The sequence below is a fragment of the Tenrec ecaudatus genome, chromosome 6 (genome assembly GCF_050624435.1).
Source record: "Tenrec ecaudatus isolate mTenEca1 chromosome 6, mTenEca1.hap1, whole genome shotgun sequence".
Classification (NCBI taxonomy): domain Eukaryota; kingdom Metazoa; phylum Chordata; class Mammalia; order Afrosoricida; family Tenrecidae; genus Tenrec; species Tenrec ecaudatus.
Window position 1 is genome coordinate 159,392,174 of NC_134535.1, and position 288,358 is coordinate 159,680,531.

The window sequence follows — 288,358 nt, forward strand, 5'->3', positions numbered from 1 at the left end:
TGCTGCCTGCTTAGACTCTGCAGAGAAAAGAAACCAGGCAGCAGGCATGCTTTTGTGCCTGGCTTCTTTTACTCAGTACGATGTTGGTGAGGTTTGTGCATCCCGTGGCATGCAGCAATGCCATGCGCTAAGTTCCACCGCTCTCTCGTGTTCTGTGAACTCAGATGCCACTGTTCAGTCATCTATTGCACAGGTGTTGGGCTATGCAGTTAGGTCTAGTTTGGGGTGCTGAGTGCTCACAGGCCGTGGTACCTGTTTTCAGTGCACACGTGTGCTTCCGAGTGGAATTTAAGGATCACAGGGAATGCCTAGGCCCAGCTTCAGGAGAGACGACCAAGCAAGTTCCCCCATGGCACTAATTTTCATGAGAAGTCCAGATTCTCCACATGTTCCCCCCCTCGTGTGCACAATGAATCCATTATGCCGAGGGCATTGCAAAGGGGATCGTGGCATTTTTTGAATTTTTCTTCCCGAGTAAAGAAAAAAGGGAAGAATTTAACGTTAGCACCATGGAAGAACTATCAAAACGAAAGCGTACAGGAAAAATAATATTTGTTCCGCAAAAAGTAAGTAAATGCCGGGAGGCTTGGGGAAACCAAGGGAAGGATCTATGCTTTAAGATTTTAACAATGTATAAATTATCAAGGGCTCATGAGGGAGGGGGGAGCGGGGAGGGAGGGGAAAAAAAAGGAACTGATGCAAAGGGCTTAAGTGGAGAGCAAACGCTTTGAGAGTGATTGGGGCAGGGATTGTGCGGATGTGCTTTATACAATTGATGTATGTATGTGTATGGATTGTGATAAGAGTTGTATGAGCCCCTAAAAATGTTTTTTTTTAAAAGAAAACAAAAGCAAGATACAAAAAAAAAAAAGATTTTAATTTGGTTTACTGTTTGGTTTCTTAGGCTTGGGTTCCTAATCTGCCAGGAGGGAACGTGGGAGTTTGGGTCACAAAGGTGGAGTAGCTAGACTGCGCTGTGCCTTGCTGGGTTTTACCCAGAAATCTTTCCATGCTCTTAAGTTGTTAAAGGCTTTTAAGTTCCCTGGATAGGTCAGGTCACATGACGTCAAGGTTCTCAGTGAACAGCTTATTTGTCTTTTGCTCAGAGAGAAACTTTCTTAGGATGATTAAAAGTTAATCCACATTCCTGCTGCCGCCCCACGCTTACGCAACACCCAGATGTACTGCCTGAACCTGGCAGGGCAGCATCCGTTCCCGACTCGTACCCAAAGCAGCGTCCTCTAAACAAACCAACGGAACAAAACTCAGTTGGCCCTAAAGTTCCCATCCAACTAGTGAGAAGGGTCTTTGGTGGTTTTCTTTCCACGGCGAAGTTGAAATGATTTAACATGAGTTGCATTTGAAGAGGGGGGTATATCTATCTATCTATCTATCTATCTATCTATCTATCTATCTATCTATCTATCTATATTCACACACACATATATATACATATACACACATACACACACACATATATATATGTTATATATGTGTTAGTCTGCAGTGTTGTAAGGGCAGATGCAAATCGGCATTATCATTGTTTCTTCGAGGTACTTTCGGGGAACGGGAAGTAATTTGGGTCCTTCGGTTAACAACAAAGTAGCTAGGTGTCTTTTAAGTGATCAGAGCCATCAGCAGCTGCCTAAAACTCAAATGCGAAATGTCCTGTAAATGAAACACCAAGTCAGGTCAAGGCCAAGTCAACTGGTAAGCGGGTGAGATCGGAAACCGTGAGCAGCCAATTGTATGTATTCTGTTGAGAAATGTCAGCGTCCGTCTAAGGGCAAGTGGCCTCGGGTATGAAAACTAGAGTAAGACATCGGATAGTTGCAGCTCTCTTCATATTTTAAGATTGCGAGTGGTTTAAAACTTCCTTTTTCATGCACTTTCTATTTTTAAAATGTCCTATGATAAGTGTTTCTCACTTTAGAACCAGGCAAACCAGCAAAAGTTATTTTTAAAATAAAATGCTTTCAAATAAATAAAAGAATGCAAGGAAGTATACCAAAATGTAAACTGTGGGTAATTTTGTTTCTCTTTTTTATTTTTCTCTAATTTCTAATAGTGTGTGTATATTTGCATTCATGTAAATGTACACCTTACATTTTTAAAAAAATGATCATTGAAAATCCACATGCCGATTATAATTTCTATTCTGACGCTCTAGCCTGGGTGACCATCTCTGGATCTTGATCCTGGCTGCACTATTTGCTTGCTTCTGTGACTGGCATGAGTCATATATCCTCTGTGGGCCCCAATGTCCTCACTGCAATATGTGAATGACACCCATCTAAGAAGATCATCAGGACAGCTGGGATCACATAGATATGTAATACTTACTATGGTATGTCATGCTTTATAGGTAATGCTTTATAGAGTAGGTATTTATTTGAAGTACATCATTCTTTACTCAAGAGATTCTAAATCTAGGGCCTCACTCTTATTGTTTTATGATCTTGCCTAATGGCAGACAGGAAATTTTTAAAAAGGAATAAGAAGCAGAGGAAAGAAAGTATCTCACTGGATCTGCTCAAATGCATATGAGCCAATTCAAATGTAAATGAAATAATCAGTCTCAAAAATGGTGGTTTGGCAACCAAAATAAACATTTGGTAGGTAAGTCCTTGAGTTGGGTGTAAAATGTGATTATGAAACAGAACACACTTAACTGACCCCAAAACCAGCCCCGAAATTCAGCTTAACTTAACCCCACTAAACCACTAGTCACTAAGAAATTCCTTGTGTTTTTCTTACATACTTTAAAGCGAGTGGTTGAAGGTATGGTGTGGTCAAAAAAATTGTACCCAAGTAAGAAAGTAATAATTGTCACTGTTTTCCCTGGCCTCGCTCATGTGTGACTTTTTTGAGGCATTTGAATAATTCTCAAACCAGTAAATATGACATGAGCAATGAGCACCTCCACAGGAAAACGATAGGACATTCCCCGCACTAACAGAGTTTTCTGTTAATTAGCATGTATTCTCAAAATTACCTAGCTGGAAGGAATCTGATAATGCATGAAATCCAGACCAATATATTTTCTTATAAAGAATTCCTCTCCCTCACCCCACACTGTGTGTGTGTGTGTTTAGGGCACACTAAAGCTGCACATAGGATGTGGGATTGCACCGAAAAGTGTGGATTAAAGAACAAAGGTATGGTGAGGGATACTTACATTTTCATAAAAGGAAATGAATTTAATCTGAGAAATGTGGCTTTCTAAATAAAAGTTCTGATTCCAGGACGATTGTAGCAACTTGCAATACCCCAATGTATAAATATGGTAGAGAGATCAGCTTGCTTCCTTTCTCCTGGAGTCACAGGTCCAGTCTCAGATTTATGCATCCTTTGGGCCTTAAGGGATCATGTTGAGGCCCTTTCAGATGTTGCTAGTGCTTTTCTCTTTTGGGAGAAAATCATTCAAAAGTACTCTTGCTGGAGGTACTGTCTGGTCAATATCCTTTCTGTCTCAGACAAAATTTCAGTTCCATTTAAAACAGTCATCATTGTACTTTAATCCCTACGAACTCTCTAAATATTCGGAAGCAGTTTTTCATGAAGAGAAAAGCGTCGGCTATCTGTTTTGGTAAAGATCTCAGCCAAGAAAAGTTGCTCCCATCTAAAACGCATGTGGTCAACAGAGGTTGGAATCCACTTGACCTAAACGAAGGTTTTTTTTTTGTTTTGAATGTACCTGTGAACCCCTGAAAATACAATACCTTTCGCTTTTATCCTGGCTCTACCCCCGAGATCTTAGAAACACAGTGAGAAGCTGTTATTTTGAAACTAGTATCCATGTTAGAAACAAGGAAAATGTAAGGTCACACTATCGGATTCACAGACTCGTGTGCCAAGTGGAATCTCTTTATTAGCAGCAAATACTTACTGTGGTTGGACAACTTCTTCCACCTTTTTCCTTCCTCAGAGCAGAGAAACGCTTTCATGCTCAATTTCATTCTTTGAGAATATTCTGTTACTTGATGCTCAGGAAAAACAGGGATTACAGTACTCTAATTCTGCATCACTAGGGAATAAATTCTGTTCGATTCTGTACAGTTGATCATTTACAAAGTGGTCATCTATGTGCGAGTAAACCCCTTTGCTAGCCAAATACATTCTGCATCAGGACATCCACAAACATACAAAATGGTTTTACTATTTTAAAGGTCTTATTGCTGTGTAGATCATGATAAAAATCAGGGCGAGGCATCGGGAGGAACGTCCAGCCCTGGCCCGCCGCTCCTGTGCTCGCTGAGCTGGACTAGGTGTGAGTTTACCCTCTTTGATGCTGAATCTTCTCACATGTAAAATGGAGTGAGTGCCTATTACGCATCTCAAAAGATTTATTGTAATAATCCAGTGGAATAACAACATAAAAGCAGTACCATGCCTGACTTAGCAAAGCCAAACAGACCCAGTGTCATGGAGTGGATTCCAACTTAAAGGGACCTTATAGGAGAGTGCAGAATTGCCCTTATAGGTTTCAGAGGCTGGAAACCTATACAAGAGGAGACATCCTATCTTTCTCCCACGAGCAGCAGTGGGTTTCAATGGTCAACTTTTCTATTGACAGCCTCGCTCTTAAGAGAAGAAATAAGACCTACCTCTAACATTTGGTCTAAGCTTTTTAAATTACCACGTATAACAAATATGTCAAATAAGATCATTTTTTTAAAAGATCATATTATGAGCATTCACAACTTGTTTTTTTTACCTCAATGTAGGGTTTGCATTCACCTTTCACCATTTCCCCTCCCTCTTCGGAAGAATTACCATTTGTCTTATTATTAACAGCAAGCAAGGTCCTCCTACTGTACACGTGTAGAGCTGGGTTTTGTTCGCAGCATAGAACTCTTCTCTGATGATAATGTTCAATTTCTAACTACTCTGTTTCCCACTTGAAATAAAAGCAAGTGGGAAGTGAGAAAAAAAACAAACTATCTCTCCCTTTCTCTTGTCCAAGTTGTGAGTTTAAAATTCCAGGACTTTTTCTTGTTATAGTTGGTGGTACCTCTTCTTGACCCACACAACTCCTAGGATACTTTTGACATGTCCTGAACAGATTTACTCTGGACTTCATTTCTTGGGTTAGGGTTGGTCAGGGTCCTCAGATTCCATGTTGATCTTTTTTCTGAAAATTCACTCTCAAAGCCATCTAGAACACAGGAACAGCTGGGCACCCAGTTCTCCAGACAGTTCAAAGTGATTTTCTCTGAGTGGTGACTTCTGCAGAACAGAAATGTCCTTGATAAAGAACACTGCACTCCACCCGTCCATGATGGCCAAGGTCTGTTTCTCAGGGAGCAAGCACCCTCCAGCAATTGTAGATGCAGTTCTCATTTCTAGCCTAAATCCTTCACAAAAGGTCCATCTCACAGAAAGAGGCGACACGTGGTCTCTTGAGAGATGAAGCACAATTGCCAGTAAGGTCCCCTCTCAAACCAACATGTCTTGAGCTTCCCTTTCCATACCCGTGCCAAGGAAGGTGGTGGAGACAGCTCCAGGGCCAACGTTCTTGGAAGTCACTCATTCCTTAGTTCCTAGGCGAGGCCACAGGGTCCTAGACAGAAACAGAGCAATGACTTCATCCCAGCTGGTAGGAAAAGCAGCAGCTTCCCCATCATCTGGATGCAGCACTATTTCAGGGACCTCGACCACAGAAAATAAAGGAAGAAAAGAAGTACACAGAGTCCGTGCAGGGTGTGTTCAATGTGACCCGTGGAACCTCACCACCCACGGGTAGTCCCCTCCAGGAAATGCCATTTCGTCTTCCAGGAAACTAAGGTGTGGGGAACTTCTGAGCAGCGGTGTTTCTAACACACTGTCTCATCTGCAGCAAAATCCCTTGCAGCCGGAGGAAAGAGAAAGTTGGCCATTGAGCTGGCCACACAAGATGCCATTGGAGTTGGTTTCCACTGAGAGTGACCCCGTGTTTAACAGAGCCAAATACATTCCGGTCCCACACCAGCCTTGGTGTCGTTGAGTCCCTTGGTGCAGCCACTGTCAATGCATCTCATTGAGGGCCTTCCTCTTTTTGGGGGGGAGGGAGCTGCCTCTCCCCTACTTACCAAGCATATTGTTCTTTCTAAGGTGATGACATCTCCCAGGTGATGGCATGAGACAAAGTCTGGCCATTAAGTCTTTCAAGAAACATTCTGGCTACACAGATTTGCTCATTCACGTGACAGTCCATACCAAAAATAAATTCACTGCCATCCGTTAATACCAACTCCCAGCAACCCTATAGAGCAGAGTATTATTGCCCCTGTACGTTTCTGAGACTGTAACTCTTTACAGACGTCTGAAGCCCCATCTTTCTCCCGCAGAGCCGCTGATGGTTTCAAACTGCCAGCAGGTAACTCTAGGCCACCATGACAGTCGAGACTATATGTAATATGCTTCACCAACATCACAATTGGAAGGCATCCACTCGCGTCATTCTTTCTTGCATGTCCAATTTTCACATGCATATGAGATGAGAAACATAACATTGTTTGGGTCAGGTGCACATTAGTCTTTAAAGAAACATCTTTGCCTTTTAACACTTTAAAGAGCTCCTTCGCAGCATATTTACCCAAAGCAGTATGACATTAGAATTCGTGACTGTGGCTCCCATGAGCATCGATTGTGGATCCAAGCAAGATGAAATTCTTGACAACCTCAACATTCTCACCACTTATCATGATAAAATGTCTACTTGTCCTGCTATAAGGACTTGGGTTTTCTTCACATTGAGCTGTAATCACTGCTGCAGGTGGCAGCCTTTGGCCTTCATCAGCAAGTGCTTCAAGTCCTCCTCACTTTCGGCAAGCCAGGTTGTATCATTTGCCTATCACAGGTTGTCCAGGAGTCTGATGTGGCAGTTTTCTTGATGTAGCCCAGTATCTTAGCTTATTCATTCAACATACCGGGCTCAACATATGTGTGGTGAGAGGACACAATGATGGTGTACACCCCTTCCTGATTTCAAGCCACACCGTGTCCCCGTTTTCTGTGTGAGGACCGACTCTTGGTCTGTGTGCAGGTTCTACATGAGCACAATTAGGTGCTTTAGAATCCCCATTCTTTGCAATAAAACACATAATTTGTTATAACCCACACAGTCAAAGGCCTTTGCATTTTTGATGAAAAATCGGTAGTAAATGCCTTTCTGCTAGTATCTGCTTCCAGCCAAGATCCATCTGATACTCCTCTTTCTCGTCCTCTTCTGAATTAAACTTGAATTGAATTTCTAGCAGTTTCCTATCAACACACTGCTGCAATCACTTTGATTGGTCTTCAGTGTGTGATTATTAATGATATGGTGCCATAATTTCTGAATTTTGCTGGATCACCTCTCTTTGGAATGGACACAGATGGAGCTCTTGCTGGCAGATGGCCAAGGCAGTAAGGTCAAATGAACTCGGACTAGAAATAAACTAACCTACATGTCCCAAGAACACATTTGGATGTAGATGCTTTTGTTTCTTTTAGAGAATAGTTTAAAACTCCAAAATGCATTCTTTTCTTACATAAAATGGAAACTTTAAAAAAAAAGATTCAGGCTTCAAATTAACGCATTTCTAAATTAAGGGCTCCATCCAACCCAAATGAATTCCTGACCATCTAGTCATTTCTGACACGTGGCAATCCTTTGGGACAAAGTAGAACTGCCCCTGTGGGTTACTGAGACTATAAACTTTTGCAGGAGTAGAAAGCCTCATTTTTCCTCACATGGAGCAGGTGGTGGTTTTGAACTGTTGACCTTTCAGTTAGCAGCCCTACATGCAAACCCATGGTGTGACCAAGGATCCTTTGTTGGACTATATAGGAGTATAGAATAGTAACGCTGCATGGGTCTTCAGAACCCAATTGTGCAGAAGAAGAAAAATGAGGGGGCGGGAGAAGGGCGGTGGGGCGGAGGCGCTGTAGAGGGAGATTAAAAGCATGGTTCTAAGAATGGAGGTATTGTCCAACAGGGCTTGAGAGGATCACCTCCGAAGCCAGGCTAAATCCTGGTTCGGGTCCTTACTAATTGTAGCATCTCCGACATGTTATTTCATCTTTGTAAACATCATTATTCTCATCTGTAAAATAGAGATGAGAATAATATTTGCCTATAGAATGAGGATGAAATGAACTAGTGCATCAGAAATCCCACCACCGTGTCCGGTACATATGTACTTGATATAGCTACTCCTCCCCATCGTCATCACCATCATGGCTCACAACACCGACAGTGTTTTGTGTTAGGCATTGGGCTGCTAACAGCAAGGCCAGCGGTTCAAAACCAGGCATCTCTGTGGGAGAAAGAGGAAGGTTTTTTTTTTCCTGTAAAGATTTACAGTCTTGAAAATTCATAATGTGTCGAGACACTATGAATTGGAATTGACTTGATGGCAGTGGGTGTTTTATTAATATTGTTGATAAAATGAAAAGGAATCCTTTGGGCCTTTATAAATACAGTATTCAATGAAAATGTAAGGTAAGGAAGAGTGGACACGGCCAGTCAGTGAGTTTGCCATCTCTTCTCAGAGCCAACAATGCCTTTTACAGAGGGTTGGAGACAGGGCCAGAAAGAAAGCTCTTTCAACCAGGGAGGTTTCTCTTTTGCAGTCTGTAGAGAGAAGCTAGGCTACACAGTGAGGATGACTGTTCCAACCTTGCTGCTCTATCCCTGTCCTAGCCGCCTTTTCCAGCAAACACATAATGAGCAACTCTGAGGAGCCAGGCTCTGACACGGAGACCTGAGGTCCGGGCATGTCCTGCTTACCTTCCCAGCTCCAAGCTAGACTCTTCCACAAGGTGGCAGTCTCTAGAGTGTTTGAGCTTAGACTTGAACTAAAGGGTCAGTTCAAGAATATGGTTAGGCATTAGGAAATGTTGGTGGAAGGGTGGGGATACATTTTGTCCTCAGGCTTCCAAATTAAAGAATCAGTGAGAATCATTTGCCAAAAGATTCCACATGGTTTCATTTAAAAAAAAATAAATTCTGACTTGTATAAAACTGAAAAAAAAAAAGAAAGAAAAGAAAGATGTGTGTTTGCTTTGCTGAGTTCATAAAGATTAAGGGTAAGAGAGTCCACAATCCCTCCGCAGATCTGCCACAAGGTTAAAACACAAATATAGCAGCCACCAAACTCCTGTGGGGCTTCCTGTCCCTCACCCACTAACTCCAAGTGTGGGACTAGCTCTGTTTTAAGGTTCTTGTCAGCTCTGATATTCTACAATTTTATGATCTGTGAATTCAAGGTTTGGCCCCTTTATACCTTATTAGACTCAAAAACAAAACAAAAAAAGATTGGTTTTTATTCCCCAGACTAATCTGGTCTTAATATATTATTAGAACAAACGGCTTAGTCAAGTACATTTTAATCACTTAGTGACATAATTGAAAGGAAACATCTCTGTAATATTAATCATAACCAGACGTATCATCTTCTAACCTGAATAAAATATTGATTTTACAGAGTATCAGGAAAACCACTCCATTAAGATCCCCATTCTCATCATTAGTGCTTCCAACAGGGCATAATAGTCCATCTGAAAATGACAAACGCGCTGCAGTGACAAGACATGGAAAGCGTCCGGGGCTATCAATCTAAAGCAGCTCTACTTGGGAAACGACACACGGGACAACATCGAAAACACAAATATCAACATCACAAACTGGGAAACAACTGAGAAGCGATCACCCAACTTCAAAGGGGAAAAGACTCACAGGTCCTCTCAACTGTACAAACAGAGCATGCTCTTCCTGCCGAATGACCTTAGTCCTTTTGTCACAACGGACACGTCCAGTGTTTTCTGTTTCTTAGTCAAAAGAAAGCTTGTGTTCTCTAGCCTCCTGTTTCTTACGCTCAGAATATTGCTGATGCAAGCGTACCACTTCCCAGTCCTGCTGTTCCGCACGCCATCCTCACACCAGAAAGCAGGGCGTCATGGCATCTTGGTTACGCACAAAGTCACCAGTTCGAAACCACCAGGTGTTGGAGGCCTTCTGCTCCCATTCAGACAGACAGCATGGAAAACCCACAGGGCCAGTTCTACCCTGTCCTAGAGGGCCGCTTGGCGTCCCAGTTAACTCCCTAGAGTTGATGGCTCCCGTCGTCCCGCCCTCGATGCCCCTGTACCCTCAAGCACCCTGGCCCAATTCCCTGGGGCAGGTGGAGAGGGCCCAGCGAGGAAGAACCAGGGCTTTCCAACGTGATGGGCGGAGGGGAGTGGACCGCGGGTGGCAATAGGAAGAGCAGCAGCGAGTCGGCGCTGAGCGCGCAGGTTTGTGGGTGCGAGTTCCGGGGAGCGGCGCCCCGGGCCCCCCGAGGGTCGGGAGCGCAGAGCAGCGCGCGGCGCGTGCGCTCCCGCCGCGCCCCCGCCCCTCGCTCCTCGCCCGTGGCCGCCGCGCGGGGCGCACCCACTGGGCGAGCTCGGGCTCCCGCTCCGGCTCCGGCTCGGCTCGGCCGGCGCAGCGCCAGTCCGGGCGCCCCGCGGGGAGCAGCACCGCCGCCGCGCTCGGACCCTGCGGACAGGACGCGCCGCTGTCCGGCCGCCCCCGACCAGGTAGGTGTCCCCGGAGCCCGGAGGCGTTCCTCCCCGGGGTGCTCCAGCCGCCGCTCGCTCGGGACCCCGGCCGCTCGGGCCGAGGCTGGGGGCCCCGCCGGCGCCGGGCGGAGGGGAAGCCCGGTGCCTCTTGGAGAGATGCTCCAGGGCCAGGGCTGAAGCTGCGGGAAGCGGGAGTCAGAACGAAATTGAAAAACGCTCAAAAAAGGACAACTTTTTTTTTTTTTTTTTGGTAAATGCCATCCCCCTCTACCCCAGCCCCCCCCCCCCTACCTTTGTTTTCTTCTTCCGCGCTGGGCGCACAGGATGCTAACAGCCGCCTGGTGCGCGGCCGCTGGGTGGGGCGGGGGGGGGGAGGGAGAGTTACCTCCTCTCTTGCCTCTCGTTTTATTGTATTTTAACTTTCACCTGAAGTAATGGGAGGCAGGTGGGAAGCAGCAACATTGCATACCGAGAGATGCGTTGTGGAGACAGTGACCTGTCCACAGGTGTGTGTATGTGTGTTCAGGGTGGGGGGTGGGGGACAACCTGTTTGCTAGGGCTCCCCATTAGCATCACCTTGGCTGCCAATTCTCAGCACCCCAGGTTACTTTGGATGGGCTTGTGGCCAGGTGGTGCAGGTCTTTGGGAGATTTAAAAACCAAACCGAAACCAAGCCAGAAGATCTGTAAGCTTGGGTGAGATTGCATTGCAACCGCTCGGGCCAAATGTGAACCAAATCGAGTCCAATGTATTTTTATTTCTTTACATTGTTCCGAGCCACAGATCTTATTGGGGGGCGAGCTGTACCTCCTAATACCTTGGGTTGCTGATGGAGGCAGTGCGCCCCCCCCTCAACCGCCAGGTCCCCCCAAGAAAAGGCCCACGTGTTGGTCCAACAGGGAGATTCTGGTTATTTTTGCAAAGAGAGTCCCACAGAGCCTCCTTGTCCCTGGACTGTCCTGCAGCCATGCCAGTCCAAAGTCGTGCTAATAAAAGATTACTCAGTCATGGCACAAGCTGCCCAGGGAGGGAGGGGGGTGGTGACAGGGAGAGAAGGAGGACGCTCTGCAGACTCTATCAGTGGTGATAATCACCCATCCGGGCAGCAACCAAATCCTTCCATTTCCCGGAGCCGTTTAGACCAAACCTGTGCAATTGTATTTGTTCACTTTTTAGTGTGTGTGTGTGTGTGTGTGCGCGCGCGCGCGCGCATGCGCGCGCGCACGCCCCAGGCAGCTTGTACATTCCTGGGTTTTGCCTTGTGTTTTGGCAAAGAGAATAAAAATTTATAAATTATCAAGGGAAAAGTGGGGGGGTAGGGAAACGGGGCGGGAGGGGAAAATGAGCTGATACCAAGGGCTCAAGTAGAAAGCAGGTGTTTTGAGAATAATGATGGCAACATATGTACACATATGCTTGACACAATGGATGGATGTATGGATTGTGATAAGAGTTGTATGAGCCCCTAATAAAATGATTTTTAACAAGTTGAAAATGCTGGGTTTGAGGGCGGGGAGGAGCCTGATAGCACAGCGGGCTGAGTTTTGGGGCACTCGCTGAAAGGCCAGCCTGTGGAACCCACCCACTGCTCAGGAGGAGAAAGATGAGGCAGGTGCTGCTGGAAAGATCTGCAGCCTCAACAATCTACCTAACAGCCACCCTTCGCCCCAGAGGGTTGTTAAGAGACAGTGTAAGAGTGGAAGGCAGCGGGTTTGGGCATTGGTTTTGGGGGGAGCAGAGGCAAGAAGTGTGGAAGATCCTTGAATTGGTGCCTTTCCCCTGCATTGTTCTCCAGAACTCATGGGCCTAACCCCACCGATGGACCAGCTCCCCACCAGCTTCATCTTTTCCTAACTCACCATGGGTAGCTCTTGCCAAGTGGCAAACTTACTGCGGATACTCGGTCTCTTTCCTAAACGCTGTGTCACTGGGAAAGAGTGGGATAGTTAACTAATAAGCACAGCTGCCAGCACCCCCCAGCTATCAGAGCCATTGTCTGATGCAGGTGTCTGCCACAAAATGCTCTGGTTTATTCCCTCTGCTGATCCGGCATATATTTAAAGACACAGTATAGGAACCTTCTAAAGCCTCCACCACCTCAGCTGTGAAACTCCTCTGAGAGAGTAATTAAGTCTAAATGAAGATTAGTGTGTGTGTGTTGTTTTGGAAGCCTGTTGTTTTTTTATTTCTCTCTCTCTCTCCTCTCTCTCTCTCTCTCTCTCTCTCTCTCTCTCTCTCTCTCTCTCTCTCTCTCTCTCTCTCTCTCTCTCTCTCTCTCTCTCTCTCTCTCTCATCACCATCCCTTGTTACTCCCGTGATTGTCTGCTACACTTTACCACTGTTAAGTTTCCAGGCAGTAGTGCCCTTGTTACGATCCATTTGGCCCACCCACTTCCTCCACAGGCGTGTGCTACCTTCACTCAGGAAAGCAAGGAACGCTGAGACTCACTCGTAAGCGTCTGCATGTGTTCTCTTACCTGCTCCACCTCCCTGCCTTACAAACGTCCCTAGTAAAGGGGGGGGGGGGGTTATACACATGGGACTTCGTGGGCACCTCACTTCTCTTTCAGTTTAGTCAGAGATGTTAGATCCTTCACACTCCAGACCTTCTTAAAAGCTCAAAGCCCCTCCCCCCTTTAAAATCATTTTATTGAGGGCTCCACCAGCTCTTATCACAATCTGTACAACTGTACTTATGCCCATTGTGTCAAGCACGTTTGTACATATGTTGCCATCATCATTTTCAAAACATTGTCTTTCTACTTGAGCCCTTGGTATCAGCTCATTTTCCCCTCCCTCCTGAACCCTTGATAAATTATAAATTATTGTTACTTTTTCATGTGTTACACTGACCAGTCTTCCTTCACCCACTTTTCTGTCTTCTGCCCTCCTGGGAGGGGGTTATATGTAGATCATTGTGATCAGTTCCCCCAAAGGCCCCTTTCTACACTAACATCCTACCTATTTTTCTTATTTACGGCCTGCATTTGAAGGAATAGCCTGTTTGTCTTTGGTCATTTCCCTGAAGGTGACCCTCTGTAGTCTATCTCTTCCATGGAAAAGATCAAGTTCTGCTGTAGAATAATTTCGATGTTTTATCTAAAATTCCCTGTGGCCTGTAACCAGGATCTTCTTTTGAGAATGTGGCACCATGGTGCCAGTCTGTCACTGATTGAGGGGTAAGCCTCTACAGATAAATCTTGTTACAATACTTAATTTCAGAGCCTTCGTCCTCAAAATAGGCAGTAGAATTAGTGCTTCCTGTTTTTCATGCTCCTTGTGCATTAGAAATACTGGTTGTGCTATGTGCACCTCAAAAATAGTCTTGATGTCATCATCCAAAGGGAAAATTTGTCAATAGGCATATGTTTGAGTTTATATTATTGCCTTTATATAGAAAGTTCAATGTTTTGTCTCCTTTCTTTGAATAAATCCCCCAAATCCCTTAAAGTATCATATTGTTGCTTGATGAAAATTCCCAGAGAACACAGACCTATCGTGGGATTCCATCTCTGCATAATACTTTGCCCAAGATTGAATCTGGAATGAAAAGCAAGGAAATTGGTTTTATGGTGGTATACATACTGTTAATCGAAAGTATTCTGTTTCGATTATTTTAAAATTTCAAGTGTCTCATTTTTAAACAGCTGTGGGTCTACGTCTCACTAGTCAGGTACTGGTAAGGTAGGAATTATGACTGAACGACTCAAGCAAAAACGTGGTATGGAGTAACCAACGGAAATTAAAAGTGTTCCTTTGCAGTAACGAAAGCTGCTGTCATAATTTTAACACGTTGGACATTTATACATGCTTAAATTCAGGTGTCACTGTCAACTAAGCATGCTCTGGAGTAGGACTGAAAATCCAAGTTTTCATAAAGTATGAATGTACCCTGAGCCCAGAACCTTGGAGTTCTGCTGGGGCAGAATCAGCAGTTCTTTAAAACCAAACTTGCCAGCACATCCTTCTGCAGGTTGCTGTAGTTTGAAGTTAACTTTCAAATGAAGGAAATGACAATGATGCTTATGATAATAACCACAGCCAACTCAAGCAACACTGCGTGGTCTTACACATCATTATCATTTAGAACTTACGCAGATATGCAGGCTCCAGGGTAGCAGCCACATTTTGTGCCCCGCAACTAACCTAAGAATGGTCTTGGGTACGCCACGCCTGAATTTAAAGACCAGCTCCATCAACAGATTGGACACAATACTAATGACTGAAGACCAGAGGAGTTATGGGATGACATCATACAGACGAAAGCAAACGAGGTCTTTGAAAAGACAACACATAAAGAAAAGATCAAAATGAATCAAGAGATTCCAAAACTAGCTCCTCAACATAGAGCAGCTATGGTGAATAGAAGAAATAAGTAAGTGTTAAAGAGCAGAACAGAAGATTTCAATAGGCTTCTCTAGAAGACAAAGTAAAGTATTATGAGATGTGTACAGCCTTGGGTGAGAAAATCTGAAGGGAAGAACCCAGTTAATGAAAGAAAATATTCAGTCCTCTAGGTGTAATATTGAAGGATTCTATGCGCAAAATATCGACTGATCCCCAAGAGATCAAAATAAGAGGGGAGGAATACACAATCCCCGGACCAATAAGAACTAGTTGAAGTTCAACCATTTCAAGAGGGAGCATCTAAGACCAAATTGATAAGATGGAAGGAAGAAGCCCAAACAGTACTGGAGACATTAGCGAAGTAACAGCACTTCAAGAATTGGCAAAATACCGTTTGGGGTTTCCAACAAACTGATGCAATGCTGGAAGCCAAAATCCTTGGAAGACAACCACCTGGAGGAAGTCTAGATTTGTGTCCATTCCAAAGAAAAGCAAGTCAGCAGAAAACAGAAATTATCGAACACTATCATTCAAATCACGCACAAGTTCAATTTTACGAAGATAGTTGAAAACACTTGCAACACCCCATCCTCAGGAAACTGCTGGAAATTCACGCCAGAGTCAGAAGAGGATGTGGGATGATGTCCTTGTGGATGCCAGACGGATCATGGCTGAAAGTGGAGAGTTCCAGACAGATGTTTACCTAGGTGCTCTTGAGTATACAATGGCATTTGCTGTGTGGATCATGACAACTTATGGGTAACAGTTCAAATAACAGAACTTCTAAAATACTCTATTGTGCTCATGTGGAACCTGTATATGGACCAGAGGCGGTCATTTGAACAGAATGAGATACTGCATGGGGCAACACCAGGAAAGGTGTGTGCTAGGGGGGCAGCCTTTCACCATACTCACTCAGTCTACATAGCAAACAAAAATCCGGGGAAGCTGGACTATATGAAGCAGAAGGTGACATCAGAATGAGAGGCAGACTCATCAGTAATGGATTACACCTCAACTAAAGAAAACAGAATTCTCGAAACCACACGAGGAAGCAGCATCACAATAAATGGAGAAAGGATTGACGTATCAAAGATATCATTGTACCAGGATTCGCACGCAACAGCATGGAAGCAGCTGTTATGAATCCATGTGTGGACTGCATTATGGGTGGTTGCTATAAAGGGCCTCTTTCAAGGGTTAACGAGAAAATAATACGTCATGTTGAAGACAGGCACACCTGACCCAAGCTTTGGTATTTTCACTTAGCTCCTGTGCTTGGGAAAGCTGGACAATTGGGTAAGAGAGACCAAAGACTTGAAACCTTTGAATTATGGGGTTGATGAAGAGCAGAAGCCATGGAGGTACCATGGATTGATCACCCATTGGGATGCTAACCAAGAGATCAGCAATTCCAGCCCACCAACCACTCCATGGGAGAAAGAATGACAGCCTCAGAAACCCACAGGGACATTTCCACTCTGTCTCACGGGGCCACTGTGAGTCAGAATCAACAAGCTAGAACAAACAAATCTGTCTTGAGAGACGTAGAGTCAGGTTATTGCTTAAAAGAGGATGGCAAGAATTTGTCTTTTATGCTTTGGACATATTATCTGAAGGGATGAGTCCCTGGCGAAGGATGCCGTGCCTGGTAAAGTCGAGGGCAGCGAAACAAGAAGAGCCCTGTCAGGGAGACGGATAGACACAGGCTATGTCTAACAATGGGCTGAAACATGACAAAGATCGTGAGGCTGGGCAGGGCCAGGCAGTGGTTTGTTATGTTTCTAAATGGGGTCACTGTCAGTCGGAATCAACTCAAGAGCACTTAACAATGAACCCGAGGTTGGTCCTCCGAACCCACCCAGTGGCACCGCAGAAGAAAAGTCTGGCGATCCTACATCAAGGTTACAGTCAGGAAAACGATATGCAGGTCTTTTGTCTATAACACACGTGCTCTGTAACATGTCTCTGTCACTCGTGTGCCGTGCGTTAGAAGCCACTGGACGATGATGAGTTTTATCTTCCTGTGTTGGTGCCAGAAGTTACACTCCAAATTTAATGTATTCACTTGGCCCACATTTTGTTATGCCACTGCAGTGGTGCGTCTAAGTGGGTGCCAGGGCGGTGGGGAGCGGGGCGGGGGAAGGGGGGAGGAACACAGACCACACAAGGTGACATTGTCAGAGGGAGTGACATCACAATGACTGTCAATAAAACTTTGATGTGGTGTTTCTGCAGAAATGTATCGAATAAAAAAAAACCCTGTGGTCATAACAACAAAACTAGGTTTTGCAAGCCCAGCATGCATGTGTCAATCTACTTGTAAGGCCACACCCCCACGCTAATTGACTTAGCGGATTTTCTAACATGCTCAGGGCAGCGTTGTCATCATATCTAAGTACAGGTGGTTCCATCAGCATGCCCTACGAGCACTGGCTGTTGCTTTTGTGGCTTGCCAGATGCTTTTATAGTCACCGATTCTGCCATATTTTGTGGCATTTGGGCTACAACCTTGTGGACCGATCTCATTTCCCTTTTTGAGAAGGAAGCACTAAGTAAAGGAACATGAGGGAAAAAATGCAAACAGCTACAGCTTGATTACTAATAACATTACGGCTGGTAAGACTGCAACTCAATGAAGGGAGACTGTACAAAACTATTTTGTCGTTTCTTGTTCATATAGTCTAAGCAATTTCACAGTTGGGCGATGTCCAGCTGAGCTTATCACATATTATTCTATGAACAAGATGAACGATAAGCATTGCTAAGGATCATGGATGGTTTGCTACAGGAGTATATTCCCTGGAGGTGAGCCCTGGGAATAGAGCCTGGAGTTTCCACTAGATGACCCACGCTGAGTGAAGCCCACTGCTACAGGACAGAGTAAAACAGGTCCATGGGGCTTGTTGGGCTGTAACCTTTAAGGAAGCAACCCCCTGGCCATTTTTCCTGTGGTGCTTCTGCTGGGCTTGAACCATGGACCCTTTGCTTAGCAGCTAGTCGCCTAACTACTGCTCAGCATTAAAGTTTCATGTAATCTTCAGAAAGCCTTTGTGAAATACTGTTCATGAGAGTCTGCATTATACAGAAGGGGAAACTGAAACTCATGGAGATGAAATCACTTGCCCAGGTCTTACCGATCCTAAGTTGTAGGTTCAGGACTCCATCCAGATCTGCCTGACCACCAAGCACTGACAACTGACCACAGGACTGGATTGTCTACCAACTAACTTTTTACTAAATCACCAGATTCCTAAATCAGGAGGCTAGTGGACTGAAGCTAGTCTTGTATTCATAGTTTTTCCTTACCTCACTTGGTGATTGTGTATCCGTTTCCATGACAATATTTGGAAGAAAGATAACTGAAGCACTTCCTGAAAGGCCTAGGGGATTGTGCAGTTACCACTACTACATGAAGGACTTTGTGATTTAGAAATCAATGGTTGTGGAGAGTAAAACAAATAAAGCGTTAGCATTAACAGTCCAGCTGGGCAGACCACCACTCCTATTAGGTTGGCATGCGCTGGTGGCTTGGGTGTTGCTGTGATGCTGGAAGTTATGCTAACAGTATTCCAAATACTAGCAGTCACCCAAAGTGGACAGGTTCTAGTGGACTTTCTTTCAGACTAAGCAAGATATGAAAGGTCTTGGTATTATACTTCTTAAAAAGCAAAACAAAAAACCAAAAAAAACATAGAAACCCAAGATAGCGAAATCCTTAGGAGTAGCCGGAGAGCATTTTCTGACATAGTACCAGAAGATGAGGCCCTCGGACTGGAAAGCATTCAAAATACGACTGAAGAAGAGCTGCCTCCTCAACGTAGTATTGACTTAATGACGTCGATGGAGGAATGCTTTGGGAACCTTCATTTGCTGGTGTATAATGGCTGAAAATGATAAGAAAGAACTGCAAACCACTTCATAATTCAAATGTCCAATGTGCAAAGTATGACCGTAGGAAAATTAGTTGTCAAAAACCGAATGGGACACAGAGAGAGCATTGTCCTAAGCAGTGTGTTTGTTAGGGGCTATTGAGTCGGTTTTGACTCAGTAGCACTCCTGTGCTCAAAGAATGTAACACTGCCTGCCCCTGTGCTTCTTCAGTCTATGTGCTGAGCAATGACAGAAGAAGCTGGACTGGATGAAGAAGAAGGGGGTATCGGGGTTGAAGGGAGAGGCCCTTTAACAAACTTGCGATTCGCAGATGACCAACCTTGCTCGCTAACAGCAAAGAGGACTTGGAGAACAATATTGTCTCTGTTTATCAAGATGCTACTTATGGGTCCAGGAGTGAACATTTTTGTTTTCTTTATATTGACTTGTCATTTATACTGCAAGCTGCAGCCTTTGATGTTCATCAGGATATGAAATCCGAGGTCTAGGGTATGAATTCCAGCTCCTTGTGAAAACTTTGCCTCTGAGTAGCATCTTCCTTTTTGAAGAAGAAAGGGCCTGCCCAATCGGTCACCATGACTTTGGAGAGGCACGGACCTGCCAGAACAGTGGAATTGGCCCCAATGAGGTACTGTTGGGTGGATGACATGTGCTGGCCTGCTCTGGCCACACTGGCTCCCTGTAACCCCCAGCATCTGCCTATCCTGTGAAAGTTTAAGGAAATCACTGTGAATCACAATGATTCTGTGCCTTTCACTCTGATCTGCCACTTACCAACTTCGTAACATCGACATGTTAAACTGACCGAGCCTTAATTAAAAATCAAGGCCAGTTGCCTTCCTAACAGATCTATGGGACAAATTGCTTCTCTACAGGGTTTGTAGGCTCTCAATATTTACAGAACTGACTGTCACATTCTTACCTTTAAGAGGAGCTGCAGAGTTCACACCACACACTTTTTAAATGGCTGCTGAGGGCTTAACCACTGTGCCACCAGGGCTCCTGAAGCCTCCGTTGCCTATCTGTGAAACCAGGATGGAGATGCTCACCTCGTAAGGTGATGCGGAGCACAACATGGGGATGCATGAGAACCGAGGGATGCATGTAGCACCGGCATGTACACAGTGATAGGAATGTTCCCTTTATTTGTTTATTTTAAATCTTTTCATTGGGGGCTCGTACCACTCTTACCACAACCCATCCATCCATCCATCCATCCATCCATCCATTGTGTCAAGCACATTTGTAGTCTTGTTGCCATCATCATTCTCAAAACATTTTCTTTCTACTTGAGCCCTTGGTATCACCTCCTTACAAAACCTTGATTCTTTATAAATTATTACTGTTTTTTCATGTCTTACATGGACCGATGTCTCCCTTCCCCCACTTTTCTGTTGTCCGTTCCCCAGGGAGGGAGTTATATGTAGATCATTGTGATCGGTTCCCTGTTTCTCCCCCCCACCTTCCCCTTACCCTCCTGGGATCACTACTCTCATTATTGGTCCTGAGGGGTTTATCTGTCCTGGATTCCCTGTGTTTCCAGCTCTGATCTGTACCAGTGTATATTCTCTGGTCTAGCTGGATTGGGGTCATTATAGTGGGTGGGGAGGAAGCATTAAAGAACCAGAGGAAAGTTGTATGTTTCATTGTTGCTACACTGCACCCTGACTGGCTCGTCTTCTTCCTGCGACCCTTCTGTAAGGGGATGTCAAGTTGCCTTCAGATGGACTTTGGATCTCCACTCTGCACTACCCCTCATTCACAATAATATGATTTTATACTCTTTGATGCCTAATACCTGAACCCATCAACACTGCATGATCACACAGGCTGGTGTGCTTCTTCCATGTGGGCTTTGTTGCCTCTCAGCTAGATGGCCACTTGTTTATTTTGAGCGTTCACTTTAGAGGACACTCCCTCCCTTGTTCCTCTTTCCACGTTCAACCACCCCCTGGTGTCTTTGACTTCTAGGAGCCAGGTTCTTTATGTTCCTCAGGGGCATTTTGCCTTTCAACACAAACAGACGTATGGACCTGCTGGGCATTTGATATTGTTGGGATTCCGTGTTTCAAGCTCTAGATGGGAAAGGATTCGCTGTTGTTGTTGCGTGCTGCTGTTTCCCTGACATTGGCCTTCTGATCTGTCTATATTGCAATGTGAAAGCTTTGGAATGTCCTGCATGACCTGCTACACAACCTTGTGGTTGCCCCAGGGCTAACATGCTCCTCTCTCGCCAGCATCTCTCCGGGTTTTGCGCTATTGTTCCTTCGCCGTCCCAGGGTTCCATAATCGTGAAGGAAAGGTCATCCTGAGCAAAGTTGTTCATAACAAGGGCTCTGGAGGCGGACAGACCTGGGTTCAAATACTGCTGTTCTCCTCAGTAACTCGGGAAATCTACTGAACGTCACTGGGCTTTCGTTTCCATTCCTGTGAAACAGGCCTCATACATTACCCATCGAACCGAGGTTAGGATTCGGCAAACTGTTCTCTGCAAAGCGCAGTGCCTGCCTCTGTGGTGACAGCTGCTCTTAGTTGCCATCAGCTTCCTTCTAACTCCTGGCAGGCCTGAGTAGTCTTGACCTCTGCAGGGTTTGTGGAATCATGTACTTCTATGGTCTCTCCCCAGGTGGCTTTGACCAACAGCCTTCTGACTAGGACTCTAGTCTCTGACCATTCGCCCCCCCCCCCCAGGATCCTTCTCATCCCTGCCCTGACAACTACTCACTGTCATGGAGTTAGTTCGTACACAGAGCGACCTTATGGGACAGACTAGACTCGCCCCTGTGAGTTTGCAAAACGGTTCATCTTCACCGGAGCAGAAAGACTCGTCTTTCTCCTGCGGGGCCCGTAGGGGGGGGTTGAAATGCTGACCTTGTGGTTAGCGGCCCAACGTGTAACCCATGATGACACCAGGAGGGATCTTCAGTAACGAGAGGAAGGAGTGATGGGTGGTCTGTTTCCATCGGGATTACAGCCCGACCCTGCAAGACAGTCTACTCCGCTAGCAGGTCACTGTAAGTGAGTCAGAATTGGCAGCGTGGCAACGGATTTAGCTGCTCGTTCTCTGAAGGCTTGGCTTCCTCGGACTGCATTATACCCTTCAGGTACCCTAACTGGGCCTTGTAAAATGAGAGCAGAGCAAACTGCAGAGAGACATGGAGACGGGCAACAACAGGCAGCAGAAGACAGGGAAGGGGGTGGGGGCAACCAGCCTTAGCCACCCATGGCTGCCCCGGCCCCTGTCTCACATGAGGTTACGCCACCTCAAAGGCTCCATCCCAGACCATTTTGATGATACTGGGTTGCTTTTGCTTTTTTAAAGTTTGTTATTGGAAATAACTGTTCTTGATCAAGGGTTCGTGGTGACACGGTAGTGAAAGCACTTAGCTGCTAATTACCAGGTTGGTGACTGAAACCCCCCTCAGTCCCCAGGAGAAACTGTGTCAGTTTACCCCCCTCGTCCACCCCAGACAGATGACCATTATGGAAACCCCAGGAGGGTAATTCTACTCTGCCTTACAGTGCCACTGTACATTGGCATTGACGTTTAGTGTTTTTGTTTTGTTGCGGTCTCTTGGTGTTTACTTTGACCACATGACAGCCAGCCTCTTGCTCAGGGCTTTGCAAACTGTAAGAGGCAGCTCATTAAGGGGTTGTGAACTTAATTTATTGGTTGTGGCAAGTATGTTATTAAAAAATTGAAATGGAGTAGAACAGGCAATTTCTGCATCGACAGCAGTGGTAATTATTTCATGAATTGATGAAGTTGTGTGTGATGTGGTTGGGGACATAATGCATTTGCTTTCTGACTTAAAAGTTTGAAAGCCACAGATGTGTGGCTTTAGTTAGCACTGCCATTCCTTATAAGTCGCAGAATCGCTTAAGCCGAGGGATGGAAGGAAAGTGACATTTGTTGGCCAGGCTCTGTGCCAAGTGTCATGTATGTGTGGATTCATTCACCCCAGGGAGACAGAGGAGATGTTTCACTCCCGGTGAGTTGTAGTTTGGGAAACCCACAACCTCAGTTCTGCCCTGTGCCTTAGGGTCGCCATGAGTCTGAATCAGCTCAGTGGAGAGGGTTTGGTTGGATGCCCATAGGTGGTTTGCTTGTGGGTGGATTGCTTGCGTTTTCAAGATGAAACCCTGGGATTCAAAATGGTCACGAAATTTGATCCAGAGTCACACAACAAATTAGTAGCATAGAACGATGCTCTTGGCCCCTAATTTAATATTATTTTATGCCTCCATGTATTATTGAGATATAGTCGATTTATACGGCGCTTTTAGCCATAATTCCTTATGTGATGGATTATAATTCTGTACTCTATGCCCATGGCTGCAATCCTATTTGAAAGGAGTTCTCTGCTATGGTAACGGACTAGATAACGGTGGGGTTAAATCTTGATCTTAGAGCGTGTGAACCAAGCCAGACTGTTTCCTTGGGAGTGTTGTCTGCTGAGAGACAAAAACTGTACTACCACCAAAGCCATTCTTCTGGGTATAAGAGCCATCTCAGAAGCACAGAGAGAAATCCCAGGACCTCTGGAAGTAGAGAATGTGTGAGATCTCTGCTCTGTCTGAAGCGGTCGGGGTAGAGACCAGAGGCACCAGAGGCTGAGACCAGAGGCCTCTCCTGCCCTCAGCATCCCCTCACCCCTGCAGGTTGCCTGGCTTCCTGCTTCTTGGAGAACATGGGAGTGTTCAAGATGAGATCTGCCCTGACTGCAGGCTCACAAGCCTACAAAACACAGGTCTTTATCTCGATCCACCTGTTCATCCTTTACTAAATGGTTCTCCACCTTCCTAATGCCGCCACCCTTTAATATAGTTTCTCACATGGCGGTGACCCCCCATCCATAAAATTATTTCCATTGCTACTTCATCACTGTCATTTTGCTACTGTTATAAATCAGGCGACCCCTGTGAAAGGGTCGTTCGACCCCCAAAGGGGTCGGGACACACAGGTTGAGAACCGCTGCCTTACTTCTTTTCACAAAGCGGCTTGTCTATAAGTGCCCTGAAATCCCCAATGCCTTGACCGTGTTCCCATCTCCCTGCTGTAGTTTCCCACACTTCCCATCGCTGGTCCCACTCTCTGGTTAAACATGCCCAATTCCCCGCCTTCTTTAGGAAAAAAAGAGACTGTCTTCCTGTGCCTTCCTTCACCCACTGCCACTGTCTCTCCTCTTCAAAACCAAGTCCCCAAGTCTCCCCTCCCCTTGCTGCTTCCATGTCCTCAATCCACAAGCACACGCACAGGCATCCAGCTTTGGCCCTCCCCTCCTCACAAGCTGGCCTGTGCCCTTGCATCTTGGTAAATTCTCACCCCAGTGTACTTGACTTCCTGTATGGCCGCAGTCCATACTCCTGAGCCCTCTTGGCATCCTTGGAGCATTATCCTCTGAGTCTCAAGCTCTCTGCCAAGTCCCATAGTCCCTCTTCCTTCTCTGGACCCTCCTTTAAGGCATCTTTTGCAAGCTCTTCCTCTCCTTCCTGTTCTTGTAAAGGGTGATGTCTCTCGTGTTCTTACACTGTGGCCCACCTAATCCTTCATTGCTTCACTGACCCTTGCCGACCAAGTTCTGTCTCCTGAATATTTCTTTATCCCTCCACCCTCCCGCACCACCACTGCCTGTGTACCACGTCATTTTTAGATTACTGGCCTTACCTCCTAACTCATCTCTACTGCTCTGGATTGGTCCCCAGTTTGCTGATTGGTCTCGCCTAGGTTCCCAAATTTATTTGGCCTGAAACCCCCTTTTCAGGAAAAAAATGACTCAGTACCCCCCGACACTTAAAAAAACTTTTAATGATACCAAGTATAGATGCATTGACATGGTGGCATGGCACCCTTCTGCTGTAAGTTTTCCAAAAGCTGTCCAGTGTTTTTCTTTTTTTTTAATTAACAAATCTTTTTTATTGGGGCTCATACAATCCATACATACATCAATAGAGCAAAGCACCCTTATACATTCGTTGCACTCGTCATTCTCAAAATTCACCTTCCACTTGGGTTCCTGGAATCAGCTCGGTGAGCTTAAAACTAGTTTCTCATTCCTCTCCTCTAATTCCTCCCCTCCCCACCTCCCCTCGTCCTATCATTTGGTTTTCTGTAACTAGTTCTTAAATCGCACGTGAAGTAATTTAGCGAAGGATTTAGCGGAGCCTGTGCAGCCAGTAGATGTTAGCTGCTGGGTCAGTTAGAGTATATTACCGTTACTTGTTGAGTTAGGCTGGTTGACTAGAGAAACAAATCCAGAGATGCTTATATGTGTGTAAGAGAGAGCTTTATATCCAAAAGTAATTGTGTATTTAAAAAAATCCCGGCCCAATCCAGAAAAAGTCCCTAAATTCAATATTAGCCCCATATGTCTGATACTAGTCCATAAATTCTTCTACAGACTCATGCAGCACTTGCATTGTGTCAAAAGCAGGAAGATCACAGGCCAGTGCGTGACAAGTCTCATGGAAGCATCTCAGGACTGCCATGGGTCTCGATGTGGTTCCTCTAGCTCCAGGGCTCTGGCTCCATCAGCATTGCTTCATGCGGCTTGTCACCAGAATGACAAGCAGAGAGAGGGTGCGTTCTGCCTCCAGGGAAGAAAACAGGAGTTCCCAGAATCCTCAGGAGAAGGCCACGCCCACACAGAGGCCTTATTGGCTATGACCTGATTGACAGACTAGACTTCACCCCTTCACTCAAGTTGGCAGGAGATTGTGTAACTACCACATTTGTTAACTTGTAGACGTCCCAACAGATTTTACACTTCAGGAGGGCAGAATCCGTAGTCTCTCTTATTCTTTGCTGAATTCCCAGCATGTGTCTGGAGTGTAGCAGATGCCCAATAAGTATGACTGCCATAATTCAAGGAGCCATAGACTTTAAAACCTGCAATGCCCAAGGGGCTGTGTGCTAAGTATGGTACAAAAGAATCCTAATGTAGTGACTTAAATGTCTGCACAAGTAGAATCGTTCTCACTTTGGGAATTTTTGCTTTGGAATCTCTGGAATTATTTAGTTAAGCTCTGCCACAGAAGCAGAGCTTAAGCTTGTGGGAAACCATGAAAATATACTTTCTGCATTGGGTGGACTCCATCTCCCCGACTTTATGGTGTGATATTCTTTACCTCGGTCATTCCTACTAAGGAGGTCTGATGGCACTGTGCATTAGGTACTAGACTGACAAACGCAAGGTCTGCAGTTCAAACCCACAAGCTACTCCAGGGGAGAAAGGTGAGGCTAACTGCTCCTGTCTCAGAAACCCTGTAGAATGTTACTGTGAGTTTGAATCGACTTGATGACAGTGGGTCAGGGTCATCCCCACCAGGAGCCTTAGTGGTGCAGTGGTTTACTCATTGAGCTGCTTCACTCCGTGTTGAGAGTTCAAGCCCACAAGCTGATCCTCAGGAGAAAGATGCAGCTGTCTGCTCCCATTAAGATTTGTAATATCCAAATGTGCTTGACACAATGGATTTATGGATTTATAAGAGCTGTAAGAGCCCCCAACAACATGATTTTTAAAAATCATACAATGTTTCTATTAATGGGAAAAAAAGATTTGTAGTATGGGAACGCCAAGGAGCAACTCGGGAACCCTGTAGGGTCACTGTGAGTTAGAATCAGTTCAGTATCAATCATTTGGGGTCACCCTCGGAGCCTCCTTTCACTTTATTGGATTATAATAATAAGAGTACAAACATGATAAAGCTAGAGGAACGACCGTGCAATTTATAAAAAAATGAAAAAAGTTTATAATTAAAAATATTTTCATTAAATGATATAAATCTGAAAGACTTTTAAGAACTAAATCACAATTATTTTTAAATTTATTAAAGAAGTTAAGATTATGAGAGATAAAGTAAAACAATTTAAAATTTAGTAGATGTGAAATATAAAGTAAAATATTTTAAATTTGCAATGATAAAATAAGCATTAGTATGAGTTTCTATTAGCAAGTACCACGTGATTGCACAATCCTTCTTAATATGATTGAACGACTGAGCTGTATGATGTGTTAATTACAGCTCAAAAAAACTAATTTAATACAATTTTAAAGGAAAAAGGCAAGACAATGTTAAAATAAAATGGCTCAGTCTCCAGGATCCCAGGCTACTGGCCATCAGTCATTCCTCTGTGGGTGCTGGGGGAGCTGAGAGCATGTGGAGGAGCACCTGGCCTGTCCCCAAAGCTCAGGCAGAGCCATCCACTCAAACCCTTTTCATTCAATTGCAAGTAGTGTTAACCTCGAAAATGAACATGTAATACCATAACAAGAACAATGAAAAACACCCGCCCCCTTTTGTCGTATTGGTAAGACTGAACATCATAACCTAGTTTTCTCAAAATCCTGATTCCCACACATGAACAACTTGATTTCTCCAGGGGGCTGTTTGTTTCTGGAAGGCAAGATAACCATGAATAATTGCCAGGTGGATTCTTCTTTCCTTTAAGAATGAGGGGCCTTTACTTCTTCTGCATGGTGTTCAAGAGAATAAAAAAAATAGCAGGTGTCTATTTGGAACCCATATATTTTGGGATATATATTAAATATATTAACACTAGCCATAAATCAACTCTTGGCTGGGAAGACCTGGAATCCCCCTACTACCTTGCATACAGCTGCGCCATGGCTGCTGTTGATCCTGACTCACAGCCATCACGTAGAACACAGTCGAACTGCCCCCTAGGGTTTTACAGGCTAAACTTTTGACTGGTGCAGCCTTGTCTCCTACAGAGGAGAGGGGCTGGTTTCAAACCACCCACCTTTCAGTTTGCAGTCAAGCACTTCCCTACCATGCCTCGAGGGCTCCTTGAGTGACCCAGTTTCAGATGAAGTCTTTTAATGTGGACGTGCATAATTCAGTGCGAAATGACTTGCATAATCCCAAACTCTGAAGCAGGGGCTTTTTCAGGAGTTGCCTAAGGCACCGCCCTGGGCCTTTAAACTTCCTTCCGCCATTAAAATAAGAAGACGCCTGTACGGCTTTGCTGCTTGCCCAGTCCCTGGACACTGAGATTTGTTACTCTTTAGAGTACACTTGAGATGGGTGTTGAAAGTGCTTTAGGGAATTAAATCACCTGACTCAGTAGGAAGAGGTTTTTTGCGCAAATTAAAGTTAAACAAATGTAACCTAATAGAAAAGACAAATTGTTGATGGTGCTCAGTGGAAATTAACACAACGTTTTGGAAAAATAAGTGAATGAAGTCAAACTCTCCTATTAGTAACTTCCCATGGGTGGAACTGGTGGGGGGCTGGTGTCAATTTGAATTTTCGGCTTTCTATAGCTGTCAAAGTGGAAGAGCAAAACCTTGTCTCTTTAGAGCGCAGACTAAAAAGATTTAGAAAAGAGAGAATCGATGTTTATTCAGATGTGTAAAATTACTTCCCCCCCTCCAGAAGAGCAGTCTAAATATTTAAAAACAGCACCCAGAAGGAGATCAAGCTATTTATGTGAGACGTCTCAAGACAGTCTGCAGGACAGCAGAGGAAGACTAACTATGACGAATCGTGAAACATCCTTCAGGGTCAGGGAAGTAAAACACACATTTATTTGGTGTTCGTCTCAACACATCTTAAGCCGCACAGCCCATTTCCTTCGTCTTTTGCATGATCATTTCCTCCGAGAATTCCATTTTCTAAGAACCTGTTTTAAAGCTCTGGCCAGTTACGTGTGAAACAGGCTGGGCATGGGAATTGGTAATAAGCAATTATGGACAAAGTACAACCTGACATAGATGGACAGGATGTTCTTGCCCTGAAACCGTCCAGGTTGTAGTTTATTATTTATTTGAGACATGTCAATGGTCATCAGAGGAGTAGTGTGGTGGATATTGATCGTGTGACAGCAATCACACAGATCCCTGGATCTGTGCCTTAGAACATGCAGCTGGAACCAGCCCCGCCCTTTTAGCTGGTGATTCGGAATCCAAGCCGGTCCTGTACTCCCTCTGCTGTCGCCAGGTGGGGTCTTTCAAGTGGTTCGAGTCAGACCTGAGCCAGCTTTGCTCACATGTGTGCTGTCTTAGTGGCTATGGCTGGACATTTGGGGACTCCCCACCCACGCCCTCCCCCTGTGAGCCTCTTAGGGTGGGCACTAGATCCTAGGAGCCAGTGTGGCAACCATACAGAGGCACAGGCTCAGAATATCTCTTGGGGCCCCAACCAGGGCTCTGACCCTGGTCTGCCACGTGCTGTCTGTTGATCAAAAGCAGTCATAGACCACTGAAAGTGGAAAGGAAGCAGGGGCCGGGGCTGGGGGGACGGCGAGTAGGGGGCATAGCAGCGGGGTCTTGGAGCTGAGCCCACTGGATAGGAGAGGCTGTTATTGTCCGCCTTGCAAATACCACCTGGCACACACATCTAGGCTGCTGGTGTGATACTGTTTTATAAAGACGAGCTCATTGGTGTTCTGAGATTGAACCTAATGGGCTCCCTTTCAGAGGGAGCCAGCCTCCAGCAACCAAAAGGTCGGTAGGCACACTTGTATGGCAATAATATATGAAGAGTATAGTAAAGTCATAGGAGATAGCAAAGATAGGAGAAAGAATAAAATAAAGGAGTCAGACACATTTTATGGTAGCATGCTCACCTCAGCTCCTCTTGATGGACCATGTGGAACTGGGACAAGAGTGAGCACCTTTACTATCTTGGGACATTTATAGACAGGCTTAAGACATGCATACTCAGTAGTTACATGTGTCACAAGGTGGGTGGTATCCACATTAAGGTCCCTGAGCTCACAGGTGAGGAACGCTAAGACTTGCACTAGGGAAAGGCATGAGGGGGTGTTGGTGACATGCCAGGAAGAGATAGCAAAAGGATGTCTGCTTCTGCAGGGAGAGAAAATCAACCAGGTGCTCACTTTAAGGTAGCAGAGCTGTTAGGAGAGAAACTGTGGAAACGATATTTAAAGCAGGATCATGTACTTGAACTTTACCTCTAACTTACCCAAGTGGAGGCTTTCCTACTGTGTAAAACTCGCTTTCCAGGTTCCTCTGTTATAAGTTAGGGGATATTGTCCTGGTCGCATGTCCCTCTGTGTTAGTTTCCACACTCCCTGTTCGCATCTGCTCTCCGCTCTTGAAGCCACTTTAAATCTCCTCGGAGCACCACCAAAACCAGAGCCAAGGCAACGAAACCCAATTGGTGGCAAACCCTGTCCTGTGCTGCAGAGTGTGGCTGTGGACACCAGGCCTTTCTTACGAGGTGCTTCTAGACAGGCTCTGATACTGCCAGCCTTTCTGTTAGCAGAGGAGTACTTAACTCCTCGTGCCAACCTATGCCTGGCATGCAAGGCCCTTCAGGGTCATTTCCCTGCCCACCTTCCAAGGCTCACACCCCACTTGAGGACCAAGGCCCCGCGTCCTTCAAATGGCTCTCGAATCACCACAGTACCACGTGGGGTAACATACTTGGAATGTACTTTCTCTGCCCAGCCCTCACTGTGCTTGCCCCTCCCGTATCGCTTCCTCTGTGAAGACTCCCCCAGGCTGAGCTACATTCCTCCCCTGAGCACACGGATATCTAAAACCCCAAACCAACCAAGCCCAGGGCCACCAAGTCCATTCTGACTCATACGTGACCTCTAGGACAGAGCAGAGCTGCTTCTCGGTTTTCTAAGACTGCGTGTTTTTATGGGAACAGACAGTGTATCATCTTCTCCTGCAGCGTGTCCGGTAGGTTTGAATCACCAGCCCAGTGCTTAACCCATGTGCCACCAGGGCCCCCTGCAGATATCTTAGCTGCACTCCCTCCCCGCTACACTGCGGGCCCCTTGAGGGCTGGATCTATTTCTAACATCTCTGTAAAGTCTCGCCCTTGTCTTTGGCAGAGCCCCACCCAGAAACAAGTGCTCGGTAAATGTGCAGCGAATGGCAAGTTAGCATAGGAAAATGGCAGAGCACTGGGTCGCCTGGGGAAAAGAAACCCCAAACAGGAAGGAAGGTGGGTGTGGTGAGGAGACTCAGCAGAGGTGGGGGGAAGCAACGTGACACACGATTCCCAGTGGTGGGTTGAAAACTCTGAATGCGGAGAATCGGAAAACCAAACTCCAAACTCGGTGCCACCAAGGCAGTGCTGACTCATAGGCACCTCCTGTGGGTTTCCAGGACTGTACCTGTTTACAGGAGGAGAAAGCCCAATATTTCACCTGAGGAGCTGCTGGTGGTTTTAAACTGCCGACTGTGCCGATCACAGCCCACCACCTAACCACGGCACCACTAGGAGAATCAGATAGCATTACAGACAACAAAGCCAGAAAACAAGTGTGGAAAGTAAAACTGGAGATGGCACTGGAGAGGGCAAGGCATGTGTCCTCATGCTTAAGAAAGAACAGTAAGCAAGACATGAAGGCGTCTAGGCAAAATGGAGACCCCAAACCCACCTGTAAGATAACGGGACAGTCCCTCACAGATGGGCGTCATGGAAGGGATGAGCTGACCAAGGTGTGGTACAGCACTGATGAAACACCTAACTATCCTCTAGTTCTTTACTGTTTGCTCCCTTTGTTGTTATGGTCTTAGTTTTACCTCATTAATCTTGTGAGACCTGTGTATGTTCATTTGTATAATTAAGGTCATTCGACGCATGACATCCAAGATAGATAGACCCTTCAGAAATAGTAATGGCGGTAACGATTCCCTGAGGATACAGAGAGGGAGGGGTCGGAACTTATAGCAATGGTGACTACATAACCCACTCCAGGGGAAAGAATAACAGATTGGTCAGTGAATGGATACATGGAGTGGTATAAGATCTGCCCATAATATAGTGTAATATAATATTATATACTACAATAACAAGTGGTCCTGGAGGGGAGGCTGAGGGCGAGAACTGATATCAAAGAGTTCAAGAAGAAAGAATGATGGTGGCGGCAATTGTACAATTATGCTTGATCTAATTGAACTATGGATTGTTATAATATTTGTAAGTGCTCCCAATAAAATGATTTTTTTTAAAAAAACCTGCTAGAAGTGATTACAGCATCCAGATACACCTGGGAGCAGTGAACCACCTTTGGACAGCCCCAGCCCTGCATCAAAAGACAACAGAGCTTTAGGTCACTGGGAACATTGTGTTGTCTTCCACAAGTGAGTGCTTTCCTGGGGAAGAGGACACAGTATGCCTCCTGGAGAGAAGATGTTGTTCCCATTCCTGAGAAGAGCTATTCCTGAACCCAAGTGGTTGCTCATTTCACCCAATGGAGTCTCTCTGCTCCTGAACCTAAATGGCTGAATACAATGAAAGTGAAACTGATGGCATGTCCTTGATGCTGGTTGGCAAGGTCGAAGGAAGAAGGTGTTACCAGTGAGCAGCATTGTGGCAGCCCAGAATCAATCGGGGGTCAGCCACTGTGAAAGGACCCGCAGCCTTCTTTTGAGGAGATCATTTCTATGGGAAGCCATCATTGGGATACCCTATTTTTGCACGAAGTATTGGAAGGAAAAACAAACGAGTGTTCTTATGATTGTACGGAGTGTATCAGCAGGCTGTTGAGTTGCTTCAGGTCGATCCTGACTCATAGATACCTTATGGAAACCGCATGAGACTTTCTGCAGTTTTCCCCTGCTCAGGGTGAAGTGGTCAGAGGGAGAGAAGATGGCCACAATGGTTTGGTCGGCATTCTAGCTCTGGCTGGGGGCGTCTAAGGGTCCACTGACGTGCTTAGAGGCACCCACAGGCAACGCTGAGTCTGGTTTCCCCTTTCTTGCCCTTCAACCTGCACCTCCTTCTCTGTCTCCCTCCTGCCTGACTTTCCTCCTTACCAGTAAATCCTGACTCTTGATTTGTTGCTCTGTGTCTTCCTTTCTTACCAGCTCTCTTTCAAACTTTCAAGATAGGAAATGGGACATGTGGTTTGATTATCCGTGGGAAAGTGGGGTGTATTTTAACCTGAGAATCCTCTGCATCCTTCTGGGTCTTTCTTCATCACAGATCTCAGACTTTCTTTACGCTGCCCTTGAACTTTCTTTTAGCGTCGTTATTTTTCTCTTGCTGCTTCTTTCATGTCTTTCATGCTACATTTCATAACACGCTGAGCAGATGAAAAATAGTACATCCTATCCTGCGTGCTCCAACACGTAATTAAATATCTCTCTGCTGACTGCTGGGACGTGTCAAAAGCTTTGGAGAAGAAAGTTTGTTTAATTAAAATTAGGAGGTCTGCACCCAGCTTAACACTTTGCCAATGACTTTGAATTTCGGACTTCAACTTCATGCAGTTATTCTTAGAACACAAAAAGAGAAAAATGATATGTTCTGTTATAACCATGAGATGGGAATTTGCTTTTCAGAAAGCCCACTGCCACTAACGTCACCTCTGACTCACGGTGACCCCCTGTGTCAGAATACACCTGTGCCCTGGAGGATTGTCAATGGCCTGTTTTGGAAGGAGATCCTGCAGCCTTTGTCCTGCGGTGCCTCTGGATTCAAACCTTCAAGCTTTTAGTGAACAGCTGGAAACATTGACCGTCTGCAGCACTCAAGGACTCAAGTGCTTTCTCCATCCACATAGTCTCCAATCTATCAATAGCTAAAAAAAAAATTCCCATGACAATTCTTTCAGCTAGTATTTATTAATTATTACTATTTGACAACTTCCTGAAGCCCCAGAGTGCAAAAAGATCAAAATGATGTCCTTATTCCAGAAAACATTTCCTTGGGTTAATAGCTTCGAAAGGCTCATTTGGGAAATCTCCGTAAACCTGCCTCTTATTGTTCTTGGTTGGTTTCCAAGGTGGGCCGGGGGCGCGGTGTGTGTGTGTGTTTGTGTGTGTGTGTGTGTGTGTGTGTGTGTGAGAGAGAGAGAGAGAGAGAGAGAGAGAGAGAGAGAGAGAGAGAAAGAGAGAGAGAAACACTGGGCTCTCTTCCTGTTTGAGCAAATAGACACTTTTCAGAAGTTGGGTAATTCATGGAATATAAATATTAGCCTGGACACTGAACAAATAGAAAAAAAATTATGACAACCACAGGGGTACACAACACTCTGGAAACACTGTCCCAGGGGCAGGAACAAAGTAGCCACGTTTAGGGGAAGGCAGTTATACCTTGCCATTCTGTCCCTGATGGGGTCCCTCGTGTGTAGCCCCGCCCCCCAGGACTCTTGAAGGACTGATGGGTTGAGTCACGGAGGAAGGGCGAAGCTGTGGAAACCAGGAAGAATTTGAAGGATCCTTCCTTCCTTCCTTCCTTCCTTCCTTCCTTCCTTCCTTCCTTCCTTCTTTCTTTCTTTCTTTCTTTCTTTCTTTCTTTCTACCTTCCAGCAAACAAACATTCCTGCCCTTGGTGAGCAGATGCCCACCTGGTGGAAAAACACCCTTTCCATTCCACTGCCTGGAGATTCCACTCTCCTTTAATCTCGTGCCAGAAATGCTGCCAATGGGAAGACCCTTTCCTTTAAGAAAATGCCCCTGAACGGTACAAATGGTTACCATGCTTGGCTGCAAACCCAAAAGGTTGGAGATTCTAATCCACCCAGATGTGCCTCAGAGGAAAAGGCTGGGATCCACATCTTTAAGAATTCACCAAGAACCCTATGGAGCTTAGTTTGGATCTAACACACACGGGATTGCCACACTTTGGAGTTGGCATGGCAGCAGCTGGCTGTGGGGCATTCCGCTGAAGAAATCCCCATCCCCTAACAATGCAAATACTTCTGAGCATTCTTCCACATGGGGAGTGGCTTAATTTGTCACTAAGAGAAAAGGAGAATTTTTACGGAGAAGAGAAAGCCTGGGGTCTATTCAGGCGATCAATATTGACTGAAGGTTAAGGTGTACCTAGTATGACAGGCATTGTTCTGAGTATTGGAAAGATGGGGAGAGAAAGGGATTCGGTCCTTGCCTCCCGAGGGAGGAGAAAACTAATAAATAAGTAAAGAGAGCATACGATCATTTTAGATCATGCTAAGAGCTGTGGAGAAAAAAATGAAGACCGCAAAAGCCTAAAGAAACAAATGAAATTTCTGCTACCTGCTCAGAGGCAAGTTAATGTTTTTCTCTCTCTTTTGGAAAGCGATGGAGGGAAAATACATCTGTTTTGCCCTCATTGCCACAAAACACGGTTCAAAGGAAAGTAGGGTGAAGACAGGTTATCGGGTGATGTGGGTGAAAGGCAAGGGCAGGGTCTGTTCTTCTGAGGACTCCAGGGGCACGGCGTCCTTGCCGCCCCCTCTCCTCCATGAGGTCTGGGGCACGGCTCCTTCTTTACCACCCTATCCCTTGGTGAGCGGTACTAGAATGCTGGCGGTTTCTTGCAAGAGATTCAAGTTGGCTTCCAGGCCAATCCCCGGATGCAAAGCCATGGTCTGTGGGTCCGGGACACTTCATAGGAGCTTCCAAACAGAGATGGTCTAGCAAGAAATGTCTGGCCATCTCCTTCTCCAAAACTTCAAGTGAAGATCCTGTGGGTCGCCTTTCATGCCACTTGGGGTGCAGCTGGCACCATGCTTCGACCTCACACTTGAGTGGTCAGCAAGTGTGCGGTGCTTAGTGCCTAGGTATAAAGAATCTGGCATTTATCCAACTTATAATGAGGATCGAGGCAGAGCTTATAAATTCTCAGCTTTGTATTGCGAGTGGTGACATCTCAGCGGGTGGGTGAAGGAGGGCCAGGGCCCAGGAACCACCTTCCTCCTTCCTACGTACACAGCCCAGGCGGAAGGACTTTCACTTCCTTGTCTCCTTGGAACTTCCACGTAGGGCGCGGCTGACGGAGTGCTCTGCCCTGAGTGTGATGATGCGCTGATATTCCCCAAAGGTTTCACTGAAAACGAATTGTTGTTCGCTGCCACTGCGTCTGTTGTTGACTCATGGCAACGCCATGTGACAGAGTAGGTCTGGCCTATAGGGCCAAGTGCTCTGTGGGAGAAAGCTGTGACATTCAGCTTCTGTAGACTGTACAGCCTTGGAAGCACCATGGGGCAGTTGTACTCGGTCCTACAGGGTCTCTGTGAATTAGAGTAGACTTGATGGTGATGGCTGATCTTTACTGGGATTCGCCATTGGGTGGGTTTGAACCACCGACCCTTTGGTTTAGCGGTCAGGTGCTAACTGGGGCTCCTTTAAAAAAAATTGCCACTGAGTTGACTTTGACTCCTAGTGACCCCGTGGCTGGTTGAGCTGGGAAAGACTAGCCCTGGTGACTTTCTAAGAAGAGGCTCTCATTGATCCTTTTTGTACATCTGAAGGATAAAAACTCTCTCTTAGAGTTTCCCCTAATAGATCTTAATAACAGCCAACAAAAGAGTAAGAAATGGAACTCTAGCACTTAGGAATAGTTCGTCTATCCAGGGACTTCACTTTGAAGGCAGGGTAATGGGGGCTCCGAGAAGTCAAGCAGAATATGTCAAGCCACACAGCTTGTGGGTGACCCCCTCTTTGCTCCTAGCTTAATGGCGCCCTGGTGGTGTTGTGGTCACGCATCCATCGGGCTGCGATCTGCATGGTTGGCAGTTTGAACCCCCCAGCGGCTGCTTGGGAAAAAGCCTGGACTTCCTACTCCCACGAACAGTTTTAGTCTAGGAAACCCACAGGGGGTGCTATGATTCATTATTGACTCCATGGCAGTGAGGGGGGAGAGGGATCAGCCATTAACTCTGGCTCTAAAACACCCTTCATACATATGAGTGGTCTACTGTGTCATGGTCAGAACTTAAACTTCAACCTAAAACTCTTATTTCTCCCCCTGCTTCCGAAGGACCATCTCCTCACAAATAAAGTCCACTGCTTCCACAAGCAGTGATTTCCCTAAAAGCATTGGGTTCCCCCAAACACTCTGGAGCCAGACACCACGTTACCACTCAGAAACAATTTCCTAAACCTTCACATTATGCCCAAGGTGCTCGCTTGCTGGACCACCAGCTTCGGCTCTTGACTTCTTGTCTGTCGGCTTCATTTTCTGGTTTATTTTATCTCAGTCATCTTTGTTTCAGTTGAGCTAACAGGGTGACTTTGCAGGTTAATTTGGTTGTGGGTTTCTGCATATATCTCCTCCCTGTGTTTAGTGTAAGTGTCTTTTTTTTTAAATTAGCCCTACAAGTCTGTTTTCATCTCTATAGTTGTGTAAGGGAAGATTTGTTTTGTTGAAGGGTCTTCTAAACAAATCCCAGCCTACTTAAGAGGATGCATTTCATAAAACCAAACCATTTGATTTCTTGAAAGTGCCTTGTTTAACTTAGATCTTTAGCCACAACTGAATTCCTTTAAAGTTTTGAAGTTAGCCCACAATGGACAGACAGATCATGAGCCTGACTGCTTACTTTAGGTCGGAAGAAACTGTTGAGTTTTGTTTGTCTTTCTGCTTTGACGTCTTTGCTTTTAAAGAATGAGACTTCAAGAAGGACAATTCATATAGGTAAGGCCGAGGAGGAATAGGTACCTTATAATGCCAAGGGGAGATGTACTAGTTGGAATTATTACAGTAAGACAGAGAAAAGATCCAGCTTAGGATGGAAGAGACATGATTCACGACAAATGAAAGAATCAGGTAAAAATCCACAGTCCTTGTTGGGTAGTTGGATGTAAGGGATGAAGACAAAGGAAGACTTCTAGGCCATTGTAGTATTGGAAGCTTAGAAGATCGAGTGCATTGGTAATTCTGTTGGTCATGACAGGAGATAAAGATGGGGACAGGAGCATGGAGGACAATGAAAAATGTGTGCTTGGTTCACTTGCCTTTGTGGGGGGTGCTGTAAAACACCACTTGGGGCACTCCAGTTGCTGGGATTCATGACCGCCGAGTCAAATCCAATTCCTGGTAACCTTGTGGACAACAGAAAGACCTTGCCCCGTCTGTCACCATCCATCTTTAGGATGACTGGTCTGTTGGGTTCACTATTGAGGCTTCTATGCCAATCCACCTCATGGCTCACCCTGCACCTTGCCACTGAGGTGACCTTTACTAGCGACCAGTCTTTCCTGATGACGTGCCCAAGCAAAGTCACTCAATATATGGCACTGAAGAAGGGTGTCCGTAGATTTTGTTGTTGTGGTTTAATGTATACTTTACAAAGATTTCACTAAGTAGAGGATCGTTGGAGCCTTCGCAGTGTATGAGACCGGCCAGAAAGTTGGGTAGAAAAGAAGGTAGTGAGGTCAAAACCTAAATATATTTCTTAATATTTAAATGTACAGAAAACCTGAAAGCCAGAATAGACTGCAGAGGGACCTAAAAGATGGAAGGGCAGCAGGACAGAAGAAGGGTAGTGAGAGCATCCCATAATAATAGAAAGGAAGACCAGGAATAAGCCAATGAGCTGGAACCCAGGAAGTCATGGGTGAACGTTCCAGCAGGGTCAGCAGAGTCGTGGGTAGGGCGGTGGGTGGGGAAGCAAATGGAAAGGGAAGAAGGGGAGGTGGTTCCGGAAGCTTGTTGGGGAAGAGAAGGAAGTAGAGCCATGTCTATAGAAGAAAAACAGCGTCAGAAGTTGTTAGCTGATGGAGACGGTGGGTGTGTTTGTAAATGGGAGTGGGAAAGGGGTGAAATCACAAGAATGACAGGGAGTAAAGGGAGAGAATGGTTCTGGGGATGTGAGTAGGATCGGATCATAGAAATGGGCTCTCTCCTCAAAATAGACCAGCTCATCTGCCAAGGGTGGAGAAGTCAGAGGCATGATTTTAGAGACTGATGAACACATTTGGAATGGGTCACTTAGGAAAGGGGAAAAGGAGCCGGCCAGACTCCGGATAGGGCAAGATATGACAAAATAACAATGTATAAATTACCAAGGGCACATGAGGGAGGGGGTAGCGGGGAGGGAGGGAAAAAAAAAAGAGGACCTGATGCAAAGGGCTTAAGTGGAGAGCAAATGCTTTGAGAATGATTGGGGCGGGGAATGTATGGATGTGCTTTATACAATTGATGTATGTATATGCATGGATTGTGATAAGAGTTGTATGAGCCCCTAATAAAACGTTTTTAAAAATGTAAGATTGTTGGCAAGTTTAGTAATTAATTAAAGGCTTATGCTATTTTATAGTCATGCTTTTATAATTATTTTGTTATTGTGATTTTAAGGCATGATTCCTAAAATTATTTTTTAAAAGGAGCAATGAGAAAGAAGTAATTTTTAATTAATGTTTTATAGGTAGAAGAAAGAGACCATTCTTTTTTTTATGTTTTAAAGCATTTTATTGGGGGCTTGTACAACTCATCACAATCCATACATAAATCCATTGTGTCAAGCACATTGGTACATTTGTTGCCATTATCATTCTCAAAACATTTTCTTTCTACTTGAGCCCTTGGTATCAGCTCCTCATGTTCCCCTCCCTCCCATGTCCCACCTTCACAAATCCTTGATAATTTATAAATTATTATTATTTTGTCATGTCTTACACTGTTCCACGCCTCCTCTCACCCACTTTTCTGATGTTCATCACCCTGGGAAGGGGTTATATGTAGATCATTGTGATCAGTTCCCCCTTTCTACCCTACCGTCCCCTTCCCCTCCTGATATCTCTACTCACATTATTGGTCTGAGGTGTTTATCTGTCCTGGATTCCCTGTGTTTCCAGCTCTGATCTGTATTAGTGTACATCCTTTGGTCTTGCTGGATTTGTAAGGTAGAATTGGGATCATGATAGTGGCGGGGAAGAAGCATTAAAGAACTAGAGGAAAGTTTTTTGTTTTTATGCTGTACTTGTGTGCATTGATGCTGTCTGAAATAGAAGTTCCTAAACATAGATTGTCTATTCATCATTTTAGAATGATGAGAGTTTGCCACAGAGATATGCAAACAAATAGCCGGTCTGCTTAACATCAGTTATAGGTGACAGGGACAGATCCTTCCTTCACAGGATGAGATTCAAATAAGCGATTTTTTTTATGTTAGGCTCATGTATGTCAAATGGAAATCATGTGTAAATACTTTCCCAGGGAAAGTAAATTCTAATAAATGGCTAATTGGAAGTATTGTCTGATATGGCCGGTCATCCTCTAAACACAACCTCCATTTCCATTCTCTGCGATCAGCCCCATCAAGAGTTGCCCAGATTTCTGCAGTGAGAATGAAGGAGATGTACCTCTCCCTATAGCACTAGCTAGTGGGGATGCAGGTAGTCATTGCCTTCTAAGGTTAGGACTTAGAGCGGCAGACAGAAAGATGGTTAATCACAGCATTCACCTGGCCACTGAAGCCAGCCACCTGTGTTAGTCTGAGTACTTTAGGGAAACAAATCCACAGAAACTCATGTATAAGAGAGAGTTTTATATAAAGGGTAAGTGCGTATCAAGAAAACATCCCAACCCAGTGCTGCCCAAGCCCACAAGTCCAACATTCACCCATATGTCTGACACTGATCCACAAAGTCCTCCTCCATCTCACAAAACACACACTATGACGCCGACTGCAGGAGGAAAGCTGAATCAGTGAGCATGTAAGCATCTCAGCGCTGGCAGAAGTCTCCACACAGCTCCTCTAGCAGCCAGGGCTGCCTTGGGGCAGGTCCATGTGGCGTCTCCTCGGGGATGTCTTGCAGGAAGTGAGCCTTTCCAGCTGAAGCGGGGAACTGGCTAAGGCAGCTGCACCCTGGTCCGACCATCACAAAGCAACTAGAAAGGCGACCTGGTCTGACCTGCACCCTGGTCCGACCTGAGAACTAGAAAGGCAAGGCTCTGGCCTTCAATTAACCCCTAATGTGTTTATTGGCCAGATTGGCAAAATAAACTAACTCATCACCTCTCTCTAAGCATTGCTGAGCCAGTCTATTAAAAAGGGGAAATCTTTAAAATATATCTTCCTTCTCCAGCTTTATCCTTCCTTAAAAATTTCAACTGCCCTTCAATTCCTTGCTTCAAGGCCTGTTTCTTGCCTGCTGCTACAGCTATGGAGTTCTCTTCAGCAACCCTGCACCAGCCGGTCCTTGTTGCACTGTGTATATGTGCCCTGTGTCCTGAGGAGAGAGGATACTTGAAGAGAGTGCATTCTAATTCACAAACTCTAGAAATGTCACCATTTACAAATGAGGAAGTGAGTAACTTGCTAAAGGTCACACAGTTGAATAAAGAGGACCAAGAGTTGCACTGAGCTTTAAAAAGGATTCAGAGAGAGATGGAGAGCTCATGAGGCTGATAGCTGAATGGCTGGTGGTTCAAACCCCTCCAGCAGCTCTTTGGGAGCAAGACTCAGTGGTCTGCTTCACTTAACTTATTTATAACGGAAAAATCCATTAGCCATAGAATCCTAGTTTTTCTGAACTCTTTGATCATCCCAACTAGAATATAGGCCCCTTGGAAGGCAGGGACCATAGTAATGTATTGTTGCTTAATCATATCTGTTACAGAGTTTTTCATATACTTGCCACTCAGTAAGTCTGGTGGGTGAATGGGTAAGAGGGGGATGGATGGATGGATGGATGGATGGATGGATGGATGGATAGATCAACATGAGTTTTCAGGTATAGCTGAGCTGAATGTCTCCTCAGAACAGCATAGCTCTTGCTTCCCCATGCTTTACTTACATTCCTTCCACCAACCCTCTGATTGCCTCTCCTCAGCAGGCTCATTCTGCTTTATCTCGAGAGGTTCTTCAACCCAAGCTTTGATGTGGCATTCTGTACTTTCTGACCCCACTCCAGCTGCTACCCTGTTCTCAATTCCCTTTTTGTTTTTCAATAAGCTAACTATTAATAAAGAGAAACACAGCAGATAGCAAAGATAATAAGTATCAGGCCAGTACCACACTGTAATGATGCCTGGCATTTGGTGTCAGACCTATCTCAGCTCAAATTCCACTTACTTCACTTAGACCTGTGACCCCTTGCCAAATTTACCTTAACCTGGATAAGCCTCGGTGATCTCTATTGTCAAATGGGATTCTAATAAGATTATGAAAAATCACACAGTACCCAGCACAGGCTTTGTCTCATGGTAGGGACTAAGCCCACTTCCCCCGCTTCCATTTCTCAACTATAAATTTCATAGAGACCAGCAGGAAGACGTATGCCTTTCTCAGTCTGTATTTCAGCGTGCCATATGTCATAAATGTTCACTACTCATTTATTCCATTTAATTGAATTGAGTCTCCATCTTTCCGTCAATGAGGCGCCAATCCCAGAGTCCTGTTACTATGAAAGCGATCATCTGCGTCACGTTTCCCCACTATCGCGTCCCCTACAAATCACTAACTTCATAATTTCAGACCTCTGCCACTCAGCGAAACAAGGCTTGATGGGATACATGCGGGGATGGGTCCCTAACCGTCACGATCAGAGAGAAAGTTGAACAGTTACCTGATAAATTCAGCTCCTGAGGGCAGGCTGAACAAATCAAGTTCAATTTTCACTTCTCATGATTTGTTGTGGCCCTCTGGCCTACGTCTATGAGAGTTAATCACTGTAAACATAATTATAGTGTCTCTCCTTGCTGTTAATAATGTATTCTGTGGTCATTTTGTTATGAGACTGGGCTATTTGGTATTCAAATTGACCGTGTGCCCAGGGCTTCAAAGAGGCAATAGAGGAAGAAGAACCTTGAGGTGCTGATGTTGATTTTGAGGGAAACCCAGAACCATGGATATAGCAAAGTCAACACTGTGTTTAGATGGTTGAGATAATGTAACTCAGTGGTTCTCAACCTTCCTAATGCCACGACCCCTTAATACAGTTCCTCATGTCATGGTGACCCCCAACCATAAAATTATTTTCATTGCTACTTCATCACTATCATTTTGCTACTGTTCTGAATCAGGAGACTCCTGTGAAGGGGTCTTTGACTACCCCCAGAGGGTCGCGACCCACATGTTGAGAACCGCTGATTTAACTTCTTTCAGATTGATAGTCCCCACTGTTGAAGTTTCTGTGATAAAATGTACTTCACATTCTGTTAGAACCTTCAAAAGACATCGTTTTCCCCAAACATCTCTCGAGTTTCTCAAATGTTGGTAAATGTAATACATGAGATGTTTGCCTTGAGAATTTATTTTTCTTTAATAGAAATCGATGACCCTGTTCCCAAATCATTGTAGCAGTATTTTCAGGGGAATAAAATCAAGGGGATTTTTTTGTGTGTTTTTTAAGACAATATATGTTATGAGCCCAGTGAATTTCCAAAAATCTACCCCATCAAGTCTATTCCTCCTCAAGGACCCAATGTAGGGAGCCTATAAGTTTTAAGGCTGTCAATCTTTACAGGAGCAGACGATCTCATGTCTCGCCCATGGGGCAGCTGATGGGCTTAAACCAACAGTCTCATGCTTCTGTCAGTTCAACCCTTGCCCATCTGTGCTATCTGGATTCTGTGACAAGCTTGGGAGTCCTATGGTCATAAGGTGGTTCATGACTAGGCATTGCCATGAGTCAGGAGCCACCTCATTAGCTGCTAACTTTTATTAAGTGAACCTTTCCTGTCTATACCGAGAAAATGGCAAGTTTCATGTGTTTGCTCAGCAATAGGTAGAAAGTAACACTGAGTCCACTTATTTATTGTCTCTTAAAATAAGGTGTTCTCATAAAAATTACGCGAGTGACATGTTTACAAGGTGCATAAAGCAATAGAGCTTTCTCAGTTTGCTGAAAATACACCTGAAAGCTGAATGGAGAGTGTGGGAGACCACGGAAGGATTGATACATTTGAATTACAGTGTTGGTGACAACTATCGAAAGGACTATGGACTGCCAGGAGAACAAACAACTCTGACTTGGAGGCAGTACAGCCAGAATGCTCCTTATGAGCAAGAATGGTGAGACTCATCTTACATACTTCGGCCTGTTAGGAGGGGCCAGACTATAGAGGAAGGATGTCATGCTTAGTAGAGGAGAGGGTCATCCTAACCGAGCAAGACCCCGTGGAATGGACTGACAACAGTGGCTGCAGCAGTGGGCTTGGACCATATCAGTTGTGAGTATGACACCGACCCGGCCCGGTCAGGGTTTTATTCTGGTGTGCATAGGATGGAAATGAGGGGTGGTGGATATCTCCTAGTAACAAATGTTTCTTCTTCAAAGAGCCGGCTCCTGAATGTTCTAGAAGCACGCACTCCCTATCACCAGGAAGCCAACCTCCAGATGGACAGGGAAACAAAAGAATGCTTTGCTTATGCTTTATCAAACCACGCTAACTCTCCAAATACTGCCATCAAGTCGATTCCAACTCATAGCGACCCCGGAGGACAGAGTAGAACTGCCCCTTGTGGGTTTCTGTTAACTCTTTACGGGTGTAGAAAGCCTCGTCTTTCTCCTGCAGAGCAGCTGGTGCTTTCAAACTACTCACCTTGTGGTCAATAGCCTTACCAGTAACCCACTGCACCAGGGTTCCTACAATAACCTGTAGATTTTATAGAGTTGGGATTCTGTGCGCAAACAGAGATGAGAGACAGAAGCATCCTAGTATACAGACAGATGAAGCCTCCTTGCCCTAACTCCCATCCCCTGCCCTCATGGTCTTGTAGAGCCTTCCTCAGAGGAGACTGGTGGTGGTCCAATGCTTAAGCACTCAGCAGCTAGTTTGAAAGGTTGGCCACGAGGCCCCACTAGCAGCTCCAGGGGAGCAAAGGCCTGGAGATTTGCTCATGTAATGATTTCCACCTTGGACGCCCTCTGGGGCAGTTCGACTCTGCCACCCAGGGTGGCTGTTAGTCGGACGACAGGAGAGGACCACGTGGCTCTGTAATTTGTCAGCAGTTGCTTTGGAGACAAAGAAAAAACAGCTGTGCTAAATGGCCTGGGTCACAGGACGGAGAAGGTCTTGAGATCAGTCTTGCACCGAAGAAGACAGAAAGGACCACGGCTCTGATGTTCTTGCTGGCTTTCCTTCCACCCTCCCCCACCCCCACCATCAAAACCATTCAGAGATCGCCTCATGCAGCTGAGACACATGCGAAGAAACGGAGCATGAATTCATGAAATTGCTGGATTACGGAACTGTCAGGTTTTTATTGGATGAATTGCCAAGTACGTCAAAATAAATTCAGAGGTGCCCTGGTGGCACAAAGGTTAAAGTGCTCGCCTACTAGCCGACAGGTCAATGGTTTGAGCCCACCAGCTGCTCCAACGATGTGAAGAGGGGGCAGTGTGCTTCTGTAGAGATGGAAACCCAATGGGGCAGTTCTACTCTGCCTTCTGAGGTTGCTGTAAGTTGCCTCAGCAGCCGTGGGTTTGGTTCCGTTTGGGAAAGCAATTTGAAGGAGGGGGCCGGTGGAGCCGACCAGCTGCTCTGCAGGATAAAGGTGCTACCATCTGCTCCTGTAATGTTGACAGCCTGGGGCACCTTTGGGGGGCGATGCTGCTTTGTCCTGTGGGGGGCCTGTGAGTTGGAACGGACTCCGTGACAATGGGTTTAATTTAAGATTAAAATTAAATAACTCAGCTAAAGTGTCTGTGCAGTACACCTACTTTAGAAAGCAGAAACTAGAAAAGTGATGTAGTACAAAGGACCTCACATGCTGAATCCTTAGCTCTTGACTTTGGAGCCATTCGTCCTTGCGTAAGAGGTTGAACCGCAGCACCCACTTCCTTCATCTGCCAAATGGGGATAGCAATTTGTGCCCTGAAGAGCTTCTGTGGGCATTTTTTAAGGGATGGGTTTAACGAATCTAACGTGCCGTAGGTGCTCGCTAAGTAGGAGCTGCTAACGTTTCTGACATACACAGTCCTGCGAACATCTTCCGTTTGCACCCTGGATCCCTCAGAGCCTTAACAAAACCTTTGCCACAATGTGTTGTCCACAGGTACATTTCTGTGCAGTCACTTTCTGGTGAAATTTTTAATACACCTATCAACTGAGTCAGGGATGAGAGGCGGACTGAATCATGGAGGTTTCAGATGGTTATTGTCGTAAGAGAAATACTGGAACCTCTTTTACTTACCTGAGGAGAGAATGCCAATCGACTGTGGAAACCATATCACTCTCTTAACAATATAGGGCAATGACTTCGCTCCTCCCTATGATCGGCGCCCACTGTTATTTCCAGTCCTGGCAACGGCCTGTACAGGGCAGAAGGAAAGCCTGGCCATGGGCATGGTCACCAGGAGTCCCGATGTGACAGGACTCGCCAAGTACTCAGCTACAAAATCATAAGTTGGTAGTTCCATTCCACCCAGGGGAGAGATGCAAAACAGAGAGGCCCAGTGAGCTACTTGTAAAAGAGCTCAGCCGTTGACAACCCAAGGATGACGGTTCGGCAGTGACACACATGGGGCCCACCCAACAGCCACGGGTCGTATCATCTCAAAGAGGAAAGGTGAATTTTAAGAGTTTGACCCCTTCCCCCAAAAAGGATAATAATGGACAGAATATGACCAACTCCCATCTTTCTCCCATTTGGCCTTACCATGGCTGTTCATTCCATCACCAAGGACTCAAATCTATTTTGTGTACTTCTTCCTCTTGAGACAACTCCATAGGGCCTATAGTGGCCCGGGCAGGGATCTGACGATGAGCAGTTTGTCTCTTTGATCACTGCCGACAGTGTGTGGCTCTTTTTCCAGTCCCCGGTGTGCCTTGGCTTTTCTTGTGGGACCACAAAACAGTGGTCTGCTTCTCTCGAACAGATTAGGGTGCCGGAGAGCTGCTAACTTGCAGGTGACATCTGAACTCACATCCTGAGAAGGAACTGGGGACATGCCGTCGTGACAGACACATTTCTCAGTTTCTTTTCTCTTTCGCCTTCTTCTCTGCTCTCATTGGAGATGGAAAACAACCAGGTCAAGTTCAGGAGTTGCCAGGAAGCATGCCCTGTGCTGGCTGGGTGGTTTGTTCTCAGATGCCTGGGCTCCACCTGTGTGACTTTTTCTTCTTTTTTTTTTAAAAGTAAACCCAGCAGGATGTGTGCTCACCAATGACTGAGCTCCGGGAGATACCGGAACTGCTGGGTTAACTAATAGAACTTCAAAGCCAGCAGCTGCAGAAGGAACAGCAATCAGGCCACGGACAGGGCTGAGCTCACTCCCCCGGGGAGGCCAGGCACTGATGGATCTGCTACATGAGCACAGATTCTGTTCACACCCTGCACAAAGGACTCAATGTAGGACAGCTTGACAGTAGGGTTTCCTTCAGGGTTTGGGCCCTTCTGTACCCAAGCAGAAAAAGAAGCCATTTCATTTGAGTTTACAGAACCAATGACAAGAGTGTGACCTTGGCTTTGTGATACTTGGGGCCATAGGCATTAAATGTTTCCTCAGCCTAACCATGGGACTTTTTAAGGAAGGATGATGCCCTACCACCTGTTGCCATCAGGTGTGTTCCAGCTCATGGCAACCCCTGCAGGTTAGAGAAAACCAGTCTCCCTGGGGGCTGCAAGAGGGTCATCCTCTGGACGTAGATCGCCAGGCCTTTCTGCCAAGGAACCTCGGGGTGGACCTAAACCTTTTGGTTACCAAACCAGCGTGTAGACAGCTCCCATTGCTTCCATTCTTTTTAGATAAGGAATCTGAAACCCAAAGCTGGCATGTGCCATCCTTGAAGTCAGCCTGTAGCTGTCTTCTGACTTCCTGTGTGTGTCCCGTGGGCTCCAGTCAGTCCAACGTGGCAGAATATGTGGCTAGGGGCAACCAACAACTCAGCCTCTGGAGAAGGGGCAGTTCTGTGGTCTTAGAGCGAGAACTGTTCATTGGAAAGGCACGCGTGCTATGGGACAGACGATGCAGCCTGCCTACGCAGGCTCTTGTTGTGTTCTTGTTTCACTGACCCTCGTAAAATAGGGCGAGTCTTTCGAGGATGAAATGTGGTCTCCCAGCAGCCCCTGCCTGCAGTCCATTCGCAGTGGATGTGTACTGTATGAATGTTGTGACCGAATAGCTCGTTGGTGTTATTCGCAGAACGCTAGAGTACCTATCGAAGGTGGCACAGTTCTGCGTGTCGAGGCATCAGCTTGAGCACAGTGTACAGCACAGCTAGCAAGCCCGAGACGTCGCAGCACGCTGTCACTCATCGGAGTTAAGCAACCTGAAGGTGCGATGCACTACTCCTCTACTCTCTAGGCAAAGCAACAGAAGCTAACAGAGGTTCGGTGATTTCCCTCCAAATTTACCCAGTGCTTCGTCTAACGCTCTACTGGCCTTTGCCCAAGAACTGCCCACAGAACCTTGGTTGGTCCTCACAGATCAGGTTCCTGTCTCTGACCGAAAATTAAGAAAAGAGTTGGGGTTGGGGGGCAGAAAGGTGTCATTGTATTCCTAGACATTAAGCTCCATAATATCACCCAGAAATTATGTGACATTCTTGTCTTAGAAGGAGAAACTGTTCATTATGGACCCTATTTTCATGAACTCACAGAGAACTCAGTTACTATTCAAAGTGTAGGAAATCATCACTTGAAATTTGAATGTGAATGCATTTTGGAGAAAAGGGTCCAGAACACATATCTTTCATCTGGAGAAGAGAAGCCTTGGGGGTGCCTGTATATATGCCATTCATAGAAGAGTGTAATTGAAAAGAAAATGCTAACTAGCAATTTTCTAATTGCCACTGAAAATAGAGAAACGTTTCTAATAGGATAATTTTTATGTAGTTATTTTTTAAGTTAAAAGTACTAATCAGTACAAATCAGCACAAATTTCTAACAACTGTGCCGTACCTACCTAATGTCTGTTTTTGTAGACTTAATAGACTAGTTAAAGAATATTTTTATTTCGGGAAGGTTTTCAACACTGTCTCCTAACACTCTGTGGAAAAACTGAAAAATAATTGAGCTAGTCAATGCCAGTGTGTTTAGTTTTCGTTTTGAGTACACACACACACACACACACAATTAAAAAAAACCCTCACTGCCACCGTGTCCATTCTGATTCGTAGTGACCCTATGGGACAGAATAGGGAAGACAGGGCTGTAGAGCAATCAAGTTGAAAGGATTCAAGAATTTTTAGTTGACTATGGTTTCCATCTAAGACTACAGTAAAATACAGCTTCTGCAAAAGCGAATTCATTCCTAGCTTGTATTGATAGACCATCCGTAGATCTCAGAACTTTGTTCATGAGACAATATCTGGACAACGGTAACTATTCTGGGCAGACTTGGAGAGTATGTGAACAAACTTCGTTTCTTACTTACTGGGCACCCAGCAGCAACAACCAAAATGCAAACTAGGGAGTCCTCAGGTGATACTTTGAATTATTAAAAGGAATTGAAAACATGTCCTTTATAAGATCACTTGAAAATAATTGTCACAAGTGAATATCCTAGAATCTGAAGGAGGAGATCTAACCCCATATCTGGACTTTCCACGGAGTCCACAATCTGGTGGCAAGAGAACTGATCTGTAAGACCCTTATCAGCGCAGTGACATGAGCCTGACATCATGACTAAGAGTTGCCATTGTTTCAGGCTTCGCTGACCTTCATGAAGGGAGGAGCCAGTGGGGAGGAGTCTTGATTTTCAAGAGTCATTCTTTCCCAGTGCCCTTCAAGAACCTGCTGTGAATGTTGAAATCCAGATTCCGGTTCAATATTTCCCAGTGGTTCATCTTTAGCCCCTAGACTGCACCCAAGGACAAATAGGGCCGGTGGCCAGGTGGGCTGAATGCTAGGCTGCTAACTAACCACCATGCTTGGTGCTTTGAACCCACCGGCTGCTCTGTGGGAGCTAGATATGACGGTTTGCTTCCATAAAGATTATTGCCTTGGAAACGATGGGGCAGTTCTGACCTTTCTTATAAGGGCATCACGAGTGAGAATCCACTTAACAGGGTCTGAAAACAAAATCGCTCTCAGTACTGTTAGATAAATGAAAATTCATCTCACACAAGCAGAATTGTCAAGAAAATGACCAAGCAGATACATAGAAAGTAGTCTGAGGAAGAAGAGAGACTATCCATACTTTAGGTAATAACTAACTTGTGGAATTATGAAACATTGTTTAGCAATTCAAATAATAATAATAAACACCACGCTAAACATGATTCAAAATGTTTTTAATATAGTAACGTATCTCATGTATGCAATACATGTGGATTTTTTAAAAACAAACACTTAAACTATAGATAAAGGCATTGTATTGTTACTAGTATTTGGGCACTAGTTGTTATTTTCATTTACAAATGGTTTTGTTAGGATTGTGGCAGTGGGGGATATATCTATCTTGAGTTGACCTTGACTCATAGATACCCCCATTCATAAGGGTTGAGGTTTCAGGTCAGTCCATTATAGATTTTCATTGAATAATAATTCAGTCATTCTTCCTAGTCAGTCTTAGTCCAGAAGCTCCGCTGAAACCTGTCCAGTATAATAGAAGCACACAAGCCTTCGCTGACAGATGTGGCAGCTGTAAAGGGGGTGCAAATCTAACTTGGGTCTCAAACCCAAGTCTACCGCAAGCAAGGCAAGAATTCTCCCACCGCACCACCACCCCCAACCCCAATTAAACTGTAATGATTTCCTTAGACATTTTTTATTTTATATGTTTTGAAGGAGTTATTTCTTTACTTCCTTAGATACAGTGTTTGTAAAATCAATATTGTACTCCGGCATATTTTTAAAATATGGAACGAAAGCATCTGGTGAGGTTGCTCCTAAAATGCTTTTTTCACACTCAAAATCCCAGCTCTTCTCAACTCAGAGTCTTGGGTGTCTACTGTTTTTTGGTTTGGGGTGTTTTTTTTTTCTCCCTATGTGGTTTTCTGTGCCTTCAAGGGCACTGAGATTGTTACAAGCACCTATACCTTGTGAAGCTCTATTATTATGGCGTCTCATTGTGGTAGGCTCCATCCTGATTTTGAGATGTTAAGATGAAAAACCACCTCCATAGCAAAATAGGTTAAATATACAACGTACTTCCAAGCATGATTTTTCCACCCTTGTCTTTAACCACGCTGGGGTTGTGGTGGTTACGTGTGCAACTGCTAATTGAAAAGTCAGGGCTTTGAAACCCACCAGCCACTTGGTGGAGGAGCCCTAGGGGTAGAGTGGTTCTATAATGGGCTATGATTCTCAAGGTCAGCACTTCGAAACCACCAGCACTTCCGTGGGAGAAAGATGGGTATTTCTTGTTCCATAAAGAGTTACAGTCTCAGAAACTCCCTGGAAAGTTCTACCCTGTCCTGTAGGGTCAGTATGAGTCGGAATGAACTCAATGGCAGCGGGTTTAGTTTTATTGTTTTTCGTTGAGATCTACAATGGCTTTTGTCATGTTGGACCTCTAAATGTGGAGGCTGTGGTGTGTACAAGAAGCTAGCAGAACCTTTTGTGAGGATATGAACTTTAAAACCTAATACCTAGAAGCTTTCCCACTGCTCTTGATGAGGAGGTTCAAAGACAAATAAGACATACTACCAGACTTCAAAGCTCATATAAAAAAGGAGGAATGAGATGTAATGAATCTTAAGAAATACACCAACATAAGAAAAATTTCAAAAAACAAAGGATGTATTTACAACAAAAACAAAAAAGAGGAAAGTAGTTGATGAGGTATAGGGCCACAATTCACGGGACAGCCCAGTTAATGGACTTAATAATGCATTTTATTCTGCAGTGTTGCTTCTTCGTTCACTGTGAACTCTCCCAGGTCTTAAAAACATGCAAGTGGCCATTGAAGGGACATTTGGTCTTTATTTGCAACAGAAAAAGAGAGTCGGGAATGGAAGAGAAAAATGTAATGTGCCTCCATAAATAATCGCCTACTCTACCATGACACCAGAACTAGATGGTGCCCAGGTACCATTATTGAAAATGTTAATCCCAGATTCTGTAGGAAAATCGTGATCGAAAAGGAGAAAATAGAGAGTAGAATTGTAAATTATCAAACATTCTCTCTGGAGCCATGGAGGGTGGATGAACCCTGGAAACTATCGCCCTGAGATAATCTTCAAACCTTGAACCAAAAATATCCCTAGGAGTCTTTAAGACCAAATAATTATGGTAGCAGTTGTTTTTAGGGCCATTGAGTTGGTTCTAATGTCTAAGGATTCTCTGTTCAAGTCTGCACTATCCTCACGAGCCTTGATATTTTGAGCGCATTGTTGCAGCCACTGTGTCAGTCCATCCCCTGGAGATTCTTTCTCTTTTTCACTGACCCTCTGCTGTGCCAAGCATGATGCTCTTTGCCAAGGATCGGTCTCTCCTGATCATATTTCCAAAGTACATGAGAAAAAAGTCTCGCCATCCTTCCATCTAAGCAGGATTCTGGGTATACGTCTTTTTTTTTTAATCATTTTATTGGGAGCTCATACAAGTCTTATCACAATCCATACATACATCCATTGTGTACAGCACATTTGTACATTCATTGCCTTCATCATTCTCAAAACATTTGCTCTCCACTTAAGCCCCTGGCATCAGCTCCTCATTTTCCCCTCCCTGCCCACTCCCCCTTCCTTCATGAACCCTTGATTGTTTATAAATTATTATTTTATCACATCTTGCCCTGTCCGATGTCTCCCTTGACCCACTTTTCTGTTGTCTGTCCCCCAGGGAAGAGGTTTATGTAGATCCCTGTAATGGGTTACCTCTTTCTCCTCTACCCTCCCTTCACCCTCCCAGTATCACCACTCTCACCACTGATCCTGAAGGGATCATCAGTCCTGGATTCCCTGTGTTTTCAGTTCCTATCTGTACAGGTGTACATCCTCAGGGCAAGCCGGATTTATAAGGTAGAATTGGGATCATGATAGTGGTAGGGAGGAAGCATTTAAGAACTAGAGGAAAGTTGTATGTTTCGTCATTGCTGCACTGCACCCTGACTGACTCGTCTCCTCCCCATGACCCTTCTGTAAGGGGATGTCCAGTTACCTAAAGATGGACTTTGGGTCCCCACTCCGTACTCCCCCTCATTCACAATGATATGATTTTTTGTTCTTTGATGTCTGATCACTGATCACTCATCATCGAAGAGGCTGGTGTGCTTCTTCCTTGTGGACTGTGTTACTTCTCAGCTATATGACCACTTGTTTACCTTCAAGTCTTTAAGACCTTAGATGCTATATCTTTTGATAGCCAGGCTCCATCAGCTTTCTTCACCAAATTTGCTTATGCACCTGCTTTGTCTTCAGCAATGGTGTCAGGAAGGTGAGCATCATGGAATGCCAGTTTACTAGAACAAAGTGTTCTTGCATTGAGGGAGTACTTGAGTAGAGGCCCAATGTCCATCTGCTACCTTAATACTAAACCTATAAATACTATAAATATATACACGCAGATCTATTTCCCCATCCTCATATAAAAATATATTTGCATATGTACATGCCTTTATTTAGACCTCTATAAATGCCCTTTGCCTCCTAGCTCTTTCCTCTATTTCCTTTTACTTTCCTCTTGTCCCACTATCATGCTCAGCCTTCACTTGGGTTTCAGTAATTCCTCTCGGTTACATTGCCCTTGATCACGCCCTACCAGCCTCCTGAGTGTACTTCTTACAAGATAAATATTTTTGTTCTTCTGGTAGTCCATGATCCTTTTAATTATCTTCACCCATATCCTAATTCAGATGGACGCATTGTCCTGCATCCTTCCCTATGTATTGTCATGCACTTAAGGTCATTTGGTCTGGGGCCAAATCAAAAAGCTCATTGTCATCAAGTCAGCTACGACTGCTATGTTTTGAATGATCACCACTGTACATGCCTACAATGGCATAAACAAAGGGAAGGGTGCCATTCTTACTCCCCAGAGATAGGGCTCCGTTGGCTGGGACCTCTGCTAAGAGTTGTGTGCTGGTCTCGAGTGGGACAAGTTGAAGTTAACACATAAGGCTTTTAAATAAAGCAGTTCTGAGTTCATTTACCCATGACAGTACAGTGTTCTTGAGTATTCGTGTTTGATCAAAAATGTGCTGTCGTGTGGCTACGCATTCATGCCAGGCATTAAAATGTGTTGTTCTGAGGTGTGGTTGTGTGAGTTCTTACTCTTAGCGACCCTATCTATGTACAAGAGAATGAAACACGGCCCAGTGCTGCCCTGTGTTCACAACTGTTGTTATCTTTGAGCCCATTGTCGCAGTCTCTGTGTTAGTCCATCTTGTGAGGTTCTTCCACCACTTTGCCGAGCATGATGTCCTTCTCCAGGGATTGGTCCCTAATATATGTCCAAAGAACCTGAGACTGAGGCTCGTCATCCTTGCCTCAGTGGTATGTGCGCTGTACTTCTTCCAAGACAGATCTGTTTTTCCTTCTGGCAGTCCAAGTAGTCGGTGACAACACCATACCTCAAATATGTTGATTCTTCCTCGGTCTTCAATATTCTTTGCCAAGACCATAGTTAACATGCATCTCTTCCTCCCCATTGTTCTTTATTCAGTGCCAGCGTTCACATGCCTAGGTGGTAGATAATGTTGTGGCTTGGGTGAGACGTACCTTAGTTCTCCAAGTAACCTCCCTGCTTCTCAGCACTTTAACAAGGTCTTGTGCCGCCGTTTTACCCAATGCGATGCATGATTTGATCTCTCGACTGCTGATTCCATGAACAGTGATTGTGGATCCAAGAAAGATAAAATGCTTGACAATGCCGAGCTTTTCTCCATTTATCATTGGGCTGCTAACAGCAAGGTAGAGGGCTCAAACCCGCCATCCTCTTCTCAGGAGGACGATGAAGCTGTTTGCTCCTATAAGGATTTGCAGTTTCAAATGCCCTATGTAGGGTCCCCTACTAGTATCCAGCCCGCTTGGTTTCCTTGATGTGATCACTTTTATTCACTAGCTGTTCTGACAGAGTCGTGGCTGTGGTTTTAAGGAGCCGTGGTGGTGCAGTAGTTAAAGCATCCAACCGCTAACCAAAGGCCATGGCTCCATCTCACCACCCCTCCTTGGGAGAAAGACGTGGCAGTCTGATGCCACAAAGATGACTTTTTAAAAAAGCAACTCACTGCCATCCAGTCGATTCTAACAGACAGAGTCGAACTGCCCTTGAGGGTTTATAAGACTGTATATTGTTACATAAGTAGACAGCCGCATCTGCCTCCCACCAAGCCGCTGGTGGTTTCTAACCCACAACCTGACAGCTAGCAGTCGTGTGCACAGCCCACTAAGGGTTGCTATGAGTGCGCATTAACTTGATGGTGATGCGTTTGGTTTCGTTTTTGTTGGGATTTTCTCTCTGTAAATGACCCCTTCTGTCACCGAGCCTCCTTGGGCTAAATTGCAGCAATACAAATATTGCCCAAACTAAGGGAGAAAACGAGACCCTTTAAATTTCACTTGTTGCAAAGGAAAAGAATTCTCCATCTTTTCCCGTTGAGGAGAGTATATTGCACTTCTACTGCTCTGTGGGTTGTTTGTTTTTCCTGATATTTTCCCCATCAGCTTCCGGGATTCCCCATCAGCCCTTCCTCTCGTTGTGACTGTGTCTAGTGGGTTTGTGTTGTAGTCAGTGAATCAGCCTAGGTGAGTCGGTGCCCAGGCAGTCTTGGCTCAGAACTTCCTGGTGTGTGTGACCTAAAGTACACTGCTGTGTCATCATAGTTGATCGGTACCTATAGTTTCCTGCTACGGGCAAAGATGAGCACAAGTAAGGTGTAAGCCTTGGGCGCTCCCAAGTTTTTACAGATTTGAAGTACAGATGATTGAGTGGAGATACCGAGCCGTCCATCAAAGTGAGTGTAAGCCCGAGATGACTATGTAGAGGAGAAGTGGTATGTGAGGGATGGGATGGGGGTTCATGGGAGCTCGGTGGCAGAGCACAGAGCAGGCTACTTCGACTCTCTTCCTACCACTTTGGATACAAGCCAATGGAGCCAGTACAGTCCATGATGAAAGGCACCAGAGTAGTCGTACCCTGTACACTTGTGTATAAGCCAAGTTTTTCTGCACATTTTATTTTTTTCCCCTTATTTATTTATTTTTTTAATTTTAACAATTTATTAGGGGCTCATACAATTCTTATCACAGTTCATACATATACATACATCAATTGTATAAAGCACATCTGTACTGTCTTTGCCCTAATCATTTTTTTCTCCTCTTTTCTTTTTTTACATTTTATTAGGGACTCATACAACTCTTATCACCATCCATACATATACATACATCAATTGTATAAAGCACATCCATACATTCCCTGCCCCAATCATTCTCAAGGCATTTGCTCTCCACTTAAGCCCCTTGCATCGGTTCCTCTTTTTTTTTTCCCCTCCCTCCCCTTTCCCCCCTCCCTCATGTGCCCTTGGTAATTTATACCTCGTTATTTTGTCATATTTTGCCCTATCCGGAGTCTCCCTTCCCCCCTTCTCTGCTGTCCCTCTCCCAGGGAAGAGGTCACATGTGGATCCTTGTAATCAGTTCCCCCTTTCCAACCCACTCACCCTCCACTCTCCCAGCATCGTCCCTCACACCCTTGGTCCTGAAGGTATCATCCACCCTGGATTCCCTGTACCTCCAGCCCTCATATGTACCAGTGTACAGCCTCTGTCCTATCCAGGCCTGCAAGGTAGAATTCGGATCATGGTAGTTGGGGGGAGGAAGCATCCAGGATCTGGGGGAAAGCTGTGTTCTTCCTCGATACTACCTCGCACCCTAATTAACCCATCTCCTCTCCTAAACGCACATTTTAAATGCAGTTTTTGTGGTAAAATTAGGTGCCTTGGCTGATATTCAGGTCGGCTTACACTCGAGTATATGCGGTAAGCATAAGAATGACGAACATCAGTTCTGTTTTGCACCACCTCCTATCTATTTACCCATTTCATCCTCCTAGCCATTTGAGATGCTTAGTAGCAGTAGTGGTAGTGCCATTTTCCAAATGAGCACACAAGGCCCCGAGAGGTTCTGTCACTCCAGCAGTTCGACTGGTCATAACATCGGTCCTCTGCCTGGAATAAGGGTTGGGATGTTTCCTTGGCTTTGGATTCCTCCAGAACCACCTTCATTTTATTGGGTTCATCGTATACCCATGTGGTCCAAGAGTTAGGCACCTGGAAGCTAACTGAAAGTTGGCCTCTGGACCCATCCAGCAGTTGATCCGTTCCCATGCAGATTCTGCCCTAGCAACCCCTTAGCACCATTCTGTTTTGTCACATGGAGCTGCCATGAGTTGAAATTGACTCATTGGCATCGAACAGCAAAAAGAACAACATCCTCTTGCAGCTAAAAGAAATGTGTGAAGATTACGAAATTCTGTACGTCACTTTGGGGCATTCATTCCAGGGGTAGACACGCTTTGAGTACCTGGTGTGTGTTACAGGGCCTGGCCCTGTAGCCACATCGATGATTCTGCCTTGGTCCTTGTTCTCAAGCGTCTCCACTGCTGGGGAGAGAGACAATAAATAACTCTGATGGAGGCTGAGATGGTAGAGATGGCAGTGAGCACCTGCACTCGGTCTCCATCTCAGTCCCTCACAGCTGACGTCAGGAGCCTGGCTGTGGTCGGGGAGAGTATTCCTTCAAGCTCACACTGTGAGGCTCCTGTGAGATCATGGCAGTGGGGACCAGAGAAACGTGGGTGCGTTGAGTCATACCCCTTCTGCTGAGTATTTGTGGTATCTCAAGGGTTAAGTGGGAGAAACCAGGGGTGGTCCCCTACTGTCCATTGCTGCTGTTAGATGCTGCCCAGTGTATTTCCGACACAGAGTGACCCCACGGTGGCCCCCCCAGGCTACTCTCATCTTCACAGAAGCAGATCGCTAAGTCTTTTCTCCTTCAGAGCACTTGGGTGGATTTGAACAGCCAACCTTTGAGTGAGCAGCCAAGCACTTAACTATTGTGCCACCTGAGAGAGAGGGAGACTACTGTGACCTCCAGATTTTGGGGGTGAGAGCTAGAGAAAAGGCAGAGAGGGGTGGGGAGAGGGATACCCCAGAATTTCCTCCATCAGATTTCAGAAGTGCAGAGGCAAGGCGAATGAATACAGTGGGCACTCTCTGACAGTGTACCCTGGGAGTCACAGCTTGCAGAGGGCCCAATAAATCCCACCGATATGTATCGGGGGTCGGGTGATGAAGAAAAGATTTGAAGAGGAAGCAGAGGCTGATGGGCAGGAACTTGGACCATGAAGAAGTGGGCTGAGTAGGGAGGGGAGGAGGGCATTCCAGAGAGGAAGTAGTGTTTGCTATTAGATGGATAGAGCGATGAAATGGTCATCATTGTGCATAGTTCCAAGAAGGATCTTTTAGGCTACGGGATGGAGATTTGGCTGGGAGTAAGAAGTCTCCAAGCTTATAGATGGAGAAACAGGGTAAGCTGCTGCAGTGGGGCCAAGGATGACAGTGTAGGGCTGATAAAAGCCATCGTGAAGGAGAAGGAAGTGGGGGAGAGGGGAAGGGTCAAGTCCAAGTAGATGAGCGCTTCAGTACTAGGCAAATAGAAGGATAGATTTGAAAGGGGAGACAGCAGGTTCTGTTCGGGGCCGATCCATGGAGGGTGCGTTGGAAAAGCCCAAGAGAAAGTGGAATGCGTGAGTCAGGGCTTGGGCGAGAGGCCTGAAGCACGTGGTCCCCGCCCGGTCAGAACAGCCCGGTCAGTGAGTCTTCTTAAACTCACCCTGGGCTCTGTAAAGCACGTGGTCACTGTGACAAAAGGAAAGATGAAGCTGCGGAGGACAGAGTCACAGCTTAGCCCCGCTGCCTGCTATGCCAGCTCTGGTTGTTTAACCAGTGAGGGGTTCTCCTGTCACCCTGACCAGCAGGATGGAGCTCAAACTTCTACACTGATGCCATCGTTGTGAGTAAAAAGCTTGTCCTGAACGTCATTGGAGACCTACTGGTCATTCTCTCTCTCTCTCTCTCCCTCTCGTGTGTGTGTGTGTGTATGTGTATGTGTGTACAGTATAGCATGTGTATGTCTGTATGTGTACAGTATAGCAGGTGTGTGTCCGTGTACAGTATAGTATGTGTGTGGGGAGGTGTGTCTCATAATGATCGGGACATGTCTGTTTCCAACTGCATTGTATAATCGTTTTGATGCTTTCCTTGCCAGCCCTAGCGAAGACCATTCCAAAAGCACTGGCTAATTTCACGTCTTAAATATCTAATTCCTTTCATCGTGGGAGAAGGGTGAGGCGCTCTACTCCTGTGGAGTCACAGTCTCAGAAACCCACAGGGGCGGTTCTGCCCTGTCCTGTCAGTCACTGTGAGCTGGAATTGACTCGATGCCAGTGGGGATCCTTTTTAATATCATGGAAATAAAGAGCTGGATGTTCATTGATCCTTGAAGAAAAACATGATCAGTTTATCATGTTATTTTCCCCTCACCTGTCTTTCCTTAAATGCAAATTTCCAAGAGTTCCAATGCCATAGAGTTAAAGCTGGAAATTTTGTATTCTTGCTTCCTTTCTTTCCGTGTGTGTGTGTGTGTGTGTGTGTGTGTGTGTGTGTGTGTGTGTAAGACTCTGGCATCTCCCTTTAGTACACAGAGGCTACTTCTTTCTGATCACATTAGTATCTTAATACTTTCATTTAATGTATATGAATTTCTGTGTTTCAAATATATATTCTTTGCCTTTTATCCTTAAAGCCTTGAAATGCCAGTATAATATACTTAATCATTTACTTTATTTATAGTTATTAATTATTCATATAGTAAGTTTGACTTTTACTCTTGATGGGCAATTCCATGAATTTGATCAGAATCTCGTTTTGCGTAACCAGCACCACAGTTAGACTAGAAGACAATGCCATCTCCCATAGACTCCCTCATATTGTGCCTCTTCTCAGCCCTTCCTTCCCCACCAGCCCCCGAGCCACAGATTTATTCTCCCTCCTACAGTTTTGGTCTTTCCCAGAATGCCTTGCAAGTGGAATTACATAGTAACCCAGCTTACCCAAGAATGAACATTTCCCCCACACAACTTGCTACAGCTGTGGTTTCTAAAGTTTGAATCGCTTATATCTCTGCCATGTGTTTATTTGGGTCATAGATTGTATTCTTCCTACAAATTTGTGTGCTCATATTATGTAACGATAGCATTGACTCACTGTCTGTTGCAGTGGCTGCAGATATTTTCCCCAGTAGGTCTTCACCTTTCGCATTTGGTAATTTGCTTTGCAAAGAGTGATGTCACTTGATCTCACAGTATTGTCGTGCTCCAGTGATCCAGTCTTACACAATCATTCTAAGTACACATCTTACTTATAGACAGGCTTACACGCCAAAGACCTTGTTGTTATGCAAAATCAGTGTTGTCTGAGGAGGAGGGAGGAGACTTGGTGGCCCCAGCATCCAGATGCTCAGAACTGCTGTGCCCCTGACACCCCTTATGCTCTGGACCGCCAGGTCCTGCCATCCAGAGTGGCGCTCAAGTTGGCCTGGGTTAGAGGCATTGGCATCGTGTGTGTGTGTGTGTGTGTGTGTGTGTGTGTGTGTGTGTGTAGGGGGCGGTTCATCTATGGGGCCAAGAGTCATGCCTGTGTTCCCTCAACTATCCTATCTGCTGCCTCAGCTTCCTGATATCACCCCAAAATTCAGGGAGGGCCCCGCAGAAACCAGCAACACACTGCTGGCTTAGAGGGCTTAGAACCCAAGGTCGAGAACCTGAAGATGGGACCTCAGAGGAGAAGCAGCCAGACAGCTTCTGCTACAGCCCCCCACCCTTCCTGCTGCCAGCCTCTGGCCCTCCAGGGCATTACTATAGAGGGAAACAGCAGCAGGGGCTTCCCCAGGTCTTACTGGGGTCCCTCTGGCCACTCAAGAGCTGCTTGTAGAGTCCCCCCACCTAACACCCCCCCCAGCACCAAATTTGCCTCCGTTGCTCTTGCTCAGCTAGAGCTGCAAGAGTGACTAGCAGTGGGGATGGGTCAGGCAAGAGGTCCTCTGGACAGCTGGTCAGCCTTGAGCCTGACAGCCAGGAGCAGCTCAGTGGGCAGGGAGCTGGGCAGAAACCTAGACCCGTGCTCAAAATAGTCGACTTTTTTCACTATTGCCACAAATGCGCCAGGTGTACTGTCATAGAAACTCTGGTAACCTTAGAAGTTTCTCTCAGGACAGGGTCTCCCAGGGCCTTGTGGCGGCCTGGTTAGGAGCCCAGCCTGGAAGTCACAGAGGGTCTGTCGCTAAAGGACCGAGAGGTTGTAATGCATACTGCCTGCACCAGGGACGCTCAGCACTTACACCAAATTTGAATATTTACCTGCACTTCTACTAAGGAAATATGTTTACAAATAAAAAGTCCATCCGCATTAAATACTCCCACCATTGAGCATAGTGCCCGGGGGCTATTCCTGGTGAGTGAAGACATTTAAACTTACCCAGAAGAGCTGTTGACTCCAGAGGATGGGAAGGAGCTGGTGATGTTCTTCAGGGAGAACTCTCAGCTGGTAGCCCGGCTTCTGCCCGAGAATTCCAAGTTCACTTCGGGAGGTGAAAACCAATCCCAGTTGCCTTTGACTCAACTCTGACTCGTGGAAACCCCGTGTAGGTCACTGTACCGCTGTGCTTTCTGGAGATTTCAAAGGCCGATTTCACAGACGGCCGCAAGCCTTTCTTCCTAGTGTCTGTGGGTGAACTTGGACGGCCAATGGTTCCATGAGTAGCTGAAGGCCTTCGCCTTGCATGCCACACAGAGAATGACGAAACGCAAACAAGAAAACACAAAGCCTAACCCCCTGCCTTAATGGATTACAACTCCTGGAAACCTTCTAGAAGAGAGGGACTTGCTCCCAAGGGATTCCAAGACGGCACCTCTTTATGGGAACACCCAGCCTCATCTTTCTCCCCCGAGTGGCTGGTGGGTCTGAACCTCCAACCTTGTTAGCAAGCCACTGAGCCACCTGGGTGAAAAGGCTCCCGGAGGACAAATCTGGAAGTGGCCTAGCTGCCGATTCAACAGTGTGACAGATATGAAATGTGTTTCAAGATTAAGAACGCCCAAAGAATTGTGATGTGGACCTCATCATCTCCCTTAGTTCAGCCTTCCAAACTGTGTGGGCAATTAGGTAATTTTCAATAGCCATGAAATCAACCACACCTGTCAAGAGCCCCTTAGTTGTCTCTCTGGGCGATTGGTGCTGGACCAGTGGCAGTGTCTTGTTCTGTTGGTTGTACACTATGAGTCAGAAACATAGTTTCCAAAAAAGATCCAGAGCGAGCTTGCCTTCCTTCCAGGCAGCTGGAGATGTCTCAAGGCTTTGCTGGACTAGGTAGACTCAAGATCTCTAGATAGGGGCTTCTGTTACTCCGAATGGGAATTCCTGGGTGGTACGAGTGAAAGAAAGGTTTTTGTTTCGAGACTGCCCAGAAGTGCCATGAAAGAAAGGCCTGGCGGTCCACTTCTGTAAGATCGGAGGCTTGAAATCACTGTAGAGCACGGTTCTACTGTGCACACGTACGGCTGCGTGAAGCCAACTGGCTTGGGTTCTGTGACTTACTACTTTTTTTCCATTAACACAGCGGTGGAAAGGGCAGCTAAGGATTTGCTCTTGTTGAGTTTGGTTTACTTAAGGACATTGGGGAAAACACGTGAAGAAGAAAGAGGAAGAAAGGGAGTAACTTTTTCGCTGGCCGTCAGATAGCAGTCGCAGAATAGGTGGGGGCTTCGCAGAAATGTGGGTAATAAAGAAAAGGTGCTTCGTTAGGGCAAGTGACGGCAGCCAACAAAGGTCAGGAGAGACCGATGAAGAACCAGACCAAATCCGTTGCCATCTAGTAAATTCTGACTCATGGTGGGTGGCCCACCCCCATATGTTTCTAGGGAGGGCTTTCCACAGCTGTAATCTTGTGGAACTGTCTCGCCAGGCCTTTAGTCAAAGGACACTCTGGTAGGACTTGAACTATCAGCCTTCTGGTTAGCAGCTGAGTTGCTTCATCATTTGTGCCAGTTGGGAACTCCTGGAAGTTTAGCCAACACAAATCATTTTCACCCTGATTTCTTGCGAAACAAAATCATTACTTGGCCTTTGTGAATTACTCGGTCTAGCCTGAACTGGTAAGCACTATTTTACAATTGACTGTTGAGTTAGAGTTTTTTAAGCAGTTCCTAATGTTCAAAGACGTGTGTTCTTTATCAATCCCTGTGAAGACAGCAGACCTTTTGGAAAAGATCTAAAGTAAAGAAGGATCAGCTGCTAAGTGCCCAGAGCCAGCTGCGTTGCACACATAAATAGACGCTGCAAGAATGTTGTGGTGTCATATTTAACTGGTGTGACCAAAATAGGCTGGCGCTTCCTAAACGCATTTTCTCGTTACTTTGTGTTGTTTCTTGAGCACCTACTTGAGCCAGAGAAGAAATAAAAATATATGTTGGGGAAAACGCGCCTCATTCTGCAACTCTGAAGCATAACTCCAATAGAGAAAAGCAAAATTAACTCTTTCGGGCGTCCTCACTAATGAACTTGAACGCAGACCTCCAGAAAGCCTCTTTCTTCAGCAAGAAAGTCTGTGGTTTGGGGTAAGTCCAACCATATGCTTTGAAGAAGGGGAAGTAAAAGCATTTGTTGAGATAGATAATTGAACCATTTGAAGCCCTGGCTGTTGTCGATAAAGCACTGGTTATATGTGGAGAGGGCAGTAAAAATAACCCGTCCTACCCTCCCCCACCAACCCAAACAGCATTTGTCTGGTCTTGTTTTGCAGGGAGCAGCCATGTCACCGTTTCTTCGAATTGGTTTGTCCAACTTCGACTGTGGCTCCTGCCAGCCCTGTCAGGGCGAACCCGTTAACCCTTACTGTGCCGTGCTAGTCAAAGAATATGTTGAATCAGGTAAGCGTGCCTGGATATTCAAGGTGGGGGAGGAATTAGTCCCGAGGAGCTAGGAAGCCAGGGCAGCCATGACTTCCCAGGATCCCCAAGGCCTTCTGGTTCAACTTCATTTTATTGCTAAAGTAAGCTGATGGTCAGGTACTTCTAGGACAGTGGTTCTCAACCTTCCTTGTGCCGTGACCCTTTAATACAGCACCTCATGTTGTGGTGACCCCCAGCCATAAAATTGTTTTCGTGGCTACTTCATCACTGTAAATGTGCTACTGTTATGAAACATCATGTAAATACCTGATACGCAAGATGTATTTTCATTGGTTCAAATTGAACATAATTAAAGTGTAGTGATTAATCGCACAAACAATATGTAATTATATATTGTGAAATATTTATTTCTAATTACAGATCAATGACATTTTGTCTTATAGCATGGGTAACAGTCTGCACACCTGGTACTCGTCTGTGGGCATATCTGCAAGTGGGAAATATGAGTTTTTCCTAAGACCATGGGAAATATGAGTTTTTCGATGGTCTTAGACGACCCCTGTGAAAGGGTTGTTTCCAAAGAGTCATTACCCACCGCTGCTCAGAGGCATATTGATTTAGTGGTAGTCTCTGAAGCAGAACCTGGTCTCCTGCCTCATGACTCACCAGTCATAGTCTCTTTCCGTGTGCTGTTTGTTCCACAGCAACTCAGGAAGAAAGTTTGACTGGGCAAATTATGTGAAAATGAAAAGGGGGTGACAATCTATGAATAAACTAAAGTAGAACACGAGACCTATATCGTAAAGGCTGATTACCTGAAATGAGTACAGGTCAGTTAAGGCTGAAGAACCTTAGGATCCATTCAGAAGATGGCTTGCTGCTTCTCCAAGTTTAAGTAAGTGGGATCGAGTCCTGCAACCTGCCACGAGAAAATACGTTTCAGAAAACGAACTGCTACGTGTACTACTGGGACCCTGGAGGACTGGAGGAATGGTCATATTTGAAATTTAGATATGTAAGGCAGTACATGTTGAGGGAGGAAAATATGATAGCCCTCCAAGATTCCCTGTGTGGGTTTCGAAAGCAAAATGATCCTCTGATGTCAGAAAGCTCTCCACGATCATCCAGACTGGCTTCCATGATCTGTGATCCAGCACCCTGCATTTTAAGATTCAGACCGGCTTTCCGAAGAAACAGAAGAATGTTGAGATCCCAAGATTTTCCCCACTCCATTACCTTTCCCTGTTAATTTCGCTACATACATTTGCTACTGTAGCAGTTTTCCCCATGCCCACCCCCAAAAATAGACGGAGGGGTTTCCAAAATATGTGGACTTTTCATTATCTTTCAATTCCATTTTCTTCCAACTTTTGGAAGTCCCTTTCCTGTTCCACCCTTAGCCATGTCATGTAGCGCATTCAAGTTCACCTAACAGTCAAAGATTCAACTTATCCAACTCCTGTATGAACCCCAAAACATTGAACTGTTCAACTGCTAGATCGCTCGAGGGAGAAATACTTAGGACCTTGGCTTCTCATGAGAAAGAATTCACTCTGAAGCCTGTATTGTGATCCAAGTGAGCTTTGTAAAGCATAGGAGAAGTTTCTCAGGACACTTCACACCACACGGGGAACGGAGACCAGAGGAGATCGCTGCACAACCTGCTGAGAAGCAGCTTGAGGGGTTGGGGAGGGGGGGGCAGGGAGGACAAGGGGGGCTTCTGATCCTGACTTTTCAGGCCCTCAGCTGGGAGGCATGGCCGATGATACTGGCTGCCCCCATTGGCTGAATCAAATTCACCTGGCCTAAATAGGGCCAATCCAGGTGTACCGCCCACCTCAGTATACCACCCCTTCCTGGCCAGGAGCTCAAATTTCTGCTCATGCCCCGTGGGCACCCTGATCCTGGCTCTAACTACCTGACACAATCACCTCCGCTTATAGAGTTCAGCTGGATTATATGAAGAAGAACAGAGCCTCGGGATTGGAGGAAGGCTTGTTACACAACCTGGCTTGCTGACAATTGGGAAGATTGGAAAGGCTGGCTGGGAGGGTCAAGGATTTCACTCTTCCGTTTGGATTACAACTCAATGTAAAGAAGACCAGAATGCTCACAATTAGACCAATAGGTCACATTATGATTAACGGAGAAAAGAGAGACCCTGTCGAGGATTTTGTCATGCTTGGATCCACGGTCAAAGTTCATGGAAGCAGCAGTCAGGAGACCAAATGACGCATTGCACTGGGTAGATAGATCTGCTGCCCCAACCCTCTTTAACGTGCTGAAAAACAAGGATTCTGCTTTGAAGACTAAGGTACGCCTGCTGCAAGCCATGGTATTTCCAGTTGGCTCATCTGCATGCAAAAGGTAGACACTGAATAAGGGAGCCCGAAGAACCATTGCATTTGAATTATGGTGTTGACAAGGTGTGTGTGTGTGTGTGTGTGTGTGTCTGTCTCAAACTCAAAGTCACTGCCGTTGAGTTGATTCTGACACATAGCCACCCTTTACGAAAGTAGAAAGCAGATGGATCCCACAATTGCTTTTGACATTCCTTCCAATTTCACCTAGACCCCCCATCTGCGGTTTTCGTGACTGTAACCTTTGAGAAGCATCTCACCGGGCCTTTCTCCCAAGGTACCTCTGGGTAGATTTGATCCTCCAATCTTTTGGTTAGCAACCAAATGCTTGAGCATGGGGTGACCCAGAGACTCCTGTTACATCATGCAGCCCTGAAAAGGACTCTCTCTAGACACCATAGCACACTCAAGTGATGGTTGGTTCCATTTTGAGGACTTCAGGCTAAACCTTTCCAGGACAGAATTTCTGGGGTTCAGAATCTGACTAGGTTTACTTTTCTTCCCTTTCAAAGGCTTTTTGCTCCTTAGATGAGGCCACCTTTTCCCACATGCGGAGTGCATCCACGCTGTGGAGACTGAATGGCCTTGATTTCCCTTCCACCCAGGTTTCTCTGCTGTTTGGTCAGCACGGAGAATGCCACTTGCTCCCTGTCTAAAACCTTCCAAATGTCACAGAAATCTTTGAAGTGTAAAATGTCTGGGTTTTTCAAAGCGGCTTTGACTTAATGGGCCTCCTGGATCCAGTCCCTTTATAACCGCAAGTCTGGCTGACATTTGCCTCCCAAGAACCTTTTTTCTTCTTTCTCCCCCCCCCATCCCCCTCGTGTTTGAACTTGGTCTAATCAGTCCTGTGGATCAGGAGGCCTCTCAGAAAAGAAGAAACTTTGTTTTGTTTCCAAAAGGTGAGCCTGTGACCAGCCTGAGAGGTTGGGAGATTTCTTTGTTGGGTTTTGTTCTGAAAAGAAATCACTCTAAACATTAGGACGCAAGGATTGCTTCCTTAGAATGTAACCACCCATCAGTTTGGGGAGGGTGAGATTCTGTTTCTCCGTAGTGAGTCTACAGAAGGGACAAACAGGACTGTATCTGTGAACCTTTGAAAATAACTTCAGACTTGCTGTAGATAGGAACCTGGTCTTCTTAGGCAGTTAGAACGCTATTCGATGAAAAGGATTAAAAAATCCCAGGACGTGGGGAATGAAAAGAGTTAAAAAATTTTCCAGGAGGTGGCATTTGTGATTGGAAGAATTGTGAGGACAGGCTGCCAGTCTGAGGAATAAGTAATGTCAAGATGTCATTATTTTAGGTCATTTTTCCTTCAGTGAGGAGATACTATTAATAGTTTATCAATTGTTAAGGTAATTTTGCCATCGATTTTCAAAAAGTCCAATCTATCATCAATTAAACAAACAAACCAAAAACAACCCATAAAAGCCTTTCTTGGATGGAGACAGTGGACAGTAAAAAGTGAGAATAAAAATAATTTCTAAATTATCAAGGGTTCACAAGGGCGGGGAGGGGAAGGGGGGAAGGGAAAAGGGAGCTAATACCAAGGATCTTAAGGAGAAAGAAAATGTTTGATGCATGGATGTTTACAAGAGCTGTAAGAGCCCCCAATAAAGTGATTTATTAATTTAAAAAATCTTTCCTATTCTACCCTAACAACATGGAATATCTCAAATGGACCGTGCTCACTTTTGCAGCTAGACGAGGAAATAATTGCTCATTACATTATAAAGGTTTCCATGCTCTTTAGGGGATATCTGTCAAATAGAAAGTTTGACTTTTTTCTTGTTAAGGACTGTTGGCAAGCCTTGGTTTCGCCACTCCGGCTGTTGGCAAGCCTTGGTTTCGCCACTCCGCATCGGCTTGTTAACTGCAAAGTCAGCGGCTAGAAGCCACCAACGAGACTTTCTACTCCCATGAAGAGTTAGTCTTGGAAACCCCCAAGGGAAGCTCTATTCTGCCTTTGGGATGGCTGTGAGTCAGGGTTGATTGGATGGCTGTGAGTCAGGGTTGATTGAATGGCTGTGAGTCAGAGTTGATTGGATGGCTGTGAGTGTTCGATTTGAACCTTTCATAGGGACACACAGTAGGTTTGAACTGATTACATCAAAAGCCAGTGAAGCTAACTGGCCATACGATCAACCCTTCTTAGACTGACAAAGGAGGACCTCAAGGCGTGACAGCTTCAGGCATGTCAAGCATGGGATGGATGTTACCATGTCCTTCTAAATGGGTCACACTCAGTCCCAGATTTCTGTTTATTTGGCCTGGGCGTTAACACTCCAAGGGAAGCAACTGGCCCCTGAAATAGGGAAAGACTATTGGCTGTTGAAATCAGATTCAAGATTTTGGGTGCTAGAGTTTCCCAGCCAACTGTGTTAAAAGTTGCTCAAGTCTCTTAAATCTAGAGCAGTGGTTCTCAACCTTCCCAATGCCGTGACCCTTTAATGCCCTTCTTCATGTTGTGGTGACCCCTAAGCATAAAATTATTTTCGTTGCTGCTTCATGAACTGTAACTTTGCTACTGTGATGAATCGGAAGGCCCCTGTGAAAGGGTCCTTCGACCCACCCCCCAAAGGGGTCCCGACCCACAGATTGAGAACCACTGATCTAATCTAGAGGCTAGCTAGATTCTAGACTGTGGAATTTTCCCATTATGTCTTATATTCTCACTGGTGGTTGTATGTGTTCATTTGATCTTCCCAACAGGATTATCTATCCTACCAAGCAGAGGGAATGGGCGTCACTATTGAGTTGAGTTGGCTTGTTTCCCAACGCTGGCTAAATAAAGGAGTAATGAGAAATGTCTTTCTGTTCATAGAGAACGGGCAGATGTATGTTCAGAAGAAACCAACCATGTACCCACCCTGGGACAGCACTTTTGATGCCCATATCAACAAGGGGAGAGTAATGCAAATCATCGTGAAGGGCAAAAACATGGACCTAATATCGGAAACTACCATAGAGCTCTATTCCCTGGCCGAGAGATGCAGGAAGAACAATGGGAAGACAGAAATATGGGTAACTATCTGAGCTTTTTGTAAAGTATATGTAGCATTCGGTGATTAGCACATCCAGTGTGTTTGCCAAAGACTCCTTCAAGAGTTCAATGTCATCCTAAAGGTGAGATTGCATTGGTGTTGAGTAAACCCTCTCTTCCACTTAGTGGTGATTTACTAATGGCAAAAATTTCTCAGAGATGTATTGACATATTAAATCTCTTCCATTCCTATATTTGCAGCAAGAAGGTCTCTTAGGCTCTGATACTGTTATTGATTTATAAGCGTTAAAATTGGGTTGGAAAATATCACAACTTTCCCCTTACCTGAGACCCTAACTACTATCTTTCTTATCAGGAGGTCAGACTGTGAAACAGAGCACAGACCTATTTAATCTTTGGTCTTCTCCTTCCAAAGGAGCACAGGTGACTGCTAACTGCAAGGCCAGCAGTTCAACTCCACCTAGGGTTCCATGGGAGAGAGACGAGGCTTTCTGCTGCCGTAAACATGCACAGCCTTGGAACTCACAAAGAAGCAGTTCTACTCTGTGCTGTGGGGTCACTAAGACTAGGAATTGCTTCAATGGCAGTGGATTTGGTTTGCGTCTTCGCTTTCCATACTTTGTCCGCTCCTGTAAGCTGTTTATTTTTCTCAGCCTTCAGGTGTCTACTTAGCGCACTTTGTTCATGAAGTTCTTCATGCACAATGCTTCCTAGCACACCAATATTTTTTATTATCGCTGTTTTGATAGTAAATGTTTAGACAGGTTGAAGGTAAAAGCAAACGAAGATCAAAACTGCCAATGAAAATTCTTAGAGCATAAGAGAAAATATGCCGATAAAAAATAAAAAAATAAAAAAATATTGTATTTGATCTGAGACACAGAAAATAACTTTCCAAAGTTCGATGTCACTTCTGCAAAAGCGGAATATTTTAACAGCGTTCATCTTTACACTGCTTGCCTTGGTTAGAGGTTCGCCTTTCAGCGCTTCCCTTCCGGTCCCTCCGATTGTTAAGCCATCCACCCGGAGATTTTCGAGTCCCGAGTTTTGCAATGAGAAGTATGTGAGCCTAAAAATTAGGTTTTTGTGTATGTTTGGGGGGCGGTGCTACTTTTAAAGAGAAGTAGACAAACTTTAGTTTGTATCACAAAAACAATCCTTCAAAGTAAGCAGATAGCAAGGTGGCAGGAGAACCTGTTTGGAGACGTGTTTTGGGTGACCTGGCGCAGAATTATCTACTCACCACTTCTCTGCTGCTCAATTTGAAGAAGCGCTCAGGGAGACCAAACTCCTAGGGAGGGGGGGATGAGCGATGGGGGGGGTGTGGCTTAGCTGAGATTAAAAAGCCTGATCATATCGCAGGTGACTCACAGAACCCATGCCGATGAGTGTATGTGGACTCAGTGCCCCTAGAAGGATCCCATCTGACAGAGCAGAGCGGCTCCGGGAGGTTAAGTTTTCCACGTCACCGCTGTCTCTGACGTCACCGCTGTCTCTGACGTCACCGCTGTCTCTGACGTCACCGCTGTCTGACGGAACAGCTGCGGGCTGCGTTTGAACCATTGCACCATCAGGGCTCCTGCAAATTAACATAAGGCTCAAGAATTCACACATAAAAGAGCTAGTGGGCGGGCCAAGGTTCTAACTGGGGAGGGGAGCAGGGGAGCCTTTACCTTGAGAACAAGGAAGAAGGGAGAAACGAGAGAGAAAATGGCTTCCCGGTCATCTCCATTCTTTATTTTCTACTCTCTGCCCAACTTTAAAATAGAAAAAAAGAGTTAACGGATCTCTGAATTTTAAAAAGCATGCTATCCATTGTTTCTCAAGTAATAAAAGAAACCTAGCTTTTTAAAAAACTTCATGGATACACACATTTCTGTTTACATCTTTTAGAGGTGCATTTGATGTTTTTGGCCTAGACTTTCTCTGATTTTACGCTTATTAGACTTTTCGCTTTCTTTGTATTCTAGGATTGTTTAGGCAAAAACACAAGGTGGAACTCAGAGCCTCATTTGGTCAATTAGCATTCTTTGGATGTTTTTCAAATCTATTTTTTTTTCAGTTCTTTCATAGTTTAGTTTCATTTTATAGGGCTGAAGGGTTAATGGTCTTGGATGAATTTGAGGGTAAGTCAAATAGTGTTGCTACTAGCATTCCAATTCATACATGCACAGGTTTGGTCGAAGCAAAACATGTTTAAGCATGTCTCTGGTCAGTGGGTGACTGCAGACAAATTCTCTCAGTGAACACCTGTCTCAGTCTTGGTGTAGGATGCCGTCAAAACAGGTTTAACCAAAACTTCAGAGGGCATCTGGTGGGTCAGTTCAATTCAAGACAGAAAGATCAGTTCAGAAGGTTTTGGCAACGCTTATCTGAGACTCCAAAGGGAGTGATCGTGATAGGCTTTCTGGAAGGAAACAGGACCTAGTAACAAGAAGTTTTAGGAAAATTGAAGACTGCACTGGTGAGAAAACAGTCAGAGAAGTCGTGACAATTCAAGGGACGTCCTTATGGGAAATTCGTTGGGAAATCTTACCCTATCCTCCTTTAGCATTGCTCTTGCCTCTTCCACCCCATCTTTTTGTTCCCCAAACTGAAAGAACATTAAAAATGAATATGCTTTGAGTCCCTTGAGGATGCGATATAAGTCAAAGAGCACAGAATTCCCCAGGGGAAAGTTAAAGAGCTGGAAACACTGACTTTAGAAGCATACAGACCTAGATGGAGGATGTGCCAAGAAACAGAAGCCTCAAATTTTAATAAATAAAGTTTCTGTGATTGTGTAGCAATATTTTGGACTCGCCCTAATATATCCCCTTGCAGCTATTGGAATTTGCTCTCTAAAAGTTGATTTCTCCTTTCAAAATGAAATTCTCTTAAAGAGGCCGTTCGCCTCTGTAGGCATCTTTGTGTTTAGAAATGTCATGTTGAGGCTTTGCCAATGTCATACCTGTTTGTATGGGTCTATCCTATTAACGCACCTGAATGTATGTTATTCTAGGGATTAAGCCCTGGGCATAGTGATCAATATGGACCTTCCATTCCTCCTCTTCTTCCCTATTGGCTTCAACATATGAATGATACAGTTTTATGGGTTAGTAAGTTAGTGAGAATGCTCAGGTTGTCTCACATTTGCCCTTTTTTCTTTGTTTTACATAACATTATATCCTGCATGTCCCTTAAAATGTTGCTTTATTTTTGGCCCCTTTTAACTAATTATGCTGAGAGAGATTTTTGCGTGCTCCCCAGGTCATTCTAAATGAAGTTTGCCTCATTATATTACACAGCACTTCCTCAATGACTCCGTCCCTCCTTGTGAAAGAAAACAGCTACTTCTATTTAATCCAAGGATTAACCTGGATAAGCATGCCAAGTGGAAGTAAGGAGACTTCTGTATAGGCGCTCTCAGAACAGGATTTATCTCTCCATCCAAAAGTGAGCTAATCCCAGTGTCTGATTGCTTTATTATGATTAAGGTCTAGGCCTGCCCTACCCCAACTCTTCAGAGAAGTAGCCAAACAGAGCAAGACAGCCCAATCAAATTGTTTCAAGGTTTTGTTTTGTTTTTTGTTTTTCTTCTCTATGTGAACGTTATGATCTTTAAGAAAAATTAATACATGGATGAGATGTTTCAAGTAGAAAAATCTTCAAGGTGGCCGCACTCTGGCTGATGACAATGAGGCCGAATGAACAGAAAGGAAGCTGGGATGGCATTCTGCTTTGAGCGTCTCCACCCAACACCCAGGCAGCTTGCTGGCATGTCATTAAACTCACTCCTTTCCCATCCTGATTGATGTTTCTCTCCTTCTCTCAACCAGTTAGAACTGAAACCTCAAGGCCGAATGCTAATGAACGCAAGATACTTTCTGGAGATGAGTGGCAAGTGATATTTCTTCTTCCTCTTTGGGGGTGAGGAGGGCACCTCCCTTCTTGTTGTGTGCGATATCGTAGGAGAGAAGTATTTTTTAAAAATGGAACCACAAGGAATTGTCGTAAAAACTACCTGTGGTGCCCAAGGCGTGAATGGAAAAGACACGGGGCTAGATATAAAGCACATGTAACATTTTTTTTAATTGCATGAATCCATGTGCCCCGTGCTTTGATGGTTTGCCTTCATTGGGGGTTGGGAACCCGGTGTAGCATTATGTGTAGCTCTGTTTGCACTGTAGATGGATGCCTTGTGTAACAACCAATTCTCAGACTATCAGTCGATGACAAAATGCCTTTTTTAATGATAAGTGGTTTTCATAAAAGGAGTGGCAAACTGGCCGATGCAGAAGTTGTTGGGAGGTGCTGTTCGGTTGGTTTCCACTCAGAGTGACCCTGTGGACAACAGAAGGACACACTGCCCGGCCCGCACCATCCTCGTAGACATCACTGTCTGAGCCCATTGCTGTGCAGCCACTGTGTCAGTACATCTCATTGACGCTAGTACATCTCATTGACGCTAATACATCTCATTGACGCTAGTCACCTAGAATCCTTTTAGGAACAAGGAAGGATATGGGGGGGGGGGGGTGAGAAAAAATAGCATCGCTAAGGAGTTTTGGTTCCCTATCACAGAAGTTAAAATTACCAGCAAACTGCGCCCAGTGCCTATAATAATTTGTCAGTTCCTTATGTTTCTTGGGTTAGGAAAAATATCTACCCATGTGTGTGTCATTCACATATATATGTATGTCTATACACACATATATGATATGTTGAAATGCTGTTTAAATGAGTCACATATCACCACTTCGAAAAGCCTCATGCATCAAGTGTTACTACTTAGAAAATCATAAACCTTAGAATGGATGAGTGAACTTACGGATGATAAATTGAATTTGTTTTCTCAGATTAGTTTTATTATGAAAAAGAAGCAAGTTTTATTGTGCCTTTTGGATTTTCTCCCCTTAAAATATAACATTATTTGGGTCCTGAATCAAACAAAGGCATTTTTTAATGTGATAATCTGGGACATAGAACACACAACGGGTAATATTTTATAATCTCAAGGATATGTTATTAAAATCTTGGTGTGAGGATGGGGTCTCATCATCACATTTGGTAAACAGGAGTTCTTACCTTTTATATAAACTGAAATACTTATAGATAAAATATTATGATATTAGAAATGCTTTAATCCTCTGAAGTGAGTGAAGGTTTATTGGAAAAGGGTAGCCAAGTATTGATCACTATTTGGATAGTTAGTATTTTCAAATTAACTATAGTCTTTCCCTATTTTTATATTTACTTGAAAGTTTCTTTAAAAATGGTTTTTGTTTTTAAGGGAAAAAATTGCCTAAGCAGGATGTGCTAGGCTGGGTTGACTAGAGAAACAAATTCAGTGACACTCATATGTGCAAGAAGGAGCTATATATCAAGAAACAATCATACATCCAGAGAACATCCCAGCCCAGGCCAACTCAAGTCCATAAGTCTAATACTAGTCCATAAGTCTGATACCTAGTCCATAAGTCCCTCTTCAGACTCACTTAGTCACAAGCAGTGATGCAGAAGGCAGGGATATCACAGGTCGGTGGGTGCAAAGTAGTGTGGGCCCAATGGCAGTAGACACCTCTCCAGGGTTCTGGAAGGTCTCCGGGTGGCTCACCAGCAGGAAGGTAAAGGCAGAAGTCAGGTGGGAGGGCAGGTTCCCAGGACCCTCCTTATGGGAAGGTCACACCCACAAAAAGGCACTATCCGGCTGGGACCAGATCAACAGGTTGACTACCACCCCTACCCTTTTCAATATCTTCAAGTTGACATGAAATCATGTAACTACCACAGAGGGGGAGATGCGCTTTGAAGCTTTCCTTTGTTTCTTACCTTTGAGGCTCTAGGGACATGATAATAGATATGTAAGCACACCACTGGGGGATGGCTGATTGAGATTGGCTACATGTAGAACAGGTAAGCAGCCAGATTACATAAAAATGCATATGTTGGCTTAACTGATGACGCCAACAATGTTTAATGCCTTGAGTGAAAGTACACACTCTCGTAGTTCAAAAAAGAATGGCCCCAAGTAAATTGAAACCTAAGAAAATAATTCTCTACCAGAATTCAAATATTTTTGGTAAATACTTTACAGGCCCTTGCTTTGAAGAAGTTATTTGGAAACAAAGTTTTTAAGAGCAAAACTTCTGAGTATATAAAATTTGTGATATCTAGACCCAAATTGAGTTTCTAAACCAGCAGTTCTCAACCTGTGTATCTCGACCCCTTGGGGGGGTCAAAGGACCCTTTCACATGGGCCACCTGATTCATAACAGTAGCAAAATGACAGTTATGAAGTAGCAATGAAAATTATTTTATGGTTGGGGGGGTGTCACCATAACATGAGCAACTGTATTAAAGGGTCGCGGCTTTAGGAAGTTTGAGAACCGCTACTCTAAACATTCATATTAAAAAGAAATAAAGCTCTAGTTTTCAGCAATCAATAGAATAATCTAAGCAGAAAGTTTCTTATTCCTGGCAAGATGGAAGATACAGGCCATCATTCAACTGTAAGGAGTGTTCATTAGACAAATGCACGCATACACGTTCTGAAGGATTCAGAGAAGCAGAAGTGCGGTTCTTACACTCAAGGATTTGGGGAGGTGGTGCCGATTATAAAACTAGAAATTAAATCCTAAACTCTGTATATACTGACCAACCAAAATGTTACTATAGGTTGTCCTCCTTCCAAACATTTCTATAGTGTGGGCATTGAAGAGTAGGTAGAATTCTCTCCACTGACAGACCTGAAAGTAATCATCCTAGCCTCCTCACCAGTCCCTGGAGCAAGACATCATGCTTGGTTCAGTTCAGGGCAGTGAAAAGGAAGAAGTTCCTGGACAAGATGGATGGACAGAGTGGCCACCACAGTGGTCTCTACATGAGAACAATTGGGAGGAGGGTGCAGGACCAGGCACTTATACGTGGGGTCGCTATGGGTCAGAACCGACTCAATGGCACCTAACGACAACAACACACTGACAGGGCTGCACCTGTCATCTAGGTATTATTTGTAAATTTTATCCTCTTCTTCCATCAGTATGATCGCTCCCCATCTCCCAGGCAGTTACCCACACACGGCTGGAATTAACTGTATGGAGCACCTTGATAACCACACCAGGAACCCACTCTTTCCTTTGTACTTGACTTTGCCCAAAGCCTTTCAGCCTTTGCAAATCATCCACAGGGAAACGTTCACACACACATCATCTAACGGCATCACTTTCTGCTGCTAACCTTTGGTGTGTTGCATTCTCCACGGGGTGGTAATAACTCGCTCTTCAAGACCTCCATACACATCATGAGGAACCTGGTCTCTGCATTCTTGCTAGGTCTTTTCCATCGAGTGAATGCATCACTTCTTTCTTGTTACCATACATTCCCCTGCACATTGTCGTAGCAGTTGGGCGCCATCGCGTAGATCCAGGCTCCCAGTGTTCCTCTGTGAGAGAGTAGCGCTGACCCCTAGGCTTTTCTAGGCTGTAATCTCTATGGGAGCACCTCATCCAGGCCTTCTCCTGCAGAGCCATTGCTGGGTTCCAAGTGCCGGCCTGTGGCTAGCGAAGGAGTATTTACGTATTGTGGCACCAGACTTTAAATATGCCTGTCCTTTGTTACATGGTCTCAAGTATATTTCACTCATAGAGGACAGGGTAGAACTGCACTCTAGGATTGCCAAGGTGATTACACACACACACACACACACACACACACACACACACACACACACTTTATAGACCAACTTTCTGATGCACAGACTATTTTAAAGGTTATTTTAGTTTATATTTCTATAGCCCAATGCAAATCATTTTATACCTTATATGAGGGGGTACACCCCCCCAAAAAAACAATGGAATAAACGCTCTGCTGGGTAGAACTTTCCTAGTGTGAATTTTTCCCACTAGGCGAGCATCAAGCAACTCCCTGTGAGTTAGTGCACCCAGTGGCGTCGCCTCGGAAGGTTCTCTATGGTCACAGTAAATTGTTTCGTAAAAGCAGTTTCTCTTGAACCTTGTTTTTTGAATGGCTGTTTTAAGAACAGTGTGCAGCTGTGAAATTTTGTTTCCTGCTTGGGAAAAATGCCACAGAAGCTATTGTGATGTTGAACACAGCTTACAGAGACAGTGCTACGGGAAAAACTCAAGTGTACAAGTGGTTTTCTTGTTTCAAAAAAAGATGAAATGTTGATTGATGACAATCCTCATTCTGGATGTCCATCAGTTTCTCGAATGGATGAAAGTGTTGACAAAATCTGTGCAAGACCATCAACAGACCATTGAAGATCAGGAAGTTATCTGAATTATCTTGGAGCTCGGTGCAGTGAATTTTAATGGAAGATTTGGGAACAAGAAGGTCGCCGTGAAATTTGGGGCTTGGGTTCTGACTGACCAGCAAAAATCATCGACTGGAAACATGACATGCTTTGAATGAACAGCTCCAAAGTGACCCAGGTTTTTCCCCAAGGTCATTACTGGTGAACAGACATAATGCTGTTCTTTTTTTTAAAATCATTTTATTGGGGTCTCATAAAACTCTTATGTTACAACCTCAAAATCAAGCATCAGTCAAGCCATTGGAAGACACCATCATCACATCGCCCAAGAAAAAGCTCATCAAGTGAAAGCAAAGATCAAGATGATGCTCATTTGTTTTTTTGATGTGAGGGGGATAGTGCATCTGGAGTTCATCTCACCAGGTCAGGCTGTTAATCAAAGCTTTGTCTTTAAGGTTCTGAAAAGACTGTGTAACAGTGTGTGATAAAAAAGGCCTGATTTGTGGCAGACAGAGGACTGGTCTTTCCACCATGACAAGGCACCTGCTCGCGCAGCCATCTCAGTGGGCCAGTTTTTGGCAAGAAACAGCATGTCTCTCTTGCCCCACTCACTTCACTCACCCGATCTCAATCCATGCGACTTTTTTGTTTATTTCTGTGAATAAAAAAGGACATAAAGGGAGAACAATTTGACCATGTAAAAGAGGTGAAGAAGAAAACAAGGAAGGTGTCAACCATCCAAACAGATGGGTTTGAACAATGTTTCCAAGAACGGAATCGCAGATTTGGCAAATGTAATGGAGAGTAATTTGAAGGTGAAAAGGTTGCTTTGTAAAAAAATGTATATACCTTTGGGAAAAGTTCTGAATACTGGGGGTATATAAACATAATATAAACATAAAAATATATAAACAAAATATATAAACATAAAATATATAAACATAAAATTAAATAAAAATAATATAAACATAAACATATATACATTATATATAAAGTAATATAAACATATAAGTTATAGGGTCGCTGTGAGTCAGTTTGTGTCAGGGCTGTACTGGAAATGGGGTTGTTTTAGATGTGTGTGTGTGTGTGTGTGTACATGTTATTGTTAACTGCTGTCAAGTTGATTCCAACACAGCAGCACTACATACCACAGAACAAAGCTACCTAGTCTTACACCATCCTCACAAATCTTGGTATGTTTGAACTCATTGTTGCAGCCACTGTATCAGTACATCTTGGTGAGGGGCTTCCGCTTTTTTTGCTCACTCCCTACCAATCCGATGTCGTACTCCAGGGACTGGTCCCTCCTGATATCCTGCCCAAAGTACATGAGATAGAATCTCACCAGCCTCACTTCCAAGGGATATTCTGGCAGTACTTCTTCCAACACAGATTTTTTTTTGAAGTCTGTGTTATATTTCATATTCTTCGCCCACATCCTGAATCAAAAGCATCAATGCCTCCTAGGTCTTCTTTATTCATGGCTACCTTTCATAGGCACATGAAAGAATAGAAAATTCCAGGGCTCAGGCCAGGTGCATCTTTGTTTCCAAGTCACACAGCTTTGCTTTTTAACACCTGAAAGACCTCTTTTGCAATTGAGTTGTCCTAGATAATATTGTTTGATTTCTTGACCATTGCTTGAGTGTGGAGCCAAGTAATATAAATGATTGATTTGGGGCTTTCCTCTGTTTATCCTGAGGTTGCTTATTGGTCTAGTTGTGATGACTTTTGTTTTCTTTGTGTGGACGTATAGTCCATACTGACGGCTGTAGTCTTTGATGTTCATTAGTGAGTGTTTGCAGTACACTTTATTTTGACTGCTTGGTCATCTTTGTATTGTGGATTGTTAATGAGTCCCAATCCTGATGCCTGCCACGTGCTTCATGTAGGCTTCTCAGAGTATTTGTCTGAATACGTGTGGTGAAGAATACAACCCTGACACACACTTTTACTGATTTTAAACCAGGCAGGACTTCTTGGTTGTTTGAATAGCTGCCTCTTGGTCTACGTACAGGTTCTGCATGAGCGCAATTAGGTGTTCTGAAATTCCTCTTCTTGAAATGTTACCTATAATTTGCATTTGTATACTTAGTAAAACACAGACAAGTATCTTTCTGGTAGCCTCTGCATTCTCCCAAGATCTACCCAACATTAGCAAGGATATCATTTACTTCATGTGCTCTTCTGAATAAGGTTTGAATTTCTGTTAACTCCATGTTGATGGACTGTTGCAATTGTTTTAAAACTGTCTTCGTCAAACTTTGACATGGTGCGATATTAGTAAATATTGATTGGTTGTTTTCATATCCTGGTGCACCATCTGTCTTTGGAATGGACACTTCAGTCATTTGGCCATGTAGCTGTCTTCCACATTTGGTACGAATGAGTCAGCACTTCCAGCATTGCAAACATTTGTTGAAACGTCTCAATTGGTATTCCACGAGTTGTTCCATTTATTTTCTTTAAACCTCATGCTTTTGTGTTTCTAACTATAAAAGAAATAAAATAATCTAAGAGTCATCGAGTTATTAAAATTATGATTCCAGGAGTTATCCTCCTAGAATTCATTATCTTTATTTTAATGGCGATCATATTTTTATTATTTGATTGTCATTTTCCATGTTCTCTCAATCTTATAACAATAGATTCCATGAATTTAGCATTGTGGGGGAAAGCTGAATAGTTTGCCAGCTGGACCAATGCCTAGGATTTGAATGTTCTAAGTACTCGGTGCTTGCCCACTTCGCTGTCCTTGAGCATCTCAATCTGCCCCCACCCAGCTGTGACAGGCAGCATCACGACACCTCCCTTTGTCCTCTTCCCTTCCTTACAGACACGAAGAACCTGAGTGAGTTAGAGACCGAAGGCTTCTTCGCTTTACATCAACGCCGAGGAGCCATCAAGCAGGCCAAAGTCCACCACGTCAAGTGTCATGAGTTCACTGCCACCTTCTTCCCACAACCTACTTTCTGCTCTGTTTGCCATGAATTTGTCTGGTACAGTAATTTGATATTTCAAGCTTCCAGTTATGCATTCTGTTGCATGTTCTTCACCAGTCAGACCTGACCCAACTCATTCCATGGGTATATGTATTGCAGGAGAGTATGCCGGGACCACACCTCCGTTGGGAAAGCTTTAAAGGGGTGTCGTTCGATCAAAGGCTTTTATCTTCTGGCTCCTGTAGAATAGAAATGCTGGGGAAAGGTCAGGGAGCCTTAGTTTCTGATGGAAGGGAGGCTGCTGGAGGTGAGAGGGTAGGACGGGATGGCCGAGGGAAGCATCATTATTGTCAGTACAGTGTATCAGTATTCTACAGACCAACTTTACTGGAACTTCTCTATGCAACCAGAAGCACTTTCCCATTGGAACTGATGGGCTGCAACGTTCATGAGCCTCTTGGGCGTCTTAACAGCCTTCAAATTGAGATTGGATTAAGCCTCAGTAAGCACATAGCCAAGGATATGGGAGAGTGGAGCCTAGAAATGACGCTCATTTCCAGCTCTTGAATTCCTCGCCTCTTAATGGGATGCTCTCCCTTTGGGTTGCGGCAGAGTTCGGGATGAGCCACGGCAGTTTACTCCTGCTGTCGAAAGAGAAAATCGACTGTGTGTGTATTTTCATCAAGCTGTTTTTACCGAAGGACTGGAAACCCATTCCTTTCTAATAAAGAGTGCTCCTCGGGAACTGGGTGCAGATATTCTCAGACACAGAGAGAGGACAGAAAAAGGCTCACAGCTGGCACTGCTCATCCCGAGTCAGCTGTAGGAACCCATGCGTTTTAAAGGGGGTGCTGCTGCTGGTGGTGGTGGTGTCAGGTACCCTCCAGTCGGGTACCCTCCAACCAGCTCCAATCTGTAACAACCTTAAACAGACCGGAACAAACCCGTGTCTGCAGTTCTGCAGCATGTTCACGATGGCGGTTATGTGTGCGCCCGTTGTTGCAGCTGCTGTGTCCATCTGTCTCGTCAAGCCTCTCCCACTTTTTCGCTGCCCCTCGGCTTGACCAAGCAGGATGTCCTTTTTGAAGGGAAGGGATTGGCAATCTGCTCATAGGAGACCATGCTTCGTTTTCTGCAGGGCATTTTTAATGTCTGTATATTTGTTGGGGGGAACCCATGCTCCCCGTTATCTAACTCTCCTTAGAATACAAACCCCCAGGCCAACACTCATGGTAACCAATATCCTGGCACTGCTGGGGCACGATGCCTTGTGATGCTGGGAAGTTTCCAGATCTGCTCACCTTGTCAATGTCCCTGGTGTCACTGCTGCTAACACCCAAGTGAATCACTGTGTGCTTTGTTGCAGGGGTCTGAACAAACAAGGCTACCAGTGCCGACGTAAGTCAGACGGCTTTTTATCGTATTGCCATCGCTCGTTTCGTTCTGCTGTTTCCTCAAACTCTGCACGGCTTAAGCGGTGTTTCTTTCTTCCCAGAATGCAATGCAGCGATCCACAAGAAGTGTATTGACAAAGTCATAGCCAAGTGCACAGGATCAGCCGTCAATAGTCGGGAAACCATGGTAGGTCCTTAAGATTTCTCACTTTGTCTACAACGTGATGGCCGTGCCGTACAGTTCGCGGACGGTCTTTACTAATGGCTGAACTTGAATCCGTTTCCAGAGGAAACGCTCTCTCCCTGAAATCATGTCTTCTTCGAAAACGAATGTTACACGTTTAATCCAAACGTGGAATTAATACAAAGAGCACAGTAAAGGATTTCAGTAACGGTACTCTTGCAAGTAACTGGCCCAGGAAGCATGGCTCTGAGATGAATTATATGAAGGTTAACATTGCAGCTTCTCCAACTAGAAACCACCACCACTGCCACCCCCTGGAAAAAAAACCCAATGAAGCAAGCATGTTGCTATCCAGGCCATTCAAACGCATAGCGTCCCTCTCAGAGAGAACAGACCTGCCCGCTGAGGCTCCCATCCCAGGGAGCGAACAAGGCCTCTTTGCTGTGCACATTTCTCTGACGAGTGGTGTGCTTTAAAATGTCTGCAGAGAGTACAGGCTTAACTAAATAAACTCTTGTATATGGTACAAAAATATCTGTGCTCTTACTAGGACCCAATTGTACCAGTAGTATGGACACACACACACACGCACACATACACATGCACACACGCACACACACGCACACGCAGTGATGTTTGATTTAAAGAGAAACTAACACTCGGGAAAACTCTTCTTTTGAATTCCACATTGTTTCTGTTGCTCCTATTCCTCTTGTCTCGTCTCTCCTTGTCCCCCATAATTAAGTTGTTTATTTTATTTCTGAGATACTGTAACGATCAGTCTTCAGGTTATTGCAAAGGGTTGCCATCAAATCGTAGAGCTTGGCTGTTTGCACCCACCCATAAAGATGGAAAACCAGGGAACTCTGTGGGATCACAGGGCCTCCGTGAGTCAGCATTGACTCAGTGGCAAGGGGTATGCAGGAAACTGTAATAGCCAGAACTCAGTGGGGCTGGCAGGCTTTTCCAGGTCTCTCCAATTTTCTACCTTTGAAGATTTCCATCTTGCCATTTTCCAATTGCTCTCTATTAGTTCTATTAGTGTTAAGATGTGCTTTCTTTTTTCCTCCTCCTCCTCCCTCCTCCTCCTCCTCCTCCTCCTCCTCCTCCTCTTCCTCCTCCTCCTTCTTCTTCTTCTTCTTCTTCTCTCTCCCTCTCTCCCTCTCTCCCTCTCTCCCTCTCTCCCCCCTTCCTCCCCTCTGGTATGTTTTTACACTGGTCTGGGCATTTGCCGACTGGTTCCACTGTATAAAGAGAAACAGAACTTGTTAGAGAAATCAGGCTCTAATTCCAACTGCCGGGCTCAGAAACAGAGAACTCAATTCACTAAATTGCTGTGGGATGAGGGTAGGTGTCTTGCCCTCTCCATGCCTAATTTCCTCACCTCTCAAATGAGGCTGTGTTTGAGGCTACTTCTAATGGGATATTGTGTGAAGATTATGTGAGCCATCAGATCCCTATGTGATAGCACGTGTGACACGTCCATGCCCAGCACCGGGCAGGAACTGTTGCCATCTTAGTTTCAGCATAATAGGTGTGAAAATGCTTTGAGAATTAAATGCTCCCACAAATAAAGCCATAGCAATAGTTCCTCTTGAGAAGGGAATCTTTAATGGCTTCCAAAGGTCACTGTATTAGTTCAGGGCTTAAAGAGGAAAGGAAATATTTATATTAAAGCAAGAAGGGAAGAGCACTGTTTGCTTAGCTTCCGTTTAAATAAATAGCCCAAGTCCTCTCTTCCTGAAATCCCCTTCTTTGCTAAGACCTCAGACTGCAGCGGCCTCCAGATTCTGTGACATGTGTGTATTGCCAGTTGTCATTTAGCTGGAAGAGCTCATTTGCACTGCCTTCTTTGGACCTGGCCCTCAGGGGCATATGCACTGGGCTGCTAAATACAAGGTTGGCCGTTCAAACTCAACAACTGCTCTGAGGGAGAAAGAAGAGGCTCCCCGAGCCTATAAATATTTCTGTCTCAGAAACCCTTTATAAGGTCACTAAGAGCTGGAATGGACTCGATAGCATTGGGTTTTGCGTGGTTCTCATGCTTGACGAACAGAACACACACAGAACTCCATAAAGGACAGCTATGAGCTGAGAATGGGCTCAAACAGACAAGGGCACTGGGCAATGGTAATAGGTGTACCACTTGGCAAGCAAACATTATTGTTGAAAATATACCCAGTTCCAGGGACTTTCTTATTTTAAATGCTTGTTATTCAGATGACGGATGCCATTCTTCAAGTCTCTAAATGGTGTGTCCTTCAAGTCCAAAGTCAGATTTGTCTGAAGCCCCGGCCCCTCCTTTTGAAAAGGACCTTGTCAGAGGTGTCCAAGCACCTGAGAACAACTGGGAGAAAGTGTTGACCCCGGGTTCTTAGAGCATCTGGAACGCTAACCTTGGATGACAGCATTTGTTTAATCCATCTGTCGGAACATCAGTGAAAACCGGAATATATTTTAAAACAAAAAGGAGTCTGAAGAGGGTTTCTTTTTTTTTTTTTCAACATATAGCCTTTATTATTCATACAGTTAATTTTTTTTTACATTTTATTAGGGGTTCATACAACTCTTATCACAATCCATACATATACATATACATACATCAATTGTATAAAGCACATCCGTACATTCTTTGCCCTAATCATTTTCTTTCTTTTTTTTTTTAATCTTTTTATTGGGGCTCATAAGGCTCGGGTTTATTTCTATTTCGAAAATGACTTCAAGATAATTTTCTGGTGGACAACCAAGCCTCCCTCCTGAATGCTTTGTGATCTCTGTTGATCTGATCCTATGTTTTGTCCCCAATTTATGTAATGAAAAGAAAATGGACATACCATTTTAAAAAGAGAGGGAAAAAATCTTGTTATGCTTATGTATCTGCTAAGACATCCAACGCCGTGAACTCAGGACCACATTGAACAATCACACGTCCCTTTCTTTCAGTTCCACAAGGAGCGGTTCAAAATCGACATGCCACATCGATTTAAAGTCTACAATTACAAGAGCCCCACATTCTGTGAGCACTGTGGGACCCTGTTGTGGGGACTGGCGAGGCAAGGCCTGAAGTGTGACGGTGAGTCTGTGCAGTGTGTCGAGGGCAGGGGCCCCATGGCAGAGCCGCGTCTGGGGAGGACATGCACAACCCACTGAGCGCTCAGGGAGAAGATTGCAGGGTATCTTCAATCAGCCCAGCCAGCTCCCATCACCTTGAGGGAGATCTTCCTGGACCAGTCAGCACTCACTCTTTTTTTCCTCCCACCTCACACTACCCTCATACTCTCTCTCCTTTTAGAAAAGTGCACCCAAGTTCAGGTTAAAGAGGGCAAGACTCCTGGCCCATTGCCTCTCGGTGGAAGTACAGGGGGAGAAACACAAGACAGCATTTCTCTAGGGACCAGGCTCCTTTGCCAGGTTAAGTCTGCTCTCACCTGCTGTCTCCTGTTTGTTCCGGACCTGCCCTCTCACCATGCTGGCCAGTCTGGCTGGCCTGGGTCCTCGCTGTGCTCCAGTGCACCAAAGATACATTCTAGCCGTTCTGCTTTTGAGTCCCGCCAAACTACAAGCCCTGCACGGTACTTTGACTGATGGTCCCACGCGAAGAAGCTATTCCTGTGGTTTAATGTTGAGAGTCCATCCCAGACAGCACAGAGGACTGGGGAGCCCAGGCCATGGCGCTGTCCAGCTCCACAGGGTATCTGCCTCCTCTCTCCTTTCCTCTCAGGCCCGGGGTTAGAGCAGTACCCCGGCCTGACTTTCCTCACTGCTGAACTGATTCAGAAAAGACACAGCTGTCCTGGAGATAAAACTCCACGTTGCTAAGGCAACTTTTGAAACGGGGATGCTGTGAAGCCAGGACTCTGCCTGTCGTAGAGAGGGGGAAAGCCGAAGGAGAAGCGACCTGACAAAGCCCCATGCGCTTGGATTGGGGGAACAAGCCAGGGACAGGGTCCGGATAGCATATTCATAAACAGAGGGCATCTCCCTGCAGCGAAGACCTTTTAACGAAAACATTTTGAATGAACTCTAAGTCGTTCTCCTTTCTCGTTGAGACCCTCTTGGCGTTTATGTCACGGACGATGATTATATGTCTTATCCGTAAAGTGATGGCTTGGGCTGATTTAGGTGGAGGATTATTTTCAACATTTCCTCTCATCCCAACTGCTTTCGCACCTCTGCTGTTGCCTGGAGCCACATCTTAATGGAAACTGAAAGGGCTAGGTTTTTAAATTGCTCCCTAAAGCGAGAATCACAGACGTCTGAATTGACCTTGACAGTTCCTTCGTTGCCCCCCAAATACAGCTTCGGCTTCTTTCCTCTCTTCATGTGTTCACGGGCATCGGGCAGGGGACTATGGGCGAGAATCGGAATCGCCGCGTGACACAATCGGTTAGAAGCTGGCAGTGCAGATCCACACTTCCCCAACACTCAGTTCCTTGGAAACCCTACTGTTCATTCTGAACCCCCCTGCCTGGACACATAAGTCAGAGTTGACGTACAACTGTTTTGGTTTGGGTTTTTATGATACCATATGCAATAAAGAGCTCAGTGTCTATATTGAATTTCAGAGTTTGTATACAAGGAAAGGGAAACATCAGTCATCAAAGTCTCCCCTGGTGAGACCCCTCTGCCTGTCGGACTCTTCATTGTTTCCCTTCCCGGGAGCCCCGACTCCCCCTCGCTGAGGTCCAGGTCTGGCTCTGCCTATTTACGGCTTAGAACTTCCACAAGGGTTCCACAGCCCACGGGCCCTGCTTGGTTCTATTCTATTTTTCTTAACATTCTTCCTATCCCACTCCATTCCCTTTTCTTCCACCACCTTCGTTTCCAGTCTCTCCCTCCCTTTTTCTTGTGCCCCCTGTTCCTCCCCCGTGATCCCTCTCCTTTGTACCTTTTCCTCCTTTTCCTTCCCCACCTCCCTGCCGGGTCTTCCCCCTGCTTCCTCCCCTCCAGCCTCTGTTCATCCCTAGATGCCTTTGCCCGCATCTCTTGTTCCCTATCCCTGCGTCTCTTTTTCTCCCCTCTCTTTGCCTCCCTCTCTCTTCGAATCTTCCCCTCTCCTAAACCTTCTTCTCATGTAGGGGGCCCCTCCAGTCCCCACACTGCCTTCCCCCCTCCTTAGAATCCCTATGAAAATAGTCATCGAAAGGGACCTTTTACATTCAAGGAGATCATGCAGCCACCTGATAGGTTAGTAACAAAGGCCTAAGGGCTCAGTTGCTGAGCACGAAGGTTGAGCTGATCTTCCATAAAAATTACAGCCCAGAAAAAGCCCTGTAGGGCGTTACGCCTGTCACACGGGGCCTCTGCGAGGCGGAATTTTCTCAAAGGCACCCAACCACAACAAGAAGGCATTAATTTTCTTGGTGGCTTTCCCCCACAACTGAGTGTCAGTGACAAGCCCAGGGCGGTCACCATTGTAAGGAGCAAAGAGCGATCTCTGCTACGCGAATCCTTTATTCTCTTAAAGGTTTTCCTTGTTTGTTTTTTATGTCCCCTTGTGCTTACTAACCACTAGTGGTCTTGGGTCTCTTGGCCTTTGCCTATTTTCCAAAAACTAAACTCATTGTCCTGGACTCAATACTGAATCACAGTGGCCCTTCAGGAAAGGGTAGAACTGCCCATGTGAGTTTCTGAGACTAGAACTCTTTATGGGAGTAGATAGCCTCGTCTTTCTCCCACGGAATGGCTGGTGGTTTCGAACTGCTTGCAGTTAGCAGTCCAACGTGTCCTTACTACACTCCCGGGGCCTCCTTTGCCTCTCTTAGATAGCTCGTTAAGTGGAGGCAGACAGTATTTGTCCTCTTCTGTCTGGCTTATTCCACAAAACATAGTGTCTTCCAAGTTCCCCCAAGTACAGCCTGTATCAGGTATTTGTTAGTTTCTGGACTCAGTAGGACCCTGTTCTTGGCTTCACACGATGAAAGAATTCATACCCGTTCTGTAATCCAAGTGGGATTTTATGAAGGACAGGACACATTTCAGTCTGAGTTTTATAGTCTCAAAGGAGTTCACAACTAGTTACGAACAACCCCGTGGAAAAGAGCACCCACACATGCCGATCTTGGGAGGGCCTCCCAGTGGGCCAGAAGCCCAAGAACCCTAGAGGCTGAGAGCATGTGGCCAAGAGGCTGTGAGCCTCAAGCAGGCCCAGAGCGGGACTTGTGAGTCTACTCAGGAGAAAGAGCCTTCTCCTCTACCTGCCTCTGACCAGGAACAGGGTAAGAGAGCGTCCCAGAGCATGCGCCCTACCTTTATTCTAGCCCACCCCCTGCCTGGGGGAAGGCGTGGTTGATGGTATTGGTTGACCCCACTGGCTGAGTTAGAGGCCCACCTGTGTGATGTCATCAGCCTGGGCCTAGTTTGGCCTGCCCAGGTGTACCTCCCACCTGTCTCAGGGGCTGGACTGGGAGCATACTCTGTTTGGGGTCTTTATAGGTGTCTAATGGGTTGCCTGATTTCTTTCCAACCTCCTCTGTGGGGTCCTTTTCAGGCATAGGAGGGACAACCTCCTGTCCCTAAGCTAGCTACCTAACATATTAATTTCTTTATGACCAGATAATATTTCATCATACAAACTTGTCACGTTTTGTTCAGCCATTTATCCATTGATAGGCACTCTTGGCTATTGTGCATTGTTTAAAATTCTTAAACATTATGCACTATCTGTGAGTGATTGTCTTAAAGTTAAAAGGGAAGGCTGTTAAAATTTCAACTAAATATTTTAATACAAAATTCAGTGTAAGAAGTAATGAGCATGAAAGAGATTTATTGAGCACCTACTTGAGGCTTAGGACTAAGCTAAGGTTTTTGTGCACAAATGTGCTAATGTGTGAGAGAAAGATGAGCCTTCTACTTCTGTAAAGAGTTGGAAATCCATAGGGCCCTGCCCTATAGGGTCACCATGGGTCAGAATTGAATCCCTGGCAGTGAGTTGATGATGATGATGATAACTGTATAATTATATATAGCTTCTGCCTAATTTCATGATAACAATAGTTGCTTGCCTCTTTTTGTTGACTCAAGCAGTACTTGAGATTACAGTTCAGTCAGTGAGAGTTTGGAAATCATGTCAGATCTTTTAGAATGTCCATCTCTCTATGTAAGGATCAGATGAACACTGTAAATCAGTTCTTACAATAACAAACAACCCACAAGTCATCAAGTTGATTCCAAGGTGTGGCACCCTCATATCTGTTGGCGTAGACTTTGCTCCATAGGATATTTTTGGGGTTTTTTTGTAAGTAAATCACCGGCCTTTTCTTTCAAGTCACCTTGGGGTGGATTGGACCTCTACCTTTTTTTTTTTTTAAGTCGCCCAATACATTGTGTGCCCAGCCAGAAATAGCATTAGTCTGAAAGCTGGCTGTTTTCAGGACTAATGAGTCAGAATCCTCCCCACTCTGGGCTATTATGTATTCCAGCTAGAAGCCCATCGACTGCTTAGCTCAGTGCACTGGATCTGTAATCTGAAGCACAGAGTCCATGGCCAGCTCAAGGTCACAGGCCCTGAGAGGCCTGTGCTCTGACCTCAATAACTTGCTCCTCCCAGGTGTTTCCCACTCCACTTCCTGTTCTTTCTTTACCCCCTTTGATGAAATCTAGAGTAATAAGGTTTATGATTTAAAAAGATGAAAGAAAACTTTGGTTCTATTTTGAGCTTCTTTCAACAATTAAATGTGGGTGTAATTGTGAATTGCATGTGAATGTAAGCCATTAACTCCAATGTGCAGCAGATAGCTCCATCTTTATGATCTTTATCATAATTAGGACTCCAGGGGCCACTCCTGCCAGGAGGAAGTCCACCTAATCCCAATTGGGAGCTCCCACCCTTCTGAAGGAGCGGGGAGGCCCGGTGGTGTAGTAGTTAGCGTTCCATCTGAAAAGTCCACAGTTTCAAACCATTGGGTGCTCCGAGGGAGAAAGATGGGTATGAGCATGCTCTGTTTGGGGTCTTTATAGGTCTCTAAATAGGTTGCCTGATTTCTTTCCACCCTCCTCTTTGGGGTCCTTTTCAGGCATATGGGACTCCACTCCCCTAAAGAGTACTCCTCGCTAGCCCATTGATCTTAGCAGGAGGTTGTCTCTTGAAGGTGGGACAGTTCTTTCTTTTTGTGTGTTTTTTGAGGAAGGAGGAGGAAAGGAACCCAGTAAGGTCATGGATGGCCTGTCTCAACTCTCAGCTGAAAACAGCCCTACCTAGGGCAGTAAAGTGAATCGCCACAGAAAATGAGTGACACCACCGGCCACATGTGAGGGCGAGTGGTAATGATTTCTAGGCTGGTTAATATTTCTGGTTCCCGATCAAGCCGGTTGTTCGTGATATTAATTCTCATGGATTCCCTTTCCTTTTATATGAATTCCAAATAAATGTGTTCCAGATGGGTTTCCTTCCAATTAAATATTTGAATACATTTGGGGGCAGGGGAGTGGGAAAGTTACATCGCACAAGGGCAGTTCTTCCCTGTCCTATTGGGTCACCGTGAGTCAGAATTGACCGTTTTGAGTGAGACCCTTCCTGGAAGCAGCCCTGTGTGTGCAATGGTGACATGCTCTCTGCTCACTGAAAGAGGTTGCAGTTCACATCTCCCCTGTGACTCCACGGGAGAAAGACCTGGTGAACCTCTTCCATGAAGATTATAGACAAGGAAACCCTTGGGGACAGTTACACTCTGTCATGTGAGGTCACTAGGAGGCAGAACCAACTCAAAAGTGCCCAACAATAGCTCCTATCGTGACAGACTTTGAGAGTCACATATACGGGTACCAGTAAACTGGATAAAACCCTCTAACACCATTTTCAGGTTGCCACTATGTGGGGGACCAGCCTCCTCACCACCAAATGGGTCCAAGGGCAGTTGTGTAATTGAGGGGTAAAATAAAGAGACATCAGACAAGAGAGACAGCATGCAAAAGCTCACCTCCTCGGTCATGACTTCAGGAGCGAGGTCCAAGCACAGAGAGGGAGTAATGTAATCTCATAAATTTATGTACTCTCAGGCACGCAGGCCACGGTAAGCACATATGTAACAGGAAGGAGTTGTCCTAGGGGTACACGTGTCTAGTTTCTTCGCCTTGTGAAGTCTGATGTGCGATCTTAGCTTTCTGGCCACTTGAGTCCCCAAGGCAGAACGAGTATAGCCGGACTTCTCACACGAGATTGTCTGGGGCCCAAGAGGGAGGGCACAAGGCAGGAAAACCATCACTTAGAGAGAAAAAATAAGTTCAGCAAACTTCTCCACAACTACAAAATGTAATCGATATTCTGGAGAGGTTCTTTTGTTTGTTTCTAAGCGAGTCTTCATCTCGGATAACATCCTTAAGGCATGGTGTCCCATCTCTGCAGAACAATCCCCATTAGCCTTTCTTCCTTTCACTGTCTCATGAAACATTTTCTCTATCACTGTTTGAAGGGCATTTGCTAATAAGAGGAAAGCTATCCTTGGCCTTCAGGAGGGGCCGGGGGATAGTGACAAAGTGAAGGTGAATAAGAGGAGATGTGAAGTGGTGCTTTTTTGTCTTCCCAAAGGCTATTCGCATATTGAGAGAAACCACGCCATGCCCAAACAAGCATGGCCTGCCAAGGGGCCTCTATTTACATATAAAACTACATGCTGAGATCCGCAGGGAGTAAGGAGAAGTGTGCACAGACCTCTCTAATTCATTCTTCCACAAAAATGATTTTCTTCAATAGCCTCCAATAAATTTTAGAAATAAGGTTAGGATTCACTAGGTTTCAGGAATTCACTGGGTCCCACCTGTCTTCTCAACTCCCCTCTCAAGAGATTGCCATCAGCTGGTTCATTCTGACCATGCAGGGGTCATGGCTGTGACCCCAATGTATCCCTTTGTCCTCTAATAACTCCAGCCCTCCCCTGTGGTGAGAAGGTAATCCTTAGGCCGCTTCCCCTGCCAGGATCCCCACCCCTGAACACACACACATGCACACACCACCCCGAGTGCTCCATTTCACTTCTGCTGATGTAGGCTGCTCCCGTGGCTTCTGTTTGGAGGATCAGAAAGTTCCTTGAAGGCCTTTCTGAAAGGAAGAAGGCTGAGGTTTAGTTTACAGAGTGGAAGAAAAGCATCTTTCGACCCTCGCCTTTCAGGTTACTGCTAGAGGAAGCCAGGCCTGCTCTTTCTTTTCTTCTCTGCCACCAGGGGTCCAATCCAAACCCCTAGCGAGTCCACTTTCACTCCTACCAACAGGGCATGCTGGCTCTGTCTCTAGAGAGAATCAATTCTCACTGACCTTGAGGACCGTGTGTGTGTGTGTGTGTGTGTGTGTGTGTGTGTGTGTGTGTGTGTGTGTGTGTGTTTTTTTCAGGGAAGAGGTGGTGGATTGACAACATAATGGCATCAAGCTGCCTTATTTTTCGTGTCTTCTTCTGATGGGAGAAGGGGCTGGGGATTGTCCAGTTGAACCTTCTACACAATCACAGGCCAAGACACTTGTTATGCTTGCTCACTGTGGTCCCTTCTTCCTCGTAGCATGTGGCATGAATGTGCATCACAAGTGCCAGACAAAGGTGGCCAACCTGTGTGGCATCAACCAGAAGCTAATGGCTGAAGCCCTGGCAATGATTGAGAGCACTCAACAGGTAAGAGAGACTTTTTGTTGACGAGATCCTGGAAGTGCAACTCAGAAATGACCTCTTGCGTTATTCAACTCAAAATAACCTCCTTGCTCTTTGATCTTTCAAACAACATGAAATATGTTCTGAGCAATAGTCCTGCCCCCCTGATTGTCATAGTCTTACCCATAACCCTGCGTTGAGATATCTGTTCTTTAACGCATTTGTTCCGTCTTTCCTTAAAATGTCTTATATTCGTCATGCAATAAGCAAGGACAAAAACAAATGAATGAACTGAAGTTTTGGTGGATTTCCTACTAGTTGTATGCCTACTCGAGCTGATAGCCTGGTGTGGGATGCAGATTCCCTTCTAGAATACTCTGAGAACAGTGAGGCTTGGTCCAGGGCAGCTTTTGTCTTGCTGTTTACTAACTTTGCATTTGCTGGATGGTGAATTTCCATAGTCATGGGCCATCTCTCTTTGAGAATTGGCATCACCTAGGAGAGCTATTTTTCCCATTAACTGTACATTTTTATATGTGATAGAGTATTGTGGGAAACATGGGAGATTACAGTTAACTTTTAGGAAGGCATGAAGCAGGAAATTCCGAGAGTGTGCTGACAGGAAAGAGAAGCTTTGCTTCTCGCCCCCACTCAAGAATCTTAGGCTACGTTTGTCCCTGTGAACAGCAAGCTGGGCTCTCACATCCGCAGTGGGTGGACTGACTGACTGTTTGTGATCTAGGCTCGCTGCTTACGAGACACTGAGCACATCTGCAGAGAAGGTCCAGTTGAAGTTGGTCTCCCGCGTTCTACAAAAGATGAAACAAAGCTGCCGTACTTACCAGCACAAACAGGGAAAAGAGGTAGTTGTCCGGATCCATTAATCTTTCTTAACTTTAATCTGAGTTCCCTTGATATAAAATCCCAGGTCTACCTGATCTGATGGGTGATACCGCACTATTTAAGAATGTCAGGCCTGGCCACCAATGAAGAAGCTCATACTTCATAGAATTGAAAACAAAAAATACTCCTCATTAGGATACTTTTGTGATGGAAAGAGGTCTGAAGGAACCAAGTTTAAAATTTTCCTGAGAATGTGATTTTCTATCACTGTTAAGTGGCTCTAAAGAAATGAGTCTCCCGTGTGATCAGTGGGGGTGGATACCATAGAAGATAGTCTTATTCTGCACCTTTGGGAATTTCTTTGGAAGCTTAAGACTAGAAAGGATGAGGCCTATGGGCCCTAAAGCCATTTACATTTGATGACCTCTTGGGGATTTATCTGGCCTACCCTCTGAAGGTAGCTTTGAAAGGGTGTAACCACATGATGCTGGGATCTGATCATTTCACATTCATTTGAAAGTACTTAGATTCTTGGCTTTAAATAAGAGTATGAAAGAGATTCTCAAACATTCTAATGGTAATGAAAACGGTGCATGTTTAAACAGCAGTTCTACTGTGCATGAGGCTGTACCATGAGTCAGTCAGTGCAAGAGCAACTAATGAAAATCACAATATAAAAGGTATGCACAACTCTGTGATGCCTTTGAACCATTGAATTGCATGTCACAAAACTGTGTGTGTGTAAAAATATGTGTGTGTCTGTGCGTGCACATGTGTGCACACACCTTGGTGGTGTAGCGGTTACTCACTGGGCTGCAATATAAATGGTCGATAGTTTGAAACCATCAGCAGCTCCGAGGGAGAAAGACGGGCTGTGCTACTCTCGTCAACAGTTACAGACTCAGAAATAGAGAGGATGCCATGAGTCTGCATGAATGGCGGTGATATATATATATATATATATCTCCCAGGGATTGCAAATAAAGATCCTGCTCTAAGAGGGTATGGACAAACCCAAACCCGTTGTCACCGAGTTGATTCTGGCTCCTGGCTACCTTCAGCATAGAGTACAATTGCCCCACAGGCTCTCAAGGCTATAATCTTTGTGAAAGTCTTTATGGGTCTTCTTTTTTTAGTTTAATAAATCTTTTTATTGGAGCAATACGACTCTTATCACAATCTGTACATACATCAATCGAGTAAAGCACCCTTATACATTCGTTGCCCTCGTCATTCTCAAAATTCGCCTTCTGCTTGGGTTCCTAGAATCAGCTCATTTTCCTTTTTTCCCCCTCCCCTCCCTCCCCGCTCTCCCCTCCCCCATGAACCCTTAATAGTTTATAAATTATTATTTTTTCTTATCTTACACTGCCTGGTGTCTCCCCTTACCCACCTTCCCATTGCCCATCCCCCAGAGAGGAGGTTACACATAGATCCCTGAGATCGGTTCGCCTTTCTACACCCCCCTCCCTCCTGGTGTTGCCACTCCCACCGCTGGTCCTGAGGGGTTCATCCGTCCTAGATTCCCTGTGTTTCCAGATCCCTACTGCACCGCTGTGCATCCTCTGGTCTACCCAGGTCCGCAAGGTAGAATTGGGGTCATGATAATTGGGAGGGGAGGAAGCGTTCAGGAACTAGAGGAAGGTTTTGAGTTTCATTGTTGCTACATTGAACCATGAGTGACTCATCTCCTCCCCACTGCCCCTCTGGAAGGGATGTCCAGCTGTCTACAGATGGGCATTGGGTCCCATCATGCGCTCCCCTCATTCACGGTGATGTGTTTTTCCCCCCTGCCTTTGTTGTTTGAAATTTATGGGTCTTCTAAGAGGATTAAGCACACAGGCCCTAATATTTTTTTCACACCTGTTCTGGCTCAGAGCGAGGGATAAGTTGACTTGCAGGTTTTTTAAAGGGCTGAGGTTAGATCGAGGGACTGTCTCCTAAAGAAAGCCTGCCTCCGAGCTGAGGGCAGTAGAGCGGGCTCTGTTCAGCTCTCTCCCCTGGTGTCACATCGGGAGGCATGGGGACTAATGTCACAGTGACGACTGTGAGCCACATACATAATGGAGCATCATTGTTTCCTCAGCTGTGGTGAAAATTTCCGATTTGTCCATGATCGGACATTAGAAGTGCTTGCTGGTTTTATGTATATGATTTTTTACTGAGTGGAATATGTTTCTTTACATTTTTTCCCTAAATTTGTGATAGACAGGAAGCAGAACAGTTGCCATCCTGTTTTCGACATTCGTCACATATCCAGTTCAGGGGCGCTAATTTACGTTCTTTATGCCGTTCCACCATCACCTTTCCATCCCCCAGTTTCCCACATGAAATGTGTTCCTAAACTTTTCCCAATCTATTGACTAAACAAGGGGGCTTCAAAATATTCAGGGAAAAAACGGAATTAAAGATCATTAGACTTTTCCACAAACTTTTCATACCCTTTTGTCTAAAGAAAGGTGCCCTGGTAGCATAGGGATTATGTACTACGCTACTGACTGCAAGGTCAGCAGTTCAAAACCACCAGCCACTCCAAGGGAGAAAGACAGGGCTTTCTAGAATTACAACCTCAGAAACTCACAGAGCACGTAAATTTTGTCCTATATGGTTGATGTAAGGTGACTCAGGGGCAGTGAGTTTGGTTTTTTGTGGGGGTTTTTTGTATAAAGCGATATAGTCCTTATCCCAAATACCAGGAGGACCACAACAGGCAGGAAATGCAGCCTCCTGCTGCCATCCCACTCAGCCCCCACCCCCTACACACCTGGCAGGATCAACAGAGCCCCAGAAAGGGAAGTACAAGAGAGAGCCTGTGATCTGGGGGACTAGAATGGCCCTCCGTGACTCTGCGTTTCCTTGTAACCATTGGCTTGTCCTTTTCAGAGCCTCAAGGAATCTCCTGGGATTCCCCAATGGACGGGATGGATAAAATGTGCCTGCTTCCGGAACCTGAACTGAGCATCGAAAGACCATCTCTCCAGATCAAGCTGCAAATTGAGGATTTTATATTGCACAAAATGTTGGGGAAAGGAAGCTTTGGCAAGGTATGACCCCGTGTTAGTGAATCCTACCCACCAAATTCCAGATGCGGAAAAGCCCAACGCCTGGTCCCGGCGCGGGGTGTGGAGAGCGCATTGCGGAATCTTTTTGGAGAGGGTAGGGGGGTGACTGACCAGCTGGGACCCAGAGGACTGTAGACCAACAGCAGCTTGTGTCTCGAAAGATGCTCTACCTTGAAGGTGCTTTGTCTCAACCTTTCTGGGTGGAATAGCAAGGGGCCTCAGCCACTTGCCAATTCACTTTCCTCGTTCCCCCTCCCTTGCTACGTTTTCAACCCTCAAGTGTTGGTCCACTTTGTATATGGTTTCCCACATTTCATAGCTTCAGACTATAGCTTGAGAATCCTGGGGAAGTTTCTTGCAGAAATTCCTTTCTCGGAATTCCTCCTACAACCCACTCATGCTACGAGTACTCTGTCCATCTCAGAGGATAAAGGAAGGAAGGAGGAGGAGAAGGAGCAGGGCAGGGCAGAAGGAGGGGATTGAGAAGAGGAAGAAGAGGATGTTTAAGAAATTATAATTCCCCTTTCAGAGACGGCCGACAATTCTCAAGCTAGTGATGGCAAGGCGTGATGGTTAGTGTTATGTGTCAGCCTGGGTAGGCGATGGTGCTCTGTTGTTGGTTAAATGTCAGCTGCTGCTGTGGAAGTGATCTGTAGGGTAAATACATACACGTCTGTCTATCCATCCATTAATACATATGAGAACATACAATTGATTCTCTGGAGAGCCCTAGCTGGTACATCAACTACCCTTTCAGGGCATTTTAGATCGCTTAGTGGACTCTCAGGAAAGTTGATGTGTGAGTTGTGATCCGGTGGTTTTATATTTGGCTGCAACACCAGAGGGAATTTTAGCCCGATGACTCTGCTTTGAAGCTGTTCATCCGAAAAACCAGTGTTGTGCTCCACACCTGCTCACCAGACTTTAGCAAGAAAATGTACCGACTTTGTTTAATAATTAACTAAAATGCAGCTGAGCACCCGCCATAACTGAATAACATTGTGTTCCACTTGGGAGTTTGGTGTCAACATCTTTGAGAAAAAGCCACCTCTGTCCTGCGTACTGTTGCCGAGCTCCATTCATTCTTTTGGTTTTTTTAGATTTTTTTAAACATTTTATTAGGGGCTCATACAACTCTTATCACAATCCATACATACATCAATTGTCTAAAGCACATCTGTACATGCTTTGCCCTCATCATTTTCAAAGCATTTGCCCTTTGCATCAAGTCCTTTTTTCCCCTCCCTCCCCGCTCCCCCCTCCCTCACTAGCCCTTGATAATTTATAAATGATTATTTTGTCATATCTTGCCCTGTCCGTCGTCTCCCTTCACCCCCTTTTCTGTTGGCTGTCCCCCAGGGAAGAGGTCACATGTAGATCCTTGTAATCGGTTCCCCCTTTCCATCCGACTCACCCTCTACCCTCCCAGTATTGCCCCTCATGCCCCTGGTCCTGAAGGTATCATCCGCCCTGGATTCCCTGTGCCTCCAGCTCCTATATGCACCGTGTACAACCTCTGCTCTATCCAGACTTGCGAAGTAGAATTCGAATCATGGTAGTTGGGGAGAAAGAGGCATTTAGGAACTGGGGGAAAGCTGTTTTCTTCATCGGTGCTACATCGCACCCGGACTGACTCATCTCCTCCCCTAGGCCCCTTTGTGAGGGGATCTCCAGTGGTCCATCCATTCTGATAGTTCATTTCCACCGTAATATTAACCACCACAGACTCATTTGGTGTTAATCTGAGCTTCCCGGGCAGTTTTATGGCCAGTCTTCATTATAATTTAGGACCAATTAATGTGAAATTATAACCTGTTCCCAAAAATTGAAAGCACATTAGATAGATGGAAATTGCCTTTTCAGCTCTTTAGTCTATGGCTGCTTTTAGGATGTTTTATTGAAAGAAGCAAATTACCACAAGAGAATTCTTAATTGTTAATGAAATGTTTATCTTTCCTTGTTCCCGTGTGAATTTCTCCATTTCCATAAGGTGGATAAGAAAGAAGGCTTCCCCGGGTGACACAAATGGTTGGGTTCTTTACGACTTGCCTGAAGGTTGGAGGTTCAAACCTGCCCAATGGTACTTCAGAAAAGCAGCCTATCAATCTGTTTTCAAACGCCTTGGAAACCATGGGGCCCTAGTTCTACACTGACATGTGGGTTTGCCAGGAGGCAGAGTTGACTCAGTAACAACTAACAACACCACCGAGGATGAAACGAGAAGGGTATCACAATAGGAAGGATGTACAGTTAAACCTAGAAGCCATAGGATCACCACAAGGGTCAACCAGGAACTTGGGGACTCTCTGCTCTCTGTCCAAGGAAGTATGAAATCCTGACTGAGGCCAGGTCCCTGTGTCCCTGCACCCTGAGAGAATTGGACTGTGTGGCCTGAGGAGAACAGGATAAAGCATTCAACAAAAATTAGACCACCTTGCTTCCCCTTCTCACAATAAGAATCCTTCAGAGTCGCTTTTCTTTTACAGTCTGTGTAGGAAGCATGGCTCTTAACAAAGCGGTAGCCTCTTGATTCCTGTTCTCAATCTGCTTTTATGCTCAAATTATAATCTGCATGTCACCCATCCATTGGACTGGATCCTCATCAGATGATTTTAAACATCTAGACACATCATCTAGACACATTCATTTCAGTCCTATTTTAACATGGTTGACTTTCCGTGAAAGAAACAAATGACAAATGTTCTTAATAACTATCATTTGGAGAGCATGGGTATCATTTGCAAATCACTTTCTCACGTGCTATTAGATTTGACTCAAACAGTCTCATTAAGTTAGAGAACCAGCTGTCATTGTGTCAGGTACAGGTTAGGAAGGTTAATTGACTTGTTGGGATGCCCATAGCTGCGCACTGGCTATGAGAGGAGACGGGAGCTGGAATTGTCTGTCTCCAAATGCCATGTCCTGGCATCTGTCTGCCCTCTGCTCCTACATCATGTGCAAAAGCAAAGTTGTTGAAACTCTCACATAAGATTCATGGAATCAAATGGAAGGAGTACATATTTAAATCTTTCAGCCACTAAGTAGCTCCATCTTTTTGAGCATGGGCCTCACTTCTCCGACCTTTGTTTTCTTCTCTAGAAAACAAGTATGTGACTCTGTCTTGCAGAGTGTTGTCGGGAGGGGGGCATTAAATTAGCTAGCGTATGCCAAGTATGTAGCAGAATGGTTGACACCCTTGAGGAGCTGCAAATGTGACTCAATGCCATCAGGTAAAGTGGCGTTCGTTCAGTCCATAACCAAAGCCAATCGCCATCACTGTCTCAAAGTGACCCCTCCATATGTATCAGAGAAGAGCTGTGATCCAGCGGTTTGCAATGGCACATGTCTCTGAAAGGCGTTCGTTGCCTGGCCTTTTGACGAGGTCGCTCTGAGTGGACTGAAACCACTGACCTTCTGACTTGTACCAAAACAGTTTGCACCAATTAGGGATTCCTTGATATGCCTAAGTAGAACTCGATTGCCAATGTAAGCCAATGTTTGCCTTGAAAGCCTGGGTAAAACTGAAGAACTCTTTTATGTTCATTGGCAGGAAAGTTTCCTGTCCCCCTCTCCCCCATGTCCTCCTCCCATCACCTTGCCTCTTGTTGTTGGAATGAATGCTTTGACTCTGTGAATCATTCAAGACCCTGGGCAGTCGGGCCATGCAATTTGAACTGGAATTGGTCAGATCCAGGCGTCCCTGGTTGTAATGCCCTTCGCCTTCTTGCACTTGGCAGATGTTGCGTTTGGTACGAGATGAAGGCTGCCCCCACACCCCCTGTGTTGAGCCCCATTTCTCCAACAGCGTGTGCTCACACTTTGTGTGTGTGGGTCACCTGTTGCTGGTTCTCCCAGTAGTTCTAACCTTTTCACGATGTTCCTGCACACGTCACTCACCTATACTATGAGGTCAGCATACTTTGTATGCTCTGGGAAGATGAAAAATGTGTGTGACTGGCTTTATGGCCACATCCGCATTCTTGTAATGGTCCAAAATGGAACTCACAATCTCCCCAAGGCATGCCTCCCCCTGGAGTCACCCATCCCATTGAGTAGTGGTTTGGGGATGCCTTGAAAGGTACCCAGAGAGAGTATGGCCCTGGGAGGTAAACCCGTGAGCCACTATGCTTTGACTGAGTCTCAAAGGCAACGGGCAGAATAAAGATGAAGATGTGGAGGAACCCTCTCTTCCTTTGAGTGCAACTCACAAATTCTAAAACAAAGCACCTCAATTCTTCCCGGTTCTTCTAGGTCTTCCTAGCAGAGTTCAAGAAAACCAATCAGGTGTTTGCAATAAAGGCCTTGAAGAAAGATGTGGTCTTGATGGACGACGATGTGGAGTGTACGATGGTGGAGAAGAGAGTACTGTCGCTGGCCTGGGAGCATCCGTTTTTAACGCACATGTTTTGTACCTTCCAGACCAAGGTATGGCTTCTGCCCACAGAACCCTGCCCTCCTCCTCTGACACAGGAAACGCGTCTGTTTGTTGTGGCGCCCTCCTTTGGAGACATGGGGTATTGTCTCTGTTTAGCTTTCTGGACACTTCCTACCTCAGGCAAACAAGTTGCATCTCTTCTAAGCACCATTGCAATGTTACATACGCATGTTCATGCGTGACGGGGATGCGTTCGCCTGTTTGCTTTCTTGGGGGAATCTGGTTTCACATGACAATCATTAGGTTTAACGAAGCAGTCTTTGAGTTGTTTGGCAACACCTTGATGCTTTGGGAAGTTGAGGTCATGGCCATACTATTCCTGTTTTGTTTGGTTGCTCTACATGTGTTTGGAGAAGACCTGTTTTCATACTCAGTATTGGGAAATAGGTGGACATGCATGTGCGGTGTTAAACACCACTGCGCTCGGTTTGATTCTAACCCATAAGTTTCCGAGACCATAATCTTTAGGGGAGCAGATAGATTTGTCTCTGAACCATTGACCTTGTGATTAGCAACCCAATGCCTAACCACAGCGTCAAGTTTGTCTTGATACCACAGGCGGAAAGGCAGCCCTGGGTGGTGTGTCAAGTAAGTGTTGGTCTGCTAAGTTCAACGGCGTCATTTTAAGCCTACCAGCCACCCCAGGGAGAAATAGGAGGCAGTGGGTTGGTTTTGTGGTTGGTGTGTGTGCGCGCACTCTGACTTCATACTGATCAACCCTGCCTCTGCGTGAGGCCCTGGGCAGGGAATGGGCAGCAGGGCTCCACCTGCCATTCTGTACCCTGCTGCTTCATGGATATGATCCTGTCAGAAGACTCTCCTGCTTGGAGAGGGGACAATCTCTTGTTTCCTTGAAACAAACAAAAAAAATTGTGCTCATTTATTTTCTTTAAAAAATTATTCAGACTCACTTTAGGAAAATGCCTATAGGCTAAAGCAGCACATAATTTGTGACCATGCTATTTTGAAGTTTATCCTTCCAGAATGCCCAGCAAATGTACAAAAATAACATTGCATTATACACACCTGAAACTTTGCGACTATAACACTGATTTCTATACACGCCCCCCACATCTGTGCAGACTCTTCTACAACATGACTTTTCAAAGGAGAACATGGTGTTGTCTTAATTAATGTTCTCTCTCTTACCTCTCTGGGTTCTAATATCCATTGCACTAGCGACACAGAACTGACAAAGTTCACGAATAAAGGGTGCATTAGGGAATTTAACAAGTTGGAAGGCCAGTGAGAAATGCTCAGGTTGGAATTGTTTACCACGACATGTTACACAGTTCTTTCAGGTCTGCTAGTAAATGGTGAAAGGGGACGTACAGTCCACTGTTAGCTCACTCTGAAGGCATGCAGCTCAAGCTCTGTGAGTCAGCAAATCCAGCTCCCTGAATTAAGAGCCCAGAGACACCCCACTCTGGTCAGCCTCAGCCCAAAGGCACTCAGCCCCACTTCCTTGGGTCAGTAAGCCCTGCTTCCCTAATTAAGTACCAAGAGTTACCCCATTCTGCACAAAAGCACTTAGCTTGCCTTGCTCTGTGGGTTAGAAAATCCATCAGTGTGTTCCATGCCCTGGCTCCTGGTTCTACTGATGCTCCTCTGGTGTTATATTCTTCTGGATCCAGGAGGTTCACTGAGCAGGTATCTCAAATCCAGGGGATACTCTCCACTTCCGGATCTTGCTGGTAATGAGATCCCACCTCCTACTTTTCAGTGGGTTCATTTGATGTGCAGTAGTGGGCACTCCGGGAAATCCTCTTCACAGTCACTCACAGGTGAATTTTCCCCGACTTTATTATCAGACCCATGCAGGGAAAGGTTGTTTTGTGGGAGTTAAAGACTTTGGCTAGAAGACCACGTTAAATAATTCACTGTCCCTGGAAACATATCAATAACTTTTTTTCTGGTTAAAAATACACTGAAAGGAGCGACCTTGTAAATGAATCTTTATGTGCAAGAATTATTTTTTTCTCTCCATTTTCTGCTCTCCTCCACTCTATCCCCACTGTAGGAAACCTAGAATAATAAACCAGGCCCATATGGGTCCATATAGTCAAGGAGTGTCAAGAGTACCCCCACCTCCACACACACCTTTACCATTTCATGTCTTGAAGATAATATAGTATGATACCTTTGTATGATCAGTAGAATTCTATAAGCTTCCCTTTGGCCATAAAACCAAAAACACCAAATGCACCACCATTGAGTTGATTCTGACTCATGGTGATCCTACGTAGGGGTTCTGAGGCTTTGTAAATCTTTCTGGGTCCAGGCACCTTCAACTTTCTTTCTTGGCACAAGTAGGGGGCTTGAACCACCTACCTTTCAGTTAGCAGTCCACTTTCAGTTGGCAGTCCAATGCTTACCCAGGAGCACCACCAGGGCTCATGGCTTTGGCTTGTAATAAATAAAAGTTGGCAGCAAATAAATCCTTCATCACTGCATCCCCAGAACCAGTAGATTTTCAGCAGATATATAATGAAGAAGTGGGTGGGTGGATGGATGGATTGAGGAACTTACTTAAAATTAAGAGAAACCAGACCGTGAAAAAGCACTGTGCATCTATTGTATTCAAAGCATTATGGAGTGTACAAAAATAGAGAATACAATTCTTGACCTTGGGAATTTCATAATCTAATAACAGGGTCAAGACTGATCGTTCTGAACGGTGAATGATGCTAAATTGCGAGCTGAATTTGAATGAAGAGGGAAGAGACAGGAGACCTCGGGCCTCAGCAATGTGGTGGGACCTTGTGAGAAACACACGAAGGAAAGAAGGGGTCGTGATAAGCTGTTTAAGAGAAAATAGGCTTAAACTGCAGCAAGGAGGCATTTGGAATTCGGATCACGAGGGTTAGAGGGATTGTCTCCGCTGGTCTGCGATGGTGTAGTTGACTTAGCAAACCTGGCATATCTCAGCAACTAAATGAATAATACTGGAGAATGTAAAAAGCAACAGCTTGAATGAATGAAAGAATGATGATTTTCTTTGGGGACATGTTGGGAATGGTCTTCTTTGAAGGGACAGTTGTCTGACACATTAAGACATGGTTGATGACAGTCAAGTTGGCCTAACTCAATGGTGAGTCTATGCACAGTAAAAGCAAACACTGCCTGGTCCTGCGCCATCTCTGTGGTGGGTAGTTATTGGGATCCAGAGGATTTTCATGGCTGATTTTTCAGAAGTAGGTCACCTAGCCTTATTTTCAGTACACATTAAGACAGGCAACGAAGTAAATCAAAAACTTTTCTTGGGAATCGTTCATTCCTAGAGAAAGTCATTCGTGCTTTCTCCATATAAAGGAGCTTCTCTCTTGTATAAAAGGTTATTCAGAATTTACTTTTATTCAGAATATGTTGTGGACATGTGATTCACTTGTTTCTTTTAAGGGGGATTCCATCGTGAAAAGCTTTTTTTTTCTCCCAATGAGTCTTAGTTTTCTTGTTGTTGTTGCAAGTGTTCACAGAAGAACATAGACCAATTCAACAATTTCTATATATTATTAAAAGTTTTTGAAGGTTTTCGTCTGAGGGGCATATGACCTCTTTGAGTATGGAAATGTGGTAATACCATTCAGGAGGCTGCACAGAATGCAAAGATGTGTGGACTTCGATTCTAAAGAAGTCCGCTTTCAGCTCCCGACCATTTATTAGCAAGGCTCCAGGGTCTCCTTGCTCCTCTGCACAGAAGAGAGAGTAAGAATAACCTTGCGGGGGTGTCTGTGGAGGTCAGCCAGTCACCGGGTGCCAAAGCGGTGCTTGGGATCTAGATATGCAAAAACACCCGTTGAATGTGAACCTGACTCGAAATGAGGCTCAGAGGGAAAGACTCTTTGGAATTAATTTTCTCTGTGCTGGATCAAGGTGACTCTGTTCCTCAGTCAAGCTGTGACACTGAATTACTGGCATCAGAGTCTAGCGCGTGGCAGTATCACGAAAGCTTGTGGTTGTTTAACAGAAGGAAGGGATGATGCCTGATTCTTTACTTTTTACCAGCAATTCTTTCCTTATTCTGTTTGTTTGTTTGTACAAGGCAGCTCCAAAACGTTTGGAATTTGAAGATAGACTGTTTCTACAAACGTTTTGGAACCTCTTGTACCGTCTCGGTGGTTGATGGTGGTTGCCATCAAGCCCGTTCCGACTCACAGCACCCCCTGTGGGTAGCCAACCCTGCGGCTTCCAAGGCCGTGACTGCCCACAAGCAGATCGCCAGGCCCATCTCTGGGACTTGCCTCTGTATGGGTTCTGATAGCCCCCCTTTCAGGCAGCCAGTTGCTTCATCAGAGGATTCCACATACGTGTCTGCAAGGCAGCTTGAAATGGCACAGCCCCATCTCCATACACATGTGACTTTTTCCTTACTGGATTTTCACACTGTATACCTAATAGCTGTTTTCCATTATTTATACTCAAAATAAGTTTTGTTTTGTTTTTTAAGAAAGGAAAACCCAGATGGTTTTATCGACAAGAACAATGGTCGCATGGTCTTTAAAAAATGTTTTATTTTAGATGAAATGTTCCAGAGAAAATTAGGTTCCCATTGAACAATTTTTATATAAACTGACATTTTTTATATAAATTGGTCCATGATATGTGTTAAGTTTTCATAACGTGCTTCTCTGTTCCTTATTTCCATCTGGTTCCATTGGTGTAGCTTCCCTGTTTCTCCTTGTCTTCTTATTTTTGCTTTTGGATCAATACTGACCATTTGGTTTCAATATAGTTGATTGTTTAAAGGATCATATCACTCCGGGTGACATTCTTTATTTTAGAAGCCAATCTGTCTCCAACACTTGTCTGTCAGTTTGTCCTGTTGTGATGGCTTGCCTGTTGCTGTGGAGCTGAAGCTATGTCACTTTTGTTTTCTCTAAGTCCCAGCAGGGTCACCCAAGGTGAACCTGGTTTCAGTGGCGCTTCCAAACTAAGCTCAGTCCATGAAGAATATGTAGCCTTTCTACTTCTGAAAGATTGGGAACATTGTTAGATACAGGACCAAAATATCACTGCAAATAGTGTCAAAGCATTGTGAGATCTGGTACAGGAAGATGCACCCCTGATGTTGCAAGGCACAAAAATACAACTGGGGAAGAGCTGCCTCTTCAAAGTAGAGTTGACAAGAATGATGTCGATGGAGTAACACCTTCAGGACCTTCATTTGCTGTTGGGACACAGCTCAAAACAAGAAGAAACAGCTGCAAATATCATTAATAATCAGAAAGTAAGATGTATGAAATATAAATCTGGGAAAATTGGAAGTCATCAGAGATAAAACGCATTACATAAAGATTGATTTCTTAGGCATAAGTGAGCTGAAGTGGATTGGTATTGACCATTTTGAATCATAAAATCATGTGTGGTTTACTATGCTGGAAATGACTAATTCAAGATGATTGGGGTCTCATGCATCATCAAAAGAATAGTTCAAGGTCTATCTTGAAGTGCAATGCTGTGATATGATCACATCTATAAGCCTACAAGGAAATTCAGTTAATACAAATAGTATTAAAATCCATCTACTAATCCCTAAAACTACTGATGAAATTATTATACCAACTGCTTCAGTCTGAAATTTATCAGACATGCTATCAAAATGCATTGGTAATTATAGGCGGTTGGAATGCAAAACTTGGAAACACATCTTCCTCGGAAGAAGTACAGACAGAATGCTCCTTTAAAGTGAAAATGACCAGGCTTCTTGTCATGGGCTTTGGACATGTGATCAAGAGAGACCCGTCCGTGAAGAGGACATCATGCTTGGAAAGTGGAGAGCCAGCGATGTAGAGGAAGACCCTCGAGGAGATGGATTGACAAAGAGACTGCAATCACAGCATCACATAGAGCAATTGAGAGGATGCAGTAGGACCAGGCAATGTGTTGCCATGGGATGTAACTATAGGAATAACAACAGCAACAGAGGAGAGAGAAAATAACAACAAATGAAAAATGATGGTTCCGAGCAGGCAGGACAGTGCCGCTGGATCATCTGGGCCCTAAGAACATCTATCTCTCTATCCCATCATGCCTTGAACTGGGCTTCCATCCTAGTGGTAATTCCTTGGCTCAGTATAGCTGGTGGAGCTCGGCTATCACCTTCATAGTCTAGCCAGGAAATAGGAACAAGAGTGAAAGAGTAGGCAAAGCCCATGCCAGCGCTCTCCTCCACATTAAGACACGTTTTCAGAAGCCCCACAAAAAAAGTCTCTACTTACATCCCTTCAAACGTTTTAGCTGCCAGGAAAGATGCAAAGTATAATTGTTCGCTGGGCACATTGCCCTTCAGAATACATGTGGTCTAGTAAGAAAGGGAGCACTAGTACTAGGTAGGTAATCAGCCAGCTCTGCTCTAGCATATATTTTAAAATATAGAACATACTTTGTTGAGAGCCTCTTTTGTGTCAAGTACTTCCCTGAGAACTTGGAATATTTCGTTTAATTGTTAAGATCGTCCTATAAAGAAGACATTATTAGTACCATTTTATCTGCAGGTGGGGGAAAACAAGGCTAAGAAGGATTAACTTGAAGACGGTAACTCAGCTGGTAGTTGTGAAGTGTTTGATCTTATCATTTGTCTGGATCCAGATATTGATCTCCTACATAGTCACACTATGTAAGCATCTTAGAGGTTGTGTTAGTCTGGGTAGTCTAGAGAAACAAATTCATTGATACTCATATATATGTTAGAGAGAACTTTATATCAAGACATAATTATGCATTAATAAAGCATCCCGGCCCAGTCCAGATCAAGTCCACAATTTCAATATTATCCCATGAATTCCTCTTAAGACTCAACACAGTGCATGCAAGGATGCTAAATGCAGGAAGATCACAGGCACCGGTGGGTGGAAAGTCCTGTGGGTCCAATGGCAGTGGACACATCTCCAGGGCTCTGGCTGCCATCAGCATGGCTCCACGTGGCTTGTCAACAGGAATGTGAAGCAGATCGAGAGTGTGGTCTTCCTCCCAGGAGAAAAGAGGAAGTTCCCAGAATCCTCCTGGTTGGGTGTTACCTTGTGACCTGATTGACAGGCTACACTCCACCCTTCACTATCAAGTTGACACAAAATGAGGTAACTACCACAGAGGTGGTACATATGAACACAGAGGTGTACATATCTATAATAAAATGCTCACTTATAAACCAAAAGACCAAAGCCATGGCCATCAAGTCGATTCCAACTCACAATGACCTTATAGGACAGAGCAGAACTTCCCCTTTAGGTTTCTGAGATTTTAAATCTTCACAGGAGGAGGACAGCCTCATCTTTCTCCCTTGGAGCAGCTGCTGGGTTGTGATTAACTGCTCAATGCACTACCCACTAGACCACCAAAGCTCCTGCATATTCACTTACAAGGGAGGAAGAACTCTCTGAGGAAAGTATCCTCACGTATTAGCAAGGCCAGACTAAATGAAAGGTAAATCACTCAGGCACCTGAAGTTTCTCTCATACATCGTTCATAAAACTGGGGGTGCAGGAAAGAGGCTTTAGATCCAAAATTGGTTTGGAAAGATAACATCTAAAACAGGGAGAAAACTTGTATTAGGTACTTGGGTTGTTTTTAAGAAATTAACTTCTCTCTGGAAATTAAAAATTACCTAAGGCCTACCTCCATTTATGTCTCCTTTGAATTCCAAAGGGTCTGTCGTGTACCCAAATCTAGATGGGAAATTGAAGAAGTGTTCATATGTGACACCTCAGAGAGGTTTTAGATCGCATGAGCCCATCTGTAAAGCCGCCTGCAAGTTGAATTTGTGTGGAGGTGACGATGCTTTCGTAGGTCTCTGCATGGCTACCTCCCCGGTGCAAAATCAGGAGTAAACAGCCGCCATTAAAATGAATTCATTACTAATATCAATACAATCACATCTCTGCCTTTGACTTCCAAACTTGCCATCTGAATTGGTCCAACATTTTTTGCCAGCATTACTTTGAAGTGTCTCTTTTATGCAAAGGAAAGATGTTACATTTTCTACTGTAAGAAGAATGCACGAAGCTTAATTTCTGGGGCGGAACCCACCCATGGTGATCCTTCCTCTCCCCATGACTTTGGGCTTGAGCTCATGTCCCAGCTCTTTGTTTGGCTCTGAACAGTCTCATTCTGAGATTTTTGTATGAGTGGAAGACAAAAATCCATCTTAGGTTCCCAAAATGTTTGTCACTCCAAGCATCTTACTTGAAAGCAGCCTCTGCGGAAGCTCTCAAACACTGTGGCCCACAATCCCTCTGGCTGAGCTAGGAACACTGGCAGTTATCAAATTGGGCAGGGAAAAGAAAAACCACACCAGCCAGATCCTTAGAAAGACTTGTCCCCGAGCCAGGACAAGGCTGGCTATTTTATGCCTTCCCCATCTTGAGTACCCGATAAATTTCTCTATGGAGGAGTACTCCGCTCATGTCCTGATACCAGCAGTGCTTGGAAACTGTCATTATGTGGATGTGCTTTCTGGGCATATAACAAAACCATCATCAACATTGACGTCCTTTCTATGCAAGTGTATTTTGATCTGGCAGGTGTTTGGCGTGGAGTCAGCTTACAGGAATCCCATTTACAGCAAATGTACAACAAATTAATGTTGCACTCACAAAGTTTTAAACTTTCCTGCCAAAAGATGCAAGGGATAATTGGTCATCACCAACCTAGTAGCCAGCTGCCATCAGGTCCATTCCGGCTCTGCAGTCTTTTCAAGCACTGATTTTTGGGAAATAAATTATCGGCCTTTTCTTTCACTACATCCCAGATGTCTCAAACCATCAGCATGTCCGTTACCAGCCACATGTGAATGATTTGCACCAGCCAGAGTCTCAGTCGGCAATTAAATCCTACCCTTGCCCCTAAAAGCAATCTCACAGCCATCGAGTCAACTCTGGCTCATGTCAACCCGATAGGACAGAGTAGAATGGCCCTTTGGGGTTGCTGAGCCTCTAAATCTTTACAAGCGCCGAGAGCCTCACCTTTCCGGCTCAGAGCAGCTGGTCGGTTCAAACTGTTGACCTTGCGTAACCCATTATGCCACCTTGGCTCCTTCCATTGGCAATTTGTGACCAAATACTCATGGATTCTCTTACTCTAAGCATGTCTGTGTGAATTGCACCTTTTCTACATGCCGTTTCTGAAGCTCATAGTATCTCAACATATGTGCCTTCTATCGCGTACCTTCAGGTCCATGTGCTCAGTCTGCCAGGCTGTTCTCTCTCAAAGCCCCAAAGGTGAGGTCGCCAGCTTCTCACAAGCACTGAGCATTTGCTTCTGCTTCAAGAGACTGAGCGTCCTGGGGGAGGGCCTGTCGCCCATGAACCCCACTCCCTCTGTTGAAACCTTGCTTAAAAACATTCTCCCGTTTTGAAAAAGTCACTTTCCAATTCCCCAGATCCGGCTTACTTACGGTTTTCCTTCATCATCCCCGGGGGCCACTCAGCTTATATGACCCAGAACGGTGGCGTGCGTGCGTGCATGCGTGCGTTTGTGTGATGGTCTGTGGTTTCTTTCACAGTGGTGTCAGTAGGGGAGTGCAGAACACAACAGGTGACACTGTCAGAGGGAATGACACCCAAAGGACTCTGGGTAAAATGTTGGTGCACTGTTTGAACTGAAATTCATTTTTTATGAAAATAGCCATGCAGTTAGTGATCACAACAAAGCATTGCATCAGCCCAACTAGCACACCTGTGTCAGTACAAGGCTAAAATGCTCTGCTGCCTTGTTTGTTGAAACTTCAAGTGTTCCCCTCGTACCTGCTCACAAAGACGCTTCAGTGGCATGTGCTACAAGCATGTGCTGCTGGTTTCATAGTTGCTGACTTTGTCACATTTTTAATTTGTGAATCTAAATTACTCTTTTGAGAATGGAGTAGTAGTTAAGGAAAAGTAGGAGGACAATGAAAAAGGCTCCTGTAGCTACTAATAATGTTGTGCCTAATAATGTTGCAATTCAATGTAGAAAAATGTTACCCGTTGGGGTATTTAAATTCAGATAATCTGGGAAATAGGACATCTAGACAATTTACAACTATAGCACATACTCGTTTCTGATTAAAATGGAAAAGACACAGTACTAAGGATTCTTCCAGCTGTTCTGATACCAGAGGTCCCTTGGGGGGAGGGCCTTGGGAGGTGTCGGTACCGTGAGTTACTGCACTGGATGGCGCCCACTGTTCCTTCATGGGCACTGATTCTGTGATGCCTGTTACTTCATTTAGATAAGACAGTCCTTGATATCAAGAAGCATTTTTCCCATTTGTTTTGCTTTTTTGCTTGTTTTTATCACTGAGTCACTGTGTTAGGCTGGGTTGACTAGAGAATTTCATTAACACTCATATATATGTAAGAGAGCGCTTTATCTGTAGCAGTGTGCGTGCTCTGATCTAATCGGATTTGTAAGGTAGAATTGACGTCATAAGAGTGGGGGGAAGGAAGCACCCAAGAGCTAGAGGAAAGTTGTGTGTTTCATTCATGCTATACTGCACCCTAACTGGCTCGTCTTTTCCCTGTGACCGCTCTGTGAGGAGAGGGCATGTCCAATTGTCTAAAGATGGGCATTGGGTCTCCACTCCATGCTTTTCGTACCCCCACCTCCAATTTACCTTGGGTAGGGTTTTACAGGGAATCCAGGATAGATAAACCCCTCAGGGCCAACAAGGAGAGTAGAGATACCAGGAGGATTGGGGGATGATGGGAGGGAGAAAGGGGAAATCAATCACAAGGATCAATCTAGAACCCCTTCCCAGGGGGACTAATAACAGAAGAGTGGGTGAAGGGTGATGTAGGACGATGTAAGATTTGGAAAAAATAATCTATAACTTATCAAGGTTCGTGAGGGAGGTAGAGGGAAGAAATGGGGAGCTGATATCAGGGGCTCAAGTAGGAAGAGAATTCTTTGAAAATGATGGTGGCATATGTACAAATGTGCTTGACACATTGGAGGAATGTATGGATTGTGATAAGAGATGCAAGAGCCCCAATAAAAGTATTAAAAAGAAAGAAAGAACTTTATATCAAGAGGTCATTATTTGTCAATAAAACATTCCAGCCCAGTCCAAGTCAAGTCCATATGTCCCATATTAGTCTGTAAGTCCAATACTAGTCCATAGGTCCCTCTTAATGCTCACAAAGCCACGTGCTGGTCAGTGGGTGCAAAGTCCCACGAATCCAGTGGCAGCGGACACATGTCCAGGACTTGCAAAGGTCCAGCGTAGCTTGCCAGCAGGACGGTGAACGCAGGCAGGAAGTGGGGACGCAGGGGAGGGGGACGCTGGCTTCCAGTGAGCCATTTATCTCAGTCGTACCTCCAAATGAGATCATCAAGCTGCAACCTGATTGACAGCTAAGCTCCACCCCTACACTTTTCTTTATCAAGTGGACATGAAATTATGTAACTACCACAATCTCCCCCATAGTCTTCTAGATGGCATTCTAGAAAAGAAAATGTTCTTTCAATAAATTATATTAGCTGCCTATGAAATTGCTGTCTGACTTCTTAGGTTCCAGAAAGACTGGTCCTAAACACAACTGTGCAGGAGACACTGTTCATTCTGCCATGCCCTTTCCTCACCCCTGAGTCCTCCAGTCCCTCTCTGTCCTCCTTATCCTCAGGTTTCCTATCATCTTGGGCTCATTATCACTTTCTAGACTCAGCATTCGATCCCGTCATTCCTGTCTAGCTCCTGTCTCTTCCTGTTAACACTTCTGTTATTTAAATGGCCTTTTCTCAGCAAATAGTCTTGGAGAAAGTGTTCGGTGGACAATAGCATAGAACAGCTCAATGTGTTATTGTTCCCAAGAATAACTTCTTGTTAAAATCTGGCACTTAGAGATATAGTTCCTTATGGAACAAGAGATTATCTTGTGTTTGTATTTACAGGATGGCTATGTTCCTCGCTGAGGAAGTGAGCCCTGTGGGACTCTTCTACAAAAGGGCAGCAGTTAAACTGTTGTACTAGATGAGAGTTTAAATACGCACACCAAAGAAGTCAAAGTACCAAACTAAAGAGAAGGCCCCCTGTGAAGTGGGGGAGGAAGAAGGGGGCTGGGGTAGTGGAGACAGAAAAGGATTTCTTAGAGGACGGGAAGAGTGCTGGAAGCCAGGCGAGGAAAGAATTCCAAGGGAAGGGATGTGCTATCCTCCCACTGTCCTTCTTTGGAGGGAGTCAGAAGAATGCTTTTCCCATGAGGCTGTTAAAATGATTGATTGACAGACACAGACCGCTGAATGTGTGTGACAAGAGGACAAAAGGACATGGTTTGAAATAGGATGAGGGCTTGTATCAAGTTACAAAATGTTTAAGAGTGAGTGGTAGGAGATTGATTCGGTGGTTCTCCAAACGCCTTTCTGAAAATATGGGATTTAAAGTTAAATGTAACGGAGACTGCCGGAGACAGAAAAGATGAAACCAGACCGCAGGGGAGCGCTAGTGGAGGAAGTCAGGTGGCAAGGAAGGGAAGGAGATATCAGAGTTGAAGCAAGTGCAAGGGCACTTCTGAGAGGTCAAATACAGTCAAAGGTGAATGAAGGGAGTTTTCGAAGAACAGAAATTGGCAAGGTGAGTGCAGTCAGCAAGACAAGAAAATTAAATAAAACGAACTTTAATGACTTCTACATCAGTTATATTTGTATTTATCCAGCACGAGTAAGTGGGTAATTTTTAAAATTTATAGAGGAGAGGAGGAAACGATTTTTGAAAATACAATTATAAATATTTTAGTTAAGTAGAAATTGGTAACCAAAATCAATAAAAACATCTTTTCAGACATCGTAATTTTCCAGTAATATTTTAAAGAGAACCTGTAGTTCTTAACTTTGTTATGCTCTGGGTACTGTTTTTTTTTTAAGTAAATCATTTTATTGGGGCTCATACAACTCTTATCACAATCCATGCATACATCAATGTAAAGCACCCTTATACGTTCGTTGCCCTCGTCATTCTCAAAATTCGCCTTCCACTTGGGTTCCTGGAATCACCTCATTTTCCTTTATTCCCTCCCCTTCCCTCCCCGCTCCCCCCTCCGTCACGAACCCTTAATAACTTATAAATTATTACTCTATCCTATTCTATGCTGCCCAGCGTCTCCCCTCACCCAATTTCCTGTTGCCCATCCCCCAGAGAGGAGGTTACATGTAGATCCCCAAGATCGGTTCTCCCCTTCTACACCCACTTCCCTCCAAGTGTTGCCACCCTCACCACTGGTCCTGAGGGGTCCATCCGTCCTAGATTCCCTGTATTTCCAGATCCCTACTGCACCGCTGTGCATCCTCTGGTCTAACCAGGTTTACAAGGTAGAATTGGGATCATGATAATTGGGGGGTGGGAGGAAACGTTCAAGAACTAGAGGAAGGTTTTTTTTAACATTTTATTAGGGGCTTATACAACTCTTATCACAATCCATACATATACATACATCAATTTTATAAAGCACATCTGCACATTACCTGCCCCAGTCATTCTCAAAGCATTTGCTCTCCACTTAAGCCCTTTGTATCAGGTCCTCTTTTTTTTCCCCCTCCCTCCCCGCTCTCCCCTCCCTCATGTGCCCTTGGTAATTTATACATTGTTATTTTGTCATATCTTGCCCTATCTGGAGTCTCCCTTCCCCCCCTTCTCTGCCGTCCATCTCCCAGGGAGGAGGTCACATGTGGATCCTTGTAATCAGTTCCCCATTTCCAGCCACTCACCCTTCACTCTCCCAGCATCGCCCCTCACACCCTTGGTCCTGAAGGTATCATCCACCCTGGATTCCCTGTGCCTCCAGCCCCCATATGTACCAGTGTACAACCTCTGCCCTATCCAGCCCTGCAAGGTAGAATTCGGATCATGGTAGTTGGGGGGAGGAAGCATCCAGGATCTGGGGGAAAGCTGTGTTCTTCATCGATACTACCTCACCCCCTAATTAACCCATCTCCTCTCCTAAACCCCTCTATGAGGGGATCTCCAGTGGCTGACACTTGGGCCTTGGGTCTCCACGCTGCACTTCCCCCTTCATTCAATATGGTACACACACACACACACACACACATATACATATACATTTTTTTTTTTGCATGATGCCTTATGCCTGCTCCCTTTGGCACCTCGTGATCGCACTGGCTGGTGTGCTTCTTCCATGTGGGCTTTTTTGCTTCTGAGCTAGATGGTCGCTTGTTCACCTTCAAGCCTTTAAGACCCCAGACACTATCTCTTTTGATAGCCAGGCACCATCAGCTTTCTTCACCACATTTGCTTATGCACCCATTTGTCTTCAGCTATCCTATCATGGAGATGTGCAGCCAATGATATGATTTTTTGTTCTTTGATGCCTGATAACTGATCCCTTCGGGACCACTCGATCACACAGGCTGGTGTGTTCTTCCATGTGGACTGTGTTGCTTCTGAGCTAGATGGCCGCTTGTTTATGTTCAAGCCTTTAAGACCCTAGTCACTATCTCTTTTGATAGCCGGGCACCATCAGCTTTCTTCACCACATTTACTTTTTCACCCACTTTGCCTTCAGCAGTTGTGTCGGAAGAGTGAGCATCATAGAGTTCCAATTTAATAAAAGAAAGTATTCATGCATTGAGGGAGTGTTTGAGTAGAGGTCCAAGGTCCTTCCGCCACTGTAATACTTAACCTATAAATATAGACACATAGATCTATTTCCCCATCCTCATATATATAGTTGCATGTACATGTCTTTGTCTAGACCTCCATAAATGCCCTTTGACTCCCAGCTCCTTCCTCCAACTCCCTTGACTTTCCTCCTGTCCCACTATCATGCTCTGTCACCACCTGGGCTACAGCTATACCTCTTCTCTACGTAACCTTACCCTTGATCATTCCCCACCAAGCCTGCCACTCCCCCCTCACTACCATTTTGAGTCCCATGTTGTTCCCTTCTCCCTGTGTTTGTTAACACCACTTCCTTACCCCCCCTACCCCCCCCACCCCAAGTCCCCCCGGAACTGTCGGTCCCGTTGTTTTTCCTCCAGATAGTTCATCCAGCCTGTCCTATTCAGACAGACCTGTGGAGACACTAACATGCACGAAAACAAGACAGAGGAAAACAAAGCAACAGTATACAACCAGACAACAAAACAAACCACTGACATAGAACAAAACAAAACACTTCACAAAAGAAAAGCTTGTAGTTAGTTCAAGGATCGTTTGCTGGCCCTTAGGAGCGTTTTCCAGTCCAGTCTGTTGGGGTACCACACCCTGGCCCCAAAGTCCACTTTCAGCATTCCCTGGGGACCTTGCCACTCCATTCCCTTGCTGTTCTGCTGCAATCCCCCAGTGCTTTGCCTCGGTGTGGTGGGATCAGGTCAGGTGCAATTCCCACACTGTGTCTCCGGTGCTGTCCCCTGTATCGCCCTTAGTCACTGAGGGACATCATTTCTCATAGTGGGCCCAGCCATGTTGTTCTTTCTGTGGACTGGCTGCTCTACTCAGGAACATCATCCTAACGGCCTGGTGGGCCAGGCTGTGCTCCACTCTCTCCGACTCCCCCTTCATCTGCTCCCATGTGCTCTGATCAGATATATCCATCTCCTGGAGCTGCAGAGTCAATGTCATCATTTGGAACAAATTCTTTTCGGGGGAGGGGCAGGAATCCACTTAATTTATGGTGCTGGGGCCAGCCTCCCAGACTAGAGGAAGGTTTTGAGTTTCATTGTTGCTACACTGAACTCTGAGTGACACATCTCCTCCCCACTACCCCTCTGGAAGGAATGTCCAGCTGTCTACAAATGGGCATCATGCACTCCATTCATGGTGATATGATTTTTCCCCCTGCCTTTGTTGTTTGAAACCTGGTCCCCTCGGCCCTATATGATCACACATGTTGGTGTGCTGCTTCCATGTGGGCTTTGTTCTGGGCTAAATGGCCACTTGTTTACTTTCAAGCCTTTCAGTCCCCAGACGCTATATCTCTCAATAACCGGGCACCATCAGTCTTCTTCACCACACTTACTTATGCACACATTCGTCTTCAGCGTTTATTTGGGGAAAGTGATCACACAATGACAATGATGGTTTTTATTCTTTGGTGTCTGCTACCTGGTCCCTTCAACACCTTGTGTTCACTTAGGCTGTGTGCTTCTTCTCTATGGGCTTTGTTGCTTCTGAGCTAGATGGCTGCTTGTTTGCCTTCAAGCCTTTAAGACTCCAGACGCTATATCTTTTTGATAGCCAGGCACCATCAGCTTTCTTCACCATGTTTGCTTATGCACACGTCTGTCTTCAGTGATCATGTCTGGAAGGTGGGTATCATGGAATGACCGTTTAGCTGAGCAAGGTGCTCTTGTATTGAGGGAGTGTGCGCGAGGAGGCCCAATGCCCACCTGCTACCCTACTACTAAACCTATAAATATATGCACATAGGTCTCTTTCCCCCATAAGCATAAATATATTTACATATGTACATGTTTGTATTTAGGCTTCTATGTATGCCCTTTGCTTCCTACTCCTTTCCTCTATTTCCTTACGCTTTCTTACTGTCCCACTACCATGTTCAGCCTTCATTCTGGTTTCAGTAATTCCTCTCCGTTACCTTGCCCTTGGTCACTTCCTACCAGTCCTCCCATCCCTTCCCTTCCACTGGTTTTGAATCACTAGCTTTTCCCTTGTCCCTGTGTTGGCCAACACCTCCTCCCTTCCCCTACCTCCCACCCTCTCATGTCCCTCCAAGACCGCTATTTTCTTCTCACATTGTTTGTCCAGCCTATCTTGTTTAGGTGGACCTGCAGATAAAGTAATATGTGCATAAAAATGCAGATGGCTTTGACAGCACCCAAATGGCACATAAGAACATGGCGTCGACAGCAGCAACGCTGACATGCTGATAGACAAAAAGCCACTGACAATCAAAATTTTAAAGAGAAAAAAAAGACAGCAAAAAATAATAATTTTGTTAGTAGTTTGAGGTCTGTTTGTTGGCCTTTAGGAGTGTTTTCTGGATGATTCTGGTGGGGTGCCACTTCCTGGCCCCAAAGTCCATCCTTTATACTCCCTCAGGATCTCCTTGCTCTGCTTACCCCGCTGCTCCATTGCACATCCCCAGTGTTTTGCCTCAGTGTAGTAGGGTCAGCTGAGTCGCACATCCCCCACTGTGTCTCAGGTGCTCTCCCTGTAGGGCCATGGGTCATGCAGGATGTCTCATCTTGCCGTGGGGCCGGCTAAATGGTCCTCTCTGTGCAATGGGCCCTTCGAGCCGGGCTATCATCCTCTGAGCTTGGTGGGCCCAGGTGTGCTCCGCTTCGTTCTTCCTCCTTCCTTTGCTTCAGCTTCCTTCTGGGTGTGGTGTGGTGGGTCAGTTCCTTTCCAACACCAGATGATCTATTTTCATTTTCTGTGGTACTCCCTTCGATTGTAGGGGTCGGGCTAATTCTGGTTGGGGCCAGAGTATGGTCCATTCTCTTTGTGTATTCCTCCATACTTTACATTGCTCTCCTAGTTTGGCGTGTCATGGTGGGGTCTGTATGCATGTTCCAGTTCTGTGGGGACACAACCAATACTCTCCCCTGGGTGGGTTAGTGCCCTGTTCCCCCCATACCATCCACTCGGTTTCTCCCCACCCCACTTCTCTCTTCCCCTGCCCCACTTCCCCTTCTTTATGCTGGGCTCTCATGTACCTCCCTAGGTGTGGCCTGCCTTCCCTCCAACTATCTCTGCTTCCACCCGTTTATTGCGAGATAGATGTTTATTCTTCTACTCTTAGCATGCTGATTGTACTTACCTCAGGGAGCTCATGGTATACCTGTCCTTTTGAATCTGGCTTACCTCGCTTAACATAATTCCTTCCAGCTCTTTCCACAAAATAACGTGTTTCATGTGCTCATCCGTGCTTTTCAGTGCTGCATAGTACTCCATTGTGTGTATGTGCCAAAGTTTACTAATCCACTCATCTATCGATAGAAATAGGCAACTGAACGTTATAAGCCATTAGTATAAAGTCATCTGTCTCACTCTCCTTTAGTTATTATTTATTGATCTTTTATGAACTCTGTAGAAGCAAAGCTCTTAGGGACATCCATATTACTGTGAATGTGTTGGCTAGTCTGTAATGACAATTTTGAGTCATTTGACCAATTTTCTTTCCTTTTAGTGACAGCCGCGACAGGTCAGGAACTTCAGAACAGAAGGGAGAGTAGGGGTTATGGAGCCAGAGGCCCTCGTGGGGCAGATAACAAAAGCGAAATCCAAAGATTAGCCTTAACTGACCACAGTCTAGGAGTCTTTCCTAGCTCAATCTCTTTAACCAGCGTCATTAGGAGAGTGAAGGTTTCCAGGTACCTGAACACCAAATTCAACTTAACTCATTGAATTGGAGAATTACCCATTATGTCTTCAACCAAAACCCAAGGAAGGATTCTTCCAAGCCCCTTTCCCTTTAGCCTTCCTCCAAACACATTCCTTCCCAAGGAACCAAGGGGTCGTGGCTCCTTCCAACTTCCTCCCCTTTCTACACTGTGCTCCAGAACCATAGAATTCCACACCTCTTCCTAGGCTGTATTCTGGAGAGGGGGCCAGGGGAGGACACTTTCTCAATGTAGCCTCTTCACTGGTATAAAACACAAAGGAAAACTTCGGAGTGTCCTAGGTAATAGTGAGCTGAAATGGACTGGTATTGGCCAATCAGAAAATCACATGGCGACTTCCTATGCCGGGAAGGATGGATTCGAGGGGAGTGGTGCTGCCTTCATCATCACAAAGGGCATTTCAAAATCTATCTTGAAGTTTAATGCCGTTTGTGATAGGATGATAGCTATCCCAATACAAGGACATACAATCAATACAAATATTGCCTATCTTAAACTGAAAAATAGGAATTAAAAAATATAAGCCTTGAGTTGCCATGTTGAAAGACTCTGTGGACAACATATTGAATGATGCAGGAAGCATCAAAAGACAGTGGAAAGGACACATGAGTCACTGCACCAAAAAGAGCTGCTTGACATCCAGCCTTTTCAAGAAGTAGCAAATGTGCAAGAAGTAATGGTACTGAAGGAGGAAGTCTAAGCTGTACTCAAAGCTTTAGCTGAAAACAAGGTGCCAAGGATTGATGGAATGCTAATGAAATGTTTCACAAAGCTGGTGAAGCGCTGGAAGCTCTTACTCCTATATACCAGGAAATTTGGAAATCCGTCCGCTGACTGAGAGAGATCCCCATTTGTACCCATACCAACGAAAGATGACCCAATAGGAATGATCATATTATAGAAAAATATCATTGATAGCCCATGAAAGTCAGATGTTGTGGAAGATCATCGTCGCAGCAGTACATTGACAGGGTGTTCCCTGAGATTCCCGTCAGATTCAGAAGAGGCCCCGGAGCAAGGGATATCATTGCTGACATCAGATGGACCTTGGCTGAGAACATACAATACCAGAAAGATGCTGACTTGTGATTCATTAACTATGCCAAAGTATTCGACCGTGTGGGTCATAACAAACTACAGAAAACCTCGAGAATGGGAGTCCCAGAATGCTTCAGTGTACTCATGTGGCACTTGTACGCAGATTAAAGCAGTCGTGCAAACAGTACAAGGGAATAGTGCATGGTTCAACATCAAGAAAGGTGTGCGTCAGGATTGTAACCTCTCAGCATACTTGTTCAGTCCATATGTTCAGCGAATAGTCGTAGAAGCAGGGGTAAGGCTTATTAAGAGCCTGTGATATTATGCAGATGACACAGCCTTGCTTTCTGAAAGTGAGGAGGACTTGAAGCAATTGCTGATGAAGATCAAGGATTGTAGCTTTCAATATGGGTTACAATTCAATAAAAATAAAACCAAAATCTTACCATTGACCAATAGGTAACATAATAAGTGGAGAAAAGATTGAAGCTGTCAAGGATACTGAATTGCTTGAATCCACAATCACTGCTCCTGGAAGCAGCAGTCAAGAGATAAACAACACATTACATTGGATAGACACAAGACCTCTTTAAAGCATTGAAAAGCAAGAATGTTACTTTGAGGGCTGAGATGTTCCTCATTCAAGCCCTGGTCTTTGCAATGCATGTGAAAGTTGGATCTGCAATAAGGCAGACTGAAGAAGAATCTGTCCATTTGGATTATGGTGCTGGCGAAGAAATTTGAAAAGCACCGTGGACTGCCAAAAGAGCAATTACATCTGTCTTGGAAGAAAGTACAGCCAGAATGTTCCTCAGAGCAAGGATGATGAGACTTCAACTCACAGACTTAGGACACTGCCAGGAGAGACGAGTCCCTAAAGAGGACATCATGCTTGGTAAAGTAGAAGGGCAGCAAAAAAAAAAAAAGAGAGAGAGAGAGAGAGAGAGAAAGGCCCCAGACAAGATAGACTGATACAGAGCAGCATGGATGGACTCAAACATAAGAGCAATTGTGGTGATGGTGCAGGGCTGGGCAGTGTTTTGATCCTTGTTCACAGAGTCGCTATGGATCAAAATCAACTCAACCGCACTTGAAAACAACAAAGTGCCCTTGGCCTTGTTGGTCATTGGGAAGGTGTGTTTTTTTTTTCAGGACTCATATATAAAACTCGAGGAATATAGAGCGCGTAAAGCTTATTTATTAGTTAGTGAGTTCAATTTATAACATTTAAGTAATTAGATATATGGCGTGGGCCCTCCATTTCTACTCTTGCCCTAGACCTTGGAAATATGGGACAGCCTTATCCTAACTAGAATGCTATGTAATGTTTCCCTTTCTTGTGAAATTAAATAACACTGCTTGTCATGAGGGTTAATATATAGTAAGTTCTTATGCCAAGTGCAAGGCTATATATTTTGTGTGGATTATTTCATTATAGATTTGAACCATAACTCATGTTAGCATCACGAAAGGCAATACCATTTTTAATCTGTCAGTGAGCCAAAATGCTTTTCTGGATCCACTTTTGAAACTGATACATTTATTGGAATGCAAGGTCCTTGTTCGTCATTGTATTTGAGGGCATTTTTCTGTTAGTTGCCTAACACTGAATAACAAGCTTCCTCAGCAAATAGTGGGAATCTATGCCTTAGACACACAGTGGATTTGTGTCTAATGTGATAACTCTTTGCTGTCGAGTCCATGCTGACCCATAGAGAGCCCATGTGTTTCTGAGACTATAACTGTTTATGGGGGTAGAAAGCCCGGTCTTTCTCCTGAAGAGTTGCTGGTGGTTTCAAACTGCTGACCTTAAGGATTGCTGCCCAATACTTACCCACTATGCCACCAGGGCTCCAATATGATAGGCTCATTGAGGAGAAAAAAAAAGATTACTTGTTTATTACTATTTAGAAATTAGACTCAATAGGGTCCTTGAATTTAAAATTATTAATAGCCAAATATACTTTTGAAACGGGGAAGTACACAAAAGTATTTGAAAAAGAAGAGTTGTTTGTAGTTCTGTCATTCAAAAGCACTCAGACATAGGATTTTTTGAGGATGTACATTTGTATTTTTCTTCTTAACTTTATCACAGTGGGAACTTTAATCGCTCCATCCCAGTAGGCTACCCTTCCATCAAGACCATAATCCTTGACATTTTCCTTCTACCTCAGAACGTGGTTTGTTCCTGGGAGCCTTCTGTGTTTATAAATATGTCTTTCTCAACTCATCTATCCAAGTAGGTTGTGTATTTCAATTTTAAACTCTATTAAGTCAATGCTGACTCACCGTGACCCTATAGGGCAGAATAGAACTGGCCCTGTAGGTTTCCCAGACAATGACTCTTTGTGGGAGTAGAAAACCCCTCCTTCTCCTGTGGAGCAGCTGGTGGTTTCGAACTACTGACTTTGAAGTTAGTAGCCCGATTCATAACCACTATGCCACCAGGGCTCCTCTATCAGTTCTAGTCATAACAATACAGTAGTAGCAGCTGGCATTTATAAAGCACTTACTGCGTGCCTGGCCCTTTTCCAGCCACAGTGTATATTTTAGCACATGTAATCTTCAGGTTGTTGATAGTTGCCTTCGACTCCTCTCTCACTCACAGTGCGTGACCTTGTGCACCGCAGAGGAAAACAGTGTTCAGTGTAATGCGCCCTTCATGATGGCTGCATGTGTGAGTCCCTTGTGGCTACCATCTCATCGCATTTCTAAAGTAGGCATGACTATCCCCATTTTGTAAATAAGAAATGAAGCGGCCCTGAGAGCGTCAGCAATGTACCAGAAGTCTCAGGGCTCTTCCGTCAGGGAGCCCTGTGTGATTCACACTTGGCTGCCACTCTTATTGGTCTAACTGCCTCTCATTCGAGAGCTGACCATGTTTGGGAAGTGGTTTTAAAACTCATTCAGTGGAGTTCTGCTTGTACTCCTGCTATGGAGGGAAGGATTTGTTCATTAACACAAGAAAACTCAGTGGGACAACTAAGTCAATAGACACCAATTGAGCCTCAGTCCCGATCACCAGCCACAAACCTCTAGAAAGTGAGACACGTCATTCTGAAACACACTGATGAATCTGTTGGAGTTGACAGTAGAAATAAAAGCAGGTCCTAATGAAAGAAATTGTTGGTTCTACTGAGAGTCCTTCTCTCCCTCTCCCTCTCCTCCCTCCCTCTCTCTCTCTCTCTCTCTCTCTCTCTCTCTCTCTCTCTCTCTCTCTCTCTCTCTCTCTCTCTCTCTCACACACACACACACACACACACTATATCTATTTAAAACTTACATATTTTTATGTATTCTTTTTCAATTGTTTTATTTATTTTTGTTATTGGGAAACGACACAGCCAAACACACACCAATCCAACAGTGTCCATGTGCACAATTCAGGGACATTGATGACGTTCTTTGCCATTGGCACAAACTCTGTGCTCCCCAAAACTTCTTTCTAGTTGCTGCTCTCAGTTTGGTCCGTACAGACAGATCTTAAAACCAGACACAAATGCTCCAGGAAGACTACTCTATGATTCAGTTTTCTATTTTTATTTTTTCTCTTATTTTTTAATCATTTTACTGGGGGCTCACACAACTCTTATCACAATCCATACATACATCAATTGAGTAAAGCACATTTGTACATTCGTTGTCCTCATCATTCTCAAAACATTTGCTTTCCATTTGGGCTCTTGGAATCAGCTCATCATTTTTCATTTTTTTCTTCCCTCCCTGCTCCCCACCAAAAGGCTTTGATAATTTATAAATTATTATTTTATCATACACTGCCCGACATCTCTCTTTACCCACTGTACTATTGTCCATCCCCCGGGAAGGAGGTTATATGTAGATCCTTGTAATCGGTTGCCCCTCTCTACCTCTCTCCACTCTCACCACTTGTCCTGAAGGGATCATCTGCCCTGGATTCCCTGTGTTTCCAGTTCCCATCTGTACCAGTGTACAGCCTCTGGTCTAGCCAGATTTGTAAGGTAGAATTGGGATCATGATAGTGGAGTGGGGAGCATTTAAGAACTAGAGTTCTTAGAGTTCTAAAGTTGTGTGTTTCATCGATGCTACACTGCACCCTGACTGGCTTGTCTCCTCCCCACGACCCTGCCATAAGGGGATGTCCAGTTGCCTACAGATGGGCATTGGGTCCCTACCCTGCACTCCCCCCCAATCACAATGATACGATTTTTTTGTTGTTGTTCTTTGATGCTTTAGTTTTAAGAAGACTTCAGGGGATCGTTTTGATTTCCGGTTGATGGGTCATCTCAGGACCGGATGGTGATTCTTGATGAGAGAGGAAACAAGCCTGTCATTTGAGGCTGTTTTCATCCATCACCTAGTCTTCAAGAAAGGGAGAGACACATCCCCCCAGATTCAGAAGCGCTCCACCTTGCGAAAACAGTAACGCGTGGTGCAGGGGTTTCAGTGGGCTGTTTGGGGGAGCTTCTTTGGATGCGGTCTCCCGAGAGGAACAGGTGCACTGAAACTGGGGCTGCCAGGGCTCCTGCCGCTCCGCCCCCACCTGCCCTACCCTGCGGCTCAGTTCCTGTAAAGCACGTGGTCTAGGCAGCCTTGGCCTCAGCTCTGTGATCTTCACCAGCCTCCAGCCCCTCCTTCGCTTCCAACCACAGAACTGTGGGTGTCAAAAAGGCTGTGAGCAGACTTTTTGAGTCTCTACTGTAACCTTGCTTTTCGGTGACAACCCTACAAGATAATTAGTGAACTCTTATGAGAGGAAGTAAAAATGTAATAGCCCCCATACAGAGGAATCCCTTCCCCCCACCAACCCACCCCCTCAGGATAGTGTTGGTGCACGTAAAGTCACAAGAGTGACTGTGACAGGGACTCTCCAACAATGGCTCGGGTAGCATGGGCCAGCATGGTTCAAAGGACAAGTCTGCTGGAATTAGTCTGTGGCATCTGTCCCTTGAAAAGTGATATTATTTTTTCCTCCTTTAAATCACACTCCTTGCGGTTAGCCACCCACGACCTACCCAACCATGCCACCAGTAAACTTGAATTATTTTGGAAGAGCCAGAAAAATCCAAACAAGAACTCAAGTACACTCAGTGAGAAGCAAGCTTTGCATATCCATGGATCGACATACACAGCACCGGCACTGATTCCTGCTTTCCGTCGGCTGGAAATCACCGCAAGCAGTGACTGGATGTGGTGGTGGTCTTGTTATGGCCTGGCAGACCGAATCGAAGACGGTGGGAATCTTGGGAACCTTGAAAGTTGATAGATACATGTCACTGAATCGTGCGTCATTTTCCAACTTGTTGGCTGGAGGTGTTCAGTGAGTCACGTCTTTCAACGGCCCCAGTTAAAAATCACACTGGCAGCATCTGCTCCGTGTTCCCTTGTATCCTTCATGAAAGTGGTGCACCAGGGAGGGGCCCTCGGAAAACCCTGAGCCGTATAGAATACGAAGGCTCCATAGGAATTCTCACATTAAAAGTCTGTGTTTGCGTTGATACCGTCAGCACTTCTCAGATGCCTGGTGCCTTTCTTCCTGCAGGGAACTAGTGAAGCAAGACAACTCTCCTGCTCAAAAAAATCACTTTTTCGTAGTCCCTGCTTGACAGAGTGTTATATTCTTGCCACCTAACTGTGTGAAGTGACAAAATTCATAGACTACGTGGGGTGAGATGTAAAAATTAATCCCACCCTTCTAGACACAATTCCTTCTAGCCTCTGCCTGCGGCTATAATCCCATTTTTTGGAGAGATGGACAGGGTTAAGGTGGGATAAAAGTTTTGATCTTAGTAGTGTGTGTGAACCATGTCACCGCCTTTTGTGTCCTTGGGAATATGAGCCTGCTGAAAGACAAAAACCACATCTCCATCAAAGCCATTCTTCTGGGTACCAGAGCCATCTCTGAAGCAGGAGCACACAGAGAAATCTCAGGACCATTGTGATTGGAGCTCCTTTGAGATCTCTGTCCCAGTGAGCGGTGGCTGAGACCAGGGCATCAGAGGCTGTGGCACGGAGACTGTGGGACAGAGCAAAGGCGCCAGGCTGAGACAAAAATTAAGGCCAGGCGCTCTTGAGATGGGGCACAAGTGCAGTACAGAAGCTATGAGACTGAAGCAGAGCAGCGGGTCAATGTCCTGGTCCAAGAACCATATGACCGAGGGGCTGAGAACCAAAGAGCAACTCAGCTGCTGGCTGAGGCACTTGTTACTTTCCCTAATAAACCCTCATAATGGCCAGCCTGAGTTCCTTGTGGCCATTGCAACAAATTCTTGAACCCATTACAGCAGTAGAGTGCCCTGGGAGAAATGGTGGATGTCAGACTAGGTTTAAAAATGATGGAGGATGGAGGCATGCCTGACTTCTGTTCGTGGCACTAGGGAAGGCAAAGAAGGCCAGATGGGGTTCCCTCTGTGCTGTTTTATGCAGTACCTCTTTCCAGGAAGGTCTTTTTAGTCCTGTATAAGAGAAGAAACACGTTTCAGAAACGAAATGCAAAGACCAGTCAAAACATTGTGCTCCCACCGCTCGCAGCGTCCACTGGAAGCAGTGGTGAACCACATTCTGTTGTTATTCATCTGCTTGTCGGCCCTTGGGCCAAGGTGAGGGTCATTGAGATGTGAAAGTAATCCAGGACTCTGTTGTTGTTTGTTGTTGTTTGTGGTTGTTGTTCGGTTCCATCAAGTCAGAGCCAACTCATGGCAACACAATGAGCTATGACACAGCAAACCGCTGCCGAGTCCTGCTCCCCCCACCCCCCACCCCGCAATCCTTGTTACGTTGGAGTCCTGTGTTGCTGCCAGCGTGTTAGTCCTTAGTCCATCACCCCGAGGATCGTCCTCGTCCTTGCTGCCCCTCGACTTTACCAACCAGGATGTCCCTTCCCAAGGACCTGTCTCTGTCGATCACATGTCCAAAGTGTGTGAGATGAAGTCTCACCATCCACATTCTGGCTATCGTCCCTCTGAGACTGATGTAATAGGGCTGACAGTCCATGGTGCGTGCCATATTCTCCGACGACAACATCATTCTAAAGCATCAGTTCATCTCCGGCCTTCCTTATTCCTGGGAGAGCTCTCACATGCAGATGAGGCGATTGAAAATACCGTGGCTTGGGTCAGGTGCACTGTAGTCTTCAAAGGGACAGCTTTGCTCTGTAACCCTTTGTCTAGGTCTAGTGCAGCAACTCTGCCCAAGGCAATCTATTGTTTGACTTCTTGGCGGCTCCTTCCATGAGCCTTGATTATGGATCCAAGTCAAATTAAATGCTTGACAACATGATTCTTTTCTCTCTTTATTTTCTCTGTTGTCCTTTAGTTCAGTTGTGAGTATTTTTCTGTACATTGAGTTGTAACCCATACTGAAGACTAGAGTTCAGGACCCTTGGGACCTTAACTACCTGTGTGGACCTCACAGGAGTCACCAGGTGATACAACTCCGATGCGCCCTTTTCCTGATTTTAAGGCATGTAGTATTCCCTTGTTCCGTCACACCACTTCTTGTTCATCCATATACACGTTCCGAATGGACACAATGAAGTGTCAGAATTGCCATGCCATACTTACCCGTGGTTGAATGCCTTGGCATGGTCAATAAAACATGAGCATCTTTCCGGTATTCTCCTCTCCCAGACAAGCGCCATGTGACGTCAGCAATGATATCCCTGGTTCCACCCCCACTTCGGAATCTGGCCAGCTCCCTGTACATATCCTACTGCAACCACTGTCGGATGACCTCTAGCAAAATTTTACTTGTGTGTGATAACCATGATATTGTTCTATAATTTAAGCATCCTGTTGGATCCCCTTTCTTTGGTATGTGTACAAATATGGATCTCTTGCAATCAGCTGGCCAAGTAACTGTCTTCCAAATCTTCTGGCATAGAGGAGCAAGTACTTCCAGTGCTCCATCAGCATGCTGAAGCATTTCAATGGGTGTTTCATTGATGCCTGCAGCCTTGTGGTTGGCTAATGCCTTTAGCAGTGCCGTTTGAACTTCTTCCTTCAGTATGATTGGTTCTTGCTCATATGCCACCTCCTGACATGGTGGAATGTCAGCTAGTTCTAGCTGGTGCAGTGACTCCATGTGTTCTTTCCACCTTCCTTTGATGCGTCCTGCACCGTTCACTGTTTGGCCCATGAAATCTTTCAGTATTTCAACTCGAGGCTTGAATTTTGTCTTGAGTTCTTTCAGTTTCAGGTCTGCTGGGCATGTTCTTCCTTGTGGGTTTTCTGACTCTCGGTCTCTGCACACATCACTATGATATTTTACTTTTCTTCTCGAGTTGCCCTTTGAAACATTTTGTTCAGCTTTTTTACTTCATCAGTTCTTCTATGTGTCTTAGCTACTCTTTGATTAAAAGCAAGTTTTCAGGGTCTCTTCTGACATCCACTTTGATCATTTCTTTCTTTTTAGTGACCTTTTACTTGCTTTATGAATGATGTTCTTAATCTCCTCACCAGGTCTTCTGTCATTGAAGGTCAGTGCATCGCACCTGTCCTTGAAATGTTCTTGAAATTCAGGTAAAAAAAATACTCAAGGTCATATTTTGACTCTTTTGGACTTATTTGAATTTTCTCCATGTCAACCGGAGCTTACATATGAGCAATAGATTATCTGGTTCGGAGTCGGCCCCCGGCCTGATTGTCCCTGGTCCTGGTCCTGGTCCCTGACCTACTGCTACTGAGCTTTGTCATCTTTTCCCACAGATATAGTTAATTTTATTTGTATGTATTCGGTATGGAGAAGTACATGTGTATACTTGTCCTGTGTGTGTTGAAAAAAGGTATTTGTAATGAAGAAGTTATTGGTCTTACAAAATACTATCATGAAATCTCCAGCATAATTTCTGTCTCCAAGACCATGTTTTGCAATGGCCAATCCTTGTTTGTTTCCAAATATCGTCATCAATAACTATCAGGGCATCTTGATTCCAGGTTTGATCAGTTTACAACTGAAGACATTGGTAGAATTCTACAATTTCTGCATCACTACCTTGATGAGTAAATTTAAATAATAATTGTATTGATTGGATTTCCTTGTATTTGGTAGATATTATCCTGTCACAGATGGCATTGTACTTCAAGTTTGATCTTTAAATGTCCAGTTTGAAGATGAATTAGACTCCGTTCCTCTTGAATCTGTGAATCTGTTATTCCCAGCATAGTAAATTGTGATTTTCTGATTCAAAATGGACAATTCCAGTCCATTTCAGCTCACGAACACTTAGAATATCCATCTTAAGGCATTCCATTTCATTTTTGAAAACTTCCAATGTTCCTAGATTCACACTTGGTAGATTCTAAGCTCCGATTATTTATTATTGCTTGCAATGGTTTCTTCTCCTATGGTTTCATGTCCCAGCAGCAGGTGCGGGTCCTGAAGGCCTTACTCCATCCACACCATCACGATCAACTCTATGTAAGATAGCAGCGCTTCCTCCATCATATTTAGAGTGCCTTCTGACTTGAGGGGCTCTTCTTCTGGCACTATCTCTGACAATGTTCTTTTCATGAGGTTTTCAGTATCTCTAGATGTTTCGATGCTATTCATAGTTTTCAATGGCTAATTCATCTGAAGTATGAAAGCAATTCCTTCTTTATAGTCTGTTCTAAGTCTGTAAACTCTGCTGAAACCTGCTCACCTTGGGTGACCGTGTCAGGATTTGAAATACCCGTGACATAGTTTCCAGCATCCCAGCAACACACAAGCTACCACCGTATGACAGACCAGTGGTGGGAAGAACTATGTAACTTTTTTGTGTACTGTGATTAATAGTCACAGTTTATTAACTTTTATCTTTTTACCCAAGTTATATATATAGGTATAGATAGATTGATTCATGCACACACACACACAATCAGGTATAGACATTTAATGCTAAACTACTAACCAAAGGTTGGCAGCTTAAATGCATCCACATGTGCCTTGGAAGAAAGGCATGGTGATCTCTTTCTGAAAGGTAACTACCATTGACATTCCCTTGGAACTCTGTCTTCTCCAACCTGCATGGGGTCATTGGAAGTTGGAAACGGCTGGATGGTAACTGATTGAGTAGGCAAAAGCCGGAGAATCTTACAGAGGATCTCATTAATACCTCTCATTCTATGAAGAGTGAAGTTGAGGCCCAGAGGAGGTGTGATTCTCTTGATCAGCCAACTAGCTCGGAGAGTAAGTTCTCAAGTCAACAAATGTCATTGTCGTTCCCACAATTGTTGCTGAATTCTAAGGCTTGGGCAGAGTTGGAGTCTCCCATGCCTAACACCTCACAACTTCAAGTCTAATTCACCGGAGGGACTCATTTGCATCAGTTAATGCCCTACGAGCATAAAGAGATTAAGGCAAGGTTAGTAAATGGTTATAGAAAATTAGCCTGGACATAGCCATTGTCAGCCTTCCTTACTAGACCTGCCAGTTTCTCCCAGCCAATGATCAGGGGAAAAAAGGCTAACACTGGAGGACATTTTACTCTGTTTTCCTGTTCATTTCAAGAGTTCTAGGGCCATTAGTTCCTCTTTCTCAGAATATCTACTGGCCACTGGACAGTGTTTCTTTCTGTTGTACATAAAGTTGCTATAAATTGAAACTGACTCGGCACACCTAACAACAACATCTCTTAAAGCAGTGGTTCTCAACCTTCCTAATGCTGCGACCCTTTAATACAGTTCCTCATGTTGTGGTGACCCCCACAACAATAACAGTATTTTTTTAACATTTTATTAGGGACTCATACAACTCTTATCACAATCCATACATACATCAATTGTGTAAAGCACATCTGTACATTCTTTGCCCTCATCATTTTCAAAGCATTTGCTCTCCATTTAAGCCCTTTGCATCAGGTCCTCTTTTTTTCCCATCCCTCCCCGTTCTCCCCTCCCCCATGAGCCCTTGATAATTTATAAATTATTATTTTGTCATATCTTTCCCTGTCCGGCATCTCCCTTCACCCCCTTTTCTGTTGTCCGTCCCCCAGGGAGGTGGTCACATGTAGATCCTTGTAATCGGTTCCCTCTTTCCAGCCCACTCACCCTCTACCCTCCCAGTATCACCCCTCACACCCCTGGTCCTGAAGATATCATCTGCCCTGGATTCCCTGTGCCTCCAGCTCCTATCTGCTCTATCCAGATTTGCAAGGTAGAATTCAGATCATAATAGTTAGGGGGGAGGGGGGAAGCATTTAAGAAATAGAGTAAAGCTGTGTTTTTCATTGTGCTACATCGCACCATGATGACTGACTCATCTCCTCCCCTAAACCCCTTTTCAAGGGGATCTCCAGTGGCCGACAAATGGGTCTTGGGTCTCCACTCTGCACTTCCCCTTCATTCACTATGGTAAGATTTTTTTTTCTGATGATGCCTTATACTTGATCCCTTCCACACCTTGTAATCACACAGGTTGGTGTGTTCTTCTATGTGGGCTTTCTTGCTTCTGAGCTAGATGGCCGCTGGTTTATCTTCAAGCCTTTAAGACCCCAGATGCTATATCTTTTGATAGCGGGGCACCATCAGCCTTCTTCACCACATTTGCTTGTTCACCCGCTTTGGCTTCAGCAATTGTGTCGGGAGGATGAGCATCATAGAATTTCGATTTAATAGAAGAAAGTATTCATGCATTGAGGGAGTACTTCAGTGGAGACCCAAGGTCCTTCCACCACCTTAATACTATACCTATAGATATAGGCACATAGATCTATTTCCCCATCCTCGTATATATATTTGCATATGTACATGTTTTGTCTAGACCTCTATAAATGCCCTTTGCCTCCTAGCTCTTTCCTCCATTTCCCCTGACTTTCCTCCTGTCCCACTATCATGCTCCATCCCCACCTGGGTGTCAGCTATACCTCTTCGTTACCTTACCCTTGATCATTCCCTGCCAGGCCTGCCACACCCACCTCACCACCATTTTGGGTCCCTTGTTGTTCCCTTGTCCCTGGGTTTGTTAATACCACTTCCTTACACCCCCCCACCTCCCCCTACCCCATGTCCCCCCGGAACTGCCGGTCCCATTGTTTTTCCTCCAGATAGTTCATCCAGCCTATCTTGTTTAGACAGACCTGCGGAGATAACATGCACTAAAACAAGACAGCAAAACCCAGCAACAGTATACAACAAAACAATAACGAACCACTGACAAAGAACAAAACAAAACACATCAAGAAAGAAAAGCTTGCAGTTAGTTCAAGGATTGTTTGTTGGCCTTTAGGAGTGTTTTCCAGTCCAGTCTGTTGGGGCACCACACCCTGGTCCCAGAGTCCACTTTCAGCATTCCCTGGGGACCTTGCCTCTCTATTCCCTTGCTGTTCCGCTGCACTCCCCCAGTGCTTTGCCTCGGTGTGGTAGGATCAGGTCGGGTGCAATTCCAACACTGTGTCTCTGGTGCTGTTCCCCACATGGCCATGGGTCAGTGAGGAGTGTCATGTCTCATATTGGGGCTGGCCATGTGGTCCTCTCTGTGGACTGGCTGCTCTAATTAGGGTCATCGTCCTCAAGACCTGGTGGGCCAGGATGTGCTCCACTCTCTCCGACTCCCCCTTCATCTGCTTACATGTGCTCCGATCAGATATGACCCTCTCCTGGAGCTGCAGATTCATTGTCGACCTTTGAAACAAATTCTTCTGGGGGAAGGGGCAGGAATCTACTTAATTTTTGGTACTGGCACCAGCCTCCCAGACCTCTCCACTGGTTCCCTACTCCACACCGGAATGTTGCATTCACACCTTGAGGAACTGGGTTGAAGTCTGGTCCCTCTTTCCCTGTGGAGATATAAACAAGCAAACTCAGTACCCTTGGGTGGGTTAGCACCCCATCCTCCCGCTCCCCTTTTCTTCCTTATATTCATCCTCTTTTTTTTTCCCTTTCCCCACCTCTTTCCCAGTTGTCTACCTTGTGCATCCCTGGATTTGATCTGGTCTCTGCAATATTACACAGTCCTCACCCCAAGAATGTTTGTATACAGTAGCTGTTTCCCTATGCCCCTTGTGCATTTTTTTTAATACTTACCTCAGTGGGCTCATGTTGTACTTGTCCTTTTGTGCCTGACTTACTTCGCTTAGCATGATTTCCTCCAGTTCTTCCCATGCCGCTATGTGCCTCATACGTTCATCACTGCTTTTTAGTGATGCGTAGTACTCCATTGTATGTATATACTACCGTTTTTTAATCCACTTGTCAGTTGATGGAAATGTGGGTTGTTTCCAACTCCTTGCGATTGTGAACTGTGCCGCAATGAACACTGGAGCACAGATGTCTGGCCTTGGTTTGTTTCTTGCCTCTTCTGGGAATATGCCCAATAGGGGGATTGCTGGGTCGTATGGTAACTCGATTTCCATCTGTTTTACATATCGCCAGATTGATTTCCATAGTGGCTGTACATACTTACAGGTCCACCAGCAGTGGATGAGAGTTCCTGCCTCCCCACAGTCCCTCCAACACTTGTTGCTTTCTGATTTTTTTGAATTAGGCTACCTTTGAGGGTGTTAGGTGGTACCTCATTGTTATTTTAATTTGCATTTCTCTTATGGCTAAAGATCGGGAACATTTTCTCATATGTTTGTTGGCCATTCAGATTTCTGCCCCTGTGAAACTTCTGTTCAAGTTCTTTGCACACCTCTCAAGTGGGCAATTAGTTTTTTCTTTTTGGAATCTAGCAGAGTATTGTAGATTTTAGTAATAAGGCCTTTGTCTGATGTGTCATTGCTAAAGATGTTTTCCCAGTCCATGGACTCTCTTATTACTCTTGGTGAATTCTTTCGATGTACACAGGTGTTTATCTTCAGTATATCCCATTTGTCAATTTGCGCCTCCTCTGTGTGTGTGCCCTTCCCTACTTCTGATAGCCTGTATATTCCCTGTGCCAAAGTTCTCAAGTTGGTCCCAATTCCCTCATTGTTGGCCCTAAGGTCTGTGATCCACCTTGAGTTTATTATTGTGCATGGAGTGAGATAAGGGTCTTGCTTCATTTTTCTGCAGGTAAATATCCAGTTTTTCCAGCACCGCTTGTTAAAGAAGGCATCTGCTTCCCATTTGATAATTTTGGGGCCCTTATTAAAAATCAGTTGTCTGTATGCTGATGATTTTATTTCTGGGTTTTCAGTTTTTTTCCATTGGTCTGAATACCTGGCATTATACCAATACCATGCGATTTTGGCAACTGTGGCTGTATATTATGTGCTAACGTCAGGTAAAGCAAGCCCTCCCATAGTTTCCTTCTTCTTGACGACTGCTAATTCTGGGCTTCTTCCCTCACCATATGAAGCTGGTAATCAGTTTTTCCATTTCTTTGAAGAAAGTGTCTTAAACAGGAATTGATGTTGAATGTTATCAAATGCTTTTTCTGCATCTATCGATATTATCATGTGGTTCTTATAGTTTTTCATGTCAATGCGATAAGTAATACTAATGGTCTTTCGTATGTTGAACCATCCCTGCATCCCTGGTGTGAATCCCACTTGGTCATGGTGAATTATTTGTTTTATATACTTTTGTATTCTGTTGGCTAGTATTTTGTTAAGGATTTTTGCATCGATGTTCATTAGGGATATTGGTCTGTAGTTCTCGATTCTTGTGGGATCCTTTCCCGGTTTTGGTATCAGAGTTATACTAGCTTCATAGAAGGAGTTCAGGAATTTGCCATCTTTTTCTATGTTCTGGAAGAGTTTGTGTAGGATTGGTGTTAGTTCTCCCCTGAATGCTTGATAGAATTCTCCAATGAAGCCATCTGGTCCAGGTGATTTTTTGTTGGTAATCCCTTGAAAACCTTTTCTATTTCTTCTATTGCTATGGGTCTGTTGAGATTCTTGATATCCACCGAGGATAGTCTAGGGAGGGATTGTTTTTCCAGGAATTTGTCCATGTCTTCCAAATTGTTGAATTCATTGGAGTACAATCCTTCATAGTACTGTGTAACTATCCTTTTGATTTCATTAGGGTCTTTTGTAATGACCCTTTCATCCCTTATTCTTGCTATTGAAATTTGTTCCCTCCTTTCTTTGGTTAGGTTTTCCAATGGTTTATCAATTCTGTTTATCCTTTCAAAGAGCCAACTTTTAGCAATATTAATTTTTTCCATAGTTTTCTTATTTTCCCTCTCCTGGATCTCAGCCCTGATTTTTAGAATTTCTTTTCTTTTGCTATTAGTAGGATTGTCCTGCTGACTCTACTCTAGTTGTAAATTTTGTGCCAGCATATCAGTCATGAGCCTCTCTTCTTCAGGTGTGCATGTATTGCTATGAAACTTCCTCTGATAACTGCCTTTGCTGTGTCCCATAATTTTTGGTACATCGTGTGCTCATTTTCGTAGGTTTCTAGAAATTTCCTAATTTCATCTCTGATCTACACAAGTACACACTCCTTTTGCAGTAGAGAGTTATTCATCCTCCAATTGTTTGTTCTTGTTTTCTTTGTCTTCCTTTTGTTGATTTCCAGCCTTATGGCATAGGGTCAGAGAGAGAGGTCTTATTTCAATGTGCTTAAATTTATGTATATTTGCCTTATGCCCAAGCATGTGGTCTATCTTAGAATATGTGCCATGGGGACTTGAAAAGAATGTGAAATTTTTTGTATTTGGATGAAAAACTCTGCAAATATCTATCAGGTCAAATTGTCTAATTCTGGAGTTTAGCTCTCCAGTCTCCTTGTTGAGTTTCTTTCCCTGTGATCTGTCTTTCTCAGTGAGTGGTGTGTTGAAGTCACCCACTGAAAACTGTCGAGTCTGTGATTTCTTTTTGAAACTTTCGGAGTGTTTGGTTGACGTATTCAGCCAGTCTCTCATTCAGGGAATATATATTTGCAATGCTTAGGGGTTCTTCGCCTATCATTCCCTTTAGTATTATATAGTGTTCCTCCTTATCTCTTTTTATGGTTTGCACTTTGATGTCAATTTTATCCGAGATTAGGATTGCAACCCCTGCTTTTTTTGTATTGCTGATTGCTTGGTAGGGCCTTCTCCAGCTTTTGATTCTCAGCCTATTTTTGTCTGTAGCCTTGAGATGTGTCTCCTGTAGGCAGCAGATTGATGGGTTGTGTTTTCTAAGGCAGTCTGCTAGTCTCAGTCTTTTAATGCCTGAGTTCAGGCCATTGATATTCAGGGTTATTATCTCCATCTGCGGACTCTGTGATGTCATCTTATACCTTTTGTGTTGGGAGTTTTCCTACTTTCCTTTTTCATTAGTGTTGTGCATGTGTGTGTGTGTGTGTGTGTGTGTGTGTGTGTGTGTGTGTGAGATTCTTGACTTCTTTCCATCAAGCCAATTCTGTCTTGGGGTCTGTTTTCTCTTTGTTACCCTCTGGGTGCGGTTGTTCTATGTAACGGTCTCTTATTTATGCTTGGTGAGTGTTGTTCTTCTGCCCATACTAAGTCGGCGAGGATCTTTTGTAAGGCTGGGTTTGTTCTAACGTATTCTTTGAGTATTTCCTTGTCTGGGAAGACTTACTTCTCCATCTATCTTGATCGATAATTTGGCTGGGTAGAGTATTCTTGGGTTTGCACTGTTTTTCTTCAATTTTTGGAATATGTTACTCCACTCTCTCCTTTTTTTCATAGTTTCTGCTGATAGGTCTGAGCATATTCTTATGTGGGAACCTTTATATGTGATTGCTTATTTTCCCCTTGCTGCTCTCATGATTTTCTCCTTTTCCTCAAAGTTGGCTAGTTTAACTATTATGGGCCTTGGTGACTTCTTCTTGGGGTTCAATCTTTCTGGTGTTCCTTCAGCCTCCTGAATGGTTGCCTGGTTTTCATTTATTAGGCTGGGGACGTTTTCCTCCAAGAATTCTCTCACTATTGTTGCAGATGACTTCTTTGGTATGTCTTCCTCTGGTAAGCCAATAATTCTAATGTTGTTTCGATTCATAGCATCAGACATAGATCTTAGGTTTTCTTCAGCTTTTCTGATGATCTTATTAGATTTTGTTCATGTTTGTTCAAGTCTGCTAGGCTGTCCTCCAAGTCACTGATGCGCTTCTCTGATTCCTCCAATCGATTCTCAAGACCCGTGTTTCTGCTACTGGTTTTGGTTATCTCCTCCCTAAGCTCCTGTGTTTCCCTTTGGTGTATGCTCTTTATCTCCTCTATCGTTTCATCCTTTTTCTGTATTTTTTCCGTCATATCCTGTATGACTCCAAGCAGCATTCTGAAAATTTCTTTGTGTGGCAGCTCAATGTCTTCTTCTTCTATGTTGTTATGTTCAGGACATCTTCTGCCATTGCCTTTTGTTCCTCCTGTTTATTTGTTGAGGTCATTGGGGCTGATGGCTGTTTGTGTTGCGTTGTTTTAGAGGGACCAGGTGCCATGTTCCAGGGAGTCTAAGAGCACTGGCTCTCTCTGGGAGATTTATAGGAATGCTTCTTCGAACTGCCTACAGCTAATTTTACTATGGGATTAACCTAGCTCTGTATCCTCCTGTGGCTTCCCTATAAGGGGAGTGCCCCAGAAGGCTGGTGAGTTGCCTGCTTTGGTGTTGCAGAGGTTGGGCAGAAGTTCATGCAACAGCTTGGAATGTTGATGGGTGTTGGCTGAGCTGCCTTATCCTCCCCCCCCCCCCCCCCCCCCGCCAGGTACACAGGCAGTAATTCCCTGGTGAGAAGTTAGGCAGAGTATCCCCTGGAGGGAAAGCGGGCCTTTCCCTAGCCTTGGGCTAGCTACCCAGGGTGGACCTCACCTAGCTGGGTGTGGTACAGACATAAATGGCCTAGGGCAAAGGGAGTGTTCTGTAGGTCAGCAGGCGAGTGTGAGAGAACAGGAAAGAGACAAAGAGGAGGAGAAATATTAAAAAGTAAGACCGTTTAGACTGTTCAGGGGTATAGGGAAGCAAAAGCAACTATGTAGCTGAGTCCCACTCCCTGCCTGTGGAGCTACAAGGGTTTAGTCCCTGCCCCCAGGTAGCATGGCAAGCCCCAGTAGCAAGCCGCAGCTGAGCCGCAAGAAAAGTCACGAGAAAGCGGCTGAGCAGCCCTTAAAGAAGTGGGGGGATAGAGAGCAGAGATGTAAACAGAAGCAGAAATGTAGCTGAACCCCAATCCCTGCCCGTGGAGCTGCGAGGGTTTGTGTTTAGTCCCTGCTCAGATGCAGCAGCGGCAAGCTGTGGCTGTGCCTTATAAAAGCCCCTGTGTAGCCTTCCAAGGCTGTGTGGGAACAGAGAGCAGAGATGTAAACAGAAACAACAATGTAGCTGAACCCCCATCCTTGCTGGTGAAGCTTCAAGGGTCCTGTCCCTGCCCTGAGGCGGTGGGGGGGGGGGGGGCTCTGGCTGTGTTGAGATCAAGCCCTGCTACAGGCTCCAAATGGTCCTGGCTCTGGCAGATACAGTGGCTGGGCCAAGGTCAAGCCCCAGCCGGCTTCCACTGAGGTAAGCCAAAAGCCCCCAGCCCCTCAAAAACCCGTGGGTCTGTGCTTACTTATCTTTATGATGCTACTCCTGCGTTCCAGCGGTGTTGAATTTCCCTCTAAGCAACTCTCCTAGGCTGAATTCTGCAGAGTCCCTCTGGTATGTGTCACTCCGTCCCATAACACTATTTTTGTTGCTACTTCATAACTGTCAATATGCTACTGTGGTGAATCATCATGTAAATATCTGATATGCAGGATGTATTTTCATTGTTACAAATTGAACATCATTAGAGCATAGTGATTCATCACAAAACAATAAGTAATTATATATTGTGAAATATTTATTTCTAATTACAAATCAATGAAATTTTGCCTGGAAGCATGGTGTAGCATGGGTAAATCATCACGCCTGGTACTTGTATGTGGGCTTATCTTCATGGAGATGATAGAGGAGCAGTGTCTTGGTTCTTAAGATCAATGGAAATATGTGTTTTCCAATAGTCTTAGGTGACCCCCCCCTCAAAGGGGTCGCGACCCACAGGTTGAGAACCACTGCCTTAGCTGCTTCTCGGTTGGATTTTAAACTCTTCCTGTCGTCATAAGGAGGTCTTTGGGTGGCTGAAATCCTTTGTGATCAGATTCTAATGTACAGATTGGCGATATGAACCTACCTGCAGACAGAGTCCAGGTGATCTGCTCGTATGAAGATTATAGCCAAGAAACCCCATGGAGCAGTTCTACTCTGCGATGCATGGGGTCGCCTTGAGTCAGAATCAGCTCAACAGCAATGGGCTTTGTGGAGCTTTTAGTAGTGAGAAAAGCTAACAGCCTCCAAATGAATACTGAGGGCCATTTCTGAGATGTTTGCATATATAACCTCATTCCGTATCATGACAGTCCTAGGAAGTAGGGAAATTATTGCCCTGTTTCACAAACGAAGCACCTAGCACTCAGGAGAAGTTGAACAGCATTATAGAGATGCGATTTGAAGCCCAGGGTGAGGAAGTACAAAACCCATGCTCTGAACAGTCCCCCTAAATTTCCTTATCTTGTCTCTCCTCCCACCCCGACCCAAACCAGTACAGCATTTTCCAGCAGACATACTTTCCTTTGGAGTCGTGGTTCTGCAGAGGCCCAGGTCAGTGGCAGGCCACTTCCAAACCTCAGGACTCCCCCAGCCTTTAATGAAAGCTTGAGACGAGTATGTTTCCTTTTTATGCCTGGGGTTTCTTGTGCAACTTTTTAAAGATGCATTTCTCCCTCAAGGAGCCCTGGTGGTGTCGGGTTACACAGTAGGCTGCTTGTCACGAAGTCAGCTGTTCCTTGGGAGAAAGACAGTACCTTCTACTCTCATCAAAAAACGTCATCTCAGAAACCCACAGGAGCTGTTATACGTTGTCCTGTCGGGTCACTATGAGTCAGAATCAACTTGTTGGCAGGGAGAGAAAGAGAGAGCGAGAGAGATCTCAAGCCATCATCTTCAAAACCCAAGCTTTGGGTCTGTCTGGTTTGTAAGTTGTAGTTGATTGTCATGGAATCTGTTCTGATCACCAAGAGCAGATCACCAGATCTCTCTTCTGAGGTGCATCGGGGTGAGTTGACATGACCAGCTTGCTGGCCTGTGGTCCAGCATTGATGTAGCCATTGCACCAACCAGGGACTCCTGCTGGTCCCATCACAATGCCATGTAGCAGGCCCGCGTGATCCTTTGGGGAGGAGGTTCTTACACCTTGTACACAGCTGTCTGCACTCCCTAGATGAGGGCAGAGATTCTCTAGAGAGAATTAACAGATCTCAGACTTTGGGTATGACCTTCCAGGTATGGGCTACCCCAGATCTCTCTTCAAGAGACTCAAGTGTAAGCTGGTGTTCCCCCAAACCAAAGGATTAAACTCAAGCCAAGCACCATCCCCAGTGACAAAAGGCAATCAACAGGCATGTTTCTCCATGTTCCTGGATTAATAGAAAGAAAATAACTAGAACAGGCTGTTTAGAAAGATTTATTATAAATAATAAATAAGATAGCTTGTATTTATTTAATAAATAAGATAAATCTCCAATACTGTTTAATTAGGAATTACTCAGCAATGTAGTTTTCTCCTGATTCTGTCATCAAAACAAACAAGCAAATTCAGTACCACCAAGTTGATTCCTACTCATGGCGATCCTATCGGGCCTAGTCAAACAGCCCCTGTGGGTTTCCAAGACTGAAACTCTTAAGGGGCGCAGGAAACCTCATCGTTCTCATGGTAGGTTTGAACTGCTGACCCTGCAGTTAGCAGCCCAGCATGCTGCTCACTATACCACCAGAGCTCCTGAATCACTATGCTGGTCAACATCAACCGATTTCCATGATTTTTTTTTTTACTCTCCTTAAAGGCACAGAGTCAGTTCCCGAATTCTCCCTTATGGGTTGCAGAATCTAATTTAGAGACGAGGAAAGAAGCACAATGCTGGGTCCAAGATTGGGGGGGGGGGGGAGTTAGGGTTGAACTTTTCCCTCAAATGTCTTTTCCCCATTTTCTTCCAAGTTCAAGGTAGCAATCTGTACATTTTGAAATGTCAACCTTTGTAGGGATTTGTAAGCACCCTCCACTTTAAAGGGACCTTTTTATCTGTGCACTGTCATAAATGACTTTCAGCCTTTATACCGTTGGCTCTTTTGCGTGCTTAACTGAAGACTGTACCGCTGCGCCCATCCAAGGCCATTGTCATTTTGAATAAAAAGGTAAAGATGTGCATCAGGTCCACAGGAGAAGAAAAGTGAGAGAGGAGATATCCTTGCGGGAAAGTGGGGGTGTGCTATTTGGGCCACAGACTCATCTTCATTTCTGTCCGCTATACCAATGCCTAAGGATGGTTTATGTCAGCAGAGAATTTTCATGTGTCCAGAAGAGAAAGTGTAGGCTGTAATTACAGAACCCTGGAGCCTATAAATTAGAGCCGGGGTTAATTTTGGAAAAAGGCAGGTGACTCAGGTTTGCCTGGAACTTTGAAATAATGGTCAATCCTACTCATTTCAAAGTCTGTTCTGTGGGGAGCAGGCCCTGATGCACACGGCAGGCAGGGTAGGGCTCAGTCTCCCCCATGATAGTGTCTGTGTTACCCTGCATGCCCCTCAGCCACAGCTGATCTCACATAGAAACTTTCAGATTAATTCTGTTAAAAAAAATCACCCAGGTGAGGTTTTCAGGTGCAAATTCATGCACAGGCATGCCTCACACGCTTTATGGATTACTGATTCTGTGATTCATTAAGACGGTAAAAAATAAGATTCCCCCCCCCCCCACTATCATGACCCCAATTCTACCTTACAATTCTGGCTAGACCAGAGCATGTACATGGGTACAGATAAGAGCCAGAAACACAGGGAATTCAGGACAGATAAACCCCTCAGGAACAATAATGAGAGTATCAATACCAGGAGGGGAAGGTGAGGGGGAGGGGGGAGAAGGGGGGTACTGATCACAATGACCTATATATAACCCCCTCCCAGGGGGATGGACAACTGAAAAGTGGGTGAAGAGAGACCATCGGTCAGTGTAAGATATGAAAAACAATAATCTATAAATTATCAAGGGGGAGGGAGGGAGGCAGGGAAGGAGGGAAAAATGAGGAGCTGATACCAAGGACTCAAGTAGAAAGAAAATGTTTTGAAAATGATGATGGCAACAAATGTGCTTGACACATGGGTGTATGTATGAATTGTGCTAAGAGCTGTATGAGCCCCCAGTAAAATTATTTTTTTTAAAAACCAAGATCCTGAAACGGTCAGAAATATGTTACTAAAAAATTAGTCTCACATAGGAGGAAGAGTTGTCTTATGGATTCACTTGTGACCCCAAAAACATGTGTTGTAAATCCTCACCCCTTTACCTGTGGTTAAGGAGCTCTGGTAGCGATGTTTGTAAGTATCCGGCTGCTAACCGCAAGCATGGCAGTTCAAATCCTCAAGGTGTTTCTCAGGAGGAAGATGAGGCTGTCTGCTCCTGTAAAGATTTACCATCTCAAAAATCCCACATAGGGTCCCCGTGAGCCAGCATCGACTGGATGCCATGGGTCTTCCACCGGAAGTTATCATCCACTTGGGAATGGGTTTTCTTTGATATGTTAGTGTGGCGATGTTAGTGTAGGGGGCATCATGAGTCAGTCTCCATGGAGACAGGAGCAGATAAAGGAGAAAGGTGACAGGCCACATGAAGATGGCCACCAGGCCAAGCAAGGCACAAGAAAAGCGTTCCCCAGAGCCAACAGCAAGAGAAAGCCTTCCCTGAGAACCAGCACCCCAATTCAGATTTCTAGTCTCCCAAACTCTGAGGAAGTAAGTTTCTGTTTGTTAATGCTCACTCGTGGCATTTCTGCTGTGCCAGCGCTAGAAAACTAGGGCAAGGAGCTTCAGCTCATTGAAATCGTGACTGCCGGGTAGTGGTACCTGCCTTTGCTTCTGGCCCCAGCAGCAGGTGTGATGTCCACGGTCAGGAGCAGCACTTTCATCCACTGCAGCTTGCCTCTAAACCATGGATGGAAAGGTGATTAGACCCAACTGTAAGCTCCCTGGAGGCAAGCACCAGGCCTCATTCATCTGTGTTCCTCGTGGTCACAGCTCTCTGGCAGGTGTTACTGTCAGGTCAGGTCCAGTTGATTAATATTCATAGCAACCCCAGGTGAACAAGTAGAGCTGCCCCACGGAGTTTTCTAGGCTGTGATCTTGATGGGAACACATTGCTGGGTCTGTCTCCTTTGGCAGGTTCAGGCAATTCAGCTAGTAGTCAAGCACCCCCAGGGGCTCGGTGACTATTTTATGAAAGTTGAATGAATGGGTGGATGTGTTCAACCCTGCTCCTCCAGTCTCTTCCCATCCTACACTGTCAGCCATGAGGTATGTGGTCAGCACCCACCAGGTGCCCCACCCTGCCCCCTTGTCCTTTGGGACCCTTACACTTGGGATACCCTCGCTGCTGATTTGTAACAGGCCAACACTCCGGTCAATGTTACCCAGAATCCAGGCAGATTTCCCAGCCTTCCTGGGGGTCTAGAAAGACTTCTTATCAGATAAGTTATCTGGGGAATCTTTTTAAAGATTTCTATCACCGACATAAAAACAGCGCAATTTTCTAAATTTGTGCTTGATTTAACACAATATTTGTAAATCTGTCGTTTTTCACATTTGCAATTTATCGACACCAATTACGTTAATCATGCTGGGCAGACATCACCATTATCTGCTACCAGGTTGCTCTTCGACAGAAACAAACTCAGTGCTTTCCAAACAATGTCTCCCTCCCTACTGCTCTCGGCAACCGCTAGGCAACTGTGATCGCTACACATTTGATTTTCAGAGTCTTTTAGGTCTGCTTGTGAAAAGCATGCAGGTCACAGAATGCGCTCCATTTCGGCCACGTTCACGTGGATAGGTCAGCACTATTGTTATGCCCACCTTCCTCTTCCACTGTCACCAGCATCTGCTCCTACATTTTTTGATTCCCCTGAATACAGTGGTTCGCATGTGCATATGTTGCCATCATCATTTCCAAAACATTTTCTTTCTACTGGAGCCCTGGGTATCAGCTCTTCATTTCTCCTCTCCCTCCCTTGCCCTCCCACCCTTGGGAACCCTGAATAATTTATAAAATATTTTTATTTTCATATTTTACACCAGCCACTGTTGCCCAGCACCCACATTTCTGTTGTTCATCACCCCCAGGGCAGCGGGGGACTTGTACACAAATCATTGTGCTCCGTTTCCCCCACCTTCCCCCTACCCACATGGTATCACTACTCTCATTGGTCCTGGCGGTGGGGGGGGGGGGAGTAATCTGTCCTGGATGCCATGTGTCAAGAGCTCTTATCTGTACCAGTGTATGTGCTCTGGTCTAGCCAGATTTGTAAGATAGAACTGGGATCGCAATAGTGGAGGGGAGGAAGCCCTACAGAATTAGAGGAATGCTGTGTGTTTCATCGGTGCTATACTGCACCACTGAAAACTTTAAGGGACAGAATGCATTAATGAGGGTGAAACAGTCGAGCAGCGACCGTGAGAATGGACCACTGTAACAACTGATGGATGAGTGGATATATGTTTTGTGGTGTGTACTTTCCCACATGCGTGCACACAATCGCCTAAATTGGTTTGTACAGGTAGTATTGCCAACCATAAGAAGTGTAGTCTGGGCGAAGTTTATCTACTCAAAAGCTAAGACACCTTCCAGTGCTGTGTCTAGGATTGTGTACAGAATTTTGCTCAAGCAAACGATCTGACATGTGCAATTCCACCCTGACATGACAGTTCTCTAACTTGAATGGGCAGGAGACCGCGTTTGGTTTCAGAACTTATTTCTGCCCTTCAGCTTGGCTACTGAAATCAGTAGAGAAAAAAAAAATGTCTTTTTTTTCTGTCCAGGTTTCTTCATCAATCATTAAACTAATGGAGACTAATGATACCATTGGTTCCTCTAGATTATGTTTAAAAAGTAACCATCTTTTGTAAGATGATCATGCTTGTGACTGCTGTGTTTGTCCCCAGGAAAATCTCTTTTTCGTGATGGAGTATCTCAACGGAGGAGACTTGATGTACCACATTCAGATCTGCCACAAGTTTGACCTCTGCCGAGCCACGTAAGAGCCCATGCGAGGGGTTGGGATTTCCCCGTTGTTCTTGTCACCGACTGGGTTTTTCTGGGTTCCCTGATCAGCATGCCTAAGTCCCAGGGCAAGGTGTTTGAACTGCTGGGATTGTACCAAACAAGGCAACCCACTTTGGGAAATTGAAAGTCCTGCCAGGTTAGCTGTATCTCTCCATGTTTTGAAACAAACCACTGAAGACAGTCACCCCCGGTCCATCAGAACTGCAGCCACTCGTAGGTCTCGACCATTGGAACTTGAAAGCAAAAGTGTGCCCTTGGAAACGAGCACCACCAGAGACTGAGCTTTCTGCAGAGGAGTTGAGTGGGCAGCTCCACGTGGAGGCATAAAGTCTTGGGTTCAAAGGGCATGGGAATTCGGAACCAAGAAGAGGCTCTTCTGTCTTTGAGAATAAATCGACACCTTCTTTGGCATCAAGCAACCATCGATGCAAGGGAGGTAAGGGCAGTCATTTTCCAGGTGGGACTGCAGTCCCACCACGCCTGCTGAGCCCCCTGCCTGAGACTGGGCACCCCTCTGCCCTCTGTGGATCCCGGGTGCTGTGAGCAGTAAAGCCACTGTAAATTGCAGCAAGAAGAAACGGTGCGCCTACTGTGGTTTTCAGCGATGGGTACAGATGGGCTCTCAGTGTCCGGTGCTCCGTCATCTCTCACTCACCTCTGAGCGAGTGAGGAAGTCAACTTTGAGATGAACTGGGTTTGAAGATTGGCTAGTTCCACCAGCTCCTACAAGCGTGCTGGCGGCAGTTGCTGGGTCCAAGCCAGTGGGTAGCATCCGCTGCTCCTGCTGCCTCCGGGCACCAGCAGCCAAGGGCCCAGAGAGCATTTTACCGGATTTCTGCGGCAGAGAAAGAAGCCAGTGATGTTCACCCCAGGAAGAACTCAGCCCCACACCCTGTATCGCTCAGTAAGACACTGACGCCTACTTAGAAATAGCCTACCTTTTGTGTCCCAGCACCTTCGAGGGAGGAGGTGGGTTTGGTGTTCTCGTGGGAGAGCCAATACATATCCCTCCCAAGAGAGTCTCCCTTATCACCCACCTTAATCCCACGCCTGGGCATCGACACCCATTTCCTTTTAAGGCTGTCGACCTTGAAGAGGAAGGCTACCATCATTCTCCATCCCCTCACATCCTCTCCTCGCCTCTAAGGTTGCGTTTCCAGTCCAGGCTAGATTGGATCAGCTGAAAATCGACAATCCCGGGTCTGTTTGGAACCGCCCTGGATACAGGCAGCCGCAGGGGCTCCAGGCCAAACCGAAAGAGAGAAAAACAATGTACATTTTGGTCTATTGAGAGAAAATATTTATCTACTTGTTTATTTGTTTCATCTGTGGGTAAGTCATACTTTAGGATTAAATTTGATTATGTGAATGTGTGCGTGTTAGTTACAGGAAAATGACAGCTGGGGCCCTGTCATTTTCAATGTAAGAAGAAGCATTGGATTCACATGGCACTGACAGAGGATACCAGCTCTGTTCGGGACATACCAATCAGGGCTGCAAGGAGAGATGTGTCTGAGCCTCAATTCCTTTTGGCTTCTTTGTTTTTTTCTGTTCTCTGTCTCTTGTGTGGGAAACAGAACACTCACCATGTCGACAACCTCCCATGTACGGTTCAGTCACGCCAATGATATCATCCGTCACGAAGACCATTCCCAAGTTTTCCCATCACCTGTAACAGAAGCTACATGTCTCCTGATCAGCAGGTCTTCCGTTCCCATCTCCCCCGTCAGTCATCTCCTGTCTGAAGTGGACGGCTTCATCGCATTTTAGGATTGAACCAAACACACAATGGGTGGAGGCCATTGATCCGGGCACCTCATGGCATCAAATGGGAAATGCGGTTCGGGGGGTCTGTTTTATCTTCCTAATGTATTCATAGTGAACCTGTTTCTCCTTCCTCTAGGTTTTATGCCGCTGAAATTATTCTCGGTCTGCAGTTTCTTCATTCCAAAGGAATTGTCTACAGGTAAATGTCGCCTCTTAGAATATGGGACTTCCTGGTTCGGTTAATTTCACTGCTGTACTTTATTGACGTGAAATAGCTGGGTGCTTCTGGGACCAAAAGTTCCATCCCACAGGGACAGCGTGGATGATGCATTAGAAACAGACTGGCTAAGAAGTTCTGTCTCAAAGCAACAAGGTTGTCTTTTTTTCTGCCTCATTCTGAGGCTCCCAGCCCTCTTGGCGCTCTCTCCCATTCTTCCACTTTATCTTTCCTGTCGGATGGTTGCTTTCCATTCCTCAACTGTTTACCTTGTCACCCAGACCTCTGCTTGCTTGTTGCATTGGGTCGCCTAGAAATACACACACAAGTGTGTGTCCTGGTCTTTCAATGATTAGATTGAGGATTCACCCTATCCTAGTAAGACCTTATTAATCTAGAAATATATCCAGAGAGCCTTGTAACCACATGAGAAGGAACACATATAGTGGGGAAAGGGGACAGTTCAGGGACACGTTTCCATCCTAACAAGATGTGCCTTGAGCGTCCAGCCGAAATTCCTGGTCCAACACCTCACAGAAGCCCACAGGGCACTCTGTGAGCCTCTTCCCTCCTTGGAAGGGAGTCTGCCCACAATTCCTGGGTCGTGCAGTCTCAGGTATCATTGCCCATCTTCTGCCATCGCCCTTCCAGGAAAGCTCTCGGGTCTCCCCCCTTCCCTTTCTGAAAACAGTGTTGACCCGTATTGAATAGACACGTCTGTAAAAACTTAGACGTGTTGTTTCCAGCCCACCGCAGATTAGAGGGGGTGACAGAGAATCAGAAGCTGGCTGGCAGAGATGCTGGAGGCCAGGACAGCCACTGTAGTAAGAAGTGACAGCTGACAAGTTGACGTAAAGGGAAGATGCCAAGCAGCTAAGAGGCTCGGGGAGCGCAGGATTAGGTGTTCTTTTATGGCTAATGGAGTCGGGCAGAGGTTAAACTGTGCTCCACCCCACTTGAGCCAACCCCACTGTGCACCGCTTGGAAGGCCTCCCATCAGAGATGGCCCCTGTTTAAGCTTTGGGGCTGTAGTGACCAGCGTCTCAGCCTTTAGAGGCGCCAGACAGACCAGGGCTGCCCTGTTTAGACACTGAGAGTGAAAGGCAGAAGATAGTTTTCTGGACTGGCAGGAGTTTGGATACACGGCTGAGATACTGAAGGGGGCATTTAACCTCCAGCACGGTGATAAAGTAAATATCAGCTCCATAAGGCCACCCACCAGTGCCATTCATGTCACCGCAGCTCTGGGTAACGAAGTCATATTATACCGTTTTGTTTAATTTTTCAGGAACTTGAGACATTCCCACCAGAGCATTACTTGAGAACTTGGTGAGGATCTGTGTTTTCTTCCCTTTATAGCTGTGCATGCTACCAAGCAGCTAAAACTCACCAGTCCCCAGGGACTCAGTGGACAGCGAGAGAAGGGTGGATGGATGGATGGATGGATATAGAGAGAGCGAGGGGAAAGAAAAATAGAAAGGTTTGAGAGAACAATACTTGAGCTAGAAAGGCCCTTACCGCATGTCCCAATGCAGTCTCCTTCTCCCTACCAGACAGCCTCCTTTCACTATTCATCTTCCAAGTCAAGGACTCGAACCACAAACCCAGACCGATAAAGGCCCATCCATTCTCTCCAAAATCACTGTCGTTGAGTCGATTCTGACTCAGAGCGACCTGACAGGACAGGGTAGAACTACCCTAGTGGGTTTCTAGGAGTGTAGCTTTGTACGGGAGCAGAAAGCCTCATCTTTCTGCTGCAGAGTGGCTGATAGTTTTGATCTGCTAACTTTGTGGTTTGTAACCCAAAGCTCAGCTCTCTCTGCCACTTTAATCTCACAAACAAGTTGTACCCATTTTAGAGCTCTTACTATATCACTGTGTTTCCTGGGGCTTCTTATGCACCCATAAAAAAGACTACTGGATTTATTAAGCAAATTATTTGATTCCAATTAAGACTTGGGATGCTGAAGGGGAGGGAAAATTTCAATATCATCAGAATTGGGTGGAAGTACACCAACTTTTTTGTCAGAAGATGGGTTTTGAAAGGGGTGGGGCATTGCAGGTGCAAAAAAGTGACAGCACAAAAGACCAGGAATAGGTCTATGGAGGTCACCTGGAGGGATGTTAGCTGAATGTATCCAGTTCTAGTGGAAAGGCAGTTGTTGGGTAATTACATCATTGACAATGAACTTGCGGACCTTGAAAGACCTGCAGTGTCTTCAGAGACGTTCCGAGCCCTGGTTGGCTCGGTGTAAAAGCAAAGGAACTGGAACATCTGCAGGCTTGAACAGAGTAGCATCACAAGTATGAACACAGGAGAGCTGAACAGGACCCTAGCCTGTAAGACTGGGTCTAACCCAATGCCACTTACCAAGGCTCTCACATGGACCCTGTGAAGCAAGCACGGCATGCTTTGGTGCACCCATTTTACAGATGAGCAGTCAGAGGCTCTGAGAGGGGAAACGACTTGGCTGAGTTACTCAGCTATGCACAGTAACCTAAATGAGGGCCTCTAACGTGGCAGTACCGCCAAGCCCCGTGCAGGATAAGGCAGCATTTCGTTCTGTTGCACATAGACCTGCCATGAACCAGAGTCTACTCAGTAGCAGCAGCTATCTGTCTACCCATCTAGACCCAGTAATGAGGACCCCATACAGGACATCAGTCAGGATGAAAGAGAAGCAGGACTGATGGAAGTCCAGGCCTCCAGTCCCATCCCGACTGCTGGTGGACCATTCATGATGAAATAAGTAATCAGGACTGACTGATTAGGAACAAGGCGCCCTGGCAGTGCAAAGGTCATTGGTTCGAACCCACCAGCAGCTCTGCTAGAGAAAGATGGGATTCTGTGAAGATTAGACACTTCGCAAGCATAACGGGCAGTTCGACTCTGCCCCGTGGGCCCACGACCAGTCAGACGCAACTCCAAGACATTGGGTTTGACCGTGAAACCAGTCAAATGTTTGCTTAAGCACAAGCCAGGCCTCACTAAGAAAGCAGAACCAAGAACTGCAGCCCATCAGAAACAAAGGTAGTTTCTTCTTTGTCATCCCATAGAAGTCCTTGTGATGCAGCAGTTAAAAAAAACTCGGCTGCCAGCCAAAAGGTCAGTGGTTCAAACCCACCAGCCCTTCTGCAGGAGGAGAATAAGACAGTGCTTCTGAAAAGGTTTGCTGTCCCAGTAGAGTTATACTCTGTCCTATAGGGTTGGTGTGAGCCAGAATCTACTTTATGGAAGTGGGTTTTCTTCCTCTATTGAGACTAGGAAACAGATACGCTATTTTGATAGCTATCAGCAGACTTTAACATCTTTGGTTCTTGCTGTGTTAACATGCTTTCTTTTTGCTGCTCTTGAAAGAGCTATTTCAGTTTTCTCTCCTTTCGACAAGCTTGTTGCCTTCTCCAAGAAGATGCAAAGAGAAGTCTTAAGCAAGCAGCCCTGATATTGTCCCAATCTAGTCACCTAACAGAGTAGGGCACCCACCTGGTGAGAAAAAAGGGGGAAAAGTTAATGGTACAGCTTGAGCTCTGGTCCAGTCGGTTGAGGTCAAGGGGCCCTGGTTACTGACCATGCCCTTTGGGGAAAGAATGAGCAGATCCTCTGAGAAGAGGTTCAGGATGGCGTGCACACATTGTTAGTCCTGCTCCACACCAACTCATCTCAGATGAGTGCAGGTCATGGCAGCCATCGCCACCGCCTTGCATGGACTTACAGAGTGGAGAGTTTACAGAGTTCAGAAAGCCAGGGACAGACGACCGATGGGGAGAGAAGCTGGGGACTGGATGGTAAACTAGAATTCACGGAATTCTACAACCAATCAAATAAAGATTTAAAGAAACTGATGTTTACTCTAGCACCTGGACTCCTTTATGAAATTCAGTTTCACAGATAAAAGATGAGAAGACACTGGTATAATAAAAAAAATTTTTCCAACCCCTAGAAATCTGGGTTGACCAAAAGCTCTTTATCAGCCTTGATGCTGATGGAGCCCCTGAAACAACTAGTGTGGTATTTTCAGCCACTGTCACAAAGGCAAGAGAATTAGAGGCTGAAAATGCAGACAGGTGTGACACCAGTTATGTGTGTAGAGGACATTGGTCCCTTTAGGTGATGTGTACATTCTACATTATGTATTCCACTAGATTATGTATGGAGAGGACACAGTTTCCGTCCTAAACGCCCCTAGTTTTAAGATGAAGGTGGGAGCTGTTTGAAAGGGAGTGAGTGGGTTGTTGAAGGGGCCGGGAGCCATGTCATCTGAGGAGCAAATTTCCCAACTTAGCAAAGGAACAAGAAGGGAAAGTCTCATGTTGCTCTTCAAATATGCAGGGTCTCACCTGTGGTAACAGACGATTCCCAGGTAAAGTTGTAGGGAGCTATTTAGCTTTTAAAAAGATTCATTAAAAATCCATTTCAATGATCTTTACCTGAAACAAAATGGACTGCTAAAAGAGGGTACCTGTTGACGTCAGGTAGACTGTGGCTCTAGAACTATTCCTTGTAAAGAAAACTGTACTGTAGTAAAGATTAGATAGATACACAAATCATTTGCCTTTCAGCCTTCTTCACCTGAAAAATTCGGTGGCATTGGTTATATTTATCACGTTGTTTAGCCATATGCACTGTTTCCATCACCTTTCTGAGAGACTTGGTGTCCCCAATGCCATGTTACCCATCCTTCCCCATCCCCCTCCACACTGCCAAAACAGTCCTATAGTGACTCATTCTAACTCATAGCAACCCTATCAAACAGAGGAGACCTACTCCTTAGGGTGCCCATCTTTATGCAAGCAGAGTCTCTTCTTTCTCCCAAGGAATAACTGTGGGATTTGAACCGCTGACCTTGTAATTAGCAGCAACACTTAACCCGCTATATGTCCAGGTCTCCTTCACAACACTAGCAGCCACTAATAAACTTTGGTCTTTATACACTTGCCCATCCTAGATAGTTCATGTAATTGGTAGTCTGATAGTGTCCGTCCCTCTGTTGAGTGACTGATATTCACTCAATGTGAGATTTCAAGGTTTATCCATGCTGTAGCATCTATCAAGACTTCATTTTTCCTTACAGTATTTGTGTTGATTTTATTTTGTATTTATACATTTTTTGTTTTGTTTTTTTATCTGTATACATTATATATGTATATTTATATGTATATTGTACTATTCCTTCACTGTAGGTGTTACCATGTTTAATTTAGAATTTCCATATAGAATTATTTATTCTAGCTAGGAAAAGCATCCTGACTTGGTATGAGAATGAGATGCAGTATAAATAATGTGGTTATTGTTGTTGATAGATGCCATCAAGTTGACACTGGCCCATAGCGACCCTGTGCACAACAGGATGAGATCTAGAAAATACCATAAAGTCGATATATTGGGGGAACCTTTGCTCCCTCACCATCACCACCAAAAAGGGTAGTGGGGGAAAGAGTCTCAGATTTAAGCTCACATCTACCATATCTTCAGCTGTACTATTTGCTCAGATAGGAAGAGGAACTAGTGACCGCCAGCCATTCTGTTGAGAGCTTAGCTCTGTCTGACTGCAGCCTTGTACACAAGCAGAGGACTGACTGTACCTGTTGGGGAGTGTTAGATACCCCCCTAGACCAGCCCATATGAGCCTCTGGCGACATTTCATCACTAGCACTTCATTAACATCCAAACACTACTTCTTGAAGGCCTCCCTTCAAATTAATGTTACATGAGCAAGATTACCCCCATTTTTATGCAAATACACCTTCTGCTTGCCTGCCAGATGCTCTCTGCCTCTCCTCCCCGGGGAGGCATTTTGGTAGGAGCATGATGCTAATTTTTAAAGCAGCACATTCAAAAAAAACAATTGGCGGGTGGGGTGAGGGTGGCAGAGCTGTGCTTAGGAAAACACCGGGGAGAAAGGGAGGTTGCTGGTGGCGAACTCAGAAACTTTGCTGTGACCGTGCAGTCCCCGTGTACCTGTAAGGACTAACTAACTTCTGAATCAGCCAGTGCAGGCATATGAATGAAGCTCCAACGACGTGCCAAGCACTGTGCTGGCCGTGGAGGATACAATCCTCCGTCTGAGTCAGACTCTGACCAGGCTAACCGCGTCCCCCCCACCCTTCACCCCCTGGGAATCAAGCGCAAGGGCCCGCAGAGCAGCACTGGAGAGGGTAAGCCAGGCTTCTGCGGGCTCCCTGGGGTCGTTTTCTGCCCATCGCATGGACTCCCTCAGAGTGAGGCTTCTTTGCTTTTGTCTTTTAGAGACTTGAAGCTAGATAATATCCTGTTGGACAAAGACGGGCATATCAAAATCGCGGACTTTGGGATGTGCAAGGAGAATATGCTGGGAGATGCGAGGACAAACACTTTCTGCGGAACCCCGGACTACATCGCCCCCGAGGTAGGCGATGCCCCTTCCCCAGCTCATCACACCCAAGCCCCGACCGCAGGTCGCTTCCTCCTGCGAAATGTCAGACATTCCAAGTCTTATCTATAATTTTCGCATTCCCTCAATCTTGACCTGCATAGGTGCTAGCTTTGTTAGGGGGGAGTTAGTTCTCACACCGCATTACCTCTCTCCAAAGATCTTTGGCGGCATCACAGGCTGGCCTGCTAACAGCCAGGTCAGCAGTTCGAAACCAGCAGCCATCCCAAGGGAGAAGGATGAGGCTTTCTGCTCCCACAAAGAGTAGCAGTCTCTGAAATTCATAGGGTCATTCTACCCTGTCCTGTAGAGTCGCTCTGAGTCAGGAAGGCTCCCTCAAGGCTTCTGCAGTTTGGCACTTCCTTTCAGTCCTGACTCTCCCCAAGCCCAGCCGGAAAATCAACCAGAAGGAAAACCTGTCCGGGAACCGGGTGGAGACGGGATCCTCGCAGCAAGCACCCACCTGAGTAAATCAAGTGGCTTCCATTCAGGATCGGAAACCCTGCACTGAAGATTCCAAGCTCCCGTGTGCACATAGACGGTTGGCCAAATTCCCACTTGCTCCCACTTTTCTGTGAAATGCGGAGAGGACTGGCTTGCAAGTATTCGATAACATAAGAGGCCTAAGCATAGCCCCTACCCTACCCTCCTCCCCCAACCCCCCAAAAATAAATAAAATACGTCCCAGCTGTCTTTCCTCCGGGCAGTCAGAGGAGAGTCCTTATTCAGAATGCACACACCCATGCAGCTAAACCAGGGTGTTCCCCTTTGTACGGACTCTTCCCTACTCCGGAAGAAGAGCGAGACACTCGCCCACTACTTAAGCCCTCTCACTCCATGCCCGCTATCTTAGTTGCTTCTTATCTTTGAATCTCCCTGCTCAGCATGACGAGGAGCCCCTGGTTGGGTAGTGGGTTATGTCTTGGACTAGTAACCACCAGGTCAGGAGTGTGAAACCAGCAGAACAGGCTTTCTATTCCTGTAAAGCAGTGGGTCTCCATGTTCCTAATGCCAAGACCCTTTCATACAGTTCCTCATGTTGTGGTAACCCCCAATCACAAAATTATTTTCACTGCTACTTCATCACTGTCATTTTGCTACTGTTATGAATCGGGTGACCCCTGAGAAAGGGTCGTTTGACCCCCAAAGAGGTCGTGACCCACAGGCTGAGAACCACTGCAAACATTTAGTCTCAGAAACCCACTGACTCGGTGGCAGTGAGTTTGGTTTGGGTTTGGGTTTTGGGGAGGGGTTGTCACAAATCCAGAAGCACTGGATGACTGCAGGGAATGTTGGCAGTGGGACAAGAGTCAGAATCCTGTGACAACTGAGAACAGCATTACATGATGGTAGCTTTAAAGTCAGAGACTGTTTCTGACTTTTTTTTAACATTCTATTTTCAAATAATTATAGATGCATAAGAAGTTGGTAAAAGAATACAGAAACATCCAATGTCTACTCTCCACTCAGTTTCCCCAATGGTTATTCCATACATAAATGTGGTTCAAGTCCAAAACCAGAAAATTGACATTGACATTGATACCAGGTGTGCGTCTAGGTCTTGGTCATTTTATAACTTGTGTCGAATTGCATAATCTTACTTGCTTGTATAGTCAAAGGACTTCAGGAAGGCTTGAGATGCTCCTAACCCTTCTAGAAGAGACAGTGAAGGAGGGAGGGAGGAAGGGAGTGATAGTAGTTAGATAAAGACAGTGAGAGAGCTCTTATGTCCTGGGTGGAACCAACTTAGCAGCAAACCCCTATCCTGGCCAAAGTCACTACAGCAGCACAAGTCCAAGAAATCTGTGGCTTTGCCCTGTGATTATGTGGTATTTAATTTTAACGCAACCTTGTTTAAGTGCAAGGTTGGCCTCTGTTCAAGAAGCAATTATGACTTTCTACTTCCAAGCAGTTGTTGAGCTCCCTGAGGCCCGGCTCATTGATTTAATAACTTGGGGATATTAGAAATGCTTTGTTCTGGCCAGCACAAACACGGGGATGGATGCCTGACACCCTCTCCAGCTTGAAGTGACACCAAAGCAAATTAAGATACAAGCGAGGACGTCCACGGAGAGGAGTCTCCATTCAGCCATTGAATCCCCCTGAGTCACCATTCTCAAACACATCCTCTCAGCCCAGACCACTCCTGCTGTCATTTCCGACAGAGGCCGCCATGAAAGAGCTTCCTCAACCACTTCCCTCTCATGCACAGTCACCGCCAGGCTCCTTCTGAAACGAGGCAGCCTCGCTCACCCGAGGATGTCCCCTTTCCTGTCTCGGCGTCTAAACGAGGGTCCCAATGTCACCTGTACATTAAGGCCTCCATTCTCTCCCTGGTAGACCTGTAAATGTGAACATAAGCACAGGTTCTAATCATTTCTCCTCACATTTCCTGAGATGGTCGGACGCACTCTGAAAGCCACCGTCTTGCCACATCATCACTTTTACCTTCCCAATGTACAAACCCGTCGCAGATTTACCTTTTGAATATTCAAACCTATCGATGCTATAAACATGTCCCAAGACGCCTCTGTTCCTCGACAAGTGCAGGCTGATGTCAGAATATCATGGCTGGTAGGTGCCTTCGAGTCTAATCTATAGCTACCCTGGGAGCCCTCGTGGTGTAGTGGTTACACATTGGACTGGGATCCTAAAGGTTGGCAGTTTGAAACCACCAGCAGGAAGAAAGACTGGGCTTTCTTCTCCCGTATATAGTTGCAGTCTTGGAAACCCACAGGGGGTCGCTATGAGTCAGCATCAACTCGATGGCAGGGAGTGTGGTTTATTATGGGCAATAAAATGAGACGTTGCCCGGTCCCTATATCAGCCCCAGAGTCATTGCTGTTTATCCCATTGCTGAAGCCACGGTGTCCACTCTTCTGGATGATGATCGCCCTCTTTGTCACAGACGTGCTACTTCACCAAGCATGCTGTCTGTCACCGAGGCCATGTGCAAAGTGTGGGTGATGGACAGTCTCTCCATCTCCCTTCAAAGGAGCGCTCAGCTGTATTTCTTCCAAGGCAGCGCTGTTGGTTCTTTGGGCATAGTACCATCGACAGCATAATTCAAAGGGTGTCAGGTCCACCCAGCAACACCCATCATCCTTGGTCATTGTCCAGCTGTGGCCCCACCCAGGCAGGTTCTACCCACAACCCCACTGCCATCCCATTGATGCCGACTCAGGGGCTCCATAAAGCAGTGGTTCTCAACCTTCCTAATGCCATGGCCCTTTCATACAGTTCCTCATGTGGTGGTGCCCCCCCAAACATAAAATTATTTTCATTGCTACTTCATCACTGTCATTTTGCTACTGTTATGAATCATCATGTAAATATCTGATAGGCAGGATGTATTTTCATTGTTACAAATGGAACATAATTTAACATAATTAAAGCATAGTGATTCGTCACCAAACCACATGTAATTATAGATTGTGAAATATTTATGTGTTTTCCCATGGTCTTAGGTGACCCTTGTGAAAGGGTCGTTCGACCCCCAAAGGGGTCGCAACCTACAGGCTGAAAACCGCAGCTATAAAGGGATCTGGAGGCTGACTGTCTTTATGGGAGCAGATAGCCTCCTCTTGCTCCTGCAGAACACCTGGTGGCTTTGAACCACCAGCCTTGCCGTTCCCCTCCAATGCTCACCCAAGAACGCCACTAGAGCTCTAATAGACCTATTTAACTAAGATGTGCAACCTTCCCTCTGCCCCATTGTCATCCTCGATAAAGAGGGAGAACACCATCAACCTCAACACCCCAAACACTCACTGTCCTGGAGTCTGGTTCATTGCAGCCCGACGGGCCCACAGCAACTGCCCGGAGCTTCGGAAGTGGAACCCTTCATCTCGTCTTTCTCCCTCACTGGGGAGTTTGCTTCCAGTTAGAGCCTCCCACGTTACTCCCTGAGCTATTGGGCCTCTGTACCTAATTTCAAACCAAACCAAACTCACGGCCATTGAGCTCATTAGCAACTCAGACACTTCGGCTAACAGCGACTATCCATCTTGACCGGAGCAGAAAGTCTCGTCTTTCCCTCTCGCTGCTGACCTTGCCCTTAGCATCCCAGTGCTTAGCCCACCAGCCTCCAGGGCTCCTTGTAACTATCTCGGGTGTCGTTGAAAGAGAGCATGCATCGAGAACGCAAGGACACACAAAGCAGCGCCTCCCACAGCCTTGCTCATTAAGCAGCCAGTCTATTCTGCTCGCTGGTAATGAAGTGCGAATTTGAATATTTTATATTCCTCCCAACTTAAGTCTAAATTTTTTATTGATATCACCTAGCCTAAAAAGCTTAATTTCAAACACAGCTGTCTCCTGTCCACAAGTCTTTTCATCTGTCCTGTCAGATGAAGCTATAGACAAAGATGCCATGCTCAGAGCAATTTCTGAGTGTATGGGGCTCCACCTTGTGGCCATTCTGGGGGATTACATGTGAATCTGGCCCCACTTGGCAAATTGGATTAAGACTATGGCTTTGGTGCATTTTTACGTTCCGTATTCTTCTACCAGGATATGCTTTCAGCTGATTCCTTAAAATGAAATGTATATTTTCCTAAATGTTCCAGTTAACTTTAAATATCGAGCCGAGGCGAGTGGGTGGCATTTTTATAAGGGAAATCAGTGGAAGATTCCCTGCCACCTGAGTTTGGTCGGCAGCCAGCTCTTTATTTTAATAAAATGAGAGGTCCTCCTCTTCCTCCTCCTGGCTTGTGATGCTGCCTGCTGCTAGGACTTCTAACTTGAACATCCTCTGAGTCGTCTGGGCTGTAAGGAAGGGGCTTGGTCAGATGATCACGCCGGCTGTTTGATACCTAGAGGAGCCACAGGCCGTGTGTCGGCGCAGTAAAAGTCAGTATGATACAGCAGCTGGATGAGTCCTTAGGTGGGATGTCCAGCAGCTCACCCAAAGGTTAGAGGTTCAAGTCCATCCCAAGGCACCTCAGAAGAAAGACCTGAACAGTCAGCCGACCCCCAGGGAAGCACAGTTCGACTGTGACACGTCTGGGGCCCTCAGGCGTCAGAAGGGACTCGATGGCAGGAGGTTTTGTGGTTGCTGTTGACTGCATAGATGGTCACATCAGAGGCACTAGAGAAATCAGATATCTAATATGTCACCCTCACGTCCCAAGGATGAAGGCTAATACCACCATGAACATAGTCCAATGGTTTTCCGTAATGCCAAAAACAAAACAAAAAAACAAAAAACTCACTGCCCTTCATTTGGAAATGCCTCAAGGTGACCCTAGAGGACAAGAGTAGAGCTGGTCCTTTGGGTTTCTGAAACTTCAAATCTTTTGGCTGTTGTGGAGCCACTGGTGGAGCCACTGGTGGGTTCGAACCACTGACCTCGTAGTTAGCAACTCAGGGTGTAACTTAATATCAGAAAGCCAACCCAAGCTGCCTTCCATCAAAGCAGTGGCTCTCAACCTTCCTGATGCCACGACCCTTTAATACAGTGCCTCATGTGGCACACACACCAACCATAAAATTATTTTCGTTGCTACTTCATCACGGTCATTTAGTTACTGTTACAAGTCGGGCGACCCCTGTGAAAGGGTCACATGACCCCCAAAGGGGTCAAGACCCACAGGTTGAGCAGTGCTGCATTAAATCAAGGCTGATTCATAAGGACCCTGTAGGGCAGGCTAGAACTGTCCATGGGAGTTCCTGACACTGTAACTCTCTACAGGAGTAGAAAGCCCCATCTTTCTCCCGAGAGGCTGGTGGCTTTGAACTGCTGATCTTATTGTTAGCAGCCCCAACACATAACCACTACACCATCGGGGCTCCTTCTTAATAGGAGGAGAGGTAAATTTTATAACTCAAAAATAGTGACTCCGTTTTGCCCTTGTCCGCTCATGTCTTTCCCTTGGTGAGCTTGTGAAAGGACACAGTTTTCGCAGTGATCTTTGTGAAAACCGCATGTTCCCATCACAGCCCCTTCTTTGCTGAGTGACCCTGAGAAGCGCCCGAGTCCTTATCTCTCCCCTACTTCATACTCAAGAATGCCGTCTCTGCCTCTGGCCCTACAGATCCTGCTGGGTCAGAAGTACAACCATTCTGTTGACTGGTGGTCCTTCGGGGTCCTCTTGTACGAGATGCTCATGGGTCAGTCACCGTTCCATGGGCAAGATGAGGAAGAGCTCTTCCACTCCATCCGCATGGACAATCCCTTCTACCCGAGATGGCTGGAGAAGGAAGCCAGAGACATTTTAGTGAAGGTAAGAATTCAAGTCGGTGGTGTTTCCTGCTGTGTAGTGCCATCCATGTCTAGATTCTGCTTTATGCGCGGTAAACACTAATGATATGCAATGGGAGTTAAGTGAGGGGTCTCTGTTTTAATGGAGGTTATCAATAAGGTGGACGTTACCTCTCTCGGGGAGGTGGAGAGAAGGCCTGATGGGTATCATTGATCCAAGATGTTCCCAAGAACCAGTCCCATGACTCTTAGCTGCCCTCACGTTGAGTTGTAGATAGTATATTGCTCAAACACGCCTTGGGGCTTAAAACTTAGTTGGTTGTTTCCTACTAAATAAAAAAAAAACTCTGGTCATGGAATTCACTTAGGAGTCATGATGCTTCTGCGCCCTCTTCAGTAGAAGTCAACGCTGTGGTCACAAGCCCCCGTCTCAAGTACGAGAAGGGTCCAGTGCAAGGTATTCATCGTCAGTCTGACATGACGGGGGAGGCCTCTGTGCCCTGTCTCCGACCACAGCGCATGGTGAGTGGCTGGTCAACGGCGGAGACAGGAGTGTGGTTGTAGCAGGACTGATTGCGTCCGTCTTGCCTTCTTCCCTAACTCATAAACTGCTCTTTCAGACTTCATTGGGTGCAGGCAGGAAGCAAGGAGGGGCGGTCAGGAGAGGCTGGAAGGGGCGGCGCTCCGTGAGTCTGGCAGATGGTTGTACCTGAGTCTTCCCTGAGGCTCTGAGCCTTACCTGAGGCTCTCCCACGGGTTCTTCGGCGAGGCCCACCACAGAGAACACCTTGGCCTGAGCCTCTTGAGACAGCAGTTATTCCACCAGCCCATTCAATAGCCAGGCTGTTTCCTCTACCCACACTCTAACCCACACACACCACCTTACCAAGGCTTCACTAGCTGCCCGACAGGACGGACAAAGGTTACAGATCGACACCACCCTCTCTCTCCCGCCTCTTGTCCAATGGACAGACAAATGCATCTTTCACCCTAACAAGCAGCAGTTTTCTACAGGACTCATGGGAGACAGACCCCAGCCCACGAGGGACCAGCATTCCACTCAGAACCAGTGTACGGTAGCACAGACATGCACTGGGCGCTGACCCACAAGCTATGAAGCAAGAGTTCCCAGGGCCAACCCGGGCAGAGGGGGAAGACGCGGGAAAGAGCCTGTCACTAAAGGTGTGGCCTTCATGTGGAGACCTAGTGCACAGGGAATTCTGCTGATGGGTAAAGCATGCCTTTCTGTTTTGACTCATAGTCACCCCTATGGCAGAGCACACCTGTCCTTAGAGTTCCGTAGCTCTACCCCTTATGGAAAGCTAGGACTAGGTCTTTCTCCTGGGAAGCCTCTGGGTGGCTTCAAACCACCAACTTCTCAGTTGGTAGGCGGTTGCTGGGTCAATGCACCACCAGGCCTTCTTCCACGTGCAGAAGTTTAAAAATGAGAATCACACCAAGCAACAGACTCCGTAGATACAGCAACGACAGTGATGATAAACTGAGCTGTCCCGGGAAACAAGGGAATCCGCTGGAGTGATCAAGGGACTAACAAAGCTAAAGGAAATGGGATTTTCGACAAAATTCAGTGTGTGGATGTCTTGTGTTTCCTATTTCAGCAGGCTAGAAAAATCCTTAGACCAAAAAACCTACTGCCACGGAGGTTTCTGAGACTACTAATCTGTACAGGGACAGATAGCCTCAACTTTCTCCCTCATTGCTGCGGGTAGGTTTGAACCACCACGCTTGCAGGTACTAGTCTAACTTTTGCCTACCAGGGATCCTTAGAAAACCACTAGGGAAACCATTTTAGCTTTGTGTTTACTGTATCTAGAAGCCCCAGGAGTACAGTGGTTAAAGAACTCGGCTGCGAACCCAAAGGTCAGTGGTTCAAAGTCACCAGCCCTTCTGAAAGAGAAAGATGAGGCAGTTTGATTCTGGAAAGATTCACAGTCTCAGAAACTCTATGGAGCAGCTCTGCCCTGTCCTAGAACATAGCTATGAGTCAGAATCCATACAGTAGCAGGGGTTTTTCTTAACCATATTGAGACTGGAAATCAGATGAGCTATTTTGATATTAGAAGCTATCAGTGAACTTTAACAGTGATACATGTAGGAAAGATTCAAGTTGTAAAGGATTTCAATTTAGTTGGATTCCTAATTAACAGGTAGAGAAGCAGCGTTCAAGAAAGCAGACAGTGTTTTGCACTGGGAAGACCTCTTTACACTGGACCTCTTTTGAACTGGGCAGTTCTAAACAGAGAAAAGGTGTCATTTGGGGAACTAAGGAACACCTGACCCAAGCCAAAGTCTTTTTTCTAATAGCCTTGTCCATGTGAGTAAGAAGGACCACAGAAAAGTCTGTGTATTTGCAGGTATTGGCAAGGACTATTGAAAGGACCAGAGACTCCAGTCCCATGGAATTCTTGGAAGGAGGACAGTCTTAGAAGTGAGGGCTGTGAGCCTGCATCTCATGCAATTCGAGCTCATCAGAAGGGACACGTTCCTCGACTGTGACTGTGCTGGTGGTGTTGTGGGGTGCAGTTGAGTCCAGGCTGACTCACACAGACCTTGGGTCCAAGAGAACCAAACCAGGCAAGGTCCTGCCCCATCCTAGAGACAACGTGTTCGCTCAATGTTGGCAGTCACGGTGTCAATCCATCCCTTGAAGGTTTGCCTTTTTCATTGCCTTTCCACTTGACCGGAGAGGACGTCCTGTTCCCAGGGACAATTTTTTCTTGATAACCTGTCCAACATACTTGAGATGAATTCTCACCATTCTCACTTCTAAGGAGCCTTCTGGCTGTACTTCCTTCTAAGATGGGTTGGTTGTTCTCTCGGCAGTCCATGGTACTTTCCAGATTCTTCCCCAGCACCGTGTTCTAGTGCATGGCTCCTTCTGAAGTCTTCCTTACTTAATGTCCAGTTTTATGATAGAGCAACTGAAAACACTATGACTGGGTCTTATACCCCGCACTTTAAAGAGATCGCGTGCAGCGGATTTACCCAATCCATTGCGTCGTGTGATCGCTTGGCCACTGCCGCCATGAATATTGATCCGAGCAAGACAAAGTACTTGACAACTTCAATCTTTTCTCTGTTGACCGTGCTGTTACCTATCAGCCCAGTTGTGAGCCTCCTGTTTTTCTTTGCATTCAGTTGTAATCCATACGGAGGGCTGAACTCATTGATCTTCCTCAGCAATGGCCTCTACTCCTCCTCACTTTCTGCAGGCAAAGTTGTGTCGTCTATTACAGGCTGTTAATAAACCTTCCTTCAGTCCTGAGGTAGTGTAATCCTCATATAGGACAGCTTCTCAGATGATTTGCTCAGCATGCAGATGGGAGACATATGGGGAGAGGACACAATCCTGAAGCCCACCTTTCCTGCTTTGGAACCGTGTAGTGTTTCTTTGCTCTGTTTGAACAACTGCCCTTTGATCCATGAGTCAGAACCAGATGGCTCCTAACAACAACCATAAGGAGTTCTAAATCTAAGCTTAGAGAAATATTACCAAGTCCGACCTACTCTCACTCGTACACATTTTTGTCCTCGAGAAAATTTAACTTTAATTTCATTTTAATTTGAAACTTGACATTGAATTTAAAACATACACTTCTACCTCTCTGATGCCTCTGACAAGAGAGCGCTCACCACTTCTTCCGTAAAGAGCAACAGTCTCAGAATCTCACAGGGGCAGTTCTACCCTGCCAGGTCGGGCCACCACCATGAGTCGTCATCGACTGGGTCGCAGTGAGTTTTGAAAGAATTTTTTTCATAGAGATTTGAAGGCATCTCCAGAACTCTCCCTCGGGAATGAAGATCTGCAATCTGAGAAGAGCTGACAAAGTCCTCAACGGACACATAGCCCAAGGTTAATGGTACAAGGTATTTAAGACAGAGCTACTCACTGGTTAGTGGAGGTTCAAGCCCTTGCAGGGAAATCGCATTTCCATCCCAGATAGACTGACTCAGCCTACATTCTAATAAGATCCTCGGAGATTCAAAATGTCAAGGATTCGAGTTGGTTAGGTTCAGCTTTCGCTTTCTGAATGGGATCCAAATAAGCAATACACTTAGAAACCTCCCTGAACGACTCACTAACTTCACTTCTACTGACTAACCCAAACGGACCAAATGAATGCTCCCTTCAAAGCTAACAAGACAGTTTTCCAACATAACAGTAAAAAATAAGGTAGTGGGATTAGAATGCATGTCATCTCCCTTTGCAGAAAGGCAAGTGCAAACACCATTACAATGACTTCCTTCCGTTAACCCTTGCCTTTCTGAAGGACCTGAGGTGAGGGCTACGGGTGAGGGCAGCAAGCCGGGCAGAGAAGAGAGAGGAAGCGGGAGGTCAGTCTGTACTAGCAGAGGGAGGGCCCTTTCAGTCTCAGGTGCTACCTCCAGGTGAGTCACAGGGTGGGGGCCCCAGAGTGGCAGTTGCAGCTCACGTTCTTCACACCTTACAACAAAGAACCAGCCTCTGGTCTGAGATTCCCACAACCAGCTCTCCCTCAGGCTCTGGAATGGCTGGGGGCCAGGGCTGGCAGAGACCAGGTGGGGTTCACCTGGGATGATTCCAAGGAAACCAATGGGGAGTGATGACTTCGAAGGAGAGAAAAGACAGTGGAACAGGAAATTATTTCCGTCACGGAAGGTGAAAAGCCACGTGTGTGGAAATCACATGTGTGGAAAAGCCACGTGTGTAGAAATCAGCCCCATAGAAAAGGGAAGTCTGAAGGCGTCACGCCACTCACGTGCATCTTGAGGGTGTTACACTGAGTGAACAGCGCCCATCTCCAAAGGTCACGTGCCATGAGTCCATTTATGTAGCATGACTGAAACGATGGATTCCCGGGATGCCACAAATGGCTAAGTGTTTGATGACTGGCTAAAGGTTGGTAGTTCAAACCCACTCGGAGGAACCTCAGAAAACAGGCTGGCTGATTTGCTTCCAAAGGGTGACAGCGTGAAACCCCGGGCACAGTTCCATTCTGCACCAGTAGGGTCTCCAGGAACTGGGATGGACTGGAAGGCAGCTGACCATGCACGACAGCATTGAAATGACAACATTAGACAGAGGGAAAACAGATGAGTGGCTGTCTGTCGTGGTCAAGGGGTTGCTAGAAGGGGAATGGCGGCAGTGACCTCTCATAGTGGCGGTGGTTCCATGATCTACTACCCCTGTGGTAGAACACCGTAGAACTGTACACACATATTATAAATTTCATTTTCTTGGTTTTGACATTTCCATCTGTCAGATGTAAAAATTGGGGGAAGCTGGATGAAGGTCCCAGAGGACCTCTCTAGACCATCACTGCAATTTTCTGATTCTATCGTTACTTATATTTCAAAAAGAAAACTTTTTAAAAATCTTAAAGACTAAATGTCATGCAATAACAAGAGAAACCACCAACAAGATGTCAGTGTCAGGAGAAAGATTTACTGAAAAAATATATATTTTAGACTGGAAAGTGAGAGAATTGAGAATAAAGAGCGGGGGAGGGGAGCTGGCAAAATGAAACTAGAACATATCCAAATTAGTAACATGTGGATGGACCAAAATGATAACCAGAATGAGACAAATTACCCATGGATGTCTTGCTAGGAACTTCATCTTTCTCTAAGAAAACAAGAACAGTGTGTCTGTTACATAGCCGCCGAGCCTCCCGGTCAGCAGTTGGAAATAATCATTTGAATGTGTGCCACGCTCTACAGTCTTGGCAATCTTCTACCACAGGTTCCTGCAAGAGCTCACTACCCCTCTTCCGAGTCTCCCATTCCTGGGCTTCAACCGTAATTGTTCCCATTCCATGAGCATGCTAGTGTGGTTCAGTTTTGCATCAACTGGGGACTAGTTGGTGAAAGAACCCCTTCCCACATAGAAAGGATTGAGCACCTCATTTCTGACAAGTTCGTAAACATCCCGTGTTCCTTATCCACGAAGAGGGTTGTTCTCGTAAGAATTCCAGCAGTTGAGCTGGTAAAACTTAGTGTCAGCTATGTAACGTGCTGACTATAAGACTGCTTGCTAGTTTTATCTCTGCTCCCTATTTGCATGGCAGCCATGAGCCAACAGCCCCTCATCTTTGAGTTCCCTTTTCTGTCAAAATCAAAATCCTCTTGGAAACTTAGTCAAAGGAATGTCACAGAACGGTTGGAGCCCAGGAGTGACAAGTTCTCTAAGAGGGCTGGACAAGGGACATCTTGTGATTTCCATTCTGGCAGCAGCAATACCAGAGTCTGCCCCTCGCGCCTTCATGGGACATGGATGCGTATGTTGAAGTGGACACTGCACATCAGAGGAAGCCGTGACCCAGGAGCAACTGCAACAGGGACAGAGCTGTCCAGAGCTGCCAAATAAACTCCCGTTCATCACCCAGGACAGCCTGTCCATTTGTTTGGAAAAATGGAAAACTAAGGATCCACAACGCAAATGCCTCTTCCATTTATAGAAAGAAGGAAGTGGGGATGGGAGAAGGAGAGAGAGAAGATTCCAGGTAGAGCCTGTCACCAGTGACAGGTGCTAAGGGCTCATAGCAATCCTTGGCAGCCTGGAAGGGCTTTCGCGCCCAGACAGCCGAATGCATTTAAACAAACTCCATCCGGATCCTGGCCATTGATGTAAGAGGCGTGCTATTTCCTATCAATGTAAGCGATCCTCCCGACAGCTTGTATGGTCCAAGCAGGCCTTTTCTTCATGAACATTGATTTGCTCCGTGCAGCAACCCTGCCTGGGAACCATCCCTGCCTGGGTGTGAGGCAACAAAGAATATTGAGTATGGAGATTGGAGAGCGTTATTATCTGTACCTTATACATTTTGTTTTTTAAATAGTTATTTCTTTAATCTCACAAGTGTACATGTAAACATGAGAGAGATGCTGAAGCTTCTTTGTCATAACCCCAGGATACAAATAACATGTATTTGTCGAAAATGTGAATGGAAAACCTGGCTCAGTGTACACTTGGCCCAGGGCAGTTACTTCTAACTTAATTCCCTGAAGCATTTATTATATAACCTTAGCTAATGTTAGACCTGTCTCCCTTCACCCACTTTTCTGTTGTTCATCCCCCTTGGGGGAGGGGGGTTATATGTCGATCACTGTGATGGATCCCCCCTTTCTCCCCTCACCTTACCCTTACCCTCCTGGTATCACTACTCTCATTATTGGTCCTGAGGGGTTTTTCTGTCCTAGAGTCCCTGTGTTGTGGGCTCTTCACTGTAGTAGTGTACCTGTTCTGGTCTAGTCAAATTTGTAAGGTAGAATTAAAGTCATGAGAGTGGGGGGGAGGAATCATTAAAGAACTAGAGGAAGGTTGCATGTTTCGTCAGTGCTATACTGCACCCTGGCTGGCTCATCTCTTCCTTGTGACCCTTCTGTAAGGGAATGCCTAATTGTCTATAGATGGACTTTGGGTCTCCACTCTAGCACGGTGACTGACTGTCCAAGAACATACACTGGGATGAATGACGTACTGGATCATATGACCATGCATTTGACGTAAGAGGAGAGAGAGCTGAGGTAGCCAAAACTTCCTAAAGAAGACGGGGTGTGCGCTGGAAAGTGGGCAGGAGCTACGGCTGCGGAGAAGAAAAGATGTGGTAGGATGTGAGGAGAGGCATGTCCTCACACGCTGTAAATGCCAGGTGGGAAAGCCATGCAGTATGGTCAGTGTGTAGACGTGTGAGTGAAAGAGAAGGCTACTTGGGCAACCCAAGGACACCGGGTCAGCGTCACACAATGAAGCCCTCAGCGGGGCTCCGAGGACCTTCGAGCTTCAGGAGCCGCAGAGAGCATCTTGTCTGAGACTTCATTTTACAAACAAGGCAATGGAGACAGAAAACATGCCCAAGGCCACGTGGGTATTAAGAATCTTGGGCGGCCAACTAGTCTTATTTCCACTGTCCAGTAGATTCTAACCAGGTGCTCTGCATCCCCTTGAGACCCCTTATAGATTCCCCATTGTCAGTGAGGAGCCAGGAGGTAGGTCTGGCAGGATCTTCCTGGCCAACCCGTTGGAGAGACCAGATGGTGGCCTGAGCTTTTCTGTTCCGTAAAGAAAAAGAAAAGAAATCTCTACTTTGCAAATCATCACCCAATAGGATGCTTTCTGGCCTTTGCTTTTTATTTGTTTATTTTTTGGTAGATCAAGCCTTTGAAGATTTTCAAATAATAAGATAAACAACGGCGTGTTTTCAAACAGTTAAATTGGCTGTTTGAGTAAGAGTTCAAAGAAAGAGATTCCTGCAATTTAGGTGTAAATAGAAGTCAATGCTTTGCCAGAACCTTTGGAAAACCCATTGCATTTTATGCTTTCTGCTTTAAAGATCCATAGTCTCTTAAAACACCTTATAACACTGGCTACATTATAAATAAGCCTCTCTCTGATATAAGGATCATGGATCGCTACGCCAGACACCCAGGGGACTTGTTACTTTCCCAGGCCTAATGTTTAGACTGGCCTGTTCCTTCAAGGTCTTGACATGTTTTATTTAAATTTGAGGAGTTCAAGGTTTCTTTTCTGTCCTTGTAAATGCTCATTTTGATCCCATGAGGGAGAGCAGCAGAAAGGACAGTGCAGAGAAAAAATAAAACATACAGTTCAGAGATGACAAGAGATGGCCTTTGAATTAAATATGACTTAGCCAGCAGGTTTGCGCAAGTCCAGAGCGATTCTGGATGTTCGGTCTTTTTGAATCCAAAGCTGACTGCCCGAAGCTGGTTTGTATTATGCCCCAAATCAGGTTTTCCTTATGGCTGGAGTCCGTGGAAGGCTAGTCAGCCTCAGAAAGACAAAGCTCTCATTTGATGGGCAATTAGTCAAAGAAATAAGTTGATCGCTTACCTTTGTTTTTGGGGTTGACAGACTAGATACAGTGTACAAATGTGTTTGGGCTGTATGTGGTCTGTGTGGGTGGTATGCGGCATGTATGGTGTGCGTGTTTCATGTGCCATATGTGTACATGGTACATATGTGAATGGTGATGGAGGCCAACATATCTGACCTCCCCTGGCTTCCCTAATGCCAGGAGGCAGGGGTCGGATAAGCCTCCACAGTCCCTCCTCCTTTAGCTGCCTGACACCAGTCATTCCTGAGTAATTTGTGGCGATGGCCACACAGAACTCCTTGAGCTTCTAGCTGCAAGGTCAGCAGATTCAAAGCACCAACTGCTCCAGAAGGCATGTGTGTGCTCGCATGTACGTGTGTATGTGTGTGTGGGGGTGGGGGTTCCTCGGTTTGTGGAAGCCTCAGAACAGCCTGTGGTCCTTGGCTCACTGAAAGGATAGGAAACTGACTCAGAGGGTTCTGTAACTTGCCAGCAGTCACATAAATAGCAAAGCTAAGATTTCAAACCACGTCTATGTATCTCGAAAGAAAACTGGCTCCTGGTGCAAAGGGGAAGGAAACAAACACCCCAACTTGGGAATATTCAAGGAGGCTTGTTCTGGGAGAGCGCCGTGCCCAGTTTGACTCTAGTTAATCCTTTCTAGAGGTCGGTAGACAAAAAAGACTAGGCAACCAAGTGGTCAGAGCTTCCAAGGTAAGACCCCAAAATCCGAGTCGTACCCGTTCAGAGTCAACTGCAAGTGGCACGTACACAGACAAAGACACCCCCTGATGCTAACGGGCATGCCGGGGAGAAGTCAGCGGCTCCCTTTCTGCTTTTCAGCTCTTTGTGAGGGAACCTGAGAAGAGGCTGGGCGTGAGGGGGGACATCCGCCAGCATCCTCTGTTTCGGGAGATCAACTGGGAAGAACTTGAAAGAAAAGAGATTGAACCACCTTTCAGGCCTAAAGTGGTAAGACCCCTGTAGGGGGACCGATTTTCTCCACTCGCTCTCACTTTCCCGAATGCTTGTGCCAGTGACTGCACGCTAGTCCTTCACCCAGTCCTCGCCTCCCTGCCACCCCTGCCCTCCAGGGTCCCCGCACACACCAGAAGAATGCCCTTCTTTAACCAGCCATTGACAAGCCCCCCTCTAACTCCCTACCCCCACCCCTGGTGTACCAAGGTAGAGCTGTGCTCTACAGATTTTCAAGGCTGATTTTTGAGCAGGAATTGCCAGGCCTTACCTCTGAGGTACCTCTGGATGCACTTGAAGGGCTTTCCCTCACCTGTGTGTCTGAGGTCATCATTTATAGGCAGAGGTCTGGGCCATTGAACCCACCAGCCCAGGGGCCTGTTTGAGGGTGGGAGGGTCCTGACCCCCAGCTATGCTCCTCGATAGGGTCACTATGAGTTAGAAAGGACTCAACAGCCGTGGTGGTTTTGATCATGGTGGTTTTTCATCTTAGAAAGCCGAGTTGTACCCCCAGAAACCAAGATACATAAACTACCACCACCACCCCCGGAAAAACAAACCCTCCTCTGATGAGTGGATTCCACTCAGAGTGAGCCTGTGCTGAACGGTACCTGAACGGTACTTAAAAATAAGTGCCTACGGTCTTTTTCTTCTCATGGGGACCAATGGGCTCGTGAGCTGACGGGAGCCAGCCCCGGCCTGTGCCTTCTGTGAAAGGCATCCCAAGGTGTTGGGTAATAAAATGAGCGGGGGTCGGGGAGCCAGTGGCAGCAAAGGATGTTTTTGTTTTTAAAGAGTTAAGTCTTCTGCAAACCCCCAGGCTTGTCTTTTCTTCCCTTTGCCCCCCCACCCATCCCAAGCCCCCCCCCCCCCCAGTCTAAAAGATCAGAAATCTAATCTGGCACACCAGGTGTTTCAGGCTGCCAATCCGGCTTCATGTATGAGCTCCAAGCTAGAAGAGTTCTGTCATATTTGGCTGTCTAACAATGGAACCCCATTGTGTGCATTCGATTATAGACTTGATCAAGTGAGGAGGGGCACTGGGGGGTTCCTAGGAGAATCTTGCCTTCCGCGTCGCAGGCCCAGGGGTGGTTCCTGGCCAGCGTAGCTCATGCACAGCTCCCACCCATCTGCCTCTGGGGGCTGAGTGGGGCTGTAGTGTGGTGCTGACTGGGGCCCAGCAGAGCTTCCAGACTAGGAAGAAAGGCCTGGCAATCTACTTCAGATCACACGGCAATCCATTCCCATTGTGGAAAGGCTTGCCATGAGTAGGGTCCGAATGACAGGCAGCTTACAGCAGCCGCAGCAGCACCAACCCTGATAAATGCCAGGAACTGCCGATACAATAAAAAGCTGTAGATGAGGGGAAGGGGGAGCCGGGAGGGAAGGAGAAAATGAGGAGCTGATAACCAGGGCTCAAGTAGAAAGCAAATGTTTTGAGAAGAATGAGGGAAACAAATGTACAAAAGTGCTTGGCACAATGGATGGATGGATTGTGATAAGAGTTGTATGAGCCCCAATAAAAATTTTTTTTAAAAGAAAGAAAATTGAGGCATGAAGGTAAAAATTAAGGCAATAATGAACACTTCAATAAAATGGAGAGTATGAAAAAAAAAGCTGGAGATGCTTGTCAGTGAGTATGCTATCCAGTTAGCTTATTTGGGTGTGTTATTTTTAAATGAAAACCTTACTTCCATTGACTTACCATGGGGCCCAGATTGTAACCTAGAGAGTGAACCTCATGATCATTAATTTAGTGATTGACTTTCTTCCCTTTTTTTCCACCCCCACCCCACTTAAACTCCAACCAAGAAATCGCCATACGACTGCAGCAATTTCGACAAAGAATTCCTCAATGAGAAGCCCCGTCTATCATGTGCCGACAGGGCACTCATCAACAGTATGGACCAGAACATGTTCAGAAACTTTTCCTTCATCAACCCAAGGATGGAGAGGCTGATATCCTGAACTGCCCTCGTCCAGAGACCTCACTCTGCAAACTGGTTCAAGCGATAACACTTCTCCGGTCCCTTATGTCAAATGGGAAAAGAAAAGAAACACTCATCAATAAAGGCCAAGAACTTTTAGCTCCTCACGTGACTATGGATCTATAGTAGAGACCAACTCTACTAATGACGAAGCCCTGTGGTGTATCTCCCGTCGATGTTCTTGACGTTCTTGACATGAACTCCTGGGCCTGAGGTAGTTCAAGCTACCTTTTCAGGCCCCTCCCCGTGGTGATTTACTTGAAGGAGAGCTGTCTGCACTGTGAAAGGTTTGAATGCCTAATCCCTCATCTAAACTCGGCATCCAAGTGCTGATCATTTAGTGGCTTGATGAAGCAAGGCTCACACTGCATGTAAAACTCCTTAAGACACCCATGTCCTAGTGGATTTCCTGCCTCCTCAGTCAGTCAGGTGACCATTAACCCACTCTGTGCATATCTGTGGAAGGGTGTAAGTAGAGGGGAGCGGGGGGGTGGGGGGGACACCTTGACTAGTTATACAATATTCATGGGAATTCTTCACAGTAACAGTAGCTTGTATCTGAAGATGGACGCATCCATTCATTGTGATTAGCTAGGTTTCCTCACGGCAAAGAGAAAAATGCTCAGTGGGAAGAACACATGCCAGTGAACCCGGGAGGTTTCTAGGGCATCTGCTCTGGTTATCTTGTCAATGAGGAGATTAAAATTGGAGCCCATCAGAAAGGTGGTCCGTCTAGTCCCACCAATACCACCATCCATTCTCAATCTGCGGATGTCAGCGGCACTCACACTGCCATCCGCACACTATAACCAGAAAGCAAATCAAGTGCATCACTCTTCCACGAGAGAAGAAACTCAGCTCCTTATTGCAGCACCCCTGACGGCTCCGGGACTCTGCTGTCTCCCTCCAGGTAGCATTCCAGCTCAAATATACATCATTCTGGAAAGAGCACAATGTTCAAGGCAGTCATTTGTTTGTTTAAGGTTTAAAAATTATCTCCAAGCATCGATTTTAAGAATTCATCCAATCTCCAGGGTTCCAAAACATCTTAAGTTCATGAGAATTTGAAATTCTTAGCTGCCTTTGCCTTTTTGCCGCCTTGTGGAGGGGTTCTTCAGTGAACATTCAGTGATGGTAGCCGGGTACCATCCAGCTCTTCTGGTCTCATGGCAAAGGAGGCAGTATTCGTGGAAACAATTAGTCACACCTTCCATATCCACTTCCTACTCCAGACTCTCCTTCCTGTATTCCAGGTGGATAGAGATCTATAGCAGTGCCTTGGATCACCACTTGCAAACACCCAGGCACTGTGCCACAAACAACTTGAACAGAAGCACTAATCACAATACCAGGCCTATTAACTGGGATGCCCCATGGTAGGGGGTGGAGTAGGGAGAGACTCTAAACTTCCAAATCCAGGAGCAAAATCCATGGGTTGTTTGTCGTCATCATAAATATATCTATCATACCACTTCTGCTGATTCAACTTTTTACGGGTCTGTAACTTATTGGAAGCATTTATAACTGTTGGCTGGGTAGCCCTCCTGTTCATGAACGCACGTTTCCATCACCGTTAATTCCTCTTCCTTGCTCCCCACCCCACGCCCTGGCCACCACGAATAAACATGATCCTCTGTAGACTTGCCTCCTCTCCTCTGTTTACATAAGTGGAGTTGTACAGTGTTTGTCCCGTTGTGAGTGGCATGTTAAATACCCGTGATGTGTCCGTGACCCAATTTGTAGTGGTTTCGTAAGGTGTCTCTAGAGCGTCAGACCTACGTTTTGGGCTTCACACGAGGAATTATTCACACCGAAGCCAGGTTTGTAATCCAAGCAGGATTTCGCGAAGGACCGGAGACGTTTCGGGTTTACAATCTCCAAAAGGGGATACGCGATTCCAGGGAAGCATGTAAAGCTCCGTGGAAGCCGCGCTGGGATTCACACCTGGAGCGGAGCAACCTCGTGGCACAGCGCACCCACACGTGCGGAGCTGGGGTCAGGCACGAGTGAGGCATGAACGAGCGCTAGGGGAGAGAGCCCCAGGAGGTGCGGCGGTGGGCCCCAAGTAGGCTCATGTGCACCCACAGAGGAGGGAACCCGCACCCTCCAACCTGCCACTAACCAGGAGCAGAGTGAAAGAGGGCGGCCTTCCCATAGTCAGTCAGGCTATTCCAAGCCGCTGGCTGGGGAGGTGTGGTTGATGGTATGGATTGACCCCATTGGATGGGTTGAGCCCACCTGGGTGATGTCACAAGCTTGGGCCTAGTAATTTGGACCGCCCAGGTGTACCTTCCGCCTGGCTCAGGGGCTTGAATTGGTGCATGCTCAGTTAAGAGGTTCTCATAGGCATCTACTGCTCGCCTGATTTCCTTCCCAAACTGCTCTACGGGGCCTGTGCAGGCACGAGAGGGGCAGCCCCCCCCCCCTTGTCCCTGAATCTAGCTACCTAGCAGTTTGTTAATGCTATCCCAGTGCACCGTGTTAAAGAGAAACAGTCACCAATCCAATCACCTCTGTCCAAACAGCAAGCGTGACCTTCCTACCATACTTTTCACACCACGTGTTCTGCAACACAACTTTCCTAAACGGGTCCCTGGTTGGCAGTAGTGGTGACAAGTTGGACTGCTAACCACAAGGTCAGCAGTTCGACACCACCAGCCCTTCTGAGGGAGAAAGACGGGGCTTTCTCCTTCTGTAAAGAGTTATCGCTTTAGACGCTCCCAGGGGGGCAGTTCTGTCCTGTCCTCCAGAGTGGTTACGAGTCAGAATTGACCCGACAGCAATAAGAATAATTCAAAATGCTGTCCACCTGAGCTCCACAACGTGGTTCCCATTCTGCCTTGAAGTTTGCCCTCTCACCTCAACTCCGCCCCCTGCCTTTTGCCCTCCCCTGTCTGCCGTGCCCTTGTCTTTGCAGAGCTCAAGATCTTTCCACTCAAAGTCCAGATTTTTGTGTGTGAGCCTGCCACTGCTCCTTCCTAGAGGCGGAACATCCTTCTTAAGCTGTGGATATTCTTTTAAGTGTCTTGGTGCTTAGGGCAGACCTCAGAGAAGCGAGGCATTACCAGGGCTTTGGAGTTAAAACTCATTCACCCCTCACCTGGGTGCTTCCAGAGCACCCTAAAAGGCTCTTGTCCACTCTACTGTGACACACTTGTTAAGAAGAAATCTGGTATGCTGGCCTGCTATGACATTTGAGATGTGCTGGGTACATGGGGGCAAGTCTGGCTAGACCAGAGGATGGACACTGGTACAGATAGGAACTGGAAACACAGGGAATCCAGGGTGGATGATCCCTTCAAGACAAGTGGTATGAGGGGTGATACTGGGGGCGTGGAGGGAGGGTGTGTTGGAAAGAGGGAACCAATTACAAGGATCTACATGTGACCTCCTCCCTGGGGGACGGACAACAGAAAAGTGGGTGAAGGGCGATGTCGGACAGGGCAAGATATGACAAAATAATAATTTATAAATTATCAAGGGCTCATGATGGTGGGGGGAGCGGGGAGGGAGGGGAAAAATGAGGACCTGATGCCAAGGGCTTTAGTGGAGAGCAAATGTTTTGAGAATGATGAGGGCAATGAATGTACAGATGTGCTTTACACAATTGATGTATGTGTGGATTGTGATAAGAGTTGTATGAGCCCCTAATAAAATGATTTAAAAAAGAAGAAGAAGAATAACGACCAGACAGATCTGAGTTTAAATCCTGGCTTAGCCACCTATACGGTTTGCCACATTGGAGACATCATGTAGCTTCCTGGATGTCCTTGGAGGCATAAGATAAGGCTCATAGCACATGCTGGGAGGCACATACTGAATGCCACGGGGCTCACACTACATGTGTGTACATGCCTTATAATACACACTGTGGGGCTCACTCATGCCAAGCAGCTCACAGTCCATGCATGGCCTCCTACTACATGCAGTAGGCCCTGTCGTACAAAGGTAAGTCAAAATGTTTTTCTAGACAACCATAGAAACCTTTATAAAACAAAAATATCAAAATGTGAAGCCATTGCCTCTCAACATATCTTCCATCTAAATGTATGCACACCTGAAAGTGGTGCCCCCAACTCTAACACTACCCCCCACTCAAAGAATTATATGCTCTGTGAGGTAGTTAGTTTATTGTGCCAACCTGGCTGATAAACACATGTGGGGTTAATTGAAGGGCAGAGAGATAAATGGCTCAGGGAACCTCTCCTTTCTAGTTCTCGGGTCTCTTGCTTTCTGATGGTCGGACCAGGGTGCAGCTGCCTTAGCCAGTTCCCTACTTCAGCTGTCAAGGCTCACTTCCTGCAAGACATCCCTGAAGAGAAGCCACATGGACCTACCCCGATGCAGCCCTGGGTGCTGGAGCAGCCATGTGGAGCCCCCTGCCAGCACTGAGATGCTTACTCGTTCACTGATTTGGCTTTCCTCTTACGGTTGGTGTCTTTAGTGTGTGTTTTGTAAGATGGAGGAGGACTTTGTGAGTCAGTGTCAGACATATGGGCTAACGTTGGACTTGTGGGCTTGGGCAGCACTGGGTTAGGATGTTTTCTTGATGTGCACTTACCCTTTATATAAAACTCTCTCTTATACATGAGTTTCTGTGGATCTGTTTCTCTAAAGTACCCAGACTAAAACACTCTGCAATGTACACCATATCAGAACAGCAGCATGAGCATCTTCGGGAGACTCAGAATATATTCCTTTTCAACATTATTTGAGTTTGGGGAGCAAAAGGAAGTCTGAAGGGACAAGGACCCTAGTCTGAGGTACATCATCCTGAAGAGTGGATGGGGTAAGGCTTCTCAATAGAGTTCTTGTAAGACGACCCTTGCTCTCCCTGAAGAATGAGAGGTGCGTTGTCTTGATGGGGAGCTATTCCTTGTCGCAAAGTCCCGGCCCTTTTTCTCACCAATGCAATTTTTCATTTTCTTAAAATTTCTTCATTAGAAGGCCCTCAAGAAGATGTATTGACACAGTGGCTGCAGCACTGGGCTCCAACAGAAGAACAATTGCAAGGATGGAGCAGGACCACATGGCATTTCACTCTGATGTAGATGGGGTTTCTATGAGTCAGAACTGCCTTGACCACACTTAACAACAAAACATTTGGAGCTCACCTCGGTCTTGAATTTAACTGGCCCCGTGAAAGCCATTATTTTGGCTGGCTTTTTTTTTTAAAGGCATCTTAACAAAAGACAAGTGTTTTACTGAGTGAACTTGACTGAAGCCAGCTAGTGATCCCAGAAACATATTTAAATATGATGTGTTTGGAATAAACCCATGTACATACGAATTGGAATCCTAGTAGCAATGCATGATTACTTGCCCCTGTATGTGCCATTTTGGCTTGTTGAAGGATTGGCAATGTTAGATGGAAAATGCACACACGGTGCTTACCAAAGCCACAAGACTGTGAGGGAGCCCTGCCGGTATAGCCCTGATGGGCTGCTAAAGGCAAGGTCAATAATTCCAAACCACCAGCCATGTCCAGGAGAGGAAGGTAAGATGTACTCCCTTAAAGTTTTACAGAATCTGCCTGATGGCTGTGAGTTGATTGTTTCTTTCTGTTGTTGTTGCTATTTCTGTCTACCTAGATGTGAACAATGTATCACGGTGATAAAAGATGTTCACAGTAAGAAAGAATTGATATGAAAACTCTCTGTAGTATCTTGGTAACTTTTCTTAAACTACTATGAAATAAACTTTTAAAAGATATACATAACGCCTGACATATATGTATATACATATATCATGTCTCATGGGAAACTTGACAATCACACAGCCTTTGAAGAATATATATATATATTTATACACACATATTTTATATTTACAAATATAGATGAGTTGGCATCAACTCAGTGACAGAGTTTGAGAGAAACATGTTAGATACATTTCGTGTATTTTTAAGTCACATTAGCAGCAAGAGAAGTACATCTGGATTGGACATGCCAAGGAGCCCAGAACAGCCTGCGTGACATGCTCTGGCTGCTCTAATGGAAAGTAACCGGGCAAATGGATCTTCACCTCTGTAGTGTGAGGGGATGGTTTGGGTGGTCGTTACATAATCTGTTGTCAATTGAAAACTTAAGAGCGAAAGGGTGGAGTTTCGCCTGTCCATCAGGTCACAGCTTGATGACCTTATTTGGAGGCACTAAGGAGATGAATAGCTTGCTAGAGGCTGGACACACACTCACTCCCTGTGAGACTTTACTGGCAACCACCCTGATGGAGACAACCTGATGCAACAAGAGTCCTGAAGCTGAAGGAGCCACATGGAGACCCCTGCCAGCGCTGAGATGCCTCTACCACCACTGGATCCACAAGACTTTCCACTCACTGGTCTGTGATCTTTCTGCACTCAGCATCATTGCATGTGTTGCATGAGTCTGAAGAGAATTTATAGATTGGTTATCAGACATATGGGCTCATATCGGAGTTATGGACTTGATCTGGACTGGGCTAGGATGTTTGCTCAATATTCAATTGCTCTTATAAATAAAGCACTTTCTTATACACACATGAGTGTCTATGAATTTTAGTCTACCTAGACTAAACGTGCATGCCTCTTAGTTAACAGATGGTCTTTGCATTCCGAATGGCTTGTCGGTGTTGTCTTTTCATGTCATGTCCTCTCCCACTACTTACCAATAGGTGATACTTGGTAACTTTGGAAGCCTTTGCCAGCTTCTTCTAATTCTCAAAATATGGAGGCAGTTGGAGAAGATATCAGGATGTGTTTGATTGCCCACCATGAAGAACAGCTTCTCGCGTTAATGAAATTTAGCTTAGAAGTTAAGCAAGTCACCATTTATTCAACTCCAACTAACTTATGGTGACCCCTGGTGTGTGTATGGCTAGAGCTGTGCTCCTCTGGGTCTTCAGTGGATGCGTTTCGGGGAACAGATCACCAGACATATCTTTCAGGAGGTCTCTAGGTAGACCGGAACTTCCAACCTTTCAATTAGCAGCCAAGCACTTTAACCACATGCGCCGCCCCAGTAGGCTGGTATTAGAACAACTCTAATACTTTATTTGAAGGCCAGAAGAGAGAACAGTGGGATGCCAGTTCTGGGGGGACATGGAGGTAGGGGTGGTGGGGGAAAATAAGAGGATGTTAACAAACCCAGGGAAAAGGGAATAACAAGTTATCCAAAATTAGTCTCAAGGAGGGTGTGCGAGGTCTAGCAGGGCTGAATCAAAGGGAATGTAACCAAGAGGAATTCCTAAAACCCTAATGAAGGCAAAACATGATAGTGGGACAAGAGGAAGGTACAATGAAACAGAGGAAAGAACTAGGAGGAAAAAGGTAGTCACAGAGATTTAAATACAGACAAAGATGTAAATATATTTATATATATTTGTATAGATCTATATACATACATTTATAGGTTTAGTATTAAGGAAACAGATGGACAGTGGGCCCCTGCTCAAGTACTCCTTCAACACAAGAACACTTTGTTCTAACAATTTGGCAATCTGAGATGCTCACCTGCCTGGCATGATCACTGATGACAATGGGTGCACAGGCAAATGTGGAGAAGAAAGCTGATGGTGCCCGGCTACCAAAAGACATAGCACCTGAAGTCTTAAAGACCTGAATATAAACAAGCAGCCATCTAGGTGAGAGACAACAAAACCCACATGAAAGAAGCACACTGGCCTGTCCCGACTAGATCACTGAGGACAAAGTGGGTGCATAAGCAAAAGTTGCGAACAAAGCTGATAATGCCTGGCTATCAAATGATATAGCATCAGGGGTCTTAAAGGCTTGAAGACAATCAGGCAGCCATCTAACTAAGAAACAACAAAGCCCACAAGGAAGAAGCATACCAGCCTACCCCAACGCGAATGCTGAAGACAAAGCGGGTGCAAGAGCAAGTGCGGTGAAGAAAGCTGGTGGTGCCCAGTTCTCAAAATATATAGAATCTGGGATCCCATAGGCTGGAAGATAAACAAGGGGCCATCTAACTGAAAAACAACAATGCCCACATGGAAAATGCACACCAGCCTGTGAGATGACAAGGCATCGAAGGGATCAGGTGTCAGGTATCAAAGACAAAAAAAATAAATAAATCATAGCATTGTGAATGAGGGGGAGTGCAGAGTGGGGACCTATGGCCCATCTGGGGGAAATTGGACATCCACTTGCAGAAGGGTGTGGGGAGGTGATGAACCAGTCAGAGTAGTGTAGCAACGATGAAACATACAATTTTCCTCTGGTCCTGAATGCTTCCTCCCCCCACTATCATGATCCCAATTCTACCTTACATAACTGGCTGGACCGGGAGATGTACACTGGCATGGATAGGAACTGGAAATACTGGGAATCCAGGACAGATGAGCCCCTCAGGAACAGTGGTAAGAGTGGTGATATTGGGAAGGTGGAGGGAGGGTGAGGGAGAAAAGGGAAACAGATGACAAGGTCTACATGTAACCTCCTCCCTGGAGGACAGACAGGAGAGAACCAGATAAGGAAAACATTGGATGATGTAAGATATGATAAAATAATAATTATTTGTGAATTATTAAGGGTTCAGGAGGAGCGGGGAGGGAGGAGAAAATGAGGAACTGATGCCAGGGGCTGGACACAAATGATGTATGTACGAATGGTAAAGAGTTGTATGAGTCCCTAATAAAATGAATTTTTAAAAGAAACTCTAAAATATATATATATATATATATATATATATATATATATATATATATATATATATATATAAATTTAAAAGGCATGCTCTTGTACTTCTCCCTGGGACACTACCATCAGAGATTAGAAAACCATTCTGGCAGTCTTCTTTCATTTGATATTTATTTACTCTCTGACCAGACATTAACAAAAATTGACCGTGCTTCTACAGAACTTTGTAAATTTTTCTTTCTATTCCCTATTCCATCTAAGATGGATGCTGCTCAGAATAAGTCATTTCCAGGTCAGAGATGTGATATTTTGTCCATGATTTTTGTCGCAGAGACTAAGATATTTTTCGTAAATGGCTACAGTATTCCCCTAGCAATCGCCAGAAATCGTCTTTGACGTTGGGCCTGCTGTTTCCCAGCAGAGTGCCCTTTGCTCTCAATTCTCACGGAAACAGAGCCACTTCTGATGCTTTTAAGACCGAGGTAGTAGACTAGTTTCCAGTTGCTCCTGTACTCTTACAAAGACTGCACACATACCTTCAGGGGACAGTATGCATTACAACTAGCTGAAAGATACGGATATGCAATAATAGCAATTAAAGAGAGAAAAATCACTAAGCGGCACATTTCCAGGAAATACTTTGCCCTGGAATCTGAATGTCACTCTGTCGGTGAGGTGGAGCCTGAGATTGCATCAATAACCCACAACAAATAACTCAAAGCACAAGTACCAGACGCACCAATGAAATTTGAACACATAAAAGAAATCGAATCCATCTTAGAAGTACCACCACCAGAACGCTCCTTGGACATGAGGGTGGCGGGACTTTGCCTGATTTGTTTTGGATACAGCATCAGGAAAGACCACTTGCTAGAAAGGAGAGCACGTTTGGTAAAGGCGAGAGTCGGCAAACACTGAGACACAATAACCATCACAAGAGGCTTAGACATGCCAATCCCCAGGCAGATGTCACCAGACCAAACAAGGTTTGATTCCATCACACATCAGAACACCGTGACTCAGTAACAACGGACAACACTCAATACGTGAAAGTGGTCTTACACGTGGCTTCTATGGCTCCTTGTTTCTCATGAATGTGTTTCTATTTAAAGAATGAAAGAAAACATGCATCTCCCAAGCCTTGTGTACAGGTAGGTCCCTGTGGCACCGATACCAGGAAAGGTGGGGGAGCCCAGGTTTCCAGATGAAAAGATACTGAGAGGAGAAAAGCAGCAACCAAGAAGATGGAGTTGCAGGGCAACGGAGCCAGAAACTAGAGCTCAGGCGTGTTGCTCCTCCATTCCCTCGTTCTCACAGCACCTGGGTGCTGGCCCTATCGCCTGGCAATCGGTTGGCAAAACCTTGCAATTGTTCCCTGATGAGAAAGCCAGAGGGCGCACTCTCTGTGTGGAGAGAGCCCCACCACCTGCTGCTGCTGCTGCCCCGGGAGAGCTCCTCACTTTGACCACCAGGAGAACAGGGATCATAGCTCTGATCCTCCAGCAGGGCAAAGACTGTGATTGCACCAGTGCACTTCAGCCTGGGCTGGAGGAGCTGTCAGGGGCGGGCGTCAGCACTTTAATTTATGTATTACGTTGATTTTTAGAATTTAAAGCCAATTTTGCTTATGTTCAACCCAGCATTCTTGGCCTTTTGGGAATAATTGGATTCCCTTCTGAAACGGGAGCGTGATAAGACTTCTCATGTCCGGCTCATGAACTCAGGGTCTTATGGTCGTAAATTCTCGTTTCTTTTAAAGTTAGGCCTGCTTTGGCCTGAGATCCACATCGATGCTGCTGTGAGGTTTAGTCACCCTACTCTCCAATGAGTGTGGAATACGCCCAGCTCTACATTGGCTTCAAGGATTATCTCACAACCCAGAAAGCAGCTTTAGTGACAAAGGCATATTTAAAACATTAATGTATACACATAGAGTTTATCCCAAGTGTCCTATCATACCATCCATGATGAACATGGATGATCTGATTTGTTTTAATAAACCACCATTTTTAAACAAAAAAAATTTTTTTTTCAATAGGGTTGGTTCTTTTCGGCTTGATATTTTAAACAGATTCTGATTTGCAGAATTTGAACTCTTCATCCAAGAAAGGACATATAGATGCGGATGTCCAAGCATCCTAAAACTATGTAGGTGAAACTCTTAAAATACTCAAGTGGGAAGACGCTTAGCTATCGAAACTTCTCAGATTGGCTAGAGGAAATGAAAGGTTGTGGGAAATAAGCGGCATAGCCCATCCTTCCATTGGATCATGAATGCTTCCTCAACAATTTAGAACAAGGTATGGATTCTACACTGACAGACGGGTGGTCAGACGGTGCTGGCTTGCTTTTTACTATGACACTGGATGCTCCGGCACTGGGATTATAAGTATCCACAGTCACCGTTGGTGGACAGATTTTAGCGGCACTTCCAGACTCAGGCCATCCCTTGTTCGTCTAACTGTGGTGACCTGTGTGTGGCTGTGATGCTGGAAGCTGTGTCACAGGTGTTTGAAATTCCAGAGGGTCCCCAAGTGAACAGGCTGCTGCAGAGCTTCTGGACTCAGAAAAAAGACTACAGAGATCGAATAGGCGGTGCAGTTCTGAGGACCTGACCACTGAAAACTTCATGAATGGCAGCAGAACATGGGCAGACACAAGATGGGTTGACCCTGTGGCTGTCTCCACGGGCTCCGTGGTGAGGAAAGCACCGGACCAAGCAGGGTTTCCTCCCTTTGTATTGTGGGCAATGGGGAGTCGGAACCAACTCAATGGCCCCTAACAACAATGAATCAGACTAAGAGAGACGAGGAAGAAAGGCTTCGACTTCTACTTTTGAAAAATGACAATCCTAAGGGTCACACACAGCGTTGATCAACATAGTGCTGGAACTGAGTCCCCGAGGTTGAAAGGCACGGCCAATAGGCAGTGACTGCAGAAATGGGCACAAGAAAGCCAACAACATTGGGAAAGACGGCCTAGGAGTGGCAACTCCATGAGTCAGAGCCAACTGGATGACAACCAGCAACCACAACAGCAAGGTTTCCAAAGTCCATTAGAGATTTGGCCTGGGGAAAGAGAATTAGGTAAAGCATCACCATTTATTAAGTGCACAATGTGCCAGGGAGAGTAGATACCCCCAATAATCATTTCGCATCTCAAAGGCACACAGCTAGCAATCACCGAAGCAAAGAGCTATTTGAACACTTGGTGTAGAATTTAGCTCCAAGCTTAGATTATAAAGCTTCCTCTTTTGACCCTGCAATTATGCTTTTTCCCAACTACGTTCCTTTTGAAAGTAAACTGTTCATACGCCTTCACCGTCCCAGTCCCTGCACTAAGTCTACCACCCCACCCAGTCAGGGCCAGACGCCCCACAGAGGAGAGTCCCCCACACTGGCCTCCCAGGACTCAGAATTACCACGTTCTCTTTCCCGTGCTTTCTTTCTGGGCCCCCCTCCCCAGTGGTGCGAAACGGAAGCGGGCAGAGGCGGGTCTGTAGTGGTGAATACTGTGACTCTCATTGCCACCGCCAAGATTCTTTGAGCACCATCCCAACTCATCCGTCCCCCTGCCACGCGGAGATGCCTAGATCGCCGTGCCCTTGTTTCCCTCCAGTTCTTACCAGAGGACAGAGGCAATGCCTTCAAGAGGAGGGAAAACACGAGTGGGATGTTTCCTCTCGTGGCCATGGATCAACCCGAGAGGACAAGGTCAAAATGCCCTTGTGAGCTTCTGAGACGACAACTCTTTACTGGAGCAGAAAGCCTCGTCTTTCTCTCGCGGAGCAGCTAGTGATTTTGAACTGCTGGCCTTGTGGAGAGTAGCCGAGCAAGTAGCCCACTCGGACACCAGGCCTCCTGTGGATGTTTCCTAGAATTACTTTAACAAAATATCACTGAGTCTTTAAAACTAAGAACAGGGAAAAAAATTTTAATAGATAAATAAAATAAAACTAAGAACAGAAATGTATTGTCTGACCATTCTGGAAGCTAGAAGCCCCATCGGGCTATCAGCCTTGTTACTTCCTCCTTAAGGTGATAAGAAAGGAACTGTCCGCACCCCCTCTGTGCTTCTCAGGGGTCCTGGCACTATTGGGCATTCCTTGTTGTAAGGACAGCTTCCTCCTGGTGACTTGGCCATTCTTCCACTGCCTATCTGAGTCTTTTCACCATTCAGATGGGATTAGAACGCACCCTACTCTCTTCAAATACTCTCTTTCCCAACAAAGGCACATTCACAGGTTCCAGGAGTTGGGACTTCAACTACCTTTTGGTGGAAGATAATTCAGACCGTAATAGGTGGTGATATGGTATCATTTCGAAAGGAGGAGCTTCCCCACATTGTGTCAGCCCAGTTGCTAGAGGTAATGGCCCAGCTATATCAACCTCATTAGTCCAGAGTTTTTCATAGGAACTTTTTGATGTAACAGAGTTGTAAATGTGAGGGTTCTGTTCTTCAAAATTATTTTTCTGGGTCCTTTTGCCATGTCCCCTAAGATGTTATTCATCCTTGTTGAGCTGAATTTCGCCAGTACTTGGATAGTCCGGAACATTCTCTGTTCCTTTCTTGGTCTTTAGAAAGAGATACTAGGCCTCCCAAGGACAAGAGCAGTCTTCTGATCTCTAGGGCTACTAGAGCAAGGGCTGGAAATGGGATCCAGGGTACCCTGCCCGGAGGAAATGATGTTCACCACAAAGTGTGATCTTATACCAGTTTTCCCTGAGTTGATTCCATCTCCTGGTGACCCCATGTTCATCAAAGAACTGTGTTCCCTGGGGTTTTTCAGAAATGGACAGGCCTTTCTTCCGATGAGCCTCTGGGTGGCTTGAGCCACCAACCTTTCTGTAAGCAGCTATCTCAGGGCACAGAAGAGACCCCAAGTTCAACTATCATTTAAGGAGAACATTTATTAAACCTGAAAAGAGACAAAGACACAGACACAACATCCAGATGAGGGAGGCCACTAGCGTGAGATCATAATGGCATCTGAGGATTCACAGTCAGGAGGCCATTTAGATAAGGCATGGAAACTGTCACAAAGTCATGATTGGCAGCAGATTCAATACATCAGTTACAAGTGGGACTACAGAGAGAAGTGGGAACAGGACCATGATTGAAACACATTATGTTAGATGGAAGAACTTATAAGATTCGTCCAAGGCCCTCCAACCAAGGCAGGCAGGGAACAAATGATAGACCATGCATGACTCAGAGATACCACTCCCCTACCTAGTAATATGTGTTACGGACATGCCCAAAGAAGCCCCTAAGAGACTGCCCCTCCTAGGCTGGCTGGAAAAGAATGGAGGTCACCCATTTTCTGATACACTCTGCCTGAAGACAAGACTCTCTAGCCCTGCACTTTGATGCATGATCAGAAGGAATTCAACGGAGACTTAATCTACATGAGGCTTCTAAACGGATTCTGGATTTTTTACTGTGATTCACAGCCTTCTGCAAATGGGGTGCTCATAATTTAAGATCTAATACAGCTAAGCATGCAAACCATTTGTACCACTGAAAGGCTCCCATGAACCCTTAGGGCTGTCAACAAAACCAACAAACCCCAAACTCCCCTGCCCTACTGACTGAAAAGGGTTGCTTCTAACTTGGAAGGAGTCAGCCTAGTCTCTTCTATAGCCTGAAACATCTGACTACCCGAGAACATTGAAAGGGCAGGCGGGAAAGGAAAGAAACGTGCTAAAGGCTTTTTTATCCAACATAACAATCTTGCTTTAAAAGGGCCAGATCTTTTTGACCCTTGGCACTTATCCTGCAAAGCACTAGACAGAAAGCTCTCCTACAAACCAAGCAGCCAAAGACCGGCTTAGTTGCTCCATTTAGACTTAAAAAGAAAAAGACATCCGTTCCAGGATTATTTTATTTCTTTTCAACCCAAGTTCCACACGAGTTCAGAGGCTTATTTATTTTAAAGCTTTTATACTTTTATCAGAATTCAACTTCCTGAGCTATTCGGGCTAATCCTGTTAAAAGTATTCCGAGTCAAAGGGGACAGGAAAAACATTTATTACTGACATATGCTGCAAAAGTTCAACAAATTAGCTGTATTGATTATATTGGTCTTATCATAGCCATGCCGAGTATTAAAACACACGCACAAATAACTGGAACTAAGGAAAAAATATCCCAATAACACCTAACATCATTGTCAGGAAATTATGTTGGCCTCAGGTACGTACTATAGGAAAGAGTCTGCTAATGACTTTAAATAACTCTGTTGCTAGAAGCCAAATTCAGATGGGTCAATTTGTTAGGTTTCTGGAGTCGGTTCTTGGCTTCGCACAATGACAGAAATCACGCCGAAGCCCATTTTGTGGGTTTGTATGAAGGACAGGAAAAGTTTCAGGTTTTACGGTCTCGAAGGGGTTAACAACCACGTGGAAAATAGCACTCACACGTGGCAGATCTTGGGGGGACCCAGGGTGGCCAGAAGCCAAGAACCCTAGAGGATGAGAACATGTGGGCTAAGAGGTTGTAGGCCCTGAGTAGACCAAGAGGGGGCACATATGAGTCCACAAGGGCGAGGAAGAACCTCCCAGGCCCTCCACCTCTACCTGCCTCTGACCAGGAACAGGGTAAGAGAGCTTCACAGAGCATGCTCCCTGCCTTTTTTCTAGCCCACCCACTGGCTGGGGGAAGGCGTAGTTGATGATGTTGCTTGACCCCATTGGCTGAGTTAGGCCCACCTGTGTAATATCATGTGCCTAGGCCTAGTTTGGCCTGCCCAGGTGTACCTCCCACCTGGTTCAGAAGCTTGATTTCAAACATGCTCAGGTTGGGGTCTTCATAAGTGTCTAATGGGTGCCTGATTTCTCTCCAACCTCCTCTATGGGGGGGGGGGCTTTGCAGGCATGGGAGGGACAACCCCCTATTCCTAAGCTAGCTACCTAACAAAGTCTTCTTTATTGTCCAGTTTTCACATGTATATTAGGTGATTAAAAATAGCATGGTGTTCAGGGCCACCTTAGTCATCAAAGGGTCATCTTTCCCCCTCTCCCCTTTTTTTAAGCTTTAAGGAGATTTAAACAGATTTGTCCGATGCAATTCATTATTTGATCTCTCAGCTGCTACTTCCATGAGCATTGATCGTAGATCCAAGCAAAATTAAGTTATTCACAACTCTAATTTATTTACCATTTGAATTATGAAACATTTTATTTGAAGACTGAAAGGTTGGAGACGGAGGTTCAGAACAGAGATAGAATTTAGCCAGGAATGTGAAGTTGAGAAAGATTTTATTGAGGCAGGGAAAGAACTCCCAGGAGGGAAGAGAGAGCAGAGAAAGGGAAGGGGGCATCTTGAGCCTTCAGGTGGGTTCCAAGACCCAACGAATTAGGTCAGGGAAATCATGCCTGGCAGTGAGGCAGTGGGACATATCTAGGGTACGAGCTTAAGGGCGCATGAGCCGGTAAGGGGAAGGGAGGTTTCTTGTGCTGCAGTTGCAAGTCTCTGGCCAGGTGACATTTTGTTAGTAAATCATGTTGTTCCTAGGAAACAATGCTAGGGAGAGGGGGGCTCTGTTCTGTGCAGTGAGGTCATCTTGTTCCTAGGAAACAATGCTAGGGAGAGGGGGGCTGTGTTCTGTGCGGGGAGGTGAGGGGAGGTAAACTCTGTGAAATGCTGAAGGCAGGTGCTTTGAAGTTCAGGTGCTTTGAAATTCAGCCAGGTCATTTGTCATCTCGAGAAGCTGGTACAAAGGCCTGCCTTGGTCTGGACAGGGCCCAAACAAAAACTATTTAATATATCCATGGACTGCCAGGAGGATAAATAAATCTGTCTTGGGAGAAGAACAACCAGAAAGCTCCTTCAAGGTAAGGATGGTGAGACATTACCTCAATTTCTTTGGCCATGTTATCAGGAGGATATCAGGCATGGTAAAGAGGGCGCCAGAGAACAAGAGGAAGATCGTCAATGAGATGAATTGACACAGCGGCTGCAACAATGACACAGGACTGCGCATTGTTTGGGACAGTGAAAATCCAAAATCCATTTGCAGAGTTCTCACTTGGGTTAAGCTTTCACTGAATTCCTCATGGTCATTAACCACAGATGCAGATAAACTTGCCTTCAGGCAGAGTGCATTGGAGCGTGAGTTACCTCCACTCATCTCCAGCCAGCCCAGCCTGGGTGTATCCCTCATAGACAGTGTAAGGGGTGGCATGGTCAAGGTCGTGCCCTGACTGCCTTGGTCAGAAGGCTAGGACATGTAAATTCTTCTGTCTAATGCAAAGTATGTATCTCAATCATGGCCCTGCTCCCAATTCAATAGTCCCACCTGTAACTGTGATGTATTGGTCGGCCACCAATCATGAATTTGTGAGTTTCCTTTGTCCCATGCCTTATTTACATGGCCTCCTGACTGTGGATCCTCAGACACCATTATGATCTCTTGCTAATAGCCTCCCTCATCTGGTTGATGTGTCCGTGTCGTTGTCCCTTCTAACACTTAGTAAGTGTTCTCCTTAAATCATAGTTGAGATTGGGGTCTCTTTTGCACCTTAAAACACACCAGAACAACAGAAGCCAAAAGGTCATGTTTGAATACTTTCAGCTAGGGCTTTTGGAAATGCAGTTAGGCTCCAGATCGTCTCTGGAAGCACCACACGGGGGCGCTGCAAACCCTGGCTGGAAATGGAGCCCAATCATCCTGCAGCTCCCGGGGAAGCAGCTGCTACACTATGAAAACAGTGAAGGGCTTAGACCCTGGTTCCAAACGTGCCCCAGAAGACTTCTCTGCTGATGTTGGAGAAGAGGAGAGGACAGTACAAGAACAATTTGTTCTAATAATGTGGCAATGCGTGATACTCGCCTTTCTGACATGGTCACTGAAGACAAAATGGGTGCATAAGCAAGTGTGGTGAAGAAAGGTGACGGTGCCTGGCTATCAAAAGATATAGCTTGTGGGAGTCCTAAAGGCTTGAAGTTAAACAAGTGGCCACCGAGCAGGGAAGCAACAAAGCTCACATGGAGAAAGCACACCTGCATGTGTCCACAGGAATAGGTATGAGAAGTTCAAAAACAAGCAACTACGTCGAAGTTGAAGCCAACAAAGCCCACCTGTAAGATCACTAGGCAGTCCCGCTCAGAAGGGTCACAGGAATCGATGATAAATTCAGGGTGCTGTATGGCCCCGATGAGCCACATAATTATCTGCTCATTCTTTAATATTGCTCCCCTTACTAGTAAGGCTGTTATTTGTTTTACCTCATTAATCATTTTATATTTGTGTGTTTTCACTTGTATATGTAGGACCGCTCAGTACAGGAAATCCCAGGTAGATGACCCCTCAGAGACAGGGACAAGAGAGGTGGCTCCCTGAGGGTACCGGCAGAGGGAAGCAGGGAGGGGAGCCGATAGCTTTGATGATTGAACAACCCCAGCCAATGGGATTCAACAATAGGATTCAAATTGTATATGAATGGATATATTGGAATGTGTAAGATATGTCAATAAAACTATTATTTTTAAAGATCATTTAAAAGACTATTATTTTTTAAGATCATTGGGGGCTCTTGCAGCTCTTATTATAATCCATGCATCAATTGTATCAAGCATATTTGTACATATGTTTCCATCATTATTTTCTAAACATTTACTTTCTATTTGAGCCCTGGGTATCAGCTCCTCTCTTTACCCTCCTTCCCCCCTCCCACCCTTGTGACCCCTTGATAAGTTATTATTATTTTCATATCTTATACCAACTGCTATCTCCCTTTCCATGAGGTTTCTTCCCCACTCCTCTCCCCACCTTCACCCTACACTCCTGGTACCACTACTCCCATTTTGTTCCTGCGGGGTTTATGATTCCGTGTGTTGTGAGCTTTTATCTGTACCTGTACGGGTACATGCTCCAGCCTAGCCTGCAGTGGAAGGCAGTGGAGAGGAAGCCTCAAGGAACCCGAGGAATACTGTGTGTGCTATACTTCATCCTGGTTGACTCATTCCTTCCTTATGACCCTTCTGTGAGGAGATGTCCCATTGTCTAAAGATGAGTTGGGGAATCAATAAACTATTTTAAAAAAAACAGGATAGGAAGGAAGCCTGCTTTTTTGCACTTAAAGCAAGAACTCAGTAAGGCAGCCACAGTGAGCTCTTGGAGCAAAATTCCCCAAGGTAACCCCGATTGCTTTACTGTGAAAACTTTCATTTCAGAGTTAGTTTTGCTCTCTCCTTTCCTTCCACCTGATCTCATCCCCACGGATGGCTCAGGGCAACAGCTGCACTTCCCAAGACAGTTGGTGTTACACGTCTCTACTCTGGGTGGCACAAGTAGCTAAGCACCAGAGTACTAACCTAGAGGCTGACGGTGCAAACCCACCTGGAGGCTCCGGAAGAAAGGGCTGATGAAAGGTCACAGCCTGGAAAACCCTATGGAGCATTATCACTCTGCACACAGGCAGTCACCCCAAGTCGGAATCAACTTGCTTGCAACTAACCACAACAAATACCAGCCTTATGTACTCCAGGGAGAGACCCATCTTTGAGGGTGGGTCTTCAGTTGGTAAGTCCCAATATGTCCATGTGGAATGCTTACAACCTGTCCTCTAGGGTATTTCTCTCACTGAGGTACCTTATCAAGTTGATTCTGACTTATACCAACCCTATAGGACAGAGTAGAGTTTTCCCTGTGGGGTTCTAAGAATGCCAATGCTTCCTGGCATTTAAGGGCCCATCTTACATCTTTGGAGTACCTGGAGGTTTGGAACTGCTAACCTGGCAGTTAGCAGCCCAACCCCTAAACCCCTACACCACCAGGGATCCTGTACACTGTATCTTGGTATTGTGAATGACCATTCCAAACATGGGTAAATCTACTTGGCAACCAAAGCCCTTTCTAGCCAAACCAAAAAACCAAGCCAACAGATGGGCAGTCTATTCTGACTCACAGAGACCATTTAGGACAGAGTAAAACTGCCCCATTGGGTTTCTGGAGCTGTTAATCTTTAGGAAACAGACTGCTTCATCTTTCAGATGGATAGTGGGTTTGAACCACTGACCTTGAGGATAGCAGCCCAGTGCCTAAACAAAAGTGCCACCAAGGCTCCTTAAGTTCTCCTTCTAGACTGTTAAAATCAAAATCAATCCAATCATAAGCAGGTTGTCTGTCTGGAGTGGCCTGGGACAGCCTGGGTCCATTCCTTTTCAGGTGATCTTTGGAGTCACGACGTTGAGAAACAGAGGAGCTCTGGTCAGGTAGTGGGTTACGAATTGAGTTGACAAAATCAGCAGTGTGAATCTACCACCATTTCTCTGCAGGAGAAAGAGGATGCTGGTTTTTTTTTCCTGGAAATATTTAGTCTTAGAAACCCAAAGGGGCAGTTCTATTCTGTCCTACAGGTTAGCGATGAGCCAGAATTGACTTGATGGCAGTGAGTTTGGTTTTGAGGCTTACGGAATTACAAAACAAGTCTTCCAGGAGGTTCTGGAGGCTGCTTGGGTAGATGGCCGCCTGCATAGCTGTTTTCACACATAGAGTTAGAGGAACGGGGAAATAGAAAGTCACTGCATGGGGCCCCTCAGTTTCTCTGAAGGCTGATGGAAAAATTAAGAAACCGCAGTTGCACAACATGATGAACCCATGAATGAATGTTACTGTATTGCACACATAAAAAATGTTGAATTGGCAAATACCTTGCTACAGATGTGTGTGTGTGCATGTGTGTGTGTTAGTCCGGGTGGACTAGAGAAAGAAATTCATAAAGTGTATAGAAAATATCTTTTTTTATATAAGAGTAATTGTACATTAAGAAAATATCACAGCCCAGTCCAGATCAAGTACATAAGTCTGATATTAGCCCATAAGTCTGATACCAATTATAAAATCCTCTTCAGACTCATGAAACGCATGGAATGATGCTGAATGCAGGAAGATCTCAGGCCAGTGGGTGGAAAGTCTTGTAGATCAGGTAGCAGTGTAAGCAACTCAGCACTAGCAGGGGTCTCCACGTGGCTTCTCCAGCTCTGAGGCTCTGGCTGCCATCAGCCTGTCTCCATGTGGCTTGTCAACAAGAATGTCTCACAGGGACTGACTGTGTATCCCACAGCCAATGAGCTCTTTATCTCCTTAGCGCCTCCCAATGAGGTCATCATTCTGTGACCTGAGTGACAGGCTAAACTCCACCCCTTCACTCTTAATCCTCTCAAATTGACAACAGGTTATATAACCGTATCTATCTATTCACATTTTAAAAAATCAGAAACAGAAGCGCTTCAACAAAGTAGTCTGTCCTGTTTCAGATCTCTATCATTCCCTCCAAAGGGACTGGGACACACTACCCATGCTCCCTGACCTCACCCACACCGCCTCCGACACAAGCCACTGCCAAAGAATAACACACTGAACCAAGACGCCTCTGGCATAGTAACAATATAGCAAGAAGCCCATCTTATTGTATTAAGGTTGTTACAATAATATTTCATATTATTGCATCTCTTGCCTTTACACAAAACACCTGCGGCACAAACACAAGAGAGCCAAGCTGCAAAGTTAATTATCAGAAGTGTAGGAAAAGGGTTAGGTGTTGTTTTCACTTTTATCTTTGCGATTTCCACCAAAAGTCTGCCACACAGCTTCTCTATAGCATATCGTATGCATAACTGTTTCTTTTTGCCAATCAAGTATCTATTTAGTATCACCTGTGATGTCCTTTGTTGCTTCTTACAGGATGGTGGCTTGCACGTGTCTATGATGCTGGAATCTACACCACTGCTATTTCAAAGACCAACAGGGTCACCCATGGTACGCAGGTCTCAGTGGAGTTTCCAAACTAAGACAGACCAGGAAACAAGGCCCAGAATCTGCTTCCAAAAATCCACAAAACCCTGAGATCCCAACAGAACATTGTCCAGTAGAGTGCTAGGTACGAGAGAATTCCAAAACCAACTAAAGTCACTGCCACTGAGCTGATTCTGATTGGTGGCCACCATAGAAGACAGGGTAGAACTGCCCCTGTGGGTTTCTAAGACTGTAACCCTGTAAGGTAGTAGAAAGTTCCATCTTTCTCCCACAGAGCAGGCCAGCAAGTTTAAAGACCAACTTTGTGGTTAACAGCCAAACATATAACCTACTGTACCTCTACGGTTCCCTAAATATAGTGCTAGGTAGACCCCAAAAATCCCCAAACCCACTATTGTTGAGTCGATTCCAACTCGTAGCAAACGCTATAGGACATAGTCGAAGTGCTCCCTGGGGTTGCTGAGACTAAATCGTCATGAGAACAGGCAGCCTCGTCTTTCTCCTGAGGAACAGCTGACGGGTTTGAACTACTGACCTTTTAACACACTGCACACCAGTGCTGCTTATCTAGGTTGGAAAACACTCAAAACACTTAGTATTTGCCGCAATGGACTCAAGCCTATCAACAATCGCCAACCATAGCTTAGGACGGGGCATGGCTGTGAGCCAGAGCCAACTCGACTGCACCCAACACCAGCAGCATCATGTCCCAGAGACACGTAGTCCCTCTGCCCGCTCATCAGACAGACAAATGGAAATGAAAGTGACATTATATTCAAAATAAGACGCCGCTTATGATATTTCCAAATTAGACCAAACTTAGTTGAATAGGTTGAAACAAGGAGGGAACGAACCTTAATTCAAGGTGCAGTAGGTTGTCGAGATGACGTCACAGCCTACGAAGCTGAAGAAAATGAGAGAGTCTGCAGGATGGTCACTGATTTTGCCAGAATCTCATCTCAGAGCGGCCAAGGCTTCCCACAGATCAGCCCAGGGGACGATGGGAAGCGCTGGCTTACGGAGGGTCCAGAGGGTTGAGAATGCCTGGATTGATCGGGGAGCTCTCTACTCCTCCGGGAATGGGGATTTCAGTGAGAAGCTCAGGCTGGGAAAAGGACAGGTGGGGAGGGCCCAGTTAACATTGTCATGGGAAGTCAGCATCTGAAAAATAAGGAGAACAAAAGAGCAATCAGATAAAATTAACACCCCAAACTTCAAATTAAACACAACCCCATAACACTGTAGTGATGCTGATTTCTCTCTCTCTCTCTCTCTCTCTCTCTCTCTCGCTCTCTCTCTCTTTCTTTCTTTCTTCTTTTTTCAACCAGAGCTTTTTTTTTCCTATTCCATTTTTGGCACTACAATGACCTATATTAAAAGCAACCTACAAATGCGTGTAAAACGGAATTATTTCAGACAGTAAGAGCCTGCTGAGGGAAATAAAATATTAAACAGACAAAAGGGATATGGATTCATGTTACCTTAAGGCAATAATAAAAGCAAGTTGCCAGTGTGACAGGTGTGCTGAGAAATTATCATGACTGTTATCTCGGTTATAGTGAGGTGATTATATTTCTTTTTAAGGAAAAAAAGACATCATGCTGTGGTAAACATCTAGGTCAAGCTAACAGTAGTGGGGACGGGCGCCTGTCCTCAGAACCATCTATTTGAATGTTTCGGTCCTCTATTTAAAATAATTTTAATAGTGCTACTCTGTGGTTAGTTGGAAAGGCAAGAGCTCCAGGGTTTTGTTGTTGTTGTTTTGCACCAATTGAAAATGCTTACAAGCGTTTACTAAAATCACCTTTTGGAAAGAAGAGAAGAGTCAATAAAGAGGCTAGATAGAACCTCCCAAACTAGGATTAAAGACATGTAAGGCCAAGGATCAGAACATTGGGGACATTGGTCCTGAACAGTATTCTACTTCTAATTCACTGCAAAACCTCGAACAAGCCATTTCCTCTTGTTGCTCCACAAAACCAAGGGGTCCATGAAGATGGTACCTGGAGTCCTGCTGAGCTGAGCACTGTCTGCGTCTAATCTGAATCAAAATCCTGAGAAACTGAAAAGATTCAGGAGAAATACTTTCCATCATGAATGCTACACAGACACTCACTGATTCCATGCTCTGCAAAACTGAGGCCAGCCCACGATGTCCTTCTTTCTCAGCCTGCATTGTTCTCCTAAAAGTGAGAGGACTCTCTCAGGTGGCTCATGCTCCCCAAGGAGCCCCTCCAGCAGGCCCCACTAGAAGATAGGCAAGTAAATTAAGACTACCCACAGATCTGCTGCCATAAGGATTACAGCCAAGAAAACCCTATGGGGTAGTTCTACCATGTCACATAGGATCATGTGAGTCAACACACCCACCTACAGCAACAGCAATGATAAAGCAGCTCCCCCTCCCCCCGCCAGTCAGTTGGTTGTATTGTGGTGGCTGTGTGTCACTGTAATGCTAGTATATGAAACACCAGTAGGGTCATCCACTATGGACAAGTTGTAACAGGGCCCCCAGGCAAAGACAGGCTAGAAGAAGGGCCTGGGAATCTATCCAAGAACTAGCCAGTCAACAGCTTGTGGATCCAACAGAACAGCACCAAGAATAGTGCTGGAAGATGAGTCGTTTGGGTTGGGAATCACTACAGAAAATCCCTACCACTCATCGGCCAGTTTGTCCTTTTAGAGAGACTTGCATGTTTCTGTGATGCTGGAAACTAGGTCACCAATACGTCAAACAGCAGGGTCGCGCATACTGGATGGGTTTCAGAGAAGCTTCCAGATGAACATAGATTAGGAAGAAGGACCTACTGGTGTCCCTCTACAAAGCAGCGGCCTGTGAAAAACTTAGGAGTAGCGAGTGCACAGTGCCGAGAGATGCACCCTCAGACTGAAAGGCACTCAACACACAAATGAGGACAAAGTGTCTCCTCAAGGCAGTCAACCTTAGTGACGCGGATGGAGAGGCGCTCTCGGGGGCTTCATTTGCCGATCGCACGCCTGAAAATCAGAAGAAACCGCTGCAAACATCCATCAATAATCAGACCTTGGATGCATGAAGTACGCGTCTAGGAGAATTGGGTGTCGTCAAAAATGAAATGGGACACATTCACACGAGGCTTAGTGAGCTGCAGTGGACTGGCAGTGGCCACTTAGAATCTGATGATCCTGCCTGATTGACTGCCAGGGCTGACAAATTGAAAAGGAATGGCATTATAATAAGGGTCAACAGGCATATTTCAAAATATATCCTGGAGCGCAAGCAACCCATTATAGAATAATATCCATAAGCCTACAAGAAAGACCCATTAATATAACTATGATTCAAATTTATGCAGCAATCACTAACACCAAAGATAAAAAAATTGAAAATTTTTTACCAAGTTCTGCAGTCTAAAATTGATCAAACATGCAATCAAGATGCACAGATAATTACTGTTTGGAATGAGAATAGTGGAAACAAGAAAGACAGAGTGTTGGAAAATACAGATGTAACAGAAACAATGCCAAGGCCACATGATGGCTTTTTACAAGACCAACAACTTACTCATTGCAAATACTTTTTAAAAATCATTTTAGTGGGGCTCATACAACTCTTATCACAATCCATACATACATCAATTGTGTAAAGCACACTTATACATTCGTTGGCCTCTTCATTCTCAAAATTCGCCTTCCGCTTGGGTTCCTGGAATCAGCTCCTCATTTTCATTTTTTTCCCTCCCCCTTCTGTCCTACTCCCCCTCCCTCATGAACCCTTGATAGTTTATAAATTATTATTTTATCTTATCTTACACTGCCCGGTGCCTCCCTTCACCCACTTTTCTGTTGCCCATCCCCCAGGGAGGAGGTTATAGGTAGATCCTTGTGATCAGTTCCCCCTTTCTACCCCTCCTTCCCTCCCGGTATTGCCACTCTCACCACTGGTCCTGAGCGGTTCATCTTTCCTGGATTCCCTGTGTTTCCAGTTCCCATCTGTACCACTGTGCCATCATCTGGTCTAACCAGGTTTGCAAGGAAGAATTGGGATCATGATAGTTGGGGGGAGAAAGCATTTAAGAACTAGAGGAATGTTGTGAGTTTCATTATTGCTACACTGAACCCTGAGTGACTCATCTCCTCCTCACTACCCCTCTGCAAGGGATGTCCAGTTGTCTACAGATGGACATTGGGTTCCCATCATGCGCTCCCCTCATTCACGATGATATGATTTTTTTTTGCAAATACCTTTTTAGAACAACACAAACAGTCATGCTGGCATATATCTGTGGGTGTTGGCAGATAAAATATACAGGAATTGAATCAAATACGTGTGTAAAAAGAGACAATGGAGACTCTCAATAGCACCAATCAGGACAAGGTCAGGGGCTGATTTCAAAATAATCCTTCAATCGCTCCTTGCAAGTTCAAGTTGAAAGTGAAGAAAATTAAAACTCATCCACAAGAGCCAAAATACACCCCATCTGAATTCAAACACCATCTCAGGAGCAGAATTGACAATTTGTAACAATGAAAATATATCCTGCCTATCAGATATTTACATGCCGTTTGATAACAGTAGCAAAATGACAGTGATGAAGTAGCAACGAAAATAATTTTATGGCTGGCGGTCACCAACACATGAGGAACTGTATGAACGGGTCGCGACATGAGGAAGGTGAGACCCACTGCTGTAAGTAGTCACGGGAGTGTAGATGGAGAGGGGCGCTGGTGACCCCAGGGCAGGGTGGAGGGAGCAGACGTTGGGCATGAGAGGGGCCGTCCCGTGAGGTTGCAGTACACAGGTGTCCTTCCCCCTGGGCTGGAGCAGCCCCATAGGACAAACTGAGCTGTGAAGGAAATGGATGAGACAAAGACGGAGCTGGATTCAGCGTTGTCTCCTGTCCGTTCGGAGAGCTTAGAGGTGGCCGGGACAGATCTCTAACGTGCAGGAGCACAGTGAGAATTTTCATCAGACAGAATGAGTAGCAGTCCTCTTAGTTCTTTGTAGTTCATATGAGAATCCCCTGGCAGGGGACCCTATATCAAGACATTTTGGTAATCTAAGAGTTTTCATGCCCAATGATTGCCTCTGCCTCAGGAGTGTTAGACGCTACTTCTTTCTTTTTTCATAAACCTAACCTCGGTTCTCTTAAGTTCGCATGTGATATATTTTCCAAAATAAACAGCAGATGGTTATTTTTAAAAATAATTCTTATTTGAAAAACAAAGATGTGGTTATTTGGGAAAAGAGTCTGTTTAAAACTCTTGCCAGATCCTCTGTTCTGAAGAAATAAGTTTGTGGGGTGTGCAGCAAGCTAAGGAAGACAGGGAAATAGATATTTGGGAGTCACAGAACTCTTGCAGGGGGGACAAGCCTATTGAGAAAGAAATCATGGGCAAGACTTAAGGGTGATGCCAAAGATCCGAATATACCTCAAACCCTGGAGAGCCAAGGACAACAGGTGTGCAGAGAAGGATGCCACACGACGTACAGAATTCATTGCTTCCCTTGGTCAGCACCTATCCTGGCTCACCTAGGTCATCATCCAGCTGAGGAGATGCTGGGAGCTTGTGTCTGAGTCAGGCACCAGGGGAGAGAAACAAACTTGTAGAAATAAACAGGCTCTGGGCTACCGCACCAGAACAGTTTTAAATTGCATACATTCTAAACCTAGAGAGACCAACTCAACCGCCTTCATCCAAATTTTGGTGACCCGCGTAAAATCTGAAGAAGGCAGTTTCTCTGTAGCTGCAGGTAATCTTCGCACCATTTTTGCATGTCCAAGCAGACATCAAGCTAAAACGCAGGAGAAAAGATAGCATGTCGTCCACATACAGCACACCAGTGTCGATAACACATGTGCAGGTAACGTACAGAGGGCAGAGAGGAAAACAAGGCAGGAGTGAGTTTCTTGGTTGGTGGGGAAACAATGTGCAAATTGTGAGTGTTTGCCTAATAATACAAGTCCAGCAAAAACAAAAGCAAAACCCAGGGCCCTCAAGTTCATTCCGTCCATGGAGCCTCTATTAGGCGTAGTAAAACTGTTTCTTAGGGTTTCCAAGGAACTGTAAATCTTTATGGGAGCAGAGAGCGTCATCTGCCCCCACCCCCAAGTCCAGGAAAGCCCACTCATAGGAGCCCTGGTGGCATAGTGGTCACCAGTTGGGCTGCTAACAGCAAGGTCAGCGGTTCAAAACCCCCAACCACTCTGCAAGAGAAAGACGAGACTTTCTACCCCGGGAAAAATTCACAGACTCAGAAACTACAGGGGCAGTTCTACCCTGTCCTTACAGGAGGAATGATTTCCTACAAAAGAGGATTACAAAACCCTGGGATATGCTATCCATCCAAAAGACCCTGGAAACTGCACATCTATTTAGACGTGCCCCCACCGCCACCCAGCTCTGCACTGCAGATCCCCACCCTAGTCTTCCCCCACACAGAATGCAAGCCACTCCTTGTTGCCATGGAAACTGATTTAGTTTTCCGCTGAGATGCCTGTTGTAAGGGAAGGTGGTGCCCTCTAGTGTCCCCTAGCTGTATTTCCTCCTGGCATAAGTTCTATGCGAGTGAATCTTTTCTTCCAGAGGATCTTGATGCAGCCCAGCAGGTCTGCATCTAAAAGGGGCCAAATTCCAAAGTGGAATGAAATAGGAATCTTTCGTGCTCATTGCACACCTGGTAGTCTATCATGAATTCAAATTGCTGGATCGTGGTGAACATTTAACTCCTCCAGAAGTCTCCATATTTGCCAAAGTCTACAACCAGCCCAACCCTTGTTCACAAAGACTAGCTTGGGTTATTTTTACATCGTGACTTCGTGTGTTCTTTCCATATTCTTTAGATGCCTCCTGGATCATTCCACATTTTGTCCATGTTGCTGTTGTCCGGGACCATCAAGTAGATTCTGACCCACAGCGACCCAACAGGACAGGAGACTGCCCGGCCCTGCTCCATCCTCACAATTGTCACTATGCGTGAGACACTGCAGCAGCCACGGTGTCAATCCACCTCCCTAAGGGCCTCCCTCGTTTTTGCCTGTCCTCTACTTTACCAAACATGATGTCCTTCTTCAGGGACTGGTCTCTCCTGACAGTATGTCCAAAGTATGTGAGATGAAGTAGCGTGACCTCTTGATCCATGTAAAAGTTCTGTATGCGCACAAAGAAATGTTCTGGAATTCCTCAAGATGATTTTAATATTGTAACTCCTTATGGTAAGACTTCGTCTCACATACTTTGGACATACACTCCAACCTAACTTCTTCCCAGATGGATCAGTTTGTCCTGTAAACACGGTACCTTCAAGAGTCCTCTCCAGCCCCACAATTCAAATGTATCAGTTCTTCTTCGGGCTTCCTTCCTGAATGTCCAGCTTTCACATGCATATAAGGCGACTGAAAATACCCTGGCTTAGGTCAGGCGCACATTTAGTTCTCAAAGTACCATCTTTGCTTTTCAATACTCTAAAAGAGGTCTTGTGTGGCAGATTTACCCAATGCCATTTGTCTTTGGAGCACTTGTCTGCTGCTTCCATGAGCATTGATGTGGATCCACGCAAGACAAAATCCTTGACGACTTCAATCTTTCCCCATTTATCATGATGTTAACTATTGGTCCAGTTGTGAGCATTTTGGTCTTCTGCACACTGAGTGGTAATCCATACGGAAGACTGCAACCCTTCATCTTCATCGGCAAGTTGTTCAACTCCTCCTCACTTTCAGCAAGCAAGGTCATGCCACATGCCTATCACGGGCTGGTAAAAAGCCTTCCTCCAATCCTAATGGCACATTCTTCTCCTATAAGCCAGCTTCTCTGATGATCTGCTCAGCACACAGACTGAACAAGTATGGCGAGAGGCTGCAACCCTGTCACGCGCACAAAGAAAAGTTCTGGAATTCCTCAAGAAGATTTTAATATTGTAACTCCAGGCTTGAGTTTTTCTTCAGTTCTTTCAGCTTGATATTTGCTGAGCATGTCCTTCCACTTTAGTTTTCTAACTCCTGTCTTTGACTATTTCATTGTAATATTGTGCTCGATCTTCCTGAGCTGCCCTTTGGAACATTCTGTTCAGCAATTTGAATTCATCATTTCTTCCATTCGCCTTGACTGCTCTGTGATTAAGAGCTAGCTTCGGTCTCTTCTGACATATATGCTGATCCCTTCTTTCTTTCCGGTCTTTTGAATGATCTTTTGTTTTCTCCGTACTTGCTGTCATCCCACAGCTTGTCAACTATTCTGTCATTAATGTTCGACAAGTCAAATGTATTGTTGAGATGTCCTCCAAACGCCAGTGGCATAGACTGGAGTCTCTTGATTCTCCTGAACTTGTTTTTATTTTCTTCAACTTCAACTTGAACTTGCAGTTGAGCAATTGATAGTCTATTCCACAGGCAGACCCTAGTCTAGTTTTGGCTGGTGTCTCTATCATCTCTTCCCACAGATATAGTCTGTGATTTTTGTGTATTCCAGCTGGAGAAGCCTACATGTGTAATTGTCATGTATGATGTTGAAAAAAAAGGTATTTGAGATGAAGAAGTCATTGGTCTTGCAAAATTCTATCATGCAATCCCCGATTTCATTTCCAGCACCAAGCCTATATGTTCTAACTACTGTGACCTCATCTTTACTTCTAAATTTCACATTCCAATCACCAAAACTTATCAAGGCATCTTGACTGCATGTTTGATTAATTTTAGACTGAAGACCTTTAAAGAATTACATTTCTTCCTCACTTGGTAGTTCACGCATAAACTTGATAGTTATATTGACTGGATTCCCTCATATACAAATAGACAATCCTATTACAGGCTACATTGTACTTCAAGATAGATTTTGAAAGGTCCTTTTGGGCAATGTGATGCCATTCCTCTTAAACTGTCATTCCCAGTATAGTAAAACATATGAATTTCCAATACCAGTCCATATTGCTCATTAATGCCTATAATACCAATCTCAGTGTGCTCCACTTCTTTTATAAGTCAGTTTATTGGGATCTCCTACAGCTCTTATTACAGTCCATACATAGATCCATTGTGTCCAGCACATTTGTACACATGTTGCCATCATCATTTTCAAAAGAATTTTTTTCTACTTAAGCCCTTGATATCAGCTCCTAATTTTCCCCCTCCCCATACTCCCGCCCTCATGAACCCTTGATAATCTATCTTTTTTATTTTCATGTCATACACCAACCACTCTCTCCCTTCACCCACTTTTCTGTTGTCCGTCCCCCTGGGAAAGGTTTAAGTGTAAGATCATTGTAATTGGTTCCTGCTTTCTTCCCCTACCTTCCCCCCTTACCCTCCTGGTATCTCTGTTCTCATTATTGGTCCAGAAGGGTTTATCTGTCTTGGATTCCCTGTGCTATAAGCTCTCATCTGTACCAGTGTACATGCTCTGGTCTAGCCAGATTTGTAAGGTAGAAGTGAAGTCAAGATAGTGGGGAGGGGAAGGGGGGGATGAATGTTTAAAGAACTAGAGGAAAGTTGTATGTTTCATCAGTGCTATACTGCACCCTAACTTGCTCATTTCTTCCTATGACCCTTCTGTAAGGGGATGCCCAATTGTCTACAGATGGGTTTGACCCACTCTGCACTCCCCCTCAGTCACATCAATATGATTTTTTGTTCTGGGTCATTGATGCCTGATATCTGATCCCATCAAGGCCTCATGAGCACACAGGCTGGTGTGCCTCTTCCATGTGGGTTTTGTTGCTTCTCAGCTAGATGGCTGCTTGTTTATCTTCAACCCTTTAAGATCCCAGACACTATATCTTTTGATAGCCCAGCACCATCAGCGTTCTTCACCACATTTACTTTTCACCCACTTTGTCTTCAGTGATCATGTTGGGAAGGTGAGCACCACGGAATGCCAGATTATTACAAGTGTTCTTGCATTGAGAGAGTATTTGAGTCAAGGCCCAGTGTCCATCTGCTAACTTAATACTTAACATATAAATATATGTTCATAGATCTATTTCCCTATTATATATAAATATATTTATATATGTATATGCCTGTACTTAGAACTCTGTAAATGTCTTTTGCCTCCTAGCTCTTTCCTCTATTTCCTTTTACTTTCCTCTTCTCCCACTATCATGTTTGGCCTTCATTCGGGTTTCAGTAATTTCTCTGGGCTACATTGCCCTTGATGAAGCCCTACCAGGCATCCTATGCCCTTCTCTCCATCGATTTTAGATCACGTGTTGATCCCTCATCCCTGGGTTTGTTAACACCTATTTCCTTTCCCCTGCCTTCCCCTCTCCCATGTCCCCCTGGAACCATCAGTCATGTTGTTTTAGCCTCTGGATTGTTTATCCTACCTATCTGATATAGATAGACATTCAGAGGCAATAATAAGCACAAAAACAAGGCAAAGGCAAACAAAACAACAGAAGACCAAGCTAAATAACAACAGCAACAAAAATCAATGACAAAAAAAGAAAAGTCTATAAACAGTTCCAGGTATGTTTGTTGACCTTTAGGACTGTTTTCCAGTGGAGTCTGATGCGGTGCCAGGCTCTGGCCCCAAAGTCTGTTTTTTATATTCCCCGGGGACTTCCTTGCTTTGCTCCCCTTGCTGCTCTGTTATGTGCCCTTAGTGTTTCACCCCGGTGTGCTGGGTCGCTCCATTTCATTTTTTGACCACTTCCAATTTTCCTTAGATTCATGCTTTGTGCATTCAAAGATCCAGTTAGTGATAGAGGTTTACAGCTCTTTTTTCTCATTTTGAGTTGTGCCCCATCAGCAGGTGTAAGTCCGGAGAGTTTTACTCTATCCACATCACTCTGGATGACTCTCCTTTGAGAAGGCAGCTCATCCTCGGTTGTATTTTGAGTGTCTTCCTGTCTGAAGAGCTCATTTCTGACACTCGATCTGACCCTGTTTTGCTGCTCTTCGTGAGGTTTCTCATTGACGAAGTCCTTGGAAGCAGAGAGCCCATTCCTTCTTCATGGTCTGTACTTCCTCATTCTGAAAGCTCTGCTGAAACCCATTCGTTTTGGGTGACCGTGATGGTATTTAACATACTCATGTCATAGATGCAAGCTGCCACAGTAGGACAAACTGACAGACAAGTCATAGCACGGGTCACCCACAGTCAGCAAGATGACAGGATCTGACAGTCCCAAGCTCAAGCAATGTGTGCACCAGCAGTATGGTGAAGCAGGTCTCAAAGGAACCTCAAGCTCTAGTGACACGATCCATGAGTTGGGTGTCCCACAGGTAGTGTAGCTCACAAGTTGAAGCAGAGAGTCAGCTAATGCAGCCACATGCTGGTCCAATGACCAGAGAGCAAGAGAGAGAGAGGCAGGGCCTACTGAGCCATTTATCTCTTTGCCCTCCAATCAAACTGTGACCTTATGAATCCCACATATTTCTATGACCACATTGACACAGTAAACCTACCTATCACACCAAGTGTGATGTCCTATAGAAAACTAAAGCACAATAATAATTCATTTATGAACAATTGTGGCAGACAGCAACCAGACTAGGAATTCTAATAATCCCAGACTGTGCCTAACTTCCATAACTCTTAAAACAACACTAACGCCAGCCATTTTCAACTGCTTTACACTATCCTAGTATGCAGACGGAGTGGTCAGGGACTCTAATCTAACCAATCTGTATTTATTTACTATATGGCATGAGATAGGGACTTAACTTTATTCAACATTTTTCAAATTGATATCCAAATGACTCAATACATTTTATTAATTGGATGGTTTTTATTTCCCTACTGACTTAAATGTCAACCTTGGTCATGTATCTTTTTACTATACACACCACTGAATAGCCTCCATTTTGATCCATTATGCTGTTTATCTTTTCTTACAGAGGAACCAACTAAGATCACTATCTAATTTGCTTGGGTGGCAGGAAATTTCCTATCTTGCTTATTCTCATGCAGTTCATCCTACAAATAACCTTTCAAGTCAGTTTAAGTGTCCTTTGTAAAACTCCTATTTGCTATTTCATTGGGATAGCTTTGAACTTATAAATTTATTTGAGGATAATGAAATTCATTTACAGGCATGTCTGAAATAACTGAGTTCTCTTTTGTTAAAAGATTATTCTGACCATGCATGTACCACATTTAAAAGCCTTGCATTCATATCTAGCCAACTCCTGATTTATAGGTTCTTCTTGTCACTTGCTATTATCACTGTATCAACATGTCATCATAAGCCCTTTGTTTTTAATCTCTCTCAAACCAGCCTAAGCAGTGACAAGTAGGTGACAATGACTAACTTTGCTATGAGATAAGTTATGCACTAGGACAGAGGTCAGGTTCTTTGTTTTCTGGAAAGGATCTGAGGATAAATACTGTAGGCTTTTCAGGTCATACAATTTCTGTCACCACCACTCAGCTCTCTAATGCAAAAGCAGTCAGAGGCAATTTGGAAAGAAATGGGTGTGGCTGTGTGGTAGTTACATTATCTGTTGTCAATTTGAGACTAAAGAGTGAAGGGGTGGAGTTTAGCCTAGCAATCAGGTCTCAGCTTGATGACCTCATTTGGAGGCACTAAGGAGATAAATAGTTTGCTGGAGGCAGGACACACATTCACTCCCTGAGAGACATTCCCGCAGACAAGGCACATGGAGCTGTGCTGGAGCCCTGGAGCTGAAGAAGCCACGTGGAAACCCTTGCCAGCACTGAGATGCTTCCACTGCCACTGAATCCACAAGACTTCCCACCCACGGGCCTGTGATCTCCCTGCATTCAACGTCATTGCACATGTTTTGTGAGTCTTAAGAGGAATTTATAGATTGGTATCAGACACATGGGCTAATATCGGACCTATAGACTGGCTCTGGATTGGGTTAGGATATTTTCTTAATATAAAATTACTTTTTTATATAAAACACTCATACACACATGAGTGTCTCTGGATTTGTTTCTCTAGTCAACCCTGACTAACACAGGCTGTGTCCCAATAAAACTTTATTTATAAAATGGGTGGTGAGCTGGATTTGGTCTGAGGACTGAAGTTTGCCACTCCTTAGAAAAAACAAAGGATCCCTGGTGGCATAGTGGTTACACTATGAGCTGCAATCCTCAGGGACAGCAGTTTGAAACCACCAGCCGTTCTGAGAAGACAGACGGACTTTCTACTCCTATGAAGAGTTGCAATTTCAGAAACCCACAGGGCAGTTCTACCCTGTTGTATTGGGTTGCCAGGAGTCAGCATGGACTCAACAGCAGAGAGGGGTTTATTTTTTAGTTTAGATAAAACAAAAAGTCAATTCAATGTGTGTTTATGATGTGCCTCTATGGCCTATTAGGACCCCTCTTTTTCTTTTATCTAGTGACTTGGTACCATAAGATTTTGTCTCCCTTTGTGTAGATTATTGTGGGACACATTTAAAACTTTCCTAGGCCCAAGTGATGGGTCTTTGGCAATAACTTTCCCAAGAGGCACGAGGAAAGAAATAATGATAGATAACAATTTTTGTGTGCTCATTTTCTGCCAGGGAGGTCAGTGTTTAGAATACATTGATTCATTTAACATTTATAAGGACTTTGTAAGGAACTCTGGTGGCATAGTGGATTAAGTGTTGGGTTGCTAACCCCAAGATCAGCAATTAGAAACCACCAGCAGCTGTGCAGGAGATGAATGAGGCTTTATATTCCCTTGCTGATTTATAGTCTCAGAAACTCAGTGGGGGGTGGAGGGGTGGTTGCACTCCACCTTATACGGCTGCTCTGAGTCAGAACTGCCTCGCAGGCTGTCAGTGAGAAAACTCTATAAGGTGGTTAGATGATTCTCAGTTAACTGATGAGAAACAAAGTGCAGAAAGGCTAAGGAATTAGTGGACATTTCTACCACTGTTAGATCATTGAGATGGGTTCAGAACTCAAGAGTACTCTCTCAAAAACCAGGGGCTAAAAAAAAATGTCTTGCAGCCTAAGAACCTTATGGATATTCTATGAAACAAAAAAAAATCGAAACGCTAACTCCTTATAATAAGTCTGTAAAATTTCTGAAAGGGGTTATTGGCATTTAAGAAAGGGCACTCTGCTGACTGGAACAGTTCAGCTCACATTAAGACATGTTTTCTACCTGGCTCCCCAAAAAAGGAACTCAATGGCACTGTCAGGTAAGCACTTTGAACTATTAGCCAAGAGTTCAGAGGTTCAATCCTACTGTGTTAGTCTGGGTACTTTAGAGAAACAAATCCACAGAAAATCATATGTAGAAAAGAGAGTTTTATATAAAGGGTAAGTGAACATCAAGAAAACATCCCAGCCCAGTGCTGCCCAAGCCCACAAGTCCAACATTAACCCATATGTCCAACACCAATCCACAAAGTCCTCCTCCATCTCCCAAAACACACACAATGATGCCGACTGCAGGAGGCAAGTCGAATCAGTGAAGGTGTAAGCATCTCAGCATTGGCAGGGGTCTCCACACGGCTGCCCCGGCAACCAGGGCTGCATCAGGGTAGGTGCCTGTGGCTTCTCCTCAGGAATGTTTTACAAGAAGTGAGCCTTGTCAGCTGAAGCAGGGAACTGGCTAAGGCAGCTGCACCCTGATCCCACCATCACAAAAAAAGAGACCCGAGAACTAGAAAGGCGAGCCTCACCAAGACATTTATCCCCCCACCCTTCAATTAACCCCACATGTGTTTATCGGCCAGGTTTGGCACAACAAACCTTAACTATCTCACCCACCAGCCTCTCTTCAGGGAAAAAGCAAGACTGTCTACGCCCATAAAGATTTGCAGCTTGGAAAACCTTCACAGGGTTGCTGTGAGTTGGACTCCACTCAATGGCAGTGGGTTTGGGCTGATTTGCGTAGCCTCCAAAGCACTAATTGCCAGTAATTTCATGCTGGCCCATCTCAAGATCATTTAAAAACAAATAGTATTAATAAGCATGAAAACAAGGCAAAGCCAAACAAAACAACAGAGGAAGACAAAACCAACAACAACAAAATTAAGAAACAACACCAAAAAGAAAACCAATGACAAAAAAGGAAAGGTCTTTTTTAGACCTTTAGGAGTGTTTTCCAGTCGAGTCTGATGGGGTGCCATATTCTGTCCCCAAAGTCAATTTTTCATATTCCCTGGGGACTTTGTTGCTTTGCTCTGCTTGCTGCTCTGTTGCATTCCCTTAGTGTCTCGCCCCAGTGTGATGGGGTCAGATCAGGCACAATTCCCACACTGTGTCACCAGTGTTGACCCCACCATAGCACTATGTTTCAGTGAGGGACATCTCTCATGGTGGGGCCGGCCCTATGGTCCTCTCTGTGTACTGGCTGCTGTCAGCAGGAATATTGTCCTGGGGCTTGGTGGGCAAGGATGTGCTCCACTTGCTCTCCTTCCTTCACCATTTGCTCCTGTGTGCTCTGATCAGACATGCCCCTCTCCTCAAGCTGTAAATTCAGTGCTGTCCTCTGAAGTACATTCTTCTGGCTAGGAGAAGGGGCATCCACATAGTTGGGATTGGGGCAGGCCCCGCAGACCTCTCTATTGTTTTCCTGCTACATGCTGGGATGTTGTATTCATGTCTTGGTGCACCAGGTTGAAGATAAGTGGGATAAACAATTCAGCAAAGAAAACAACTGGACAAATTTTTTGTTTTGTTTTGTTTTCTTTGCTTTTTTTGGGGGGGGTGACACAGGAGAAGGGGAGGTGGGAAAAAAGAATGGGGGATGTCAACCAACCCAAGGACAAAGGAACAACAAGTGAACTAAAATCAATGGAGAGAAGGATGCCTAATGGAGCTTAATCAAGGACAATGCAACAGCAAGGAATTACTGAAACCTGAATGAAAGCCAAATATGATAGTGGGACAAGAGGAAAGTAGAAGGAAATAGAGAAGAGAACTGGAGGCAAAGGGCACTTATAGAGGTCTAAAGACAGGTATGTACATATGAAAATATATTCATATATAATGATAGGGATATAAATCTATGTACTTATATTTCGAAATAAATCTATGTACTTATATGTTAAGCATTAAGCTAGCGGATGAATATTGGGACTTGACTCAAGTACTCCCTCAATACAAGAAAAATTTGTTCTAATAATCCAGCATTCTGTGATGCTCACCTTTTCGACACAATCACTGGAGACAAAATGGGTGCATAAGCAAATGTGGTGAAGAAAGCTGATGGTGCCAGGTTATCAAAAGATATAGCATCTGGGGTCTTAAAGGCTTAAAGGAGGATCAGGGGGGTAAGGAAGTGGTGTTAACAAACCCAGGGACAAGGGAACAACAAGGGATCCAAATTGGTGTTGAGGGGGGAGTGGCAGGCCTGGTACGGAATGATCAAGGGTAAAGTTACGTAAAGAAGAGGTATAGCTGTAACCCAGGTGGGGGCGGAGCATGACAGTGGGGTAGGAGGAAAGTCAAGGGAAATAGAGGAAAGAGCTAGGAGTCAAAGGGCATTTATAGAGGTCTAGACAAAGACATGTACATATGCAAATATATATATATGAGAATATATATATGAGGATGGGGAAATAGATCTATGTGTCTATATAGGTTTAGTATTAAGGTGGCGGAAGGACCTTGGCCCTCTACTCAAGCACTCCCTCAACGCATGAATACTTTCTTTTATTAAATTGGTATTCTATGATGCTCACTCTCCTGACACAACTGCTGAGGCCAAAGCAGGTGAACAAGTAAATGTGGTGAAGAAAGTTGATGGTGCCCAGCTATCAAAAGAGATAGTGTCTGGGGTCTTAAAGGCTTGAAGATAAACAAGCGGCCATCTAGCTCAGAAGCAACAAAGCCCACATGGAAGAACACACCAGCCTGTGTGATCACGTGGTCCTGAAGGGATCAGTTATCAGGCATCAAAGAACAAAAAAATCCTATCATTGGCTGTACACCTCCATGATACGATCGCTGAGGACAAACGGGTGCATACACAAATGTGGCGAAGAAAGCTAATGGTGCCCGGCTATCAAAAGAGAGAGTGTCTGGGGTCTTAAAGGCTTGAAAGTGAACAAATGGCCATCTTGCTCAGAAGCAACAAAGCCCACATGGAAGAAGCACACCAGCCTGTGCGATCAAGAGGTGCCAAAGGGATCAGGGATAAGGCATCATCAAAAAAAAAAATCTTATCATAGTGAATGAAGGGGGAAGTGGAGAGTGGAGACCCAAAGCCCATTTGTTGGCCACTGGAGATACCCGCACAGAGGGGTCTAGGGAGGAGATGAGTCAGTCAGGGTGCAATATAGTACCAATGAAGAATACAGCTTTCCCCAAGATCCTGGATGCTTCCTCCCCCACAACTATCATGATCTGAATTCTACCTTGCAAGTCTGGATAGAGCAGAGAATGTACACTGGTGCAGATAGGAGCTGGAGGCACAGAGAATCCAGGGTGGATGATACCTTCAGAACCAGGGGGTGAAGGGTGATACTGGGAGAGTAGAGGGTGAGTGGGTTGGAAAGGGGGAACTGATTACAAGGATCTACATAGGACCTCCTCCCTGGGGGACAGACAACAGAGAAGGGGGTGAAGGGAGACGCCGGATAGGGCAAGATATGACAAAATAATAATCTATAAATTATCAAGGGCTCATGAGGAAGGGGGGAGCGGGGAGGGAGGGGGTAAAAAAGAGGTCATGATGCAAAGGGCTTAAGTGGAGAGAAAATGCTTTGAAAATGATTAGGGCAAAGAATGTACAGATGTGCTTTATACAATTGATGTATGTATATGTTTGGATTGTGATAAGAGTTGTATGAGCCCCTAATAAAATGTTTTTTTTTAAAAAGGCTTCAAGATAAACAAGCAGCCATCTAGCTGAGAAGCAACAATGCCCACATGGTAGAAGCACACCAGCCTATGTGATCATGAAGTGTCAATGGGATCAGGTATCAGGCATCTAAGACCCAGAACAAAAATCATACCAATGTGAATGGTGGGTGGTGGGGCACACAGCCCATCTGTAGACAATTGGATATCCCCTTACAGAAGGGTCACAAGGAAGAGAAGAGCCATTCAGGGTGCTGTATAGCCCCAATAAAACATACTTCTTCTAGTTCTTTAATGCTCTCCCCCAACCCCCACCATCATGACCTCAATTCTACCTTACAAATTTTACTAGACCAGAACAGATACACTGCTACCGATAAGAGCCTGCAACACAAGGAATTCAGGACAGAAAACTTCCTCAGGACCAGTAATGAGAATAGAAATTCCAGGAAGGTAAGGAGAAAGTTGGAGGAGAAATTAGGAATTGATCACAAAAAGTGATATATTACCCCCTCCCAAAGGGACAAACAATGGAAAACCGGGTGAAAGGAGACAGCGGATGATGCAAGATATGAAAATGATAGTTTATAATTTAAAAGGGTTCATGAGGGAAGGTTGGGGGGGGGGTGAGGAGCTGATACCAAGGGCTCAAGTAGAAGGAAAATGGTTTGAAAATGATGATGGCAACGTATGTACAAATGTGCTTGACCCAGGGGATGTATGTATGGATTGTAAAAAGAGATGTAAGAGTCCACAATATAAGTATGTAATAAGAAAATAAAAAACTAAAAACAGAAAGCAGCCTTATGCATTTTTCAATAAAAACTGCTGCTTTCCGGGTTGTGAAGTTGTTTGGGGTCAACTCTAGCAGTTGCTGACCTAGAAATGAAACTCCACCCTTTGCCCTAGATTTCTTTTTTTTTTTTTCTCTCTTTTTAAAAAAAATTTTCCCCTAGATATCTTCCCACGAAGGTGTAGCTGACTTTGAAGGAAACGTTCTAGGCTGTTCAGCTCACAGAGCTGGTCTCACGGAGACCCCAACCAGAAACCTAGAGGTGATCACTGCACTTTGATTCTAACTGGGGAGCTTTGTCTGCTGAAGATGAGAGTTGTTATCACTTTAAAAACAAAGAAGTCACGCTTTTAATGACCCCTTACATGCTCTCTACTTAAGGGCAAATTGCCTCAAAAGGAACCATGAGATCCACAGAGCAAAGCACGTAATGAATCAAGAAAGGTCTGAACACCACGAGGTCACAAGCAGCCTTTGGGTTCATTCAAGGAAGCCAAGTATGTCTTATCAGTGATAAGGAACGGTTAGTGGAGGCAACGTTCACTGGGAAATGAGGACCAAAAATGCTCTCAAGAGCTGGCGGGCTCTCTGTGCCCACAACCACCTCCCACATGGAATGAGCGCCTGCCAGGCTTCTAGTGGAGGGCACCTGACGTGAAGCAAGACCTCATACGTTTTATGAGGTTGTCATGGCACCAACTAGGCTTTGACCACATCCCACCAAAGGCCTAATGAACTAACCTTTCAGGTGATGAGACTTATCATTTCACATTGGAACCCTTACATGGAAAAGGCTAGTTCATCTCATTTGCGACCTCCTGTTCTAGCTGTTTCCCCCTCCCTGAGGATGACAGCTTTTTGGTATATGCATGTTTGTGTGAGAAAAGCTCTCCCACGCTACAAAACTGAGAGATTCCCTTCCTTAGATTTACTCACGCTTACCTAAATTGAAGGCAAATATACTACCTGGGGGGAAATCTAGTATTTGAAAGTTCTTTCAAGAACAGCGGAAATCAAATTTCAATTAGAAATTCCAGAAAGCATACGTAAAATAAAAAGTTAAAAAAACAACAACAAACACTCCAACTTCTGGAGGAAGGAAAACACACACACACACACACACACACACACACACACACCCCACCCCCCAGCACAGACTCTTGTTCAAGGAGCTTATAAGAAACAGCAACCATCTGGATTCGATAGGGCTTGCTCTGCACAAGCCCTCTTTGAGGCAGCTAATATGAGGTGCTCAGGGACGCCATTGCCACTTAAAAGCTTTCTGCCTACCTTCCTTCCACCCCTCTTCATTGCTTTAAACACGAAAACCACCATTAGGTACCCGTTCATGCCTACCCGAGCCATGGCATGTGTTGACAAGGAAGGGAGGCGGCAGGACCCCTCGCCGATTGTTGATGGAACTCCACATTGCCGCAATCACTTTGGAAACAGTTCGGTGGCATGGACTCATGTCCGCCCATCTAGTCACTCGCTATTACACTACCACAGCCATCCTGCCCTACGCCTCATCCACACCCCTCCTGTGGGAACTCTTGTGCAAGTTATTACGAGGAGACAGTGTGAGGATGTGGATGACAAGCAGCGTTCATAAGAGCAAAAATGTGGAGACAACCCAAAGGCCCATCAACCTTTGAAGGGGTAAATTGTCATAGCTAACAAATTACCAGTGGCACAGTGAGTTCAGCAATGGCTGCAAACATAGGATCAGCCGTGAGCATGGCACAGGACCAGGCAGCATCTGAGTCTTTATAGTCTCTTGAGCTAGAGCAAACTCAACAGGAGCGAACAAGTGTTTAGCATCTTATTTTCTTATTCTGCTTCTCTGCAGTCTGTCTTTTTATTGCAAAGATTAGGCTTGCAGAAGTATGAGGGGATTTCATAAAGTTGATTGGAAAATTCCATTACCTTTTAATTCCACTTTTCCATGAACTTTTGGAAGCCCCCTCAGATCAACCATTACTCAGCACACCACTTTTCCTCCTAAACGGTTGCGGAAGTTACATAATCTCCTGTCAGCTTGAGCAAAGGGGTGGAATCTAGTCTAGCCTGTCAATCAGGTCGCAACCTGAATGATCCCTCCTTGTGGGCATGGCCTTCTCCTTAGGATTCTGGGAACTCCTTTCTTCCTACCTGGAGGCGGGACACACTCTCTCTCTGATTGACATCCCTGTTGACAAGCCACCTGGAGCTATGCTGATGGCAGCCAGATTCCTGTAGCTAGAGGTGCCACGAAGAGACCCACACCAGTGCTGAGATGCTTCCACTGCCAGGAAATCCACAAGCCTTTCCACCCATTGGCCTGTGTTCTTCCTGCACTCAGGATCATTGCATGCGTTGCATGAGTCCGAAGAGGAATTTATAGACTGGTAACAGAAATATGGGCTAATAGCAGACTTATGGACTTGATCTGGACTGGGCTAGGAATCTTTCTTAATATATAATTACTCTTTGATATAAAGCTCTTTCATATATATATATAGTCAATGAATTTGTGTCTCTAACACAACAGTAAACCAACTAACTAAGCATAATTGCTATGTTTCTTCAAATGTTAACTATTTCTCTAATCGACTACTTTTTGCTAGCTCCACAGACACATCCTCTGTCCTTCATTGTGAATCAATCAATGGCGACTACTCGGGACAGGAAGGAATGTGTGAGGGCAGAGAGCAGCATTCAGCGCTCAGTGCCATGGAGTCAATGGTGACTCATAAGAATGTCCTGTAGGAAAAAAAATTAAAAATAAAAATTAAAAAAAAAGAATGTCCTGTAGGTTTCCAGGAGTAGAAAGCCCAGTCTTTCTCCCATGGAGGTGCTGGTGGTTTTGAACTGCAGACCATGTTGATCGCATCTCAACATTAACCATTACACCACCAGCGCGCCTAGCAGTTAGTTCATTTAAAAACCTGAATGGCCTAGAAGAGTGCTTTTTTAGAAAGCCAAGATTTAACTATAAGTTTACCATTCGGTGGATGTGCATTTTATCAAAGGTGTGTACATTTTAACAATGAGCTCAATAAAAAGTTATGGTATTATGTATTAAAGAACTATAAGTTGACACCACTTGGTTTCCGTATGTACAAACCTTCACAAATCTATCTAGTGAGCATCAACTTCTACATGATCATCAGTTACCTGGTAGCTTGAATCTTTTTTTTTTAGATATGATTATGTGTTTTATTTTTTTAAACATTTTATTAGGGACTCATACAACTCTTATCACAATCCATACATATTCATACATCAATTGCATAAAGCACATCTGTACATTCTTTGCTCTAATCATTTTCAAAGCATTTGCTCTCCACTTAAGCCCTTTGCATCATTCCTCTTTTTCCCCTCCCTCCCCTCTCCCCCCTCCCTCATGAGCCCTTGATAATTTGTAGATTATTATTTTGTCATATCTTGCCCTATCCGGCATCTCCCTTCATCCCCTTCTCTGTTGTCCGTCCCCCAGGGAGGAGGTTACATGTAGATCCTTGTAATCGGTTCCCTCTTTCCAACCCACTCACCCTCTACCCTCCTAGTATCGCCCCTCACATCCCTGGTCCTGAAGGCTTGAATTTTATTTTAGAACCAGAATCGTGAAAATAGCCAAAGGTTCTCCTCTCTTTTACCACACTGCCACTAAGTCCTAGATCAAAGGTTGGTCATAAACTGGCCCGATTTTCGTCATTGTAATCCATCCATGGTGGGAGCTCTGGTGGCTTAATGGGCTACACACTGAACTGTGGACCACAAACCCAACAGCTCACCAGCTGTTCTGAGGGAGAACGATGCAGCTTCCTGCTCTTGTAAAGATGTACAGTTTGAGAAACCCGTCGGGGTTGGACTCGGTCCTATGATCTAAGCCAGAATGAACTTCCTATCGGTGAGTTTTTGAGCAAGAATCCAGCCATACTTCTACGCTTCCAGCCAACCTCCTTTCATGTGTCTCTTCCTGCTCAATGACATTGCCAACACATAAACATATGCACACATACACTCACATACATCCTAGATCTCCGTTAACCTAGCCTCTGAATTGTCGATGCATGGACAGACCGCTTGTTTTAACCAGGCAGTACCTGACCTGGTATGGTAATTACATAATCTTTTGTCAACTTGAGGGTATTAAGAGTGAAGGGGGTGGAGTCTAGCCTGTCAATCAGGTCACAGCTGATGAGCCCTCCTTGTGGGCATAGCTTTCTCATGAGGATTCTGTGAACTTCCTCTCTCTCTCTCTGCTTCACCTTGCTGTTGAGGAGCCACACTCAGAGAGCTGGAGGAGCCATATGGAAACCCGGGCCAGGGCTGAGATGCTTCCACCACCACTGGATCCACAAGACATTGCACCCACTGGCCTGTGATCTCCCTGCACTCTGCATCATTGCATGTGCTGTGTGAGTCTGAAGGGGAATTCATGGGCTAATATCAGATTTATTGAATGGATCTGGACTGGGCTGGGATGTTTTTTCAATATACAATTGCTCTTTGCTATAAAGGTCTCTCTTACCTCGATGTGAATGTCTCAAGATTTGTTTCTCTAATCAACCCAGTCTGACACACCTGGCTTTATGAATAGTCCTCACACCCACAAAACCCTGCATCTATAGTTTATAGATAAACTAGTAGACACAGCAGCCACTCAGAGAGTGGTTATAAAGAAACCAACGAAATGCAAAATACAGGGAAATCTAAAGAAACGAGGATGGGTAGCTAGTGTTGTGGTCTGTATGTTTCTGTAATGATCTGAAATCCCACACGACATAAGTCACAATTATGCTTTCAAAATGTATACGTACATGCATTGATAGTTCAGGCCTTAGAAATATGTATACCTTTGTGAGACATAAACTATAAGTCACGACTGCAAAATCAAACGAACTGCCACCGAGTCAATTCTGTCTCACAGCAACTCGGTAGGACAGAGTAGAATGTTGAGTGTGAGGACTATTCATAAGCCCTGTGCGTGTCCGAGACTGGAACTCTTTCCAGGAATAGAAAGTACCATCTAGCCGTTTCTTACGGCACACTCTGTGGTTAGCTGACGAGCGTACAACCTCTAGACCACCAGGGCTAAGTCATAAGAAACTATCTAAGAAATTTCTGAACATAAATATACTCAGAGAGCATGGAAGCATGTTGAGACTGTAAGCAATCTTAAATTCATGTTAACTCAGCATGTTGGGCACAGAAGAAAATTTTACTTAGGGTGAACAAGTAAATGTGGTGAAGAAAGCTGATGGTGCCCGGCTATCAAAATATAGTGACTGGGGTCTTAAAGGCTTAAAGGTGAACAAGCGGCCATCTAGCTCAGAAGCAACAAAGTCCACATGGAAGAACACACCAGCCTGTGTGATCGAGTGGTCCCGAAGGGATCAGTTACCAGTCATCAAAGAACAAAAAATCATATCATTGACTGCACAACCTCCATGATAGGATCGCTGAAGACAAATGGGTGCATAAGCAAATGTGGTGAAGAAAGCTGATGGTGCCCGGCTATCAAAAGAGATAGTGTCTGGGGTCTTAAAGGCTTGAAGGTGAACAAGCGGCCATCTAGCTCAGAAGCAACAAAGCCCACATGGAAGAAGCACACCGGCCAGTGCGATCACGAGGTGCCAAGGTACCAGGTATAAGGCATCATGCAAAAAAAAAAAAGATATAAGTGTGTGTATGTATGTGTATATGTGTGTATATGTATATATATACCATATTAAATGAAGGGGGAAGTACAGAGTGGAGACCCAAGGCCCAAGTGTCGGCCAATGGAGATCCCGTCATAGAGGGGTTTAGGAGAGGAGATGGGTTAATTAGGGTGCGAGGTAGTACCGATGAAGAACACAGCTTTCCCCCAGATCCTGGATGCTTCCTCCCCCCAACTACCATGATCCGAATTCTACCTTGCAGGGCTGGATAGGACAGAGGCTGTACACTGGTACATATGAGGGCTGGAGGTACAGGGAATCCAGGGTGGATGATACCTTCAGGACCAAGGGTGTGAGGGCCGATGCTGGGAGAGTGGAGGGTGAGTGGGTTGGAAAGGGGGAACTGATTACAGGGATCCACATGTGACCTCTTCCCTGGGAGAGGGACGGCAGAGAAGGGGGGAAGGGAGACTCCGGATAGGGCAAGATATGACAAAATAACGATGCATAAATTACCAAGGGCACATGAGGGAGTGGGGAAAGGGGAGGGAGGGGGGAAAAAAAGAGGACCTGATGCAAGGGGCTTAAGTGGAGAGCAAATGCCTTGAGAATGATTGGGGCAGGGAATGTATGGATGTGCTTTATACAATTGATGTATGTATATGTGTGGATTGTGATAAGAGTTGTATGAGTCCCTAATAAAATGTAAAAAAAGAAAAGAGGAGAAAAAAAATGATTAGGGCAAAGACTGTACAGATGTGCTTTATACAATTGATGTATGTATATGTATGAACTGTAATAAGAATTGTATGAGCCCCAATAAATTGTTAAAAAAAAAACATAACAATGAGTACAAGGAAGAATAAAATGTTTTAAAATTAAAAAAAAAATTTTACTTAAACCTAACAACCTCCCTAAAGTCTAACCTTGAAGGGACAATGGGTCATTCGCTACTCTCCAGCCCTGCAGCAAAGACATGCAGCAGTACCCTTTTGGTATCACACTAGCTCTAGTGTGGACCCAAGGTAACAAATTCACCCAGAGAGAAGGCAGAGATGCAGCTTATATCCTGTCTGCTACTGCCAACCTTGAACCCCAGCTAAGAGGCCTTTGCCAAGGGAAAGCTATGGTTAAACCTCCTCAAGAAACATTTTAAAGGTAAAAACCAAAAGTCTAAAGGATTGGGCTCTAAGCACTGAACGAACAGTGAAATTGTAGTTAATTCTGATTCTCTGGTTCTAAGCGAGGGATGGGAGGGCCTGCTTGTGTGCCTTGCAATTAACTAAATGAGTTTGTGTAGGAACTCTTATCATTAGATCTGTATAGACATACATCTGTGGATGCCATGGCTTGGTTTTATTTTATACAGTTTCTTTTTTTAACTTCCTATTGTGAATGAGATGAAGGCTGACAGAGCAGATCATCAGTTTCACATCCCACAGTTCATATACCTTTTGTTTCCACTCATCCACTGCAATCTCCTCAATGGATCGTCCCTTAGCCCACTTCCTCTGCTGCCTCCTTCTTGCCCGGCCCTCTGAACCTTGTCCTGGGGTAAAGGCTGCCCTTCTGATCTTAGACAGCTGATGGTTCCACTACAAGGGTGAGTTCACTTCCAGACCTGAAGGGTGAACTAAGACCCATCGAAGTGGGAGGGAGCCACAGTAGATGAGCAATTAAAAATAAAAAAGAATTAGAATCATTTCTTTTACGTTTTGTTGTTGCTGAAAATACACCCGCAACCAATATGCCAATTTAGTCATTGGCACATGTACAATTCAGTGGCATCAATGACATTCTGCAAGCTACACGGCCATTCTTACTCTCCTTTTCTGAACCATCCCACCACCAGGAGCACAACCTTCCTACCCACACTCTTCCTAGGCAGCCTTTCCACCACCTTCATCCGATAGACACTGTCTCTCTCCATTTGATTCCATATAGATAGTCGTGTAAGAGGCCGCAAGGCACAAGGGAGACATTCCTAACTAACAAAGAGCCCAGTGGCATAGTGGTTACATGTCAGGCTGTTCTGCTGAACCTACAAGGGTCGCTATGAGTTGGAATTGATTCAATGACAGTGAGTTTTTTGTTATTTTAATTGGGGGCTCTTACAGCTCTTAAAGCATTCCATACATCGATCATATCAAGCATACATGTGTTGCCATCATTATTTTCTATGGCTTACTTTCTATTTGAGCCCTTGGTATTGACTCCGCTTTTTTCCTTCCCTCCCCCAATCGCACCCTCGGCTAGAGGAGCCCTGGTAGGTAGTGGCTTGTGCATTAGTCTGTTCCTCAGAAGAAAGATGAGTTTTTCTACTCCAGTAAAAATTGACAGTCTCAAGCAAATGTGCAGAAGGAAACTGATGGTGCCCAGCTATCAAAAGGTATAGCGTCTGGGGTCTTAAAGGTTTAAAGGTAAACAAGCGGCCATCTAGCTCAGAAGCAACAAAGTCCACATGGAAAAAGCACACCAGCCTGTGTGATCACGAGGTGTTGAAGGAATCAGGTATAAAGCATCATCAGGAAAAAAAATCTTACCATAGTGAATGAAGGGGAAAGTGCAGAGTGGAGACCCAAAGCCCATTTGTCAGCCACTGGAGATCCCCTTGCAAAGGGTTCTAGGGGAGGAGATGAGTCAGTCAGGTTACAATGTAGCACCAATGAAGGATACAGCTTTCCTCTAGTTCCTAAATGCTTCCTCCCCACCCCTGCCCCCCATCCCATCATGATTTGAATTCTACCTTGCAAGTCTGGCTAGACCAGAGGATGTACACTGGTGCAGATAGGAACTGGAGGCACAGGGAATCCAGGGCGGATGATACCTTCAGGATCAGTGGTGTGAGTGGTGATACTGGGAGGGTAGAGGGAGAATGGGTTGGAAAGAGGGAACCGATTACAGGGATCTGCATGTGACCTCCTCCCTGGGCGATGGACAACAGAAAAGGGGGTGAAGGGACACATCGAACAGGGCAGGGTGTGACAAAAAATAATTATCAAGGGCTCATCAGGGAGGGGGGAGCAGGGAGGGAGGGGGAAAAAAGAGGACCTGATGCCAAGGGTTTAAGTAGAGAGCAGGTGCTTTGAAAATGATGAGGGCAATGAATGTACAAGGATGCTTTACACAATTGATGTCTGTATGGATTGTGATGGGTTGTATGGGCCCCTAATAAAACGTTTAAAAAAAATTTACAGTCTCAGAACCCCGGAGGGACAGCTCCACTCTGTATTACAGAGTCACTGTGAGTTGGCATCGACTCTATAGTGGTGAGCATTACTGAGCTATCCAGATGAGAGACAGAATCCATCAGAGAGTTTGGGAGCAAAGTGGTTTTTCAGTCAAACAATGGGTTAGCTATTACGTGATTCCGTTTCCTCGCAATAGCATCCTTTCTTGCTCTTAACTGGCATCTAAGGATTTTGTCTTTCATGAAACTTGGCAAGGAACGGGTAGAATTCTGTGCTTTATGTTCTCGTTCCTAAAATGGTAAGCATAATGACTGGAGAATGCCTCTGCATTATCACCATCAGTGGCACTACTCTAGCAGATAGTTTGCCCTCTCTTTGAGGCCTGTTATTTTCTGAATTTTCTTGACATCTACTCTTTAATATTAAGGTCACTGTGAAATCAAAAATCATGGAGAACTTTCCTAAAAGCCTTCATAGTGCATCTATCTCTAACTCTAACTTCCACTGAGACAGTTTCAACTCATAATGACCCTATCGAGCCGCCCTTGTGGGTTTCTGAGACTAACTTTGTAGAGGAGGAGAAAGCCCTGTCTCTCTCCATGGAGCAGATGGTGGTTTCAAACTGCTGTCCTAGGAGTTAGCAACCTAACAGATTATAAAGGCTCCCCATCATATACTTAGGAGAAATTAAATGTGTGCCTGATTTTAAGAACAAATATGACCGAGGCTAACAGATTCTCATTCAGTCTTTCTTTCATTCTTCAAACGGGCAATTAATGAGCACCAACCATCTCTTGGTACCAGAGACATAAACATAATAAGTATAATTCAGACCTGCTAGCCGTTTCCAGTCTAGCAAGTGGGAGAGAAACGTTTTATTGCAGTACAGTGTGCTTAAGTGCCCTAATAGGAGGAGTGTAGCCAAAAATGGTCTTCTTCTATATGAAACATCCAGATAACAACCTTCGCGATTTCCCGAGCCACTGGCTTAATGAAAATCACTGCTTTTACCATTACCAAAGGTCTCATCTTGCAGCAATCCTGCTGGTGTCATGGGTTAAGCATTGGGTTTCTAACCACAGGGCAGTAGTTCAAATTCGCTAGCCACTTCCTGCTCCTGTGAGGATTTACGGTTTACACACTTGGAATCCCTATGGAGTTCCTAGAGTTAACATCCTTCATTTCTAACCAAAAAGGCCAGCGGTTGGAAGGAGTCCACTCTGAGGCACTTGAGAAGAAGGCCTGGCCTTTCTAAAAGAGAAGTTGTGTTAGTCTGTGTAGACTAGAGAAATAGATCTAGGTAAGTTGTATGTGTATAAGAGAGAGCTTTATATAAAAGAATAATTGTACATTAATAAAACATCCCAGCCCAGTCCAGATCAAGTCCATAAGTCCAATATTACCTCATATGTCAATACTAGTCCACAAATTCCTCTTTAGATTCACACAGCCATGCAATGATGCTAAATGCAGAGAGATCACAGGCCAGTGGGTGGAAATGCTTGTTGATCCAGTGGTGGTAGAAGCAGCTCAGAGCTGGCATGGGTCTCTCCACATGGCTCCTCCAGCTCTGGCTTTATCAGAGTAGCTCCATGTGACTTGTCAATAGGAATGTCTCACAGGGAGTTGAAACAAGTCTGTCACCTCTAGGGAGGAATACAGGAGTTCCCAGAATCCTCGGGAGAAGGCCACGCCCACACAGAGGCCTCATTGGCTATGGTATGATTGACAGGCTAGACTCCACCCCTTCAGACATTGACAGGAGATTATGTAACCACCACAGCAGTCATTGGAGACTCTATGGAGCACGGTTCTAATCAGATAGACTAGGAGTCACCCAGAGTCAAGTCTTGGATGACAAAGACTCCTTAGGCACTGGGTGGTAGAATCAATCAACCTGGATTCTCAAACAAGGAAAATAGGAGCAAAGAGGTCTTCACCCTTTGACTGGTCCCCCCAGTAGAAGGAGCAGCCTAGACAGCAATCTGTCTTGTTTTGAGCAGGTCCGACAAGAAGTCTTCAGAGTGAAGTGTCTGGTAGCAACTTCTTGTCAAGCTTGTTGGCTTGGGCTGTCATTGAGAAGTCTGCCTCCTGCCAACACCCTTATCTCTGTGACTCTGTGACTTGCTGGATGGAGACACCAGGTTCCGGCAAAGAGGTGAGCAGCCCTTCCGGACTAAAGGCAAGCAGCAAGACTGAGTGCTTGCCCAGTGGGCTTCCCGGGCTTCCTTGATGGAACATTGACGGGCAGAGAAGATTAAGTACAAAAGTACTAGTGAAGGTGTAGAAGGGTTGGATAACACGAGAGGGAGTGGCGGAGGGCAGTGGGGAGATCTGAAATAATCATGGTATGGAGGGCAGCAGGTGTGAAAGGCAAGAAGCACTTTCAGAGGGTGACACGGAAATGACTATCTATAAAACTTGTGTATAGTGTTTAAGAAACACCCTGGGGGGTGGACAACAGAAAAGTGGGCGAAGGGAGATGTTGGACAGTCTAAGATATGATAAAATAATGATAATTTATAAATGATGAAGGGTTTATAAGGGAGGGGGAAATGAGGAGCTGATATTAAGGGCTCAAGTAGAAAGCAAATGTTTTGAGAATGACGATGGCAACAAATATACAAATGTGCTTGACACAATGGATGGACGGATGGATTGTGATGAGAATTGTACGAACCCCCAATAATGTGATTTTTTTTAAGTAGGCGTGTAGTGGTGGTGTAGTGGTTACCTGCTGGGCTGCAATTCACATGGTCAGCAGTTCGAAATCACCAGCAGCTCCTCAGGAGAAAGACTGGGTTTACTACCTTAATCAGTTAGTTTTGGAAACCTACGGGGGTTGCCTATGAGTCAGCATTGACTCGATGACAGTGAGTCTGGATTGTTGGGGGGGAGGGGAGGTTCTAATTTTTAAGCAAAAGCTTATGACCCACCATCACCAAGGTGATTCCAAGATTGTAACTCATTACAAGAGCTGACAGCCTCAGATTTCTTCCAAGGAGTGGCTGGTGGGTTTGAAACACCAACCTTGCGGTTAACAGCCCAATGCTTATCCCACAAGGTCACCAAGGTTCCTTATTTTTACAAAAAAAAAAATCCTTGTACTTAGTTATAGCAGCAAAAATACTTTTCATTAGCTGAGCTTACATGTATTACCATACCTCAAGGGCTAAAACTCTTTGCTAACTTGCATTGTGGATCTTGTCAAAGGGCTCCAGTCAAAGCTGTTATCATTACTCCATCACAAGGATGCTTCAAATCACGGGCTTTTTTCTGACCATGCGACCAGCAGTAGACGTTGCTTTCATGGCACCAGTGTTTTATAGACTCATTTTCTCAGCTGTTATAGTGTTCTAGCTACAATATTGTGCCAAGGAGTATTGGTGAAGCAATACCAATAACATGTTTGAGAATGAAGTCGTAATTTTTAAAAAGAAGAAAGATTTTTAATGGCCTCCACTCAATTATTAGTCATGTAACTGATACTGCTGTCATTGGATACAGGAGGATTTTGTTAGTGTTCATATAATCTAAGAATTACTAGGTTTTATCCATTTAAAACTGTATTTATCCTGTATTCTTCCATGATTGAATTTCACAATAAATATTGCTGTGGATTCTGTATGGTCTAGCATGGCCTGGGGGAAGTGGTGACCACAAGTCCCCATGCTAGGTGACACCAACCTAGTGATACCAAGGTAGTCAGGACCTACTGAATAAAAGTGTGGTCACATTTCCCTAGTGGAAATCATAAGTGTCACACCATGATTGATTAACCCTACAACATAGACACTGGAACCCCAAAGAGTCATTGCTTCCACTTGCCTTTGACACTTTAAAACTGGTTTTGATTTTTCTGGTACAAATAAGAACTGGTAAAATGTCTCAAGATAAAATGCTGGGACCGACTTCTACATGTCCCTGGTATTTAGAACAGTGTTTTGCACATATTAGGGACAAAGGAAAGGAAGAGGGGAGGGAGAACTGGGGGGCAAGGGAGACAGGAAGAGAGGTAAGGAAGGTTAGTGTAGTAATTACATAATCTGGTGTCGATTTGGGATTTGAGAGGATTAAGAGTGAAGGGGTGGAGTCTCGTCTGTCAATCAAGTCATAGCCAATGAGGCCTCTGGGTGGGCACACTCTTCCCCTGGGGAATCTGGGAATTCCTGCATTTCCTCCTTGGAGGCAAGAGAGTCTCAGTCTCTCTCTCTCTCTCTCTCTCTCTCTCTCTCTCTCTACTCACTTCCTTGGAGGCATTGAGCTGAAAGACACATGGAACTACACTAGTGCCCTGAACTGGAGATGCCACGTGGAGACCCCTGCCAGCACTGAGAGGCTTATAACACCACTGGATCCACAAGACTTCTCAACCTACTGGCCTGTGATCTTCCTGCATTTGGCATCATTGCATGTGTTTCGTGAGTCAGAAGAGGACTTTATAGATTGGTATTGGACATATGGGCTAATATCGGACTTGTGGACTCGATCTGGACTGGACTGGGATGTTTTCTCAATATCCAACTGCTCTTATATATAAAGCTCTTTCTTATACACGAGTGTCTATGGATTTGTTTCTCTAATCTACCCAGAGTAACACAGTTAAGATGGATGGAAGGGAGGGAGGGAGGGATATCATGAAAGGTGGATTAGGCCCAATTTGGTTATAGCTTCTGTGTTTTGCAATAACTCCCAGCTATTAAAAAAATTATGAAAGTAATCATTTTGAACTTGAGTCACTAGAGGGAGACAGAGGAGCATGAGAAAATGCTATGGCTTCTGCCGCTGAGACACTACTGTCTTAGGCTTGTTCTGAGGATGGACACACGAGGGTAAGTCAAAAAGTATGGCTACTGGCATTCCAGTTCACATAATCATGGGTGGTGATACGTTTTGACTTACATTTCATTGGCCAGACAAGCTTAAAATAGGAAGGACTGGGTTCTTCTACTTTCCCTTTAATCCAAAACAAGTCTACTGCATTTAAGCAGAGTGAAATGTATATAGTTGCAAGAACGAATAGGAAGAGAAAAACTGCAAGGCAGTAGAGCAATGCAAATGACAGTGCCACAGTAAGGTTCTTACAGGTCACCCCGCGGCTCTCAGTTACAGCATACACTGTGACTCAGGGTAAGGTGGGGAGAATCAGAGCCTGGGGCCACCTTCACTGGTTCTCTATCCTCTTGGAACCCCAGATTTTCATCAATAAAATAGTGATCATGATACCACCCTGGGGTGCTATTTGAATGATATCAACTGATGGGTGAGAAAGCTCTCCCTAAACAGTGAAGAGCGATGGTCCTGAATAGCTTCCATTATTATTAATTATCATGCCATGAGTTTGGTCTACTACCTTATGACCTTGTAGTTCTCCCCTGAAAGACTCCCTACCCTGGAGAGCTGAGAGGGAAGGACTACAGCCACCGCACTTAGTACCCAATGTGAAAATGGGTGAATGATAGAAAGAAAAAAGGGTATTGAGAAAGCACGTATCTGTAGGAAAATCACAGGATTTGCCACATCACACAAGCAGGGTTCTGAAACCTAGTTACTCCAAGAAATGGGTCAAAAGCAAGACTGTCCCAGAAGAACGGGGACATATGACCATTGGTCATCACACTTACATCACACTAGCTGACCCTTTGCCGTCATTACAGAATTGAAACAATCATTTACGAGGTTGATACTATTATTAACCACAGTCAACCGTCACCGATTGAGCGCCTAGATTCTTGGAAATGAGGGGGAAAGGCAACCACAAAAATGAAGAGTGCTGCGTAATGGGCTGGAGTGCATGAGACAGAGAGTAAACACTAAGCGTCACAGGTGCACATGCTTTGCATCAATAAAAATTGGGAGTTGGCTTGAGAAAACGAAGGGACAGAAAGGCGTCCTTGCCCACCATCTCCCGCTGGTCAGCAGCAGAGGCCCGATTGTAACACAGGCAAGCAGGCCCCAGCTCGACTTCAAACCCTTTCGTGACTGACATAGTTTGGGGTGGTTAGCTTTAGTTGCTCTCAGGGGATGGACCAGCGGAGTGCATCCCACCATTGAGTCATGGGAGCCTTCTGTTAGATAAGATGTACTTTTGATATGTAGCATGTGGGAGACACTACGTCTTTTTGGACTGAGATGTGGGTGAGTAAAATGGTTTGTTCTTGGCAAATGCATTTTATGGTATGGAACCTGTGGGGACCTGGATGATGGCACATATATAGGCACCTGTAGTGACTGTGCATAATTGTTGTTTAAACATTTTTTTTCTTTGTAATCCCTATTCTCGCTAGCCTGGGCTAGTTCTCCTGATGGGTAAATGCCTTCCAAGCAGTTCGAAGGCACCCCTCTGGCTCCTGGCTTGTTCTTCACAAGAAAGGAAGGTCTTTCTATCTCTCTGAGAGGGGGTCACATGTGCTGCGCCCCCCTCGCCCCTCTGATGTCATGTGGTGAACAAAAATAAGCATAGCTTGAGGGAACACAGAGAGGGGCATGGGGGACACAGGCAAACACAGGTAGAAGGTGAGCGTGATTTGTATAACAACACCACATTGCGGAGAACGGATGGCATTTGCTTCTCAATTGCATCATCACCAAAACCACAACATCCAAATGATCCGCAGGAAGCCGTCCACAGCCTAACCAGCTGACCTCTTGATGAAGGGTTACACAGGTTCATCCCTGGGATGCACCCCGCCCCCATCACCACCACCATGCAGTACCCTCTACACAGCGGAATTCGGTACCACTCAACATTTACCCCATTATCATCAATTGTGCATGTCCCTGCCAACAGCCAGCATCTACGCTAAGTGGGACACTCGCGTCCCAAGACACAAGAGGCAAAAAAAGAGTCCGTGCACATCACACATGGTCATGAAAAGGCTAGTCTCTGCCCTTCGTTGCTGATGTGGGTCTAACTTTGCCACACACTCCCGCTCTGTGACTCCGTAAACGGCAGAGGAAAACATTCAAAGCTTGGCCGTCCTTTCTTGCACAGTGTCCCTGCATCAAAGTCAGAGTCCTGCCACAGTGACCGACTACATCTGGGTGTCACAGGTGAGTTCACACTATACAGGTAAACCACACCAGTAGACTTGGAGTCCATGCCAGCTCCCAGAGACCCCATGTGGGCCCCAAACTGTCCGTTGTATCTGTTATCTGTGGCTGTTTTTCTCAAAAATAGATCGCCAGGCCTTTCCTCGGAGGGGCCTCTGAGGAGACTGGAATCTCCAACCTTTTGAGCATGTTAACTCTTGGCACCTTGCAGGGTCTCTACAACAAACACTGAAACCAAACACACTGCTCTGGAGTTCATTCCAGTGTATAATGACCTCACAGGCATTGTAGATCTGCTCCCTAGGGTTCCTAAGACTACATCCTTATGGGAGCAGAAAGCCTCATCTTTCTCCCGAAGTGCAGCCCATGGGTTTGAACCACCGCCCTTGTGGTCATCAGCCCAACACCTAACCCACAGCAGCCAGCACCAGAGTTTTTGACAATGGACACTGGGACCCTGGAATTGTTTGCCTACCCAGCAGGAATGAAGACCCCCCCCCCCTATTCCTTCTCTACCTAGAGGAGTTTTTGTTCTTGACTTTGGAGAATGGTCTGGAAGAGCCCACCAGATGGAACTACAGAAACTGGTCCCAGGGCAGAGGCCAGGTGTGGTACTTGCACAATTTCATGTCAACTTGATACAAGAATGAAGGGGTACAGTCTAGCCTGTCAATCAGGTCACAAGCTGACCATTCTTCTCGTGTGGATTCTGGGAACTTCATCTCTTCCTCCCTGGAGGCAGGACACACACTTTCTCTCTGCTGCTTCTTCCTGTAGACAAGCCACATGGAGCCATGCTGATGGCAGCCAGAGCCCTGGAGATGTGTCCACTGACATTACACCCACAGGACTTTCCACCCACCTGCCTGTGATCTTCCAACATTTGTCATCATGATTGTATTACTGCCTTAGTCTGAAGAGGAATTCATGGGCTAATAATTGGATTTATGGGCTAATCTCAAACTTATAGACTTGATCTGGACTGGACTGGGTGTTTTATTGATGCATAATTGCTTCTTGATATGAAATCATCTCACTCATATATGAGTGTCAATGAATTTGTTTCTCTAGTCAACCCAGGCTAAGACACCAGGCTTCCCAAAAGCGCTTGGACCAGAGCTGTTATTTAAGCCTGTCTGAGCCATTGAAACACATGATGTTGGACTTCCTCCGCCTTACCACCACTTCCCCCTCTACTCTCTTTCTCTTGTGTGCTTCTTGCCCTTCCGTGTCTTGTGATGCTGGCAAGACTCCAGGTTGGTTATTCAACCTGTCTCAAGTCACCCTGTGCCAAATAAAAAGAAAGGGCAAATGCAGCCTCCAAGGCAAAGAGCGGCTTGGGCTCAGCGTGGCTGTCTCTGCCAAGAGCACCATCAATAGCCCCAGGCTGGGCTGTGAACACAAATCAATCTGGAACTTGAAATCCAATCTGCAGAAAGAGATTGAGCACATTCTCAAATGCCTGGATCTATGCTTTCTTGATTACATGTTCTAGCCACTAGCATTCACACCGTCTAGGAAGCAAAATTGTGGCAAATATGTATCGAAGGTCTACTATGTGAAAAAGAGCCGCGGTGGCCTGATGGTTAAGCCCTTGTCTGTGAACCAAGGAAAAGTTGGTGGTTCAGACCTACCAGCGGCTCGATGGGAGGAAAGGCCAGGCAGTCTGCTCCAAGATTAAAAAAAACACAAAAAACTCAAAACGCACTGCTATCAAGTCCATGCCAACCCTTAGTGACCAGGTAGGACAGGGAAGACTTGCCACTGTGCATTTCCAAGATGGTAAGTCTTGGTGGAAGTAGAAAGCCCTCTTTCTCCCGTGGAATCCCCCTGAAAGTTTCAAACTGCCGACGGTGAGTCAGCAGCCCAATGTGTAACCACGATGCCACCAGAACTCCCTCCTGTGAAGATTACAGCCTAAAAACCTTAAGGGTAAGTTCTACTGGGCCGTAGAGGGTCGTGAGAGTCGGAATGACTCAATGGTCCAAAGTAACGACAGCCCTGAGTGTACGGCCCTGTGTTCACAAGTATTTGTTTATCTGTACACACTAGTTTTCAAATGAATCTCAGTCTCTCTCTCTCTGGATATGTCTCTTCTTTCTCTCCTTGTGGCATGCAAGAGTTGCTGGGTGAATGTCTGCTGACACTAAGAATTTTCCAGATTTCAACAGTCGACCCAAAACCTTGAGAAGGTGTGCTATGCAGTGTTAAATAGATGGACAACTGGCCACAACACGCTTTTGACCTCCACCCAAAAAATGCTGTCTGACTCCTTCAAACCCTTCGGTGATCGCTGGGTTTTGTGCCAACATGGCTGAGCCTGCATTCTCATTGGTTAGGCCGTTTACCTCGAGTAATCCCCTCCCAAACCTAATACAGTGTAACTAGGACAATCCGTTGTAAATAGACTAGGGGGGGATCAATACCCTGCCTTGGGTCCTAGCCCTGATGCAGTTACATTGAAGGGACGTTTCCTGGGGCTGTGGTCCATTTTCAATATACGTGAACATGGACACATGCTTGCTTGCTTTCTGCCGAGTCTAGATCCTGCATCGGCTCATTGACTTTTGGTTCTTTGGACTCGAATCTGCCATACTGCCTGCCAATTCTGGATTGATTCACCTCTGCAGCCACACACCAGACCTGTTAACCTTGGATTCATTTGCCTCTGCAGCCACCAGCCTGTGGTCTTCCTGTTGATCTTGGGTTCACTAGCCCCCATCACTCAGGTCAGAAGAAGCCTCTAGTTTAACATCTGACCCACAGATTTGGAACCTGCCTACACCTTCTTTCCTATCTTGAAGCATTTGACTGCTAACCACGAGGTAGAGGTTTCCAAACCACCAGTCGTTCCTCGGGAGAAAGATGAGGCTTAATGCTTTCGAAAGACTGGCAGCCTCAGAAATCGTATTTAGGGCTCTGGGAGACAGAATGGACTTGATAGCAGGAGGATTTAGGGGGTTCATTTCAGTTTCTCCTGGTCTTTGGTGTCACCTCACACCTTATCTGCCCATCTGCCATTAGTGTTCAATGTGCCGATCTATTCTTGAGGTGGGGCATATTTAAGAATGCCATTTGGTTTTTGATATTGGGGAATTTAAATAGCAACTGACTTTTTGTGTTCTTTGTGCGAGTAACTCTGACTGCTACTGGTTTTACCGTGTATGCCCTAACTCCATTCACGGGTCTCCACATAAACTCAGCCTCCATGGAATTCCTTCTGACTACTGACCAGTCAGGCGTGAATAGCTTTACCCTCAAGGCAAGGTGCTTTAGAGAATGGGTTGCTGTAACTCCCCTAGCTGCTCCAGGAAGACGTAGCATAGCCCTTGGGGACCTGCCTAGGTGTGTACTTAGTAGAAATTGGGATGCTAGAGTCCCATGGTCATGAGTCACATCCTGACTTCCTTGTTCAGAGGGTCCTGAACCAATCTTGTAAGATCTTCCATCTAACATAATGTACGTTTCCCAATCATGATTCAATTCCTGCTTCTATAGCTTCACCTACAACTGTGAAGTATTGATCTGCAACCTGTCATACCTTTGTGAGTTTCCTTCACTCTCTCGTGTCTTTTTTTTAAGACTCCAAATCTCTGCTATTAAGACCTCATGATAATGATCTATCTCATCCGGGTGATACATCTTTGTCTTTTCCTATTTTAGAGTTAATAAATGTTGTCCTCAAGTTATATTTCAGATTTGGAGTCTATTTTGTACTCAATCATACTTCTTAGTGACTCAAGTCTGCATACATCTTACTGATAGATAAAATTAAAGAAATATTACAGTGTTTTATTCAGACCTTCACAGCCGCTAAGAAAAACGCATGAAGTGGGAAGAGCAAAAGTCCTGGTTTTGAACAGTTGTCCTTGGCATATGCGCCTGAGAAATAGGATCTCAGCGGCATTGATTACATTTGTTATTCTATAATTATAAAGATTATTATTGCACTGTCCTGACACATGGAAGACCTTCAGGAAAGATGAGTGAAAACAAATGAAATCTACTTGTAAAGTATTCATGTAAACCATTCTGTCAAAATCTGGTGTTTCCGTTTCCTTATGTTCAGAAACTAGATGATAAAATCGCCCTACTTCTCGAGTGCTCGAATGCAGCACGCATGGTCCTTCCACGGAGAACCTTCCAAGGTTTTCTCTTTAGGACAATGAACTTGAGAGAACATCTGGAACCTCCTGGGCTTTCCATGTCCACTTGCTCCTTCCTCTATCCACTGATGAGCAAAGTTCACGTAATTCAACAGATCCCTCGGTGTGTCTTACATGTGTAACAGTTGGGTGCACATATCGACAAAGAGCATCCCCAGGTACATCACTACCTGGGCGCAGGTGTGCTGGGGAAGGGAAAGGCGCCGCTCACTGGAAATGACAACCAGAAAGCTGACTGCTTTGTAGACCTCTCCTGTTTGTGAAGATGCTTGTGTGATAATTCTAATCATCCCTAATCCAAGAGCTAAGGGGCAGATTAGAAAAATGGCTGATCTCTTTGAAGGCCAGAAACCCAACTTGTTGGTGGTAAATTGATTCTTCTATGAATCCTCCAGCCCACTGTATAGAAATGATCCATCTTGACTCTGGAGACTCAGCCTCAAAACCAGAAACCTAACTCACTGATTCCAACTCATAGTGGTCTATAGGTGAGGAGAGAGCTGCCCCTTTCTGAGCCTGTAACTCTGGATATGGTATATTGTTGTGGTTGTTATTGTTGTTGTTAGGTGCTATCAAGTCAGTTCCAACTCAAAGAGACCCTATGTACAGCAGAACAGAACACCACCTGGTCCAGTGAGATCCTCACAATTGTTCTTATGTTTGAGCCCTTGGGGCCTACAGGCTCCGAGACATAAACAATGAAGACTATGTGAGAGGGGCTCTAGAAGGTTCACGTCAAAATTTCTTCAAACTCAAAACTAACTCACTCTCATCTTGTGATGCCGACTCATAGGGACCTTGGGGGCGGGGACAACTTCCCCTGTGGGTCTCCAAGACTGTAGCTCTTTACAAGTAGCAGCTCTCCTCTTTCTCCCACAATGCACCTGGGAGTTGTCAATGGGAAACCACTACATCACAAGGGCTGCTCAGAAGGCCCTCGGGCTGAGCGAAACCCTGTTTGTCATCAAAGAGAAGAAATGGGTTGAAAGTCATCTTCAGAGATAAACTACTCAGAATTCAATAGTAAAAGGTCGTGATAGAAGGGATATATTTTTAGACTTAAAAGGTCACAAAAAGGAGCCCTGGTGGGCCGCTTGCCACAAGGTGGGCTGTTGAGACCCACCCCTGTTCAGAGGGAGACAGATGAGCCTATCTGCTGTAGCAAACAGGCACTGCCTCGGGAAGTCTGTGCAGGGTCTCTAGGAGTCCCTATCAGCTCGATGACAGCCGGGTTGGAGGTGTCAAGGTGATAAAAGTAAAGCATGTACCCATGCTCTATTTTCGAGAAGGTATCTGAGGACGACCCACCAAAATGAGAAACTAAATCAAGAAAGAGGAAAAGAGAAATCAAAAACAAGTGATCCTACATCAGCAAGCGTAAGGGGATAAGAAGGGTATCATGGGGGAAATCGTGTTTTTTAATTAGGCATCTTGAACAATTATTTGACCCTTTAAATTTTGTACAGGTACAATGCTGGTGAAAATGTAAACTGGAAAAAAACTATCTTTCTCAAAGAATCAGAATGGATTCTTTGATCGAATCTAGATTGCTTTATCTTTCAGACACTTAGAAGACCGGAGCCACGTTCCACATGAATGTTCCTTTAGACACGTTTACTGGCCTTCTTGAGTTCTCCATCTTTTCTAGCTTTTATAAACCCAAACTTTTTGACTTTTTGTCAATGCTTCTACTTCCCACCGTCTCTGATCCTTTTTCCTTCTTTCTTTAGAGCAAGGTCTGACATAAAGCAAATAAGAGTGAAGAATTTGTTTTACAGGCAGTCCCAACAAACGCTGGAGCTGCTCACAGAAAATTCATGTGTGTCCTTTAAGATTAGATCAATTTGCCCCGACTTTGAAATGATTAAACCCTACAACTTCTTTATCACAGTCACCACTGCTTGCTACCTGCGCAGCTTTTCCAAGATGAAAAACTCTTTGACCCTTTCTTTTGGGCCCCAAAGCAAGCCTCAAACCACATGCACCTCCAAAATGTTCAAACTCCTGCCATTGAGTCAATAGCCGCTCATACTGACCCTATAGGACAGGGTAGAACTGTCCCGATGGGCTTCTGAGACTGTGACTCTTCATGGCTGTTAGTAAGTCTCATCTTTCTTCGGAGGAGCAATGGTGGTTGCAGACAGATGACCTTTGCCAATTAGCAGCCCAGCGCATAATCATTCTGTCACATACGGACCTACAAATCTGACCTAAAGACACTCTTAGGACGCTCTTTCCTAATTTGGGAGTTGCCTGTCCCCTTTGTGTGTGTTTTCCAAGGTCGCTCTCCTTTCCTGGCGCTTTCTTCCTTTCTCACCACTGCCAATCAAAATGGAGAGCCAGGTAGCCACTGGGGTCTCTCGGCTAACCAGTTTCCTTGGAGTAGTCTCTTCTTCTTTCCTTCATTGTTCTGCCTGCCAACACTTGGTCTCTCGTTTTCTTCTGCACGTCTTTCTACCATGCTTCCTAATTTGGGGGGGGGGGGGTGTTAGTCTGAGTACTTTAGAGAAACAAATCCACAGCAACTCATGTATAAGAGAGAGTTGTATATAAAGGGTAAGTGCACATCAAGAAAACATCCCAACCCAGTGCTGTCCAAGCCCACAAGTCCAACATTAACCCATATGTCTGACACCGATCCATAAAGTCTTCCTCTATCTCACAAAACACACGCAGTGATGCTGACTGCAGGAGGAACTCTGAATCAATGAATGTGTAAGCATCTCAGTGCTGGCAGGGGTCTCCGCATGGGTGCTCCAGCACCCTGGGATACATCGGGGTAGGTGCCTGTGGCTTCTCCTTGGGGATGACTTGCCAGCTGAAGCAGGGAACAGGCTAAGGCAGCTGCACCGTGGTCCAACCATCACAAAGCAAGAGACCCAAGAACTAAAAAGGTGAGGCTCACCAAGCCATTTATCTCTCTGCCCTTCAATTAACCCCACATGTGTTTATCGGCCAGGTTGGCACAATAAACTACCTAATAGGGCAACTTCTCATTCATGAGCCAGGTGCCTCCCCAAAACTACATTCATATCAACATTTTCCTACAGTAGCTTGGCTAACTCTCCAGAGAATACATCTGCCTCCAGGATCTGCTATAAATCCAACCCCACTGCTGATGAGTCCATTCAGACTCATAGGGACCCTATGGAACTGAGTAAAACTGCTTCCTCCTGTTTCTGAGAGTGTAAATCTTCATGAGAGCACAGCCTCATCTTTCTCCCTCAGAGTGGGTGGTGGGTATGAACTGCCAAGCTTTCAGCTAGTAAGTCATCCAAAGCTTAACCCACTGTCCACCGGGGCTCCTGGATTTGCTAGAATCATCTTGATTAATGGACATATAAAATCTTCATCTGTGTCTATACTCACCACTATAGAATAACACATCTTAGCTCAAACAGTGATCGCTTCTCAGCCTTTTGGCTAAGATCACATACAGCTCAATCAATGAAAAATTCCTCACTGAGATGTAATCAATTAATATGGCCCATTCTGCCATAAGCCTTTATGGCGACAGTTCTCAACCTGTGGATCACGACCCCTTTGGGGGTCGAATGACCATTTCACAGGGGTCACCAGATTCACAACAGTAGAAAAATTAGTTATGAAATAACAAAAATAATTTTATGGTTAGGGGGTCACCACCACATGAGGAACCATATTAAAGGGTTGCGGCCTTAGGAAGGTTGAGAACCACTGCTTTACGGGGTGCATTAGAAATTCTGGCCTCCGTATCTGTAGTTAAAATCCCATTTGGGAGGAATTTCTCTGTTTCAGGGAGCCCTAGTGGAATAGTGGGCTATGAATTGGGCTGCTAACTACAAGGTCAACTGTTTGAAACCACTAGTCACTCCACAAAGATAAGTCTTTTTACTTCCTTAAAAAATTTAGTCTCAGAAACCCTTAGGGGCAGTTCTAACCTGTCCAAGAGGGTCACTATGAATTGGAATTGGCAGTCAGTTTGGTTTTCTGGTAATGTTACAGGACTAAAGTGGGATACATCCTTAGTCTTGACCTCATTAGAGGGTGTGACTTAAGTCACCACCCTTTGTTCCTTGGGGGAATGGTCTACTGAAAAACAAGAACACCTCTACCAAAGCTACTTGTCTGAATATAAGCGCCATCTCAGAAGCACACCTAAAAATGGGCGGGACAACCAGAACTACTTAGTGGAGCACATTCGAGGTCTCTGTCTTGAATAGTAGAGGCCTAGACAAGAGGGACCAGAGGCTTCCACATAGAGACCATGGTACAGAGCAAAGGAAGCAGGCCAACATCATAAGCCGAGGCAAGTGGACCATGAGAGCGAGCAGAGACGCAGTGCTGATGGGACTGTGAGGCAGAGCGACAGGTGGGCGTCCTGGTTCACAAAGACAACAGCCAAGGGCACACAGACTGAGAAGCTGAGGATCAGAGAGAGAAAGCCTGGGCTGCTGACTGATTGAGGGGAAGTGATTCTGTGGACCAAGAACTGTATCCTTACTGTTTACTGATCCTGACTTGTGGCACCCTGTGAACCTCCCTGTAGAAAGTTAGGGACGATGTCAACTCTACACTGCCAGCTAGGGGTAAAGTCAAACCTGTCAATCAAGTCACAGGCTGATGACACCTCTTCGATGTCATAAGCTTTTGGTATAAGAGTGATTGACTATGGGAACTGCTCTATCTCTGCTCCTCCACCTTCCTGCTGCCTGGAATTCTGCCTGCCTCTATGGGTAGCCCATGTTGGCTGACCCTAAGAGCTGCCAGGGCCCTGCCATGTTTCCACCAACCTTGGACCCATGTGACGCTGCACCCACTGGCCTATGAACTCTCTGCTTCCTGGTTCACCCTTCTGTGTCACTGGCATACAGCTCAAGAGGGACTTAAGGGCTAGATGTGGGCTTATGGACTTGAGTTGGACTAGGCTTCAATGCCTTCTTGATATATAATTACCTTTTGATAGAAAGCTCTTTCTTATGCATAGAAGCGTGTCACTGGATTTGCTTCCCTAGACAACCCAGCCTAACGCATAAACCAGTTTAATGATGAGTATTGTCTGGGACTTCTTCATGGCCATTGCAAAGAGTCGTTGAATCTGGAATGGAAGTAGGATGACGTGGGAGGAGCAGTTCACATCAGAACACCTGAAGGAAGGTGGGTGGCAGGAGCATGTCTCACCTCTGCCTCATGGCAACGGGGCAAACAGGGGAGGTCAGATACGGCCCTCCACGCCCGTTTTCTCACTGATTTAGAACTTAAATGTTCCCCACAAATGGAGAGTTGAGCTACAGGCTAAGAGGGAGCTTAACGGGCTCAAAGAGCTAATGATACACATGAGCAGTCTGTGAAAGACACCCAGAGTCTGTCTACAGTAGCTGAACACTCATTTCCTTTGTTTCACTGGAGTTTCTACTGAGAACACAAGACTCATATTCCTGTAGCTGACTCACCTTTCAACACACTCCAACTTCTGAAAGGTGTTCTTTGGGTCTGGAAAGGCCAAAGATGAAGGATTACCTGCCTATAAACTGGCCGGCAATCCACAAAGCCACCTGACTGAGCACACTCAAAAAAAAACCCTGTCCCGGTCAGTTTGATGGTCACTGGTTAAGCCAATTCATTGGGTTCCCTGTGAGATAGTGGAGGGAATAATTTGGCTATAATAATGGGCACATCGGGAAGAGGAGGCGGCCAAAGCAAATGCACACAGAGAACAGATAAACTGTGCTAACGAAATCAGGATCTTTACTCCCTAGAGCTATATCAGTTCGTGACTGACGAAGTTAGAAGGAGAAATTGGGTATGGATTATTCACAGTTCCCAAGTGACGTGGCAAGCTTCATGAAACTGAACAATTTAACCCTGTCGCCTGTGCTCCGGAGTTACAGTGGTCGCTCTAACCCAGCAGTTACTCCTCAGGAGACTGATGAGATTGGCAGCTCCCATAACAATTTAAAGTCGGGGAAACTCAAAGTGTCCTATAGGGTGACTGTGAGTTGAATTGACTCGATGGCAGTGTGCATTAGGCAGGGTTCTCTAGAGAAACAAAACCAGGACACTTATAGTTTTATATATATGGAGAGGTTGATGCAGCAAGAAGGAATCCAACGGCTAATTAGTCCACAGAGCAGTACAGAGGGCTCGGTTCAACTCACTGTTGTGGAACAGTTCATCTACTGAAGGTCCTTCAACTCACACCCGCTGCTGGTCCAAGGTCAAGGAAGCAGATGGCAGAATCTGCCCTCAGGTAAGATGAGCAAAGTCAGTCTGCAGGCAGCCAAAAGGGCAGGGCGGGGAGAAAACAGCAGGAAGATGAGAAGTTGAGGCCAGTAGCTCAGGAGCATAGAGAAGCAGGTCTCGGTGGAGTCTCAAGGTTCAGCAGTACAAGGTGACATGATCCACGGGTTGGCTCAGCCCACAGGTAGCACAGCACACAGTTGAGGCAAAGGACTAGCTCAGGCAGCAGCATGCTGGTCTGATCACCAGGGAGAAAGAGAGAAGGCGGCCAATCTCAGAAAGCCATTTATCTCAGTGGCCCTCCAATCAAGTCTGGACCTGATTGACAGGCTAAATTCCATCCACATGTTCCTACAGGGGCCACATTAGCACAAAAAAACCTAACTACCACACAGAATTAGGAGCTTGTAGCCCCTAGAAAATAAAACCTAAGGAAATTCTGATTTATTAACACTGTGGGAGAAAGATGAGGCTTTCTACTTCCAGAAAGATTTACAGACTCGGAAACCTGTAAGGGAAGTTCTAGCTTTCCCTTTAGGGTCTCGGTGAGTCAGAAGTGACTCGCTGACAGTGAGTTTTGGTTTGGGAGTGCTTTATGGAGATGGTGAATCCCCAGGGTAATAAGCGTAAAAGAACTAGGATTCAAGGTTTATGCCACCCAGCTGTGCACAGCCTCCAGTGAAAGCACTCCTGAATGCAGTCATCCGGGGCCCTTCAAGGTGGTCCATCTAAACAGTACATGAAGGAAAGGCAGAGGCAGGTGCATGCCAACCATTTCTCATCTCCTCGCCTTCCTCAAAGCTTACTGTGTGGGGCAGTAAGCCCCATTCTTTCAGGTCGTTTAACTGGTGTGGTTTCCCCTTTTTTGCATCAGGTTGAGCTCCCTGGGTCTCCCAGGTAGCTGCTGGGAGACCCCACACCCCATTGCATGATGCTTTGATGTGGTGGGAGAAGCCAGGTCTCTCTGGAGCCATCAAGCTGGGAGGAGAGATTCAGGGCCAGAGTTGTGGCAGAGGCCAGCAGAGAGCAAGCAGCTGACAGCCTGGATAGAGGGCAGATGGGAGCATGTAAAAGTACAGTGATGCATGTGTACATTCGGCCCGTCTGCATTTGATTTTCCTGCATCCACAAGGCTTAACTCAGCATTTGCCTTGCATGACGAGAGCCTTTTTCTTAACTCCTCACTTCACAGTGCCAACCACACTCATTTCTAAAATCAGTTCAAGTTGAAACCTATTATAGCTTCACACATTCCCAACTCAAATGGTCATATGTATGCCAGCAAACTTGCCAGATGGCCCTGCATCTAACACTTCCATCCCCCAAACAGCATCTGCCATGCAGAGGCAAAGTCATCTACTATCGTACTATTGGTCACAATACTGTGACGAGGAAAAGATGACCTATGATGCCACTGTGTTTTAGACATTGGACTACTACTCACAAAGTCAGCAGTTCAAACACACTTGCTGATCCTCTGCAGAAAAGTGAGGCTGTGTGCTCCCGAAAGATTCAGGTTCTCAAAGACCCAATCTGTGGACCCTGTGAGTCCAAATTGAGTGGGTGGCAGTGGATTTAGGTTTGGGGTTGATCATAGCAAGCAGTCCAGGTGGCATAGCGGTTAAGCACGTAAGTGTTAACAGAAAGGTCGGAAGGTAGAACCCACCAGCAGCTCCACAGAAGAAAGATGTGGCAGTCGACTTCTGGAAAGACTGCAACATTGGCAACCCTAGGGGGTTTTACCCTGTCCTAGAGGTCACCAAGGAGCCCTGGTGGCACAGTGGGCACGGATTGGGCTGCTAACTGCAAGATCAGCAGTTCAAAAGTGCCAGCCCCTCTGAACGAGAAAGACTGGGCTCTCTGTTCCATAAGGAATTATAGCAGAAGTTGTATTCTGTTCTATAGGGTTACTACGAGGCAGAATTGACTCAATGGCAGTGAGTTAGATTTGGAGTTCAGATGGGGTCTCTACGGGTCAGAACTGGCACACCCATAGACCACAGCTCTACAGAATACAAGAGGCAGCAGTCCCCAGCACTGTTCTGAAGGCTTTGATATTCTTGTTGGGAGAGGTTTAGAGACCTTTAAAATGCTCCTTCTCTTGAACGTCCTCAATGTTCAACAGCCTCAGCAATGGCATGTAAAGTCTAACACCCTTCCTTCCATCGTGCCTTAATGATGTCAATAAACAGAGGCACTGTGAAGTAGTGTAAACAACTGAACTGAAAGTCTAGAAGCCTGGCTTCTAGTCCCTGCTCCACTATTGCATCGAATGTACCAGTCAACCTCTAGGAGGTCTCTGTGTCACCCTCAGATGACCGCAGTGCTAACATCCTGTGATTCTGTGTTACCTTGACCAAACCATACAAAGCTGTCTTGGAGGAAGCCCAACCAGAATACTCCTTATAAGTAAGGAGGGGAAGCTTCATCTCACATACTTGGGACAAGTTGTCAGGAAGGATCCGTTCGTGGAGAGGGACATCGTGATTGATAGGTCGGTGGAAAAGAGGAAGAACCTCCGCAAGATGTACTGGCACCGAAGCTGCAATGATGGACTCAAACTTCACAACTGTGAGGACGGCACAGGACCAGGCAGCGTTTCCTTCTGCTGCTCAGAGGGCCGCTGTGACTCAGAGCCATTCAATGGCACCTAACAACAACAACAAAGAAAACACCTTTCACTTTCAAAGGCTAGCACTTAAGGATCTGTAAGGGTTTTGAAGTTTGAAGAAGGAAACTGAGCTGAGAGGCACAATGGGGACCCCTTCCTTCTCGAGCTGACTAAAATATATACCAAGTCCAGTCATCACGGTTTGCTAGATTTGGTTTGAGTCCAATAACATCTTATCATTTGTTTTCCCTTTTGACCTATTTTTAATTGGTTATATATATATTGTATTGAGGGTTTGCTGTCTTGTTTTGTCATTGTTGGTGTTTTCATATGGTGTGGTAGTCGGATTACTTTATGTCAACTAGACACTCCTGTGGAGGGCAACCCAACACAGAAGACTGAGTCTTCTACTCCCGAAAGCAGTTACAGTCTCAGAAACCCACAGGGGGTCTCTGTGAGTCAGCATTGACTCCATGGCAGTGAGTTTGGTGAAAGACACTCATGGCTAGGTGTGGAGTCAAACCTGTCAATCAAGTGGTAGCTCGAGGACACCTTCTTGGGAATGTGGTCTTTTGTTCAAGAATGCGGGACTCTGAGAACCCTACCCGTGACTTTGCCTTCTTGCTTGCTGGGACTCTGCTGCTAATGCTGAGAGCTGTCTCTTCTGCCACGTTTCCACCAACTTTGGAACCACGTGCCTCTGCATCCACTGACCTATGGTCTTTCTGCTTCCAAGTTCACCATTCAGTACCACTGGCATGTGGCTGCATGCGTCTGAAGAGGGATGTATGGACAAGCATTGGGCTTTGCGCTGGGATGCCTTCATGATGCATAAGTACTTCATGATATAAAGCTCTTTCTTATCCATTGAAGAGTTTCTCTAGGCAGTGTGCCCTAACATAGATAACACATTTCTTTATATGAAATCCTGGATAGGTAAATCTATGAAGACAGTAACTAGAATAATAACTTCTTTGAATTATGCCAAGGTAGGCTGGAGGGAAATGGGGAGTACCTGACATTGAATACAAAATACAAAAGAGAAAAAAATGATTAGGACAAAGACTGTACAGATGTGCTTTATACAATTGATGTATGTATATGTATGAACTGTGAAAAGAATTGTATCAGCCCCAATAAATTGTTAAAAAAAAAACAACAAAACAAAATACAAAAATGGAGAAAATATTCTAAAACGTCTTGTGCTGATGATTACACGGCTTTTTTTAATTTATTCAAACCATTGGATTATATGCTAATAAAACTATTTTTAAGTGTACATATCCAGAGTTCATCCTAAAACGTCTGAAGCTCTGTTACTTCTGCACATCAGTTCATCATAAGAATAACTAACCAAAAAAAATGGTGGGGTGGGTGGAATTAAAGTTGGACTAAAACAGGGATGAGATGAGATACTGGGCCAGATGGACCAGACGCATAGCAGCAGACACAATGCACAAATAATGTTGGAATAGAGCTCACACCACCTCTCGGATTCTGGAATTGACAATGATGGTCAGCATGCTAAATTTGAGAGATGGAAGCCCAAGAACAACTTTGTGAAATCCCATTTGGAAAACGTAGGGTGCGTGGGTTGATCACTAAATGTAATGGACAGCTATATAAGACTATGTCAGTTTTAGCAAGTACGCACAGTACTAGAGTCCTGGGTGGTGTAAATGGCCGACATTTGTGACTGGTAATTAGAAAGGCAGTGGAATCTCAGAGGCCAGGCTGGGCAATCTACTTTCAAAAATCAGTCATCAAAAAACCTATGGAGTATAATTCTATTCTCATGCATGTAGTTGCCTTGAATCAGAATAGACTCAGTCGCATTGGGTTTGGTTTATTTTTGTGTTTGCTTTGTTTGTTAAGTATCAGACTCAAACGCACTGCCAACAAGTCAATTCTGAACCCCGTAAGACAGAGTAGAACTGCCCTGTGGGTTTCTGAGGCTGTAACTCTCGAAGGAAGCAGAAATCCTCTCCTGCCCACAGATCTGTTGGTGGTTTCAAACTGCTGACCTTGCAGTTAGCTACCCAGTGTGTAACCACTGTGTCACCAGAGAGCCTTAGCAATAGGACAGAATCAAACTTCCCCTGTGGGTTTCCAGACTGTAATTCTTTAAGGGATAGAAACTTTCAAATGGCTGACCTTGCAGTTAGCTGCCCAACATATAACCTACTACATACACTACCAGAGCTGCTTTCCTTAATGAGTGCCGGCTATAATGAAATTTAAAATACACAAAACCTGGCCAGGATTCAGATTTTCTTACTGGTCAGTACGACATGGCTTTGTCACTGTTCTATATTGCTCTTACAATCAAATGAGTACTCTCTATTTTTTCCTTACTAATCATTTTATTGGGGGGGGGCTCTTTCAAGTCTTATGACAGTCCATCATTCAGTTGTATTACACACACTCGTACATAAGCTGTCATCAAAATTTCCAAAACATTTTGTTTCTACTTGAGCCCTTGGATCAACTCCTCTTTTGTCCCCTTCCTCCCCTACTTCATTCTTTATAACTGATTATCAGAGCATAGGATTTTCATTGTTAGTCACAACTTAAAACCTCATTTTAAGATGCTATATTCTCAGCAATGTACAGATGGCATGGTGAGCACGGGAGAGGAGTGTGTATGTGTGTGGGTCTGTGTGAGAAAGAGAAAGAAAACGACATAGAAAACAGCATATACTATCATACTTGTCTTACTTATAGCCCAATGCTCTATGAGGATCCTCTGAACGTACTTGGATGACTGCTTTGCTATGTTTATATTTTAAGCACTTCCTTATACTTTATTTATGTAATTTTCATACTATTTCATCGCACTTTAGTTGAAAGTTCACACAGAGTATTAGGCTCCCCTTGTATGGCTTCCAAGGAACCCACCTGGAAGCAGCAGTCAAGAAATCAAATGGCATCTTGCGTGGGGCAGATCTGTCCCACAAGACCTCTTTAAAGAGTTGAAGGGTGAGGATGTCACTTTGAGAAGTAAGATCCGCCTGACCCAAGCTAGGGGATTCTCCATCGCCACATTTGGATGGGAAAGTCAAACACTGAATAAAGAAGCCTGCAGAAGAATCGGTGCAGTTGCATGATGGGGCTAGTGAAGAATGTCAAACGTACCATGCACTTCAAGGAGAAACAGATCTGTCTGGGAAGAAGTACGGACAGAATGCCGCTTAGAAGCAAGGATGGTGAGACTTAATCTCCTGTACTGTGGACATGTGATCATGATCAGGAAGGACCAGGGCCAGGGAAAGGACCTCATGCTTGCTGAAGGTCAGCAAAAACAGGAAACGCCTCATCAAAATGGATTGACAATGGCTGCAACCATGGCTTGACAAGCAGGCATGCTTGCTATGGTTCATCATCATTTCACAGGCTTCCCGAGCCTTGAATCTCAAAGCCAACTGCACATTTGGGTCCCTTGGGGAACCTTTAAATGCATAAATTCTGATTCAGTCAGTCGCAGGGGCTAGGTAGCACTCAGGGGGTGAGTGACCAGCTACGGTGAGTCAGTCTGTACCCATGTGATTGTCCTGCATTGCCCACTCACCAGGCATTAGATGTTCAGCCACCTGGCTTACAGCGTGAAACGTGACCCAAGCTAGGTCAGAAGTTTGGGGAAGCAAGTTCCAAGCAGACACGAATGCGGAAGACTGGCTGCCCAGTGGCCCTAGGCTGTTCTCTAATCATGGACACATCCCAGCAGCTCTCGGGGTGGCTGCCAAGGCCAAAGTGCCGCCTGAGAAGGTGTCTCACACTGCAGCTGGAGATTGAAGGCTCGGGGTCAGGCAAGGGTTTGACCTCCTTTTTCCTTCCTGTTTTTTCTTGACTCTCTCCCTCACTTGTCATGTCACAGGCAAACTTGTGCTTTGGAAGCTTCCTCAATTCCCCAGTAGATTGGAAGCTGCTTTGGTGGAACGAAGGCATCTGCCCCTGGGTTTTGAGTGCAACACCCGGCCACCTGGGACAGTTTGCCCGTGAGACGATGAGCAAAGCTCGGTCGCCATCTCCGCGGAGCCTGAAGGTCTTCCGTTTCTTTCCTTGTTGGATCTACCTTGGCAATGAGATAGACATGCTCAATTTTTTTTCAGGTAGTAAAAGTTACTGTTTACGCTTTCAAAAGGAAGAATATATATATATATATATATATATTTAAATACTTAAATATATATTTATATACTTAAATATATATTTATATACTTAAATATATATTTATATACTTAAATATATATTTATATACTTAAATATATATTTATATACTTAAATACATATTTATATACTTAAATATATATTTAAATACTTAAATATATTTATATATTTAAATATATATATATATATAAATACTTCCCCTCCCTGCCTGATTCACATCATTAAACAGTCCCAAGAACTCTGCCCCATGAATCCAGGACTTACGAGCAAAATCACTTCACATCCATTGTCTAAAAGCCTCCATCGGCCCATCGTACTCCCATCGTTCCTTTGTTCTTTTGGGGGTGGAGAAATGAGATGAAAATTTAGCCCTAGATCCCTACTCTAATTTGGCCTACCACACTCTTGTCATAGCCAAAAATACTCAGCACCCCATGGCAATTAAAAACTTTTGAAAAAGATAAAGTGTTGGTATCTGCTTTGACAGCCCCCCCCCCCCCGAATCATGCGGAAGCCCTGATAGCCCCGTCGTTAAACATTGGGCTGCGATCCACAGAGTCAGCAGTTCAAAACTACCATCTGCTCCTCAGGAAAAAGACAGGACTATCTACTCCTATAAAGAGTTACTGTTTTAGAAACCCACAGGGCAGTTCCAGTAGGTACCGAATCAAGCAATAAGAGTGAGTGAGTGAGTGAGTGAGTGAGTGAGTGAGTGAGTGAGGGAGTGAGTGAGTGAGTGAGTGAGTGAGTGAGTGAGTGAGTGGATCATTCGAGCATCCTCGAGGGGGCAGTATCACTCATTTGGGGAAGCACTAACCAGGTTGTAGTTCAGAGCAGCAAGTAGATTTCCCCTCAGTCCTGGAGCAGTCAGAGGGCTTGATAGAGCTGGGAACCTTGTCCAAGTGTACCAGGGGCTCCTACACATAAACCTGAGCAGAAAAGGTTCTGACTCCGAGTGTGATTTGCAGGCCTCCCGAAGGGCTCCACTGGCCCAGAATATCTTCTTTCTAGGCCAGACTCTAAGCAAATCATTAGAAAAGCTGGAGTAGATAAAGCATCAGGATTGGGGGAAGGCTTATTAACAACCTGCAATATACAGAGGACACAACTTTGCTTGCTGAAAGTAAAGAGGACTTCAAGCAGTGGCTGATGGAGGTCAAGGATTGCACCCCTTGTTACGCATTACAACTCAATGTAAAGAAGACCAAAATCCTTAAAATTGGACCAATAACATCAGGATAAATGGAGAAAAGATTGAAGTTGTCAGGGATTTTATCTTGCTGGATCCACAATCAACGTTCATGGAAGCAGCAGCCAAGAGATCAAAAGACACATTGCGTTCGGTCAATCTGCTGTACAAGGCCTCTTTAGAGGATGGAAAACAAGGACTAAGGTGTGCCTGACCCAAGCCGTGGCACTCTCCATTGCATCACACACAGGTGGAAGTTGGACACTGACCAAGGCAGACCAAAGAAGAACTGATGCATTTGCAGTGTGGCGCAAGGAAAGTATCAATGATTGTTAAGAGGACAAAGTATCACAGATTGTTAAGAGGACAAACTGATCTCTCTCAAAACAGACACGGTCAGAGAGTTCCTTAGAGGCCAGGCTGGTGATATTTTTATCTAACATAGTTTCGACATGCTCTCGGGAGAGACCAGCCCTGGAGAAGGACATCGTGCTTGGTAAAGAGGAGGGGGTTGTGAAACAGAAGAAGGTCCTCCACCAGATGACTGACCCAGTGGTTGTATGTTGATGTCGTTCTGTTGTGTATGGGTCAGAACCAACTCAATAGCACCTAACCACCACAACGGCCCAGGCTCATCAGTTCTAGAGTGATCGCCAATTGTGTCACCACATCAGCAGGTGTGCACAGCTACTAATTTAAGTCCCCGTGATGTTCTTCTAAAACGTGCTCTAGTTGCCTAATTTGGCATCCCAAGTTAGCAGCCCAAATTTACAAAGGCACCTCAGAAGAAACGCCTGGAAACCTCCAAGTAGCTCAGCTCTTTGCTGTAACGCACGGGGTCTCCGGAGCGTCACGATCGGCTCCAGGGCAGCCAAGGATGTTTCCTTAGCTGATACCACAGAGAGAGCCAACCCCACTGTTTAGCGAATGACCTCTCCCTGCAGCTCACTCTACAAGCGCAGGTGGCACGGGGCAGGCAGAGGCTGGTGTTGGCGAGAGTAAACCAAATGGGGCTCTGGAGGCTGTCGGCTGGCAAGCTGGGCGCAGCACCATAGATACAGCCCGAGGGTGCTGGGCATCTGGAGAAGAGAAAGCAGTATAAAGGAGTAGGAGACCCTGGAAGGGAGCCTAGAGGGGCACAAGAACAAACTGTAGCCCTTCACGACTTTTCCCAGGGCCGGCCAATGCCACGGTCACATTTTCGACTCTGGCTCCCTGTGACGAATGTGAAGCGCCGGAGAATGAATGTGTTTTGTTTGACTTTTTTTTCTGTGATGCATCTTAATTCAAGTGCTTCGGCCTGAATGAGTCAGAAGCAGGAAAGCCTGCAGCGCCGCACCAGCGGGTACTTTTCCATCCTTCCCCTGCCTTATGTAACAGGGCACATTTTTAGAAACTTGGTTCTACTTGCGTAGATTTTACTGCTAATGCTTCAGCTCCCCAGGCTTCATCCTCTTTAGCGTTCAAGTTTCTCATACTTTTGAGCTACGGAGAGCAGCAACTGGAGAAAGAGAGGGCTTTTACGCAGTTTTCTTGAAATAGCTCCTCCCGGTCTCTTGTGTTTACAAAAGGACAAGGTAGGGAGGTGGAAAATGGCCAAAGGGTCAGGTTTTATCTTGTTGCTCCTAAGGCGGCATCAGGAAAAGTGCCCCTGCCCCATGACATCAGAAGTGGGACATTTTAAATGTAATGTCACTTGTGGAGGTGGCACCTTAGCATATCTTCTTACTAACATGTGGATGGTCAATAGAATATTCAGAAAGGATTTCTATAGCAAAGAAGTTTGACAGGAACGGCAGAGTAGAACAGGGGGTGGAAACATGTTGGCAGAGATGGAGAGAAAGGGGTTAAAGGGAAACGGGGCAAGCTCTGCTTCAGTGACTCCACTCCTGTGGTACGGTGGCCCGTCACCAGGAGCAGATTCCAGGTTGATCTCTCCGCTGTTCTCAGAACATCTAGCCTCCTCCTCCTTGATCCATTTGTCCCGGGCACTCATCCCAAGTGACCCAATTCAACCAAGGGCTTCCTCAGTCTAAAGAGGTCAAGAGTCAAAGCAATCGTCTAAGGCTATTTTGTTCTCATCCCCAGAGCTCTGAAGAAAGCCATTTGCCATAAGGAGAAGGGTCTTCGTGTTTTAAAGTCTCATCAGCCGCCAAAGGCTACGGAATCTCATGGGCAGGATGTTGGTCCAATGACAAACAGGAAAGGAAAGGACACAGGAACTCGCCGACAAAATACCCTGCAGCTGCAGACACTGTCGGCCGGACTTGCGTCTGGTCCCTTCCTTCTCAGACCCACAACACTGACGATTTGCACACATGCCATTCCGCAGGGGGATTTCAAAGCAAAACACACACACACACCCCATGATCCCCAGATGCACTTAAGAATAATAATGTCGTGTAACAATTGCAGAGAGCCACAGTTTCAGTCTAGCCTAATAAGCCCTTAAGGCACCACATTTTTTCAGCAAGTGACCGCTGCATTCCTGCCCTCTTTCTCTAGCCAACTCGTCCCTGTCCAGTGAGGCAGCCCTGTGGGCACAATTACGGTTGTAGCTACATGCCAGATTAATGCTAATCTGAGACCCTGAAAAGCAATCTGGTAGAGACCTGGAAGGGTCTTGATGTCGGGGTCTTAAGATTCCTGTTTCTGTTTTGGGGGGGTTGGGGTGAAGGGAGCCCTGCATATAACACAGAAATGGGCTGTCTGTAGCGTGTCCTCTTGGCTTAATGATTCTTAGGGACCATTCACAATTATCCCACCCACGCCCAAAGAATCATCTACCAACCTAGTCCATTGTGAGATGGGGTTGCCGCCTAATCATTCAGATCGTGAATATTGTGTTAATAAATTCTATGCATATTATTATACACAATGCTTGCTGTATGCCAAGCAGAGAGGGATAAAGGCAATGCGCTGCTCTAAATCATTTCCGTTTACTTAAAAATAATACCATGATCAAATAAAGTCTGTGAATTCCAGAAGCATGCAAGAATTGGCTTGTACCAACTCTTACGAGCTGGCGCTGCCCATCTCTTCCCAATTCTGCGTTTGGAAATGTTGTTTCGGGAGCTTGAGACCCACCATGGTGGGGGAGTTTATCACAGAGAAAGTAGCAAGCGTTAGAAACCAGGGTTTGGTTGTCCCAGCGATCGTGGTGGTCTAGGAATCTGATCTACTGAGCGATTGAAATGCTCCCGCAGTGCAAGACGGTACACGTTCCTGTGTTGAGGCGACACAGCAAAGCTTTACGTCCCTGTGACTTAATACTTGGATAGTTGGGGTTGCGTTCAGATTTTTCAGGCAGCAAAAAGAAACAAAGGAATCCCCCAAAGTGGAAATAAGTAAGGAAAGGCCAAGAAGGTTCCACTTATTTCCGAGAAGCTAAATCACCCTGAAGACACAGATAGGTCTTTGGCAGTTGGAATGAAGGGGTGGGGACGGCGGATGGGGACACGACAGTGGGGGAGACATCGTCTGCAGGGTGAACCGCGCGAGGGCAGTTGAGCGGTAGAGTTTTGATGGGGCAGAGGAGACTAATGTCTCCCCCCCTCTCCTCTCTAGAAGGGCTTAGCCTCGGTTGATGGATTGGGCCCCCCACCCCCACCCCATGATACATTAGGGATGTAGAGCAAGCCATCCAAGAAAGTTGCACTGAAGAAAAAGAAATAAACCAGCAAATGAAGGTTCCATACTTCTTCAAAGCTCAAGGCTAAGGTGGGGAATGTTTCTAGTTCTGATTCTAAGCAGAATCCCAACCTCCGAGTTTGTCACAAGGTAGCATCACCTCTGTGGTTATTTACGTCATTTCATTGAGTCGAATATCCATAGGGCCACTACGAGCCAGAACTGACACTGATGGCAAAAAGCTGGGTGGGGGTGGTTTTTACACAAAGCAACCAAAAGGGGCAGAATGAGAAAGTTCACCCATCGTCAAGGATCTCTTCCTTGTTCCTTGACAGAAAATTTCTTCCCGGGTTTTTTTTTGTTTGTTTGTTCGTTTGGAGGCTCGTATAACTCTTATCACAATCCATACAAACATCCATTGTGCCAAGCACATTTGTGCATTTGTTGCCATCATCATTCTCAAAACATTTCCTTTCTACTTGAGCCCTTGGTATGAGCTCTTTATTTTCCTCCTCCTTCCCCCACTCTCTCTCACAAACCCTTGATAATTTATAAATTATTATTTTGTCATGTCTCACGTACACTGTCCGACGTGTCCCCTCACCTACTTTTCTGTTGTCTGACCCCCAGGGAGGGGGTTATTTGTAGATCCTTGTGATCAGTTACCCCCCTCCCTTTCCCTTCCCCTCCTGGTATCGCTACTGTCATTATTGGTCCTGAGGGGTTTATCTGTCCTGGATCCCCTGTGTTTCCAGCTCTTATCTGTACCAGTGTACATCCTCTGGTCTAGTCTGATTGGGATCATGGTAGTGGGGTTGGGGGGAGCATTAAAGAACTAGAGGGAAGTTATATGTTTCATCGGTGCTATACTGCAGCCTGACTGGCTCTTCTTCTCCCTGCAACCCTTCTGTAAGGGGATATCCAGTTGCCTACAAATGGGCTTTGAGTCTCCACCCAGCACACCCCCTCATTCACAATGATATGATTTTCTTGTTCTTTGATGCCTGATACCTGATCCCATCGACACTTCGTGATCATATAGGCTGGTGTGTTTCTTCTATGTGGGCTTTGTTGTGTCTCAGCTAGATGGCTGCGTGTTTACCTTCAAGCCTTTAAGACCCCAGATGCTATATATTTTGATAGGTGGGCACCATCAGCTTTCTTCACCACATCTGCTTATGCACCCGTTTGTCTCCTGCAATCCTGTTGCCTTCCCTGGCTTTTTAGATAGTGATGGTGGTCTTTTTTTCTTACTTGTCGTTTGTATTTTTATCTTTATATTATTATTGTTTTAGCCTTACCACGTTATTGTTTTTGTTCTTTACTGCTTCTGTTAGGTTTGCCAGTTTGTGAGGCACAGAGGAGTGGATGCACAGAGATAATATCTAAGGTAAGGGTTTGGAGGGGATGTAGGGTGAGGGGGGGAAGATGGGGAAGGTGAGGGAATTTCGGGAGTAAATAATGAGGGGGAGGGAGCACTAGAATTGAATGGGATTACACAACTCTTCTTCAAAGTGATTTAATCATGGGAGTGGGTAGGGAAAAAGAAACTGTTCTGAAATGGACTGTGGTAATAGTTATACACTTATTCTGGATATGATTGAGCAGTTGGATTGTATATGTGGATTATGTGCCAATAAAAATGTAAAAAAAACCAAGTTCACCTTTTGTGAAGAGTGTCTGAACAATCGTGTGTGAACAACTTGTGTCGAATTCTTGAACGGCACCCTAAACTACTGTGTAAGCCTTCACCAACTATACAATAAAGTATTGTTAAAAATAAAAGGGCCTCATGTACCTTTTCTTCTCCCTGATTACAAGCAATCAGTGGATAGAATTGTGCATTTTTATGGTCTAAAATTATGTTTAAAACTTAACCCACAGGAGAACTTGGGCTTTTATTAAAAAAGTCATAGCTTCTCCAGGAAGGCCATGCCTTACCTGCCTGTAGTGGGGCGTGAAGGCCACCAGGGGACGCCATTGCAAGCCTTGAGCCTTCACTTGGAGACTCACCCCAGAGACCGCCAACTGCAGTCCCTCCATGAACACCAAGGTCTCCACTTTTCTCACCAGCGTGGGAGGGCAGGTTCCTTGGGAGAACTGAGAGCTGACACCCAAAGAGAGGAAGGGAGTAGAGGAAAGATAAGATAGCTGCCTGGAAGGGAAAGAAAAAAAAGAAACCATCCCCTGAGACAGCTAAGGCTTAGGTCAAACTGCAGGAAGCTCATAGTAAAACTTCTTTGCAGAATTTTTTATTGAAAAGGAAGGAAAAGAAAGAAAAATTCCAAGGATGACTGTCTGCCTGTTTGATGTGTGGCTTTTGAAAACTATTTAAAAATCGGCATTGGACTGTGAAAAGAGATGACTCATTCCCAGACAGAGAAGAATTGTTTGATAGTGCACATGCGCCCTGCCCTCTTGGCCGACATCCTGGCTGCAGCCTACCGAATTTGTCCTGGCCCTGGCCCTGGCCCTGCGTGAGTCTTGCTAACTCCCATTTGACTCAATTGTGAGACGGGGCTACCAATAAACTGCCCTCTTGTAATCATTCTAGGGCACTCAGTGAAAATGTTTTGTGGCCATTATCTTGTTACTCAAAATCCAACAGCCCAGCAACTACTCTTCCCACACCAAGAGAAGCAATAAAAGAAAGCAAGAGAGAGAGAGAGACAGTCCTTTGCTTGGACCACTGCAATGAACCCCATTGCTGTGCAGTCGATTCCCACCCATGGGTGTCAGCGTAGACCTGTGCTTCACAGCGTTTTCAGTGGCTCATTTGTTGGAAATAGATCACCAGGCTTCTCTTCCAAGATGCCTGCGGTGGGCTCAAACCTTTCGGTTGGCAGATGAGAGTGTTAACCACTGGCCCAACTTTCTAATGAACGTCTCTCATTTGGCACTGCTCCAAGGCCATCCTACAAAAGGTTTGCTGAGATTCTAAAGGACCATTCAAATCGCACCGTCTCTGACGTCAGAAGCCAGTCCACGGTCTTCTGCATAAATGAAAGACTCCTTGACTGGACATTCAAGGCCATGCACTTTATCTTCCCACATAGGCCTCCCACGATTCATCATAGGAACAAGCCAGTCTCCTCCATCCTGCCTAAGTTGCACTCTTGTTGGGGACAAATCTGTAGCTGAAACCAGACCACCCTCAGGAATCATGGGCATAGACTACTTCCTCCGTCTCTCATGGGAGCCACGTGATCTTTCTTTAATTATGCTTTCTCTCTGAACTGCTCCATCCATTCTCTGGTTCACCTGTTTATTCATAAGGTCTGCCTCCACAGAACGCCAACTAACATGGACTCACCATGCTCGTTACGATGCCGTAATAATGACATTAGCATTTCAGCTCCCATTTCTGGGTTTGAATTCCTAAGGAAGAATATATGACTGTCCAAGCTCCTGGGTCATAGGTTGTGGGCCAATCAATAATGTGTCTGTACATGGGTTAGGAGACCATCCCAGCTCTTTTAAGTAGGGACAGGGAATTGGAGGTCACAGGTTCAAATCATGACTATCTAGTAAGGTAAATGAGACAGTTTCCCTTAGGGGTACAAAAACAAGGTGGGGGTATGGTAGTAAATAGCATCCTCGAACAGCTATTACCAGTTGGGTTATAAGAGACAAATCACTTAGCCTCCCAGAACTTGGGAATTATAAGCTTCCTCAACTATGAAGTAACACGTTGAGCTAGATGATCCCCAAAGGCTCTTCTTCCCAGGATTAAAGTCCTACAACACACAATTCAATGTGCAATATAATGGCACATTAGAAAAGAAGCAGGTCAATGCAAACCATAGCCCTGATGGTCAGAAGACGAGAACAAATAGATGGTGCCCAACTACCCTTACTGACTCCTCTGATGAGAACCACAATAGAAAGTCCTAGAACTTGAGGGAGGGGGTGTAATTGTAAAACGAAATTCAAAACCATACACAAGACTAGGTTTACTGGCCCGACAGTGGCAACCTAGGAGACAGTGACCGTGAGACACACATCAAGCCTGGAACGGAACTCTCCGTCGGGATCTGTGTTCGGCCAGACAAGAGACAGGTCTGTAAAGGGATTAGGAATACCAAGGAGGGACGTGCCCTTCCATGCGATCAGCCAGAGAAGACCAAAACGGTAGCATTTGCTCCAAAACAAAGCCCAGAAGACAGAGAAGGGCGGGAGAGGAGGAGGCATGGAAATGAGGATGCCAGGGAGGAAGAGGGAAGAGAAAGGCGCTGTTACATTGAGGGCAAGCCAGGGCATGAGGCAAAATCTGCAAAAATGGTGGCATGAAAAACTAATATGCTTCTATAAGCTTTCACCCAAGCTACAATCAAGAAAAAAGGAGGAGGGAGGGAGGGAGGAAAGAACCAGGCCAGGTTACTAGAAAATGGCTAAGATCTAAAGCAGCAGGTCTCAACCTGTGGGTCACGATCCCTTTGGGGGTTGAACAGCTCTTTCACAGGGGTCGCCCAATTCATAACAGTAGCGAAATGAGAGTGATGAAGTAGCAACAAAAATAATTTTATGGTTGGGGGATCACCATAACATGAGGAACTGTATGAAAGGGCTGCGGCATTAGGAAGGTTGAGAACCACTGCTCTAGGGCAAGGGGTGTTGTCTAGGGACCACCTGAAAAAAGCTGCAACCAACAGCGGGATTGAGTGTTCAGTGTTTTAGTGTGCTTGTGTTTGTTGCTTTTTCCTTCTTAGACTCTTGAAACTACTGGCCCAGAGCTGTGCGTCAGTCCTATCAGATAACGGAACTCATGCAGACTCCGTGCCACACAAGCGGTGACTTCGGCCCTCGTGAAGGACTAATCGCTTGCCGCCGAAGCAGGAAGGAGAGACTAATGGCCTGGGTGTGGGGAACAGCTTGAACCACCTCACCACGTGAGAAGACCCATCCTGTTTTAGGGAAAGGATGAGATCTAGAGTGTCACTTATATGGAGGTCAGGCAGAAAAGCACACCGGTCTTAAGTCATTCAAGATCTGGGAAATCCTGCTAAGAAATCTGGACTTTGTCCAGCCACTCCCTGAAGGTTTTCCTTTGAATTGTAATCCGCGACAAGCCAGGGCTCCGTGCAGCTCGCTGTCAGGTGACTTCTGCAAGACTCCATTCAAGAGGTGGCAGACACACAGTGGCTGTGGAGCCTTCCCCTCCCCCCCCCACCCCCTGACTCATGGTGACCCTTGTGTTTCAGTAGAACCATGATCCACAGAGTTTTCCATGACTGGCTTTTTGGAAGGAGATTGCCTGGTCTTTCTTCCGAGCTATCTCTGGGTGAACTGAAACAGCCAACCTTTCTGTTACCAGCCAAGAATGGTAGCCATTTGCTCCACCCAGGCACACTGCCAATAATACTCGCTCACAGGCAGCCGAGTCCGCCTTGCAAATACTAGAGATTGTAAGTTGAAGTTCATTGGATTGCATCAGTCCAGAGGCCCAAGATAAACCTGGCCCATTTCGGTTCCCTTTCCACACAGGAATGTGTACCGTACACTGTGTGTACCACCCAGGGGACCCAGAGATGTCACGTCTCTGAGAAAAATAATGGCCCCAATCCTGGAAATGAAGGCAGTCCTGAGATGAAGGAAGTTGTGGCAGGCACCTAGCAAGAAAACTGCCGACTCGTGAAGGGAAACGCGTTCCTGCAGCTGGTGTGGAGGGCTCTCGTTTGCTTTGGCAATGGCGAAGTGTGCACTGGCAGGAAGCTGCCCTGGAGCTCTCTTCCGAGCAAGTCCTTCTGAACATGGGGAAATTCATTTGAACGGACGATGGCATATTCCTCTGCTAATCTCCAGGTCCATCTGCCCCATCGTGACCCTGTGTCCCACAGAACGAAGCCCTGCCCAGTCCTGCCCCAGCCTGGCTCTGGCGGAGCCTCTTGGTACAGCCACGGGGTCACTCCATGTCACTGAGGATCTGCCTCTTTCTCCTGCTGACACCTCACTAGATGCTCTTCTCTAGACTTGTCCTTCCTGATAACATGCCCAAAGGATATGAGGGGAAATCTTGCCACCCTGGCTCGCAGGGAGCATTTCCTGAGCTGTACTTCTTCCAAGACTGATGGGGCCGTCCTTCTGGCAGAGCAGCTAGTAGTGGGGACACCAACATCCCATCTAGTCTTCCATCCAGAGTGACCGGCAACAGGGAGCAGAAGCTGCTGAGGGCTTGGACTCTCCTGCAGGCAGGGCCAAGTAAGGTCCCACCTTGATTGCTATCCCTGCGGCACGTGACTTTGAGACTGCAGCACATGTAGCAAATATATTCCATAAAACTCCTTTACCGATAGAGCTGGGGGCTGGGGGTGGGGGTGGAAATAGCACCTTTCCTTTACCAATAGAGCTGGGGGCTGGAGGTGGGGGTGGAAACAGCACCTTTCCTCACAAATAACGCATGACCGGTTGCCATCAAGGTGACCCCAGCTCAGGGAGACCCCCTGAGCGTCGGAGTAAAAATACCCTTGTCTCACTGTGAGCCCCATACATGAGCAGTACTATGTTCCACGGGCTTGCCAGTAGCTGGTGCTTTCAGAAGAACGAGATCTCCATTCTCTCCTTCCAAGGCGCCTCTGGGTGCACTTGAACATTCAACCTTTCAGTTGCCAATGAAGCATGTTGACCACTGGTACCACCCAGGGGCTCCTTGCAAATCTTAAGGAAAAAAAACCAATTCACTGCCATCAAGTTGATTCTGACTCACAGCGACCTACCAGAGCAGTGGTTCTCAACCTGCCTAATGCGCCAACCCTTTCATACAGTTCCTCCTGTGGTGGTGACCCCCCAAACATAAAATTATTTTCGTTGCTACTTCATCACTATCATTTTGCTACTGTTGTGAATCGGACGACCCCTGCAAAAGGGTCGTATAACCCCAAAAGGGGTCAAGACCCACAGGTTGAAAACCGCTGTACTAGAGAGTAAGGTAGAATTGCCCTGCATGTTTCTGAGACTGTGAAACTTTCTCCCCAGGAGCAGCTTGTGGTTTCAGACTGCTGACCTGGAGTCTAGCAGCCCAGCAGGTAGCCCACTGCACCTCCAACTCTCCTTCCTTGCTCACAGTCATCCAAATACCCAAGTCCCTCTGCCATCGATCAGTCTCAATCCATAGCAACTCTAGGTTGTTTCCCAGAGGATAAATCTTGATGGGTGTGGACAGCCTCATCTTTCTGACAAGGAGTGGCTGGTGCGTTGGAACTGCCAGACTTGCAGTTGGCTGTCTACCGCTCAGGCCACAGTGTCACGTGGGGTCCTTTAGCAAATAATCAAACTGGACAAATGGAAATCAATTGAATTGCAGTCAGCAAGAGCTCCAAGATAAACCTGACCCATTTCTCGTCCCTTTCGACACAGCGATCCTTTGAAGCATTTCCAAGCAAGTGGGAGCCTGAAGTGCTTTTTCATGACTCAGTACTTGGTAGTAGTTACTCTCACAGGGATTTAACCGAGATACCTGCTGGCTAGGTTTCCTGTGTGTGTTAATAATTGGCCATCGGAGTGCTTACTTGAACGTGTTGTTAACATTGGGATTACATTCACCCTCCCCTGAAGTGCTTAGAATCGAATATGAGAGACAGACTGTTCTATAAATATTTAATTAAACAAGGAAAAAATAATGAGTGGGAAAGAGGTAAAGCACTCCTGAAATTTAAACAAAAATAAAAACCATTACTGTCTAGTCAGTTCTGGACTAAAGTAGGATGGCCCTATGGGGTGTCTGAGGCTGTAACCTTTATGGGAGGAACATGAGTTGTTCTACTCCCGTGAAGAGATAGTCTCCGAAATCCAGAGAGATGGTTCTAGGCTGCCCTAAAGGCAGGAGCTGGACTGACACGGTGGCTGCAACCAGGGGCTCAAGGCACCCAACAACAACATCAGGCCGCTATGAGTCGGTATTGACTCGATGGTGGAAGCAAACTACACATCATTCTCCTGCAGACCAGGAGGTGGGTTTGAAACACTGAGCTTTGGGGTATCAGCCAAGTTCTGCACCACTGCACAGAAAGTAAGAGGAGCTGACACGTCCTCACTGTAAGCTAAGTGAAGACATCAGCCAAGCTCCTAGCCCGCCATGAGTCTTCTTTCATTTCCAATTGGCCTGCTTTGGCACTCTGCACAACCCCAATGCTTCCCTCGTCCATCAGCCTTTAGATCTTGCATAAAGTTCTGCCATGCCCTGCCATTCCTCCCGTGCACAGTCTGAGATAGGCACTCAGCAGAAGCAGGGACGGATGTGTGCACCAGCTGGGCTGAGCCCAGGAAGGGAGATGAAGCCTCCAGCCATCCTAGATGTTACTGTGGTCAGCCTTTCCCCAACCTCCTCCACTCCCTACCCTTGGCTGTGAACTTCTAGAAGGAACCCTTGAGTGACACTACAGCTTAATGCCCTCAGCTACTGAACAAAGCTTGGGAATTTGAGTCCAGCAAGAGACACCTTGGAAGAAAGGCCTGGGGAGTGCCTTTCCAATCCCAATAGAGCACAGTTCTACCCTGACCCATGGGGTCAACAGGAGATGAGTCAGCTCATTGTCAATTGGTTTTTTCACTTCCTGGAAGTGACTAGAAACAGCACACTTCCTTAAAAACCAAGGGAATACAGAGGTGGTGAAACACACTGACGCTCTTCTGACCCTGCTCAGACTCAACACGTTGCTCCTACAGTAGAAGGTTGATCTGTTTACCCAGTAGGTCAATTAGCCACATTTCTCAGGAATGTCCAGTTTACGCTCCTAGTGTCCTTGCTGGAGGCTTCCATCAGAAATCTCTCTATTAATTTTTCAGTGTAGCTTCTCAGACTACCAACAATGGGATGAAATAAAGTAAGAGCAGTTAAATTGAATTCCAAAGCTAAGTTTAGATGCAATAGCTGCCTGAGACCAAGTTCTTGTGATCTTTTCTACCCCCAGAATCCTGTAACCCTAAAACTCACTGGTATGAAATAATAATAATAATAATAAAGATCAAAGACTATTTAAAAGGGGGTACCAACTATTAAGTGCTTATTGTGAGTCAAGTGCCCCCACACCCGCACACAACACCCTATGAGTAGGTATGCAGAGCTTCATTTTTTAAAAATCATTTTATTGGGGGCTCGTACAACTCTTACCACAATCCATACTTCCATCCATGGTGTCAAGCAATCTGTGCATTTGTTGCCCTCATCATTCTCAAAACATTCACAGAGCTCCATTTTCCAAATGGAGCCTCTAAGAGAAAATAAAGCACGTGTGACGGTCACACAGCTAGAAAGTATCAGATGAGAAATTACAACGCAGATTTGTGTAAGGCCCCAACCTCCCCTAATACCATCCAGTTCAACAGTACATTTTAGCCTGGGATTTCCCCAAAGTGACTCTTGGCTAACTTAAAAGTGCTTCAGTGGTGGTGCTGGGGCCAGGAAGATTTAAAAGGTCGTGCTAGGCAGGGTTCTTCTCTCCGTTGGCATTTGAAAATTCGGTGTATTTTAGTGAAATCCAATCCATGTATAAACAGAGACCAACTCATCTACATGAAGGTGGTAAGAGAAACGAGTTATTTGCAAGACTGTCCATCTAAGTCTCCGCTGACTTTTCCCCAGAGAGGCAGAAAGGGGCTGTCGCTTATGACTTAGCATTCAAGTGACACTTGACACGCCTCGTGTCAATTTTCGCAGAATGAAAGAGAGAGGGAGAGAGAGGCTGTGGGACATAGCTGAGTTCTAAAAACGAAAACGGAAAGGAGAACAGCATGTGTAGATAATAGGCCGAGGATTTGGATTGGTGAGATAATTAATACAGTAGCTCTTTTTTGTCCGCGTACTTGGTGTGGTTGTTGTTGTTGTTCATAGGTGCCACTGAGTCAGTTCTCACTCGTCTCATCGGGACCCCGTGTACAACAGAATGAGACCCTGCCCAGTCCTTCGCCACCCCAGGATTGTTGTGTTTGGGCCCATCTCTGCGGCCTCTGTGGCAACCCATTTCATTCCGTAGTAATTAGGTGGATCCTTTTTAAAAATCAAGTCAGTAAAACTTTATCTAAAATAAAGTTCACATTTGATAAGTCAACTGGCCTGAAGTCAAATGAGTCGTTCAAATGAGCAGGCTTTTTACCCCTCCAGTTCTTCAAGGTGAGCAAGAATTACAGGTCTGAACTGAGAACAAAAATGGCGACATGAGCTCGTCTACGTGCCAGACCCCTGAGGCACCTAGCAGAGCAGACACTAGTCAAGGGCTAGAGCACTGAGCAAATTCCAAGTCAAGAAAGAGGCCTGGCAACGTGGTAGGACTGCTTTGGTGTTCTGTGGGCCATGCATGCCCAATGCTCCACCCAGCTCTGTGCTACCTGCAAGATGTGGTGGCTGGCCTTCACTCTCTGCGAGGAAGCCTGCTGTCTGGCTCCATAAGGGCAGAGCCGATTGTGTTAGGTAGGTAGACAGAGGGACAGTGGGATGGCCATCCCATGCCTGCAAAGTCCCCCCTAGAGGAGGTTGGGAAGAAATCAGGTGACCCTTAGATGCCTATGAATTCCCCAAATTGTGCATGCTCCAATTCAAGCCCTGAGCCAGGTGGGAGGTACACCTGGGTGGTCCAAACTAGGCCCAGGCTCATGACTTCACCCATGTGGGCTTCACCCAGCCAATGCAGTCATCCCATACCATCAACCATGCCTCCCCAGCCAGGGGTTTAAACTATCCTGGCCGTGAGAAGGTGGCCCTCTTTTTTACCTGTTCCTGGTCAGTGGCAGATCAGAGGGTGTCCCCACTCATGCCACAGCCTCTCTGGGCCCAGCTGCACACGTGTGGGTGCGCAGTCCCATGACCACATGTCCAGTTGTGAACTCCAGCGCGGCTTCCATGCAGTTTGGCATGCTTCTCTAAAATAGCATGCATCCTTCGGGGACTGTAGAGCCTGAAACGTCCCGTCCTTCATAAAAACCCACTTGGATTGCAAAACAGCATGAATTCTTTCTCATGTGACACCAAGAACCGAGGTACCACCCACTTAAGCCAACGTACAGCTGCACTGGCAAATGCTCGTGTCTCCTCCACCCTGTCTAGAGGCAGCCCACAGGACAGGAGCAGGTGCTAGTCTGGGGTTGGGCTACCCGGAGCTCACAGAGGATAGAAGAGAAGGAAGAGGCCCTGCCCAGGTCCGGAGGTTACCTTCATTTCCCCTGTGACCACCCGGAGCCAAAGGATGCCAATAAGGCACAGAGTAAACATCTAAGGGCTGGAAGGAGAAGTGCATCACAGGCTCCCCACATAATGCTAAGTCAGCTTTCTGAGAGCGGCCCGGAGTTTCCTTTTAATGACCCAAAAAGGAACTAGGGATGAACGGGCCATCATAACTGACGACCACCCGGCAAGGACAACCATAACGCCACTGCCACCAGTAAGAACCATTTGAACCATTCAGAACAGTGGTAGGCGCCCTTGTGACATCATGGGTTAAGCACTGGGCTGCTAATCAACAGGTCAGAGCTTCAAACTCACCAGCTGCTCTGTGGGAGAAAGATGAGACCGCCTGGCCCCACAAAGATCGACAGCCTCAGAAACCCTACGGAGTAGTTCCACTCGATCCTATGGTGTCACTAGGAGTCAGGCACAACTGGACAGCAGTTTCGGGAGCGTGTACGTGGGCCCAAACACAGGAGCGATCATGAGGATGGTGCAGGACCTAGCAGTGTTCTGCTGTGCAGGGGACCCTTGTGAGCTAGACCAGAGGTCACTGCACCTGACAGCAACCTGTACATCCTGTCCCATCTGGTTTTTCATTTCCCCTCATTCACCTGACATATATCCATAAAGGGTCGGTCAACTCAGGCTTCACTTCCTCTCTTTAGCAAGTTAAGGCATTCAAAAGCAGCACGTGGAACAGGGAATTGAGAAAGCTTCCTTTGTGCCCAGGGCAAGACACATGCTCTGAAAATACCAGAGAAAACCCCACACTTTCACCTCCCTACGTTTGGCTAAGCATTGAAAATCTGTCAAAACACTAGCTAAGCGCAAACTAAGAAACAGAGACACCAGTGTCCACGGGAGACCAGGAAGGGCGGGCTTGCAAAAATAGGCGACATCACGGAACAAATTAATTCCTACAGATTTTAAGCAATTAAACAAAATGAAGAAGACCAAGAACTACAGATCTCCTCTCCTAACCATACTGGAGAAGACAATGTAATTCAGACAGGAAATCCAGACCCCGTTACCTTTCCCAGCCTCTTAATATGTGTATGGAAAACCAGGCCATGCAGGATGTAACTTAGCATGTTTGACATATGACAACTTAACATATATATGAAGGACCTGCTTCCTCTTAACTCACAGGTAGAGGGAGAATACTATAAATATGGGGCAACTAGGAGACTAAGGGTGAGCTTTGTCTCCTAGCGTGATAAAAGCAAAAGGAACTCCACTGAGACTGAAGATAGGCCTATTACAGCCCAGTAGCCTACCAAAAAGCCCGGCTCCTGTAAAAGGCAGCTTCGCAGCAGCTTCTTAAAGGGAGGGTGCAGTTGTGAAGAGAACTCTTTCTATCAGGCGGATGCGTGTGGGGTTTTATCTCTGTCTCAGAACTGTGAAAGTCTCCTGATTAGAGCCAGTCTTCCAAGGCCTGTGGCAACCATCACAGTGATTGGGCTGATTGCAGCGTCTCGATTTCCCACACCACAAGAGTGCGATGATGGAGTCTCTGGGCTCCTTCCCTCACACAGAGACGTGTCTTTTAAAATATTAATTTGGTTTTCATTACATGGAAAATCGCAGCTTCAATCTTTTCTTTTTCCTCTCTGAAGAACCAAAAGCCAAACTCACGGCCATTGAGTCAAAGGCCACCTCATAGCAACCCTGTGGTCCAGGGAAAACTGGCTCATGGGTCTCTGAGACTTGTACTCTTTATGGGAGAAGCAAGCCTCCTAGGAGACCTCCTTTTTCCCTCAAGAAGCAGCTGGTGGGTTCGAACTGCTGACCCTGTGTCTAGTAGTCCAGTGTGTATCCACTTCACCACCAGGGCTCCCTGTCTGAAGAAACAGATTCGATAAAGCTTGTTGAAAGCTAGCCTAAGAAATTCACAGCAGAGTCAGATGGATCTGCATCTGTCAGTATTTCCACCGCAGTGGTGGAACTTGCAAGCCATGCACCTTTGAAAGAAACATTTTGCCACCCAAAACCAAACAAACAAAAGGACTCCCCTTTTCCTTTGTTATTCTTGTGTTCTGTTGAGTCAACTCTGACTAATTGCACACACCTAGGGCAGATTAGAACTCCCCCATGGAGTTTCCAAGGCTGTAATCTTCAGGGGAGCAGATTGCCACATCACTCTCCCATGGACTCAAGCTGCTGATCTTCCTGTTAGCAGCCAGCCGCTTAATCCCTGCGCCAGTAGACCATCTTCCCTTTTTCTTAGTCACGCGTAACTCATGGCCTCTCTTCACCTCAGCTGAGAAGGCACTTACTTCCCCAAAGAAGCTCGCCCTAATTTAACTCCCCAGACGAGGTCACCCCCCTCAGTTCCATGTTCTAAGCACTGTGGACTTTTCCATCACTGCATTGGCCCTCCTTGATATTTTCTTTTTCTTTCTGAATCCGTTTCCTCCATGTTTCCACTAGAATCAGTGCCCTGGAAGAATCCGAATGGCGTCTGCCTTATTTAACAGTATCCTTCAGCACCTAGCTACATGTCCAGGAAAGCAAAAAAACAGAAATTCAAAAGCTAGACGTCCAATAAATATTTATTGGATTGTGAGTAAGAGCCTCCAGCCCCACAGACTTCTTACTCATCCCAAAGTAGACAAATAATACTTCTTTCCCTACCCTACCGCCACCCTGCAAACCATCTACTATTACCCTTCTAAGGCTGAAGAGGATACTTAGAAATGAAGCTGAACCCCCAATAAAAGTAGTTAATAGAGAAAAAAGAAAGAAAGAAAGCTAAGATGAAGTTTATCTTTAAAAAGTCAGAAATTCTGGGGACCATAGTTAAGGACAGCCCCATCTCGTTAAAGAGCATCCCAAGAGACATAAATTCATCACCCAGTGCATCTGGGGTTGAAGGGCTCAGCATCATTCAGGAGGCAAGTCCAGGAAGTCAAAATGAAGTCAAAGACCATCAACAGGTGAAAAAGGTAGCTAGTGAACCAATCAAAATGATTGATACATAACACCTCCCATGCCCCAGGGGGACAAACAACAGAAATGTGAGTGAAGGGAGACAGCGGTGTAAGATATGAAAATAATAATAATTTATAATTCACCAAGGGGTCACAAGGGTGGGAGGGGAGGAGGGAAGGTAAAAGGGGGAGCTGATACCAAGGGCTCAAATAGAAAGTGTTTAGAAAATGGTGATGGCAACATGTGTACAAATATGCTTGATGCAATGGATGTATAGATTGTGATAAGCGCTGTAAGAGCCCCCAATAAATGACCTTTAAATCTTAAAAAAAAATAATAAAATCAAAATGGGGTGGGGAGAGAAAGAAAAAGGTAGACAGCTAAGAAAACAAGTAAATAACCTCTTCTATTTCCCTCGCTTTATACAACTAAAGTGCACGGTGTGTCAGAAGTTTAAGATCAGACATGATTATTTGGATGATCGGAATTCCATAGACGCCTCCTTCTCATTTAAGCCACCTGTCACCGTGTGGGATTCTTTGGATCACTGTTGCAGCTGGATGCGATTCATGTGCTTTCCTGCTTGCAATGTAACAATGAGTGTACATTTCTGCTTTTAACACTCAGGATCTAGTGTTAAAAGTAAGAAGGCGAACAAGCTAGGTATATACCTACCATTAGAGACAATGTATCTTTCATCAGGGAATCATACAGATGTGTTGAGATTCCACACAAAAAGTAACACTGATAACAGCAGTCTTACAAAGAGGTAGTGAAAGCTTATATTCTCATGCTTTTTATCAAAAATTCACAATGGGAAGTCAGTTAGATTGCAAGATAAATCTGTTATTTATAGTGTATGTGGTAGTAAATAAAATACATCACTGACTTTCACACACTTGACTCCCCAAAAAGTCACACCTCACTTGGATGGCTGACTTACTCCAGGTAGGAGTGGGGTGGAGGGAAGTATCAAAACCAATTTCATATCTGAGTGAATGTCTACAGAATTGTATCCATTCCCATGTTAGGCCACATGTGGCCTGACATTAAAACAGGAATGATGCAGTTGTGTTGGACAGTGTGATAGACTCAAAGGCTGGATATGGCATCATTTAGGATGTGCAGGTAAGCATGGAATGAACACTAAAGTCTCCTGCCACGCAAGCTCGAGATTCTTCCAGATGAACATTCCCAGGCTTCAGTGCTGGTACGGACACTCCTCTATTGGCTTCCAAGAGCCTCTTTGTCCTGAGTTTTCTCCACTCTTCACGGTTCTTCCTTCTCATTCCCCTTGTGTGAGGTTCTCTTCCTTCACCAAGCACAGGCCTCTCGTCTTAGCCCTCTGCTCTTTTTGTTTAATTTTAAAAATTTTTATCGAGCTGTAATTAACATATTATACAATTCAATAGTTCATCCTATCAAGAAGGGTTGGATTGAATTTTTTTATTATAGAAATGTTCGAAATGTTTTGGAAATGATGACGGCAACATATGTGCAAATGCACTTGATACAGTTGATGGGTGCATTGTTCTAAGAGCTGTAAGAGCTCTCAATAAAATGATTTGTTAAAATTTAAAAAAAGAAATTTTCAAACATTTATAAAAGCAAAAAAAATCAATCTTCAATAATGAACTTTAAGAGATACTGCCCATTTGATTTCATTTACATTCTCATCCACTTTTCTTCCCATTCCACCACTAGATTGCTTGAAAACCCAGAGATTATTTTTCCCCTAAATATGTCATTATGTATCATTAATAGATATTGATCTCCCAGTTTTGTCTTACAGGTTTTTCTTAAAATTGTTAGGAACCAAAAGAGAGCCATATGTTGAATTTGATTGTTGCATATATTAAATCACTAAACTGAATTCATGATCCTTGTTTTCCCTGTGTCTCACTTATCAAAGAAGCAGGATCATGTGTTCTACAAAATTCCTCCCATTCTCAATTCTGTCCCCAGGATCTTGTTAAACACGTTCCTTGGTGCCCTGTATTTCTTGCAAACTGGCAATTAGGTCTAGAAACTTAATCGGGTTTCACATTTTGGCGAGAATATTTCGGCGGTGGTGCTGTGTACTGCACCGTGTCAGGAGGCTCATCATGTCTGTGCATCTCCTCCTGATATCATCATCCCTCCGGAATGCATTGGCTGGATTTTACCATGAAGAAGAAATGTTTCTTATCCACTCCTTGGTTACTGTGAGGTATGGTTTGTACAAGGAGAGCAGAATAAATATCTGATATATAAAAATAAATCCCTTTAGTATTTACTAATTTTCAGACTAATCGATAGTCAGACTCCTCCAAAGGTAACTAATGAGGTTGTTGCTTTTTTGGTTTGAGCATCATTATGGATTAGTCAATTGGTGCTTGTGTTTTTATTAGGGCTTTGAAATGTTTCATTCACCCCTCAGATCAATAATGAGAGTAGCGATACTAGGAGGGTAAGGGAAAGGTGGGGGGAGGAAGAGGGAACCAATTACAATGATCTAAATATAACTCCCTCCCTGGGGGGGATGGGCAACAGGAAAGTTGGTGAAGGGAGACGTCAGTCCGTGTAAAACATGAAAAAATAACAATTTATAAATTATCAAGAGTTTATTAGGGAGGGAGGAAGGGAAGGAGGGAGGAGGAAGGGAGGGAGAGAGGTTGGGAGAGGGAGGGGGGAAATGAGGAACTGATACCAAGGGCTCAAGAAGAAAGACAATGTTTTGAAAATGATGATGGCAACATATGTACAAATGTGCTTGCGACAATGGATGTCTGCATGGATTGTGATCACAGCATTATGAGCCTCCAATAAAATGATGAAGACAAAACAAAAAAACCTTAGCAAAAAAAACTAAATAAAATGCCCATTAATTGATAGCAAGTAATATTGAAGAAGGAGGAGAAGGAAAAAGAGGAGGAGGAGGAGGAGGAAGAGGAGAAAAGATTCATTCATAGCTCATGGAGCATAAATATTGCCTAGAAACCTCATATCTGGCAGGTGGGGATTTGGCCAAACTGAGAAGCAGGCAGCGGTGCTCTCCTCCAAGATGGTAGCTGACTGACTAGACCACTTTGAGTGCGTGTCCATTGCCATCATGAAACGGTACATTACTGCCTGTTTCCTACCAGTCAAACTCCCACACACACGAGATCTGGTTACTATGCAATGTGCACAACATACCTTCAACTCTAAATGACCCTTCACAGCCCTGGTTTCCATCCACTCGCATTGTGGTATTCCCATTGTCCCATGTGGGGCCGGGGGGAAATCCTTGTGCCCTTTGACACGTCCTTAGTAACCTTTTAACAACTTCCTGGATTTCTAGTATTAAACAATGTTCTTGATTCACTCTGTATATTTCTTGAGTCAGATCTGGGTCAGTTATTGCTCCATCTATACAGCTTAGTCACTTAGATATTCTTCGTCACCTGTAGTTTCAATATCCCCAGCATATATTTGGAAAGACATCATGTGGAATTTCCTCTTTCTCATTTTCTCATGTACAACATATCTGTGCATTTATATCTGAGTGGACATTGTCATCTCTACATTCACCGGAAAACTCAAACTCACTGCTATTGAGTCGAATCTAACTCATGCTGTTGTTGTTGTTAGGTGCCATTGAGTCCGTTCCGAACCCCAGCAGCCCTCTTTACAACAGAAGGAAACATTGTCCAGTCTTGTGCCATCCTTACAATTGTTCCTATGCTGGCAGGCACTGTGTCCATCCATCTCATTGAGGGCCTTGCTCTCTTGCTTTGCCCCTCTACTTTACCAAGCATTATGTCCTTCTCCTGGGTCTGGTCTCTCCTGATGACATGTCCAAAGCATGTAAGACAAAATCGTGCCATCCTTGCCTCTAAGGAAGACCCTGGTTGTACTCCTTCCAAGACAGATTTGTTTGTCCTTCTGTTTTGTTTGTCCATGGTAGTCTGGATATTCTTCTCCAGCGCCACAATTCAAATGCTTCCATTTTCTCTGGTCTTCCTTATTCAATGTCAAACTTCCACTTGAACATGAGCCCACTGAAAATACCATGGGTTGAGTCAAGCACACCTTTGTCCTCAAAGTAACATCAGCAGATTTACCCAATGCAACTAGTCTTTCGATCTCTTCATTGCTTTTTCATGAGAATTGATTGTGGAGCCAAGGAAGACAAAATCCTTGACAACTTCAGTCTTTTCTTCGTTTATCATGATGTTATTAATTGGTCCAGTTGTGAGGATTGTGGCCTTCTCTATATTGAGCGTAATTCATACTGATAGAAGCAATCCTTGATCTTCATCAGCAAGTGCCTCAAGTCCTCCTCACTTTCAGCAAACAAGGTGGTCACCTACATTTCAAAGGGTGTGAATAAACTTTCCTCCAGTCCTGATGCCACATTCTTCTTCATCTAAGCCAGCTTCCCTGATGATCTGATTAGCATGCAGATTGAACAAGGATAGTGAGAGGATACCACCTTGATGTTCACTTTTCCTGATTTTAAACAATGCGGGATTCCCTTGATTTGTTCACAAACCTGCTTCTTGATCCATGTGCACGTGAAGCATTCTGGAATTCCCACATGAGCACAGTGAAGCACAGTGAAGCGTTCTGGAATTCCCATTCTTCTCAAGTCTATCCATAGCTTGTTATCCTTCCCACAGTCAAATGCATTGACATAGTCAATAAAACACAAGTAACCCGCTCTCTACTAGTCTCTGCTTTCAGCCAAGGTCCATCTGACATCAGCAATGATATTCCTTGTTGCATGTCTTCTTCTCAATCTGGCCGGAACTTCTGGCAGCTCCCTATCAATGTACTGCTGCAACTGCTCTTGGATGATCTTCAGAAAATAATTTATTTGCATGTGTTATCAATGATACTGCTCTATAATTGGAACATTCTGTCGGATCACCTATCTTTGGAATGGGTGCAAATTGGGATTTCTTCCAGTCAGCTGACCAACCAGCTGTCTTCTGGATTTCCTGGCACAGAAGAGTAAGTGCTTTCCGATACTTGATCAGCCCATTGAAATATTTCAATTAGCATTCTATTCCATCATTTCCTGGAGCCTGGTTTTTGGCTAATGCTTTCAGTGTAGCTTGAATTTCTTTCTTCAGCACCACTGACTGTGGCTCATATGCTACCTCCTAAAATGTTGGACTCGTTCTTTGGGGACAGTGACTGTATGGATTCTTTCCATGTTCTTTTGAAGCTTCCTGCATCAGTCAATAATTTGTCCATAGAACGTTTCAGTGATGCAACTGGAGACTTGAATTTTTTTCTTGATTTTTTTCTGAGCATGTTATTCCCTTTTGGTCTTCTCTCTCCGTCTTTTCACATTTCATTATATTTTACTTTGTCTTCTCAAGCCGCCCTTTGAACTTTTCTATTCAGCTCTTTGACTTCATCGTTTCTTCCATTTGCCTTAGCTAACTCTGATGAAGAGCAAGTTTCAGCGTCTCTTCTGACCTCCACGTGGAATTTTATTTCTTTTTAAACTACCTTTTGCTTTCTTCATTAAAGATGCTCTTGATCAAGTCTTCTGTCATCAGTGCTCAGTGCATTACATGTGTTCTTCAGGTGTTCTCAAAATTCAGGTGAGATAGACTCAAGGCCTTATTTTGATTCTCATGGACTTGTTTTGATTTTTCAGGTTCAACCTGAACTTCTATATGAGCAATAATTGGTCTGTTCCACAATCGGACATTGGCCTGGTTTTAGCTGCTGATATTAAGCGTCTATATGATCTCATCCCACAGTTGTAGTCAATTTGATTTCTAGTATTCTATCTCAAAAATGCCATGTTTATAGTCATTTTTTATGTTGTTGGGAAAAGGCATGTGCTATGAACAAGCCCTTTGGTCTTGCAAAATCCTGTTGTGATCTGCAGCTTCATTTCTATCACCAGGACCATACTTTCCAACTACTGTTCCTTCCTCTTTGTTTCCAATCTTTTGCATTCCAATCATCAATCATTATCAATGTGATTACATGATTACATATTTGATCAATTTCAGATTGAAGGCATTGGTAGAATTCTTCAACATTTTCAGCATTACATTTCATCATGGGTGCACAAATTTGTATAATAGCTGTATTAATTGAATTTCTTTGAGGGAAGATATAATCCTACCACAGACAGCATTGTAATTCAGGAAAGACCTTGAAATCTCCTCCTTGACAATGAATACAATACCTTTTCTCTTAATTGTGCCATTCACAGCATAATAAACCATATGATTTTCTGATTTAAAATAGATGCCAGTCCATTTCAGCCCACTAATGTCTAAGATGTCAATTTTTATGCGTTCCATTTAATTTTTTACCACTTCCAATTTTCTTACATTCATACTTCGTACATAACAAGTTCTGATTATTGGTAGATTTTTTGCAGCTGGATCTTCTTACCTGGAGTTGTGACCCATCAGCAAATGAAGAGCCTGAAGATTCCACTCCATTTATGTCACCATGGTTGATTTTACTTTGAGAAGGCAGATCGTCGGTCACACTTTGAGTGCCTTCCAACTTGAGGTGCCCATCTTCAGGCACGATCTCTGCCAACATTCTGCTTCCATTCGGTAAGCCTCCAGTATCTGACTATGTCTCCATGCTATGCATAAGGTTTTCCGTGCCTATTTCCTCTGAAGTGGACACCTAATTTCTTCTTCATAGTCTGTTCTTAGTTGGAAAGCTCTGCTGAAACCCGTTCACTTTGGATGACCCTGCTGGTATTTGAAAGACCAGCTACATAATTTCCAGTGTCACGGCAACACACAAACCATCACAGTATGACAAATTGGTAGACAGTGGTTGTTACAACTCACAGAAACCCTACATTCACTAGACACACTTCAAATTTGACTCTTTTTTTCAGATATACTTATAATCTCAAAAATCTTCTCTTTAGTATAACTTTTCTGCGTGTCCCTTACTTGGGGGTCAGCTCAGTCAGGATTAGGTCACACCATGGTCAAGAGCTCTTCTCTGTATTCTACCAAATCGGTCCTCTAGCAAAACAGCAAGGTGGATTTCTTAGTACTCTTGGAATATTTGAGGACTCTGAAACAGATGCACAGCCACATCCCATGATTACATGAGCCCGTGAGACAAAACTTTTAAGAAGTCTAGGTGACGGAACAAACCATAATATGCAGAAGACGGAGAGATTATGTTTATGAAGCATTAGTCAATGCTTGATTAAACCTTAATCTGGACTCTGGTAGAAAATAACAAGGTATTGTGAGGGTTATGGTTTGTGTTGATTTGGCTGGGCCACCATTGTCAGTGGGTTGGTACTTATGTAATGATGTGTTCATGCCCCATGATGAGATCTGCTATGAGCAGCAAATAATTTGAAAGGGAGTTTCCTTGAAGGTGTGACTTGAATCCAAAATATATGGACACACCAGCAAAGCTCTCTGGCTTTTTGCATCTCTGACTCCTGCACCTGGCTCGTCATCATCTGTCCTTCAGTTCTCAGGACTTCAGAGGTTTGCCTGTTGATCTGTTAACATGTTTGCCGTGTTACTTGTGGACCCATTAAACTCCACAGCCTGAGAGACAACAGCCTGTCCCCCACACTTGCCTGCTGATCTTGGGTTTGTCAGGCCCTGTCACTATGCAAATCAGGAGACACTTTCTGATTGGCTTCTCACCTACAGAATTAGGACTTGCCAGCCTTTACAACCAAGTGAGCTCCTTCCTTGGGATATTTTTTTTTCAGTGCCATCAAGTCAATGTCAACTCACAGCAACCCTACAGGACAGTGTAGAACTATGAATTTCTGAGACTGTTACTCTTTATGGGAATAGAAAGACACCCCCCCCCCCTTTCCTCCTGAGGAGTGGCTGGTGGTTTTGAATTACTGACCTTGAGGTTAGCAGTCCAAAGCATAACTATAACACAAGGGGCCGTGTGTGTGTGTGCGTGTGGTGGGGCAGGGAGTGGAGGTCACCTCCCTTCTTAGACCCACAATCAATCAAGGATCAACTTTTTTTTTTTTTACATTTTATTAGGGGCTCATACACAATCCACACATATACATACATCAATTGTATAAAGCACATCCGCACATTCCCTGCCCCAATGATTCTCAAAGCATTTGCTCTCCACTTAAGCCCTCTGCATCAGGTCCTCTTTTTTTTTCCCCTCCCTCCCCTCTCCCCCCTCCCTCATGTGCTCTTGGTAATTTATACATTGTTATTTTGTCATATCTTGCCCTATCCGGAGTCTCCCTTCCCCCCCTTTTCTGCCATCCATCTCCCAGGGAGGAGGTCACATGTGGACAAGGATCAACTTTTATTGACTACCTCTCAACCTCACATTTTTTCTAACCAAGATCACTCCCTCAGTTAATCCATTCTTTTCTGGAGTATTGCATTCTTCCATGCTACTATTTCGGAATTTAATCTCACTGTACTTCAAGCCTTGCTCTATTCCACAGCACCCCTAATATATATATTTCCTCTAAATGTAAAAAAAAATACTAAACCCATCCCCAGTACACTTCTATTTATGTACAAAGGAAACGCACTGCTGAACAGTTTAAAACGCAAAAGAGAAGTTAAAAGAGAATGAGAAAAGTAAGTAGAAAGATATACTAATATTTTCTTCATTGTCATGTCAGTCTCATCTGGATTGCCTATGAAGTCATTGATGGTACTTTGAACTGATTGTACCGATGGAAGTTTTATTTAGAATGGACTAGACTGGTAAATTTTTGAGATGATAGTTTATTGTGCTTTGGATGAACGGGCACATAGAAAATCAGGTCCTCCTTTAACAATTTCTACACAAATTGTTTGATGGTATTATTCTTTCCTTTCTAAGCGTCCATTTCTAATTCTAGTCATCCAGTGTCACTGTCCCCTGATAGTAACGTGTGGGGTGTTTTTTGGTTTTTTTTGTTTTTGGCTTGTTTTTAATTTAGACCTGTCTCATTTAGACCATTCCATTGGGTAGGGCAAACAGTAAAAGGTTGGAGGTTTAAGTTCACCCAGAGGGATCTCAGAAGAAATATTTGGTTATCTACATCCAAAATTTCAGCCAGGGTAAACTTCGCAGAGCACAATACCACCCGGACGCATGTGGGCTAAACTGGGGACACCTTGTCACTACTTCTCCCTTCGTTGAATTGGCATTGGCGTTTAATGTTACCATTCTTTGTCATCCCCAGTATACTCTTGTTGTTGTTGTTGTTGTTTTTCCTATTTGAAAGAAGTTCCTGCTTTAGGAACTGACCAGATTACAAAAATTAATCATGGCTGACTCCTTAGTTCATCCTTCCAATACGCCTGTGGATCTGTCTTCCTGTTGCCAGCGTCTCGACCTTCTCCGAAATGGGTGGACTTTTTCCTTCATCCCACCTCATGGAGAAGACCGTGTGAAGGGCCACCGGAAGTTATTTGCTTCTTTGAAGTGTTTCCCAATAGTGTAGCTCTCATGAATCAGATCTTCCATGCAGTTGATGTCATTTTTACCAAGAGATCACGTAATCAAGGTGATATCTGTTGGGGTAACATGCTTCTTATTGATCTTGCCATCACCACGCTTGTAGATCCGTTCATTCACTGGCTTCAGGTTTGGGTGCCCCCATGCAATGTATGGCTCCACAAACCTCAGCACGAAGCTTCGATGAGTCCTCATTGAATCCTTGCTAAGTTTAACACAGGTGAAAATCTGGCGAAAGCAAAGAAGCTGCAACACCTACGAACCTTTGGGCTCACGCCATGGATACCTCTATTCCTGTTAACAAACACCAGCTTGGCTTCTCCAGGTGCATACAAGTTGTCAGCTTCTCTTGCCTTTCAGATTTCAGTTCTGCCCACCTGCCTGGATTCCTTGTGATCGTGTTTAGCATTCTCATAGATAAGCTTCCTCCTGGTCATTTGAAGCATCTTTTGGGAAAACTTCTTTCTCTAGCACTTGATCTTTTGCTCTGCAAAATTCCTCCACCTTTTCTTAAGGATCTGTGAAACAGGAGGGACCTCTATTTGCTTCTCTGCGATCCCCTCCATGATTCCAGGCGGCTTATGATAAAATAAAATTGAAACGCTGGGGCATGTGCCCCCAAGATACTCTTTATTCACAACTGCCCCAAATTTTTGTGGTTGGATTTTTAATTCCGTGCCTGACCCTAGAAGGAGATCATGAATTGAGTGCCTACCTTAGTATCAGGAGCTAACTAGGTGGGGATTCTTCAAATCAAATGGGTATTGAAGGCCCAGAAGCAAACCACAGGAACATGGACATTTCTCTTGAGGCCATGTCTGAGTGTGGTCTCGCTAGTCTGCAGCTACTAAATGACCAAGATGGTGCTGACATCTTTACAGTTCTTATGAGATCAGAATCCAACTTACCTGGACATCAAGTCTGGCTTCATATAAATCCACCAAGCATAGTACAAGACTAATGTTGGATTGTTTTTTTTCTATTCTCATCCATCAAAGCAAATTAGCCTAAAAAATAACATTAGAAATGGGCAAACGTTACAAAAATTAGTCGGCAAATGTTTTGAGGTCCTTGTCACCCCCAATTTCTTTTGCAATTGAGTAAGGTTTCATTACAGAGGTTTCGGGCTTCAAAGCTGACAGCTTAATGGCAAAACAGGATGTGTCGTTACCAAGCTCCCTGCTTTGCTGCAATCTCCCGGAATTAATTGGGTTTGGACTTGTGTGTTTGTTTGTTTTCGTTATTGTTGATGGCAGTGTGTGTGTGTGTGTGTGTGTGTGTGTGTGTGTGTGTGTTTAGTCTCAGAAGAGTAGAGACTGAAAAGGCTGGATTATTTGCATACAGCTTGACCTCAGCTAAGGTGACTTGAGGACACTCTCTGAGCTGCCCTCTTAGTTGGCAAAGGCAGGAAGGCAGCTACAAGAAGCTACCACTTTGCAAGTCTGGGTGGCTATTTCTTTTTTCCCCTGTCCTGTCATTCATTTTGGAAGAAAACATAAATCCTCATTTCAAACGGAGCACAAACACTCGAAAGGGGGAGACAAGTGGAGGCAGTTGTGGACTCTGTACTGACCTGCTGTGCCCTTTGGTCAGCCCTCTTTTATTGCTTCTGATTAAATTAGAACCACTCAAGCGGTCAAATTGGAGAAGTCTGAGGCTGATCGGAAGGACTGGACAAGGGCCCCGCCATCATACCCAGAAAGGGACAGGCTATAACAAACACTGACTATATGCCCAGCATCCTCTTGGCCCCCCAGGGGAATCAGTATGGAGGGCACATCCACACACTAACCTGGGGCAAAGCCAGATCTGGGTTTCTTTGTCCTTCCCCCTGACAATCCCTAATTTGAAGAAGCACTTCTTCTTGAGTGAGTGAGAGTTTGAGCAGAATAAGTCAACACAGGGAAATGACTGGAGAAGTTCAAAGTAAAATGTTTTTGGTTTTTTTATCACCAAAATCCACATACAATTTAACTCTCTCCAGTGTTTTCTCTTGATACTTCCTTCCAACTGAATTTGCAGCCCCCTAAGACTCCATATAAAAGGTGCCAATAGACCCAAATGCAGACACTTAACTCTGATATGGGTGCCAAAGAGGCATGCACAGACATATCAAAGGGAGCTATTTTTAACCTATTTTGGAAATGGATATTGAATCAAAGAAGTCTAATTCTGTGGGTTAGGGTCTACTCAAGATTCAAGTCATGGTTGCCAGATCAAATGAGGAATCCTTCCCCCGAAAAGACTGCAGATAGAAAGCAGTCCAGTGTGTTTGCTTTGTGTGGTGGTTACATAATTTGGTGTCAATTTGAGACCAATCAGAGTAAAGGGGTGGAGTCTAGCCTGTCAATCAGGTCACAGCTTGATGACATTATTTGGAGGCATGATGGAGATAAATAGCTCACAGGTGGCCAGATACACTCTCTCTACAGGGGATTCCTGTTGACAAGCCACATGGAGCTATGCTGATGGAGCCAGCGCCCTGGAGCTAAAGGAGCCATGTAGAGACCCACACCAGCGCTGAGATACTTCCACTGCCACTGGATCTGCAAGACTTTCCGCCCACTGACCTGTGATCTTCCTGCATTCAGCCTCATGGCATGTGTTGCATGAGTCTGAAGAGGAATTTATAGACTGGTATCAGACATGTGGGCTAAGATTGGGTATGGGCACATGATCTGGACTAGGCTGGGATTTTTTTAAAATATCCAATTACTCTTTCATATAAAGTTTTTTTCTTATACACATGAGTCTCCCGGGATTTGTTTGTCTAGTCTACCAGGACTACCACACCTTGTTCCAAAGAGCTAAGAATGGTAGAAATTCTACCATTAAGTCTTCCTACTCAAATTGGCTCCTGCTTCTGGTGACCTCATTTAGAACAGAATGAAATATTGTCAAGTCCTACATGGTCTCAGACACTGGTGTGTGGTAGAGTATGTTGTTGCAGCTATCCATCTCACTGAGGGTTTCCCTTGGGGGTTTTTGCTCACTCTACCAGACATGATGTTCTTCTCTAGAGAATGATCTTTCTTGATAGCATGTCCTTCCCTGCACTCCTCAGGAGTGTTTTGGGTGTATATCTTGTGAAATTGATTTGCTCATTAGTCTGGAAGTACACAGCACTTTTCAGCCTGAGTTGCCAACACAGTTCAAATGCGTCCATTCTTCAGAATTTTGTTTTTATCGTCCAGATTTCACAAGCATACAAGGTGACTGAAAAGACCATGGAGAATTAAAATGTAATAATATGATTGTAGACTTATTTAAACATACAAATATATGACCAGTAGGTAACATTGTGATGAATGGAGAAAAGATTAAAGTTGTCAGGGATTGTGTCTAGCCTGGTTCCACAATCAATGCTCACGGAAGCAAAAGTCAAGAGATCAAAAGAAGAGTTGCCCTGGGTAAATCTTCTGCACAAGATCTTTTCAGAGTATTGAGAAGCATGGGTGTTCCTTTGAAGACTAAGATGCACCTGACCCAAGCCATGGTCTTTTCAATTGCCTCACCTGCACGTGAAAGTTGGTCATTGAATAAGGAAGACCAGAGAAGAGCTGGTGGTGCTTCGGGAGAATTGTGGTGCTCCAGAAGATATTGAAAATACCATGGACTGCTAAAAGGGCAAACCAATTGGTCTTGGAAGCCAAGGTGAGTCCGGCCTATGTTCTTTGGACATGTTTCTCTTCAGGAGAGACCAGTGTCTGGAGAAGGACATCGTGTCTGATATAATGGAGGAGCAGAGGGAAAGAAGAAGACACTCTAAATGAAGGATTAACACAATGGCTGCAACAAGGGGCTCAGACACAGGGTCAATTGTCAGGCTGGCATAGGACTGGGCAGGGTTTCCTTCTGTTGTGCAGAGGGTTGCTATGGGTCAGAACTAACTCAATGGCCCCTGACAACCGCATTTCTTTTAGTTTTGTGAGGAAGTAACATCACTTTTGTAACAATTCTGAATTATCTATTTCTCACGCCAGAGAACCACAAACTATACACATTGGTAAAGGGTCGAGTTGCAGACACCGAGTTCTACCAATGATTGAATCAAACTGTTTCTGGAAGTTCCTGACTTTTTCCACTTTTTCCCATAGAGTTACAGTTCCTGTAAATATCCTCATAATTGTTGATATATTTGAGGCTATTGTTGCTGCTCCTGTGTTAATTCATCTCGTGGAAACCATCTCACTTTTTTTCACTGCCCTTCTACCAAGCATGATGTCCTTCTCCTGGGATTGGTCTCTCCTGATAACATCTCCAAAGTACATGAGATGACGTCTCTCCAACCTTGCTTCTAAGAAGCATCGTAGCTGTACTTCTTTCACGACAGAGCTGTTTGTTCTTTGACACCTCGTGGTCAGACAGGCTGATGTTCTTCTTCCATGTGGGCTTTGTTGCTTCTGAGCTAGATGGCCGCTAGTTTATCTTCAAGCCTTTAAGATCCCAGACGCTATATCTTTTGATAGCCGGGCACCATCAGCTTTCTTCACCACATTTGCTTATGTACACATTTGTCTTCAGTGATCATTTCAGAGAGGTTAAACTCATCTGTGTGGATGGCTGACAGCACCTCCTTAATTTTTTTCTACACCTCTTCTACATTGTCAAATAGCTGTCCTTTCATGTACCTCTTCATTCAAAGAAACAAAAACAAGTTGAATGAGTGAGGTCAGGTGAGTAAGGTATGTAGGGCAAGAGAGACATGCTGTTTTTGGCAAAAACTGGTGCACTGAGATGGCTTTGTGAGCAGATGCATTGTCTTGGCGGCAAAACCAGTCTTCTGTCTGCCACAAATCTGAGCATTTTTTGTCACACACCATTATGCAATCTTTTCAGAATCTCTAAATAGAAAGCTTGATTAACAGTCTGACCCGGTGGAAAAAACTCCAAATGCACTACAAGTCAACATTTTCATCCGTTAGGGAAGTTGACAGACGTCCTGAATGAGGTTTGTCATCGATCGACATTTCACCTTTTTTGAAATGAGAAAACCATTTGGACACTTGAGTTTTTCCCATAGTGCTTCCCCTCTAAACTGTGTTCAACATCACAGCAGTTTCTGTGGCCTTTTTCCCAAGCAAGAAACAAAATTTCACAGCTGCAAGCTGTTCTCTTAAATCAGCCATCACTGAAAATGAGGTTTGAGCAAAACTGCTTTGACAAAATATTCACTGTGACCATAGAGAACCTTCCCAGGCAATGCCACCAGGTGCACTAACTCATAGCAAGTTGCTCATTGTTCATCTAGTGGGAAAAATGCATACTACGTACTACTACAAAGGCTCCACCCCGCCCAGTGCATCCGGTTTGGGGGGAGAACACCCCTTGTTTATGGAGGGTTTAATGGGATATTGTTGCGTATTTTATTTCTTGAGATGGTCTTATAAGTATAGACAGTATATTTCTTCAAAATAATAATAATCTCTCCAGATTCTTTATCCCTGAAATTTAAATAGTAATCTGAGTGGCTAAGAAACGGGGGGGGGGGTGGGAGAGGAAGGAAAAATAAAACTGAAATGGATTGGGAGTTTATGGAGACAAACAAGCTCATCTCATCTTAAACAAACAAACAAACAAATAACAAATGCTGGCAAGGGTATGGAAAGTCTAGAACCCTTATTTACTATTGGTGGATCTACAAAGTGGCACAATCATCCATGTTCATCAGTAAGCACCAAAATAGAATATAGACTATCACCAGAGCAAAAAGATGAAAGCAAAAAAGGTGAATAACAACAGCTGGAGTCAAAGTGGGTGAACAAGTAAATGTGGTGAAGAAAGCTGATGGTGCCCGGCTATCAAAAGAGATAGTGACTGGGGTCTTAAAGGCTTGAACATAAACAAGCGGCCATCTAGATCAGAAGCAACAAAGTCCACATGGAAGAACACACCAGCCTGTGTGATCGAGTGGTCCCGAAGGGATCAGTTACCAGGCATCAAAGAACTAAAAATCATATCATTGACTGCACACCTCCATGATAGGATCGCTGAAGACAAATGGGTGCATAAGCAAATGTGGTGAAGAAAGCTGATGGTGCCCGGCTATCAAAAGAGATAGTGTCTGGGATCTTAAAGGCTTGAAGGTGAACAAGCGGCCATCTAGCTCAGAAGCAAAAAAGACCACATGGAAGAAGCACACCGGCCAGTGCGATCAAGAGGTGCCAAGGGACCAGGTATAAGGCATCACGCAAAAAAAAAAAAAGATATAAGTGTGTGTATGTATGTGTATATGTATAGATATATGTGTATATATATACCATATTAAATGAAGGGGGAAGTGCAGAGTGGAGACCCAAGGCCCAAGTGTCGGCAAATGGAGATCCCCTCATAGAGGGGTTTAGGAGAGGAGATGGGTTAATTAGGGTGCAAGGTAGTACCGATGAAGAACACAGCTTTCCCCCAGATCCTGGATGCTTTCTCCCCCCAAATACCATGATCTGAATTCTACCTTGCAGGACTGGATCAGGCAGAGGCTGTACACTGGTACATATGAGGGCTGGAGACACAGGGAATCCAGGGTGGACGATACCTTCAGGACCAAGGGTGTGAGGGACGATGCTGGGAGAGTGGAGGGTGAGTGGGTTGGAAAGGGGGAACTGATTACAAGGATCCACATGTGACCTCTTCCCTGGGAGAGGGACAGCAGAGAAGGGGGGGGAGAGGGAGACTCCGGATAGGGCAAGATATGACAAAATAACGATGTATAAATTACCAAGGGCACATGAGGGAGGGGGAAAAGGGGAGGGAGGGGAAAAAAAAGAGGACCTGATGCAAGGGGCTTAAGTGGAGAGCAAATGCTTTGAGAATGATTGGGGCAGGGAATGTATGGATGTGCTTTATACAATTGATGTATGTATATGTATGGATTGTGATAAGAGTTGTATGAGTTCCTAATAAAATGTAAAAAAAGAAAAGAGGAGAAAAAATGATTAGGGCAAAGACTGTACAGATGTGCTTTATACAATTGATGTATGTATATGTATGAACTGTGATAAGAATTGTATGAGCCCCAATAAACTGTTTAAAAAATAAATAAATAAATAAAATGTTTTTAAAAAGGTGAATAAATAAACGTTGGTATATGCACACACAGGAACACTATTCAGCTTTAAAGAATAACAATGAATCTGTGAAACATCTAACATAGAAGAGCTTGGAGGACGTTACACCGACTGAAATTAATCAGTCACAAAAGGATCAAGAACGACTGTATGAGACAATGAATTCACACTACAAGAAAGATTCTTTGTATGCAAAAAAAGAATATATATATGTGTGTTTCTGTATGTGTGTGTATATGTGAATATAGGTATATGTGTGTATATATGTATGTGTGTGTATATATGTATGTGTGTGTGTGTGTATATATATATATATATATATATATATATATATATATATATATATATATATATATATATACCATAGTGAATGAAGGGGGAAGTGCAGAGTGGAGACCTGAGGCCCAAGTGTCGACCACTGGAGATCCCTCATAGAGAGGTTTAGGAGAGGAGATGGGTCAGTCAGGGTGCGATATAGTACCGATGAAGAACACAGCTTTCCCCTAGATCCTGGATGCTTCCTCCCCCCAACTACCATGATCCAAATTCTACCTTGCAGGACTGGATAGGGCAGAGGTTGTACACTGGTGCATATGGGAACTGGAGGCACAGGGAATCCAGGGTGGGCGATACTTTCAGGACCAGGGGTGTGAGGCGATGCTGGGAGAGTGGAAGGTGAGTGGGTTGAAAAGGGGGAACTGATTACAAGGATCCACATGTGACCTCCTCCCTGGGAGATGGATGGCAGAGAAGGGGGGAGGCGAGGAAGACTCCGCAAAGGGCAAGATATGACAAAATAACAATGTATAAATTACCAAGGGCACATGGGGAAGGGGGGAGCGAGGAGGGAGGGGAAAAAAACAAGAGGACGTGATGCAGGGGGCTTAAGTGGAGAGCCAATGCTTTGAGAATGATTGGGGCGGAGAATGTGCAGATGTGCTTTATACAATTGATGCATGTATATGTATGGATTGTGATAAGAGTTGTATGAGCCCCTAATAAAATGTAAAAAAAGAAAAGAAAATGATTAGGGCAAAGAATGTAGAGATGTGCTTTATACAATTGATGTATGTATATGTATGGATTGTGATAAGAGTTGTATGAGCCCCTAATAAAATGTTTAAATATATATATATATATATATATATATATATATTTTAAAAAGGTTCTTTGATGGTTATCAAGGGCATGAAGGGAAGGGAAGAATGGCCTAAAGGACAGGAAATTTATTAACTTGAGTGAAGGGGAAGGCCATATAAGATATGTGGGAGCAGGGGAAGACACTGGGGGGTTTGCAAGAATTAAAGACAACAGAGGCAAATATTGTTACATACATAATTCTGCAACTGTGATGATCTATGAGTGGATGTTTGGATAGACACTCAGGTTGGGATGGGGAGGGATAGTATACCCACAATAAATACAGGCTTGGCATAGGATATTTGTATATTTGTATTACCTTTGCTATAAATTAAGCGTATTTAAGAAGCTATGTATTTAAATTTTTTTTTACAAAACAGCCTATCATCTTCAAGTTACTCTCTATTTCACTTAATACACTTGTCAAATCTGCAAATTTTAGCAAGATAGTGCAGATACATTCCCCAAATGGTCTGTAGTCTGTAATCAGTCTTTGAGCCCAACTGCACAAATGTTGTCAACATTTTTGTCAGTTCGGGAAGTTGACTGATGTCCAGAATGAGGTTTGTCATCAATTGACATTTCACCTTTTTTGAAATGAGAAAACCACTCATACACTTTAGTTTTTCCCATAGCGCTGTCCTTTTAAGCTGTGTTCAACATCACAACAGTTTCTGCAGCAATTTTTCACAGCCATACACTGTTATCTTACATTGGCAATAATAAAAAACAAGGTTTGAAGCAAACTGCTTGTACAAAAATTGCACCGTGACCAGAGAGAATTTCCCAGGTGACACCAATGGATGCACTAATTCAAAGCGAGTTGCTCAATGCTCGCCTTGCAGGAAAAATGAGTACCACAAAAGCTCTGCCCAGTAGGGCTTTTTTCCCTCTTTTTTTGGAGGGGGGAGTAGCCCCTCATATTCCCATAAAATGTTGAGTATACAAGGCCCAAGGTTATGAAAACTCTGACATGCCAAAGAGTCTCAAGGGACACCAAGGTCAATAGTTCACAAAAACAGTGTCCTACAGCCTGGGGACACTGGGGAGTGTCCACCAGCAACTCCATTCAAAAGCTGATGAGCAGTGGGCTAAATTGCAACTACTGGTCTCTCCCCATTTGGAGGGGACAGGGGAAGATGAAACAATTAATCAAATGAACTAATGAGCCATGCAAAGAATAATCTCCACAAGAGACCAGAGGCACTGGAGAGGCATCATCTACCACTTCAACTACTCTGAAAAGTGTCACACCAGGGGGTTCTGGTTAGAATAGGAGGGTAAACAAGTGAAATCTTTAAAGAGAGTAGGCAGACTAGGCAGATAAAGACAGTTGGGGCCTCCAAGACAATAGGCCTTAATCACCTTTCAGGTCTGGAAGGAATTCAGTTGGGGCGTGGGATGGGGGTGGGGGGTGTTAGAATAGCAACTATTTACGATCAAAAGGGCAGTAATTACCCTAGAGCAAAGTTCAGAGGGTTAGAAAAGCAAAAAGAAATGAAAACAGGAAGGAAGAGGAGTAATCAATGATACATTGAGGAGCTTGCAATGAATAAGTTGAAAGAAAATGTTACTGAATTGTTGAATGGAAAATTGATGCTCTGCTCTGTAAGCCTCCATTTAATTGACAAGGAAAAGTTTAATGAGAGAGGGAGTCAGAGTAGCAGAAAAAGCAATCGATGGGAGGGGAAAGCAAGATACACGTTACACTTTGGGAGAGAGGCAGCCAAATACTCAGGAGTCCTGGAAAAATACAAAGCCTCTCAAGGCCTCATGTCCGATCAGACATGACGCCAGAGGCCAAGAGGAAGCCAAAGATTTCAACTCACAGCTAGACAGGGAGGGTGGTCTAAGGTTCTGTTTAAATCCCTGGGCCAATCAGGAAAAGTAGGTCCTAGTGAATGTCATGCATTTCATTAGCTGCATGGAGACTGCCATGAGATTTATCCCCATCACAACTTTATGACTAGATTAAACAAAATTTTAAAAGAAGATATTCACTTACAATACCATCTACCTAATTTATCAACAATAAAGATTTTGAATAATGACTTTTATACTTTTAGGCATCAAGCTCCTAATTCTGTCCAGTAATTAATTCTTCCTGTAAAACATTCTACTTTCCACCTCTGCTATTTAGTTACAAAGGAATAAATGACTATTAGATCATAGGGGAAATTATATCAAATCAAAAGTCAGCTTAAATAGCCTATAGAAACAATTATACTTTTAAATACTCTTAACAATTTGTCCTCTCTTTAAAAAATTACATATGAGGGTAAGTCAAACAGTACTGTTACTGGGGTTTTGGGTCGTATGAGCATGGGTTTATTCCAAACAAAATCTATTTAAACATGCCCCTGTTACCATGTCTGGCCCCAGACAAGTTCTCTCTCACTCATGCATTTGTTTTAGTCTTACTAAAGTTCCTTCAAAAAAAAGGCCAGGCAAAAGATTGGCTTCTTTTAATTTTTTATTATTATATTTTATTGGGATATACTTCACATATCACACAATTTAATTGGTCAATTAAATTAAGATTTGTGCAATCATCCCCACAATCAAGTTCAGAAGATTGTATTCTTGTACTATCATTAGCTTCCCTTTGCCCCACATTATCCCCTGCCCTTCCCCTAAGCGATTATCAATCCAGTTACTATCTCCATAGATCCACCTATCCTGGGCTTCGGATACAGAAAATCAGCATCCCCACACACATTAGAGCTTCGATGAGTCTCCTCTGACCATGCTCAGGGCATGCGGATAGTCTTGCTATCACACAGAGAGTGAGATAAACTCAAATATGGCAGAATTATTTAGGCTAAAATTTGATATCTTGTCATTTTTCCCCTTTTGCCCCATGTTAAAGTAGTTTCAGTATTAAGTATTTATGCTTTTAAAAAAATAAACCTTCTACTGTGAATTAGTTTTTTCTATGGTGTGCCTAGTCATTGCTATTGAGTATTTGTTGTTTGAGCATGGAATATTTTGTTTGTATTTCCTATGGTTTCCTGTATATGGAAACATTAGTTTTGGGGCGGGGGGGGGGGGGGAATCTGCTGGGCCAGTTCCATTCAAGGCAGAGTTCAGCTCAGACGGTTATGGTGACTATATTTTAGGATTTTCCAAGGGTTAATTTTGATATGTTTTCTCAAAGGAAAATCATGGGGATTTAAGATGAAAAAGTTTTGAGGAAATTAAAAACTGCATCAGAAAGAAAAAGGCCAGGAAAGTTGCATGTGGTTTTTTTTCCCTACTGGAATTCTTTCATCAGAGAGATGGGAACCCCACCTTTAGACGTGCGTAGACCTAGAAAGAGGATATTTCAAGAAACAACAGCGTCACATTTTGTTATTTTCACTCATTACAAGTTTCTATGACTTGGAAGCAAACTTTTGAACTTTATCCTCAAGTGTCTCTTAGAAGGAAAAACTAAATTTGGATCAGTAAAAAGAGAAAATAAAAATAACTCTTCATTTTACCCTGGAGAGATAACATCAGTATTTTGTGTCTAACCATGTATTTACACTAAACTTTCCTAATACAAAGATCACATTGTTTGAGAATGATTGGGGCAGGGAATGTATGGATGTGCTTTATACAATTGATGTATGTATATGTATGGATGGTGATAAGAGTTGTATGAGTCCCTAATAAAATGTAAAAAAAGAAAAGAGGAGAAAAAAAAGAAAATGATTAGGGCAAAGAATGTACAGATGTGCTTTATACAATTGATGTATGTATATGTAAGGACTGTGATAAGAGTTGTATGAGCCCCTAATAAATTGTTTTTTTTAAAAAAGATCACATTGTTAAAAAAAAGAAAAGAAAGCGTTCACAAGGTCACTTTTTCCAATGGGATCATGCCCACTCAGCGAACCCTCCCAGATGCCTTGTCCAATAAACTCTACTTACATCTCCTTGGCCGAACTTCCAAGAAAGCCCACTCCCATCAAGTCCATTTCAACTGAGAGCAACCCTCTAGTTGTGTTTCTCAACCTGTGGATCGAGACCCCTTTTGGGGTTTAAGAACCCTTTCACAGGGGTCTCCCTATTCATAACAATAGCAAAATTACAGTGATGAAGTAGCAGCAAAAATAATTTTATAGTTGGTGGGTCACCACCACATGAGGAACTGTATGAAAGGGTCGAGGCATTAGGAAGGTTGAGAACCACTGCTCTGTAGGGTCTCCAGTACAATCATTAGAGAACAAAACAGCCTTCTCTTTATACTGAACATCTGGTGGGTTTGAACCACTGAACTTGCTCCACCAGGGAGCAAGACTAAAATATAAATGTTTAGCTGGTCATATTTTCACCTGCTGTTAACAACAACCAAAACAAAGTCGCCCTGGTGGTGCTGGAGATCAAGCATTGGACTGCTTACCACAAGTTCATCAGTTTAAACCTGCTGGTCTTTCTGTGCATGAAAGATGAGACTGTCCGCTCTCCTAAAGAATTCGTTTGAGAAACCCCTAATAGTGTTATTATAAATCGGAATCGACTGAATGACAGTCGGCTTGGCTTTGTATTTTTTTTTTAAAGGAAGGAAGGATATTGGTAGAGCAAATAGCAACTTTTGACACAGTTGAGTCCCCAAAGCCCTCGTACACAGACAACCTGTGATGGGGTTCTCCCTCTTACTCCATAAGCACCTCCCTTCAGCCCACTTGTCTTTTCTCCCCCGTACTTAGCACTTCCTCCATGCAGCCTCTAGGAAGGACCTTTTCTATGTCTTGAATTTTCAACTTGGCCAAACTCTGCTTTACTTCACTGAAGGCGTCTTCTCTGACCTCTGAACTGGGCTTTCCACTCCCCAGTGGGGACAACTGAACGGAATAGGAGAGAGGGGAACTGAGGCCAAAGATGGAAAGAAGGGGGTCTTCATTCTTGCTCCTCAAATGGAATCCCCACGCCGAAAGTTTTAAACAAAAACAGACTGCTGGTGGCAGTTTTCCTTTCCCTGTCCTATGCGGTCACTGTGAGTCAGCATTGAATCCACAGCAATGAGTTTGGGGTTTGGGTTTTCTTTGGTTTTCCCTTTTGAGTCCTACTTCAGTATATGGCATGTCCTTTTGTCCTCCTATAATTAGCAGGCGGGAAAAAAAAGATCGCCTATGAAAGTCAATAGGAAGACAAGCCACAGAAGACTCTCGTCAGCCCCCTCTCCTCACTGAACCATGAAACCCTCATGAAGTGAGACCCAACCCTTGCCCACCAGCCACTTCAATTCTTTAATTTTGTTTGGGCAAGAGTCCATGCTAAGTGGAAACCCAAATGAGCACACCCCACCCTACCGCTACCCCAACCCTAGATCTAACCCTAACCGTAACCTTAGGTCAAACCCTAACCCTAGATCTAACCCTAACCCTAGATCTAACCCTAACCCCAGACCTAACCCTAACCCTAGATCTAACCCTAACCCTAACCCTAGATCTAACCCTAACCTTAACCCTAGGTCTAACCTTAACCATAGTCTCCCTCCTCCCCATTGCCCCTGTGGGACCAGCCTTGGCAGAAACACTGCTGGCTTGACCTACAAGTTGAGGTCTTTACAAGAGACCAGTAAGTCCATGCCTGAGAGAATCTGCTGCCTCATATTTCACGATTCAGTCACTTAAGCATGTCGCCAGACTATACTCTGCAGAGTCCCAGAACTGTGTGATTCTAACACCAGTCTGGCACCACTCTCTGCCACCAGATTAAGTCTGCAGCCTGTGGAAAGACCAGTTATGGGGATATTATTGGAAGCTACACAGACATCCTTCAATTCCCTCACTTGGTCCTGTTCATCCTCACGCCAGTTGGGTCCTGCCTATCCGTTAGCCTCCATTCCCATGCTCACAAGAAGAAGAGCCAAAGCATTTGCTACAGAATGTCTGGGCACAGGCTCAGAAACATCAGCTGATCCACCCTTTGGCTCATACCTCAAGTCTCAAGACAGAGTCTCAGACCTTCCTCCCCAGTACGGGTGCCTCCCTCCATTCACTGTCCTGCCATCACAGTACCCTTAGCCTAGAGCCAAGGGGATTCAGTAGCAGAATTCTCACCTCGTACTTAGAGGACCGAAGTTCAAGCATGGCCAATGAACCACGGGCATGGCCACCACCCAGTTGTCAGTGGATAAGTGTATGCTGTTATGCTTCTGAAAAGGTTCCATTCGAATCTCTAGACTAAGATGAACTTCGAAGAAAGGTCATTACAAACCCGGGGGTCACCATAGCGCAACCTGGAAATGTGCCAGAGGGGCCAGCATCTAGCTCCGGGGTATATCAGGTCTTGGGGAGTTGGGTTCACCTTGGCAGCAGCTAACAATAGCAATTCACCCCTGGTCTGATTCCCACCCATCTATCTTCTTGCCTACGTGCCTGCCCTCCTCTTCCTACTTCATTCTTGTGGACCTGGGCCTTAGAACCATCTCCTCTGCGCTCCAGCCAGCACGGAAACCATGTTTCAAGGTCTGGCCTGAAGTCTTAGGACTTCCCAGGCTGTCCATCCATTCACAGCTCCTCAAGTCCACCAGTCCTGACATCAGAGTTCTTCCCTGACTCATCTCTTGGCCCACCTGTGGACCCTCCACTGCCCAGTTTAGGACCAACATAGATTAGAGCTTCTATTGTGGTCCACAGCTACAAATGGTCACATTCTCCCAAAGAGATACCACGTTTTTTACAGTATTTGCTCTCAGGAAGTATATTTTGGGAAAATCTTGAATATTTATTCCCAAAGTAACTCCTCACGGCTACGCATGTCTGGGCCAGCAGGAGTGTGTCCAGAGTATGCAAGCTAATTGCAAGTCCCCAAAACAAATCTTCAATAATAAAATTAAAAGACCCAGGCCCATTCCCATTAAGGATTTTTACATGGTGTCTTAGGCTGGGTTCGCTAGACACGCAAAGAACAGAGAAGGTGGTGAATCTCAGAGTCAGCAAGTCAGGTAGCAGGCTCCAGGATCAAGTCCCTAGAACCAGAGATCCGATGATGACTAACCTAAATGCAAGATCCAGCACAAGAGAGCTTTGCCAGAGTATCCACCCGAGATCGGAATCAGTCAGCTCCTCAAGGACCAGATCTGTGCATGGATCTAGGTGGTGACCTGAGTAAGGGTGACACTCTTTTAAGGGTACAACTCAAGAACACCCCACCCTAAACCTGCCTCATTAACATCTAGAGACTGGGATTGACAAGGCAGCAAAGGGAGGATGATGAGAATGTTTGCCCTTTGGATAGCAGTTTGCTCCGTCTTTCGCAGCCAAAAGGATTGAAGGAAACGTGGGATTATGCTGCAAATAAGGCATCCTAGTAGCACAGTGGGTTGTGAGTTCAGCTGCTAATCTCAAGGTCAGCAGTTGAAACCCACCCCAGCTGCTCCACAGAAGAAAGATGAGGCTCCTCGCTCCTGCAAAGATTTACTCCCTCAAAACCCCACAGTGGCCGTTCTACTGTCGAGTTGCTGTCAATTGGAGTTGACTCGGTTACAGTGACTTTTGGCTTGGTGTGAGTTGCTCAGTGGTTCGCGGTTTAAACCCTCTCAGAAGCTCCAGGAAGAAAAGACCGAGCCATGTGTTCCTATGAAGAGCAGAGCCTAGAAAACACTGCATCTCAAGAGGTTGCTGTGCGTCAAGGTTGACTCGACAGCATCTAACAACATAACCACTGCATCAGTACGAGACAGGCTGCACCAGGCAAGCCATTCTTATTTGAGATATGCAGTGGGTTTAGCTACTCTACGCCCCTGGGCTCCCTTCCTTGTTCTCATCTCTAGCCTCTCAAAGCAGAGAGGCTTTGATGGGGCTGGGGAAGCAGCACATGATACCCTGTCCATTGGGGCTCAAGTCCTGATCTCTGTTCCCGTCACCAGGCAGGCCAATTGTTTGCATTTGGCAACTGGGAGAACTGGATGGGTCACTGTGACAGG

General features: G+C 45.1%; 1 protein-coding gene across 2 annotated transcripts; it reads left to right on the forward strand.

The window, feature by feature from the left end:
- The first annotated feature begins 63,132 nt into the window (after nucleotides 1-63,132).
- PRKCQ (protein kinase C theta) lies at nucleotides 63,133-170,939 on the forward strand. 2 transcript variants are annotated; one of them, XM_075553177.1, is made up of 17 exons: nucleotides 63,133-63,250; nucleotides 68,420-68,619; nucleotides 72,418-72,478; nucleotides 79,690-79,852; nucleotides 81,162-81,193; nucleotides 81,291-81,376; nucleotides 84,317-84,446; nucleotides 91,862-91,971; nucleotides 92,690-92,810; nucleotides 95,674-95,834; nucleotides 100,104-100,277; nucleotides 144,446-144,537; nucleotides 146,470-146,532; nucleotides 152,798-152,936; nucleotides 158,996-159,184; nucleotides 168,840-168,968; nucleotides 170,784-170,939. In XM_075553177.1, the coding sequence occupies exons 1-17, from the start codon at nucleotides 63,133-63,135 to the stop codon at nucleotides 170,937-170,939; spliced, it is 2,124 nt and encodes a 707-aa protein (XP_075409292.1). The 2 variants fall into 2 exon arrangements, with proteins under 2 accessions (XP_075409292.1, XP_075409293.1); XM_075553178.1 differs by lacking the exon at nucleotides 158,996-159,184.
- Nucleotides 170,940-288,358: the final 117,419 nt, after the last annotated feature.

What these genes read in the sequence shown, in the direction of transcription:
- PRKCQ (XM_075553177.1), top strand. Translation starts at nt 63,133, where the DNA reads ATGTCACCGTTTCTTCGAATTGGTTTGTCCAACTTCGACTGTGGCTCC. An exon ending in TTTGTACCTTCCAGACCAAG is followed by an intron (nt 100,278 to 144,445) that starts GTATGGCTTCTG and finishes GTTTGTCCCCAG; the next exon opens with GAAAATCTCTTTTTCGTGAT. An exon ending in CCAGAGACATTTTAGTGAAG is followed by an intron (nt 159,185 to 168,839) that starts GTAAGAATTCAA and finishes TCTGCTTTTCAG; the next exon opens with CTCTTTGTGAGGGAACCTGA.